Source organism: Buteo buteo, chromosome 8 (genome assembly GCF_964188355.1).
Source record: "Buteo buteo chromosome 8, bButBut1.hap1.1, whole genome shotgun sequence".
Lineage (NCBI taxonomy): Eukaryota > Metazoa > Chordata > Aves > Accipitriformes > Accipitridae > Buteo > Buteo buteo.
In genome coordinates this window covers 27977389-28265746 of record NC_134178.1, presented here as the reverse complement: position 1 = coordinate 28265746, position 288358 = coordinate 27977389, and the positions used below count along the sequence as shown (strand labels likewise).

At 37.7% G+C, this 288358-nt stretch overlaps 1 protein-coding gene and 1 long non-coding RNA gene across 10 annotated transcripts; one reads left to right on the top strand and one right to left on the bottom strand.

Annotated features, from left to right (window-relative positions):
- Window positions 1–79343: 79343 nt before the first annotated feature.
- Window positions 79344–94415, bottom strand: LOC142033714 (uncharacterized). 6 transcript variants are annotated; one of them, XR_012651310.1, is made up of 4 exons: window positions 94268–94415; window positions 82252–82400; window positions 80792–81535; window positions 79344–79810 (listed from the first exon to the last, which is right to left on the bottom strand). It is a non-coding gene; the product is annotated as an uncharacterized LOC142033714 (long non-coding RNA). The 6 variants fall into 6 exon arrangements; XR_012651312.1 differs by lacking the exon at window positions 79344–79810 and adding an exon at window positions 82770–83320 and having other exon boundaries at window positions 80027–81535; XR_012651313.1 differs by lacking the exons at window positions 79344–79810; window positions 94268–94415 and adding exons at window positions 82770–83320; window positions 93241–93365 and having other exon boundaries at window positions 80027–81535.
- Window positions 94101–266972, top strand: GBE1 (1,4-alpha-glucan branching enzyme 1). 4 transcript variants are annotated; one of them, XM_075033942.1, is made up of 18 exons: window positions 94101–94299; window positions 132814–132983; window positions 142800–142915; window positions 162402–162527; window positions 163874–163921; window positions 164288–164423; window positions 166846–166936; window positions 168072–168281; window positions 199302–199417; window positions 199660–199787; window positions 203180–203278; window positions 206126–206236; window positions 209175–209346; window positions 240604–240788; window positions 241885–242015; window positions 256238–256355; window positions 258104–258166; window positions 264959–266972. In XM_075033942.1, exons 1-18 carry the CDS (start codon window positions 94196–94198, stop codon window positions 265013–265015), a joined length of 2181 nt encoding a protein of 726 aa, XP_074890043.1. In that variant the 5' UTR covers window positions 94101–94195; the 3' UTR covers window positions 265016–266972. The 4 variants fall into 4 exon arrangements, with proteins under 4 accessions (XP_074890043.1, XP_074890045.1, XP_074890044.1 ...); XM_075033944.1 differs by lacking the exon at window positions 258104–258166 and having other exon boundaries at window positions 94103–94299; XM_075033943.1 differs by lacking the exon at window positions 163874–163921 and having other exon boundaries at window positions 94107–94299.
- The last annotated feature ends 21386 nt before the right edge of the window (window positions 266973–288358 follow it).

Sequence of the window (288358 nt, the reverse complement as noted above, 5' to 3'; positions counted from 1 at the left end):
CGGGCTAGTGTCTGTCTGTCTTCTGAAGAGTCATTTTTCTCAACAGTGTTTAATACTTCCCCATAAATGCCTGGTTTAAAGCACAGCAAAATGCAGAATTGTGTTTCAAATCATTCTTTTTACCTTCCTGCAACATCCGTGCGTTGTCAGCCACACAGATGTTACATGCAAAAATAAAAAGCAAGGTGATGCAAGATAAAACACACAGCACCATAAACACCAGTGGAGAAATTTTCCATACGCTACCAGCATTTTGTGTGTACTAGGCAGGCACATATAAACAGAAACAGAATATGTTTCTTTGGTAACAACCAGTCACACTTAAAGAGGATGGTAATAATATAGAGATGCATGTTTGTTTATATTCAGTGGATTTTTAAATGAGTCTACTCTGTTTCACTTCAAGATGCAAGTAATAATTTTAAAATGAAAGTAATTGCTGCCTAGCAGAACAGCAGGCAGGTTCTCATCATGGTCTTAGATAATGACACTGACAGCAGTAGGCCATAACCGAGTTATAATATAAAACTATCTTTCACACAGAATGAGTATGAAAAACTTTCCAAGCATAGGCCTTTTTCCAACTTGGTAGATCTGGACAGCTGATAAACCCTTGGATATCTCAGTGACAATTAGTTACTTATCTTTCAATCCTGAAAATGGAGGTTGAAAGTTAAGTAGCAACATAAAGCTAAATACATCTGGGACAGGTCTCTGGTCCAAGCTAGGCAGAAATGACAGAAAATCATTGAGAACAGAAGACATTAAAAGGTCAGAAATAAATTGTGATCAAGCCCTGTTTGACCATTTTATCAGTTGGTATTTTTCTCTCCTTTTAAGAATGAAAACAACATTTTCCCTCCTCTAAAGCTGTTTGCATTGGCATTAAGGATTTACCTACCATCTAAATATGTCATCTTACTTAGATGTGTTTCATACTGAAGGAGGGTCATGTTATTAGAGGAAACTTTGATTCAGGAAAACTTTTTGTGGAAATACCAGTGATAATATAAGAAGTAAGAGAGGCAGGGGACTGGTAAGATGTGGCTGCCTGACTTAGGCATGTGTGCATGATGGAACTTCCTCCTTACAAGCCCTGTGAGTGAAATTCTGGCCACCAATAAAACAATGGTAAAGCTGTCCTTGATTTCAGTGTGATCTGAGGTCTTCATCCTATAAAATTTCTATCCCACTAAGCAGAGAGAGCAGCTTTAATGTAACAAAGGCTGTAAACCATAAAATATTGTTGGAAACAACAAAATATAAGTATTATATATTTTGTGGATGTCTCTTTTAACACATTCATACACATACCTTTTAGATTTTGATATTTCTGGGGAAATGCATTCATTAAAATATTTCCTCTGTCCTCATCTACCATACATGTATTTACAGTTTCTCAAAGGTCAGCTCTGAAAACATGGGATTTTTCCTAGAAATCTTCCTATAAATTTTAGACCATCCCTATGAATTTGGAAATATTAATTTCCCATGCTGCTGTAGTCCATGAGGTTCTTGGTGCTGCAGAACTTTTTACTAAGTAATTAGGGCATTGGAGCGAGTGCCTAAATGTAACTATATTTGGGTTGCTATCCCTACCACGGTCTGTGATCCTTAGCTCCCCTTAGTTCCCACTGCCAGGTACCAATGAGGAGTTAGTCCCTAGCCATATTCTGCTTACCCTGTCATGCTGATGGTCAGCTGTACAACATGATGGACTCCAAGGGTCTCAGCAACCAGTCTCTCTCCTCAGGCAAAACCTTTTTTTCCAGTTGCCTCAGTCACATTAGGTATCCAGGTGCATTCATGTAGAGACAGCAGCTGGATATACATTAAAGGGAAAAGGATTTTTTTAATTATTATTTCTTGTATTCTAACTCTTTCTTATATTTCACTGCTTAGTGTGGTTTTCTTCCTGAGGCTGGAAACTGCTGTCACCTGCATATCTTGTCTCAATTCAAATGGTGTTTTGTTCTTCATAACTGTAGTACTTTGCAAAGAGTTCTAACAAGAAACTTCTTTCTATGTTAATTCATTAAACTTCAAGATTATGTTGCCCTGGAAATTCTTGGGCTGAAAATGAATTAGAAAGAAAATAAAACATAAGGAATGGCTTTATTGAATGTAGTGGAAGTGTTCCTGGAAATCCTATGCATGTTCCACAGGTTACCACTCTTTCTTCTAGGCGAACAATTTTCTAATCTGTGCCAGCCTGAATGATTCATTATGTTTGATCGACAAAGCAATTGATAGGAAAACCAAGCTGAAGATGGAAAGAACAGCAAAATAAATGACAAAAAACAATTGACTCATTCTTTGGTTCTGATTGGTTTTAATTACTGTACTCCTGTTTCTTTAAAAATTGTAACACCAGTATTTAAATATAAGGCTTCTTTCCTACTGAATGATATTTTATATCTGATAACTTTGAGTTTTGCTTTGGTTGATAGATAATTGTATAGATTAAGACATCATTTTTCCAGATGCTCTGAGCCAACAACAGCCTAAATATTTAATATGCAGAGCAATATATAGTTTTGTGAGAAATGCAGGCAGGGTAGTGTTTGGAGCACTTTAGATCTATTCTTTTTTTTTTTTTTTTTTTCATACCCACTAAAAACATGCTGCAGTCTCTTTCAAATCCTCTCCAGGAAATATATTGAGACACATTGACTATGTCGCTATGTGTGACGTGGAACTCTAAGTGATTTAGAGGGCAAGTTCTACTTTTTAGGTAGAAGCTTGTAATTTGAATTTACCTACACATAGTTGTCGTAATGGGGACCTTAACATTTGGATATGTGGTTACTACTTGCTTTTCTTTCAGTTGTGCACATTAGAACTTTAGTACGATTCTTGTGGAATTTTTTAATTACTATTTTTATTTTTAAGCCAGGTGGGACTAAAACTGAAAACTCTTATGCATCCAACTATAATTCTATCTCATCTATATTATTGCCTTGTAATCACAAAGGAAATTAGTGGACTTGCTTTCAAGGGCAAAAATACTGAATTTTCTGTGGTTCTTTGTCTCCTTACAGCTTGTCAGTGGGATTGACCCATGAATCAGAATCCATTGCTAACTTTGGTCTATTAAAAAATTCAATGCTAGCTAAAACCCAGCATTCGTCAAAATTTTGAAGTGCTTAGGACTGAAACATCCTTAGGGGTAAATATTTTGCAGGTATTCAGAGGAGAATTTGCAAATGCTTGGTTGATTTTTTGGGTTTGGTTTAGGGTTTGGGGTTTTTTGGTGGTGGTATTTTTTTTAAATCTCTGTGTTTTTCTATGTAGTTTTGCACATCACATTTGCATGTTGGCTTGGCAATATTTGGTGCTTCTTTATTGAATATCTGGATAACTTTTGTTATAAACCAGCTGCAACAAATTGTTGATGATTCTGCTTTTGCTCCTGAAGTCAATATAGGATTCTGTTTTTCCTATAATGGACCTTACTCTGTAGAGCTAGGTCTCAACTGAAATTAATTTTGATTTATCCCAGCATATACTTAAATGCCCAAAGGTGTAAAGTGATTGATTGTCTATAGTGAATGTGCAAAAATACTTCTTTATCTGCTTACTTCTAATACAAAGACAGGAAGTCTCAGACTCTAAGTTTGCATGATTATTTTAAGGGGTGATATCTAGGGGGGAAAGATTTTTGAATGTATTGTTTCACTTTGCTATACACTTACAAAATTGTATTGTTCTCTCTTCTGTGTTGCCAGTGTCCCTGTTCTCACTTCTGAAACTCTGTAGCAAGGGATTAATTTCAGGGAACATCTCTGAGTGGTATCTAATGCTGGAGATTATTCAAATTCTAACAAGTTGCTACTGCATACATGCGAACTGAGATTCTTGGAAGCTTTTAACTTAGTAAAATAGGAAAATATTCAGTTGGAGAACAATTTGAATATTCTCGTATCAGGATGACCCCTTAGCAAAATTAGTTTATTTCCTGGAAGAAGCAGAAATATGTTAAATGACATACAAAAAAAAAAAAAAAAGTTCTGCCTTGGGACAACAAGGGATATAAATATAATCAACTGAGAGAAAGTCCTGCCATGGAAAGTGACTAGTAGCCTCTGCTTATAGCGGTTGTTGTCAGCTCTGCTTACAATACATGGAATAGTTGAATGAAAACTTAGTTTGTGAAGTGAACATTTTGTAAGTACTTGATGTTTTTTAAAACCTAAGCATACTTCTAGGATGACATTTACAAAGGAAAAGGAATATTTCAGGCATTTGTCCTGTAATTCCTTTGGCACATGCATAGTTCTATGATAGAAGTTTACAAACTGAAGAACATACTATCACTATTTTTGAGTACCATGAAGAACTTCTTATTCCTGATGTCATTCTGCAAGGCTATTCCAAATTTTTTTTTCTCTCTCCCCCCCCCCCCCCCAACTGCATTTGCTGTGATACTGTTTCTTAGACTTAGTTCATCATTTGTGCACAGGCCTTTGTGGTACAAATTAATTGTATCGTTTACTGCAGGTGAAGCAGGTTGGAGGAAAATTTCAAACAGAAGGAAATGCCAAGTCTGGCACCTGGAGAAGAACCTCATACACTGGTACAGACTGAGGGCTGACTGGCTGAAAAGCAGCTGGTCAGAAAAGGACCTGGAGTCTCTGGGGGACACCAAATTGACCATGGCCTGACGATGCACTCTTGCAGCAAAGGCGGCCAACAGCTTCCTGGGCTGAATTAGGCAGAGCGTTGCCAGCAGGTTGAGAGAGGTGATGCTCTCCCTGTGGGGAAAAACCACAAACCATGTGGTACGTGCAGCCATCCAGGTCTTTAGCAGAACTCCAACAGATGTCTTTGCTGCTCAGTTCAGTGTAGCTGGATGGATCAGGTTGCTTATATTCAGCACCTGCATAGGTCTGTGGTTAATTAAACTCTGTTCTAAAACAGGTAAAATGGCCAAGTTTTCATCATCCAAGAACACCAAACTCCAGGATATTTTTGTTAGAGTGGAGTCCCACAGTCTTTTATGAGCAGCAGGTTTTTATTTCTTCTTTTCCATCTTGTTGATGTGGCAACCTGCTAGTCCCTACTATAGAGAGTAGAGGTATTCAGTTTTGTGTATCAGTTAGGTTATGTAACAGCTCTTCTTACAGCAGTAGGGTTTTTTGGCTGAACTTTTTCTTAGCTGGGTGTGATAAACAGCTTTCAGCACTAAATTTATTGTTCTTAAGCTATTCGAATACTAAGTGCAGCTTCCAGAAATAAGAAAGATGGTCCTTACCAGTCCAAGGTTCAAGAAACTGAAGTGCAGGCTATCGAGCTGTATTGGTCAACTGATGTAAACCTATGAAAAGCAGAAAAGGCAACAGCTGTGGGACTGGAGCTGTCTGCACACATTCCGACATGCACCCTAGTGCTCTGCAGCCAAGGATTTAAAATACATCCTTCCTTTGTGAGTAATTTTGTGCCTATGACCAGGCAGAAAGGAATGCATAGCATGTATGAATATTTCCAAAGGCAGAAGTAGGAATAACCTGTTTAACTGTATTCATTTACAGAGGGACAGTTTTTTAAGAAAGAGTAGCTAATTTTAATGAATTATGTAGGGATCTTTTAAATTTGCATAAAAACTAGCTGTATTATTTTCTCCTTGCTGATGGTTCTGTTGAAGAAAACAGAAGGAGAGGGGAAAAAAATTCCTGGTTTTACATGAGATCAAACTATGCTGCCAGTTGTACAGCATTGTTATTATTTAATTCTATGCTTTGTTGTAAGGTAGCTGTGGAGAATGTTTCTCACATACTAAAGCATGCTTTTTTCTTGTTGTATCATCTTTTCATAAGAATTCTCTCCCCAATACTTTACTTATACATATAACATACTTAGAGAGATAATTGTAATGGCAAAAAATAGGTTAGGAGCATGAAGAATAAGTTGAGATTTCATCTGAGATGTAATTGTAAAATGGATAAGAAAGCACTGGAATATTTAAGAGCAGAGGAAGTAAAATAGCTGGCCTTATTTCTACTGTATGTTTAAGAAGATAAGTAGAAAAAGCCTGTCTATTTTTGTATAAGGACTGTAAAATATGATAAAGGTTAGCTGTAGTAAAGGTGAGAAAATACTTTGTATATCTTTTTTCCCCTATCTGTGATATATCTTTGCCTTGGTAATGAAGAAGGAATTGTTGTAAATAGTAGAGATGGAATATGAGGAAGAGTTTGAGTTACAAAACCATGGGTTCAAATTCAAGCAAATATTAATCCACATTTGGAATAATTTCTTTCATCTTTTAATAAATTTTGCAATTCTGATCTACCAGATCTCTACTCAACAGGTATGAAATTACATTTTTACTTTATTTTTTAATGCCAGGTATATCTAAAAGTATGTTCACTTGCAGTACATTGCTCAGCCACTGGCTATCCCTTGCTACCCTGTATGCTCAGTAACTTTTTACACAGTGGCTCATACTAAACGAAGGAGACTAAGTTGGACTGCAAAACATTGAGTCTTGATTATGCGGGTTTTTTCTGAGAAAGTTTCTTCTGTTTCAAATGGGCCATATTCATGATCTATAACTCTGTGCTCGCTGTTAATGTTTGATTTTTCAATATTTAGCAGGCCATTGCAAATGATCAGCCTTTACCTGTGTGTGTGTGTGTGTGTATGTATATTTATAGAGAGATACAGATATGTAAACCATGCTAATTACAAAATTTAATGAATTCATCACATAACTTTCTTCTTGCAACTGATGTGGAATCCAATGGGCTTCCTCTGAATTCTCTTTGGATATACATGTTCGGCTGTGCAGATCAATTGCTTGACTGGGGTTATTTAATGAGATGTCACCATTCTTTAGATAAAGTTATCTTTAGATGCCTTCAGATAAAAACAAGAAATTAAAAACAACCCAACTCTCTGGTTTCAGTCTCTTTTAAGTATTTGATGACTTCAGATTTTCATTTTGCATTTGAAATCTCATTAATATATTTTCAATTTTTTGGTCACATATTCTGCTTCTTTCTTGCCCTTTCTTGCAGTGACCATATCTGTGCGCTAACTGCATAAGCAGCACTCATTATTTGCTTATTCAAGTATGGCAGGATATTCAATTTCAGATTTTTGAATTAAAGAGATGAAAGATGCCTCCCAGTTCTCCAGGTGATGCTTAAAAGAGCTCAGAATTTTATAGTTCACTAGTTAAGATATCTTTCTGAGGTTAAGCTAATGACTTTTTTTATACCTTATTAGCTATCTGACGGTGCACTAACAAAAATATATTAAACTTTTTAAATAAAAAAAAGATAACTAATGCAATCACATAAAACATCACTTAATACTGAAAGCCCCAAGTAGTATTACACTCAGCAGAGCTACAAAATAAATTTAAATGTAATATATTATGAAAAAATAGAATATTTATGATCCACTGTTCCTGTAATCTTCTTTCACTGTGACTATTTCTTTTTTCTTTTTTTCCAACTGTTCTATTTTAAATGGTTTAAAAAGCAGGATATGTCTTCCCAGCCATGATTCCTTGTCTTCAGCAAGGAAATCAAATATACAGAAGACAAAAAAAAGAAACTCAAAGAATTACAACATCAGTTAAGACCCAATAGCTTTTCTGTGATCAGTGGAACACCAAAGAGCAACAGAATAAATGATCCAACATTTTGCCTTGCAGTATCCACCTATGATGATCGACATAAGTCTGACTTCCCCTTTTCCCTAGCATGAGTTCAATGTGCTGCAAATATGCCTGTTCTCTCTTACAGCTGCAACATGTTCTGTATAACTGGCATACAAAAGTATAGAAAGAAAATAACTTCTGTCCTGTAGACCTTCCAATCTAGATACAATGAGAGGTAGTTGATATGTGCAAGTAAGTGAGGAAGAATAAGGTGGGAGTAAAATAATTCCGAAAAAAGTCTTTTAGGCCATGATTATAGCATAAAAACTGCCTTATCTCTGTGAGATTTTCATAGGTCTGATGAGGCAAAAGAGCGTAAAGCAAAGAACTGCTGCCTCACCAGCAGCTGCATCTTGATTCTGAGTGAAACAGTAGCAGGAATTCTGAATATGGTTGTATGCATTAAAAAATGGTACTGCTGTTCCCTTGATATTATTCAAATAGTCCCTTTTACGATCTTACCTTCAGCAGCAATGGTGCTGGTGACAGTACGTATAAAATGGCTAACCTATAAAATGTCTTATACTCAGGAAGAAATTTGTAGAAATAAATGAGGGAGATGGTGCCAGATACGTATGAACCAGAACAGTTATTTTGGCAGAAAAATTTGAACAGATAGAAGCGAAGACATATGGTATTTAGGCCAGAGGGGTGGAAACTGCAGTAGCTGAGACACAGCAGAATGAAGACTTGGATGAAAACCTGTTTCTCCTCTCATTCCAGACAGCTCAAGCTCTTAAATATCTTGTGCCTGAGGAACCTTCAAGATCTAGATGATGTTGTGTGCGATTATATGGATGGACAACTCAAAAATTATTACAAGTTGTGTAACTGAGTGGGAGGAAAGTTAGGGTTGTCCTGAATCTGAGACTAGGCTAATGGATATTTAGGGAAGGAAAAGAGGGAGGGCTCTTTCTTATTTGTGCTGATATTGGAGGGCAACTGGGCAATAACAAGAAAACATTAGAAAATAAGGCTAAGACAGGTATAGAGAAAGGAAGGAATTCAGAGTCATCTGGACTTTCCTTTAGGAAATACTACATTAATAATATATAAAGTGTGTGTCTACTCCATAGTTGCAAGATTTTCCCAAATGTCCCTGGTTGCCATGGAGATGAGGGCCTAAGGACTGAAAAATAGTTTGTTTAAATTTAAAATTCTACTCTGTAAAACTAAACATGGTTCTTGCCTTCAGTATGGAGACTCTTTGTGTCAGAGGAAGAGCAGTCTTTGCTCTCAGAAAGTTTGACAGTGTTGAGGAAAGTTTTTTCACTAGTAGTTATAAAGAGCTAAATTCAGTGAATATCTTCTTTACTTCTTCCCTAGAGGAGAAATCATCTGAAATGGGAGTTGAGCTGGTGAGGTTCACCTTCTTTTCTCAAACTGAAATGCTCTGGCACATGGAATAATGCAAACTAAGTGGGTGTCGTGGTTTAACCCCAGCCAGCAACTAAGCACCACGCAGCCGCTCACTCACTCCCCCCCCCCCAGTGGGATGGGGGAGAAAATCAGGAAAAGAAGTAAAACTCATGGGTTGAGATAAGAACGGTTTAATAGAACAGAAAAGAAGAAACTAATAATGATAATGATAACACTAATAAAATGACAACAGCAATAATAAAAGGATTGGAATGTACAAATGATGCGCAGTGCAATTGCTCACCACCCGCTGACCAACCCCCAGCCAGTCCCCGAGTGGCGAATCCCTGCCCCCCCCCCTTCCCAGTTCCTAAACTAGATGGGACGTCACATGGTATGGAATACACCGTTGGCCAGTTTGGGTCAGGTGCCCTGGCTGGGCATGAGAAGCTGAAAAATCCTTGACTATAGTCTAAACACTACTGAGCAACAACTGAAAACATCAGTGTGTTACCAACATTCTTCACATACTGAACACAAAACATAGCACTGCACCAGCTACTAGGAAGACAGTTAACTCTATCCCAGCTAAAACCAGGACAGTGGGATAAAACATTTCAGTCTAATGACTACAGCAAAATGCTCCCTCATCTATGTATAGCAAGGTGATAGGGATCTATTCCCCCTGTGTGCAAATTATATAATCCTGCTCATCATGTGGCTATGAGGGATGGAATAAAGAGTATTGATGAGTAATTATGCAATGCAGGCATCACATTTGTATGACTAACACAAAGCGGGAAAACATGTTTCTGAAGCTGTGAGTATGAATCCTCTGCTGTTTTCTTCAATATGCCCAGAAAGCTTATTGCTTTGAAAGCGGAGTGCAGTTTGGGAAATTTCAAAAGGGAAAAAAATGGTACTGCATTTGTTATTACTCTTCTGTTTCCTTCATCTTCTCAATATATTACTGAAAATTGAAGACAAGCTTATGATATGTACATCAAAAGAATACTTTCCCTGTGATGAATGATAGCCAGACAAGGTCAATAGCAGAAGTGATTTAAGCATTTGTTAAGATCTGTTGTATTATTCCACTGTAAAGTTTGCAAGGCAAGAACACACTAAAGCTAATAAATACTGAGCCAGATTCTTCCACTTATGTCTCTGTAAAAAAAAAATCGAATATTTTCTGGAAATTCCAAATCTAAGATTTCTGCCATGATGTCAGCTGGCTACAATTTCATGTTTGCTTGAAAAATGCCTAAGATATGCTTCCAATTATTTAGGAGTAATCAAACCACTCTGACTATTAGTTTTTAAACAGAATAAAATGTAGATTATTAGAACTCAGAAAAATGAAAATAATAGTTGCTGATGATTGCTAGATCATATTACCTTAATACTTGTATAAGAAAAAGTGGATATATTTTTTCACTGTTTTCAAAACAAATTACCATTGAGTTGGATAAAAGTAGTTTACATTAAATGATTGGCTGAAAATATTGACAGCACTAATAACAAACACTAGCAAAACATACTCCTAGTATATAGTATCACTGTCACCAAGAGATACAAAAACATATTAAGAAGGAAGGGAAGGTGGAAGGAACAAAGAAAAAGGTGTGTAAAATAAAACCACATTTACACATTTGAAAACTACAGCTACCTCCTCGAGTGTAGTAATGAGTGAGAGGTGGTACGAACAAAATTTTCTTGATGAAAGATCATTGCCAGGAAAAGAGTCCATGTAGCACAAGCTCCCTATAGTGTACATTTTTTATTCTACAGTCTGTTTATGTTAGCGCTGTGATCATAATAATTGCACTAATAGATTTTTTGTTTCCTGGAGTGACCAAGTAATGGCTTGGCGGGAATTGGGCAGGCGAGCGTGTTCAGGTGGCACCACCTGTGAGCCTTTCCATGGTCCCAAGGCACAGCCCTCCACTGGCTGGAGTAACCGGGCCATGGGGCAGAAGGTGCTTTGATGGGTCAGTTGGTCTGGGGGAACTCCCTATGGACTGTTAACTTCCTAGTAATCAAATCTGCCAATTTAGGACATCTTTGCCCTATTGCTTCAGGAATTAAAAAATTATTATGCCACTGTGAAACTATTTTAATAAAGATTTTATCAATATTTAATGCATATTAGGCCTTAAATAGAAAATATTTATAAGGAATAAATGGTGTTAAATTAAGAAGCATAATTTCCAGTAACTTGTCCTTTTTATTAATATTTAGAGAATTTCTCCTCTAATCCTTTTTAACAGATCATTCTGCTTGGGGCTGCTGTTTCAATAGTGCTCCATTCTTGGCCTTGTCATCTAAGGGCCTCATTTAATTTATATATAAAAAATTCAGTAGGTTTAATGTTCTAGTTTCTCATTGTTTTAATTAAAATGGAAAACATGTCCCTTTGTATACCACTTCAAGTCCTGAATATTTGAGCCATTTAAGGCAGCTTTAAAGAAATCTTTCTGTAAAACTATTTTTCTGTGTTATTCCTTAAGATAAAGTGGACAAGAAAGGTAAGATGGTAAACTTTCTTGAACTGAATGTTGAATCTATTAGAAGTGCAATGATCAATAATAAACAAACTTCGCTTTACCAAGGCATCTCTAGGTTTTGATTTCCTCTAAATTAACCCAGCCCACAGACTTCAGTAGATTTTTTTGATCAGATCTCTAAATTTGCGTGCATATTTTATGGCACAGATTGCTCTGATGGCAGGTTACAAAGTTGAAAAGGTCTTTGCATTCCATAGTTGTTGCTAATGCTGTTGAGTTACATGAAACCCTCCTTTTCTGGCAGTGGGAGTAGTGTATTTTCACAGCGCCTGCTGCCTCCAAGTGGGAAGCCTTGGTTTAAGTCCAGTAAAACCAAAGGAAAAAGTAGTGTCAACTTTCCGGAGACTCAGGTCAGAACCTGTGAGACCAGCGAATCTGTTTGCCCACAGAGTTCTCAGAAAGCCCTGTTGCAGAGGCTGGCTGCAGTTTTTAATTTATTTCCACTCAAAGCTTTAACAAATCAAGTCTGAAAGCCAGAAACTACTTTCTGCTCAAAGAAGTACTAAAATGATCAACTTCAGTCAGGTAATCTAGCACTAGATCAAAACCCCTCAGGGAAATATTTACATTTTGCCAGTTTACTCAGAGGAACGGCTCTAGGGATCTGGAGATATCCTCTGAATATATATTTATTTTTTTTTTAACTGAAGGAAACACTGATGCCAGAGCCGAAGCTAGTGATTTAATCATAGGATTGCTAGAGGCTGCAGTACCCTATCTGCTCAGAAATCAATATCTTTGCTCTCAGTTATATTAGAGAAATGTTTACTTCTTCACCTGACCAAGATATTAATTTGTATATGCTGTATTGTCGGGAGGGTGGGGGTAAGTTAATGATTTGTGGGGAGAGTAGCCTGATTTATTTTGAAATCCTTTAATGCTGAACAATTTTCCTGTTATTGACTGATTATTGTGTGTGTATATATAGCACCATTCACATGCATCAAGATGCTCTACAGAGGATTTGAAATGCTCTGTACGTAGGAAGCAAGGCACTTCTTTGCTAAAACACAGCCATCAGCAGGGCAGCATGTAGTAGCAACCTTTGTGTTGCTGGTGCTGCTGATTTCAGCTCAAGAGGTGAATAGGAGAATTCAGCTGGTGCATCAGGGGAATTTGAGTAGGTGAAATGCAATTACCCACGCTGGAATATGAACAGGATACCAGTGTTAAACCCCAGCCTGGTGAAAAGCACGCTGTGGGATTTTTAATGACCATGAGTCAGATAACGTTTTATTTCTCATCCCGAGGACAAAACCTCTATTAGCAAAGTGCCTCTTGTCACTTGCTGCGACGTTAGTTTAATATGGACCCGTAGGGAAGTGTGTCACCTCCTGCAGTGAGCAGCCACTGCCACATCAGCCGCCTGCTCTGAGGAGGGCGAGGTGGAGGCGCGAGGGAGGCGCAGAGATTTGCTGGCTGTCACGGGGAAGCCTGTGGCAGGACACGGGGCTGGATGGGATGGCAGGGGCTGCTTTGGTGCGACTTTACTTAATGGCTGAAGGGATTTCCTGGCTGGAGCGAGCTTACAGCATCCAGCTGTCCCCAGAGGTCCCCTGTCCACAGGCTGACCCACCTCCACTTCATTTGCTTAATGAGAACTGACAAGATCGCGGCTCAAGGTGGTTGGCTACAAAAAGCACATTAAACATGTCAGTGCAGATGATTCTCCCACTATATAAATTGACAGTGTAGGATTAGCTGGTATTGCGTTGGAAATCTATTAACATTTGAAACAGTTTGCTTGAGTTAGAAGTCTTGATAGAATTACAATTACTTTCCTTCTCCTCTGTGAGCTTTGTTGCTATCTTTGTGCACCTAGTAATGACAAGACTTATAAACCAAGGAAGATGTTTTCCAAAATCTTATGTGGAGCCATATTCCTCTTTTTAGATTTACAAGCCTGTATGGGAGAAGAAGTAAATGGAGGGAGGAAAGATAAGCAGAAACCCACTGGCTTCTCAAGTTTGACAGCATATGCTGAAGCATAAAATTGGCTAAGTGGGGAGACATAAAGGTCATGGCCTTGGGACCTTACATGCCTTGGCAACGTCCAGAATTGCACAGGACACGGGTAAGAGTATTTTGTTTCCTATACACTCGGCGCAGGGTGATGCAAGTAGAATAACAAGGCATCATCTCAACCAGGGAGCTGGATGCATGCAACCTTTGCTGACTGGGATTCTGTGTCCTTCTGGGTGCAAGCTGGCAGTCAGGAATGAACAATGTGCTAGTGCAACAGGTCGAGGATATGCAACTTTTTCTTCATAGCTGCATCTAAACAGTTAGGAACCTGCAAACTGCCTCACTCCCCTGGTAGGTGACTCCTGGACAGCCTTATAATAGCAGAGGGAAGAATTACTACTAGTAGTTTTAACATGATGTGTGTGGAGTGGTACCACAATTAGTGCAGCATAAGAGGAGGTGAAGTCAGAAAACCAGGTGGACGAGTGAAGCCATGTGGATGGTGAGTTTAGGACAGAAGCCTGGGAGACAGCTATGAAGGGAGGACGAGTTGGCAGGGCCTGCTGAGCAGACACAGAAAGGCAAAATGGAAGGAGAAAATAATGACTAACATCACCTGGGGAAAAAGTGAGTGGTCTGTCAAGGGCATAACCCTTGAGCCTTTCAGCCCAAGGAGAGAAGGATGATGTAAAGGAGGTAATGTGGTGATCCGTACGTTAAGTGTGAGCAGGGAGGAAATCAGAAGGAACTGAGAACTGGTCTCAGGAACTTGACCTAGAAACAGTGAAGGAAAATGTAGATAATGGAAAAATCTTGCCTCCTATATGGAAGCAGATATGTCATTGCATATTTTTCCTCAGATCAGAGGTTGCTTTAAATTAATGAGGTCAGAAGAGAGCCGGCCATCCCATGTGAGCTGCAAGAAAGAGGAGCAGCATTAAGTGGTTATGCATTATTTATAAAAACAGCCTTTGTTTCTCATACTGTATTTCAGGTCTCATATAGGAACTCAGAAACATCTTAGATTTCATTTTCATCAGTCCTACTATTTATTTTTTGACTTCAGAATGTTTTAGCTCAAACTGTAATGCTATTCTTTTCAGAACTTGATCTGTGTGTGCCTCAAATAATTAATCTTCAGGCTTAGTTTAAGTCTTGATCCTTACAACAGTACAGTACCTATGTACTCCAGTTAGTCCTCCTGTTGAATAATCTGTGTATGTCTTCTGCTGGTGGAACATTCCAAAATATTCCAAACTAATTTTGTCTTGTCTGTCTTGATCTTCATGTATGAATATTAAAATATCACTTAACGTTATGTACTCACCATAATGTATTTTAGTCCTTCCCTTGGCATAGCCATCTTGGAGTCGTGCCAGCAAAAAAATCATCCTTTACCTAAATATAAAAAATCATCAGTGGACCCATTCCCATTAGGATTCTTTGTAGCCTCTGATCAGTTTGTGGACCTTATTTCTGGCAGACAGCATGACATTTCAGCTGATCTTCACCCTCTTCTCCAGCAATGTCTAGATTGCCTGTATTTCCTATTCCTTTAGCTCCTTCAGGTAATGCTTCCTGCATAAAAGCTTCTATCAGGTACTCATTCAGGGGTGTCCAATATATATGTCACATCTGAATCCAGTTATTTTTGTTCATAATTCTTTTATCTAAGTAACAGTTCACCTGCTGATAATGTTGACAGTTTTAAAGCTCTTGCAGTTCATTGCTTAAGGGCTATATTTCCTTTAGTTGGTGAAGAAGAAAAAGCATCTATGAGATCAATATATAGAATTAACATTTACTTAATATAGCACAGATATGCCAAATAAGATTTTTTAAATTTTGGAAGTTCAAATGTATCCTGATTGTGAAGCTGGGAAATCTAATTACCATTGTCAATAACCTATCCAAAGTGCTCAGAAAACTAATATTTACTAATCACTAACAATTTGGTTTTCCAAATATGATAGGTTTTGATTTTTCTCATCCATCAATAACTTGACTTTGATATTATTATAAATATAGATGGTAATCCAGTCCTGAAAACACTTCATTTAATTAAAAGCAATAATTCTATAACATTATGTGTAGTTATTAAATTTATGTTGATCTTTTAATATACTTTTTAATCTCTATAAGAAATAAAAATATTTGACATTAATTTATGCAATCTACCATTAGATACATAAAATAAACCCTGTAGTCCACAAAGGTCATATTGTCAAATATCCTGTAATGTGTTTTATGGCACCTTCTAAGAAAAAAAAAAAAAATTAAAACCAGTTCATGAAACAGGAGCAGTTCAAAGAGAGATGCTTCCTAAAATCTGTAATGCTAAATCTACTGTTTACTCCAACAATCCAGAACTTTTAAGGAAAAATGGGAAACAATTATGTTTAATTTTATAATAAAATCCAGAGCAGGAAGGAAATGTCAGACACACATCACATTTTGAAGTAAGAAGCTCCTGTGAACAAGTCAATATTTGCACTACATAATCAAAATGGAGTTAACAACCAACTTCTATGCACAGGTCTGGGGAGATAAATGTCTCCAAATTTGGATCAAAGGAAATATTCCTCCGTCATTTTAATCATGAATAAGCTTGGAAACTAACTGTACTTATTTAAACAAATGTTCCTTACAATATTTCTTTTTTAGTATAAAACTGATTTGGGTTTGATTTTTTTGTGTTTGAGGGGGGGTTAGATATTAGTTCTGTTATTTTAATATTGTAACTAAAAATGCGTTAATAATATTAGATAAACCAAAATATGTACCATACTGAGATGCCTCTATTTCCACTAGAGGTTATAAATAGATGGGATGTTTCCAAGCATGGATGAGTGGAACAAATGATTTATCAACTAGATCAATATCATTTGCGGTATCTAAAACCAGAAACATGTGAAGGGAGAGCAAAATATTTTCAGGCAGTATTTTTTTTTTTCTTTTTCCTAAGCTTGCCTATAGTACATCTTGCAGTCCTGTAATAGTGCTGGAAACAAAAAAGATCCTCTACTTAATTTACCTGACCAACTGGCAGGTAATTTACAAGCCATTTTCTATGACTTGTCTTCAAGCCTACAAAAGAGGGATCCCCCAGAACATGATATAGCATACAGACTCTGCTTTATGCACCTATAGTCAGACAGACTGGAAGATACACCAATGTCCTGGTGAACTTACATGTAATACCTGGATAACTCTGATAAAAATAGAAGAACCAGGCTGAGGAAAATCAGTGTTCAGGTGATGCGCTGGGGTGTGGGTGTGGGAGGTGTGATCAGTGCTCTATTACCCTTTTTTCTCTGTTTTGAATGATTTTATAACAGAATGGCTGAGTTAGTCCACAGCATTTTACAACCCCTCTCACCTTCCTCCAATGACTAAATCACTCTTTCTCATCTTTTGGTAGCTACTGGCCAGTCTTCAGTTATGATGGATAGACAGAAGGGGAAAGGACCCTATTTGAATTAATGAGGTTGCCAAAGACTAAGCAACACAGAGGTATCAGAAGAGGAATTTATTCAGCTTCATCCATTGTACTTGCAGTGTGAAAGCAGGTGTCTGTTGTTTTAGGATATTCAGACCTTCTCAGTGCAGCTCTTTGGTCAAATGCCAGGCTATGCTTGTGGAATGTGTGGCTCAAATTTTAAGTTTCATTGCAATCTCTGATGCTGGCCTCAGGGAAATTTCATTTGTTAGCTCCCTCTTGGACAGCATGAAGACATCTTGACTTTCTTGCCCTGGGAATGGAATACTTTTCACTACATATCGCAGTGAGTGATTCCATCTCCCACAACAATAAGACAAGCTAAGGAGGCCTTGTGTTATAAATATTTAAGCCAACTTTGTCCCATAAGAGGTTTGGGCTGAAGAAACAAAAATTATTTTTTTCTTCTTTTCTCCCCGAAGTTTTGAAGAAGGTGACAGAAATTCATAGAATCATAGAATCATTTAGGTTGGAAAAGACCTTCAAGATCATCGAGTCCAACCATTAACCATGCCCACTAAACCATGTCCTGAAGTACCGTGTCCACTCGCTTTTTGAATACCTCCAGGGATGGTCACTCAACCACTTCCCTGGGCAGCCCATTCCAATGTTTGACAACTCTCTCAGTAAAAAAATTTTTCCCAATATCTAACCTAAATCTCCAGTCATCTGTCAGATTGCTCAGGAACTACCTTGTATCTAAAGATCAGGAAGGAGTGAGAAAATCATGACCAGAACTGACAGGGAAAGCACCTTAATATATAAAAAGTGCTTTCTTATTCCTGGAGACTGTAACTGTATACATATAGGCATTTACATATAGCATGTACAATGTAAGTACATACATATATAAATACACACTATATATAAAGTAATTTACATGTATTTAGATAAGCTGTATGATATGTTATATACATTGAGTTATGTATATATTAAGAAATAAAGTCTATATGCTATAGAATTAATATCTTATTTCTTGTGGTACTTACCACTATTTATGCCAAAGTGACACTTAAAAATGTGTTACACAATATTATACACAGACAAGGGGACAAATTCCTTTCCTGACAATTGCATGTTCTAGACCGAGCCACATCTTCAAACTAATTTTTGCCTAGAGCTAGGGAAATTCTCTTATTCATTCATGCCAGTGGCAAAACTCCCACTTCAGTGGGATCAGGGTGTGATTCTGTTGACCGGAGTGGCAAATATGAAAAGAAATGAAATGGTTAAACAATAAGCAACACATAGACCCTTGTGGATTTCAACATGTATGATCCTTTGGCTTAAAAAAAAGGCATAAGCTTCTCCATTGCAATGAACATCAGGTCTATAGTCCGGAGACCTGGACAAATGGGTGATATGGTCATTTGTGCCTGTCATCCTCTTGAAACACTATGCAAGTTCTGTTTTTCTATCAACCTTTATATACCTTATTTTCTACTTCTATGTGTTCAGGTTGAAATTTTCCATCCTGGCTGGAGATGAATGCACACGCAATGGTTACACCAAACTGCAATGTGGTACGTGCCTTCTGCCTGGTGAGACTAAGGCAAGAGCTGTAGCACATTATTCACTCCTCTCTCCTCATGCAATACAAATGTAACCTTATAGCACGTCATCTTCAGGCTGAGGGTTTTGGAAGTAAGGAAACATGGAGATTTCAGCCTTTTTGAACCTGAGGTTGGAGAAAAATGTCATGATTTTTTTCTCACTTTAAGACTTGAGCAAGTGAATAACGTCCATGCTTTGAAACATCAGATACACCTTTGCTGGAGAGGAGAATTTAATGGTTTATACCTGACATGCAGTGTTTGTCGACTCTATGGAAAATCAGGTTGACTTCTAAAAGGCTGGAAAACCATCTGCAAAATGGTTGCAATGAACAAAATTCAGCAAAATTAATGAGACTTTTCAGCTCTGTTTCCAGATTTTGAAGCCATTGTTAGGTGCAGAGCTACTACCCTGCTTTTTTGTCTTTTTTTTTTTCTGTAATTCCAGCTCTGGGTTGTTGATAGGTGTCCAACCAGAGCAGGACATCAAAGCAAGGAAGGAAACTGTCCTTCCTGCGCTCTGAATGCCTCCCTTAACTTTATACAGTACTGACAGCTCCAAGGAGAGAAGCTGGCTGGTCTGAATGCTGTAAGGGTAACAGCTGAAGGGCAGAGAACCAAGATTTTGGGAAGCTGACTAGGGAGAAAAGCAAAACTTGTGGGTGTAAAGGAGACTACAAATCTATAAGCAGGAAGACTGATGCTACTAGCAGGTAAAGGAAATGATAGGGACACCAGCAGCAGGTGAGGAGACAGAGGAATGGGAAATTGATTTTGACTTGTACTTCAGGTGGCAAATGGATATGGCATCTGGGTTTAGGTGACCAAAATAACTGCTCAGGACCCACTTGAGAATTTGTTTTGCCCTTTTCCATCTTTTCCTTGTTGCATAAATGATTGTGTTCTTGTTTGCTTCTCACCACTTGCCCTCCCTCATTCAGAGTTTAAAATGTGGATTTTTTCGTTCGGGGAATAAACTAGTTTTTGAAGGGAAGTTTGTAGAGAGAGAGGATTATGTATTCCAGTGTCGTTTATGTGGATAATTTGGAACATGTATTGTGAAAAGGTTTGTATTTGCAGGACTGGCATTCTGAAGCAATTGAATGGTGCCAGAGAGAATGCATTTCTCTTTCTCACTCTCTCACAGAGTCCTTGTGTGATGCTAATCAGAGCAGATTTAGAGAGTGCATAGTAAATAAGGCCTGAACAAAGGGACATATCCTGAGGAGAAGTAAAGAAAGTATTGACTAGTTGTTATGAAGAGTAAAGTGTCTATTGTGTACTCTGAATGGCACAAGTATTGTTGGGAAAAGGGAAAAATCGTGGGATTAAAGCCAGCCTGTAAACACAAGCATAGTGTGCCGATTTAAAGTTCCTGGGACAACTGAAAACGGTGTTTTCCTAGGGTTTTTTTGAAAGCTTGATTTTGAAACGTTAATATTCTCTAAGCAGGGGATTTTTGTCTTCACTCTGAATAATTGTGTCTATGCTGATTTGTAAGTACACCTTTTTGATGATAACAGGTCACCTTGCAGATCTTTGAAAAACTCTCTTGGCAAAAAGACCTAAGGTTAATGCCTGGTATGAAGCTGTTATTCCTACCTTCACAGTACACAAAAAAATTACTGACCTGCCTGAAGAAGAAATTAATATTTTAGCAGTGGTTGATTTGCTGACAGGATAAATCTCTTTAGCTTGAGAATTTTCTGCTTAAGTAATCTTAGAGCAATTTATTTTGTTTCTACCTAAGCCTTAACAGTAAATGTATAGGATAAAATATTTGTGCAGAGAAACAAAACATTTGAAATGTCATGGTGGATCAAAGATGGCTATATTTCCTAAATTACAGGATGCCAAGGGTTATCTAGCAAAGATGAAAACAATAAGAGAGACATACTAAAAAAAAATTTAGTTATATATGTTGAAATATTATGTCAATGAAAATTACACAATGAACTTGCTTACTAAAGCAATCCAGCTTCATTCCCAGCTGGAATGAAATAATACAATAACCATTGTAAATACAATAAAAAATTTTAATGTTATTTGGTTAAATATATTAACAAAGAACATTATTGTTTTTTCCTGAAATTATAAGAAGATAAAGAAGGAACAAAAGACCTCAGGTAGGCATCATAATGGCAAAGCATATGGAAAGACTCAGTGCCTTCTTTGGCTCAGTCTTTATTGTGGCAAGGTTGGCTTTTAGGCCTTTGACATATTCTGTGTCCACTGTCAGAGTCTCTGGGAATGAACACTGCTAGTGGTAGAGGAAGACCAGGCAAGGGACCGCTTAAGCAAACAGGAGAAGCATAAGCCTATGGGACTGGTTATGTTCCAGGATATGAAGAAAGAGTCTGAATTCATTGCCAGGCTGCTTTCTGTTGTCTTCGAGAGGTTTTGGCTATTCGAGGATGTCCCTGATGACTAGAAAATGGCAAATCAATCTACATTCATTAAAGCCAAGAAGGATTCAGAAAACTATAGACCAGTCAGTCCACCTTTGGCCCTGAAGAAGGTTATGGAGCAAATTCTACTGATTTGCCATTTATAGGGACACAAAAACCATTGTGACTGGTAACAGCTACCTTGCGTTCACTAAGAGAAAATTGTGTCTGACCAACCTTTGATTGCCTTTGAGGATGAGATGACTGGCTTGGTGAATGAGGGGAGAGCAGAGGATAATGTTTACTCTGACTGTAACAGAGCCTTGGACATGGTCTCCCATAGTAGTATTTCTGCAGGCAAAATGGTAAAAATAGGCTGGACAGCTGGAAAACTTGCTAGGCTGCCAAAAGATTATGATCAGTGATGTGAAGTCCAACTGGCAGGTGATTACTAGTGGCATTCCTCAGCAGCTGGTACAGGGGCAAATACTGATTAACGTCTCTATTAATGTGCTGAGTGGTGGGAATGATGATAAATCCTCATCAAGTTTGCAGATGACACCAATGCAGGGACCAATCAATACATTGGAGGGAAGGACTGTCATGCAGAGATATTTCAGTAACCTAGAGAAATGGGCTGACAGAAATGTCGTGGAGCTCAATAGCGGCAGACTGAAGAACATAAGGCTAGGGGGAGATCTAAATGTCACTTTCAACTTCTTAAAACGTATTTATACAGAAGATGGAGCTAGACTTTTGTCAGAGGTTCACAGCAAAAGGGCAAGAGGCGGCAAGGGAAATGTAATTAGATCTAAGAAAAAAATTCTTCACTGTGAGGTTGGTTAAACACTGGACCAGGTTGCCCAGAGAGTTTTGGATTCTCCATTTCCAGAGACAGCTACATTTAAATTATCCCTGCATTGAGATGGAAGTTAGATACAGACGACTCCCAAAGCTTCTCCAACCTGACATATTTAATGATATTGTGAAGAAGAAACTGGTGATCACAGAATTCTAGGACCTAAGTTTATAATGTTAGAAAAGGCTTGTTAGATGGTCAAATTTATCATTTCCCAAGAAGAAAAAGAGATTATTGCTTGATATGTACATAGAGAAGGTCTTGGACAGACTTTCCTGTTTGTGTGAATGTAGGCCAGGAGCTACAACAGTTACTGTCCTCCACAAAGCATTGTAGACAGTCTTTTGATCTTTGAAAGACAAATTGTAGCAAAGCAGCATACCACACACATAGCTTAGTTTTATTTGCAGCATAACTGAGAATGGAGCTCGTCCTACTTTATGTCCCGCTGATAAAATAGAATCTGGACCTTTGGAAGGACTTGGGTAGGAAGTATTAGTAATTCATTTACCGGCTGAAAAGTGCACAAGTTCGTGAGCGACTTCTGTCCTAGAAATTTCTCAAATCTTCTCTCCTGGAATATTATCAAATATTTTCAAATATTTCTTTTAAAGGGTTGCAGTCCCTAAAGATATATTGGAGCAATTCTTGTTCTATGTAGTAGTTAACCAATATGTAGTCATATTGACTGAGATCAGATGTAGCCATTTTCTTACATTTGACTAAGTCTGGTTTAGTTTTGACTATTGCGTGCACAGTAATCTTCTGAATAGCTTAATGCTGCTCTCCCATATGCTATTCATATTAATACAGGTTTTGTTGTAACAGGTATAGGAAAGTCAGAGTCTTAGAACCTATTTGAGGTGTTAGTAAAACTATGGTCATCTTAAGGAAAGAGGAGACTTCAATCATTTTAAAGAATTTAGGATGTATTTGTGAGTATGCTGATAATTTTGTTTCATGCTGTGACATATTCCCTGAGGATCATTGTGATTTTGGCATGCTTCCCAGTACTTTACTGTATGCAAGAGCACTTATGGTTATCACAGTCACCAATTTTCTTCCTCTTTTAACTCTTGTGATACCAGTTCTCAAACCAATGCAGGGAGCTGAAATGTGTATGTAAATACTTGGGAGAATGTTCTGGCAGATAAGCACATCTTCAGGAACCCAAATATCTTAGTATAGACTCACCTCATCCCATGCTGAGGAGCAATTTGTGGTTTGGTATCTTGTTTACTTTGCTATCATCCTTACTTCCTCTACTCTGTATGGACATGCAAATGTCAGTTTGACAGACCAAATGTTACCTCCTGCACTTAATCTGGTTAATAAACTCCTTGACTCCCTGAAGGATGAAACTCCCCTGCTGATTAATAGTAAGTAGTGTGCACTTGGCAGTATGCAACTGTTTTTATATAAGTCTGTACATTTGCAAACACAATACTGTTGTCCACTTGGGGTAAACACATGTAGCTTTTTACAGACTCTGAAGCTAAACCAGACTGGAAGCTAATAGGTGATAATTTTAAATTAATGAGAATCTATGGTGACTTGTCCCTCAGCATCACTCTTTAAAGTATACCATAAGACATGAATATCAAGGTGCACTTACAAAATAAATTAATTTAAAAGATATTATATTAATAAAATTTTCTTGTTTATGCCAATAGTATAGTATTATAGGTCAATATTACATAAAATCATTAGCTGTCCATACACTAATTTGCACTATAAAATGAAGTTAAATATACTCTTTTTAATTTCTTCCCTTCAAGAAATTGAAAACTATTTCTTTGAATAATTTTCCAGAAAATTCAGCACGTGATGAGAACATCTGTGTCCATTTTCTTGCTGGCAGTATGGTCATAAACCTGAGGAATTTGAAAATTACTTTTTTTTTTTCAATCTGTTTCTGCCATGTCTGGCCTTGATTCTACTCACTTTGCATAGATGGAAACTGTTGCTCTAAACTGTTTTGTTTGGGGTTTTTTGGGGGGAGATATGTTTTAACTATGGTAGTCACAAAAATTACTAAAGAAGGAGGATTTATGTTCAAAGTTTCTTTTAAAAAGTCAATCATGACTGCAGGAAACTTAACTGATTGTTCAGTCTGTACACATTAGATGGGCATTGAAAGGAGAATCTTAATTTTCTAACATTTTGTTAGGAACATTGAGATCTATTATTTCCAAGATGGATGCAGGACACTACATGGCTCAGGAAACTGGTAATGCAACACCGAGCCCATTATTACACAATTCACAGCCTCAGATTTAGACATGGTGATGACTGAAAGTCATTACCATCTGACAACTGCTCCATAAATTTACGTCAAACAGGATGATGGTTCCAGTCTGGTTTGTTAAGGGCATCTGTCCGCTTAATAAAATCATCTTTATTATTGGTTTAGATTTCAAAGACTAAACAGGAATAGAAAGCAACCATTCAAGAAAAGACTCAGGAGTGCAGCAGGATTGTACAAATAAGTACTCGCTGCCCTCATGTGTCTTGGGAGCTTTCTGGAATCCTTAATTGATTCAAAGACCTCGGCCGCTCTTGAACGCTAAACAAACTAAAGGCAGTTTGCTTAGCTGTTTTCCTTGAGAGAGTCCATGCTATTTTCTCACAAATGTAAAGATGTTGCATTCAATCACTGATGTCTCGTGGGGTTGGAATGGGGATCGGTCTCTCCCAAAAGCAATAATTTTCTGATCTAGAACTTAAACGTTTTCTGAACTTCATGAGAAAGTTTTTCAATCCCACATTTCCACTGTTGCAGTTTAATGCTACAAAGGATTTAAACGCTTTAAATCCTTTAAAGGATTACATCTTCAGTGTGAGACAGTGATTAGTTCTCTGTTTCAGGGGAAAACAGGACATCTGACAAGCTGTCAATGCCATATCTTTTATTATGTCTTGTGTTCGTGTTCTTTTGTTCTCTGAATAAGCAGCATAAATGTCATGATAGTATAGATGTGGGCATATAAATAACTGGTTTAAGTCTCTTTCATGCAACTATGCTAAAATAGGTATGAAATGCAGGAATTTAGGTCAGATAACTTTAACTGAATACCTGGAAAATTATCTTGTTTATAATAGTGGAAAACAAAACAAAACAAAAATATATGCTTCTGTGTTTTTCTATCAATCATAGTGTGTGCAAATGTATGGGTATTTCATAAAGTAATTTTTTTAAATTTTTTTTTTTTGCAAATGACATGAAGATTTTTTTTATTGTGAACTCAGGCTTGGGGTTTTTTTCCCTTTTTTTTTCCTTTGCACTGCATTTCCACATGGGATTAAACCTCTTATAACATAAACTGATTGTATTCAAAAGTCATTTCATGTAGCAGCTACAGGCCAATGACTATTCAGCATTTATTTCAACAATCCTGACAGGTGTGCAGATGGTGGTTGCCCTACTAAGTTGCATCTTCTTAAATTAGTTTCTCTGCTGGTGTAAACTGATGTCACTCTATGAAATTCAAAAGGTGTGTTTGAATTTAGCTACAGATGCGTGAGATCAGAATAGTGCGTTCTGAGTATGCATTCTAGGCATATTCAGACCATGTAATCAAAAGCTGAGGCAAGAACTAAATATGAAAGTTATAGCCTAGCATCTTCTTAAGCGAGGAAGGAAATAGTAAATGCAGAATTCAAAAATAAGTATTGTGGTTTTGGGGTACCTAAGCATGAGTGTAGTAAAACTGAATTTTTAAGTATTTGATTTTCCTTGCCCTTCTCCTCTTATGTCCCCATTTTCCTTTTGCCATGCACACAAACACCCTCAGTTTTGTCAGGATGCCTGTTTATAGGGCCATTCTTTCAACCCAATCAAGGAATTGATTTGGGCTAATAAAAAATGCAGTCAGGGAAGGCTTTTTTCATTTTTAAGAGAGAATCCTAATCAGAGCTGTAGCACAGGCTAGCAAATGATCATGCTAGCACAATAGAAAGCAAAGTGCGCCATAAGACAGGAGAAGGAATAGTTTAAACTGCTATTGCCACTAAACACTCTGCCCTTGAAACAGTAGTTTTAGAGGAGTTCCAATAAACATGTACGTACTGCTGTGTGCTTTCAACAAGATACTAACAGCTGCCCACCAGTTTCCAACAAGTGTAAAAGGAAAAGACAAGTGGGTTTACTTATCAGAGATTCAAATTAAGTGGGAACACTGGGTTGATAGCAGCTGTGTGCCTTTACTTAGAAACCAGCTACATGATATTTTAGAGATGCTGTTTCTAAGCTTCAGTGTGTGAGTCAAGAAATTTGACTCATAACCCGATACAAAATAAAAAGCAGATGATATGAGAAAGTGGCAGACCAGAGGGATCAGATTTGCTGGCTGTTACCTTGATAGCTTTTTTGGCTGGCGATAAAGGTGACCTCTGATCTTAAGCAGCCAAGAAGGTGCAAAACCTGAACTAGGGTCAATATCACAGAAGGAAATAAAAGACATGCTCTGCCCCAGAGTCTAACACATAAAATTGAATAAGCTGTCATCTTTATGTAACTATTTACTCTAGGGTGGAAATTAGTAGTTACCTTAGCAACACTAGTATCACCGCAAGACATCGCCACACTGACTCTGATTTACAGAGATGCATTTACTTTGACAATGTATTAAGTAACCTTTCTGAATGTTTTATTGTGTTTTTATGATGAATGAGATATATTGCAGCCAAGAAAAATGGTTTCTCCAGATTTTAAAATGCTACATGCTGGTCAGACCCCTACCTGGCATAAATCCAAAAGACTTCATCGCCAATGAAGTAATGTTGATTTATTACAATAGAAGAACCAGCTTATCATTTTGAGCAGTGCCATGGTTTATTACCAGCCACTCTTTTTACTTGTCAGGTATAAGGCGGTTTGTTTTGCTTCCCACAGTATTTGTAATATCATGGTCATGAAAATGACAATGGTTAACAGCCCTTGGTGCTGCCAGATCTACTGGGGTAATTGAAATGTGTATTTACCACTAAATTCAGGGTTGACTTAGATTCCCTTCTGTCACAAAATGCTTCAAATATTAAGGACACAACAAAGAAGTCATTACTGAAAGCACAGCCTTCTATCAGGAAAGTTCTGAATTTGGCCCTGTGATACTGCGTGGTTCATATTACATGCTAGTTGAACTTTTTAATCCAGTAAAGTTGCCACCAGTCCGAGCTTCCTTGTTTACATACCACACAGCTATCTTCAAAAGGTACATTAAAGTATATTGAGTCGTATTTTAAATACTCCAAGCAAGAGCGAATCTGCCATCTTCCAGGCTAAATTGTTATTAGCTCTCAATACAGGGAAACTGCACCTTATTTGGAAGCTGAATTTATTGAATTTTTAGTTATTTCAGCTCATGTATTGTGAGTGAATTCTGATACTGCAGATATTCACGTCACTTTAAAGTATAAGTACTCTATATACACTGGGAAGATTTATCCTTATTCTTCTAACAGATTGAATGTACTGCATGCCTTTCTCTGTCATTTTGGGGACCTTTCTTAGAACTCTGGTAAAATCTCTCGAAGCACAGGCACCAAAGGGTGGGACATGGTGTCCTTCTATTTCCTGTAGACATCTTGTCCTTAGAGGCAAAAAGTCTTTCCTAATTTTGTTTCATTTTCTTATACCTCCTAGGTCTACAGTTTACTGGGTGTGAGGAGGCTAGGTATTGATTTTTATTTTGTTTGTCCAGTTCTTTTCCCACCTGGAAATCTTGTCCTGGCAAATTTTGAGAACTTGTTCTTTGGCCAGGATTTCCAGGCATGTTTCAGCCCTATTCTAAATGGAGGACTTCAACCATACTGCAAATGGGCCATAAGGTACATGCAGAAAGCCATAACAGCTACCACATGTTCAAAAATCTGAGGCATATGCAAGATGAGCATGTTGTGGATGGAAAAAAGATGCAGAATAACCCCATTGCTTTCTGAGGAAATAGGAATCCTGTGTATAGACTACAAAGATACAAGCCACACTTGTCAATAGTGGTATACTCTGAAGTTTCCAAAAAGTACTGGACTCACTGTGCATGCGTTAGGCAATTCCCTAATAATACATATGTGCTGCAGTTTTCCAGGAAATTCCAAATCAACATAATATGTGTATTCCCGTTTTATATAACCAAAGAAGAACTAATCCATTTAACTGCGTCATTGACAGCAGAGCTCATGTCCAAATTGTTCCCTGAGATGGCTCAATAGACTTTCTTTGATTGATGCATTCTGGAGCAAACTCCTACTACCCTGCAGGGTAAAATCTTCATTCTTTATTACCAAGTGCATTTCCTTGTGTTTTGCCATACTAATACACACTGTTGCTTTGACAACATCCTAATTGGTCAATTCACACCTTCCTTTAGCAGAAAATTGTTTTCATTGTTACTTACTATACTGTAACCTTCACGCTATCTGCAGATATCACTAGGTGTCACTTAGACTGCTGATAAAATTACTGAATAATTTTGGATGACAGATTGATCCCTACTGGACTTTGCTGATAATTCATTTATACCCTATAACCAAACATGATTTTTAGAGATCTGTCACTGATTCAACTCTTATTCCATCTATTGTGCCCTGTTAAATTTTTGTTAAAAATCTTGCCAAAATGGAAGTAGAAAGAAGATAAACTCTTTTAAGAAATGCTGGTATATTCCATTGACGGCATTGCCATATAAACTAGGCAAGTAATCGTGTCTGTATCTTTTAATAAGACCCACTTCTCATGACCAGCATCAATTATTTTTTTAACTTTAATTTGTGTTGATGCTATAGAATCTTGAGTGAACTGGTTTTTATTTTTGTGTAAGGTTTGAATAAAGACAGTGTTTGTTTAGTACCCCCAGCAATCTCTTTATCAGAATCCTTTTCTAATATCAAAACTTGTTCTTGACTTTTTAAATCCTTTAAAACTTTCTCAGATTGATTCAGACCTTTGACGCAAGTCAATGTCCCTTGTTTGTGGGGATGAACTCTTCAGCTATTTACTTGAAAACATCCACTCCAGTCAGGTCAAAACATTATTTTTAAAGGTTTACAGATTCTGCTGCTGCATCATATTCTCTCATTATGATAATGATAACTACTTTTTTTCCATCCCTGTATTAAACCTGCTCTTCTTTCCATAACATTTTATTACATTTGGAAACCTCTTCTTGCTTTGTACCAATTATGATTACAGTTGTCAGGTGAATGTTTATTTACCATTACATCTGATTTTTCTATCTATGGTTAATAATGGCCTGCTTCCTCATCTAATATTCTTTTCTTTTCCTAATATACAAAAGATGTATCTTTTTCTTTCTCTCATGCTGGTTACAGGTTTGTGGGGTTTTTTGGTTTGGTTTGTTTTGTTGTTTTTTTTTTTTTTACCTAGGGCAGTAATCTTGGTTCTTGTCGTCTTCTAAAATTAATGTTTTAAAATTAACTTTGTGTTACAATAGGAAAAAATGTGAAATACATTTTCAAATTAATTGATTCATCTGTGACCAATATAATTTTATCAAATACAAAGACTGATCAAATATTTAATATCTGTATTTTCAGTGGGAATGAGAGGTTTTAACTAATTAAAAATTTAATGGAATTAATCTGTCCAGTTTGGGGTGGGAGAGGGTGTCAGTCATTTCCAGGTTTGGTGTTTTTTTGGTGCAGGAAAATAGTTTTCACCTCAAAATAACATTTCTTTTTTCCTACTGGTTTTTACCTGCCTGTTATTTTTCTTCATACTCTTTTCAGTTTATTTTGCATATGCTGTCATCATTTGAGATGAGATCAGTGTTTGTTTAGCTTTTATTTATTCTTCATATTTCTATTCTATTATTGAGAATAACTTGAAATACTAAGTGAGGTCCTTGGTGCTGTATTGAATTTCTGTGATTTGTGTCTTTTTTAATAGACGCTCAAAACATTACTAATGATACAGCATAACCCTGGAGAAATGGCTGGAACAGGTGAATATCCATTCCCTTGTTCCTATAAACATATGGAAGACAAGATTACTTAAATGTGCCTGCCTGGGAGTTGGCTCCCGGAGTTAGAGATCTGGCTTGTATCCTCTCATCATAAGCTATCTGAAGTGTTTGTGACATGCATGGAGTGGATTAATTCCTGCATTTGTTACTGTACCACTGAAACACTTGTGAGCAAGATGTTTGGTACTGGTGTTTGTGGCTCTCCTTTAGCGCTCAACTTTTCTGGGTAGGTATAATAGTGCTCTTCACCTCTAATTTCCGATTCAGACTCATCCCGGACCACCACTGACCAAATATTATTCTTGTACTTTTCATGCTTTCTACTGCACTCAGGGGCTCATCCCACAAATGAGCTTTGGCACCCCTTACACTGCAAGATGATACAGTGCAGTGCAGGATTGAGTACATCATTGCTTGAAGTAGATCTTAATAAAGGCCACTTATTTGTTTACCTTTCAGTTTAGTGTGCAGAAGTCTGAACAGACACACATCGAGTAGAAGCTCTCTTTTTCTGAAGTGTTTCAACTGTAGAAACAGTCTTCAAGGTGCACGACTGAACATGATGCTCTTGAGCCGTGGTTCACCACCTTGCAGCACCAAGCCTCCTTGCAGAACAGCGTGGCTGCAAAGTCTGAACGCTTTCACTCTGAGGTTTTCATTGCTGGAGTTAGTAAAAGTTCTCTTTTCTAGCAAGCTATACTACAAAGCAGCTACCAGGTATTAAAGGTGTCAGGAGTTAAGGAATGACTTCCTAAAAATACAATAAGCTCACAAGCAAATGTTGTGGGGGAAAAGGGTTCAGTTTAAGTGACAGATGAAACATTTTTAACATTTTGCCTTGAGAGCTGCAGAAGTGTCTATAGAATGGATGATCATGTGAATTCTAGTGGATCTAGCCCTGCAGTGTTGCAAGGACACAATACAAGAGCATGAAATAAGGAAGATAATGGGTAAAATAGAGATGTATAACAGCTCTAGAAAAATAAGAAATCAGAAATTTGTTTTTCTTATTGTAAACATATGGATAACAGTAACAGTTCCAGATCTGAAAGTAAAGGTTAAAATCAACTCCTTAGGTGCAGAGGAAGAAAAGCAAACATTTTTTGCATACATTTTTGGATCCTGTGGGTTTCTCCCATAACGGTTCCCTTGGAATTGCTTCTTTCCTGATAGGAGGAACTAATCTTTATGTACAGGAGCAGTGCCTGAAGAAATCATTAGGGCAATGAATATTTCAGAAAGAGCATGGGGAGCACTTCAGGGAGAAAGGCATATCAGCAGAAAACCTGTTCTGAGGAAGCTTATAGCATTTTAAATCATTTCTTGGCCTCTTTTTTGCATGTTAGAAGATCATTATATTGGCAACATACATGCATCACAGTTTTGAAAGCTGGATTTTTCCCTGCTACAAAGGGAGAGGGTTACTGATAGCTGTGCAAGAAATGTATTGTATTTCCTATCATATTTGCCACAATAGTGCTTGAAGTCTTTGGGTTTGTGATGGGGGTGATGAATGCCCAAAGAGTCGGCATAAAAAGCTAGACCTTGTCAATCCAGGAATATGTGGGATGAGAATATGTTAGTGAACACACCGAGGGGTGGAAGTTGGTATCTTGCTGCTGATCACATGCTTGTCCTCTTTGTAGTGACATGCTTCTGGAAAGGACACCAGCTCCTTCTCTGCCTCAGTTCCCACAGAAGTGAAATGAGCTGCTTCCACCAGAACAAATGTATGCATTGTCTCTATGCAAGGTAGGGGCTCAGAGTTCTTGCTGCTTATTCCTTTTGTCTTTGGGAGCAAGCCCAAGTAGGGACTCCAGTCTGCAAAGCTACCAATTGGGTGTCATTTGTCTCTTTCTGCAAGCCTCAGCACCCCATTGATGGGAACCAGTTGTGGCCACAATGACCTTTGGAGGCCTCCCTGTGAGTAAGCTACCCCACACAGCTCAACACCCATGTCCGTTTCAGCACATATGCCTGCAACTTCAGGAACCCATGCTCCTGGGTCCTCCACACTTTTAAGGCCAGGCAAGCTAAGAGGAAGAGGACTATACAATTTTTTTTCTTCCTGGTCTTTCCTAGTCAGCGAGGAAAACAAAAGGGAAGGAGAAAGAGGAGGTAGTCACAGTTTTCTTGTCTGGGGGCTGCCTACTCCATGCCACCTTCAACAGCAGGCTTTGTTTCAGCTCAGTCAACCCTGAGTGCTGTGTCTGCTGTGGGAGACAAGGTCTTATCAACAGACCTCCAAGGCTCATGTGATCAAGAGTGACAATGAAGAGAGTGCTTATTTGATGTTTTGTGTTGGATTGTACTATAGCCAAAGCTTTCCTTCCTCATGATTTGTGAGTGATAATTCCCAGGGGAGTTCTCATTCTGACTGAGGTCAGACTTTTGTAGTCCAGCCAACAGCTCTGCCCTGCCTGTCTGCAGCTCACTCGTGCATCATAGCACATGGCTCTCTGTTGTGCAACTTTGTGCCTGGGTAGTAATGAAGATGGTTAAAGGATGGAGGAAATAACCAAGTTAACCCTAAAACTGCTGGAATATCTTGGAGGACTCTGGATAAGCTATTGTGAGTCAAGTCTGGTGCAAAGGTATCCCTGGCTTTACACTTCTGGGGCAGAATTGAAGTATGAACCACCTTCTTCATGCTGAAATGTCCTCACAAAGATGTATAGCTGTGGTGGGTTGACCTTGGCTGGCTGCCAGACACTCACCCAGCTTCTCTCTCACTCCCCCTGCTCAACAGGACAGGGGGGGGAAATAGGGAAAAAAAAAAAAGCTCATGGGCTGAGATAAAGACAGGGAGATCACTTACCAATTACTGTCACAGGCAAAACAGACTTGACTTAATTAATTGATGGGGAAATATTAGCTAATGGGGAAAATTAACTTCTTGCCAATTAAATTAGAGTTGGATAGTGAGAAACAGACAAAAGCTTTCCCCCACCCCATCCCTTCTTCCCAGGGTCAACCTCAGTCCTTCATTCCTCACTCCTCTATCTCCTTCCCCTCCCAAGTAGCGTAGGGGCTTGGGGGGTTGTGGTCCATCCATAACAGCTCCTCTCTGCTGCTTCTTCCTCTTAATAACACTTTTCCTCTGGTCCAGCATGGGTCCTTACCATGGGCTACAGTCCTTCAGGATAAACCTATTTCAGTGTGGGGTCTCCATGGGCCACAGTTCCTTCAGGTAATATCCATCGGTCTTGCGTGGGGTCTTCCATGGGCTGCAACGTGAATATTTATTTGTTCCAACATGATCTCTCCCAGGGCTGCAGAGGAAGCTCTTCTCCAGCACCTGGAGCACCTCCTCCCCCTCCTTCTTCTCTCATCTTGGTGCTTACAGAGTTGTTTCTCACACTTCTTTTGTTCCCTCTGTCTATTGTTCTCTGCCCTTCCTTAACTATGTTTTCCTTGAGACACCACCAGCTTGGCTGATGGGGTCAGCTGTGTCCTGTGGTAAGCAGATCATGGAGCTGGCTGTGTACTGCACACAGCAGCCCCTGGACTCTTCTGGCACCTGGGATTTGCTGTCCTTTACAAAAGTGTACCATGCCTGGTGGGGATGGAGTTAATTTTCTCCACAGCAGCCTGTATGGTGCTTTACTTATGAAACTGTCTTCACCTCAACCCATGAGTTTTCGGCATTTGTTTTTTGATTCTTTCCCCATCGCACTGGGGAGGGTGGGAATGAGCGAGTGACTGGTTGGGGGCTTTTAAGTGCCAGCCAGGGTCAACCCACCACAAAACACCAGGATTTTGCCAAACAGGTGGCCCTAGGAAGACAGCAGCTCCCAGCTTCTGCTGAGTTAGAAACCTCTGCTTCATGTATAGATAATATACTTGTCACAGCTCAAGGCAGCTTGTGTCACAGATCAGGAGCTCCAAAGTAGAAGGAACCTCTCATTACAGAGGAGGGGGAGAGAAACTGTCTTGAGATGAAACCTCACTAAAAAGGTTTTAAAACAAATTTAAAAAATGAATAGGAATAAATTGCCAGGGCCAGATGTCATTCACCCATGAATATGAAACTGTTGAACTGCTAACTGTGGTTTGCAATATATTCTTTATATCATCCTCTGTACCCAAGGAAAGAAAAGTGGCAAAAACTTTAAAAAAGAGCTCCAGAGCAATCCTGGTTAATATAAAGAAGTAAATCAGATTACCATGAGAATAAAATTAGTAGGAGCTATGAAATAAAGAGAATTAATTAGCAGGCCCATGAATAAATATGATGCAGCAAATGAAAGTAAATAGTTTTTTTGTAAGAGGAAGACATTTCTGCCTCTATGTGGTAGATACAGGTGATACAGTTAATGTCATTTACCTAGTTATGTAAAAAAGCCCTGAAAGACAGGGCTTCCTGAAAAACAGGATATTATCATTAGGAGGTGTCTTTGTTGGCTGATAAATAATTAAGAGGTTAGGTTTTGTAATGGAAATTCATTATCGATGAGGCCCCATATCCTGTGTTTGGGACTTATGGTGCTTAATATGCAGGCATATTTTGAACTTGGAGAAAGGGATGAATTGTGAAGTTAAAGATGATGATGACAAGTTGGCTATAAAGATGCATTCTGTTCTGAGCAATTAAACAATATAGTGGCAGGAAACACTGTAAATACATGCTAACTAGTAGATATTTCCAGTTTCATGTATATTTATATATATAAACATGTGCATACATTTGCAGCCCTGATGAACTTTAAATGTTACCACACAGGAGAGACCTTAGGTTACTATAAAGCTCTTAGTTTTCTGAGAAAGCTGAGAAAAAAGCCCCAAGTTACACCAGTACATATATTTCTAGTATACCAAGAGTGTGAATACTGTGTGACATTGCACTTACCCCATCTCAGAAGAGGGAGCATTAGAGCTCAAAACAGGATGTGGAGAAGAGTAAGACTAATATGGCTTCCACATGAGAAAAGATTAAAAAGACTAGGATTCTTTATCATGGAAAACAAGTGGCTGAAGTGGAGGTATGGCCTAAAAAGTCATTGATCAATGGGACGGGGAAAGGGTATAGGCAACAATACCTAGGTGTTATACAAGAAGTAGGGGACATGAGTTAAAATTATTGGAAAATAAGATTAAAGCAAGTGAAAATGTTTTTCACTAAGCCTAAATTGTGGTGAACATTGTCGCACATTTCTGTGGTTGTTCACATACAAATGAGTTCAAAAAGGACAGGGGCACTGACAAGTCTTAAACTTTGGGGGTCTGCATTTACCTGTTGTCTTAGAAAATCTGTATGTCACAGTCTGCCAGATCCAAGTAAATGTATCAGCATAAGGATCAATTTAAAGCTATCTTACCTAAACATTTCTTCCTTATCAGTCATCTTACAGTCCCTGGCATGGTGGAGAAATTTAGCCCTTCCACATTAATTAGCTCTTTCTCTTTAACTTCTATTTCTATTATTTTAGAGCAAATAAATGCAAATGCACCACCACCAACACCACCACCACCACCACCACCCCCCCCCCCACACACACACTGGAACGCCTCCTAGTTTCATGCCAAACTTAGTGGAGAGTTGGGAAGGGAGAGGAAGAAATAAAATTTGAAACACTTTTTGCTTAAACTTGTTCCAGTATAAATGTTTCAATCTTTCATTCTTAGAAATTTTTAAACTATGTTTTCTTCAAATTAATTGTTTAAATGTTTAAAAACAAATTACCAGATTAACTAAAACATTAGTTTCCAATTAAACAATACTTCATCCTGAAAACAGAAAAAATGAGTACTACAAAAAACTGTGCTCTTGGTATTTACTGAATGTTAGATCAGCAGGCATGTTGATAATCAGTATGAAGACTTAGATGGTCACAGGGGCTAAATTTGTCATGTCTACATGTGTTACCAGAATGGCGGTTGGGAACGTTGAGGTATGGGAAAGCACATTTTGTCATTTCCTTTAGCTGTAACTATCTCTATGAGAAAAGGAAGATTTGGCTTGAAACATTCTGCCATAGTGTGTATATAATCCTAATAATACCTAATACTAATATTATATATGTATTATATATTATTTTACTACAGCTTTTTTGTTTTCACATTTATTTTTTTTTTTTTCACATTTATATATTAATCCTGGGAGGAAAAGTGGGAAGAGAAAGGGTGAATATTTATAAACTAATACAGAAAAGAACAAGATTTCTCACCTGTGAGAAGGGATAAAGGCCAAAACTTGCTAAAGCAGCAACTTAAAGATGAGGTCCCTAGGCTGTAATTGGGCATCTGTCTGCTTTGCTATGGTGCCAGGCACCTACAAGAAATCATGTTGAGAGGCTGGTTGCTCAGCACTCTTCAAAGCAAACAAGTGCCTAAATACGGCCTTTGGGAACCCAGCTCAAGGAAGCTATATTTAAGATTCTTGTCCAAAACGCAACACCCTTTGTAAGAAATTTCTAGCAACATTTGGTCCTGGTGGTGTGTCTCATGATTTTGACTGGGAAAGAAAGTTATATTTTGAAACTTCTGAAAATTAAAAGTTTACTTTTTCTGAAAAATCTCATTTGTAAAATTGTCATGTCCTCTTCCTCTCTCTCTTCTTCTGTCTTGGAAACACATCTCAACCTTTAAAGGACAAGTGTCTCTACCTTGTGAAAGTGTACTTTCAATGTTGCTTTTCAAAGTTTAGATCAAGTGATGTTGCCAAGATATATCCTTCTGTGGCAAATAATTCACAGATTCCAACTCATCAGAGAATTGAAAAGCTTTGTCTTATGCTAGTATAACTTCAGCAGTATTTTCCTGGACTGAGGATTAAGTTTGCTGAAGCAAAAAAATGCTGATCTGTCTGATCTATTTCAACAGTGTTGCCAGACGTAGATGATTCATCAGTGTTCCTTCTCTAATAGTAACTATCTCAAGTGGGCAGTAAAGAATGACCAAACTGACTATCAGATGGGAAAGAGCAGAAGTTGGAATGGTATTTGCCTTGCTCACTTTGTACTTGACTGTGTATCCATGCATTCTCATCTAGAGTTGCAGGAGTTGCTCGAGCATTTAATTACTTGAATCCCAATGAGCTGAAACTGCTTGGTTCAGGAGATAACATAATAAAAGTATTCTCTGGAGGTGGCTATATCTTTTTTTTTTAAGCTTTACTGACAAGCTAGAAATAGTCACAAATTTTAAGTGTTGCCAATGATTATATTCAAAAAGCATGGAAAGCATGAGCCTACACTTTCTACTACGCCCATGTTCCTTCGGGAACAACAAAAGAAGGGAGTGTGGGCTTCCCAGTGAGTTGCTTAATTATCTGGCTGACTACACACCAGTTTTGGCCTTGTCATAGCCACTGTTATAAACTGCACCAGTTGATAAGGTCCCAAAAGGGGACAGTCTAGGGCTAAGCCCTCCCATTCCTGTATCACTGCATAACTAGCTCAAGAAATGGGAAGGCTTCACATTAGCTCACATTGTTCAATGCCTGAAGTAAGTACACAGACTATAGGTGTCTTGTCAATACCAAGGTGGCAAGAAGGATCAGAGTAGCCAAGAGACTCAGGGAAGAGGTAAATGTAAAAACAGTACACACTTGGATTAGGTATTTCCCACATATTTGAGAAAAACGGGTCTTCCAGCTTTCTGAATGAATGGTGTCACTGGGGTATCTGGTATCCAACTAAGCATGCAGCTACCATGTGTCAGTAATTATAAATGACATAATTATTTCTCAACTTTGCTACTTCACAGTGTTTGTGTCGGTTTTTTTCAGTTCTTTGTTTATTCTATTTTTAAACTATTTTTTCCCATATAGTTTGCCTGAGAAGGTCAAGGTTTTCCATGTAGTAGAAGAAAAAGTGCATGGACTTTGGATACAAATCCAACCACAGAAAAACATCACCAAAGAAATCCAGACAGTCAGTGACTCATGTAAAATACAGATTGACATTTGAGCATGCAAGATGATTCATGGGATGTGGCTTAAACATCTCCCAATTTTCTATGTCTCTTTATAGAGAAGGCTGTCAAATCTGGAATAGAATATAAGATTTATTTTTATTTCAGGATAGAAATAGTCTTTTTGATTTTCAATATGCAATGGATGAGCACTTACCAGTGCACATTTGTACAAAGCCAAAAAAAGAGCATACGTGGGCCAAACAGGAGAAGAACTAGTTACAGGCCCTGATTTTTCTCCACAGCATGATTTATATTGATACATTCATTGTGCCAAATGGCATAACTTTGTATTTTTGCACTAGTTTAAGTAAGGAAAGGTCATACTGCTGGAACTCATATGTTCTAACTTAGGTAAGTAGAATGGAAATAAGAATTCTCCCCTTATATATGAATAATTCTCTTCAGGCTTCCACTTAATTATACACTATGGACTATATAAATACGACCCTTTTGCCAGCTGGGAGATCATCTGAGCTCCAGCTTGACAAGCCTTATTTATAGCATAAAGTGAATTCTTTCACTTTAAATATTCCATTTCTGGGATTACCTTCTGTTTAAGACAAAGTACGTTCTCATTGGCTTTGCACCTGAAAAGGATATGCATGACAATCAATGCCAAGTTTGAAGAATGGTAAAAAATAACAAAATAAGCTCTGAACTTTCCTCATACTTCTTTTATTTCTCCTAGGGAGGGAGGCATTATAGGCCCTTGAAGATTTGGCTGGTACTTAATCACATGACTTAATATCATCATCACACAGAGATGTACTTTTATTCAAGTCATGACACAAATTATGTCCAACCCATGTGGGAGGAGCTGTTACTTACCTCCCTTCCTTTTCAGCTCCTAAAGTTGTTTAATCAGGATAGGATCAAGCTGAAACCAGAGGTTCCCCTTTACATCCATTAACAAATTGGACAACCCTCGTATGTTTAGTCGGCTCCACTGAAGGCTGCAACAGAGCTGCCCTTGGATGTACACAGGATGTACACGTATCAGTGCTCTCAGAAGCACTGATTGCTATGTGCAGTTTTTAGACTAACATAGCTATTCTAGGTACCACAGCTCAATGAGGCCACCTATTGCCCCAACTAGTCTCAGATTGGTTCCACCTGTGCCTCTCATCTTTTTCATCAGCTTTGTATGCAAATGTCTCAAAGAAGTACCAAAAAGTGAGATTATATCCCTCACGCCTCTAAATTCATTATTCAGAGCTGTATGGTTATTCACTCCTTTTCTGAAGAAGTTACATAGAGTTCTTGGGTAGAACTCGGCTCAAACTCTTTGTGTTACAGCACATACGAGCCAATCCACAGGGTGTTGCACAAGCATGTAGTAAATTAGTGTCAGAAGCAGAGAGAAATAGAGGAAAAGTTGTGATAAGCCTCACATATTCATGTTATAATTGCCTCCTAGTCACTCCTACTGATAAGGTTTATGTGCTGTTTCTTCCTCCAAGCTCTGCTTAAACTCCTATTTTAACCATATGTGCCTTTCTTTTGGTTAACACAGTGATTTGATTGTGCTAGTAGCGTTATTTTACTGTCATAGAAGTCTACATGGAGAATGGGAGGTGATAATACTGTGCAGTGCAATTTTGCTTTGCATAGTACTTGCCTGTTTCCTTAATATATTCACTTTCACTTCTAATAACTATTTTGGAAAGACAAATATCATAATCCATGGATAATTAAGAGGCTAGACTAATTCTGTCATGTCAGTACTTTCTTAATCTGCCCCTAATCAGATTAAACACCTTAATTTAGAGGTTATTGATGCTGCAGATTGCAGAACACCTAGGGATCTGTTACAGCCTATCATGTCATAGGGATTGTTGTGATTTTAATGACCATTTATAACTTAAAATATTTTGTAAAGAGCAGAAAGAGTGATTTTGGAATGAAGGAATCCAAAAGTATATTTTAGCATAAGGAAAAATGAAAGTACCCATCTGTCAGGATATTAGCTAGTTTGGCTCACTTTTCAGAGAGGAGTCACTAAAAAGAAGTCTTTTCTTAAAGCTTTCTGATAAAATTTTGACTACTGTAATCCCTGTCTGTCTGTATATATAAATACATATATGCACAAAATCCATATACTCTGCTATTTACACTTAAAAATGCAAGAACTATTTTCTTAAGAACTTTCTGCAACTTAGAGTTGCACAATGAGTTGCACTGTAAATATTAGTAATTCAACACAAAATCAGTCCATTAATTACAGAACCCACATGCTGTTTGGTCTTTATTTCAAAATCAACTATAGTCACAAATGTTTTGGTATAGTTACTGGCAATAGCCAATGTGTAGGAGGACTAGTTTGAACTTGGAATTTATGTTCTGTGGCCAACCCTGACTCACAAAACATGGTTTGTACCTAATAAGAACATATTTTAATCACAGGCTGATTGTGTGTTGTTAATGGGATTTTATGAAATAAACCCACAACGTTTTCAGGATGTATCAGGAAAAGCCTTCTAGTGAAGATGAAGAAACTGTAATTATAAAATTGCATAGCAAGTATGGCCAAGTTTTATTTTTATCTCTGTCCCAAAATATATTTGAACAATTATCAGTAGCTTTAAAAGACATTCTCATTTTGTGATTTTGTTAATTCTCTTCTACCAATTTATTTTTTCTCTTGAACAGAATAATATGTTTTTAAAGCACTTGATTTGTGAGTGTGTACTTCTGATGATGCCAGTCAGTTTTGAACACAAAATTCAATTGCAACCTTGACTATGGAAGGTTATGACTTCTTTGTACTTAGCCTTTGCTTACAGCATCAGCGATTGGCACACCATTGGTAGTGCCTATTCTCTCTTGAATCTGCTTTGGTAAAAGAGGTCATCACAAAGTATCTGTATTCTTACTTGGTATATGCTGTGAAGAGCTGTATTTAATTTTTAAGTGAAGTAATTCTTGCTCTCATCTTAAGACATAAGACCAAATTTATCCTGAGTGGAACGCCTATTAAATTTGTTTTATTGTGGATAAGTTTATTTCCTTGTGTCAGGTTTCAGCCTAAAGCAATTGCTTCTGAAAGTTTATTTTGTGATGTTTTATACGTGTTTGCAGAAATGTTTCCCTCTTTAAATAATGCCAAACAGCGTGCTGTACAACACATACAGTACAATACCTTTAAAATGTAGGCTCTGTGATTTTGAAATATCAATGGACAATTGATGACAGAACAGTGGAAATTATTAATTTGCCTCAAAGAATATAATGCTATTCTTCATGTCTCTCAGACTCAAAGTACTGAATCCAATTTTTCCATTATTAGCACTATAAACTTTATACTGATATCTGCACAAAATGTTCTTACATAATGTGCATCAATCACTGACGTTGTAATGCGAGAAATAATAGTGTTAACTTGTTTTGCAGAAAAAGGCTACTATTTGGTAAGATGTGTTCTTTAATGTCATTTAAGAACTTGGGATGTTTTTACCCTTTAGGTTTTGTTCTTAAGCTGTTTACAGAAGGGGGAAGAAATGAAGGGGGCAGGAGGAAGAAAAGATAGAAATTATTGCACTCATATCAAATGCTAGGCTAAGAAAATCTCACAGCTAATTGTTTGTAAGATGGACTGGCTACAGGTTTGTAAACTAATTAGGATATAAATCACAGTATGTGACAAGATACTTACTACAAAAAATTGTATCTAATGTTTATTACCAAATGCATTCTGCTCTACAGATCAAAATTAACATTTAAATTTGGCCTGCTGGCTCCCCTGTCAAAAGCCCAATTCTGTTTCCAGAACTTTGCACATTCTTATTAAAATAAGAGGTTTTAATACTATAATTTTTCTTTTTTGCTTTCTTATTCTTTCATAATTCTCAGAACATTTTCTTTTTCATTTAGATGCCAATTACAGTTTTCCTGCTGGTTTAGATGGGATGCAGATAGAACCCTAGTATCAAGCATTCACTGATTCTTCATGAACAGCTTTTAACCTGCATGTTATGCATTCTGTTAATTTTTCAAGTTGTGCATTTCTCTTATAGTTTATATGTAAGGTAACGAAAGTTGTCCATCATGCACCAAAGTCCATCTGCAGTTAAGTTAGTATGCAGACATGACACTGGGATGATCCCTGACCTGAGAATCTTAATTACTAGAAGCTGACACCTGAATCAAGCAGGTGGCATATATGCTCGTAGCCTAGCTAAAGCAGGTGACATCCACAGCACAGTTGTGATATAGAAAGAAGGTAAGTCGGGAAACTCTTATGGAACACATGAAACAGTAAATTCACGATATTGAGGTAGGAACAATGAAGCTATACTGGTCAAAATGATACTTGGTCATTTCTTCAAAATTAGTCATGAGATTTAATTGTTAAAACTTAGATACCCAGTGCCAATTGAGATGCCATAGGTATTCTGCCTGGCCTCCACCTGTAGCTTGTAGAGAGTCAGCTTGGAGGGAGTGATGTAGCTGAAAATGTGAACCAGGAAAATAACATCTAGACTGAGACACAGAGATAACACAATCAGAGACGTTTTCCTGGCTATAACTCTGGTGACAAGGATGGTGGTGTTTGTGTTGACACTAAGGAACCACTCGTATTGAGGATGAGATGGGTCCACCTTCAAAAGGGCCATAATGGCCTTCAGCCTCACTCATGCCATGAGAGTCGCAGTGTGCGTACCTTTGAAATCTCTGATAAGATCAGAGCGTACCAAAGGACCTTCCTGAGCTTAGGTTTTGTAACATGGTAGGGTGGTTAAGCTTCACTAGTTTTTGAACACTGATAGTTTTTGTAGTCAGTGGCCTAGAAAAAAGTGCTGTGGAACTATTGCCATGTCCTGCTCAATTCTGACTTTTCAAACTAAATAATCTGGTAAGCATTAGAAGTTGGATTTGTAGACATACACCCTAGCAAGTTGGCTGCCTTACCTGTATAAAAAATCATTAGAATTGACATTTTCACTTCTTGTTTTAAAGGGTTTTTTGAGAGAGGACAAAGCAGTGAAGAGACTTTTAAACCAACTGAGTTTAAAAATGTCCATTTAATCCAAAGGTTATACAAAGTACTGCATCTGTAATATGATAGTTGTCATGGTAACATTTGGTTTGTTATTGATTACTTGAGTAAATAGCCTCCAAAATCGTGTTGACAATTTCAGACTTCAAAATAAATCATCTTAGTCTGCAGTTCTTATTACATGCATTCATTTATTCAGTAAATCATTTGTTCAGTAATTAACAAACTATCACCCTTTATTTGTGACTGTTCTTGTTCACAGTGGGAGGGGAGATCAACATTCAGAAGTAAAAATGTAATCCACACCAGAAAGATCTTTTTTATCCTGTTGAAAACTGAAATGCATGCAATGCCATCACTATGTCTGTCTTTACCTTGTGCGCCCTCAAAATTATCCCCCACATGTCATTGGGTATCATGGGCTTGGATTAATTAGACTTTTGATCCTCCTGGTAATGATGAAGGCTTTTTCTTTACTATTCTGTCTGTGATTTCACTAAGCCTCCCTATTATTTTCTTTTTAGGCTGAAGCTGTTGTGAAAGTTGCCATCTAACTGTGTTCATGTTTCACATCTGATGTGTTCAGTTTGTCCACACTCCTGAGACCTCCAGAAGACAAACTACATTCTTTCCAATTTATGTTAAGGACCTTCCTGATAACAACAATGAATTCTTGGAAAGTTCCTCATTGTTGTGGTGTTCCAGAAATATCTCTAAAGAAGGAGAGGAGGTATTGGAAATTGTTATTATTGTGTCAGTGCTGGTCATGCTTCTGTGGCCAAAAATATATCAAGTTTCTGAAGGACATTTGTTGTTAAAGGCCATCTTATGCCTCATGTCACTATTGCAGCACCTGTCATGTTCTAGATAAGTAAAAGGACTTGATGTTTCTGACAATATTCGTGGAATATTAGCATGCACACATTTCTTTTGCCTTTTTTAACAAAACCATATATTTCTGTTGCTGATTAATGACATCAGCAAAATGAGGTTATTCAAATGGGTTTTGCCAGTGAAATGTCTAGTCGCCGTTTATGATTATCTTCTGCTTGATTCAGACAATAAATAATGCAAACAGTAGAAGGGCATAACAAAGCCTTGCTTTAGGCTTTAGCTTCCTCTGCTAATTCTTGGATGCTGATCATCACCTCTGTATAATCAGTATGATCATAAAGGACTTGGAGCATTTTGATTATGTTGTCCTAGCACTTCCTAGTAATTTTTCGTTTTCAAAAAGCTATTTCTTAAAAGAAGTTTTGGATGGCAATACCTTCAGTAATAAAAATTACTTATCATCCTACATTTTATAAAGCAATTGAATATATACCTTTGAGGGGGGTATTTTTCCAACCTGCAAAACGCATATTATTTTTGTTTTACTGAAAAAAATGTACAAATAATCCACATTTATATATCATTTAGTTGGAAAGAAAAATTAAACATACATAATTAGTAGATATTTGAAAAATGGAGAAAAGAGATCTCTACAGTAAGTTGAATTATCACCTTATTAAGTATAAGTGAATACTGCTGGAAATTTTCCCCAAAACATCTGCATGTAGACATCTATAATTTTTTTCTCCAGTCTGCTATCACTGCAATTGTCAGAGTCACAAAATGCATACAGTATCTCCAGCAATGTCATACCTCTGGCCTACATGTGCTGCAGTGTTTGACTTTGTTCTCTTCAGGATACCTGTCATCTACAAAGCAGACAGCCTGCAGCTTTCACAATCTGGCCATTTTTTGGATCATGGCAGAGCACTGTGAGAGCAACTTATTCACGGGGGCTACTTGTCATCATCACCAAAGCTTAATTTTTTGTATTTGCAGAGCATCGCAGGTAAGAACAGAATGCATTACTTGATATTTTGAAATAGACATTAAAATACATTTTGTTTGGAGGTGTTTCACACAGTTTCTTCTATATCTGGATGTATCTGGAAAAAAAAAAATTCAGCTGACTTCTAGCTTTGCTTTCCTCTTCATCTTTCCTAGAGTTTTGCTCTTTAAACCTTAGCATCAATTTTTGTAGCTAGCAGAAAAGATAATACTTTCAAACCTTAAGCAAGTCAGGTCCAATTGTAAAATTCAGGACAATGCTGCAAAGAACAGGATTTACTAATAATTTTCACAGAAGCCAACACTAGTATCATTTGAACAAAATATTGAAAACTTACAGATACTAGTCCTTCTGGAAAACATTTTGTACCTTCATAACTAATTCCTACTGTAGATGTGATATGATACTATAAAGTATTTGTCTTATGCATAGTTTATATTGTAATAATACCATTGTCAACACTTAAAATATACTTACTGCATTTGAGAAGGTAATATCAGACAGTTAGGAATGGATTGGCAGACCTGGTTCAACAAGTCACAAATATACGTGTAAAGTCAAATAGCTCCAATATTTTTTCTCTGTGTGAAAGTCTTCGTGATATCAGGATGTAACAAAACTACAAAACAGAATTTGCTTCACTGATCTGGAATGAAAAGGAAAAGTATATATATTTTATATAAAAGGTATATTTTATATATATGATACACAGGAAAAAATAGTAACTTTGCATTCTAGTTTTCTAAATATTTATTAAAAAGCATGAATCTTGACTATGGCTTCGGTAATATAAATGGGAAACCTGCTCAGTGGAATGTACACTGAGAAATATTTTTTTTATCAACAGTTGTCCTTTTTATAGCTTCACTTTACACTGTAACAGTAACAAGAAAAATTCACTTGAATAAGTTGGGTTTTATCTCTCTGACAGAGGAAAATGTGTTTAATATTTTTTATGAATGCTTTAGAAGTGTTTATGGAAATAACACATTCCTCTTAATCAGAATACTATTTAGATTTTATCCTCTATCATTATGCAATATTCTGTCACATCGGTGTAATAGAATCATAGAGTGGTTTGGGTTGGAAGGGACCTTTAAAGGTCGTCTAGTCCAAGCCCCCTGCAATGAGCAGGGACATCTTCAACTAGATCAGGTTGCTCAGAGCCCCATCCAACCTGACCTTGAATATTTCCAGGGATGGGGCCTCTATCAACTCTCTGGGCAATCTGTTCCAGTGTTTCACCACCTTCATCATAAAAAAATTCTTCCTTATATCTAGTCTGCATCTACCTGTAGGGGTCAGCGTTCAGAAGATCTCCCGATGTCACGGAAAGTTAGAGGGTTAGTTGCAGCCTTGTGATGTACCTGTAGCCCCACCTCCCCTTGTTAGTATAAAAGGAATTAACTGCGCAATAAAAGGCGGAAGTTGGCGCTCACACTGCGTGTGTTATCTGTCTCTTTCCCTGGTCCGGGCCGACCAGTGATCTAAGCGTGGCACCTTGATATGTAGTGAATGCTACATCTACCCTCTTTTAGTTTAAAACCATTACCCTTTTTCCTATTGCAACAGGCCCTGCTGAAAAGTCTGTCCTCTTCTTTCTTATAAACCATTTAAGTATTGAAAAACCACAATAAGGTCTCCCTGGAGGCTTCTCTTCTCCAGGCTGAACAACCCCAACTCTCTCAGCCTTTCTTTTTAGGAGAGGTGCTCCAGCCCTCTGATCATTTTTGTGCACTCCTCTGGGTCCGCTCCAACAGGTCCATCTCTTTTCTGTGCTGAGGGCTCCAGAGCTGGATGCAGGGCCCCAGGTGGGGTCTTGCTAGAGCAGACTAGAGGGGCAGAATCACCTCCCTTGACCTGCAGGCCATCCTTCTTTTTATGCAGCCCAGGATATGGTTGGCTTTCCGGACCATGAGTGCACATTGTCAGCTCATGTCCAGCTTTTCATCCACCAGTACCCCCAAGTCCTCCTCCCCAGGGCCACTCTCAATCCCTTCATCCCCCAGCCTGTATTGATACTGGGGGTTGCCCCAACCCAGGAGCAGGACCTTGCACTTGGCATTATTGAACCTCAGGAGGTTCACATGGGCCCACTTCTTGAGCTTGTCCAGGTCCCTCTGAATGGCATCCTTTCCCTCAGGCATGTCAACCACACCACTCCTCTTGGTGTCATCTGCAAATTCGCTGAGGGTGCACTCGATCCCACTATGTCATTGATGAAGATATTAAACAGTACTGGTCCTAGTACAAACCCCTGTGGGATACCACTCGTCACTGTTCTCCATGTGGACATTGAGCCATTGACCACTACCCTCTAGATGTGACCATCCAGCCAATTCCCTGTCCACCAAAGAGTCCATCCATCAAATCCATATCTCCCCAATTTAGAGGGAAGGATGTTGTGGGGGTACCATGTCAAAGGCCCTACAGAAGTCCAGAGAGATTACATCTGTAGCTCTTCTCTTATCTATTGATGTAGTCACTCCATCATAGAAAGCCACTAGGTTAATCAGGCAAGACTTGCCCTTGGTGAAGCCATGCTGGCTCTCTCAAATCACCTCCCTGTCCTCCATGTGCCTTAGTATAGCTTCTAGGAGGATGTGTTTCACCATCTTCCCAGGCACAGAAGTGAGGCTGATAGGGCGGTAGTTCCCAGGGTCCTCCTTTCTACCCTTTCTAAAAATGGGTGTAATGATTCCCTTTTTCCAGACACCAGGGACTTCACCTGACTGCCATGACTTTTCAAATATCATGGAGAGTGGCTTGGCCACTACTGCAGCCAATTTCTTCAGGACTCTGGGATGCATCTTGTCAGGTCCCATAGACTTACACATGTTCAGGTTCTTCAGGTGGCCACAAACCTGATCTTCTCTTACAGTGGGAGTGACTTTGCTCCCCCAGTCCCTGCCTTGTGGTCCATCCACTTGAGAGTTATAGGAAGAGACACTGCCAGTGAAGACTGAGGCAAAAATGTTGTTAAGTATCTCAGCCTTCTCCTTGTCTGTTGTTACCAATTTGCCAGTCAAGTTCATCAGAGGGGGTACACTTTCTTTGACCTTCCTTTTCTAGCTGACATACCTGTAGAAGCCCTTACTATTCTTTGCTTCCCTTCCCAAGTTCAGCTCCAGCTGTGCTTGGCCTTCCTGACCCCATCCCTACACAACCAGGTAACATCCCTATACTCTTCCAAAGATACCTGTCCCTGCTTCCACTGCTTGTGCATTTCCTTCTTGCCCTTTAGTTTGACCAGCAGGTCTTGATTCATCCATGCCGGTCACTTGCCTTCCTTCCCTGATTTCTTACACATGGGGATCAAGAGCTCTTGCGCTCTACGGAAAGCGTCCTTAAAGATCTGCCAGGTCTGTTCTAGTCCCTTGTCCCTGAGGGCAGTTTCCTAGGGGGTCCTATTGACTAACTGCTTGAACAGCTGGAAGTTTGCCTTCCTAAAATTCAGGGTACTGGCTTTACTCTTCACCTGACCCATATCCCTCAGGACTGTGAACTCCACCGGTGCATGATCACTGCAGCCCAGGCTGCCTCCAATCTTGACGTCACCGATTAGCCTGCTTGCATTGGTGACCAACAGGTCCTAGTAACACATCCTCTCTGGTAGGTCTGTCTATTACCTGGCTTAAGAAGTTATCCTTGATGCACTCCAGGAGCCTCCTGGATTGCCCACAGCTCACCATGCTATTTTCCAGCAGATGTCGAGTGATTGAAGTCCCCCAGCAGGACAAGAGCCTGCGAGCGTGGTGCCTCCTGTAGCTGGAGTAAGAAGACTCTGTCAATAGGTTCCCCTTGATCAGGGGGCCTGTACTAAACACCAACCACAAGGTTCCCTTTGCTGCATCAGTCTCTAATTCTGACTCATAAGCTTTCAACCTGCTCATGGCTATTCTTCAGAGACAGCTCTTCACAATCTATCCATTTCTTGACATAGAGGGCAACCCCTTTGCCCCTCCTTCCTCACCTGTCCCTTCTGAACAGCATGTAGCCATCGATAGCTGCACTCAATAACAGCACTGCTTTAAAAAATCTAAAGGTTCTGTGTGTAGCTTTGACTTCATGTAACCCCTTCTTTGAGCAAGTGAATCCCAAAGTATGTAAAGCATGTGACAATTTAAGACAAGCTTTCAGGTCTCAGAGCTGAAGTTCTGACATATGTACCTGAAACTCTGTGAGCCCAAAATTAGTTAATCACAGGTCAAATTAATGCTGCTTAATGCTAAAGTATGAACAGTTTTAAAATATAAAACCTGAAATGGTTTGTACCTAAGATTATTATGTGTTTTTTAAACCACTGGGTTATGGGTACCCCGTTTGTGGGTAAAGTTGTACCATTATGAATATGCCTACTACCAATATAGTTATTTCCCTGCCAGTGTGGAAATGAGCTTTACTAGTACAAGCTTCTTTGTAACAATTCACAGCAACAAGAAAGTTGAGGAACCATTTTAATAATACAGGAGATTTGAAAGGCATGGTTTTTGCCAAGCATGCTTATGAAAAGAACAACTTTATATAGAAACTGCACTGAGACTTTTCCTATACATCAACTCAGCCATGTATAGATGTCTGTAGAAAGAATTATTCAGATTCCCTAAGGAGTTTAAGCATCTAATGATGCTGATGAACACCAGCTGAGATTTTCAAGGACCTTTAACAAGTTAGGTACTTATGTCCCATTGGATTTATCTATTTAGTCACTTCGGAGGCGGGGGGGGGAGCTGTTAGACTGTTCTGAGCAGATTTAGCTGCTAAACACTCTTTGAAATACTTGCCTTATTTACAGTTAGGGATTATTTTTTGTTTTAAAGACTTAACAAAAAAAAATCTATAAAACTGCTGTTAATGACTACACTAATGTATTATTTTTTCTAGAAAAATATTTTTCCAAAGTAGTAGTAATCTAAACCACAGCTCATGAAAGATTGATTTGTATGGTTTAAGGAGCATATTGCAATTATGCAATCATATATGCATTTAATAATTTAACTAATGAAAATATGCAGTTAAAAAAAAACTGCAGAAGAGGTCATAAAAGCTGGGAGCTAGAGTCTGAAACTTGGACTAAAGTTTTCTATACTATTGAATAAAACAAACCAGTCTGAATAGGACACTTTTATCTCTAGCATGGAGACTTTGAAAGTAAAAATGGTTTATTTCACACAGTGATTTAGCTCAGTTCAAAGACCCACACATTTAGCTTTCTTGCAGAGCCCTACTACAACCAGAGACTGACAGATGAAACAAGTCTTTTCATTTTTGTTTTATTACCTGCCATAGTAGTCAGTTATACCTGATCATATAAAAACATATCACAATTTTTATTAAAGCCCATAATTTAATGTCAAGATGTTAACCTTTCCCCATATTATTATTTCTTTCTTTCAGTTTTCTGAGCATATGGTTCTTAACTGTTCCAGCTAAACCCCTCATATTTTGACTACAGTTGCCCAGAATAAAATTGACATTTCTTATAAAGATTACATTCATTTCACCTTTTTGAAAAGCTTCTTGAACTTTGGAACTGCCCTCAGCTTTCTGCAATAGATGATTGGTTTCACCTATTTTTATACTCTTCTTTTCTAAGTTTCAAGGCTACAATTAAAAGTCAGTTTGTTTTAGCTTTTTACCAGTCAGGAGCAAACAGGTAACTCATAAAAGATGTGAAGTCAGTCTAATATATTTATAAACTGTGCAAAAAGCCTGGTATTTTCATTCTGTAGAGGAAGCCCAAGATTTTGGTAGACTGGCAGAAAGAATTACTGATACTCTTTCTGTTGTTAAGCTTCACTAGAGAGCTTTAAATGTTAAAGAGAAGATTAAATGAAAGGGGAAAATTTGAGACTGTTCTTCAGCATGCTTTGTTTAAATTTGACAAAAATAATTTCTGCAGACTATATTTGGCTTTAATTTATAACAGTGAGAATCCAGTCACTACTTTCACATGAAGGCAATGAAGATGACAAATGAAGGCAAAATTACATATTATATTAAGACCCAATTTGTAAACACCAAACTATCCATATGCATTCCTTTCTTGTCAGTCCTTTTATCTGTAATTTACTTCGTATTCATACTTTCAGACTACTCTGTATTTTCCACTTTCAGTTAGCTGAGCTTTTCAATTTAGCAACTTAAATTAAACTTTCAAATTAACTTACTGCAATAAATTTTGTTAGATGTAAGAAAAGCAGTTGGCTTGACCAAAAGGCTCCAACTGTTAAGAAAATGAGAACCTGCCAATATTTTATGATACTGGCTAGAATTCAATAGCTACTTATATAAAATATAGTCAAGCCTTTTACATGATACTTTCAGTATTTTTCTTAGACATATACTCATAATCTTGAATGCTATTGGTACATAAGCCTCACTGGGTAGTGATAATCTACTCTAAATAAAGCAAGACAGTGTCTTAAAACCCACAAAGAATCATATTTAACATTTTTATCCTCCCAAGGCTAGGCTGAGAACAGAAATTAGTGCGTGCTCTCAGACAAATTGCATTAAACCAATGGGATCTTGAATAAAAATACTATTATTTAAGTTATAAAATGTTCTACTTGAAAATGTTTAATCCAAATGACTTATTTTTAGCACTGCCAAGAGCAATACACAGTAAATCTACAACTACATTACTGAATTTCTGTTTAAAGCTGAATAAAAGGCATCTGCACTACTGCTTTTATAGAGATTATGTGTGTATGTGTGTGTGTGTGTATGTGTGTGTATATATATGTATGCACATGTGTATCTGTATGGTATTCTTATTCTGATGTACAACAGTTTATAAGCATAAGAAGCATGGATAAGTAGGACTTACATCAGTATTTAAGAAGATGAGAATATGCCCGTTATTTCCAGCAGAAGGTAACAGACTGACATGAGAGATGTGATTGATAACTGATACATATGATCTGTGGCATGGAGCTCGCCAAATGTGCCAGCCACATGGCACAATAGACACTCTCAGAACTACAGTATTCACCACACCATGCTTATAGTAATAGAAGTATCTCTTAATACGAAACCCAGAAATTTATTTAGTTCTGCGGATGCCGTCATGTAGCAAAACTTTTAATGGCTCTCTTGTACAAGTTGAAATATACATTTATGAGTAGTAAAATTTTGCTTAACTGACATCTCTCTTACAGCTGAGAAGTCTGGTAAGAAAATGTCAGGGAGTACAAACCAAATATATAGAGACAGAATGACTGCTCTTTCTTAGTGTGTGTAGGAAACTCATCAAAAACAGACAGCTGTATCTTAATTTCCATTATGCTAAGACCCTTCTATGGTCTATGTCAAAGTGAGGGAACCTTAGCAATGGCCTAGAAAAAGCTCCTTGTGCAATAAGCTTCCCACTCAGCTAAGTGCATAATTATGGGGTTTGTTTGTGTGAGATTCCTCCTCTCCCCCATCTGATGATGTAGGAGATACTGGGGTGCTAGCTAGCATGTGCTAGAGTGTGGCTGCTCTCTTTTCCCAAACTAGAAGAGCCAAGGTTCTTAAGAAGCCTAAGAGCTAGATGTGGCATGAAAACCCATATGAAAATGCTCCAATATATCCTATCCTATCCTATCCCGTTCCATTCTAATCTATTCTATTCTATTTTATCCTATTCTATCCTATCCTATCTATGGAAGATTTTGTATGACCTCAGTGCATGTAAAGTATAGAAATGTTTTTAAGTCAGCTTAAGCCCTTTTTTAGAGGGTAGAATAAACTACAAAGAACATTGACTGCAATAACATTTTTTTTTCCCCTTAACAAAAATATGGGGGGGTGGGGAGGGTGTTTCCATACTACCCATGGGATTTTTTCAAGATTTTATTTCAGGTTTTCACTGAAAAATAAAAAGATGGCTTTTTTAGCAATTTAAAAGACTTCTCTTCCAGTATATGGTAATAACAACAAGGGAAATAGCATAGGTACAGGGAATTTAACAGCTTGGGGTTTGTGGTGTTTGGGGTTTTCTTGGTAGTGAAGACATGTAAAGCAAAAGAACTAAAGCTCTGCTTTTGCCTCATTGACATGGATGATCTTTCACAAATACAAAAGAAGATAGGGGTAAGCCAAAGAAGAGTATACAATGAACAGGAACAGGGCCAGTTCAAGGTTGACATAGCGTGATCTCACAAGTTTGATCTAACCATTTGAAATCAGTGGCATCATTTTTATGGAGTTGTATACTTCCTCAGTTAAATATTGTTTCAGAAGTGGTCATTATTAAAGATCAGTATAAAAGGAAAGAATAAAATACAAGAAACTTGCAATAAGTGTTTAGTGTATTGCATATACATATTCTGTCCTAAGTTTCTCCCATGTAATATTACTAAATGCAAACCAGTGCAGAATGTGGATCTCTGGTTATATTTTCTGGGAATTAGAGCCCTGTTTAGGTCAATTTATGTACAATAAAATTTTTGCAGTGTGTGGCCTTCTAACCTGCCAAGATCCTATCTGACACTTCATAAATGAACATCTGAATATCTTTGCCTGAGCTGCTTCACAGAAGAATTTCAGCATCATTCTTAACTGTGCATATTACCCAAAATAGTTCTGGAAATAAATGTTGATCACTTGAGAAAAGTGTTTTTTAACTGCTGACAATACTAAGGCAATTTCAATAGCTGAATTGTACCAGATTATACCATACATTTGCTTCTATATAACTCATTATAATTTCTTATCACCAGTCATCTCAGCCATTTTCCAGAAAAAATTATTTTCTTAGATTACGTATTTAAAGCTTTGCAAAGAATCATGGCAAATATCTGCAACATAAATAACTTAATGGTCATAAGTTTTATAATTAGATTAGCTTTTTTTTTTTCCTTCATTGTGTTTTTGTTCAGGCATGCTGAACCATCTTTAGGACATTAAGTTTCATAGATTAGTTCATGTTGTGTTGCTTCAGTGTTCATTTTAATTTTATCACTCATTTGAGACAAGATAAAAAAAAGTGAGGGGAAAGTGGCTATACAATACATTGGTTTCTTGCTTTCCAATTTGTCTCTATCTCTTGAAAATAATATGAGAATCTGTACACAAAATCTTCATGCTGTTTTCCAGCCTAGAAACTCTACTCAGCAATTAAATTGTCTTTACTGGTTTCTACAGTTTACTGTTTATTGTTCCGGTACTGTTTTAATTGACTTAATGCACAAAATGTCTGGGGGGTCAAGATTTTTGGCTTTAAGCAAGCTAGATGTCATAGCAGGATAGGAAAGGATGGGGAACCTTTACATACCAACAAATGACTTGGGCAGCACAGATAGCTTGTCTGCTTATTAGTCATTCTCTGACAAGTCAGAGGTCAAAATGGGAACAATTTAAGTGAGGATTTGGATTATTTATTCAAGACAAATTCAACAACTTCAGTACTTTCCTTAAAATGCTGCAAAGTTTTTTTTTTTTAACAAAACTCTGAGAAATGTGGCAAGGATAAAGGAAAGATTTATATTGGAAGCCATTACTGTGAATGTCATGTAAATGTGTTACTCATAAGAACAACAGCTGTAGAAAATTATATGTTTTTACCTTTCTTTTACTTAATCAGGTAGCCAATATTTGATGCCTTTTTATTTCTTTTAGGAAAATGCAATATGGATCAGTTAATATCTGATATAATCGAGTGTAATTTACAAAAATGCAGAGGAAGTTGAACATAATAGGAACAAAACTCAGACTTTTCCATTGAATTGTCTGTTCCAGAAGCACCTTTCTCTCTCTCTTTCTCCCTCTCTTTCTCCCTTTCTTTCTCTCTTTCTCTCTCTCCCCCCTCCCCTCCCCTTCTGTTCTGTCTTTCCCTCTTTCTCTCTCTTTTTTTCCTTTTCAACTTTGCTCGAGTTATGCTAGCTGCTTGTCTCAGTTTCTGCTATCCTTCATACTTCTGGTTGCTTCATACAGTTGGTAATGCAGTTGCAGCTATTAGTATGTTGACTTCTGTATTTGTAGACTATGCTAAACTAATTCCTTGGTCCTTACTCTTAACTTCTAACAAACTTTCAGCCTCATACAGTAGCCTTCTGTTCTTAAAGTTATTGTTATAAGAACTAGGATTACCGAAGCTTGAATGAGAGGGTATAACGTGCTTATTGAATTTAAGTAGATCTATGATGGAACAAATATATACATGGAAGGAAGATCAAGGAGAAAAATCTCAATAGTATGGAAACATTCTTGGAATGAAATTGTAATGTAGTTTTGCTTCAAAATTACTATTTCAGTAGTTGCTTTCTGGTTTTCAAAATCAATGGTATAAAGGTTAAACCACAGAATCCATCAATTTTGAAGTAATGACAAAATTTAAACTGAATCATGAAACAGATTTATTGAGTAATTTTGAACTTAGAGTGGAAATTCATAAATTATGCCAATTGTCATATTGTCAGAACTCCTGCCTTTTCCACAGTTCCACCAATGTTTTTCTCTCTTGAGAATATAATCTTGAGAAAATTTAATCTTGCTTTTTTATCTTTCTCTTGGCATCCTAACTTCAAACTAATTCGTGACTTAGAATCACTTAATTGCCAAAGAGGGATCTTGTCAAATACATTTTGAAAAATCTGAAAAGAGAGAAGGCTAATTAAATTATCCTTACAATAATAGTTCTTAAAAATCCTGCATTTTTTCATGAGCTCCCTTACCTGATCCTCCAGATGTTGGTCTTTGGATTAATGCTGTTTCTGTGTATTCTTCACATTCAGAATTGATGTAGATCTTTCAGGAGTTTACTCAGGATCAATTTTAAAACTTAGTTGTTTGTTGTGGTGAGTTGACCGTGGCTAAGGGCCAGACACTCATCCAGCCACACTCTCACTCCCCCTCCTCAATAGGACAGGGGGAGAAGATAGGATGGAAAAGATAAGGACAGGGAGATCACTCACCAATTAGGCACACAAGCAAAACAGACTTGGGGAAAATTAATTTATTTTTTTGCCAATTAAATTGGAGTTCGATGGTGAGAAATAAAGATAACAACAAAAATACCTTCCCCTACCTCACTCCTCCTTCCCAGGCTCAGCTTCACTCCCTTGTTCGCCACTCCTTTACCTCCCCCTGATGAGCGGTGCAGGGGGGATGGGGAATGGAGGTTGTGGTCAGTCCATAACAGCTCCTCTCTGCCGCTCCTTCCTCATCACCCTTTTCCCCTGCTCCAGCGTGGATGCTTCCCACAGGGTGCAGTCCTTCAGGAAAAACTTGCTCCACCGTGGGCTCTCCATGGACCACAGTTCCTTCAGGGCACATCCAGCTGCTCCACCACAGGGTCCTCCATGGGTGCAGTGTGGGTATCTGCTCCAGTGTGGTCCTCTCCACAGGCTGCTCCAGCAACCTGGAGCACCTCCTCCTGTTCCTCCTTCTCTCACCTTGGTGTTCACAGGGTTGTTTCTCACACTATTTTTGTTCCTTTTTCTCTCTGTCCAGCACTTTTCCCCCTTCCTTAACTATGTTTTCCGAGAGGCGCCACCAGTTTGGCTGATGGGCTCAGCAGTGGAGCTGGCTGTGTCCAGGACAGGGCAGCCCCTGGACTCTTCTCACAGAGGCCACACCTGCAGCCCCCCTGCTGCCAACACCTTGACACCAACACTCAATGTATCTATATGTCATCCCCCTTTTCTTGTAGCACTTTTAAGATTTTAAAAATAGGGCTAGCTTCCCTACTTCAAATCTCGTATTTATTTGCAATCCATCAATAACTTAATTTAGAATTGAATCTTAGTGATTAAGCTAAGTGCTCTCTGAAGCTTGTACTCGTGGGAGGCATGGGATTTGCTTCACGTGTGACAATCTGTATGAGCTGCACAGTATCATTTGCTATCCCTAACTGGTAGAGGTAATTCCTTATTCTCCTTACTCTGGCAAAAACCCCAGATGTTTATAAGCCTTGTTATGCCCAGCACTCATCACCATTATTTTAAGAGTAATGAGACTTTTTTTTTTTTAAATAAACCCAGCAACAATTGACTCAACGTCTGATACCCATGAACTCTTATATTGGACAGACAGGAATGAAAATTACATTGTCTTTGAGGATGCTGCATGTCATGCTCTGCTTACTGCTTTTATTCAGCTACTATTTAATAAGTAGCTAGTGATAATAAATATTATTTACTTCTCTGTCCTAATCCATCAGATATTTATTGAACTGAATGTGTGCGGTGAGACTTAAGTCAGTGAACTTATCTCATTACTTCTTGGAGTAATATTCTAGTGACCGAGAGTTATGCTGTGCTCCCCTGCCACACGCTGTGTGGCACCTCCTGGTACAAGCAGCCCCACTGCACTCAGCGGTTCCTCAGTGAGTATGGGACCAGGCAGGGAGGGAGACACGTCAAAAATCGTGTTCCACTGCTGTGCGCTCTACGAATAAAGTTTAATGAGAGTTACAGTACCTCTTGTACAGGCTTTCAAGGAAGAACTTCACCTTGACTTGGGGTTCAGAGCTGCCACCACCTCCGAAGGTAGGAGGATGCACCTTGCCTCTTAAAGGTGAAGGAAGTGGTGTCTCAGCTTTACGCAGCATATCTGCTTTGTTTGGAAATACATAAAGAAAATCTCCATTTTACAGGTGGGACTCTGAGTCACAGAAAGAGTAAATGATTTGTGCAAAGTCACATAGCTGAAAAAGGGAATTGCATCTGGATTTTTGAAAACTTAAGCCAGGATCTTTTTCTGTGATTTTTTGTTTTTGTTTTTTTTTTAACTAAAAATGCATTGATATTACAAATGAAGATGAGTATTACAAATCCATCAAATTTTGGACTTCACTTTCATGGTTATTAAAATGCCCTAACACAGGCTTAGACAGTCATTCAAATGTATATTTTAATTTGAATTTGTGTTTAAGTAGGATAAAGTTCAGTAGTGTTTGTTCCCTGAAGTTTGACCTGGACTTGTTTCTTATTTACAAACCCTAATATTTAAGCAATTTAAAAGCTAATGTAGTTTATATATGTTGGATGCTAATAATTCTGTTCTGTTTTATAAATATATATTTACTCTGGGAAATCCTTATGAAGCTGAATTAAAGGCAAATGTAAACATCGGGGTTAATTTTTGCACATTTTCAAGCACATATCAGAAGGGAAGAGTAAAATTGGTCATTATGAGTATATAGTGATGAAAAATGGCTAGACACAATAAAGGATAATTTCTTTGGTTTCCAGAGCATAATGAAGTATGAATCATATTTAAAATTAATGGCTGAGAAGACAGATCATGATTTGAATGTCATCAGTAGCTATTTTACTTGTCCCTAGAGCAGCAACAAGCCTTTTATGAGAGATGAGTTCCCGCAAACAAGCCCTTCTAAGCTATCTGAAAGCTCCTCATTTATAACAGAGCTTTAGAAAATGTTTTATTTTTACTTTTTTCAGTGCTTGGAGTAGGGGGAGTGGACTGGGAACACCACCTCACTGTCCAGCAAGTAACATGCAGGTATTTGTTTGCAAGTAGTTTTTTAATGTAACTTTTTGGGGGGTCATGTTGGCAGCACACGTCCTCATTTTCAGGTGGTGCGTAGTCCTCCTTTATCCTTTTCTACTTCCGAAATAAATGTGAAATTACTTCAGCGACTTCTGGTATTTTCACTTTTGGACAGTGCTGCATCCCCAAGCCTTCATTTGAAGCACTACACCAGCACTGATGTTCGACACCCTTGAAGAGTGCTGCCAATGTTCCCAGTCCAAGCCAAAGCACTTGTCCATGTCCATACGTCAGGCCACCGCAGCACTTGTGCCTGGACCCATCCTGCCTCACCTGCGAGAGCTGCTCTCAGACGCCCACCTTGCTGCCTGCTCTGCAGAGCCTGCTGCCAACCATCCAAACCTGACCTGGGTGTAGTGCACGTAACCTAAAGCCTTCGACCAACAGTGGGGCAATGCCTAACACGAGTGCTTATTAAAACACCACCTCTGTTAAGCATTTCTTAACCTGTTTATTCCTGCATACAGGGAATGCATTACAATGCTACTTGTTCAAAAATAGCATACCTGGCCAGCGTGGCTTCTGCTTGTTTGTGGGAAACAAAAAAGGAGAGGAAAAAAGCAATACACGGTATCTGCCTGTGGATAAAAATGGTGCTTGCCCTCAGCATTTTCCTTACAAAATAAGTGGACCTCAGTACTCATTTTAGTCACTGGAGAAATATCACAGTGTAGGGGGACATGCTATTGTTTCTATTTAAGTGAACCTTTAACTTTTGTTATTGTGTACACGTGGTAGGCAATAAGTAAAGATAACCAATCGCCAATGAGTCTTTTTGCAGAAGGCGGCATCCTCATGGTTTTGGTAGTCAAAGATATCGAGCAGCAATGAAAGAGGAAAATCTGGGTTTTTTTGGCTTCTATGTATACCTAAAGTAATTCATGCTTTTTGATTTTCAGCATCAGCAACAGTCCTGTGTTGAAAGTTGAAGTCTGCTGCTGGAGATCAAACTTTTAATAAAAGATGAAGTATGCCTTTTGTTTTAAAGGACTGTAGGTAAGACTTTCCTGACATTCAAACTTTGTGTTTACTAAAGCTGCTATGTACTTTCAGTTCACAGGCTGTCCTTAAGCTGTTGGAGTTATTATAGTGGTGTATTACCTTTCATTCTTCCCACCAAATCTCTCATGGCTCATTCGCCGTGCACGAAGATATTCTGTGAGATTGTTTTCATTTTTCAGTAATTTATACCAGAGAGTATCCCAGATTTAGCCATAACTCTATTTCACTGGCAGGCTCCTCTCTCCTCTTCCTTTTGGAATTGCCCCTTGAAGGGAGCACTCGTAGAGCATGGCCACTTAGGATCTCAGTTTAAAGGGCCTGCCAAATGATAACTGTTTCAAATCCGCATGAAGGCAGGATCATGGGCTGAAAGCAGGTATTGGAATGGTTCATTCTTACAAACAGAGATAGACCAGAAGGGTTACTTCCATGTATAATAGCCGAAATAACAGTCTGACTTCTGGTTTAGGGCACCATTCTTCATGCTGCACTGTCCTATTTATAGTCTTGTAGTGTCAGAAAAACATTTTCTATTCTATTTAGGTTCTCCTATTCTTTGGCAATATCTACAAAGATACAGAAGCTATTCTGCTAAAGGTAGCTGAAATTTTGTTGAAGAATGTTTCCCTTCATGTCATTCCAGTATATTGTTTTGCAGAAGCTGAAATGGGTACGGTGAAAGTTAAGGACTGTAATGACCTGTAGCCTGACAACTATAGCAGTGGCCTGAGATTTGGAAGGTGCATATATGCTCAAGTTCTTACTCTGGTAAAAATATTCCTGGGGAGATATATATACACACACATACATGTGCACATGCACACATACATATATATATTCTATATCTATATATATTAAAAAAAATAACAAAAACAAAGTAAAAATGTCTCTCTTCATGTTACTTTTGTACATCCTAAGACATGGTATCCTGACCACTGCATGGCAGGATTCTATCCTCTTAATGAATACTTTCTAAAACAAAAAAGAAACTATTTGAATACACACACCCCCCCCAATGTTTTATATAATTTCTTTATTGCAAAGAGACTTGATAAGCTTACTTTTTATTTCAGTGTGATGAAAAGCTAAATGTCAAAACATTGGAATTTAGAAAATGTGATTGCTGTCTCTTGATCATTTATAGTGGTTCATTATCCATTTGCTTTACCAGATAGGCTTGTGAACTAGGTAGAGTAACCCTCTGCTCCTGATGACTCCTCAGTTATTGAAGCACAAGGACTACAGGAAAGTACCTCTCTTTTTCATATATGGAAGATTGGAAGGGATGGTAATAGTGGGAAGTTCATGGGGACATGAATAAATGGAAAGCAACCTCTAATGTGGGAAGACAACCAATGCAAGTTATAATCTAAGTAGTCTAAACTTCAACTTCTAAAAATAGCTGTATCTAGGCATTTCTCTGTTGCACTTCTCATTTTGTGTAAGACATACCTGGTAGAGCATTGTGATGTGTAGGAGTGGATCTGATGGTTTAGAAAGGCAACCCAAATTAAATATGAACAGCTAGGTCCAATGCTCATAGAAATACATTAGAAAAACATTACACAGAAGCAATAATTTGAGATCCCAAACACGTTTTTTCCCCATTAATGATATTTTAAAATGCAGAAAGCACTTCTGTGAAGCATGAAGGATGGTCAGGGTTAGCTAATGAGGCTGATAGGTACAATTGCTGCATGCTTGATCTGTCTTGGATCCTAATGCTCATTTGGACATGTCTTATTATTGTGTGGGTGTTAAGTCTGTCCAAGCTCATAATCAATAGATATATGGTCATTCATAGTGTTTATGCCCCTATCTTAGAAAGCTGGAACAAAGTGATCAGGATGTAGTTTTCTAGGTTCATACAGAAAATTTCTTATAGAAAATCTGAGCAAACTAATTGCTGGCATTAACATGGGAGTCATAAGAGCTGTGATAATGATATAGATAATGAAACCTGCGCCTCTGGCCATCACTTTATCACCTACGGGGTCAGCAAAGAATTTATTCAACCCTGAGCTGCATTTTATAATTGGCTATTTGTATCTGGGAAGATTTTGGTACTGTATGGTAGCTTCAGATATCATTCATTGACTGTAAAAGGGCCTAAGTGCATCAGAAGAAAGAATGGTGGGGACCCATGGTCAAAGTGTGTTGGAAAACATAGACTCAAACCCCCATAATTTTCAGTTTTAAACACACAGACCTTTGAGATTTAGATGAAATAGCCTGAACTGGCAGCTTAGCAATAGCTTAGCAGATTTATAAAAACTATATCTGCCAAATGAGGATAACATGATGTTGCGTGAACATACTGAACGAAGTGGGGCAGTGCTTTGCTAAACATAGTTTTGTTTTGGTGATGTGACTCTTCAATCTCAAAAAAGGGCAGGAATTTCCCACCTTTAATTCTGCACTGGATATCATGGCACATTACATTAATGAAAGTCCCCCTATTAAGAGGATGCTAACTAGCCAAGGACTCTTAACTGTCTGAAGGTTAACAGTAGGATATTTTTCAGTTATTTGCTAAAAGCTGAATTCAACATGAGACACAGCCACAATTCATTCAATCTGTGTTTAGATGCCTAGCTGAGAACAGAATTTGGGAGTCCAATTTTCTGAATTGTAGCATATGCAGCAAGAGAGGCTTTGTTAGGAAGCAGCTCATAACTTATAACCCTCCAGAAAGCAATTCAGCCTGCATTTCTTTCTCTGTTAGCTGTATAAAAAGCCCAGGGAGAATATGATTTTAATTTAAGCTAGTTTTGCAAAGACTATTTGACTTGGGCTTAGGTATTCTGAGTTTATTATCCCAGGCACATGGGCATAGGTGTCTGCCACTATCAGTAAGTCAAAATGACACCCACAGCAAAGAATCTGGCAAGCATCTCCAGCCTCCAGCACGAATTGTGGCTTACTGTTTGGTAAGACCCAAGCCCCTTTGCCAAGAAAGAGGAGCAGAAGAGCTCTTGTGTAGTTGACTGTAGCCTCTGAGCTGACAAGGAGTGCTCTCACCTGCCATTTCACACACACAGAGGTGTTAGCTGCCATTCTCTAAAAAACATTCCTAGAGCCAGTCATCTGTAAAAGGTGAAAAGAAGATACTAATAGCCAAGAGGTGACCAGGAAGAGTTTCTTAAAGTATCCCTTGTCTTGTACTCCTTGTTCAAACAAGACAGAGGAGCTTAGCAGGACTGGTTCATGGCTGACTACCAGCCCAAAGAATTACCAGATTTCCACTAAGGCATTTCAGTAGTTCTGGTTAGATGCTTTAGCTGTAGGAAAATTACTTAGAATTGACCTAAGTTTTGACCGTCTGGGTCTAACATGTGATCCCAAATCTCCTGCTCCTGGATTGCCTATGGTGACATGGCTTTTACTTGCATATTCTTCAGGTATCAGATCTGCTCCTGGGCTTACTCCTGTTTGGAGCAGCTATGTTAGTAGCTTCCATTAAGATCAGATCAAGATCCAGGTAATGCCCAATCTGGTAAAAAACTCTGGATGCTCAGCACACACCCACAAGATGAGACAACGGTGGTTACCCTCTTCACTATGCTGTTTTGCCTGGACACAGGAGAATGAAAAAATCTTTCATCTTTCAGGAAAGTTTCATAATGAAAGGACATATCAGCTTAGGTACAGAAGCAGTAAATCAAATCAGGTTTAAGCTATTCAAAGTGTTTTTCTTATTGTAATTTAAAAAAACCCAAATACAAAACCAATCAAAAAAACACCACACCAAATCCTCAACAATAGTAAAGCAGCATACATAGAAATCATAAAGAAAAAATTATCTTCATTTAAATTTTACCTTTCAAATTATTTCTGGCTCCAAAATCACTCCACAAGTAAAATTTGGTGAAGTAGATTTAAGATTTTCATTTAAATAGTGAAAAGCAGTAACAATTTTTTTCCCTCAAGCTTCCTGAACCAGAGATTTCCAATAATTTTTTAACATAATAATTTGAAAAGCATTCACTTACCCTGTTTTTAATCTAGCTAGCTATGTATTACTGATCTGAAGGGGTTCACTCCAACTACACATTTATTTTATTATGTAAGACTCAAGACCATTGTAAATTTTAAAACCACTCTTAGAGTTTGGTTTTACAGGAATAAGATTTTACAAAACTAAAGTGGCATAATTCTAGAACTTTTTGGAATTTAGTATTGTTTCAAAATATGTTATTTGGTAATAAAGCTTCAAGGCAAAAATTTCAACTACAGCATAACGTAGCAGAGGGATATTTCAGTCATTTCTGCTTATTATGCCAGCAGGCAGGTGAATCGCATCTGAAGATCTCTATAAAGGCTAATCATATGGTGGATCTGGGCCATAACTTTGCTAGGACCTTGCCAAACTATACATGCTGGTTTTTACATTCCTACAGGACATCCCTTATATTTTTGCTTTTTTTCTAGTTTCCCCAGGAGCAGCTGCACCATCCCACTATGGTTCTTAACTAGGAAAACAGCATCCAGCACCTCTCTGTCCTGGCAGAGAGCTGCAGCCTGCTCACTGCCTCCTCCTGGGCAGATTTTAGGACAAGGACACAGCATTGCTATATATGTTGAAGGATTTGTTGTAAGCTGGAACTGATACTCCTAGGGGCTGGAACATAAATGTAAACTCAATGACCAGGTGATGTGGCAGAAAAAAAAAAAAAGGTTGCTGCAGGTCTGTGCTACTGTGCTACTGTCTGCATGCTGTCAGACCTCATGAGAATTTTAGATTATATTTGCTGCCTGAATTTTTGCTATTAACTGGAGGATACAGTATCAGGCAGTTTTACAACTGTGGCTGCTGCACTGAAATATTAAAAAGATTTTTTTTTCCTTGGACTTTTGACCTGTGAGACAGGAAACTCCCTGTTCTGAGAATTAAAGCAGCAATGCAGTTTAGGTTTCAGTTGTGAGAAAAGGAGAATTCTTGGTAAGACAATTGCTGGGTTAAGTATTTGTTTAAAACAGAAAACAACTCGTGAATAATGTAGGCAGCTAAATTGCACCATCTGGAGCAAGAGGTAGATGTAAGCATCTTTTTTTAAGTATCAGTTTATAAATAATAATAAAAGATGCGTGGAATTAATTTTCTCCTTTTCTGCAGGTACCAACATTCATGGGAAATAGCTTTGTTAGTTCAGAGTATACCTATGTAGCACATGAAGCTTTGTGTAGACATCTGGAATAGATATTTCTTAATCATTTTATATAATAAATCCAGAATAACTGGTAATGATTAATAGGCAACATTGCTTAAGGATTTCAGAATACCCGACAGCCTGGACAAAGCAGAGGCAGATGCTTTAGACAGGCTGTAATGAAGACTGAGAGTTATCAGCAAGGCAGGGAAGCGACCTTTTATTGTGGCACGAACTGCAAGTGCCATCATACACCTCAACACCACACACTGCACAAATTAGACTGATCCACTGACTACATCTAGATGATCTTGTTTTCCATCTGATATTCTGGGCCTTTCAACTTTAAGTTGGGCATTGAGAAACTGAGGCACATAAAATTATCAGTCACCTTCTAAATTTTATAGAGAAAGTAGTATTTTCATAAGAATACAGTCATTTTGTTTTCACAATTTCTAATTTGTTGTTAATGATTAGTGAAATGGCAATTGCGTTTGTTACTGAAAATTACAGGGCTTGATACAAAATGACTGTTAATCATTCAATGTTTGCAGACAGGAAGGAAAGGAGCATATGAAAAACAATTTATATGTGATCCTCAAAAACTTTTTAAGCTTCATCGAAATTCGTTCAAAGTGAGTATATAAATATAAAGATAAAATAAGGCAGTAATCTATGTATATTCAAGCAGAAACAGACTAAGATTTAGAGCCTCTTAGGATAAAAAATAATGAATGAAAAAGACTGCTTAATTAAAACTTAATGTTAAGTTGTGCACTTTTAAAAAGGTTCATCTAATTCAGTGCAATTTATTTCCAGATGGAAGGCATGCATAAGAAAGATTATACTCACAGAAAAAAACCCAAAAACTTTAGCGAGACCAAGGCAACCATTAGTAAAGCAACCATTAGCACATTTATAGAGCTTCAGTAGAGGAAGATCTATGAAAAGAGGGCGTTTTAAGAAAGCTGCCCACCAAAGAAACATAGAAAAGTTTAGATTTTGAATATATGGCTATTTTCTCATGTCAAGAACTCTGATTTAGTTCCAAAGATATTTTATGGTCTGTACAATTAAAACATGTACATAAATACAAATGTGCATTGTGCTGCCTATTCAAAGAAACCTACTAGCTTAATTATTGTGATGTGAGCTAACATACCAAGAAAGGAAGAAATTGTTTGGTTTTCAGTGGATCTTTGTCTCTAGTGAACAGCTAGTCAGCTTCAGGAAGCTGGATTTATCACAGAGTCCAAAAATTAGGCCCTAGTAATTCTGTTTGGTGAAATTTAACTTAGATTTAATTAGAGATGGACTGGAGTCAAAATACATGTCTTCAAAAAGCTGTTGTTAATGCTGAAGGGGTAAAATTTACCTTTGTTTTACTGGACCTCCCAGTTGATAGTGACCCATGAAAATTTGCCTTTCGGGTTAGCTGGCTGTGGCTACCATGGGCTCTCAAACCAGTGCCTGGGGCAGAGTTAGTGCCCCTATCAGCAGGGTCACAGGCATTCGCGTATGCTTGAGAAATAGGGGCTGGCAATCTATCAGTGCCAACGCTGCTTATAAAAACCCTGTGCTTGGGTTCATTTCTCGCAGGTGGGGAATGAAACTGTGGGCAAATGGCATCCTGCTTCCTCACAGCCCTCGGGCAGCTCTTCTCTTTCCTGGACCAGATGCTCCCAGCCTCCTCAGCCTCGTCACCGTGTTTCTAACACTTTCCGGTCATGGTGCCCCAGCTCAGGGTACTGCCTGGCCACGGCCCCCCTCTGCATTCCCGTCAGCATGCCTGAGGTCTGTGTTCCTGCAACCAGGTACTTGGGAGTGGACACCCACATGCCTGGACAGAGGTTTTTAGGCATTAGTGGTATTAGAGATATCCATCTCTACCTTGGACACAGGGTTGTGTGCATACAGAGCTCCTTTCAGGACTGGCGTCTTCATCTAACTTTAGGAATTACAGTATCAGCAGCAACACTGAGCAGCTAGAGCCTGTCCCTCTGATCCTGATTCTAAAATTGGTTTGTTACCTAATCCAGCTGCATTTCACATTGATTTGTGGTAATTATCTTCACACGTCTGAGGACAGAACCTGACTAACATTTTTCTACTATTCATCACCACTAACTCTTTTATTTTTACTTTATAATGACTATTTTTCATTAAAAAGTATCACTCTTGAAAAAGTATCTGTGTATTTTACTATTGTCAGGAAAAAAAGCTAAAAGTCCCATCATGAATCAAAACAAAAACTATCAAAATCTGTGGGAAAGCAAAGCTATCGGCAGGTTTAAGAAGACAGCTTAATATTCTCAAAATATTTTCAGAATATTTTAACTTTTAAATTAGTATTTTTGAAAACATAGTGTCCAGTGCAGCATGTCAAGAATTTGAAATTTTTCTCTCAGTTGAAAAAAAAAAATAAATAAAAATAGTTAAAAGTTGATCTTTCCCCTATGTGTTGAGTTGGCATTGTCTGGTGATCTGAGAATCCTGTAATGGCAGTGAGCAGCTCAGGAATGACTGAAGAGCACCTCCGAGCCCAACATTTTTTCCTGTCGGACAATGATGCTAGAAGTTTTAAAAGGATTGCTCTTGCAATATTGTTTTTCAGCAGTGTCGTGGAACTTGAATATCTGTACGTTGCTGGTTGACAGTTGCTTTCTCATTTGTGATTACACTTTTTTCATTACGTTTAAGAGCTTCGCTACAGATGAGTAGCATATGGTCTCGCCTAGGGAGATGAGACTTTAATGAGATAAAGAACACACCAACAAAATGCATGCTAAATTGCAATGACACGCTTGTGTTGGTAGCATGTGATGTTGTGAAACTAAATTCCTGACAAGACAATACAAACAAATGTACTTCAAGCAGGCATGCAGTCACCAAACTTGTCTGCAAGTTGGTCCAGGAGACAGGGCAAGTGGGGGGGCTGCTGGGAGGGAGGAGGGGTAGGGTTCTCTCCTCGTTCTGCTACTGATTTGCTGTGCAATTTTGTAAAAGTCATTTCACCATTTTTCTCCCATTTTGCACATGGACATAATGAGGCATGGTATTACTTACTTGAAGATGTAGAGAGAAAGTGGTAAGTATGACTACTGATGCAGAAGGGTCTTCCCAAAATTGTTGCATTTATCTTATATACATGCGATTTCAAATAGATAGCTAAACAATAAAAATTACAATCAACAACAATAGAGTGTAAGTGATATGTGACTTGCTGTAACGTGGAGCCATGCACACTATTGAATTAAGGCCACTGATAATTTTCTGTCAGGGAATACAAGAGCCAGTCTTCTATTCAGCTCAAGGAGCGACTACTGAGCCTGCAGAAGGAAACAGATAGCAGTACCTCTGAGTACCTCTGACACTTTGGCTTTCATGCCTGGATTCCCAAATCACCCATTTTTTGCAAGGAAGAGTAAAAGTAATAACACTAATAATATTGCTGTGAGTAGTTCACAAGGTTTGGAAGGTTTTTGCAACATCATTACTCTGTCTTGGGAGAGATTAAAGAAATTAAATGTTAAGATTCCTAGCCAAGGAATACAGTTCCAACAGATATAACCTAGGGTGGCACCATTTGGAGGATAAAATGAAGCTATAACTGTTCCATTAAGACTGCTCCACTTGAGTCCTTCTACCACTCTCTAAGCTTCTTCTTGCCCTCCCTGAAATGCAGAGAAAGACACCTCAGAAAAGTCAAGTGTGTAAACGTCTCATTTTTCTACCACGCTTAGGCAGAAACAGCCAGCTAACTAAAAACAGCACCTTTCATGTACTCAGCCTTCCCAAGGCATCACAAGTCTTGTGATAGAAATGTATTTTTAAGAAAAAAATTACATTTTATCTCTTTATGAAGAGTTTATTCATGTCTGTTTGGCCTTAACAAAGTTTGGAAAGTTAAAAGTAAAGAAAGTTTGCAGTGCAAGTTACCAAGAAATTGCATTTTTCAGGTACAAGAATTTTCTAGGAAGTACATTACTGAAATAGTCTCAAATTGAAACATTCAATCATCTGTGAACTTTAAGGAAATCCAGATGTCTCCGTGAACTTCATGGGTCATCTTCTATATCTGTTGTAGAATTTAAACTAAAACCAAATCCTGGATGCAACTTTACCTATTTAGAACAGGGCTGAAACCAAGCTGATCATTACAATCCCAGTTCTAGTATACTTGGGGGAGGGAAGATCTGAAGAACAGCAGTTGCATCATCCATAACATACCTCTAACATAGACGAACTGCAGGTGAGTGCAGATATTCTTAAGTTAGCTTTAAAGTGGGTAACTCTGGCAATTTATCTTCAGGAGCACAACATTAGCTAGCTCTGGTTATCAAACCAGATGCCAAGGTGAGTTTTGCACCACGCTGATCTTCATGACACCTTTAGTGGTCAGACAGCAGTAGCCATATGAGATAATTTAAAGCTATCTTCAACATGCAGCATGGTGGTCATTTACACATATGCTGTGTCTTTTACTACTGATGTACTCTGTTAGCTGCTTTTTGAAAGATGGAAATCTGTCTTAATGCTACTAGCAGAAAGCATTTTCTTGTACTTTACAGAGCAAAAGGACAATGATAATGTCTTCTTACAGCAGTCATGGAGCAGAAGGAAAAATGGGTTTAATTTGCAGTGAGGATTTTCACAATATGCTTTGGTTTACTGGATTTTGTTGAGAACAGCAAGCTGGATTAAGGCCAGGATGGGCAGCCTGTGGCTTCTGAGTTGCGTGCACTTACCAAGCCATCTGAGTACACTTTCCATGCCAAAGCTCCACTGTGGTTGTGTTGCCGTGGGAAGACCAGGTAATAAGTAGGGTAGGTAATCTGAGCCCTGGGGGCTGTTGAATTGAGATTACCCCCAACCCAGCTCACATCATCTCCTAGTGAAGAGGTGAGGCCCAGAGAACACCTTTGCTATTTGCTACGTGTAAGTCATTTTAAGAACTCTTTCAAACTTCCTGCGCCCATGGTACACGCATTTGCTTTTGGCAGGGAGCTGTTAGGATCAAGAAAGATTTGTGGAGACTTTTTCTTACTGTTTCTATGCCAGCTAGTTTCTACAAAATAATATTTTCCCATCTTAAGGAAAAAAGAAAAAGTGTCTTTGAAATCATTCAGACAGAGACCAAGGATCTGAGCCGGCGTCTGTGTGGATCTGACAGTGTGGGAAGATGATCGGAGAGGGAGCTGAAATAGCCAGCTCATCATTTTTATTCACACTTGCTCACTCATACTCTGTATTCATGCTTCTCTCCCTGCCCGCACACCCTTATTTATCTCTTACCTTGAGCCAAATATATTGTGCTATTCTGAGAGATACTTTCCAAAAGAGCTGCAGCGTCTCCTTGGGATAATGGCTCCTGGTAAAAAGATTCTTTTGTTCACTTGGTTACGCACAAAGCATCATCTGTTTCCTCCTAATAGTTTTTCTTCTAGGTAAATGCCTTTTAACAATCAGAATTAGAAACAAATTATATGCAGCTATTCAGACCTTGCAAAGAAAGAACTAAGATTGTCAGCCTTATGCCTTTGTGTTTTTTCCTCTTTGAAAAGTGGGCTAAAGTACAAATGCTGCACCGTGCCCACTGCTCTCAAGACTACATGGATGTTATTTATATACATCTATATTATATATATTTTTTTAAATATATACTATAATCTGTATAATACATATATCATTTTTTGCAGATGTTCCAGTGATATCAAGACAGTTAACTATATGGTAACAGCTTTTTTCAGTCCATTTAGCCATTGCATTGCATGAAGGGAAAGATTATATACCTAAGTGACCTTTTCAACAGTGAATGGTAGCTCTTCAGTTATATTCTCACTGTCTTTATTGGGGTTATTATCAGTAAAAATCCTCACACTTTTTCAAGATGGGGACTATGCATCTATACCATGGAAACATGATTATCTGCAAGTGTGGTACCTGGACAGCTATGTGCTTAGAAATTTGTTTTGCTTTTTATTACAGAGAAAGATGAAGAAGAACAAAACTTTGGGAGAGAGAGTTTCCCTTATTAAATATTTACCATTTCAGCTCCGAGTCAGGAAAGGTAAGCTCTGATTACTTTTTATTTTTAAATCTACTTGGAAATGAATGGAATGCAATAACCTTTGAATCCCTTTAGAAGTTGTGAGTTATGTGAAATAATTTATTTGAAAAGCACCATGAGATAATGGAGAGTGTATTGGGTTTGCATGGCAAGGTTTTGGTAGCCGAGGGGCTACAGGAGTGGCCTCTGTGAGAAGCTGCTAGAAGCTTCCCCCATGTCCAATAGAGCCAATGCCAGCCGGCTCCAAGACAGACCCGCTGCTGGCCAAGGCTGAGCTTGTCAGTGATGGTGGTGATAACACCTCTGGGATAACATATTTAAGAAGGGGAAAAAGGTGGTGTGCAATGGAAACTGCAGCCGGAGAGAGGAGTGAGAACATGTGAGAGAACCAACCCTGCAGACCCCCAGGTCAGTGCAGAAGTAGGGGGAGGAGGTGCTCCAGGCGCCAGAGCAGAGATTCCCCTGCAGCCCGTGGTGAAGACCATGGTGAGGCAGGCTGTCCCCCTGCAGCCCAGGGAGGACCGCGGTGGAGCAGATATACACCTGCAGCCTGTGGAGGACCCCACGCTGGAGCAGGTGGGTGCCCAAAGGAGGCTGTGACCCCGTGGGAACCCCACGCTGGAGCAGGCTCCTGGCAGGACCTGTGGCCCCGTGGAGAGAGGAGCCCATGGAGCAGGTTTTCTGGCAGCACTTGTGACCCTGTGGGGGACTCATGCTGGAGCAGTGTGCTCCTGAAGGACTGCACACCGTGGAAGGGACCCACACTGGAGCAGTTTGTGGAGAACTGCAGCCCATGGGAAGGACCCACATTGGAGAAGTTCGTGGAGGACTGTCTCCCATGGGAGGGACCCCACACTGGAGCAGAGGAAGAGTGTGAGGAGTCCCCCCCCAAGAGGGAATGAGTGGCAGAGACAACGCGTGATGAACTGACCGCAAGCCCCATTCTCCATCCCCCTGTGCTGCTGCAGACGAGGAGGTAGAGAAAATCAGGACTGAACTTTAGCCCGGGAAGAAGGGAGGGGTCAGAGGGAAGTGTTTTTAAGATTTGGTTTTAGTTCTCATTACCCTACTCTGATTTGATTGGTAATAAACTAATTTCCCCAAGTCAAGCCTGTTTTGCCTATGACAGTAATTGGTGAGTGATCTCTCCCTGTCCTTATCTTGACCCACGAGCCTTTCTTATATTTTCTCTCCCCTGTCCAGCTGAGATGGGGAAGTGATAGAGTGGCTTTGGTGGGCACCTGGTGGTGGGTTGGAAAATAATATAAGGCACCTTCTTCCTGCAAATACCCATTTTCTGACTCCACTTTTTCCATATTTAAAATTGGTTCTCTGGAGATAAGAATATGAATTGATTTTTTGAAATTGTCTTGGTTTATGTTAATTTAAAATGATCAGCTACCACAGCAGTAATGATCACAGAGGATTGTTCTTTTAAAACAAAGATAACATATCATTGATCTGATGCTGCAACCATAAGCTTCAAAATACATCAGAGATTTTTAAGGCCACAAGGGAGTTTTTTGATCAGCTAGTCTGACTTTGTGCACATGAGAAGCAAAGAGAATTTCACCCATAGTTCCTGCACAAACTGTTTCTGGACAAACACAAATACTGTTGTTTGTAAGGGTTCTGAAAGTGAAAATAAGGCTTTCTGCACCAGACTCTATGTTCACTAGGTAATTTAACTTCTTTTGAAAGCACAGCTGAGTATTTAATTTTGTTATACACTTTCACTTGAGATATTTATTAAAATCATGAGTGGATCCTGGAAGTGAATGAAAGAGATGAGTTATCAGTGAACATTTGAGTGAGAAATCTGAGCCAAAAACCATGATAAAATGTTGAAGTATCATTGACCCAGTACAGTTTTAAGAAGCTAAGTCTTAGAAATAAATGCAAAGAAAGGAAAAATGGCTAAACTCTTAATCCAGTGAAACACTAAAACATGCCTGTGACTTTCATGATGTGAGAAGTTTCATCAAAGGCAATGAGACTGTTAAAAGTTTCAGAAGATGGGCATAGGCATGCCTGTAAGTGCTTTAGTAGATGGGAATCCAAGTGCCTAGGCAAAATCATTAATTTCTTTTAGCAAGGAGGTAGTACAGAGTTTATGAGAAGTTCAATAAAATAAATTACAAAACAGAACAATAAGAAAACTTCTTTTCAATAGTCATGTTTGTTGTATTACCTAAGGATCAACCACTAATGAGGTTCCCACTGTGCAGTGTAATGCACCTTAGAAAACACTAGATGCTACTTGCTCTGCAGAATGTGCAAGCTAAAGAGAAGAAAACATATCATTTTCATGCAAACACTGTCTTCCATTATTTATCTTTCTTATTACTTCTTCTTGTTTTATTCTTGATTATATATTCAGGTATGCTGTTGTTTTCCCAATGCAGAAGCCTTTGCTTTGCATTTCTTAGCACCCAAAACTACTACTGAAGACAATAGGGCATACCCTAAATATTGCAGCAGCTCTGCAGGTGAGATGTACCACAATATCATTTTAAAGACTGAAGTGCTTTTTTTTGAAGAAGCCGGAGTACATAATTGAACAGAGTTGCCGTCATTAAAATGTAATTAAGGTTGTGAAGCCCTTGAGCATCTTAAATTGTGGCGTGATACAATATTTATCAGGCTTCAGAACACATAATCACATCTATGGTCATTCAGCCATGTTTTGCCTTTTCACTAGGCAAGATTAACCCTCTGTCACAGCTTAATGCAGCTAAACTTACCACTTCTGTATATGACACCTTAATAATTCTGAGGTGGAAGAGTAAGGACTAGAGTTGCACAGAAGACCAAGCCAATGAAGTGCCAAGAAAACACAGACGCTTAAGCATTTATTTAGAAAGATGCTTTATTTTTTGTTGTTAATGAATAATGGAGCAAATATAAAATTCTGACAGGCATAATTCTATTGAATAATTCTGATACTGCAATCTACAGGTGACTCACAAGCAACAAATTGATTGATGTTAAGTTTTATGCAGGAAATAATCTTTTAAAAGCTAGGAAAAAAGGTAAATGTGTAATTCATATGGCTAATATTTGAGTATTTTGAAGGCAAGTTCACACATTTCCTGTGAGTGTCTACATAGGCATGGGTTAAAAAAAAAACAACAAATGACCTTCAGTTAAAAACTTGGCAACTATTTAAAATTCTACTTCTAAATTTAACTTTGTCATGTATGCTTATTAAGAATATAATTCATCGCCTGGGAGTCTGGTCTGAAATACCAGTATCTATCATAAACACCGGACAATTTTTCAGTGTATCTCCTTTCAGACATTGGCACAGTATCAGCTTCAATGACTAGGTCAAATTCAGGTGTTGGCAAATGACACCGTGGGCTTTAATGACAGATTTGTGAATCTGCTGATGAACACATACTACTGTGGTTCAAAAGAGTTATGAATATTTTGATTTTCTGTCACATTAAGAAGTTGAGTCAGAAAGATCTTGTAAACTGTACCTAACTCAGAACAAAACATGCCACCCTTACACGCGGAGGCCTTAATTAGGTGTTAAAAGTTCTGTCCTAAGATTCTCTATTTTGTTTGTTTTTCCAGGTAGGGAAGACTTGCTCTGGAGGGGAAACAAATATAGTCACCAACATATTTTTCCTTAGAAATAACAGTCTGTAAACAGAGCAGGTTTTTAACATTAGAAACTCAGTATTGTTTAACAGATTTTTGCATGCTATGATGTTACTTGTTATACTTTCATTTGTCATACATAGCACATGCATGCAGTAAGGTTTGTGTTGCTCATCAGTCAGGAGATGAACACAGACACAGTCTGTCTGTCTAAACCAGACAATGGAGATCAAATCCAAAATTCTTTCCAAATTTAAAAGCAGGAGCTTCAAAATGAAGCAATTTACCCAATAGCTCAACAGATTGAGGACTCCAGATGCTACTGCATTTTAGAGCTGAAGACTCCACTTCCAAAGTTATCAATGCAGCTACCACCATTTCCACACAGTAGCTATAGCAGCAGTAGGAAAGAGAATTGTACCTGTTTTACACAACATAAAAATTGAAAACTTTGTTGGTTAGAGAGGCAAAAAAAATTCCTCTTAAAATGGTGGAAGACTTTACTAATTTCTTCCTAATCCTGCCCCTGCTGTTCCCTCAGATTATTGCTCATCTTCAGGTTGCCCTTTGCAGAGCAGCACGAGGCCCTCTTCGTTCCCTCACCCTCTGACTCCACAAGCTCAGCCACCAATGTGGGAGTTTCACAGGTTCCCCAGGCAATGCTTTCCAGCCCTTGGGTTGAAACTGGGAGGCACATACAAAAGCTTCCTGTGTTAGAGACATACTGGGAACCATTTTGAGCCATCATCAAGGAGAAGCTTAACAGATGGACAAAGCATACGGGCAAGCAGGGGATGTGAAGTGTGTAAATGCTATCTAGACTACACATCTGAGAAGTGACTGTTTGTTTCTGAGGGGAGGTGGACTTGATAATACAGATCACTTTTTTCTGTGACTGCAATGCAGAATTTTCTCTATGCTAATGTTGGCATTGACATTGAAATTGATGTGTGGCCTTTAGGCAAGTCACTTACTTAATCAATGTGTTTGTAAAATAAGGATAATAACATTTATTTGCCTGCCTGAAAAGGATGTGGTAAGGACAGACTAGTTAATGCTGTAAAATGCTATTTACTAGTAATTTCAAATATTATTATACTGCAGACTTAAACCCCTCCTTGACTGGTAAATGAAATAGCTGAAGAACCAAATAGAAGCCTGAAACGTAAAGGTGGTAGAGGTCTCAACTAAAGTGGAGGTGGTTAATGCCCATTTCATTAGTTCATGGAGCTAATTATGCTTTAACTGAGGCAATAAATATCAAAAAAGTCTCGAGCATATACCTGCTCTTACTCAGAAACAGAATGAGGAGAAATATTGTGGGATTCAGTTTTGATTCACTGTGTAATGTGCCACTGATAACGGGTCAAGGGAGGAGCTGGGTGCAACACAGAAGGATATGTGTTCAAAGCCTCTGTTCTGGGACGCAGGGGCACTCAGGTTTCCTGAGAGCAGGAAGAACACTGCAGATAAGACAGAATTAGATGCATCATTACCATTTTCAACCCAATTAACATCCTTGCTCTTCAGGATTAAGTAAGGTCTGTAAATTGCCTTTTAGGTACGGCAGTTTAAAAAAATAAAAGGAAAAGTCCTGAGGGTGAGAAGGATGAATATAATACTGTAGAATGGCATGAAGTAGATGAGGAAATGAACTACAGTAAACTGGCTTATCTGTGAGCTGTGCCTTGAGAACTCTTCTGAGGCCTCAGACTGCCACCACTTCTCCCACAGATGTTTCTCAGAGAAGGGAGGAATATAAGCTGGTTGCCTAGGGTGGCTAAAGGATCAGGTCCTCCAAAAAAATTCCTTTTTGCCACCTGTAATGCTACCAAGAATCATCCCATTAAAAACAATCATGCTGAGTTAACCCAGTAGTTAAAATAAACAGCCTTAGGTTTTTCTACAGCTGTAGTGAAGGGTCATAATTTGATCCTTCGTTACGCTGAGTGAAAGCCAACCAGCAGGATAAGTGCCTCTATTAGAACGTGGGGGGATATCTGCTTCATTAATATTACATGTATCTCAGTTTAACTGCTTCATATTTTCATGATGAGTTTGCTTGAAATTAATCAAAGAATCAAGGAAGCAGGGAACCAGATTGTGATTAGTGATATTTCCAATAATGTATCAGGAGTTATGAAAAGAGAAATGGTGGATTTGTTAACTGAGGGATGACCCACTTTGCCTACCTCCAGATTACAGACCTGCTTTCCCATTTTTAAGTTTTACAATCAAAACTCAGGGCAAACCCAGCCCAGGAAGGAGGTAGGTGGCTAGCATCTCCAGAGTAGCAGTGAAAAACACCGCGACGGGTGCTGAGCGGGGGACCCGTGACACTGGCAATACTGCTTGGCATACCAGTGGTGAGTCGACTTTACTTCATGTATCGGAGTGGATAAGCTTTACAGCAAGATACAGGTGCAGAAACATTTTGCCGTTTTCTGTAAAACAGTTCTATGAGAGGTTGTGAGTCACTGCACGCTGGTCTACTACCCAGAGAGAAGTGTCATGCAGAGGCAAATCGTTGTTTGGCTTACTGTGTTAATAAGGTTAGAAACAAAGAGATGCCTCTTTGGGACTTGAACAAAAAGTGGTAGCTGTAGGACATTCAAACTAGAAATAATCAAATGTACTGAAATCTAGCCATTTAAGGGACTCAGTTCTCAGAAGGAGGTTTAAATGCAGAAATAAAGAATATGGGACGCTGTAGGCTCATCAGGTTTAAAGGAGAGCATCTCAGGGGAGTTCTGCTATGGTAGTATGTGGGCAGAGCCCTGTCGCTCAGAAAGACTGTGCACTGAAGAGATTAGGTAGAGGCAAGGTCCAGCAACTGTTCTTGTCCCGTAGGAGACAGCACTACTGGATATAAAGGCACTGCTATCTGCCAGTCAGTGAATGCTGAAAAATACTTCTGGGAATATTTGGTCGAATTGGTAAAAGAACATGCTCAGTAATTTGCTGTTTCTTTGGGGTTTTGGTGATTGCATTTTAAATGACTGTCTGAGAAAAATCACTCAAACCAGCATTTGAACTAGCCATGCCAAAACGTCTAGCACCAGCAACATGCTAAGTATCCACAGCTAACAGGAATATCATGTAAGTTTAGTCAAAACAAGCCAAAAGAACTCAAATTTCCAGATATGAATGCTAGTCCCAGGTTATCTGTGGAATTCCATCAGACCAAAAATAATGCACAGACAAGATTTCGAATTCATAGAAAAGATTTTAAACAATGGGAGAAAAAGTTTCTGAAAGAATTAATGCTTTGTATTTCCCTTCAATACCAGAGTTGGTCACAGTTAAGTATTTGAATAATTGTCATATTTTTTATTAGGTTTTTGTTGAAAATTGGCCACATTCTAATAAGATAGTACAATTCTTATTAAAAGCATGAAAATAAAGCATTGTAAATTATGCATTACTACTTTTTTAACTATTCTTCATCTCTGCAGCAGCAGTGGTGGCCATTTTCTTTGAATAACAGACTTAGCTAATCTTCTCCCGAATTATGCAGATTGTTACTTTAGCATTTTTTGCTCTAGTACCATGTGCTTAGAAGGTACACTGAAATCTTTCTTCTGTACTTTGTCACTTTGTGACGATAATGACCTAGAGATGCCTGTTCTATTGGAAAAACTCTACAGAAGGATTGCACTTCTTACTAGGAACAGTGGATCCTTAACTGGATCTTAGACAAGCACTGCGACTATCCAGTGCTCCGTAGCTTCTTGTTTGCCTTGCAACTTTGGCAGTTATCCTGAAGTCACACATTTGGCAGTTCATAAACTCTAGACATCCATCTACAGACACTTTAGAGAAAATGAGTATGGTATTTCAGCAGCTGAAAGGGAAGTCAAGTAAGGCTGCATATATTACTCATTTCTTAGGGATATATTTTACTCACAGTGCACTGCGCTCTGGGAGGTGGGTCAAAAAAAATTATTTTAGATTGAATGGAAGAAAGTATTGTAGCATACATCTTAAACTGTGGTTACACAGTGATACTCTCAGTGCTGGGGCAGAGAACATGGGAAAGGGTAAGGGTGCTCCTGGGGAAACAAAGAGACATAGATCTGGTGATGTACATACAGATCTGGTGATGTACATGTTCTCTAGCCTTTCTTCCTTACCAAGAGTTTTCCATGTGTATTGTAGGAGAAAAGTAGTGTTTTGCCTCTGCCTTCAGGCCACAGATGTCCCTGGCACTGCTCACCTCAAGTTCCAAGGTTCAAGCACACTAGTAAGTTTTCTTACTAATGAGTCTTCTGCTATCAGTGACATTGCTGCAAAGCCAGTAATTCAGCAGTGGGTCATATGAGGTCCAGAACAACAGTGGATCAAATAATCTGAGATTACTGACTCAAAAGTTCTATGTTCAATTCAAATTCTCTCTAAAAAGAAATACGTACTGTTTTGCTTAGAACAGAACCATATATTTTTACAAAATCTTGCCCCGCTTCCCTTGTTTTTACTTCATTGGACCTAGTTATTCCAGGCAAGTGACAGTTTTAATCAACAAGAAACTCAGTTTTCATTGATACAGCAATGTCATTCTGTCAGCAAAGATAAATTCACTGAGTGTTATGGTAATTAATATGTACATTGGAAAAAGAGATTTTCCATCCACCTTTAATGAGCTATTCTTAGCACTAAAAATATTTCCTAACCCGTGATAGGAGAAGGAGATTTAACCTTACCCCGTCAAGCGTAACAGCTAGACCAAAAGTGTTACAAGAGGGGGAATTCCAAGGCATCTCAATTATACAGCACCACATGAAATAATTATATTTGGTTACCCTGTAGAAGGATATGTCTTAAGGGATAACTTTTACGTACTGCTCCTCCAGACATCCTGACTGTGCTGCTTTTGATTTTTAAATAGCTCACATGGCTATAACCTCTGCATATTATCTCTAACTATGAATGACAGTATTATAGTTACATGCAGATACGATATTTTGGGAAGATTTTTTTTTCTTAACTAATCAGGATTACAATACAAGACAAAAGAAATTAAAGGCTTTGTTGAATCTTTTCTAATATAATGGAAAGTTATCAGAGCAGATTTTTTACTTTTCACTAATAGAGCTAATACACAATGCAAAAGAATTTTTGAAAAGAAGAGAATAAAACTAATCAAACCTCTTTCAGTTAATATGCAAACTTGCACTCAAAGCAGTACATAAAATACATTAACCTGAAAGGCAAAATGTACCAGATTCAAATTAATAAAAAGGCTTGTTTTCATGTTTCTGAGTATTGAATAGGTTATAAAATGAATGTAATCTACTACAGAAATACAACGGAACACACCTCAGTTCCCCACTATTGTGTCAGTGTTGAAAGAGATCTTGATGTTTATGAAAAATTGGTCCCCAACATCATGTGAACAAGCAGGACAGATGCTAAAAGCTGAAATACTTCAGTTTATTCTAAAGATGAAAACCTGACTAGTCATTTAAGTTAAATTTGCAAAACATTTCTAGATTGAAGAAGAACAGTAGACAACAGGTGACAGTTTTTCCTATTGTTGGCTTTTTTTTTAATACAAATATCTATACTTCATTCTATAGAAAGGAAATTAGAAAAACAAGAAACAACATATGGCAGTTATTTTTCTGTTGTTGGCAGTGTTGTTGTTTTTTTACAGTTATGAATACCCATGCTTCATTTTACAGAGAAGGAATGGCTCCTTGTGCAACTCCTTACAAAACCAGGGAAATATTTTGATGACACTTGTATCTTGTATTCCATTTCTGCCCCTTTACCAACATGCAGTGAGATAACGGAGGAACCATAAAGCCTATCTCCTCCATCAGCATGGGGCTCAATTTTCTTCCATGTAACTTTAAATTCCTTAAGGATATCAATGCCACATGACTTACTGTAAAAAAAAAGAGGGCAAAAAATTACATTAAAACAAAAAAGAGCTAGAGAAGCGATAGAGAGAAGATAAATATGCAAAGAAATAAAGCAGCAAAAAAAACTAAAAAAGAGCATTGATTTGGCAGATGACAAATTTAATAAAGGCAATATTTATAAAAACAGAGCTAGCATGAAAATTCTCAAAACATGAAAAGAATTATACGGGAGAAATCAGCTGAAAAGTTTTATTTCAAGCAATGTAATACAACTCAAACACAAAGTTCTTCACAAGTCTTCATGTAAATCTTATTCAATGCTACAAGTAACTCAGCAATTTGGACATAAACAGGAAAAATCATAGCGTTAATAACTTGTAGTAGTGCTAGAGTGGTTTCAACCTACCAGAGTATACATTTTTGGCAAGCACAGACACAAGATTAAAAGCAAGTTCATTCATTTAAATATACAAAGAATGTGTACGGTATTTTATAGTGCTAGGAAAAAGGTAAGAAATAAACAGTTGGTCTTGCCTTTTCCTCACTTTCAGGATATCTAACATATGTCCTCACTAGTCAGCCCTTTTAAATGTTAGGTATATTGTATGACTTAAGCCAGACTGATATTCACTATGAGCGTCTTTTAATGGTATGATTGGAATAACAATTTGATTGTACAGGAAGTTATGTTCCTTGAGTACTCAAGGTTTCCCACATGACAGGAACGTAGTCACAGTTCACAGAAATCAGATGTATGTACAAAAAACAAACCAGTGATGATATGAGTATATTTTGAAATGACAACTGATCAAAAAATAAAGGAAAGAGAACACAAAACTCAGAAGGATGACTGAGTTTCTGGCATTATGGAACACATACGATATGAATACAAAAAAAATTTTGGTGGCTACTGCTAAATTATGTGCTTTTCAGTCAGACACACAAGTAATTTAAAGTATGGGAAGCTAAAACATCCTGTGTAAAATCACATAGGTAATACTTGCCCTTAAGTTCTGCAGAGGAAGATTTTGTGTTCATAGGATGATGGTCCTGATTTAGAGGATGACTCAGCTCCCAGGATGGAAACCTTTGTGAGCTTTTCTTGTCCATGTGTTGAAACAGATGACAACACAGGAGTTACTGAAGAGACAGCTGAAGGAGTGCATAGGTCAAAAAGCCACAGATAATTCATGAACTGCAAGAGCAATTCAGTATTTTAACTGTGTGCAGCTGAAACAGCAGAAGGAGGAAACAGAACAAACAATTCTAACAATTTGGACAATGATCTTATGAATGAAGAAATCTCTTCATTTGCATAAATTAATGCCTTAACTGCAAATGGTAGATGAGCCAGATAATGACCAATAGAAAAATGTCAGGAGAGGACTTAGTGTGGTCTGTGAGACTGAGTTTTAATGGGGGTAAGACATGAAAGACTTTTGAAAGGATTCCTTCTTTATAGTGTACTAATATGGCTGGTAATTGACTACTACTGACCTGACTGAGCAGAGACAGTGAACTGTATCACTGATAAAAAAAATGTTAAATTTATACAAGGTTGATGTTAAGGCAAAAATATATATCTATAACAATAATCTTGCCTAAAACACTGTGTTATGAGAGTCAGTGATGACACAAAGTAAATGGCAGATGGGTTCCAGAGACTCAGTATTCCTAGTGGTCCATGTATTGTCATTTATCCTACCACAATTATTCATATCTCAGATTCTTTGAGGAAAGAGAGCTAGAATAAAACAAGACATAAAAATATTTGTAATTTTTCAGCAGGACAGAGCATTTTGAACACTTAAGTATTTCTACAGCATATTTATCCAAGAACAGCTGGTTAACGTAAGAGAATAGTGCACAATCAGCTGATTTGCTTATGGCCCCAACAGTCATAGATATAAGGCTTTTCATAACCTGTGTCAGAATTTTAACATAAATTTGGCAAATTCTGCAAAACCAGAACAAATTGGAAGAGATACTAGACGCAAGTTTTTTATATTCCATATTGACAAACTACTAAATTGCAAGCAGACTGTAAAATGGGCCTTTGTACTGCAACATTATAAATGTTCATGATGTCTTCCATTTATAGAAGCTTTACTCAAGTAGCTAAATGACAAATTTGAACTTAACGATGCAATGACCTCCAGTTTTATACAGCTCTGCTGACTATGTATTTCAGCAACACTACTGTGAATTTCAAAAATCAACCACTGCTCTGTAACCCGTCTCCTGGATGCTCCACTGAGGAATTACAGTTTTATATTGCTGAAACTACTGATTTTAGTAGAGTTAACGTTTGCATAATAGTGGAATAAAATTGCAGAGGATGGCAGATATCTGCTGAGAGGCCTGGAGTAAAGATATTGTGCAATATTCAAACTAGCTGGGAATCAATGAGAGGGAAGCAGATGGTGTAAGGAAAAAGTTTAAAAATAAAACCAAACGTACCTAAGACTGAGGAATGAGAACCCCCCAACACAAACATCATTGTTCTTCTTGTGAAGACCTCAGGGGCTGATGACTTGTCGTAAAGCAAGCCCACCCTCTCGTCTGCATGGGGAAGACTTAAACTGCCAACCTCAGGACCTAGAGACACACTGGAAAGGTGACGATAACATTAGGAAAGTGAGGCTTTTCTATATTAATCAGATAATTTGGACTGTTAGAACATTTACTGGACTAACAATAAATTCACAGCACTATGTACATGGTGTATGTCCTGGGTTCAGCTGGGATAGAGTTAATTTTTACAGGAACCTGGGAGGTGGGGGGCATAGCCGGGGCAGCTGACCTGAACTAGCCAAGGAGCTATTCCATACCATGTGACTTCATGCTCAGTATATATATAGGGAGCGGGCCGGGGGGGTGGATCCTTCTTTCGCTGGGGGAAGTGGGGGAGCGTCGGGTCCCGGGTGGTGAGCAGTTGCACTGTGCATCACTCTTTTTGTATACTCGTTCATTAGTACCGTTGTTGTTGTTGTAATTCCTTTGTGTTGTCCCAGTAAACTGCCTTCATCTCAACCCTCGAGGTTCCAGGTTTTTTTCTTCTTCTTTTCTCTCCTCCGTCTTCCCCCCATCCCACCGGAGGGGGGCGGGAGGAGTGAGCGAGCGGCCGCGTGGTTCTTTGTTACCGGCTGGGCTAAAACCACGACAGTGTAGTACACAAGAGTTGAGTGTAACAAATCAGTGGATAATGTGGGCAAACCCTTCTGTGACTCCTTCCCGTATGTTGGTGAGCAACAAACTCTCTGCAAAAACTTCTGTAGATGGAAGCCTACAGTCATCATAGAAGACCAGGAATGCAGTAGGTGTACATTCCTGTATCCTGGCAGGTATCTAATTTACAGTAAAACAAATGAATTTTGGGCAGCCCAGGTGATTCAGCATCACTAACGATCCGAGGAAAGCAGAGAAATGGTAGTTGCATAGCTCTATGATCTGGCTACGACTCACTCCAGGCAAATCTTGCCTGGGTAGTGGCAGTCTCTGTGATTGAAGATGACAGTTTGCTGAAAATCTGAGAAAGAGGAGAAAACAGATGGAAGTCAGAGCAATCTAATGATAGGTGGACACTGGATGGAGGCCCGAAGTTTGCTGACACTTCTTTTAAAAGCCTCTGATCATAGTCCAAGGTGATCAGATCTCTGCCTCTGCTCCCTTCTCATGACCCAACTGAGTAGAGACTTTTTTTATTATGGCTTATCTGTAAAGGACAAAATCAGGTAGACTGACAGGGGAATCAAGGAAGTAGAAAACCAAGTCCAGCCCCTCACTAGACATGCCCACTCTGCTCCTAGAAACATCCATCCTCCTCTCCTTTTTAGAAGAAATGGCTGAGCTGAGGGAATGGCATATTCAGCAGGAACTAAGTCTTTGAGGTACAGATTCTTGCAAATTAGTTCCTGCATTAGCAACTGCCTACTATGAGTGGATATATAACATTATATGAGCTTTGAAAGGAAGACTAGAATTTGAAAAATCAATCATCTGGATGATCACAAGCCAAAAGAAAGCAGAGAGATATTAGATGCAGAAAAAGTTGTCAGGCTCACATCAAAGTTTTGTGTATGGTAGAGATGGACAAGCCTTGAATTAGGACCAGAGTGCATTTAAAGAGCTGTAGTGGATGTCGTGGACACAAAAATGTATTTCGTTTTAGGGCCTATAGATACTGGCACAGTATGGAATGAGCTAGCAACCCATATGAGGGAAGAAGTGATCTAGGGGACACTAACTAATAATAAACAAGAAAAACAAATAATGCGTGAGAGTGTATGACTTAGAAGCTGTAAAAACTGCCATTTTTGTCAGCATTCACTCTCAAATATTCTTCTTTGGTAAAAGTGGCAAAAAGGGGATAACAAAGTAATAAGCAGAAAAGTAGTCCATGCACATATGCAGTGGTAGGAAATAGTGTAGTAAGAAAACAGTCAGACGTAGCACAAACACGCACATGGAAACAACGCGAGAGAACTGGGGAAGAGATACAGTACTGGGACAGTATTTCCAACAAGCCCCCTACTGCATCACTAACTGAAGACTGGCATAAGGAAAAAGGCAATTAACTGCTTATGCCTCACCTTTACAGTCACCAAAGTACAATCTGATCATTGGGGATGGCATGCCGTCCCGGTGGAACTATGGGACAAGTGGAAAATGAAGAGCCTGAGAAGATAATATAATGCAAAAAGATCGAATACTTGGCACAGGCTGTGATCTGTGCAATCCAGAAGGCTATTCTGATTAAGCAAGCAGAAGAGAATGAAGTACTAACAAAGAAAGAAGGTGAATATTCAAGCAGGAGAAACCAGAACTTCTGTGAGAAGTGTGACTGCTGATGCATACATCCTGCTGCAGGAGCTGCTCACGTAAATGTGAGAAATATCTGCACTGAGTGGCTGGTTAAACTGAACTCAGATTGGGCAGTGATATCAACCATTTCTTGAGTAGGATTAGGTGACTGAATCTAACATCCAGGGATAATTTTGAGAGATAAACAAAAGGCTCCATGAGATATCAAAACGGAAAGGTGTTTGAAACTGAGGAACACTGACTGAGAGCCATTAGCCTTTAAACTATTCAAATGGAAATGGGATCACATTAACTGGGAAAACCAAGGGTTACCCATATAATAAATACATGATTGTAATTAATATCTTACAGTGCAAAATTATCTATAATTGTAAAGATTGCTATTTGAATTAAAATATAAACATTTAGCTGTTTGTTAAAAAGAGATGGAACCAAATCAAAACAAAAACAGAGGGAGGATTACTAAAGTTATCTAATAATACAAAGTAAATTTTCTTACTACATAGTAATGAAGTAGTTGTTTCATTACTATGTACTTCAACATAAAGTATTCAGGAAACAGAAATGCAGCTAATTAACCTGGATATCCTCAGAAACTCATACTGAGGGAGGTGCTTTAGCCTGGATAACTAAGATAACTATTACTTATAATATTTGCTTATTTTATCTTCCACAGATAGCATAGTATAAGCAATCCCTTCCAAATGTATGCACTCTGTAAGCTGCATATCGCTTAGTTTTCTTTACTGTGTATTTTTATTATGATGCATGCACATAGGAAAAGTGAAAGCCATATTCCTTTTCTTCTAATTCAAATGCCATGGCTGAGTTTAAAAACAAGAGCAAAATATGAACCTAGGTAATAAGAGACAAAGGATCCAACCTAACAGATTCATCTCCAAGCAAGAGAAAACCTGTTTCTCTGTGTGAAGACAGATGTACTTCCTACTAACCTACGCATATCTATGTTCCGAACAAAAATGTGTGTCTGTGTGTATGTGTTTGTCTTGGATGAAGCTTTCTACATTTATAAAATATAGAATTTTGAGTGCTCTAAGAAGAAAAGGTGAATCACTGAGTTATAAAAATATTTCCTATGGAAAACTGTATTGCATCCAATACAATCACCTATGGCAATAGATTGCACACCTAGAAGTGTAGCTCTGTATCATTGGGATTGTAAAGACTGAATCTTCATTTATTGTATTGGGGATATTTTAAGACATAAAAAATGGTGGAAATCAGGGGTCCTTATGCTGATAGGGTATCAAAATGTTACTTATGTTTATAATACATAACCTTGCATGATTATTCAACTAGACCTGATCAGGTAACTTTGGAGATCTATAGCTATAGCATTTCTGAGACGAGAGAGTTGCATTTATGAAGATGGATTATTGAAGATGATAGATGCACTTCATAGTCTCTTTAGGCAGATTCCAGAAAAACAACCGCTCAATACATGCATTACATATGTAAGGATATTAGTTTTCAATGTCTTGACAATTGATTACATCAGAATTTGACCAAGATGTCATTATGAAATTGCTACAGTCATGCCATTATCTATGTAGGATTCAGTTATGTTCATATACATCCAGAAATCACTGTGAACTACCTCATAGTGTGTAACATGCCCAATGATAGGCACACATGCAATGTAAAGATACAAATTACATCATCACCTTAAAAGTAAGACTATAGTCTCCGACATCTACAGAAACCTCAACTTAGCTTTTACACCCTATAGTTGTAATTTTAGTTGTTATACTAGCTTTGGTGATTGTACAATGGTTATCCATTATTATACCCTCAGACCCTTAAGTGTTATCATCACACAAGACCACACAGGAAAAAATGATTGTTTTGCAGAGCCATCACTCAGTCCTGTTAAGAAGCCTTGAGTCATAGGAGAGTTTGCAACCTCTCTGCTGGACTCATGTAACGATTAGCCTGTGTTTAGCAGACCATCTATCAACAATGGGAATTTTAGCCGGGTACATGTGATTTTTTGCCATTGCCATTGCTTGCCTAGTGCCTCTGTGACTATTGCTAAACTCATGTGGGCTTGTGTCTGTGAGTGCCGCTGAGGGAAAGGATTTGACAGCCCCTGGCAGTCCCTGCATGACCTACAGCGTCCTTTATGTCAACTGTATCTGGGAGAGGCTGTTGTGCAGTTGTCAGACCAGCTAGGAACCTCAAAATTGAGGAGGGAGACACCCACCCCTCCCATGAACATCAGGATGTGTGTGGCAAAGACCTCAGGAGGCCAATGCCTTGTCATAGCACATATGCCCCCATCTGCCTATGGAAGACTTAAACTGTCAACCTTAGGACCTAGAGGCACACTGGGAAGGGAGGTATAGTATTAAGAGAAAATGCATAGGTGCTAGAAAGTTTTCTGTATAACAAGTTAAATTGTACTATTAATGAGGGTGGGTTGTAGGGTTTAGGGTTATTCCATGCGGGGCCCGGACGACAGGACACCAATATGATGATTAAAGTCGCCAGTTTATTGAGCCTAGCTAATCATTCTTATACAATTCTCTAAGTTGCCCAGAAGCTCCAATTGGCTGCTGCATGCAAGCATTTGGTGTCCACGCGCACAAACATAAAATGTGATTGGTTATATCGATACTGTCCATGCGTATAAACATAAGATACAGTTAGTTATACTGACTCTGTACACGCGCATAAACACAGGACATAATTGGCTATGTTAACTAGAGCATGCGAAACTTGTCTCAGTCCAATTGGTCGAGATAAGCCCCTGAATTGAGGTTGTTTGTGCCAAGTTCCCTTTATTGTGGAATGTGCACCTGTGTTTTTCTAATTGGGATCTTTCTTCTTCTATCTTCTTGTTTATTCTGTTCAAGGCCTTCTAAAGGTGTCTGGAACACTCTTGCAACCATGAGCTACTTTCAGGCCCAGTAACTGAGTTCCATATAATTGAACCCTACAGTGTTTTTTTTTTTTCCATATTAATCAGATAATCTGGACAATTACACTGTTAAAACATTTACTGGACTAACAGTAAATTCTTAGTTCCATATATGGTGTTCTCTTCTGCCTATAGCAAAATTTTGAGTGTAGCACTAAGAAACTAATCCCTGTCCTGTCTTTCTGTTCATGCAAAACACTCCCGGTTGCACCTGAGAACCAATTAGGTCAACTCCTACCGACGGCCATTAAAAACTAAACCACAACTAGTGCTGCCAAGATCTAAAAGAATGTCTGCAGAAAGCATTCTGGACTTCGAAAGTTCTGCACTTTACACACAATTTGCACCGGAGTCACCTGCTTTTACTGTGGTGAACTCAGTACACATTGAAATTCATGAATGCAACCTCGGTACTCTTCTGCTTTTTGAAAGCTAAAGTAGTTCTACACATACTAATGAATTTATATCGACAGAGCTGTCAGAGCATTAGCAGTATGCATCTCCTCCTTTCTTCTCACCTCACTTGACCTCCCCCAGGATTAGACATGTTAGCCTCTGAACGAGTGTCTGGCAACCTCACTTTCTCTTCTGAGTAAAAGGCCAGACAGCCCAAATGCCCGTAGTGTTTCAGGGAGGAATGTGAGACTACGCAACCAGCCTTTAAGAGACCTCCTAGATAACATTATTTCTCAGGGATTTTAGGAAAGACCTGACAATGAATAGGAACACAAAATTGCTGCCGAAGCTGTGGTGTTTCATTCTTAATTCCAAGTGTATTGCATATAAACCTTACAATATTTGGCTAGCATTAGTAAGTTGCTTGTTTAATAGCGATATATTGTTACAGAAGCCCGCTGCAGTAACAGCAGGAATGTTCCTCTGGGACAACTGTCCTGGAGAGCTCAAGCTTCTTATTTCCTAAGTGTCAGACATAAATACACACAGGTAAGACAGAGGTGACAGTTACCAAGTATGGTGGGCATGGCATTAGGGAGAGAGTCCCAAACGTTTTATGTTCTTCACTCAACACATAAACATATATGGAAATACCAGGCAATAGCAGTATAGGCAGTTGTAGAAGGGTGTTACTATTGGCAGTAATTACTTTAGAGAAATACATATCTAAGGCATAAATAAAACAGAGTACATACAATGTCCAAAAATATTATGATATTCTTAAAATTCTTCTGTATTTTGTATCTGTGAAGTGTTTCACAAATTCTTACTTGAAATTAAAGTCTTTCTGCTAAATTAAATCCTTTTTTTTTAGCGAGACTCATAGGCATTTTCATAACAATTATTGTTCTACATCTGCTGATATTTTTTTTATTTGGTATCACAGTTTTGATTACTGTGTAAACAACTATGAAAGATACTTACATTTTTTTGATACTCTGTTATATAAAATAAGGACACCAAATCATAATAATACTGCAATATTGTGAAAGCAAGAAGCAGCCATTATCTAGGACTTTCAGGTTGTTGGAATGAGTTTTCATTTTGCTCTGCATGGGAAGTGCAAATGGCATCCCCATCAACTGTACTTACTGGAATTTTGACAACCCTGAAACTGGCTTTTTAGTATTTCAGATTGTAAATTAGTTTTGATCTTTAAAGACATGTTGTTATTTAAAGCTCCTGATACCATGACAGGGCAGAAGTAAGACCTTAAAAGATAGTCTCAATGAATACCTTACTTTTCTTAAAAAACCCCAAACCAAAAATGAAACCCCCAAACCTATAAACTAATTAATGGATGTACTAACGGATTCTTGGAATGCTTGCTGCAATTTTCAAGGATATCTGCTTTGTTCTTTCTATGTAATCAAACAGTTGAATCCTTGCTAGAAGTGCAGGTTTTAATTATGGAACTGTGACATGCTGTTGAGGTCTAGCTTTGGCAGCAGATGTGCAACACTGACCATTTCTTTTCTCCTACATGTCTCACCTTGGAGAATCCAAAGATACGGATATGTAGCTTGTTTAATCTCCATTCCCAATGTTTGACCTGAGAAGTCTACCAAGATAAATGATAATTTTGTAAGGGGGGCATTTGTATTGGATCTGGATGACAACTGTGCAATTAATTTCTTATGGATTCTTGAACAAATTATAGGGTAAGTATGGCTGGCCAATGTGGCAAAATAGGTTAGTTTTCTTCCAAATTTTGAACTGAACATGCAGAAACCTGTCCAAAGGTGTGAAGCTGCAATGTGTACCGTAACATGCTCAGATGTCTGACACCTCTATAAAGGACACAGGGAACCCTTCAAGTATCCATTCTTCTGGATTAATGAAACATGAAACTCCTTGAAAAACTGCCTCTGTGCACGGGAACGCTTTTTCTTGATAGTGCCCATTGTGGGATCCAGTATAGGCACAGGAGAGAGCTCACATTCCTGTGTTTCTCAGTCCTTGGCCATAGACTACTTCTCATCTTTAAGATATCAGAAGGTGCAATGGCAATTGCATGTCCATGCATCCCCCCACAAGCAAGCAAGCAAAGTGGGCCAACCACACCTAGATGTAAAAAGGCTTTCAAGAAAAGGAACTGGGAGGAGTTCTGCCCAGACTGAAATCATGACAAATCTTGGATATAGCCTTTAGGTATTGAATTTAAACATACAAAGGACATGCCTTGTGACTTGTCACTTTGAGAGATCAGTAATTCTTAAATGTTCTCAACAGCAGAGTTAAAAAAAATCTTGCTGTCTTTGGTACCTGCCATCTCTTCTCAGACGGATTAAACTAGGAGTCTATAGACTGCCCACAGCTAAAATGGAGCACAGCTGATGGAATAGGCTAATGAGTACTTTGTGGTACTTGGGACCACATTGTAGCATCCAGGTATGGATGTTTGGAATGCCCCATTTATGTCCATATTGGAATAAAAACTGGGCACACATCATCCTTGGCCATTGCCCTCTTTCTCTCCCTGCAGGCTAGAAGGTAACTCCAGCAAACACCCACCATATTCCTGCTCTGGGCAATGTGAGAACCAGCATGGCAGGAACCACCCTGTAACTCATGTATGAGTTATCTATCTCATAGCTGTGGGATTGGGCAGTCTAGAAATTACCAGTAGTCCATGACAGCTGTAGTGCAGAATCCTGTACCCCAAAGATGACTCTGACAGGTCTGTAAGCATCTTACAGAGCCAGGCCAGGACCAGGGACCAGGTCTGCTCTGAGCCACTTGGTTTAGAAGCACCTGAAGCTCAGGAACTGGCTCTGCAACAGCCAGTCAAGGCCAGAGACCACACAGATCTGTTCTGGCTGAGATAGGAACAGACTTTATTGATGAGGGAGAATCTGAACCAGCGCCCTAATGAAATAACATTTTTTCCTAACCCAGTTCCTATAGTTTAACATCTCTGTCATCTTTTGCAAAATATTAGTGAATCAAAATGGAGGTACTGCATGACAAGAGTAGCCATTTTTCTTCAGTACTTTCTAGATCTTGAATGTTCTTTAATCCCAAACTTTGATTTCTATTTGAACTTTGCATATTTAAACAAATCTAAATTCATGTTATAATAATTGTAACTATACAGTTACTGCTCAGCATTGCTAGCAACATTGTAAAGTAGACATGACTTAAGCGTGAGCATCCTTTGAAAGCCTAGTTTAGAGCGGATTGATATACTCCAGCCTCAGTGGCAACTGAGTACCAGACACATGCCTTAGACACCACTCCTATGTGATCCACTGCTGTCCCCCAAAAAGAGCAGTTATTAACAAGCAGTCCTCCTCTTCCTATTTCTACTGGCAGCAGCAGCTGCCAGCTTTGTATGAATCTCTGACAAATGCACAAAGATGCATTCAGCTGTTGGGACAATATTCATTGTCTGAACTGTCATTTTTGCCTGTAGGTAGAGGACTAAATGGCAGTGTCCTGAGAGCCAACCTCGGCCTTTGAGTCTCAGCTAGATCACGGTGTAACAGATAATCACAATAATATATGCCTTAGTATCTTTGAGTTACTTGTGACAAAGCAGTCAGGTAAAATCATGCCCAAGTTGTAAACTGGAACATGAGTAGATACAAATGGTACAGTTCTCAATTTCCCAGTTCACAGTGTGTTAGATATAGCATTTGGGCTTTGTCTATTATAGGGACAGGGGCTATTTGCAAAATTCAACTTCCTGAGGTTCAAGGTTGCTTGGATGTGAGGCAGGATACTGTGTCATTTCTACTTAAAATCTTCCAAATGAAGGTTAAGAAGGGGTCCCTGTCTTCAGGGAGACGAAAATCACAGCTATATTCCTACTGTTTACACAAATTGCTAATGCTGATTTATAAATCTCTGTTTATGCCACACAGCTAATAATGGTGCTGTGAACTTGCTTGAGCTTCCTGACAATGAAGAAAACCAAAGAGACTGTGCTAAGAGTGAAGCTCCTGTTTCCTACGCTCGTGAATTCACAGGCTGCAGGAATTGCTCTCCTACCTCCACTTCAACAGCAGATGACCTCTCCAGTACCAAACACCTGGAAGCCCCAAAGCAGCAGCACAGGTTAACACGTAACTGTTGTAAAAAAACAATTTCCTGGCTCTTGATATTCAGCTGGAATTTCTCTCCTTTTAGTTTGCTAACTAGTTAACTGTGAGAATGAGTGACACATTCACAAAAGAACACGATGCACACAGTATGATGCCAAGAAGCAAGAATAAGAAGATGATAAGAGTAGTTAAACTTTGGTTTAGCACAGGCACAGGAATCACTGCCATGCAGAAATTTTGAGAAGCATAGGTAATTTTAAAAACAGATTTTCAGTCTCCAATGAGACTGAAGAAATGGTGGACGCTGGGAAAAAAGAAATTCTGATCTATCAGAGCTGGATGTGATAGGTAGTTCTGCTACAGCATAAATCCTAGTTCTTTCAGTAACCAAACAAAACCTGCTTGGACCTCCTGCTTGGGCAACTGCTATAGAAACAGTATGAGTATTGTCCTACTCATTCTTAGGACAGGGAATACTTGTTGCACACCATAAGGAGAAAAGGACAAAAGTACTTGGATTTTTACGTGTGTAGTTAGAAACTGCTGCAAGGAAAGAACTATAGTGTAGTTAAACATACACTGTTGATGAAACAAATCATTATGGAAACTTTCACTGTGGCCAATTTTGGGTAAAGTAATAAATGAGCTGACAGCATTCATTACACGCTGTGCTGTTAGTTATCTGGCAGACAGGAAGGGGAAGCAGCACAAAAATTCAGAGGAAGCCAAGATAGGGGAGATGAGTTACAAGCTGAGGATAACAATTTAGGAGATGGTTGTGGAAACGAGGTAAGGTATCTAGGAGCTGAAAAGTTTATAAACTGTGGCTGAAAAGCATTCAAAAGAGGCCTCTAAATAAACGTTCTCACTACATGTCTAAACAAAGCAAAATTGCTGGACCTTAAATAAAAGTGCTAAATGCTGGCCTAGAGGCATGGTCAGGCTAGTGATTAGTTGCCTTGGATATTTGGTGGCCTATCCAAAAACGAGACATGCTGATATTAGGTCAAACTTCCACAGCAATCTACCTGTTCTATTCAGCATTTAGAGCTGCATTAGGATCAGCTGAATTAATCTTACTTTGTTTAGGGTTCTTTATGTGTCCAGTTAAACGACATTTTGCTGTACAGACACGGTGTTTATGAGAACTCATGGATGCCCCCGGAACCTTGTTTTGCTGACCTTGTCTGTGAGTACGCCAGCACCCTATCAAACGGTGGAGAAATTTATTCCAGCGCTCACGATGACACCAAATCTGGTTGGGGGGGGGGTGTGGGGTTTTTTTTTGTGTGTGTGGGAACGAAGAGCTCACCCGGCAGCAGACACACTGAAAAAGACATCAAAGAGGCACTAAGAAAACAAACGGGACCGCCGAGCGACGGCAGACACCCCTCTCCTGCCCGCGCTGCCCTGCCCTGCCCTGTCGTGCCGGGGAGGTCGGCTCCGACAGCTGCTTTTTTGGTTTCCTTTACTGACAGAGCACAGCGCGCTCCCTCACCTCACCGCCCGGCCCCGCAGCGGCGGCATTTCGCGTCGCCGCTCGGGGCTCCGCAGCGAGGGCAGCAGCACTCCCTCGCCTCAGGGGGGGCTCCGCCGCCGCGGCCCAGGCCCGGCCCGCGCTCACCCGCAGGCCGCCGCCGCCGCCCGCCCCGACTCCCTGCACCGTTTTGAGGCGAACGGCTCTTTTGGCACTGCCCCCCGCCCCCCTTCCCGCTATTACCCCCCTGCGGGCAAAGAGCCGGCGCTGCGAAACCAAACCCCACGCTCGTCCGCGCCAGTGGGAGGCAGGGACAGGTGTGCCCCCCAACACCCCCTCCCTCGGCTCCCGCAGCACCCGGAGCCCCGACACCGCCGCACCGGGCACCGGCGGGGGCGGGGAGAGAAGCGGGGAGAGAACACAGCGCAGCGCGGCGCGGCCCAGGCAGGCGGCGCGGCCCAGGCAGCTGGCGCGGCTGGCACGGCGGGCGGGGAGGGGCGGCGGAGGCGGCGGCCGCCTCCCGGCCCCGGCGGGCTGCCCCGGCCGGTGGGCGGCGCCGGGCGGTGAGAGGCAGGGGGCGCCTCGCCCGCCCGCCCCGGCCCCCCTCCCCGGGTGTATATAGCGGCGGCGCGGCGCGGCGCGGATCCCGCGGCGGGCAAGATGGCGGCCGCCGCCAGCACGCAACCCCCGCAGCCGCCGAAGCTGCCGCAGCTGCTGGAGCGGGACCCCTACCTGGCCCCCTTCGAGACGGACTTCCAGCGCAGGTACCGGCCCGCCTGCCGGCGGCCGTGGCCTCCGCCGCGGGGAGGGGAGGGCCGCCTCGGCAGGGCGAGGGGCGGCGGGCGAGCAGGCGGTGACCGCCCGCCTCTGGGGGCGCCGGGGCGGGCGGGGGGAGCGGCGGGGCGGGCGGTGTCCCCTCCCCCCTCCCCCCTCCCTTCTCCCCGTGGTGGCGGGGGCTGTCCCTCAGCCAGCTCCGGGGCGGCTCCGCTGCCCGCCCCGGCGGCGGCGGGGAGGGGGGGGGCCGGACCCGAAGCTGGGGGTTTCGCAGCGGCCCTTCCGACGGAGGCGCCTCCACCGCGGGCGGAGCTGCCGCCGAGGCCCGGCAGGGCCTCCTGAGCCGAGCATGGCGCGCCGCTGCAGGGAGGCCTCCAGCGCGGGCCTCGTCGCCAGCGTTGTGGGAGGTCGTCCCGTCCCCAGCAGCCTCGCCGGCCGCTTCAGGCGTCTTCCAACCCCCTTGGGCCCGCCTGAAAGCGGCGTCGCTTCCTTACGGCATGGGGGGGTGATGGGGGGCTGGTTCACAGGCGAGCCTGGCCCTTGGAGCGCAGGCAGGTGCGCCGCGGGGGGAAGCGCCGTGGGCAGCTTGTGAAGGCGGTTAGCCGAGCCGCTGTGGCCAGTAAAAGTGTTTTTCAGTCCGGCTGTGGTAACCTGTAAATAAACTGCTCCCCAATCGCCTCGTTCTGGAGAATTTTCCTTTAGGTGCATTTTTTGAGATATCCCGGAATCCCCAGCTCAGCTGCTCATCAGGCTTAAAAACGATAAAGTAGCAGAGTGTGAGCTAGGTTGGTTTCAGGTTGCAGGTCTGAGCATCCCTTTTTTTTTGCCTCTCCCCGGGAACTGCGACACGAAGCTTCTGGCCGGGCCGGGCGGCAGGCCTGGGCAAGAGCTTGCCAGCTCAGGCAGAGGTGACTTGCATCCTGCAGAGCCAAACTGCTGGCCTTGAAAGACTGCTAAAACCTCCCTGGCTGTTTGAAAAGAGCACTTGGGAGTTTTTATGGTGCAGCTTTTTAGGTTGCATTTCACTAGCGGTTCTCTGATCAAAATTGTACTACTAACCAATGCCCCATATCTCAGAAGTCTGGAAAAGTCTATGTGTGGGGGAGGGAAGTAAGAGGGAATTTGATTTTTTTTTTTTAAGTATTTAGCATTTTTCACTTTATCATATTACACGCAATGCTTTTGGCTTAGCATTGCTAGGTGTGTTGTTGGGTTCTGGCAGAGAATAGTGGTAAGGCTTGATCTTGAAAATGGGATTAAGAGTTGAGTAAACTGCTAGGCTGATTTACAGAGCATTTTCTCAAACTGTAATCTCTTAATGATAGAATGACTGAGTGTTTTAAACAATGATTCCTGGCAAGCTTGTAGTAATGTATGCAATGCTGTAAAATACCTAATTCTTTCAGTGGGGTGTCAGGGTGTAGGAATTAATAAGTGGGTGAATCTGGCTCTTAGTAAAACCATTCATTAAAACATCTGGGCTTCCCAAATGTGCCTGCCATCTAAATGGGCACATTGTGGATGATGGCGTCCGTGTTTCATAGGATAGTACGGCTGTGTTGAACACAGTGAGTTTTCAAAACTTGTGTGTACTTCCCAGGTTCATCCATCTCAAGCATAGAGCTTCATATGATCTTGTTTGTATCTTGTCCTTTCCTAGCTTCTGAACCTCAAACTGGTCACTTACGTAATTATTGTGGAAACATGTATACTGTTTATTAGTTTAAAAGAATAAAGGAAAATTTTGTGACAGCCTGTGATAAACGGATGTCTTATTCCATGCCCAAATAAGCCTGTCCTGTCTTTCATCCTGTGGATGGTAGAGAGTGTCAAGGAGGAAGAGAGTAAGCAAAGGGAAATGCCCATTGGTGTCTCCATGCAATGCTCATCCCAGCTTCCATGAATTGTGATCCAGTCTGTATTTAATAGCTCCAGGTGCGTTTTTATCTAGAGCTCTTGTATTGGGAGTGCCCAGGGGAAGGGAGTTTTGCAGCTTAATTGCTGCTTGTGTGAGGAACCAGTTCTCTGGGGTGATTTGAGCCTCCAGTATTTGGGTTTTGCTTACTTTTTTCCAGTTCTTATACTGGAGGAGGTGGTGAACAGCCCTGTACAATTCTATTCGCTGTGTCCATGAAATCCTGAGCAGTGTGGAGCTATGTGACATCTGTTCCAGACTGAAGGGTCCTGATGTGTTTAACGGGTAGTTGCATGAAGGTGGTCCACGTCTGATCCTTTGCTGTGTTGTGTGTCTTTCCTGGCCCCTTTTGAGATGGGAGTTAAACTGAAAATAGTCTTTGAGTTGAATATTGTGTGGATTAATACAGTTATGTAATGATATGCTCCTTGCATAACTAATCTTCAAGTAAAAGTGTAAAGCAAAATAAACCTGGCAAGCTGTCCAGAGGCAGAAATGTATTTAAATGTATTTACCTTTGAAGTTCCAAGCATACATACAAAGTAAAGTTGCAGATATTAATCTTAAATCTTACTGGCAGTAAATTCTTATACCTCTAGAAAGGTAGCAGTTATTTTAGATGGTGACTTAAATGTTGATCATGCATTTTTGGAGCCTCTCGCTAAGTAACCCAATGAATCAGATGTACGCCACACATAGTGTAGGAGAGGCTGTGATGAAACAACCAGGAATATGTGGTGCTGAGCACATCTGTGTATTGCGAGTTGATCAACTGTCAACTGCTTGCCATGGCCTCATAGGTAGGGCAGGAGGACTAATTCTTAAAATATATTTGGTATTAGCAATTCTTTTACTCTTGTAGACTAGGAAAACTGGATAGAAATTATACCACTCAACTGCTGAACAAGTAACAATCTGTTAATTATTCCTTCTGATACTGCTGGCTGGCTTTCTCTCTCTACCTTTACTCCTGATACCCCCAGCTAGTGGCATTTTTTGCCACTTGAATAGCTTAAACAGCAAAGATACAGGTAGTCTCTCAGGTCTGAAGGTTGAGTTGCTCCTGATGAAGGGGAGAGGAGGCAGCTGTTGTGCCTGGCACCCTGTAGCACCAAAAGTGATTTACTTGCTTGGTTTAGGAAGCTTTGGTAAAGAACAGAAGTGAAATAGATTTGATCAAATACAACATGTATGGGTACTTTTACTGCAGTAGTTGACTAAACAAAATAATTAAGGACTGATGGGAATTTTGTAGCTTATAGCTATTATATTGTGAATTGCCTAGAGAAATAAAAATCAGGAATTTTAACAGGATTAAGGATGCTTGAGAAACAAAGCTTTTAAAATGTTTGTGGAGATATTTATACTATGCCTTGTGCAAAACCATATAAAAATAGTCCTCACTTTATCTTGCTTAGTAACAGTATGTTCTTCTACAGGGGGAGGGGGGGGGAATAAAAGATTTAGTGTCTATTTTTGGCAGTGACATCAGCAACTTGTTGACTCACCCTTTGGGCTTGAGTTTGTCTGCTGTTTTACCCATAGCACTGTACTAGCATAGCTGGATTATTGCTAGTGGAAAATTTTATAACTGTTTATGCATGACTGTTGTAGGATGCACAGTTAACTTGATTATGATGGTTTATTCTCACACTCAAAGCAGGGCCATTTCTGCTCTTGTATTGGGTTGCACAGAACCTTCTTCTGTTGTGCTGAATCTCTGAAGATGTGCTTTCACAGCCTCTTTCAGCAGCCTTTCCCAGTGTTTGGCTACCCTCACTGTGAAAATTTCTTTTTTAATACTGTAACTTCCCTTGCTGCAACTTTGTCCAGTGCTTCTGGTCTTTTTTTCCTGTGTACTTTAGAGGAGAGCCTGGCTTATTCTTTGCTCTAGGTGCTCCCCCGCACCTTTCCCTTTAGATAGGTTAAGCCTGTAAGTGGACATTAGCAACCCATGCCTCCCTGAGTTAGGTTTTTTCATCTCCAGTCTGAAGAAACCCAGCTCTCTCAGGCTCTACCTGTGTGCTATAGATAGTAGAAGACAGACCAGGAGCAGCTAGCTTTCTACAGATGCCTTAGCTTGTCCTTGTTCACCTGTGCCTTGAGCAGGTATGGGTCTATCTTGCTGGAGTTCACATCCACCTCTCCTGCCCTGTGCTGTGCCCCTTCACCGCTGGGAGGGTGACCATATCTGCATGGCAGCATGTCTAATACTGAGATCTTTGCACATTCTTCTATTTTTCCTTTTTTTGGGGCGGAGGGGGATGTTGAGGGATAAACAGGCTTTACTTACATCAGCCTGGATTCTACAGTGTAATATAATTATACTGATTCACTTTGAGAATTGTCAGATTCATGATGAAATGAATCATGATGTTGCCTCAAGTTCTGAAAATTTTCCTTTTGGTTTCAAAGACTGTCTCCTTTAATCTCTTGTAAAGTATAACTTCCTGCTTTAGACAGCTGACTTTTTTCCTTTTTTTTTTAATAAAGCCTTGATAAACACTGAATGGGTGCTTTGATGGGAACAAAGTGCTTCTCTAAATGATCCTAAAACGTGATGCTAGGACCTAGTTAAGTCATAAGCATAGAGTATGGACTACCATAGTTAAATGAGTGACTAGCAGGAAGAAATGGACTTCTGGTCACATTCCCTCCTCAGTTCTTTGTCATGCATGGGCATATTGTTGCAAATAGTGTTTGTGGGGAAAAATAGAAATCTGTAATTTTTCTTTCTTCTGAAAGCCTGAATTGTGACCCAGAGTTGGGGAGGGGGGTATCTTCTTTGGAAAGGGGGGCAGTCCTTTCAGTGTATATAGTGAACCATTCAGCCTTGACCCAAACACACACTGTTCAGAGCTTGCAACAAGAATCTACTTAAACAAAATCCCAAAGTGATCATGTTTGCATAGGATATCACTGTGCTACATTGTTTGACCATCTGTGATACCTTTTCCCACAAGTATTTTAACTCCCAAGTGTTATTTAGGCTAAAGACTTTGTATAATTTACCATGTATTTTTAGTCTTTTACCTCTTAGAACATAATTGGTTCAATTAAAACCATTAATGCCTGTGGTGTAATTGCATTTTATGGAGTTACAAACTGGTGTTAGAAAGTGCTGCCCATTAGAATTTTCTGCTATAGCAATGAGTATGGCTTAGTATATTTTACCAGCCCCTGCAACTGCCTGTAATCTACTGACTATGTAGTCCTCAGTGAAAGCTTTTTCTTTTTTTAAATAGTTCGATTTATAGAGTAAATAAGTAAAAATGTACCACTGCACAGCTTCAGTCTTTATCTTGATGAAAGAAAGCATCAAACAGGACACTGATTTGTTCAGCTAGACAAAATACCAGCAGTAGTGCTTGGACATAGGTATGGGTTGAGAGAGAGAGGGAAGGTCCCATTTCTTCTGAAGTGTTGGTGAGTTTTTGGTTGAGAAAACTGAAAAACCTACTTGGTGGCTTTAGTATCTGGATCAATTAACAAGATGTCTGTCATCTGGTTCATAGGTTTCTAGTAATGTTCTTAGACCTCTGCTCTCTTACAAAAGGGAAATACTTGCCATTCTCCTGTTTGTATCTACCTAATATCAGATCACTGATGCTTCATGATGGTTCTGTCATTTTTTTTTTTTCTATTTTGAGGTGCACAGTGGTGGGTACTTGACTGAGGTATTGAAAAGATGTGGAATTGGGTTCAGTAGGACTGAGTAGGAAGGCAGCTGTTGGGGGTCTAGCAAATTTGGGAATGGAAGTTGAAGAGTGATCCAGATGAAATGCTAGTTTTAGGTGATGGTGAGGAGAGGGAAAGGCTGGACTGAGATCTGTCATGGAATTAACACAACTACTACATATCATCATTGGGAGCCATGATGCTAACTTAAAGTTGGATTTGCCCTTTCTGTTTTGTCTCATATAGGCTGCTGTATTGGGTGCAAAACTAAATGTTCACAAAAAACATAATGTCATACATTGTTCTTTTTTTTTTTGGTGGCATCTGATAAGTTCAGTTGACTTCTGCTGAACTACTCAGATTCCAGAGCCCTATAGAAACCAATGTGTGTCAGTTTAATGGAACATATGCTTCTGCATTATGGTAGTCCTTAGAATGCTCTTGTGTGTAAGAATGACTAATGCTGATAAGCACAGCTGACTGCATCACTGATGACCTTAATTTTTAAGTATGTGAGGAAATAGCTACATAGGCCAATGCACATCTAATATATGTATATCTAGTTGTAGTCATCATCAAAAGACTTATGTTGGCAATTGTCTTAATAGCTGCTAGTTTTACAAAAAGGCATGAAAGGATTAGGACGTAGGTGTTGCATTTTGTTAGCAAGGCAGTTGCCTCTGTATATGAATAAAAACTATGTACTCTCTGAAAAACTCAGTGGAGGCCCTCTCAGCTCTATTACACAGCGTTGGCATGTCTGAGGATGTTGCATGGGTTCTGAGAATTTGCCCAGAATTTTAAAACAATAGATTATGTGACCAGGAATCTAATTACTGTCTCATTGTAATAGTGAAGAAAAGGTTTGTCTTGCTGAGTACTTCAAATTCAAGTATTTATGCATGTTTCTTTACTACTTCCAAGCTGTAAAGAAGGCATTCTTATTATGGAGGACTTTTTAAAATTGACATTCTATCTCATAAAGATGCTTTTCTCCCCCTGTTCAATTTCAGTATTCATGTATACCCACTTCTTTCTTATCTGTCTCCCTATTACCTTCTATTTATTCCCACGATGCTTTCTAATCCTAGCTGCTCCTTCATCTTCTGTCTTTCACAGAAGAAGCTCCTTTTCACTTGTGTGGTGTCAGAGATCTAAAACCTCTCACTCATGCTTCAGTTTACTTTATACTTAGGAAACTTTTCTTCGTGCAGTTATTGATTAGTCTAAAAAGAAAATAATGTCTTAAGGCAATGTGTCAAGTGCAACAAGATCAGGTTTTTGTATTTAAAATGTTTAAAATATGAGTTTTCTTCTGGGGAAAAAAATATTCTGCTAAAAAAAGTTTTTAACTGTAATGTGTCTGCCTCTTCCCCAAGTGTCTGACAATTTATTTGCCATTCTTATAGCACCTCACATTAACAAGTTGGAGGCCAGGTGTTGGTGATGATTCCTGGCCATACTCCAAAGAGTAGGCGTCCAAACTGCTTGGAATGACAAAGTCAGCTTCACCTCATGTTGCTATTGGAAGCACCTTACCAATGAATGTTATTTGGATGTTACTTGCATTTAAAATCTAGTGTAGGCCCTTGATCTAATATCTCAGAATAGATGTCTGAAGACCTGTCTAATGACCCAGGTCAACTAGTTCATTTATGTGAACATCTTGAAACTGTTCCATTAGTCTGGATATTTCTAATGCTAAATTTATTTTAACCTGCTCTCTTGGTATGCATAAAAGCCTTACTGACAGATTTTTTTTTTAAACATGCAGCTCCAGTTCTATTGACTGATGTTACTTGAAGGTAGTGGTAGCTCTAATGCTTTCTATTTGACACCTTCCTCCTTTCTTTGGCACTGTTGCTCAGGCATGATACACTTACGGTTCTTGCATGTCCTTGCTGTTCGGGTGTGCTGTGGTGTTCGACTTCATGGTAGCATGTCTGCCATTGTGCTTAGTTTTAGAGAGAGAAGAATTTCACAGTGAGGCAGGAAGTTCTGGTAGGGGTAGACCTACTCTCCCCAAAGTAGGAGTACCACTGCTAGAAGGTTATGCTGAATTCATAAAATGTAGTCTAGATCCACAAAAGGAATTGCATGATGCTCAGTCACACAATTAACTTCTAAGTGTATAGTTCATGGAATAGAAAATGTGAGTTTCGACCAGTGTTATGTGAACTAGTCTTGCATTCATTGAGTGATCTGTCTCTATTTGTGTGTTCCACAGTCCTTAAAAGGAGGTTGGAATCTGTGTCCTCCAATTCCAAGTGATGCTGGTGTGAGGCACCAAAGTAAGGATTATGTTCCTTGTGGTAGGAGTAGAAAAGTGGAGAAACCCTGCTAAAGCAATACTTTAGGAGAGTGTGGACTTCAAGTATATCAGTATTTCTTCTTTAATTCCTCCTATTCAAAACCAAAACAAAACCCTGTCTTTTTGGTCAAGAAAAGGCTGATAGGAATGTGGATAAGCTAGCGTATGCAAACAGACTTCACTGATCTTGAAGGGTGGTTAAATATTATTGCAAAGATGTGCAACTTGAAGACACTTATTTTTCTATTTCTGGGCGGTGTTTAGGGTCTGATCTTCATTTGCCCTCATCTTTGAGAGACGGAGCTGTTGGAGAAGGCTCTTTAGGAGACATTGTATTGGGACAAGTGGACAATAAACTTTCAGTGACAATCACAAATGCATGTAGGTAGTTTATAAGTGTGAGGATTTTTTTTTGACAAAACGATGCATTGGGTGGTTATTAAACTCAGTGCCAACTATGTGTGTGGGGCCAGACTTCTGTTTGAGGGCACTTTCTTTTTCCTAGCATGTCACTGACAGGTAGGCTACATGCATGTGCAGCATATGTGCCTCCAGGCATTCCCCATGGTCACACGTGAATGTGGTGGTGTCATGAGATCTAAGTTTTTGGATCTATAAGCATGTGGTAAGATCCTTTGGAGGAAAGGCAGGAGGGCTGAGGGGATTGTCTAAAAGACTCTTATTAAAATCATGCTGAGCTATGGTGTGTTTTAAATGAAAACATGCTGCACTACCACAACTGTTTGGAAGTTGCCCATCTAGAATGAATTCATTGCATAAACATAGGAGTCAGCAGCTCATTTTAGCAGCTTTAGCGGGTATCCTGATTGTACTGTACCTGCTATCCCAGCAAAAAAAAAAGTTTAATAAATTCTGTTGTTTGTGCCAGGGTTAAGTAGATACCTTAGGTATTTTAGGCTGTCTAAAGTGCCCTTGGACATCCCTGTTTATGCAAGCAAGTCTTACTGTTAACATAATTGTTTGATACCTATTGTGGTAGATAGCCACAGTATAAAAGTTCCTGGTTTGGCAAGGATTGGTAAGCTGTAAGTTAATTAATGCTTTCCTTTTTAAGACTTACGCAACTTATTTTGAAATTACGAATCTTTGATCACTTCCAGCAAGATTTAATTTGTCCTGCATAAACAGTTCTTCTTGCCAAATGCTACTCCTCTAGGAAATTGTTAAAGTTTAATAGAAATATGAAGTGCTGCATACTGCTTTGGTGTACTAGCTTTTTTGAGAAAATTTGGGCAGCATGCCGGTTGTAAGTACTTGCACAATAGCTTCGTATTGTTACACAAACAGTAGCAATGACTCCACATAGAAGCATTTGTAAAATAGTAGATGTGATGGTTTGGGACAGGAGCTGGTGCAGGGGCTCTGCAGAGGTTAGATCTAAAATCCACCTTTTTTGAGAAGAAGGAATTGGAGAGAACTACTGAAAGTATCACAATCTGTATACTTTGTACATAAAGGTAAGAACTTAAGGCAAATAAGTACTTTTTGTCAGTTCTCAAATCCTTCCTCAGTCTGTATTTTGATTGGACTTGTCATCTGTTGTTACCTCCTCTCTGTCCCTCCTTTCTGCAACTGTCCTCTTTACCCCCCCCCCCCCCCCCCAACCCTTAATATCCCTGGGAGAAATATAGGAGAAATGGGGAAAATACCTCCGTTGTAAGAAAGGAAGAAACGGAGTTGAAAAAAGACATGCTTTACAACTTCAAGGTCTGTTTAGACTGCAGCTTTTTAATGAGAATGTTAAAGCAGTGGAGAACAAGGTAAAACTTGTGCATGCTGAATGAGCCAGGTGATTCAGATCTGCTGTCTGAACAAACAAATCCTCTCTCTCAGTTGACATGAACTCCCAAGCTTTAACTTAATCTTTGGAAAGCTCATGGATTATCATATCTTTCAAGTTCAATACATGGATATTGTTTGTACTAAAATATTTCAGTTTTTTAGGACTAGACAGAGTGTGTCGAGTACTGCCAATGGCATGGGCTCTGTGAACATGTATGTGAGGTTTTCAAGTGAAGCATAGCCTCTTGGAAAAGTTTTTAATTTCCCTTTCTTGTAGGGATCAGGTATGTTCTGTAAATTTTTCATTCTTACTTAGAGGAAGTGATTTAGAAAAATAACAGCTTAAAAAAAATAACCAGTGTAGCAATAACTTTAAATTTTTCATCTTGCAAGTAGTGTGGTGGCTGTACTATCTTGTCCCTTTGGCCCAGTCTTTAGGAAGCCTAATAGTTGCACCTACTTGCCCCCATTTTTTTCAGTTAGGGTGCTACCCTCTTTGCCTGGGGTTTCCTCCTTTGTTTAGCTCTTTGCTACTTTATTGCCATTGGATAGCAGTTCTAACAGCAGCAGGTACTTGTGGGATACTGAACTAATTTCAGTATGTAGCACCAGTAGAAAAATAATCTTTTCATTGACAGACTCCAAAGGGATGGGGGAGAGACTGCAGCAAAGGATAGCATTTAGGTTAGCTACTTTGGTCTGTATCCATTGTCTAAGCAGTTTTTTCCCTTTCTTAAAGAAAGCAAGTCAAAATAGGTATTTCTGTCAATTTTGTCAAGCAGTAAGGAAGCAAGCCTATAGTGATAAAGGGGTTTTTAACGAGAAGGGATTAAGGTAGCAGTTTGGTATTGGTGACAGTATTAGAAAGGTTTGTGTTTTTCCTCTTTCTTCCTTAAGCGCCCCCCCCCCCTCCCCCCCCCCCCCAATAAAAAAAGAGGAAAAAAAAAAGTGAAGAGGGGATCCCTGAAGCTTTTGAAAGAAAGGCCTGTGCCTAGGCTGTGTGGAGATGTTGTCACTTGATCTGCAGGTAGCTGTTTCTTAGTCTGTGCAAAATTCAAGGTAGTCAGTTATATCTTGGCTTTCAGTGGTATAAAGTTTTTGATTTGAGTGTGAAAGCTAGCTTTTCCTTTGTTTGCTGTACTGCTTCCTTCATAGCTTTTGGAGAAAGTACATAAAAATAGCTTTATTAATTGTACTTTATGTACTTAATGTACAACTGTATACACACAGAGAGCTTTTTTGGAGGAGTTTCTAGCTAGCATATGTATGTATCCAGCCTCCATTGGGTTTCATTGGCAAGCTTAACTGCGGTTTATGGAATTCATTGACTTAATCTATGGCATATTTGATATGAGTTTTCTAATGAGAGAGTTCTTTGATGATTAATTTTATAAACACCTGAAAGTTTTTTCAAAATATTGCTGCTTTATTTTAATCCTATTTACAACAATTGGAAAGTATTTGAGAAAAAAGGCTCCTAACAGTCTTTTTTTAAATAGCAGCAAACAGAATTTAATAGTAATGCTATTGCAGTGTAATTTGAATGTTGTTATAGTGATTAGTTCTTTCAGACAGAAAATTACTAATAATGCTTTTTAGCATTTAGATTTATTTGGTGAACTTCTTTGGATTTTCTTTTTATCATCAAAAAATTCTGGACAGAAAATCTTTTTCTCATTACTTATCCTAAAATAAATAAATGTATGAGTTCATAAATCTGACTGTTTGTTACTTCACTTGAACACTGTAAATTAATGTAAATAAAAACACCTCAAGACTGAAGATGGCCCTTCAGCTCCCTCCCCTACCCTCACAGTTTCAGATGCCACAATTTTGGTTGTAGGTTTTTGTAGAACTTTTCTCAGAAGTTCAAAGTACTAATTCTATTAGCTGGTGTGATACAGGGGTTTTGGTGGTGGTGTTTTGTTTTGGTTTGTTTTTTTTTGAGAAAGGGGCCTTGGACTATAATGTCACTGTATAAGAGTGTAATGTGTGAAATGTTTATTTTTTCATGTTACTAAGACTATGGATAAAAAGCTCAAGTTTGCAGAAGCAGGGCATGACTGGGGGAGGTTAGAGTTGTTAACTACCAGACTTAATCTATAGAGTGATAATGCCAGGTACTGACATTATGTGGGAAAATTTAGCTGTGTCACTTGTATATAAATTCCACTCCCCTAGCGCTAGAATTTGCCATGAAGTGAATGCTGATTCATAGTGTGAGCTGTCTTTTCTCTGATTTTAAGATTTTCTTTTTTTCCAGAGGTAGATCTGAGCATGTTTTAGGGCTGGAAATGGCATATAAATTTCAAATTCACTTTGTCCTCACAGACGGGCACAGGGCACTCCGGCTGGTTCCCATGCAGTGACTGGCTGCTCATGCTGGTGTTCAGGCTTCTCAAGCCCTAAGTATGAGGCCCAACAGACCAGATAGGGCCTGTACAATGTCACTAGCTCTTCAAATACAATGTCTTCTGCAAGGCTTCCAGTACAGTGTGTTTCAACAGGTTTCATGCATGTATTGTTTAAACTTAAACTGCTTATCTTAACTTGTATTTTTATAATCCAATTGAAAAAAAAGAAGTTCCTTGGTGCTAATAAAGTTCTTAATGGCAGCAGAAGGCTCAATCTATAAATCTGACTGTTGAAAAACATACTTTTTCTTCTGAGGGAAACAATCTGCTGTTTTTTCCATGAACTCATAACAGGATGACAAAGTAGTAGTATTCATAGTATAGAAGTTAACCTAGTCCTTGATACCTTTAACTGGTAGAAGCTGTCTGTAGGTTCCACAGTTGGTAAAATTAAGAAGAGCACAGGCAATTTGTATATGGCAATATATGTATTTCAGCTGCAACTTGTGAATTGTGGGAATGACATGAAAAGCTTTACTAAAACATTAGGTACCTAAATAGACCTAATCATTATTTTCACTTTAAAATTTAGCAAATTTGGACCTAAATAGCGCTTGGATGTCAACTATTTTAGCACAGCCAGTAAACCAGGAATGTTGTTACTGCACAATAACAATGACTGGATTAAAGTATCTTTGCCTTCTGAATAGGATCTCTTTTGGACCATGAAGTTATGGACTGAGTATTATAAGATAACGAGTGATGTCTTTGAGTGTGACTATCAGGCATTGTGTTTTTTGACCAAGCTATTCGGTTTTTTGCTTAACAGTAAATAGAAGGAACAATTTCATAAACAAAAACCACATTTCCTTTAATACCAGAAGCAAAGACTTCATCTGAGCTGTGGGCCTTTGAATTGCAGAACAAGTAGTAAGGCATCACCTTCCCTAATATCATAAATAATGTATTGTCATCAAAGTAAACATCAGGCTGAGCTTTCAGCAACAGTCATGGTTGACTTTGAGTGGTTTGCAACTCAAAATGGAGGTAGCTGTAAATGGCAATTATGTCCATTAAGTGTCATTGTAGAACACTTTGGCCATAAGGACTTCTGAACAGAAACATCTCCCAGGCCCTACAGAGGTAGGAAATGCCAAGCCTGCCAAGATCTGATTCTTTTCCAGATATCCTTCTGAGCAGCTTGTTCATCCTTATGTAGCAGGGATCATTGCAGTTTGCTGCAAATCCAGTATCTGTCAGTTAATGTTCAATTATAACAATGGCATCCTGGCCTGTATCAGAAATAGTGTGGCCAGCAGGAGCAGGGAGGTGGTTTTTCCCCTGTACTTGGCACTGGTGAGGCCGCACCTCGAGCACTGTGTTCAGTTTTGGGCCTCTCGCTATAGGAGAGACATTGAGGTGTCGGAGTGTGTCCAAAAAAGGGCAACTAAGTTGGTGAGGGGCCTGGAGCATAAGTCTTAGGAGGAGTGGCTGAGGGAACTGGGGCTGTTTAGCCTGGAGAAAAGGAGGCTGAAGGAAGGGAGACGTTTTTGCTCTCTACAACTACCTGAAAGGGGGTTGTAGCGAGGTGGGTGTTGGTCTCTTTTCCCAGGTACCAAGCAACAGGACGAGAGGAAATGGCCTCAAGTTGTGCCAGAGGAGGCTTAGATTGGTTATTAGGAAAAACTTCTTTGCTGAAGGGTTGTCAGGCATTCGACCAGGCTGCCCAGGGAAGTGGTTGAGTCACCATCCCTGGAGGTATTCAAAAAGCGCATAGACAAGGCACTTCAGGACATGGTTTAGTGGGCATGGTTGATGGTTGGACTTGATGACCTTAAAGGTCTTTTCCAACCTAAATGATTCTATGATAACAGTATTTTCTCAAAATTGCTTAGTCAGTTCTGGGGTGTAGGTTGGATAATCATTGCACTACTTGGCAGGGAAACCAAAAAAGGGAGGTATTGAAGTAGGTCTAGTATGCAGAAAGACTTTGCCAGTATATCATACAATGTGAAGTGGTTGTACAGTGAATACAGTTTATAGGTGTGAGAGCATCCTTTTGATAATACAAATTGTTGCTGGTGCCCACTCCAACCCAGACAAAACTTGTAGTGACAAAATGCTTGGTCTAATGGCATCTGCACTGAGGATTTTTTGCAGCAAAAAGGATATTGCTCACAGTAACATTTGCTAATATGTTAACAAGCACTTCTAATATAAACCTGGTTTTAGAACAATAGTCTTCACATTTTGAAAGGTCAGAGACAGCTTTGAAGTGCACTTGCAGTAAGTCCTTTAGATGTTGCTGTGACTGAAGTATAAATTTTGACACTACACTTGTGCAACTTATGGACTTATACTAAGAGAAAACAGATTGGACTTCTGGTATTTGGCTCTACTGGTTACTGTGGGTCATCAATTTCAAAGGTTGCTCTTGGCATTGTTGACTCGTCAGCAGTGTATGTTGGCTGTTTAAGTAATTGTAAAAATGCCACTGAGACTTCTTCACAGATAGGTTTTCATTAAATTCTTGTTTGCCTACTACAAGCAACAGCATTTAGTCTGTGCTAAGGAAAGCAATGGGACAGTAGTAAACTGTGGTGATTTTTGTATTTCTTGTTGATGTTTTCCAAACTAAGTTTCATCAGTCCAGTCCTTCTTCAAAATAACAGTTGCACTGAGAGAGTTAGGATTCTTTGTTGTATTGTTCCCTTGTTCTGTTTTCTAACTTTTTTTGTGGTCATCCTTCCCAGGCTCCTTGGGTTGTCTGCCAGGAACTGTAAGAAATCCAGGGATTTGTTCAGAGGGGAGAAGGCTTTCAGACTCTGGAACCTTTTCTGGCATTCATTCTGTCAATATTACTTCATGATAGGTGTCAGACAATGTGGTGCTTACCATCATGTCTGTTACAGTATTTAATACAAACACAATACACACGTATTGAGTTGAACAGGTATATGTTTTAGCCTTCAGGGTTTTGTAAATCAAGTGCAATAGTGATGATGAATAGTTGAGAAGAAGCAGGAGAATAAAGACCGGAAACTGCTTGTGCTGTGTTTTGGTGTTTGTGAGGTGCTTTTTGTAGCATTACTTCTGTTATGTCCAGTGAGTGCTGCTAGTTGGAACAGGATGGTAAGACAGAACTGTGTCAGAGAAACAGTGGCATAAAACTTTAAAATTAGTAAAGCAACTTGTTTACCACCTTGTTGGAGTGGTTGAAAGGTGACACTTGTTTCCTTCTGGCACAGAGAAACATGTTGTTTTGGCATGATGGCTCCAAACCCTAACTCTGATGTTTCTGGTCATGCAAAAGCATAAGTGATGATCAGGAGAAAAATAAGGATAAGCTTTTTTTTTTTTCTTGAGGGACCAACAGTTCTTGTGGCAAAGAAACTGTGTAACAGAAAAGTATGAATAAATAGTAATTTGTGGCTGGTTTTGTAATGTATGTAATACTTTGTAACGGTGTTTCTCAGTAAAATTTTTCAGATGTCAGAGTGTTTTTATTTTAAACCAGGAAGGGTTTTTTTTGTGGAGGTATGGGGTGTTGTGTGTTTTTAATGCCTGTCTGTAGTGTATTAGCTTACTGAATCTGTTTTGATGAAGTTTTTGATTCTTGTATGTCGATGCAAAGAAAGTACTCAATCCCCTGCAGCTTGTAAATGACTCTTCTGGTTTTCTAAAGTTTTGTGCAGAACAGGCTGACCAAGACTGAGATTTCATCAACGGCTCTGTTGGAGAAGAGGGAAGAAGGGAAGTGAAAAAACAGTTAGTCAAGATTGCTCTGGGTTTCGCTGTGCTTTATCAAGGTGGTGTTCCTGCTGTGGTTTACATTCCCTTACAGAAGAGAAGAGGTATTGTAGGAACCTCAAAATTCAGTGGGGTATGAGCTTTCACCTGGTAAAATGCAAACCTAATAGTCTGTAAGAGGTAAACATGTATCTAGAAAACAGTAGAGATGGCACTAGTGTTGTACATGTGTTCTGGCAATGAATGCATTGTTTGTTAGGTTAGAATATTTGGCTTAAGGTTTTCCTTTCTCCTGTTATTTCTATTGATACTCTTTCATCAAGTGATCCACTTGTAGGCTATGAAAGAAACTATAAGGAGATTGCAGTGAAGCGAAAATTGTGGTCTTGACAGATGAACTAGGGAAAGATCCATTTGTGATATGGAATAAAGTGGGAAGTATAACTGGAGAATATGTAGTTACTTCTGTTCATGCAGTATGAGACACTATAGACTTGAGGGGGGTGATAAAATGAAGCTTTGAGGGCTTAAATAGCTATAAATAAGTGTCCAACTCAACTGCTTCCTAATTGTTTGCCAGGCTGTGCAAACTGTGCTCTCCCCCCCCTCCCCCCAAGCACATTTAAAGAACTTGGCATTTGGTGAAAAAATTGTGCTCTGTTCTATACTGCTTCATCTGTGTGCTTTGTGCTATATAAGCACAATGGTTTTCATTGGCTTTATTGTTGCTTCCTCTAGTCTCTACTTCAGGTATCAAGATTATGAAAATTAAATTTAGGGGTTTTATGAAGATAGATCTTGCCTAATACAGATACAGGTATGACCTTATTTGAATGACAGACATATTTATTAAACAATCTTAAAATTGTATATATCCCTGGCAAACAAGCTAGTCTGTTGCAGTGTAGGATGTCAAATGTTAAGTCTAATGTTTCAGAACTTTTATTGACTTGGAAGCCTGGATAGATAGTGAGCTGTTGAGGATAAAATATTAGGATACTGTTGCATATACTACCATAGGATTCTAATATATTTTGCTTCCTCTACCTTTCATAATACAGCCAAAGCAAATTTTTGGCAGAAGCTAGTGGGATTTCATACACACACAAGCATGTACACACACAGTGCCTATTTTAATATTAATTTGAATTCCTGTCTTGTCATATAGCTTTATTTTTCAACTTTTAAAAAACTTCATTGCCTCAACAAAAAGAAAATGAAAAAGGGTTGGAGGGATGAGAGCTGAGGTAGAACTGGGAGCAGAGGGAAAGGGAAATAGGGAATGAAGATTTGCAGACCACCTCTAGAAACTGTGATGAAACCTGGAGTTGAATCTTTTTCGGAAAGCGTCAGACTTTGCTGCTGTGTTCTGTTTTTGAGCTATGAAGAAGAGTGTGGTGTGGTGGTTGTTTGTGGGTAGGCTTTTTTAAATGATAGTTAGGGTGGCTATAAGATGACTGGAACAAACAGGTTGTAATTGCAACCTGTAGTATTACTTTTCATGATAGTTATTGGCAGTGACACGGTAATTGCAGATCACACAGAATCTCAATAACTTTTGTAGTGGAGTATTGCTTCTGCTGGCTCATTCCTTTGTGCTCTGCTGTGATAGCTGATGAGAGCTGGTCAAATGCAGGGAGCTTAAATAATGGCATCATTGTACTGTGTATATGTGAGTAAGATGACTATCAGCCTTCAGGTAGAATAATGGCATATTTCAGTGTGACTCTTCACTAATTCTTACTGTTCTGATATCCTGGCTAGATATCGCTAAGAAAATTTTATTAGTAGGTGGAATCACGTAACTGCGTTTTGTTAAATTCCTGGAAATACAAGTAACTCTCAAATCTTAAAAGAATAGTTTCTGCACTGTTAATGATGCAATTTATATTGGATATGATCATGTCAGTACTCCACCGAATACCACATATAGGAAATTTTACACCATACAAAAACCAGCCAAACCAAGATGATATCATGATAAATTTCTGACAATATAAAACCCCCATGATTATTGCAAAAGAATCTTGAATTACCTAAATATTATGAAAGGGTAAAATATATTAACTTGTGTGTTTTCAGATCTTGATAGATATTCTGCATTGCATCTTCTATTTGCTCTTTACATCAGTTACCTCATTCATGCTTTCTCCTCCTGCCAGAACTATTTTTCATCTTCCTTGTAAGCATTTGTTGTGTACCTTTTATACAGGGAACAATCCATAGTGTATATATTGTGGGTGTGCAAGCCAGCACTTCATAGTCTTTGGGGAGTTTGGGATTCTGAGGCTGATAATAAATCTTTCTTTTGCAAAGAAATGCAGCACATGGTTAGCTCACAAGGTACTGGGAAGAAAGTCCCTCCAGAGCATTAATTACAAAGAAAGATAGATTTTCAGAAAGATGGAAATTTTAATCAAAGACCTACATAGTAGTAATCTAGACCTGATTTTTTTTGCATTGTTCCTGTAACCTGTAATGTCTGTGGTGCATGTGGGTTGCATTTTAAAGTAAACTTTCAGAACAAAAGTATTTCTGGAGCAAAATGTATCATACCAATTGCTGATTGTGTATAATTGTTATAACTTAATATTTCAGTGTTACTAAAATACATTAATCAGAACATGCTGCATACTTATGAAACTTAGAGTTTTCATAAGTGGTGTCAGGGGTGAGGGAGTAGAGGATGTTGTCAAGTGTGTATGGAGCTGGTGGCACAGGACCATGCAACTCGCAAATAATGGAGATTACAAATGCAAGCTAAAGTTACAAGTGATCTTTCAATATGGCAGCATGTGTTCTTCAGTTTTCAGAGTTAATAGGATGAGATGAATTTGCTGTTGAACTCTGTTTAACATATGCTATTCATGGATTTGATAAGGAGCCACTGTGTGTGTGCATGTGTTTTGTGTGACTTTTTTGGGGGAGTGGGGTTTTGTGTTTGTTTTTCTTTTTCCTCTCTGATTTTGTCTGAATTGTCTGAGCAGTGAGGATTTTCTGTACCCTTACAGTCAGCAAACTTTGAAGTTCACTGAATGGACTTCAGAGTGAGCTGTCCTAGATGCAAGTTACACTTGCTTCTAGTTTTATTTTGGCTTCTGGGAGAAGAAACAAAGAAGGAAATTTAATTATTGACTTATGTAAGCTGGGATAGTTTCTGTTGCTTTCAGTCTCTTCCCTCTACAATAACTGGAAAACCATTTGACAATTGTTGCTCAGAATTTATTCTTAAAGCAAATATGGAGGGTGCCTGATGTTGAAATTTGGTCTAGAAAGAGCTAGTTGACCAGCAACAGGGCAAGATGTAGTTTTAAAGCGTAGGCTTTGTGTGCTGTTTGTGTTACTAAAAAGTCACTGTCATGTTCAGTGCCACTTGTGTTAATAGGTATCTGCCTCTACTAAAATATTTATTTTGAAACATATGTAAATAATAAGTTAATTAAAGAACAGCTTTTGCCTTCATGCTACCTTAAACTTTTAACAGAATGGATTTCATTGTTTTTCATGGTTTTCTTTTGTATCTTGGCTATGTGTGAGCTATTTGAAATGTTAGACACAAAATTGTATCATGGACACTTGTGCTTGTTTTGAGAACTATGGAGAAAAGGAGCCCTCTTGCTTGGAGAGTTCAAAGCCTGACTTTGCTCCAAACTGAGGTGAGGGTAAGGGGGAAGGCCTCACTAAAAGGGAAGGTTGTGGGTGAAGATCAGGTCCTGGCTGTAGGCCCTTGCTTTGTGCTTGCCCCAGAGCTGGGAAGTGCCAGGAGCCTGTGCTGCAGAGGAGCTGAATGGGAGGGCTGGTGGGGAAGCCACGTCTGCTGATCAGGTCCTGTATGCTGTTAAAGGGTCTTAATAGACAGGTATGATTTCATTTTCCTTTTCCCTACCACATGCCTCAAAAGAAAAAAAATAACTTATCTGGGCTCTTGGTAAAAGCTGTCAGGTTGGAGAATTTCAGGACAGCTTCGTGTGTCTGTGAAACAGCATGCTCTGGTAGTGTGCTTTGTGTACTGGCTCTCAGAATTCAGCTTTCTGCTCCTGTATTTTTTTGTTGCTCTTAAGATCAGAGTTACCTTTGCAGCTTGCTTTTTATGAGGGTGTAAGCAGAAACTGGGAGAACTGCTTGCTTTCTGTGTAAAGCAGGCTGCATACTCTGGGATAAGAAGCTGTCTACAGGAAGGTAGCAATGTGGTTGGCTTGAGGTGAGATAGCACTCAAGTAAGACCACCTTTCCTCTGGACAGCCCCAGGAAGGGGACTTGTCATATAACGTATGGAAGCTGAAATCCATATTAGCTATGTTGGAGTAAAAATGTAAGCCCCGCAGAATTCAAGTGTTACGTAAGTGCACTGCAGTTCTAGCAACTCTTTAATGCTACAAAAGTGGGATGAATTACTGGTTTGAGCTCTTTCATATTGTTCAGATCAGTTTTTGTTCATGTTGTTCATTACATGTACTGATGTGGCTTCAAAATTTTGTTTTTATTGTGGATTTTTCTCAGTAAGCAGTCAGAAGGTTTGTATTTAATTAGGCATAATTGATAATCTTAAGTTTCTCTTGAAGTCATCTGCAAGCTGAAAACTTGTTTTATTCAGCTGTATATACAATGCATGTAAGGGAAAGAAGAATGTTATGTTCAGTTTAGACCTGAGACTTGCTAATTGTTCTCCTCCTCACATGTACATGATACAACACCTGTAACTCATGTGCTGGTAACCTTGAGTGAGTTTCTCTTGCTCCTGTGACTCCACGTGGGACATGAAACTCTAACTGTACTAGCTGTGTGATATTTTGAGTTTGGGAAAGAGGCCATGGTTCTGGTCTGTGTTTACATGTTTGACCTGTGCTAAAGAACTGGTAGCAAGAAGGCCCTTTCTGCGAGAGTGTCTTAACCATCTGGTCTGTTGCTGAAAGCTTTTTGTCATAACCAAATGCAAGTGTATTGTGTAACATAACTCATTTGGATGGCACACCAGTGCTTTCTGAACAAAAGTATCTGTAAACTTTGTCAAACAGTGTACCCACTGATGGTCTGTGTGGCTTAACATTTAAAAGACATATAATTCATTTAGTGTGCACATTCTTAAAGGTGCTAAACGCTCAGCTCAGAAATATGTGAGAATAATTAAGAATTTTTCTTAGATTAAATGAATGATGGACTGTAAGAATCCAGGCTTCCTTCAAGAGATCTTGAAATGAGGGAAATGCATACTTATAGCCCTTTGTGTAAGAGACTGTGTAATGGGTGGGCGTTAAACTAATTCTAGCCATCCCACTGCATTGAGTCAAACTGTCTGGCTCCCTCCCTGGTGATGTAGAGGTATGCTGATTTGTCTTAAGGGAGGTCTGCAAAGAAGACAGACGTGTTAAACAGAACTGCCATAAATAGTAATGGGTACCTCTTCAAAAGCCTCAAAGAACATTGTGGCCGTCTTGAAAATTTAAGATTAACTTTTTATATCCTGGAGACTGTGTCCTTTGTAAAGCCAGTTCAGAAAGGAGACATGGTAGCATTACCTTTCCTTTGGCCCCCTCTGTTGCAGAATACTCAGGGATATGGATTGTCTCTTGTTCTAATTAGTTATCCAGGAAAAAAAGACTCAAAATTTGTATGAGTAATACTTGGTTAAAATGGTTAAGAAAGAAGAAGAAAAAAATCTATGGTATTGGATAATACGAAGTATGAATATGATCTTGCATCAATAATCCCTCACCCAAAGTCTCTTTTACTTTGTTGATGGAAACTCTGGAATTTCTTGTCAATATTAAATTAGTTTACATTTCCAAAATGCTTTGAAACAATACTGAATAGTTTTGTGTGTGTATACACACATATATGTATAGTGTGTGCTATGCAATTATGTAACTTGTATGTAAGAAAAATAGAACTAACCAGGTATATCAATTCCTTGTGAATGTGGTTACTATAATTGTAACATTTTAAAGGTAATACTGATGTAAAAGTTCACCTGACACATGTCAATAACTACTTTAATTGATTTTAAATTATATGGCAAAAAATTATGCTAATAAGGTATTTGAGGAAAAATTGCCTAACAGTAGCGAAACTTTTTTCAAAGTAGCTGCTGGGCTGTTTTGTCCATATTTTTGTCTGTTTAGCACTGTGGAATTCCTTTATCTGTGTGCAAGATACACATACAAAGAAAATTAATGTAAGCTTAGGGGAGGCGTATGTGATTGCCAGTAATCTAAGATATATTAGAAAGCTTTGGCATTTGCAGTGCTTGTAGTATTTCTGTCATTATCTGCATTGTTGCTTTTATATATCTTGCCATGTTCTTTGTTTTTCTTAAGCAGAACTGGCTAGTTTCAGTAGGTGTAAAGTACTATCTGTGTCCCAGCCTCCTCCTGCTCAGAACCAGGTCAATGCTGAATAGGGACTGGATCGTTCAGGATTTTCTCTTGGGTGTCAAGGGCCTTCTCCGGGGCTCTGGTCCTAAGGGAATTTTTTTTCTTCTATCTTTGGCACCCCCTCTGACAATTTTTGCATGTGTTTTACACTAAAAACTTTCATCTTGTACCAATTCAGATGACAATTGAAAAACTCTTCTAACTGGCAGTGTGCGAATTGTATGTGTTAGGAGGGAAAGAATAGGAGATTATGCTTATAGATGCTAATGTATGTGTAGCCTTGTAGGAGCTGAATGTGAGTTCAGGCTCTTCAGGAGAAGAAGAAAAGGTTTAAGCATGGAATTTTGGGGGGGTTATATGCAGTTTACAGGTTATAGATTTATTTATGGAATAGTAAATACCCAAGCTACTCTGATGTAATGAATACATTGTGATGAAAAAATATGCGTTGATTCTTTGCGTACATAACATTTTTTTTCTTCCATTATGCCTCAGAAGTCTTTACCAGCTTTATTCTTGATGCATAGCTCATAAATGAAGAGGTTAATTTCCTGACAAATTACGAATACTTAAAGTTGTTGGCTCATGGTTTTCCTCCTTTGTTATTCCCTTGTGCTGGTGCATATCAAGTTGACCTCAAATAAAGAGGCTGTGCTGACTGAAGCTTTGGGACTAACCTGCTTGGCTTCAGTTCGTAGGCTTTACTTTGGCAGCTCTCCAGGCTGAGAATTGGAGCTAGTAGTGTTTTTCTAGACTTAGTTCCAATAAAAGAGATATTACTTTTATGTTCTGTTGTATGCCTTTCAGGTGGGAGAGGACAATGAAGGGATGTTGTATGTGTATACAGTTAATGTAAACACCCAGATTTGTAGATAATCATATACATATTTATACTTTTTTCATTTAAGAGTATAGTGCACTGCTTTTTCTATTTTGTAATTTAAACATAGACAGGTACTTTAAAATGCAACTTTTCAAGCAGGTCAGCCAGTGTAAATTGTCTAAATTCCTCTATAAAGAGAAAAAAACCATACTAAACAGTCATAGGCATGTCATAGTGAGGGTGCAAAATTACTAAAAAGGGAAATCCTATGCAGTATATAGTCTATTACTATATTGCTCAACCTCTTTGCTGTTTAAGTTTATCCATCTAAAATAAGTGAATGCTTAGTAATATTAATTTTCTACACAAAAGGTTCTGTGTAAATAAAGCTTATGTCAAAATTTGATATGAAACACTTCTCTGACTGTAGTAGCTGTTTTAGAAGGTGCATATAGAGTCTTAAGCAGACAAGATGAATCTGAAATTGTAAAAACAGAGGGTTTTCTCCACCCAGTAGATAGCTTGTTCATCTTGCATTTCTTAACTCCTGGTATTAGACAAATATTAATATTCCATGATCTCTGAAGCTTTCTCTGTAGTACTTTCTAAGAGTAAGACTATGGTTGCACTTGGGTGTGCAGCCTATCAGGATGACTAACCCTGGCTATACCAGTCTTTCTAAATTTGTGGGGTTTTGCTTCCTCCTTCTCCCCCACCCCGTGTTGTTGCAAGTGGCTTTCTGTGTGTCCCAAGTTACCTCATCACTTCAGATACTTAAAATTCTAGTGTAAACTTCAAGGTCTTGCAAGTCTTGAGTAATTTATGGTAGATGACTTAAGTCTTGCATAGTAATGCAGTATTAGTTAATACTCTCCACTCTCTTTTGTTTACAATTTTCTTTAGCCATATCAATTAAAAATTTGAATCATAAGCTTCCTAATGTTGACAGAGAAGTTGCGTTATAGACAAGAGGCTAATGTGCTTGGCGGCTACAAAGTAATGGTGACTTCTATGATTATCAGGCTGTCCCTGCTAACATCAAATACAGCTACAATCTCATCAGAAGGCAGGTGTCTTGGAAGCTATGTCATGTGTACTTACAAGCTTAAATCATGTGAAAGCAGGTATGTGGTTGGGATGAATCCAACAACTGCTGAGTGCTCTTTCTGCAGTTCAATGCTTAATTTTTTGGCATGCAGCAATTCATGTAGTTTTAGTCAGATTAAAGATCGTGTCAAGGAGATACAGTACCTTAATGTTTCAGAAGAATAACCGGACTATGTAAAATCTGAACTCTTTTCTAAAGAGGCTTGAATATTCAGTATAATAACTTTGAGAATTTGATGTTTATAGTTCTCTTTTTTAGATGATGGTGCAAATTGGTTAACGACTAGTATTTCTTATCTTTGTACTCATTCTTACTGAAGTCTGGAAAAAGCAGCTTTTAGACCACACCTTGAAATGCTTGGTCGAATGAAGTAAGCTGTTGTATACAACTATTCACAGCAGCAGTCAACAATAACATATGCTTCTTGCTTGCTCATTTTCTGTGGGAATAGACTTCAGTTGCCTGGGACTAGTTACACATGCTTCTTAAGTACACAAGTTCTAATTATACTTCTAGTACGTTGATACTAAATTATAAACTCTTTGGATTGTGGACTGTATAAATGTTTAAGAGTGCTTGGCTTTCCTTGTTGGGCCTGTCTTCAGTGAAAACAGTTAAGAACTAAATTTAGACAAACTTGTGCTGGGAAGCCAATGTGGTGCTTCTGCTAAGGTGCCTGAAGCTGGTGTGACAATGTAGAAGGTAAAGTAGCTCGGTGGTGTTCCTCCTTCTACCCCCAAATCTCTCCAGATCTTATTTTCATTTCCAGTCACTGGAGGTAAGGCTTTCTTCCTTAAAATTGTCTTCTAGAAGGGCTACTTTTCTTCATTAGTGTTACAGGGAACCCAGCTAGCAGACAAGGCTTGCTTGGTGAGTTGAATGCATGGTCTGTATGAATAGCTCCATACAGCTACTGAGTCTAAATAGAAAATGCTCCTTGATCAAACCAATGAGGACTGATCAAAACTGGCACAGTGGTTAGCAACCAAAGCAAAAGTATACCTTCTTTCCCATCCTGTGTTTAATACTTGTTTTTCTATCTGTTCTTTATATGTAAAAAAATCTCACACATGCTTTTCTTTCCTGGAGTACTGTGAAGTTTTTTTTACAATAAAATACAGAGAGGTAATCTAAAAGTGGGTGACTAATACTTAAAGGCCAGGAAGAAACCTAGATTGGGAGGGAGTATATTTGTGTGCATGAGAGGGAAAACAAAACACTTTCTTTAGCTGGTGTATGAATACATGCACAGCCTAAAATTGAGGCTAAACTAATAGGATTTAAAGAGTTATTTAATTAGGTGGAATACTGTAGGTTTTTGGTCATGCTAGATGAGCAGAAAACTGTTACAGGGAGCAAGGTTTGCGGTAGTAAAGAAGCTGGGTGTTGCTGTAGGTACCTTTCCTTAAGCTATCTTTTTGACAGCCCCTTAAGATGGTTATCCATTTAAATCTGTTTGAAGTTTGACAAGGAAACAACCCTGCAGTAAGGGGGATTTTTGTTTGTTTGATGGTTGTCAGGGAATGAGAAGGTTTTTATTTAACTTTCTAACACAACTTTCAAATAGTGAACTGCTTGAATATACAAGCCATTGATCTGATCCATTAAATCAAGACTTTGTTTTTAATTTCTGGAACATATTTTAAAAGGAGGTAAAGTAAGACTTATGGAAATTAACAATGAAGTTGATTGCAGCTAAAGCAGCTGCATAGTTTTCTGTTAGGAAATTCAAATAACAATTCTTAATACATAATGTGCCCACTAAAGTGGGTTGATGGCTAAGGTAGTGAGGAGTATCTAGTGGTTTATTTGAAATAATCAAAAGTGACTTCTGACTTAAAAGCTTTTTCCTGTTTGGTAGACAACTAAAACGTTTGATTCTTAACTTCTTGGGTGTTTATTTAGAAAGATAAGTCTTGCTTAGCATTGTGTTGAGCTTCATTTATGCCAGTTATTGTTACTTGCAGTATTACTAAGAATGTGGAAGCCAAACTGATGCAGCAGGCTTGAAATCCAAATTTGAAAAGAAACAGATGGCTGCTTATGTTTACTGCTGTGGCAAGCTAATAATAAAAAAAACAACCCAAACCCCCACAACATTCAAAATAGCTTTATTTAAACAACTACAATGAAATTAAATAATTACTGAAGTCCAGACTATCTTGTCACCATGTGCAGAGCTTTTACAACCCATAGGAGGTGTGTGGGCTGGTTCTTACCACAGAAATAATTGCTTTAGAAGTGGTATGGACTGACGCTTTCAGGATGCTGAAGACCTTCAAGAGTTAATAACATTTGCCCACCAAAAGACATGTTAAATTCTTCTTAAGAAGGTCTGTAGTTTTTTCCCCTGAAGCCTCTTGTATAGCAACTGCTTTTAGTTTGTGTTTGAGTCCAACTTTGTATTAGTGCTGTGGGAGTCACTGACTCTTTCCCTTAACTAGACCTTGATATCTATTAATATGAGGATAGTCTGTTAGAAATAGTTAGCAGTGGAATGAAATGGGAATTGATATGCTTCATTAAAAATAATTCTGATAAATAAAACATTTGAGCGAGTTGTTTCCAGATTAAGGTGTTTTTAAGCATATGTTATTATGATGAGTAGAAACTGTTTTGGAAGGCTCCACTAATAAATACATGCTTTTAATATGGGGTGAAAATTTACCGTACAGTTTCCAGTTAAATAGTACTGAATAACAAGTAGAATTTGTGTACTTAAAGCAAAAATACATTAGTAAACCAGATGAATTTTTGACTGTATTGTGTCCCTATTGCAAAGTAATAATGGTATTGTTCCTGTAGCTTACCTGAGACTGTGATTAATGTTCAGTATTACATATTCTAGTGTGTTTTGGCAATATGAAAACCTGAATGTTTAACAAGAACACAATTTCAAATTAAAGTAATAAATCAGAGTTACTGAAGTAAGGCCTGCAGTATGCCACACTCCTCAACGGGCATTTAGAGAGCGGTATTTTGTCCCACATACTTTGGCAGCAAAAGCCTCTTTATCAGCTACTGTCTTTCCAGTCACGCTTTTGTTCACGTCTTTGCTACATGCTCTGCTGATTACCTTGGAAAAGGGCAATGCTGTAACTGTTCAACTGACCTTTCAGTTTATTTTCTCTTGTGTAATATGAAACATGAGCTAACACAGTCTTAGTCTACTGATTTTGTGAAAGAAATCTGTCTCTCTACGCTTCTGTAGCTTTCTGCTCAAATATGATGGAGTTTCTCTGCAGTCATGTTAATTCAAAAATCTCTGTCAACTTTGGATATTGCCACAACAGAGAAGCAAATTATTGTAGCTAAAAGAGGGATTTTAGTGTACAATTCATGCATAATTAAGACTACTTAGCAGAATAGTGAGACTGACTATAAAATGGAGAAATCTCATAGCTAAAGTGTTTATCTGATAAATGTTCAGATGTGTAAAACAAAATAAATGAAGTATGCTACTGGTGAATTTGTTTCCTTATATACAAAGAAAAACATAGAACTCACATTATTTTGTAATTGCTGTTTGATTTAGATTGTTCCCTCATGATAGGGAAGCTGTCTTGAGTGCTTTGGCAGATACAGAATATGTAGTTGTGCTGTTGTGGGAAGTTGTGACACAGCTTAGTATCATAAGGTTTTTGGGGGTGTCTTTTAGTTTAAAAAAAAAAGTAACTATATACCTTTTATCTCAATAGAGTGTAAAAGATAGAACAACTTTCTTGTAGCAAGTATTAATACTTGGGTATACACTTGTCTTTCTTCTCTCTTGCTTAAATTGATGTCTTTAAGTAGTTTTGCTAGGCTTCTGATGGAAAGAAATTGCCTCTTGCTTGTTCTAAACACTAGTAATTTTTTTCACTTACCCTGTGAGGTGCATCCATGTGTTTCTAATAAACTGAAGGAGGTGATAGATGAATAAACATATGTGAATGTGGGTAAGAGAGCCTCTAGATATTGTGGGAAAGGGTGTTCTTATAAGTGGGATTGGTTTAGATAAGTCAGTGGAGCAACTATGACTAAACGATTGCATTAAGTTTGCATTTTATACATCTTGTAATCACTCCTGCATTTGGTTCCAAATTGAGCATTGTGTATGTTTGTCATGAAGCTGATGGCAAAAACATTACAGCTGTCAAATGCTGGTGAAGCCACTAAGTTATCCTAATGTTTCAATCAGGGAAGAGGCTTGCTTCTAGTCCCCTGTATTGTGCAGAAAGCACAGTGCCAGAACTTAAATAAGCAAATAACTTTCTTGCTAAAATACTACTGAAAGGTATTTATCTTTATTAGATTTCCTAGCTTATAGGTCTTTACATCTCTGTTAGAAATAGCAACTGCTGGTAGGACATCAAGAAAGACTGTAGTTTCTCTTTGTTTTCTGCCAGTTTTCATGTTTTGTCATGCTCCTATGTACTAGACTGTATGTTGTTGTTAGGGCTTGACTTGTTTGTCACTGCACTTTAAATTATTTTGAAAAAAAAGTTGATGCTGAATCAGTCACTTGTCCTGTATGAATAACTTTCAACAGAGCAAATGATTACTCATTAATTATCCCCAAGCAAATATTTCTTGATTTTTAAGATAGTGCATTTAATTTGAGACACAAAGCTGTGTTACCTCTCCATACTGAAATCATGGAACATCCAAAGAGAGTTGGGAGTTTTCATCTGTTTGCTCACCATGGAAAGTGCCCAGAAATTGTAAGTAACTACTGAAGGAAGGTGTGTGTGGGTGCTATTGCATTTCTTTTTCAAAACTTCTTCCACTTCCAGTGTAGCTTCCAATATTACAGAGCTTTCTAGTTGAAAAGAAGTTCTAAGGACACTCAAATTAATGCATTTACTTGAAGGAGCTTTTTGGATGTAGCTATTGAAAAGCCACTATGTTCATGGGCTTCAGCAATAGCAGACACTACTGAATCTCTTGCCCTCTCTCTGTTAATTTGGGTAAATTTTAAAGAAATCTCCTGGGGAGACCAGAAATGTGCAGAGCAGAGCTGTCCTGTCTGTTGGAAAGGAAGTAATGAAAAATTGCATGTTGGCATTAATTACCTGCACAGTAGAGAAAAATCGGAAAAGTTGCTTTTGAAATTTTTGCCTTTCTTGCTCACTCTTAAGAGAGTTCTCTGCTGGGTGGTCTTTTTAGTAACTAGTAATAAAGCACTTCTTTGGTAGGAATTGTAACAAATGGTTTAACTGTGCAAGTTCCTTATTGGAATAACTGTATCCCCAAATTATTTGGATAACAGTTAATTTTATTACACCTGAAAGGAAGTTAATATCATTGGACAACCTGCAGAGTCCTTAGTCTTCAGCTGAAAATGTGTGTTAAATTGCCCTGACTTGGGAGAGGGGCAAAGTACTTGTGTAGTGAATAAGTTTAATAGAGCAACTAGAATCTCTGGGAAACTCAGATTTAGCCATGCACAGACTTCTTGTGACATGTTTCTGAAATCATGATCTTATCTTTACTTTTAACCTGCAGAAAAGCAAAATTAAATTATTGTCTTTTTGGATCTGTGTAAACATCAGCCATCACTGTCCTGTACTTCTAGAGTGTGTATCTCAGAATTTTTCTAACACTTTAAAGGTTACATGTGTTCAGTTGTTGCTTAATCTATTTAAATGTATATTAAAAAGATTACCTGAATGGGACAGGACTTCTCTATTCAGAAAGTGCAAGTTAATCATCTAAAACTATAAAGTTGATATAATTTAAAATACAGTAAATCTCCTGTACTGAAGTAATTGTACCTACCTGAGAATTACTGTGCCTTTACTTACTATTTTCCTTAAATGTGATTATTTTGTGTAATACTCTGAACAGGCAAATGAAAACTGAGGAAAGAGAGGTGGAGAAAAGAATGAAATAAAAGCCAAGGCTTCTGTTTTGATTCACTAGTGGCGAATGAAGTTGAAGAAGCAACTGCTATCAGGAATTTGCTTCTGCCGCATAATTCTAGTTCAGTGTGGTCTGACGCATTTGATTTGCTGGACTGCAGAAATTTGCTTTAGGAAGATCTTGATCCATCCTACTCCTATCTTCCTTCAATCCATCCCCTTAAGCAGCTGAATGAGGACAGTTTGAGGGAACAACTAACTGCAGAGTAAAGGAGAAGATGAGAATTGGGGACTTGCTAATCTGAGCAGGGACTTTGCACTGGCTTGGGTATTGGTGAAAGTGTTTGTAACTGCATCTTCAAAGCGATAGCAGCAATATTAGAAAAGGTAATTTGTGAACGGCCCCATGCTCTTTGTTTTAAAATACTCAGAGGTGTTGCATCTACATTTTCAACTTTTATTTTCATATTTTTATTTCCTTTTTTCTTCTTTGAAGTGGTAGGGGTCACAGTAGGAATAGAAATGGGCATTATTAGTGATGATTGTTTCAGCATTGTCCAGTTTCATATTCCCATGTGTTTCTGCTTTGACTGCCTTGGAAGAAATTAATTCTACTCTGGCTTTCCAGGAGAACTCAGTGGACAGTGTTTATCAGAGACCTTACAGCTGTGCTTCATGAGGTGGCAATTACCACTTCTGTGGTTTACTAATGGTGGTTAAAGATACCTGTTGCACACAGTGAACTGCAGTGTGGAGATCAAAAAGCTAGTGCCCCTGATCCAGTGAGCCTGGACCCTGTGGCTCTGTATAGATGTATCAGATCAAATTTGGAGGCAGGAATGCCTATTTTATAGGCAGGCTCTATATGAAATGCGCTAGCATGTTGCTTGTTGAATTTGACTAGTTACCCTGAGGGTTGTGGCAGACCACAGGGGAGTCTGTTTTTACAACATAGTTTTCTGGGGAAATTTTACTGCTGCAGATGAACGTCTTTTGTCTAGATGCGTAGTGGTAAGAGTTGCTTTAGTACAAAAGTTTGACCCAAGTGTTAACATGACATCTTCAGATTCCAACAGTTCCTCTTCTTCCATAGCTATCAAGGTATTTTAAAGAAGTGGTTGCTGTTTACATGTTCAATGTAGGCACTTGGATGATACCCATCATTGCTAGTTGATGACAGCATTGCAAGATTTTTGACATAATTCTTTAAAGAATGGACTGCCTGTGATATCAGGAGGATAACTGCAGCTCCTGAGACTCTTGGTATATAATTCAAAACCAGCTGTTAATCCTTTCTCATGTTCCTGCAGTAGACTGTCAGAACTAAAACTGGTGACTTTCAATTCCTTATTTGCCAAATTTCTAAGTGTGGCTTTATATGAATAATACATTATTGTAGAAAAATAAACCTTTTAAAATTGTGACAGTTTATTCCTCATCCTATAGAGAAGTAATCTGTAAATGGTGTTATGTTGGTGAAAGCATGGTGCATCTACACTGATGATTTGGATTTTTTGTTATAGTTTTTTAACCCTTTTGATTGTCCACAGGGATCATAAGATAGAGTGGGTCTATATCAAAACAGGGAATATTTTGATGGTCTGTCCACATCAGTAGGTGCATGAGTTTCACACTGCCCGACTTTTTTTCCCCACCACTGGCCCCAGTCTTCCTGCACTGTCACAGTGAGCTTCATTCAACAACTCTGAGCACAGCATGCAATCTCAATATCGTTCCAGAGGTGTGATGGTTTGCATTTTTGTTTACAAGATGTATGAATGCTTTAAAATCAAAACTCCCAAACTAAAAATACTCAGAGAAGTCAGCAGAGCCCTGTTCTTTACCTCTTAGTACTATGACTGGAAAGCTGCAGGAGAATCTCATGTCAGTGTAATTTTGGAGCACAGGGTGATGGTCTGTTAGCCCTCGAACAGAGCTGCTGTGTGGGGATGTTAGGAAGATCCTATGATTTCAGCAAAGCACTGTAACAGTTTTCCAGTCACAGTAATTAAGTGTAGGGGGACCCAAGACAGTTTTGAAAATGGAATTCAGAAACCTCAGTAATTTTGAGTAGGGTTGTTCATGATGGTCTGATGGTCACTGATGGTACAGGACAGGATTTGATGGCCCCTTTGTTTTCTTATTCCTTGTTTTACTGTAATGCTGATACAGCTGCTTCTGTGGAAGGGAAGAGTGGTGGGTTGAAAATAAGAGGCAGCAATCCCCTAAGAGGCTTCAGGATTAAGCCAATAAATAGGATAAGTGGCATCTCAAATTCTAAACCAGGTTTTTTTTGTTAAGTTTTATTGTTTAAATGAGGAGGAAGGGGAGAAAACAAGCCATTTTTTCCCTTTCTGGTTTTGATATTTTAGTTTTTTCGAACACCTACATTAGAAGAAGAAATGTGAAGAAATGTAACAGACTTAAGTAGCTGAGACGTTTTCTTTTTCTTTCCTTTTGGACTGTAGCTTTATTTTTAACACTGACATTACTGTAAATGTTTGTATTTATTGGAAACATGGGAGGATTTGGCTACAGATAGTACCTTACTGAGCATTTTCTTTCATATCCTTTTCCCTTTCATATCTGCAGAATTGGGCTTTCCATATGGATGCCAGATACCATTATCAAAGTCTTTCCTATTTGCTTTCATGTTTTGAATAAATTAGCATCAATAAGGGACCAATATTGTAGAAATAAGTTGACACAAAAGCTGGCGTGGACAAAAAGAATCTAAAAGATGAATGGCTACTAAAATGAGCATCATAAGCAGAAGAAGGACTAAAATGATTACTTTCAGCATTGACACCACAGGTCTTAAATTAAGCTGATTGACTGTTCTATAAACTGTGATAACTACAGTTTCATAAAAAGGTATGAGAATGGACATAAAATGTCTTGAAACTTTGCAGCCATCTTGGACTTCAGCACCAGACAGATTAAATGAGTGTATCTTGTATGCTGCTAAGGCTGTTATGGTAGTTTGTTTAGACTACTGTGATGCCTAAGAAACTGAAGCTTGTCTGATTAAATCTAAAAGTTTAAAATATTTTAGTACCTTTTTGTCATTTTTATCAGGTGGCCAGGAGGGAATTAGTATCTCTGGTTGCTTGGAAGAATAAAGACTTGAAGGCTTTATGTGGAGCCCTAATTCAGTATTCTGAGTTACCATCAGACTACTTCAATAGTCTGCCAAAAGTCTTGTTTCACTAAGGCAGTTGACCTTGGGGAGGAAGGGGAGGCCTAACTTTTTTATTCTTATGTTCCATATTGAAACTACTAATTTTAATATGTGCCTGAGACTTTTAATGGCATCAATAGCTGAATGAAGTCAGTGGTGATGGGAACTGTAGCATCAGGAGGGTTTTGTATACCATGGTTACCAAATAAATAGAACAGTGTTTCTTTGGATAAGAACTGTATAGCTTTGCAATGAATTGAAAGATTTCAGGCTATCTTTTTCTCTGATAACTGTATACTTCTACTGTACAAGTTTTAGATCTCTAGGTATCTGTAAGACAAAATATTTGAGGGTGTTTTAGTGATAGAAGTGTGAGGAATAAGAGCTCACCTGAAATGTAAACCGTGGAAGTGGCTTCTGAGTTAATATTGTCTTTACTCCTTCACTATGAAGGTTATTTTATTGGGAAGATACTTGCTTTCTGGATAGCCATTATACTAATTCATGTTTGATGTTTTAATCCTGCTTTTACAGAAAGTCAGCCAATTCCTACACTTCCATTGTAGGGCTTTAAACAAAGCTGCATATAAAGCATGGGATTTAAAGCAATGCTGTGTTACAAATTATGAATGTAACAATAGGAAAAGACTGTTGTGACCCTGTTTCAAATGATGTTTACAATTACCAGTGTTTCACAGTGAAATAGTGAAGGTTGGGGGGAGCTGCTGTAGAAGAGCTATTCTGTTACCAAATGTCTTGTTCCAAGCTGGGTGTATGTGTGCTTGGGGAAATGCTAAGACTGTGAAGTCTTGTCTTTCCAGTAAGTCTGATGAAAACATCTAGTTTTGGTATTTTAGTTTTAAACCCCATTGGTCTGTTAGCAGAGGTGACGTGAATGGATATGGAACTTGAATTAAAAAGCTTGCTTTTAACTCCAGGAGCAAGGAATACACCAAAAGCAGCCCCCTTCTGCACTTGTCAGATGTGTGGTGTTGTACCTGGCCATAGTGAGCAACTTAATGTACAACTTTTTCCAGTTACTTCAGACCCTCTGTACCTGAAGTTCTGTGGATCCTGTTGTTGCTCTATTTAGTTTTTTTTTCCCCAAAGGTAATGGTTGTACTTTTCAAGGGATACCTGGGTACAGTTTTTACCTTGTAATCTTCTTCAGTGTCAACTTTAATGGAGGGAAGTAGGTAGAAAAATCTTATGACTTTGCAGTTGCTCATTAAGCTGTGAAGACTTTAGAAGTGTGAAGGCAGAAGTCAGCCTTTTGTCCTGACTTGTTGCTCTGGACGCTGTTGACTCTGTTAACATCTCCAGAATTTTACAAGATTGTCTCACGTTTGAAATGTGTCCCATGTGTCCAGAGCCTGTCTGACTATATATGTCTTGTGATTATATATGCATAACTGAACATGACATAACTTTCAGTGTTAAGAGGGTATCACGAATACTGTCTTAACAATTTCATGTCTGTCTCTCCTCTTTAAACATTGGTATGCTATTAGTGAACAATATAAATCTTTGGAATTGGTGAACAAAAATTTTTTTCCTGTTTTCTGTGTAATCCTAGGGTTTCAGTTTGGAAGATAAAAAAAAGTTTAACAAGCTTTAGTAATGTAGAAATGAAAGCCAAAATTTATGTGAAAACAAAACCTTAACTTTCCTAAATCTGGATCATGAGCATGTGCTTAACTTTAAAGCAGCAACAGGATACAGAACTATGCTTCTGCTGTTTTACAAGACCTATGACAAGTAACCTTGTTCTGTGTCCAGATGTGTTTCATCTCCTGAGAGGAGTTTTTAGAATAGTTCACAGCACAAGTAATTGATCCATTTCAGAAGCTGGTGGGATTTTGTGAATTTTGAGCAAACATCAAATCTATATTTGATAATTCCAGGAGGTGGTCAAAAAAAAATTCAATCCGAATGCTTTCTAGAGTATAAATTAAAAACAATTATGGAGAGTACTAGTTTCAAAAATCATGATTTCTGCAATGATGATGCAACAGTAATACCTGAATTTGCTCTATGACAAGCAGTGTGCTTGTGTATAAATTGAAGGAGCATTGTTACTCAGTGTACATGATGCTGTATTACTTGTTCAAAATCTGTCCTATATTAAAAGCTATTATTGTAATAGTATTTTACATCCCCGATCAACAACTTTTCAAATCTTCTCCCTTCCTTGACCCCCCATCCTCCAAAATAAATGATTTTTATTGAGCATGTAATCTTGCTCACCACTATTGCAAAGTGAGCAAAAAGAGTAATTTTTTTTTTTCCAGTAATACTCATCATCATTTCACATATTAAGTGTCATGATGTCTTTGTTTGCTTAAACTTTGAATTTACTGAAAGACAAAAATTGAAACAGTGGATGTACTCTCAGTGCTTCTATAACAAGAATCCAGAGCTTACAACGTGTATATTACTGTCAGTGATATTTCCCAAAGATATAAATCACATAATTGCTTTCTGAAAGTCCATTGTCATCCCTCCAACCCCATAAAGCCACTCTCAAATCCTGAATTTGTTTGATGCTTATTTCTTTGGAATGAGATGAATGGGCTTGATTCTTCTTTGCCAGGGAGGACTCATTGAGGAAGAGCAGTAGGCCATCAGCATGCGCGTACCTCCAGGTTATGTGAAGTATATCATAGCCTTTTTCTTTTCTGCAGAGATTTCAGTCCTTCTCTGTGACCTGCTGTTCTTCTCTGTTAATAAATGTATCATTTCCTTCTTCAGCTTTCAAAGATTTGTATGACTGACTTTTGTTTAAAGATGAAGTTTATCACTTCTTCCACTTCTTCATGAATGTGGGAAATACCCCATCCAGACAAAGGTGTTCTTAAAGCTGTGAATATGTATTTGTACCAAGAATGGGGAGGAAAAGATTAATTTTAAGTAGATAACCTATTCCAGAATACCTTTTCTATTTTAAGTGTGTTAAACTCATTGCTTCAGTTAGATCTTTTCTGGAGTTACAACAGCTACCTATAGCATATACAGAAGGGTTCTTGCTTCAGCAGCAATGGAACTAGTTAAAAATAAATTCATGTGACAAGCAGCAATTTTGAAACAGCTTAGGTATGGCTGAGAAATAGGAATTTGCAGATAGCACTACCTTCTTGTATAATAGAACTGATATATTTTAAAGGAAGGCTTAAAATTTAAGTTATACAAATCAAAAGACTTTTTTTTTCCCCAAGGAGAACTGTTCAATAATGGAGTAATTTTGACTTTACCAAATGTCATATGTTGAACTTTCGAGGCTGTCTGTGACTTGCTCTGTGTTTCTGTATCTAAACTTTATTTATATAAATCTTTGTGATTGCAGTTGGTTAAAACTGAAGTCAGTCAACTGGGTTTGTGTATATATGTAATAAACTTATACTTGGAAATCTTACAAAATATTCTTCCTCAAGAACTATACATGAAATTGATTATCAGAGCAGTAGTAGTTAGTAAGGCACTTCTGAGGATTATACCCATGAGCAAATTTTAAAGGATGATGCAGGTGGATGGGCAAAAGATTTAAGTATATTTGCTATAGTGTATCCTGAGACATTTTGGAATCTTGCTGTCTTTAAAAGTAAGCATCAGTCTTAATAATAAAAACTTGCTGGGAGATGAACCTTGAAAGCAGTCATAGTACTCTAAATTAATACAAGTAATGTTATTTTACCTTAACCAGTAAATAGACATTTTAATCTTCTACTTTGAACTAATGAAGGGCTAATTCTAAAACAAAACTTTAAAACAAATCACAGAGCGGAGTCAAAGTCCTGACACTGCAAACAGGCGACCTCTTTTTTTTTTTTTTCCTTTTAAACCAATAAGGTGCCATCCCGTAGTACTGTTTTGCTGCTTTACTGTTTCTATTTCCTTTTTCAAAATACAGTAAGTGTAATGAGGCAGACAAGATGTTCTTGCTGGGATTGTTGTTAGTTTTTATACATTTCAGAAGACTTTTCCATTTATGGAGAACACAAACACATTTCTAATTTACATTGGGGATTTCTTATCTAAAACAAACAACCCATACACGTGGCATTAATTAAATGCTTAACTGAAGCTTTTAGCTCTGCTTCTTCCCATAATAGCTCACATTTGAGGAGTTAAAGTTGACCCTCTTGTTTATATTGTATACCTGATGTGTGTTTTTCAAATTGTCCAGAGCTTTTTTGAGAGAATGTGTTGAAAACCTCCAAGCTGTTATTAGCAAATTCTTACATTAGAGGTTTAGGGCATTTAAAGACATTGAGTTCCTGGAGCGTGTTCAGAGAAGGGCAACCGAGTTGGTGAGGGGCCTGGAGCACAAGTCTTATGAGGAGCGGCTGAGAGAGCTGGGGCTGTTTAGCCTGGAGAAAAGGAGGCTGAGGAGAGACCTTATCGCTCTCTACAACTGCCTGAAGGGGGGCTGTAGTGAGGTGGGTGCTGGTCTCTTCTGTCAGGTGGCTGGATACAGGACAAGAGGAAATGGCCTCAAGTTGAGGCAAGGGAGATTTAGGTTAGATATGAGGAAAAATTTTTTTACTGAGAGGGTTGTCAGACATTGGAATGGGCTGCCCAGGGAAGTGGTTGAGTCACCATCCCTGGAGATATTCAGAAAGCGAGTATTGTACTTCAGGACATGGTTTAGTGGGCATGGTTGATGGTTAGACTCGATCTTGAAGGTCTTTTCCAACCTAAATGATTCTGTGATTTCAAGCCCTACTGGTATAAGTAGGTTATGGTCCAAATAATTACTTCCATGAAGCGGTAATTTTGTTTTCCAAATCATTGAAGTGTCAGGGGACTGCAAAGTCTTGCTGATGGTCTCTGTAAAGAGGTTGCCTAAGGGGCTGCTTTCTGTAAGTGCCAGACTAGTTTCTCCATACTTATATGCTGTACTGCAAACTTCTCAGTGTCTTGAGATTGTCTATTAAAACTGGCTGTGAGAGATGTAGCAGGCCTATACAATTCTCCCTAGGAGGCCTGTGGCTGATATTAATAAGATGGAGGAAAAAGTGCTAGGCTGTTCAGAGTGTGAAGTTTTCCTGTTGTGTAGTTATACTATGATTTCTTGACTGCCAATCAGGAGTTGTAGTCTTAGACTTAAAAGTGCAGACTTCCCATAAAGTAGAGAAAATACAGACAAACGTGAAGATTGCAACTTTGTACTGTGTAACAACCATGGAAAAATTGTACGGTTGTATTTGATGTTTTTTATTTCTGTAGAAGACAGTGAATCTGATATTACTGTTTTAGGATGTAGTGTGATGGTGTGTCTCAATATTTTTTAATGTTCTCACACTTGTTAATGTAAGAAAGGCACTTAACTAAACTTTCTAAAAAAACCTTATCTATTTTCATTGAAAGGTATTCTCTGTTTTATAACCGCTTGAAGAACATTGAGGAAAATGAAGGAGGCCTTGATAAATTTTCAAAAAGTTACAAAACCTTTGGCGTTAACCAATTTGTCGATGGCGGAATATATTGCAAAGAGTGGGCACCGGGAGCAGAAGCAGTGTTTCTCGCAGGTGACTTCAGTAAGTATTTTTAGGAATATTTCTTCTCTCCTGCACTATGTTTTAGATGAGTATCCTCTTCACTTAAAGACAATTTTGTAGCAATGTTGAAATTCTGATAGTAAAAATGCATGTCACAGCTTAAGCTAATAATATTTTACTCTACATTGCAGTAGCCTAAGAATGTACATGTTTCTATTGTATGGTCAGTGTTAGGCATATCTTTTCTGTTTTTAAATACCCACAAGGTGATGTAAAGGTTCTAGTCTGATCACACTGCAACTTTAGGCTATGTCTAAACCACCTGAGGTTCTTCCTGAAGCTCTACAGTTAAGCTTCTATAAAACCGTATGCAGAGAAGAAGAAATAACAGTAGAATAATTTGCTTTATCTTCTTTTACTGATCTAACAACAGTGTTGCCCGAGGACCAAGGCCCTTTGGAATTCCCACTCATCATGAGAGTGTAGACAAAAGTCCTGCTGGAAAATGGTAACCTAAAATCAAACTAACCTGCTTGTGAAAGAGTAGGTGGTACTCTGTTTTGAGGGGAGGAGAAGGCAGGATGTTAGCAAAACAGGATGGTGGCAGGATTGCATGGAGGAATTGCATTGCTTACTCTGAGAACCAGGAAGATGATTCACTTTGAACTTGAGACAAAATTATAAATTTGCTCCTTATTCAGAATGCTAGCTACACTCAAATCATGTTCGGCAAATTCTTAAATGGAAGTGACATGCATTTTTGCTCTTAAATCCTGCAATACTAATTCTACTCTCTCCTTTTTTTGGTGTGTGTGTGGGGGGGCGGTGAGGAGTTTTGTTCTTTTTTTTCCCCTTTCATCTCTCTACTCTATCCCTTCTTCAGGATTAGGTGTTAGTCTATCAAGGTACTATACTAGGAATTTCATTGCTGGCTCTTAGTGAACTGGGACTTTATCTCTGAAATGATTTTGTTCATTTAACTGCATTTCAGAAGTATGCAGTGTTATTTATCCAACTTTTGTTTTGTGGAAATACTGATCTGGTGAATGTTCAGTGTGTGTATTTATATTACTAAAAAGTATATGAATTGCCAATTTGAGGCAGTTAACTACTTCTGCTTAAACAAAAAGTTAAATGTTGAGTTTTCCTTCTTAGCCCTGTTTGAGGAAACTATTAAAAGGACAAACTCTGTATTTGAGGAAAGAAGCCATGAACTTGAAATTGTATGTGCTTGTATAACTTCAAAACGATAAGACTCATTACATATGCCATAGTAGTATCTGGTGGTGCTTTCTAAAGTACTGTGGTTAAGCTTCTGTAAAAATGTGCGCAGAAATAAATGGACTACCCCGGCAATGTTTTTCAGATACATTGCTAAGGTTTTTTTAGTGCTTCTTCACTATCTGTTTTAGTACTGTTTTTTTCAATAGTCCTAAGATCAATACACTAATAAATAGAATAAGCAAAAGAGTTTAAATACTCACATTGTGCTTCAGTTTCCAAACAGTCATAAAATACATCTATTTTAATTGTCAGAAAGTTCTATTTTCTCTTTTTCTTTAAGAACTCAATGGGAGGGTCTGTGTCCACTATTCACTGTGATAATTTGAGTCTACAGACAATGATTACTTTTGTAAAAATATTTTAGTTTTGATGCAGAAGACAAAGATAAAAGTTAGTGCACTGCTGTTTTCAGCCATGATCCTGTTTGATGTGGTTAACCTAGTGAATGATAGAGTAGCTTTCCTTTAAATACTCCTTGTCTTTTCATTGAAATAGACATTGATAAAATAGGTTAGCGTAGTACTTGAATTTTAATATGGAAATCACGTATGTCCTCTGATTCAAAACTGAATAATGAATCATGAGTGTAGTTCACCTACTGCTAGATAATAGTGATTTCAGCTATCAATACTGGTTGCAAGACAATGAGATGAGGTTATTTTAATAGCTCAATTTTATGTGTACAAACACACAGAAGATTCTCCTCCTTACCCCTCCTCTACTCACTGCAACCCCACCCATTGCTCAAGCTTTTTATGTGCTGTGATGGGTATAATAGTCTTTAAGTTAAATTACTCAACACAGTTGGAGACTAGAATGCGTTTGTTTTAAGTATGTATTGTAACAGATGGCCATTTTAAAACCAGACTTTTTAATGAAATTAATGTCTAATATTTTGAAAAGAAGATATAACTTGTAAATTGGCTTGGCAGACTAGGGGGGGAAGTGCACATATACCAGAATATAGTAGCTAAAAATTGGAATGGTTTTCTAAACTCTACTTCATTTAAAATATTTTACGTAATATATGATATGAAGCAGAAATTTAGGACTAATATCTTAGAGTAGTTGTATCTAGATGCTAATGAAATGTGGCAGTAAGAAGTTAAAAGACTAAAAAGAAATTCATTTTAACGTGGAAAAACTGTGTTTGTCCTATATATCATATTCATCAGTCACAGGAAAGTATTCATTCCCACAGGGCAAGATAATGTACTCAGAAAGCCTAGAGGAATGGAAAATTGTCATTCAATTCAGATGAGCTTTAATAATATTCTGAAGAGAAATTGGGTTGCAAAACCCTAAGATTTAGATTCAGGTTGCTACAGATATGTTTAATTAAAACTGAATCCCTTTAACCTTCCTTTAAGTTTTCAAGCGGGTTAAAGTCTCAAACTAAATTTATGATTAAATTGTATTTAAAATAAGTATCAGGATTGCTTTTAATAAGAATTTTTTTATAAAACTTTTTATAAAGAGATATGTAATTGAACCGTGGGGGGAAGTTGGAAATCTTATACAAAGAAACTAACATGGGACTTAAATGACAGCAGCTCTTTAGGTTTTAAACTGAAATATGATGGTATAGAACATAAAACCAGTCAAGTCATGCTTTGTTTTTTCACTCTGTTGTAAGGAGATGGGGATAGCAGTGTTTTCTCAGTTTTTTACTTAATATTGTTGTCTGCAAATCTCTTAGATGTTTGATGGAAAGACACAAAAATTGACACAAAATGTTAGTCCCTGCTACTTAATCTGATAAGTTTTTGAGGATCAAAAACTAGTAAAAAATATAATGGCAAGTGCAGGCTGTGTTACAGAGAACTTGAACTTCTTTCAGAATTTATTATTAAGCTGATAATAGTTGATAATAGCTTTATTATGAACTGTGCTTAAAATAAACATGACTAATTTATTTCTGTAATTGTATACATTTGAAGCTTCAGTCCTGCAAATGTAAAGTTTTTTGTGAATGACTTTTATGCCTTATAGCAGACAATGAAAGCTTTGATATTAAGATATTTTGGCCCAAATTATGGTATTTTTGTACCTCATTCTGAGACACTTGTAATGAATGAGATAGCTTGTATTTATAGAATAATTCTTGGTATCACTGTGCATTCTTGAAAAAAGCTGGAATCTAGTAGTAGCACACAAATCTGTATTTGGATTGGAGAAGAAAAAACACAAATGGAAGAAAATCCCAATACTTCCAGAGTTCTTTTTTGTCTCTTCTTTGAAACTCCATAATTGGAGAGAAAAAGGTATTATATCTGTTGGTATTCTGGTATGATGCTTTACTCTATCTGAAAAGTATTAAACGAACATCCAAAACCATTAAGATTTGTTGATCAGTACTCTTAGCATCTCAGTAAATCGAGTGTATGAGGCAATTAGTCAGCTGAATTTCTGATACTAGAGGCAGGATCAACATTATAGCTACCTTAAAAACTCTCAGTGATAACACACTGAATATTTTATTTGTTTGCTGTATGCTGAGGAACTCGGTGGCTACTGGCAATTTATTGCTACTTTACAATCGACTATTTCAAAGTAAGACACTGAACTGCAAGTTTTCAGGGTAGCCCGCAGAATTTCTTTGGGAATTAGAACATTCAAAACTGTATTTGGCCATGCAGAGACTCAGTAGGTTATCTGTAAACAATATTTTAATTTAAAAAAAAAGTTACTGGCCTTAAGAAGCTTGAAAGAGTTAAGTATGTATATGCTAATTTGCAAGTCAGTATTTGATATAATACATTGTCATACTTGTGGTTTCTGTTCTTCAGTTCCCTTTTTGTTTTTCTCTGCCTTCCCTTCCCTCCCAGCTAATGTTAGATCTAAAATGTTGATCACTCTGGAATGTCTGTTTGGTTTTGTTTCTGCTTCCTTTTTCTTGCACTAGTGGGGAAGGCTTCTGCTGGGGCTGGAGGGTGGAGGGAGGGAGGGTGGGGTGGTTGGTTTTGGGGGAAGGTTTATTTCTTATTTAAGTTTTGACAAGCTTCCTTCAGAGCAAAGACAGGGGAACTTAAGCCACTAGCCCTCATCGTCTGGGTATCTGACAGCTGACTTGAAACTTTTCATATTCTAGAATGTTGGTTTTGTTTGTTTTTTTTTTTTTTTCCCCAGACTTGACTCAAACTTTTACTGAAATGGAGTCTAGATACTACTATGATGTGATACTGAACTTCTTACTACTTTCTTCAAAGATTTTAATAGGAAAATACCTAGATTTCATGAGTGCTATACTTCTGTGGCTGCAGACAACTGAAGGCAGTTGACTGAATTATAAGCTGCTATTAATATCCAGGGAGACATCCTATCTGAGAAGTTTGTTTGTATGTCAGTGTTTGAGCTGTTTAATCACTTTTTAAGCAGATTATGTTAATGACCCTGCTATTGAGCTGTTGGAAATTGGGCAATGTAGAAGGAAGATGACCTAATTGGCTACTATATAGAACAGTATAGTGTCCTTAGAGAATATCTCCATTTACGTTCTGGTTTCATATTCCAAGCAGATGGTATAAAGGCATTTTGTGGGATAGTGGGATTTTGATGCTCCTTCCCTTGTCTGAACTGCTATTTGTTTGGTATTTTCCTCAAGGAAGCTGTGTGAATGCTTGCTGGACTCTATTCTCTTTGAGCATCTTTCAGTTTATCAGAAGTATGTGGAATGTAGAAATAAAATTGCTCTAAGAGATGAGTTTATTGCACTGGAGAATTCAACCTCAGGTTATGAAGTTTCTTCACTTTTGAAAAAATAGTTAAAACATTGCATTAATGTATCAGCTCTTGCATTGGAACAAGTGCATGATTTGGTCAATATGCAAGAAGTATTCCTTTCCCCTGCAAGAAGCAAGAAGAGTGTTAATTTCTGATTTGAAACTCCAAGTTAAGCTGTGAGCCACATGACAAGTATATAGCCATACAGCTAAAGTGAAAACAAAACCAGGAGATGGAACAAGTCACTTAAGTTATAGTTGGAAGTATTGCATTGGAATTGAGTTTTAATGACAAATGGTAGAATCCAAGCTATTATAATTTGAATTCAGTTCTAGATTAAAGCTCAGTTCATGATTCTTCGTCATGCTAAGGGTGTAGTTCTGAGCAAGAAGTTCTCTTGTGCCTCATGTTGCTGAGGTAGGATGTAATGTTTAAATAATTGGCTGGGTTTGGAAGATCTAACCAGAGATGAGAGAAACTAAAAGTACCAGGCTATTTGAGGTCTTCCATGTTGGATTAAGACATATCTGAGGCCTGAACTTTTGTAAAGAAGCTCTTGTCTTTGTCTTTGTCTATGGCTTATGGGTTTTCCATGATGGTGTCCTCTTTTCCTAAAACCTATTCAAGCTGATTATTTGAACTTCTGCTGGTAATCTTACCAGTCTTTTTCTGTTGGTAGCTATCGGCAGAGTCTTTGAAGTCCCTGTTCTCAAGCTAAGGTATTTCTTTTGCCTTTACATTTTCAACTTCTGAATAGTCTGCTATTCAGTTTTTGGTTGGTTGGGTTTGGTTTTTTTTTTCCCCTTGAGACATTTTTGTCTATGTTTTGCCAAAAAATCTGAAAACTAAGCAATAAAACTGAGAGAAGCCTGAGCTGCCGTTTCTTTGAAGGAAGCCTTCAGTTTTCAGGGTGTTTTAACTTTTTATGCCTCTTGCCTTAATACAAAGCAATATTTTTTTTGTTATAACCTTCCTAAATAAGTTCCTTTCTAGGGGTAAGTAGTAAACAAAGGTTTTAAGTAGGACCATCTGACAGATGGGTATTGCTTTGCATTTATTCTTAAGTCATGAACTGTGGACATCCAGTAATGAAGGACTGTGGCTGAGAAGAAGAGTTAACAGGAGCATCCAGTATTGCTAGCAGGTGGAGGGAAAAGCATAAGCAACTTGGGCAGAATTGTTAAAGCAGCCTCTAGAGAGCAGAGATGCCTAAAGGGGTAGAGATGCAACCATTCCTCCCCCTAAAGGAGGGAAGAGAGGTGGTTGTAACAGAGTTCATGAGAATGTAAGAATTCAATGGTTTTGGTGTGCGTAATGAACTCGACTTCAGTCACTTTCCCCCAGTGAATTTTATAGAGACTGTGCCTAAGACTTTTTGCTCTAACTTCATTTTGCTCAGTATTAGCGAGTTATCACCTGGCATGTTTGCTTCAGTTTTGGCAGTGTAATCAAGAGGTACAGCTCAACTGGAAAGAGTTTCATGAAAAGCAATGGAGATGATGATCAGATATCTATGGGGAGGAAGAAGGTTGAAAGAGTTGGTAGTAATTCCCATAAGAAGGTGTCCTAGTTTCGTCTGGGACAGAGTTAATTTTCTTCCTAGTAGTTGGTATAGTGCTGCGTGTTGGGTTCAGTATGAGAAGAATGTTGATAACACACTGATGTTTCAGTTGTTGCTGAGCAGTGTTTACACTAAGTCAAGGACTTTTCAGCTTCTCAGACTGCCCTGCCAGTGAGGAGGCTGGAGGGGCACAAGAAGTTGGGATGGGACACAGCCAGGGCAGCTGGCCCAAACTGGCCCAAAGGGATATTCCATACCATGTGACATCATGCCCAGTACATAAACTAGGGGGAAAGCAGGTTGGGGGCTGCTGCCTGGGAACAGGCTGGGCATTGGTCAGTTGGTGGTGAGCAATTTTTTCACTTGCATCACCTGTTTTTCTTGGGTTTTCTTTCTTTCTTTTTTTTGCTGTTTTCCTTTTCATTACATTTTATTTTATTTCAATCATTTAAACTGTTCTCATCTCAGCCCATGAGTTTTCTTGCTTTTACCCTTCTGATTCTCTGCCCATCCCACTGGGTGGGGGAGTGAGCAAGTGGCTGTGTGGTGCTTAGGTGCCAACTGGGGTTAAACCATGACAGAAGCTCTTGACTATTATAAATCCTAACAGGTTCCTTAAAGCAGTCTTCTTGCAACTACTTAAGAATTTTGTTACTTTTTTCATCTTTTTTCTGTTTTCCTATTTTTTGCCCAAATTGTTTCTCAGACAGTTTAGCTGTTTGCTGTTTAAAAGAAAATTTCAGTTTTAACTCTTATTTTTTCCAAGTCCCAAATTCCTAGTCATGTAGAATACATCTTTTTTAAGATTCCCTGGAATAAACTAAATATATGTATTATAGTGTATAAACACTATATATAGTGTCTGTAGTTTTAATGTTCTTTTAAGGAGGATTGCTTTATTGCTAAGGTATTGTTTGTTTGATGTTGGTCTTAGTAGTCTTAGTAGATGTTAGTACTGTTTTTTTTATTATTTTTTCAATTGAAGCTTCAGAGTAAAACCAAGGGGGAAGACCCATCTACATCTTACTAATATACAAGCTCTTCTGCTGTTAAGCAAGCAATAGTTTAGTAAATACTTTCCTTCTGCTAATGTGTGTATTTTGTCTGCACTATCCAAATATCTTAATTGTGATTAAAAACTATCATCTAAATAAAGTACTGAGTTAATTGTGTTTCTGTTTTTGAGCATGGGGAATGTGTTATTATAAAATCTTCATTGGTTTTGACCTTGTTCTCCACTGTAAAATGAATAGGTACTAGAATATTTGTCTTACATAGTTATTTTTGTCACATTGTCTAGCCTGTTTGATTTGTGCCTTTCAGTTTTGTTCCTTAAAGATTTGCAGTTCTCAGGCTTAAACAGCTGTGTAAGAGCAACTAGCAACTTACTTTGAAAGCAGCCTAGTCTTTCTCTGAAACTCAAGGTGTCCATATATCATTAGAGAAGATTATCTTTTTGTTGCACAGCAGGTAATATTTTTGATTACTGATGTTTAGGAGAGTATGCATGTTGATGAAAATAACTTCTTCATTTCTCTACCTCACCTGTTGTGATTTCCATGGTGCCAAAAGTGATGATCCTGCTCCAGTGGCATGTCCAGTTTTTTACTGAATTGCTTTTAACCCTGACTACCATGTTTAGTAGCCATATTGTTTTATACTAACTTAAACTAGTCATGGAACTACAGTTTAGGGCGTGAGCAGTTTGTTAGCTGTCTTAGAGTACCTGCTTAAGATTATTCATTGTATCTCCTGTAAATAGGAGGTCACTGAAGGCTGCTTTTTCTTTCATTGAGGTGTTTGGGTTTTTTGGTGTGGGTTTTTTTATGGCAGGACATGGCACGCAAATAGATTAGCATGCAGGAAGATTAGCATGTGTTGCTTTAATGTCTTGCAGTTCAATTTTTCTGTGTTGACTGGTTTCTTGTTAGCTTAGGAGTCTCTGTTGCCTAGAACTATGTGAGATAGACATGTTTCAAGGCAAAAAAAAGTAATTTTCAAACTTGTTGTGATTTAACCACTTTATGTACTGGGCATGATGTCACATGGTATGGAATACCTGTTTGGGCCAGCTCCCTGGCTGTGTCCCATCCCAACTTCTTGTGCCCCTCCGGCCTCCTCTCTGGCAGGGCAGTCTGAGAAGCTGAAAAGTCCTTGACTTAGTGTAAACATTGCTCAGCAGCAACTGAAACATCAGTGTGTTATCAATATTCTTCTCATACTGAACCCAAAACATAACACTATACCAGCTACTAGGAAGAAAATTAACTCTGTCCCAGACGAAACCAGAACAAAACTTGGTTTGCCACTTCCTTCTAGCCTCGAAATGCTTACATATACCTAAGTCTGTCAGTTCAGAAGCTTTATATTCAGTCTCATTCATATGAGTTAACCTTTGAACATGCATGCAGACACACAAGACCTTCTTGACAGATGTGTGTTCAGTTAGGCATATCATAATGACCAACCTTGCACATCTCCAGTGCTCAGTGAATCCAAAGAGGACAAAGAATCTCGACTTATGGAATGTAAGCTTGGTTCAGTAAACTTTTTTAATGAAAAAGGAATCTTCTTCAAGACTTACTTAAATAAAGCTGTGGCATTTCAGGTCATATTTCCTGGCTGTGGTGTTATTGTCTAGCATTGTGTGGTTTCTTAGCCATTGTTAGTAAGTTTGTCTGCAGTTTGCCCTTTATTTTTCCTATTTTATACACTTAATGAGTATTATTAATAGGACATCAACTTGCCAAAGTGAGAGTCGGTGAGCAGTGTGTGTGTGTATCCAAACCTGGTTTGAGCATTCAATTTATGGAGGTTGTTTTTGGTTACTCCATAATCAGCAGCTGCTGATTAGGTTTTTTTTTTCCCATAGTGTTATAACAAATATTTTTACTGGCTTGTTTAGGATGTGAGGTTTTTGGTTTTAAATCTATATTTAGCATTACTCTTCAGCCATTATTTTTCATACCGCTGTGACTTTGTGGTATTAAAATCAGTAGTGTTTGGGGCTGGCGGTGGTGGTGTTATTTTGACTTTGATCAAAGACAGTGAGGTAGAAATAACTTATTCGTTGTCAAATTAGAATTGGAGTACGGTTTCTTAGTGAAAATCTTACACATTTTATTGAACTTCTTTTGAATGTGTATAGTAGTATCAGATATAAAAGTATTTGTGTCTGCTGTCACTGAAGATTACTCTGAAACAGATAGAAAACACTGTTATACCTTTGATTTGTAATTGGACACATCTTAAGATAAATACACTTAGTATTATTTCTTATATTGCAGATGGCTGGGATCCATTTTCTCATCCATATAAGAAGATGGAATATGGGAAGTGGGAGTTGTTCATTCCACCTGGGCAAGATGGTTATCCTCCTGTGCCCCATGGATCAAAGTTAAAGGTGTTGGTTCTAGACTTATTCTGTCCAATTCTTGTAACCTTTCTTACTCAGTTGACCTTTTTGTTTTCTTCTAAATAACTTCATCTTCTTTTAATTGTTCTAAGAAGTGGATTCAGTTTATCTACTTGTGCAAAGTGACCTCAATGAGTGAAACATTAACATCTCTGTGATGCTTAGGAACAGGCATATGTGGCTGAAATGTGGATATAGTTTTCCTCTTGTGACATGATACAATATACAGTATTTACATATTGATAATTTGAAAAATAAGTAATGTATAGATAAAGTCTCTCTGTATTTGATGCAACTACTCAAGATTAAGATTCTATTCACAAAAATCACCAAGGTATTGAGATTTGATCCTTTCAATCATGGCTTTTCAGGTGATCTTTTTTGTTGCTTTAATTAATGGTACATGCAACTTTGTAAAACTTCTGCCTATTCTTTAGGAACTAAGGGTATTGAGCAGTAGGCTTAGGTTAAGTAAGTTAAACTAAATACAGATGCAGGTAAAACTTAGTTGTTTTTCGTCAGTTGTATTCTGTGAGTATCCATGAGCATAAAATCCTTCTCAGAAATCAATGGAAAGTGTCTTTGCGCTGTCAAATGCTACAGTTGTTATGCTTAGTGCAGATATACATAATGACAACTAACTATCAGTAGAGTTAATTATTTCTAGGTGAATACTGGTTTTAGTCAGAGATGTACTTCTGAGAATTTGAATTGTTGCAGTCAGAGCTTGAGCTCCAGAGATACCAGATGCTAATGGGGGACAGTAATGAGTTGTTAAGGAAAGAAATGTACTGAAATTTTCTATAGACTAGGAAAATTAAGAAACTGGGAGCATTTGTATGATACTACTATATTTTCAGGGCTCCCATCAACAAAACTATCACATTGATAAAATCCTCTTTTTTCTGCTGAAAATCAGCTTAGGTAAACAAGAAATCTGCTGAAACAAAGATATGCATAAAAATGCTCTGGAAATGCTTACTCAATGTGTGTGCTTATCTCTATGCTTTTTGTTATGGCCTATGAAATCATCCCAGTAATAAATTGAAATTTAGGAATAATCATCCAAGGATGAGAAAGCTGGTTTTGTTTTACAGAGCAGGAAAGAAAACAGTTGCCTGCAACTCAAATACAGTGATTATACAGTAGTGTATGAGATTGCTTAATATTAGCAATATTATGAGGTTACTTAATATTTTCCATGGCTTTGAGATGTAAGTAGGTTAGATTTTTTGATTGTTGCTAAATTTACCTTTTATGTTATTTCTATTGAGCTCTACAAAACTATTGAGCTCACCTACTGTAGAGTATTTTGTGCTCAGTGTAGGGGTAAGAGGTGTGAATGATGAGAAGTGTTAATAATTATTAACATAGCAGCAAAAAGCATATATTCTTAAGCACATTTGGAAAAACTTAAGACTTTTTTTTTCTGTTCACCTATATAGTCACTGGTCATATCTCCTATTTTGAAGTACAGGTCTTATAGTACTTTCTCTCTTTCCATTCACCATTTCCTTTGAAATATAAACTCCATAAAGCAAAGATTGCATTATGCATAATTTGTTTAGTATGCAGAATTTTTGACTACTGATTACTCTTGGTACTGATGTACTAGTAAGATGATTTGCTGTAGTTCTGTAGCTGTTCTGAGTCTTCTGAAAAGCCATGAGACTCATGCTGGCAGAGCAGAATGTGAGTTTGTTTTCATCTTTTTTTATTTTTTAATTTTTTTACACTGCCATTTCCTTAATTGTGCTTTTACATGGTCAGTTTCAAAGAAAGATGTATGCAGTTGTCAGTCACTCAAAATATGTGATTGCCAAACAGGTTCATGAAGCTGGACTGTTCTGTCTGCCTGTAAGATTCGCTTTTGAGTATGTATATTCTTGTCTTTAAAAGAAAAGTGCAAATATTTACAAACTTGATTCATAAGTGTACATAATCATAAGTGATGACTTCATCTGTATGGAACTGCTCCCAGCCTCATCTGTAACTTTGCTAATAATCTTTCATGGTGCTTTGTTTTTGTTCTGTGGTGCTTACACAACTGAACCTAACACATGACAATGTGTACTTTCCATGTATTTAGGTGGTATAACTAATGTGGAAAAAAAAGACTCCAGTTAAGGTAGTTCTAAAATGATTTATCTGTCACAAAAGCTGGAATAAGGTTGGAATATTCTGCATGGTAGGCATGTACGTTACCCTTGTGCTACAGCTGATCTTTTTATCTTCTCTCATTCCACTAATGGGTTCAGAAAACTGCTGCTCTTCTGTAAGGTTTCTTTGAGCTACATGGTTCTGTTAGATTATGATCATTCATAAATCTGTGTATTTTGGGGAACATAAGGATTTGTGTGGTAGTTTTGCAGTTCTTTGTTCATGTAGGAGCTGAGAATAATGGATTATCTGTAGATGGAAATTACTATGCAGATTGCAGAGCTAATGTTTAAACACACAGGCGCTATTGTCTGTGCGCTAGACTAGGCAACAAAAACTGTGTCTCCAGTAATGAAGGTATTGCCTTTTTTGCTTTACTAAAGAAGCATGGGGAATCACAGGTTTTAAAGTTGCTTTTACCAATATTATTCTTAAATATTTAAGTCAAAATAGTCAACTTTAGACATTTATGCAGTGATTTGATTAATCTGCTAGGGGATAAAAAGTCTCCTCCAGAAGGTCCTTATCTTTAGCTTTTGTCTACACTGTTTTTTAGTTTAGTTCTACACAGGCAAATGCCAAGTTCTGAAATGGTGGCAAGGTCATTCCTTTTAAATAAGTAATTTCTAAGCTAGAATGGGAAATGGATGGAGTGTAGCTCGTGACACTAATTTAGATCAGGTCACAAACTATTTTTGTAGGAAAATAAATGAGGAGCAGAGGTCAACATTTGCCTGTTTTCAATACTAGCAGACTGTCTACTGTACTTCTTCAGGCAGTCTTCTCATAAGTAAATATAAACATTGAAGAAGGTGAGTAATTAAAAAATGTGCTGTAGATCCTGATACATTTCTGTGTGAAGGGATGGATGCTTATGACAGTTGAGTGACTCCCTTGTGGATTATGACATCCATCTACAAAATAAGGTTACCTGCTATTAAAGGGCATTTTTTTTTTCTCCTGTGGATCAGTTGGAAGCTTAGGGTGAGTTAAGTGAACAAATATAGTAGTTGTGGTTGTGTGGTGTTTGCTTTTTTCTTTTAAACTTCTGACAGATGTTATAAGATGAGCACAGATTAAAAAACAAAAAACAAACTTTGTGCTTTAATAAATTAAGCCTCTTTGCCTCTGTTTCTTTATTCTAATGGGGGTAGTTTGAAAGGTGGTCTGGGACAACCAAAGTTTCTTTAAACATCAGCATGTTTGTCACTCCAACAGTGATGGCAGTTGGGGGGCAAGTGTGCTTATCTTCTTTCACGGTTGAAAATGACTGAATTCTTCCTTTGTTGTCAGAGTATTCTTAATTACCTTTTCACAGTATACAACAAGCTTTTAGAAAAATTAACATGGATAGGCTTCTTTACCAAGTCTCATCATGTGTTGTCATATGCATGCAGGAGTTTAATCAGTGTTCCACTTTTTCTTTTACTGTTTATTTATAAATGAGTTTTATAACTGCTTAAAAATACCAGTTAATTAAGTTTTCACTGCAGTCCGTAAGATCCTTAATTTGAAATAGTGTCATTGGAGTTTAGGGGTGGGGACAGTACTGGTAAAAATTGAGATCTTAGTATCTATAGTAGGGAGCTTGTTTAATATTCTTTTATAGGAATGCCAAGGAACAACACATAAAATGCAGAACAATTTGGACATAGAAGCCAGTAAGAATTCAAACCTAGATGGAAATAATTTCCAAATTCATGGGTAATGATCAAGTAGTTCTAAAATATTTTCATCCAGCTAAATAAGAACAGACAGTAAGATCAGTACTTCCAAAATATTGGCAATTATGATTGAGCTACCTGCTGCCCTGGAACATTGAGTAGGAGGAGATCTGTATAGTGGAACCACTAAGTTTCCTTCCATGAGCTGGAGAGGAAACAGTAAAATATTAGTAATTATTCAACTTTCTAGTAATGACAATAGACCTGTGATTTCTGAAATGATTTGACAGAACAAGAATTTTATATATTAATAAATTTATCTGACAACTTATCTGACAAGATGCTGGGTAAGTACATGAAATTAAAACACTGTCTGCAACTAAATATCACTTGTACGTTCACAAAATTTAGTTTAATGTAAGTGATTCTGGCTTACTTCTCTTGAGTTACCAAGGTGAGAGTCTGGATGGCTGACATGCCTCCCTAATGAAACTTTTACCAAGACCGAGGTAAAGATTAGGAAGTTGTCTGTAAAACATCAATGACTAAATTTGTTGGTTTCTTATTAAATTTTTGAAGCTGTATGAGTTAACTACAAATAGGTAGCTTTCTCAGATAGTTTTTATGTAATTAAGTGTAGGTAGATAAAAGTAAAAAAAAAAAATAATAAGGAAAACCTGTTTTATTGTTAATTTAAATTGGGTTTTAGCACATCATTTCTGGGCACCACAACAGCCTTCATAACTTCTCTGTGTATTCTGACAGTACTAATCATATACAGCTCAAGGAACAAACAACATAAATTTTCTCTGGAAAGGTCACCTCAGAAAATGGTAGAAACTTCTTAAAAAACTCTGCATTCCATCATTTGCTAAATCTATATCCTTTCCTCCTTCACACACATATATCTACGTGTGTGTATATATGTATCTAAATGGTAAACTTCATAGTTTTTTGAGAGTATCTTGTATTGTAACGAGATGATTAGATTTGATATCTTGTGCACTTGTTAACACAATATTCTTGTATTGATATTCCACTCTTACATGTTTGAGTGGTGTCTTGGTTTCACCTGGGATAGAGTTAATTGTCTTCCTAGTAGCTGGTACAGTGCTATGTTTTGGGTTCAGGATGAGAAGAATGTTGATAACACACTGATGATTTCAGTTGTTGCTAAGTAGTGTTTAGACTAAGTCAAGGATTTTTCAGCTTCTCATGCCCAGCCAGTGAGAAAGCTGGAAGGGCACAAGAAGTTGGCACAGGACACAGCCAGGCCACCTGATCCAAACTGGCCAAAGGGGTATTCCATACCATGGGACGTCATGCCTAGTATATAAGCTGGGGGGGAGTGGGAGGGATTGCCACTCGGGGACTAACTGGGTGTCAGTTGGTGGGTGGTGAGCAATTGCACTGTGCATCACTTGTATATTCCAATCCTTTTATTATCACTGTTGTCATTTTATTAGTGTTATCATTATCATTATTAGTTTCTTCTATTCTGTTCTATTAAACTGTTCTTATCTCATCCCATGAGTTTTACTTTTTTTCCCCTGATTTTCTCCCCTATCCCACTGGGTGGCAGGGGGAGTGAGTGAGTGGCTGTGTGGTGATTAGTTGCTGGCCGGGGTTAAACCATGTCAGGTGGTTTCAGTGTTTGCTGAACAGTAGTTATAGGTGCCCTTATTAAATTATGCAAAGGAGGAACTACTTTGAGTCAGAACACTAACAGAATAATCATGGTTAGAAGTACCTAAAAGTACATTTGTATCAGTGAGGTGCTGGGGAAAAGAAGGTTAGTTGTAAAGAATATTATCAAATCTTAATCCTTACAGTTTTTACTGCTGTATCCTATACTTTGTAGTAGATATGCATGCTCTGTGTTTAACTTGTAAACCTTGAAAAGGAATCAAACATGGTGAGCAGGTAGGTTAATCAGTGTTAGGGAACCAGTGTTAGTAAAATTCATCAAGTGCAATTACTGTCACTGATGAAGTAGGTGGTGCTGCAGCTGACCATACTGATCAGGAAGTCCAGTGGCATAGTATCAGACTGGCTTCCAGTTCAGGTCTCGCATGCTTCAAGCAGTCTGCAGTCAGTATGTGAAGGCATTTTTAATGAGAATGTGAAAACCCAGGAAACTTAATAATGGAATAACAGGCTGGTGGTTAGTATGCTAGGTATAGACGTGTAAAGTTATGGAGGTTTTCTCTGACATAAAATGTAAATAGAATCATAGAATACCAGATTGGAAGGGACCTCAAGGATCATCTGGTCAAACCTTTCTTGGCAAAAGCACGGTCTAGACATGATGGCCTAGCACCTTCTCCAGCTGAATCTTTGGTGTCCAGTGTTGAGGAATCCACCACCTCTCTGGGAGATTATTCCAATGACTGATTGTTCTCATTGTGAAATAGGTTATGCGCAGTCAGACAGCTTTTACAAAAGGAGCCCTAGGTATCCTAGAAGATACGAGTATGAAACTTGATTTCAATGGGAAGCTTCCTGAAGAAATGTTCATTGTTTTCTTACATGTACAAATACAAACACTTCTAATGTTTCTTGTTTTCACCTCAGCTGGGGGGGGGTGAGGAATATCCTTCTCATAGTCTGTTAAGTTCCATGTCACCTAAATTTCATGTCTTAAATGGTGTGTAGGATGGAAAAAAATAAAAATCGCCACATCTGCAAAGTTGAACAATGAATGAAACAAGTGTTCTGCAGCATGATGGTATATAACCTGCATGCAAGAAGGAGCACATATGGCATTCCTGGTGTTTTGAACTTTAGGGAACAGGACTCAAGTCATCTAGCGTACATATTTCTAGACATCAGTGGTGCTGAATGGGAAGTAAAGCATTAGTTAAATCTGTGGCAATAACCTTCATGTTTCATTGCTTGATTTGCAAGCCATGATCCTTCAGCAAGTTATTGTAGACTTCTCTGGGTTATGGATTAGGTTTACTAGCAGGAATAGTTGTTATCTCATTGGGTGGTAAATGGTCTCTTGACTTTGCCTGTTTGGATTTGGTAAACAATGTGCAACTACTCATGGACTCATAGGAGAGGTTGTAACAGTGATGAAGCATTGTAATGCAGTTGACTGTTGCTCTTTGGAGCCTTTTTTGCAGACTGAGCTCAGCACTGCAAAATATTCTTGTTCAGTTATTTTGGCAGGCTTGGTTCTCCTGTGACTTAGATTGCACAATCCTTGGTAGGAGTTTTTGCTATTGAAAAATAATTTCCTCTTAGTTTATCCATATAGAAGACTAATTGTTTCAATTGATATTAGGTGTGTGTTAAAGCAAAGTGTGGGGGATTTTAGGAGGAAAAGGGAGAGAGATTTTAAAGGGGCTTTGAAATGGAATTTGAAGTCTGAGAGTCTGTATTAAGTATGTATAAACATGGCTGTGATTTTTAGTGGAATTGTTTTTGTTTTGAAGATAGGGCTGCTAGTTAGGTAAAGCTTCTGGCACTCTCTTCAGTGTGAGTTACTGGTATGTACTTCCTAATGTTCAGCTGTATTTGTCTATAATGTTAAAAAGATTATAGGTCAAGGAGAAAGTGGAAGATAAACTTCAGTATTCTAATGGACTTATTCCACACCTTGGATGCCCAAGTCTTGTCAGATAGCATCTATGCTGTCAACGCAGTCAACACCAGAGCTATTTGAGGAGGCCTTCTCTGAGGCATTAATGATAAAGTATTCAAGGTATGCTACTTTAACTTAACTGCTTTCTGATATTCTAATGCACCTAACAATGTGTGGAGAGGGTCAGGTGAGCTCATCCATGACGGCTGACCTCAGAACAGAGGGAACACATTGTCATAGAACTGTTTAGGTTGGAAAAGACCTTTAAGATCAAGTCAAACTGTTGATTCTCTGCACCGTTTTATTATTCACCAAAGATAGTGTGACCTAAGGTGTTAGGGACTCTTGAGTTGTTGGGCAGGAAGACAACAGCAACAGGAGGGAGAGGACAGTGGAAGGACCATTTGGGGTTGTAGGCTACTCAGTTACAAGACACTGTGGGAGTATGTGGCAGGAAGTGGTTTTGAGTGTGATCTGAGTCATCCCCAAAAGATGTTTTGCTGTCAGTTTGAAACAGCCCTGAATGGGAGCATCAAAAAGTAAGCATGCTATGCCACAACCACCTGACTGGAAGGTGTATTATGCAGCAGTTGTCCTTTATACAAACGCTTTATAGTTGAGGATAAGTAATACCTAATGCTTGGGTGCCCCTATTACATACTTCAGCAGCTTCCTTTCTACTTGACATGGCTTGAAACAACTCTAAGTTGCACTTATTGTGGGTAATGTGCTTTATTATTATAGTTGCTTTTTAAAACTATGCTTTTGTACCCCAAGCCTCTCAGTTACATAATACACATATGAATGCTTTTATATTATGCATACAAATTTGTATAGTCTTTGAACTACATCACTGTTGTTATAGTAACTTGACTCTGGTTAAGTCGAAGTGGGGGGAAAAAAGCATTTCTTGAACTGTGTATTTTAGAGATTCCAGTATGCCTTTGACTTATTAATTTGAGTTTTGGAAAAGGTTCTCAGAATCTGGATTCTAGATGGAAAGGAAAGTTTGAATGCTGTCCTACAGCATAGATACATGTTGTGTTTTCCTTTTTTAAAAATAAACTGGTTGTCCCTCAATACCTAATAATGCCACCTTTGTGTAGCTAACAGTTATAAAGCCTGTTGTTTCTTCCTGTAGAAATCCATGTGCTTTTAGGATAGTTCATGATGATTAAGTGAAGTATTGTCTCTACACTTGTGCCTGTTGAAATCTATTGGGAATGTTTCCATGTGATTCTGCTTTCATTTTTAACAACTCTCCTATGGTTTCCTGGATTTTAACAGTTTGATTTTCCTATGGCATTTTTATCTCTGTCTAGATAGATATTTTTATAATACTAGGCAACTGTCTCCATCTTTTGAATTTTTTATGTTTAGATAGATATTATAGTATTTTCTGTATTTTTGTTAGTATTTACTAATTTCTCTTAGTTTTCCAAGAGAAGCATGGAAATAGAAAAAAGTGCAAAAGATTTCCTTTTTAATCTGATCTAGTAAAGTAGTTAAACATGTTATTATGTTCTTCACTGAAATTGAAATGCTTAATTCACAAATGGAGCTATATCTCCCTCTTTTGGAAAATCAAGGCATGGCTTCATGACTTGGCTTTGAAGGTAGGGTTTTGCTTCTTTTGTATCTTGGTTTTTTTTGTTTGCTTGTTTTAAATTTATTTTCTTTCCCTGGGGGAGAAGGGAGGGGGAAGAAGGGAGAATTGTGAACAAATACTTACTATCCCTAATAAGTTTAGAGTCTAATATCTGATGTCATGATATATTTACAGGAAAATAATCTGCACAGCAAAGACCCCTCTCCCAGTGGCTTCTGAACCACACAGATTCCTCTGCAGAACTTTGTTAAAAATATAAACCACCTGAGAAGTATTACTATGTGTCTGATAGCTAAGGAGTATTTTTTCCAGTATTTGATTTAAATGCTTGTCCCTTTAACAGTTTTCTTTGCCAGAAAATTGCTTGGAAGAAAAAACCCAAATAAACCAGACAGCTTTGTCTTGACTGACTTAATTTTGACAGTAATCTTATATTGATGAGGGAAAGAAAAATTAGAGAAAGGGAGACTTGGAGTAATGTGATTAGTGTGTTCTATTGCTTTTTCTTTCCAGTGTAACCAGTTTGCAGTTCAGGAAGGAGAATAGCCTGGCAGAAGCCCCACGCTGTCCATTCTTTCAGAGACTTTCAAGGTTTATACTCAATTCACTGGTTAGGAAATAATTTCAGTGACTGCAAGCACCTTGACAGATATGCTTGATTTCTTGGTTATTTGGGGTGTTAGGAATAGAGTATGGTGAAGTTTTTCAGTGGCAGGTGACTTCTGGAAAGATCTCCTTTTTTCCGTGCCTCTTCCCCCACTCATTTGGGTGGAGGGTCCATTTGGGAAGGTACTCCTGGCTAGGGGAAGCTGAAGTGTTGAACCACTTCTGATCCCTTTTCTTCCTTGCTGTTTCTCCTGAGCTTTGTTAGGCAGGGCTGTGCAGTAGCAAGAGTAGGACCCTAATGAAGAAGCTGCATTTTCTTCTTCATTCCTTGCCTTCTATTTCTGAGGCTATTAAAGAGGGGAATGTTTTATCTGTTTTCTAAAATCTACCAGGTTGAATGAGACAATTCCAGAATAAAGCTCTTAACAGTGCTGTTCTATCCCAAATATTTGGGGTTTTGTCTAAATCTTCTTTAAAGTAAACTGTCAGACAAGGAACTCTGAGTTCTGGTCCTGGGTTCTACAGCAGGTTGCATTACCTTACTGGAAAGTGTTCTGCTGTGGTCCTGTGTATTAAAAAACAAACATACAAAAACATTGCCTCTAGACTCTATGCTTCTCTCTCAAACCAATATGACCTGCAGAAAGAGGATGGTAATAGTTGCCATGTGGTTTCCCCTGTGTGCGTGGGGAAGGCAGGGGTGGTGATGTGATTTTTATTTACTTTTGTAAATGGGCTTAATTTATATCATCCATTGGCAAAAGATCATCAGAACTGTGTATTCTCTCCTGGGTGCTAAACTCAGGATTGGATACAGTTTGTGGAAGAAAAGTACACACCTAAGGTGTACAGGGAAAGGCATTTTCAGCTGATAGTAAAGCTTCACTTCTCTGATTCTATAGCAGCTTAAGGGGGTTGAGGAAAGGATGACAAATTTAAGAAAAAAAGTAGTATCTTATAGCAGGATTTTATCAGTGACTTGAATGCAGGAACTGTCTTTGAAACTGAACTGCATTTATGAAATAAAACCTAAGACCAGGTTTTCTTACAGCAGCAATATGTCCGAAGTACAAAGTTTTGGAGAGATTAACTTTAATTGGTTCAGATTCATTTGTATTCTTGTAAATTTGTAGTGCTTTTTCTGATACCCTATTTTTGCAAAAGTAAAAATGTAAACTTTTCTTTGTCTACAGTGTATATTGTACTAAAAAAAAAAAAACACCCTCTTGGTGTACAAGCAGTTATTTTTCTTCTCCATGCCCTCTTAGAACAACTGAGGGAGGGGAATACTTTGATATTTAATTTCCAATAAATTTCATGTAGTGGAAAAACTTGGTTATGTTACTGCAGTATAACTAACAAACTTCCTAGAGAGTCTTTAAGACCTAATCCTGTCATGCTTTTAGGTTTGGGGTTGAACATACTTGTAAATAAGGTGCATGTTATTGAGGTGAGGTGGTGTTTCCACTTGTGTTCTTGTAGCTTTTACTAGATTTGGATAATCTTGTCTCAGAAATGAATAAATATGAAGCTAATGAAATACTATAAATTATAAAATATTGAGATAATAGCTTATTGTCCTTATATAAATAACAAGTCACCGACATTTCCATATTTATATTAAAGCTAGTCCATTCCCTCATTATGTTGGCTGTTGTTGGTTTGATGGCCAATTTAATTTCATCGTTGTATTAAAAGCCACATATACCAACAATCATTCCAAGTGCTTTCAAACTATTAAAGTAATGAAATAATACAGTGTTTCAGAGCAGTTTATTGGCTTGCATATATTCATCAGTTATCTAGATATCACCTCTTCATTTTCCTCTCCCCAACTCAAGTATAAATGGCAAACCACTATATAACAAATTTTCTGAACCACAAAAACATCAGTCTTAATTCTTTATTCTTTAAAAAAAAAAGTCAGCACATGCTGAAAATATCTGAAAAATAAGGAATTATCATCAAGATGGTATGGCTTCTATTTCTAATATTTGACTTTGTATCATCATCAGTGGAAACAGAAGCAGATGGCATAGGGGAACACATCATAATTGAATACAGTGCTCACGCATGGAATTAAAGTGTGCTTTAGATGCAGGAACTGAAAGCTAAAGGACTGGACGCTGGGCAGAGAAATTGTCTGATCTTGTATGTAGCTATCATTTGAATTATCTTCCCACACTGTTCTGAAGATCTATGTATGTGTACACTGGAAGAAGAGGTAGCCAAATGAAGCTGATATGAAGGTGAAGGTAGGCAAACAGAAAGAAAGGGGGATATTTGTAAACATGAATTTTAAACATGGTGGTTTGTGGCCTGTTACTACAGTTTCATCTGTCATAACAGCACCTCCACATTAAGCTCTATTTTACACAGGGGTTTACGTTTTATCTAAATTGGTATTTGTGACTAAACTTTTAAAGTTGTCAGACTTGCAAAACTGTATTGGTATAGTTAATTTTAAGAAAAAAATGTCTGGTTTCTGTTCATAAAAAGCCAACAAATTTCACTGAGTCACAGTAGGTTGGAAGTTGCTTGAACATAAGTGCAGAGTTTTCCTTTAAATGCCCTGAAACATCCAGGAGGTGTTGGCAGATGTGCTGTAGGTGATATGGAAGACCCATGCTAGGCTGTCCCAAGGCAGAATAGTGGGATACCCAAGAGTCTTGAAAATTTTCAATATGTCTGAAAATCAAACCTCCTGAATCTCACTTGTCCTGCATTGGAAGCACGATTAAATTAAAAGAAACCTATTTCAGCTTCTGAATTGCTCCAATGTGTTTACTGCCTCTTGTGATGACACTAGACTGCCCTCAGAGTGATGGTTTCTCCTTAACTGTAACAAACTACTTTTGAGAGTCTTAAACATCATCAAAGCAGACCTGTAAACACTGTACTTAGTTTTATCCTACAGTTTACTCCCCATTTCATAAATTCCCTATAGTCTAGTGGGGACAGACATGGAACACATTGTCACTTTGATACTACTGTTCTTGTGAGATTTAGGTCCTGCTGTGTCTTCCAGCAGTCCAGCACTTTGAAAATTGGAATTCACCTTTGCACACCAGTTTTTACATATGTTCAAAGACAGCCATTGTTGGCAAAATGTTTGCTCTTATTACAGCTATATGTTTCAGTTTTGTAGTGATTTTTATTCAAATCTGAAAGTTGTTACTTCAAAATTGATGACTTCAGCAGCATTCATGCCTTAAACCTCAGGTTACCAGGATGTGTTTTCACTACCTTGGGTGGACTCATCTATGAAATCCACCACATTAATTACAGCAGTTTCAGATGCTAGACCTCAAGTGTGCTAAACTTTTCAGTCAAATGTTGAAAATACACCCAACATCCCTAGAATGGAAAATGCAAAGAAAACATGTATACATAACCTTCACATACAAAAGCTGAGCAGTTTAGGTTAAGCTCTTCACTTTCTGTTGTTTTACAACTGTGCTTATATGAATTGTATATCTGTGCCATGTACATTTTTAGAGTAAATTGACTTTTTAATGTCAAATTCTGAAGGATGTTTTCATTCTGTCTTTCTGACATTCTTGCTTATTTGTGTGAGACCATTTATTTACATGTATTTATACTGATATTTCTCTTGGAAGGCAGAATCATGTGACATTCTGTCATGGTTTAACCCCAGCCAGCAACTAAGCACCACACAGCCACTCACTCACTCCCCCTGCCCCCATCCAGTGGGATGGGGGAGAAAACCAGGAAAGGAAGTAAAACTCATGGTTTCAGATAAGAATGGTTTAATGGAACAGAAAAGAAGAAACTAATAATGATAATAACACTAATAAAATGACAGCAGTAATAATAAAAGGATTGGAATATACAAATGATGCACAGTGGAGTTGCTCACCACCCACTGATAGACGCCCAGTTAATCCCCGAGTGGCGATTCCCCCGCCCCCACTTCCCAGTTCCTAAACTAGACGTGATGTCCCATGGTATGGAATACCCCTTTGGCTGGTTTGGGTCAGCTGCCCTGGCTGTGTCCCGTGCCAACTTCTTGTGCCCCTCCAGCTTTCTTGCTGGCTGGGCATGAGAAGCTGAAAAATCCTTGACTATAGTCTAAACACTACTTAGCAACTACTGAAAGCATCAGTGTGTTATCAACTTTTTTCTCATACTGAACCCAAAACATAGCACTGTACCAGCTACTAGGAAGACAATTAACTCCATCCCAGGTGAAACAAGGACACATTCAAAGTTCATCAAGGGGTTTGAGATTTTACATATTATTGTGTGAATGTATTTACCACTAGAGGAGGGAAAAAAACCCAGAACTCTTCAGGTGAGCTGGAGATCTAGTGTTCATGGAGGCGAATTCTGCATGACTAACTTTGAATTTTCCAGAATCTTGTGTTTAGAAATTTCCAATGGGTATGCCAACTTGGAAGCTATGGGGAAGTAGGGAATAAAAGACATTTTCGTTCAGAGCTCTAAATAGGTTAGCTGTTGTAAGATACTTCCTCCTGTCCACAAAAGCAAAAAAGAAATAGTCACGTTGCCCATGTATGATGCAGTTTAATAGTAAAATACTGCTCTGTCTTATGCTTGACAGAGATGTTTAATGTAGATGGTGGCAAGTTCTCTTCATCTGTGTTTTGTCATTGCTTTTCTGTCCTAAATTTGTGCAGTGTAAATGTAACACTTTTGATATGTAGATTTCTTTCTTCTTAACTTAGTTTTGGCTGTTTCTTAACAGTTCAAACACAAACTGAGGAGGAGGTATTATTTTGTCTAGGAAACTTGGATTTCCTTTCCCCCTGCTGCACTTGTCCTCTTGTTGGAGTGTTTTCCGTAGTGACCAGCACTGCTTCTCCTCCCTGACAATTTTACATAGCTCATGCTGCTTTTTGTTTAAAAGGTGACTTAAATCACAAAGCTGAAGAAAGCCAAGGGTAAGCTGTAATGTGGGTACATAACTGTAATATGAAAACATATTAGTGACAAAGGGCTGTTTGGTACATATTATGCATATTAAATGCCTACTGCAGAACTTCTGTGTACATGCCTGATTGTTTATTACATGTGATGACTAAGTTTAACTATGATTTTTCTAGCAAACTTCTCTGTATTCTCCATTATGTACTTAAAAGGCAGCAAGATGTATGCTCTGTTATATGTTCCTAGAAGCCAGCAAAAGTGAAAAAAACTGATAATAGAATAAAAGATACAGTGACTATTTTTACCTAGGATTTTCTTTAACTAAAGCTAAAATGAGTGTAAAAGAAACAGGTTAGTTGTGATTAGAGGCTAAACTTTTGCCAGTTTGCTTGGTCTACTTAACAAATGCATTTCATGCTATAGTAGTATGCATTTTTAAAGCTTTATTTAATGGGGGCTGTAGTGTTTATATCAAATGGTATGACGTGCCTCCTCATATACCTTAAGGAAAGAACAGGGACATACCTCTTAAAAATGAAGTAGGTAAATCCCAAGGCCAGTTTGAAGAAGCCTATTGAATGAACATAATGATTTTTATATATGTTATTTAGAGAAGATTGAGTTAATTAGTGTTAACTCAGCTATAAAAAGTTGATGAACTAAATGGTAGCTAGCTTAGACTATGCATCATAACTTTTAAGAATTAGTTTGAAATGAGTAAAAGCATATTTGGAGCAAAAGTACAGTATCTGTCAAAGACTCTTAGGTACGTTGTCAAAAGGGCTGTGTAGTGACTATATTCAATATTCTTTATGCATATATAACCTGTAGCAGCAGATGCAGAGTATATATATGGCAGCTACTTTTTATATCTGAACACAGCAAAGAATGGACCACAAATAATAATAGTTTGGGATGAGTGGAGCAAGAGTTGTTTATCTGTCTTTCAGTTTTATGTGTGTGCTTTATTACTCTTTATATTACAACTTTTAACTATTTATAATTAATTGTTTGAAGAAATGCCAAAGCAAATATGGGAATAAAAGCTGTTGGACCGTTTCCGTTAGTTATTTTTTTCAGTCTTGGGCTGAACTGCTATTTGGTTTGAGGTGCTGTTCAACTTCTTGCAGTGTTTTTTGCCTCAGCTAAGCATGATGGTATAGGAGTTCTGTATCAAGAAACTTTAGAAAATATCTGAAGTCTTTCTACTTGTAACTTATTAATCAACTTTTTACAGTATTAGGAGAGAGGAATAAGAAGTTGATTGAGAATAGAGCTTGGTAATTAAGGGAAGGATTCACATAAAATTAAGAAAAGGGTTAAGCAAGCATAGCAAATTGAAATTGTTAGGGATCACTTGGTAGAGGTCTAAGGTAACTATGTTGATTATGTTCTTGTAAGCCAGAGAAGAACAGGATTCAACTTCAGCAGCTTTGGTGTTGTAATGATTCCTTTTTTTGTTAGCTATGTTCCCCTTGACTATGCTTTCTCTGTGCACAGCTCATGATGGTCAAAAATGACAGCAACACATGAGCAAAATTGAGGTTTCTACTGTTGTGTTGAGGTTCATCCAGTTACAACCATGGCTGGATATATTTGGAAAATCTTCCTTAAGAAGACCTACACTGTGAAGAAGGCAACAAATAAATTTTCTGAATACTTGTTTAAATTAAGTGCTCCCCCCCACTTTTAAAAATTTTCTGATATTTGCATAGTTAAATTGTATGACACATTGTTGGATATCCTTTTCTTTAGAACATGGGAGGTTGTATCTTCACATAATAAAACTGAAAGTTAAGTTTTAAAATAAAAATGAAATCCCCAAATAAGACTTAAGTGTGTAAACCCAAAGCTTGCAGAAAGTGGTAGATCAGTACCACCTGTTTATGGTTCTACATTGTTACTATTATATGACAAATCCAGGTATGCCTCTGCTTCTTGAATGTTTTAGTTGTAGCTTTTAGAATCTGGCTATGAAAGTTGGTAGGAGCTTGTACAAGTTCTGTAGCAGTCTCTCAGTTCCTGAAAAGTCTAACCAATAAACTTAACCTGATGCTTTGAATAAAAGCAAAACTAGTACTTTAACCAGTTTTTCAGAAGTCATTTTGTTTATCAAGTGCACTGATGCCTTGGAAATGCGGGAAAATATGGTCAATTTGAGTTGAGTGACTACAGAACAACAGAAGTTCTTATGTGATGTCAGAAGAATGGGATGCAGAGATATGGTTAATCAACATGTGCAACATAACTGTACAAGTATGGGTTAAAGTGAAATAACTGGCTGCTTATCTAAATATGTTTCTAATATATTTTTAAAGTGTTTTTAATCGCTTAATGGATTAAATTAAAGAGTATGCTTGACTGCTTTTTGTATTTCATAATAAATGAAGTTCCCCCCAGTATCATTTTTGGATTAAACCAGTACTACATCTAATTAAATAATATTCTTAATTTAGGTTAATTACCTCATATTTCTTAAATTAAAATGTGCCCATCCTTCATAAGCCTATGTAATATAAATTACACTAGAATATTAGAGAAAAAGGAATGCTAACATGAATAGCTAGGTGTGGTTATTATATGCAGCAATTATCTTATTTCTGTGATGGGTAAATTAGGACAAACTAATAAAACAATAGCATCATCAGAAGTATGATATCAGAAAGAAGAGATAATTTTTATTTTAAGAGTAACCTGCAACTTGTCAATGCTATGGGGCAGGAGCATCTTCATAGTGTTGATATAATTTGCAGAAGTACCTTTTTGGCCGGCTTTGCTAGCGAAGTTAACAGAAGAAACTTTCCATGCAACTCTACACTGTTTTCAATAACTTTTTCTTAGCTTTTTCTGATTCGGTGTTTAGTCTTAATTACTCCTCCTTCCAAAACCTGGTTTGAGTTCTCAGAGTTATAATAATATACACTGAGAGACACAGCAATTGTACTTCCTTGCTTTACCAGCTTCCGTTAACCTACTGTGCATACATATTTTCACTTTACTTTCTCCTGTGCTTATGTTAAGGATACAGGCAATCTATCAAAGTAATGAAAGATGCTTGCCACAGCTGAAAAGGCAATTCTTTGATAATTGTCTTCTTCCAGATTACTTGTTAGGAAATGAGAGCAAAGAAAAGTCCCTTTTTTAATAAAAAAGGGAAGGAAAAAAAAAGTTCAAGACCCCTCCTTCTTTATTTGAGGCTTTTTATGGTGTTCATACCTCTTCTTACCGCAAAAAAAAAAAGCCCCCCAAAACCAACAGTCAAACAAAAAAAAAGCATCAACTTCTTAGTAACAGCAGAATGAAGAATTTCAGGACTTCACTCACTCATACATTTCTGGGTTTTAAATTTGCAAACCCTTTGTCTTATTGTTTTAATGGAAGCCAAAATACCAAGGAAAACCAGAGTGCTGCTGTTTGTTCTGCCCTGAGGAAGGAGGGAGGTGGGGTGGGGTGAGAGGGATAGAAAGGTTCTTTATTCATATCAGGAAGAAAGGCCTGACAACAGTTGGCTTCATAGGATAACTGCTTTAATTAGATGGAAAAAGAGGAGGAATACTGATAGTGAGCAAGTCACCTTCAAATCCTGGGCACCCTGCATTAGTGTGGCAGACAGTGCCCTGGTAGATTTTCACATGGCATTCTGTGTGGACCAGATTCTGTCCTTAGAGAGAAGCTCTCTGTTTTGGTTATTCAAGCTAGTATCTAATTCCCTTACATGAAAACAACTCTACTCCTAAAGCATGTTCTTATGAGAATTTTTTGCTGCACTTTTAGACAAAGGCAAGGCCATGTGGGTGGTATAGTCACCGGTACCACGGGAGAGCTGCCTGCAGGTCCCTCTGTTACGCTGAGATGGCTGAGGTTGTCCTGCAGCCAGGGAACATGTGCAGCACAGCACAGACTTGTTTTCCCTAGCTCCTAAATGTGCAACACTCTCCCAGTCAACACCACTACCTTCCACTCCTTAATTCTCATACCCTTTCCCAAGGGTATTTGATAAGTTACAGATTACATTAATTACTCAATAAAGCAGAGATTGCCTGTTCAAGATCACCAATTTCTCAAATGCAATGTCTTCTGCAAGGTCCTGGTACAACATTATCCTAGTAATTATTTTAATTTTGCTTTTGCTGTGTAAAATCATAATACTCTAAAAGAGTTCCTAGGTTGGTTGAGTTTGGTCACTCTTTCTGGTGAAGTTTTATGAGCTTTTTGAAGGAATTGAAAAGAATGGTCCTTTTTAATCTCTCGTTATAAAATAGAGGAAACTAAATATGGAAAGTGAAATAGATGATAATACTTTTTTATCATTAGAATGATGAAGGCATCTGGAGAAACTGAAAGGCAGCAGAAGAAACCCAGGAATTTAAATTTTACTCTTTTGCCACCTTTTGAGCTGAAAGCCATCCTGTGCTGCTTGTGTTGATCTGTGGTTCTGGTCTATTTGATATCGGTCAGGACTCAGTGTTAAAAGGAAGAGGGAATTAAGGTATTAAAATTGGCTCACTAGATTGTTTACCAAGTAAACAAATCACAGTTCTCATCTTGATGACATTATACTGCATGTCTATTTAAATTTATAAGAATGTGGTGGGGAAGTAGCAATGACAGGAGAAATTAGGGCACCTAACAGTAATCCATTTTGGAAGGCTCTTTCTCCTATTACTTACATGAAGCTTACATATATATCCTCACCTTTCAGCTTCTGCTTGTGAACATCACTCCTGTGTCTGACATGTCTGGTTTGCTATCCCTTTGCAAATCATCTCTGTGAACAGGGTCATCCTTCCTTGTCCTGACTTGCATTGTATATTTGCGTGTGTTCTCTAAATTAAATTTCTGAGTAGCATACTATTTCATTCTCTGCTGTGGTTTATATAGGAGGTGTTATAGAATTATATGTGACTGCATGCATATGTTGCGGTTATTTTATAGGTGGTGATTCGTGCTCAAAATGGCGAACTCCTCTATCGTATTTCACCTTGGGCAAGATACGTAGTCCGTGATGAAGACAAAGTAAATTACGATTGGGTACACTGGAATCCACCACAATCATATATAGTAAGGCTTAAATATTATTTTCAAAAGGTGTATAAAAGCATGTATCATGTCATCTTGTATTTCTGCTTGGAAGAAAAAAAAAAGGAAAATAATTGTTCCACAAAAAGAGTAAAGTGGTTAAAGTAGCTACCTAAGAAGTGATGGGTTTTAATTCATGGCTTTGACAGAAACAAGTGACTTCAACGATGGATGTTTTTGAGCTACTTTTTCAGTCTCCCATGGAGTATATAAAATATAGCTACCCATTAAAGTGGTATTTTAAACTTGGCTTCCCACATGCTACACAAGCTTGATAACTATTCCAGGACTGGGTGGCCCTTCCTGGTACAGAGGAGAGCAAGGAATTATCAGAATTGGCTTTAAAATTTAGCCACGAATACAAAGTTCAGTACTCCAATAATAAGTTAATGCTATATGAAGTCAGACTGAGTGATGTTATTTCATATTATTAGGCTTTTTGGTGTTTTCGCTAAAAAATGGTATGAAGTATTCTGTATTAGAGGTGCTGCAACCTCTGTTTTGAGTTAAATTTTAGCACCCACCTCAAATTATGAAGCGTCTGCTTGACAGAGAAAGCATAACTCACATGGAAAATCTCTTTAAAAAATAAATTGTTACATAATCTACAGTAACTCTTATTTAGGTGTATAGTTCATATGAATTTAGTGATATACACTGTATCTATGGTGCTGTGAGTCACCTAGATCCTCTATAAGAGGAGGAATGGGAAGGTAATTGGAAATGCAATGACCTGTATGACCTAGAGTAAAAAGGAGGAGAGAACATTTAGCGTGCAGACAAGGCCTTACTGAGTTAAGTCAGGAAAAAAAAAAAAAAGTTCTCTTATGAATAGGAGAGGTACCCAGTGGAAGTAAAATGGAGAACAAACCTCAGCCAGAACTTCTTGTTCTTCAAATTGTCCCTTTAATTTCTGTTCATATATGTGTGGTTTTTTACTGGTTTTGTTCTAACTTTTCAAGTTCTCAAAATTTCACTTGAATATTAAACTAACAAATAACTTTTTTTTGTTTGGGAGAGGGAGGAAAAGAAAAAACTTTTTGGGGAAAATAGGTAGGTTTTCCTAAGTTTCTTCAGACAAGACTTTTGTTTTAAAAAGTAAAATCCTGATGAAGGAAGCTCTTCAAGTGTAAGGAAGAGGTTTTGTGATGAACTTCAGTTGCCTCTGTGTTCTTTAAATATTTTCACCCATCTAGAAATACTGTGTACTCACCTACAGACTTGAGGTTTGGGTTGGGTTTTTTTTTTTAATCCTAAGTAACTGGAATATAGATGATTCTGTGCTGTGGAATTGTGTTCTTTAGAACTAAAATATTTATAAATTTTAGCTTGGAGAAGACAGAGCAACTTCAAATACAAATACCTCTGAAAAGCAGGTATGCTTAAAAAATAAAAACCTATCTTTCTGTTGTCTTTTATTTTCAAAAAGTTTCGTAGTCATTCAGAAGAACTTTATAGTATAATGGCTGCTATAAGTTTGTACACTTCAGTGTAATTTAAAAAGGATATATGAAAAGTGTTGAATCACAGATGTCCAGTTTCTTGTTCATGAAGACTGTTGATTTGAAATAGATATTTGCTTTAACAGTTTAGAATGCTTAATTACTTCTGAGATATTCATGCTCTTAGAGGAAAAACAAACCAAACCAAACCTTAAATTGTTTTTTATCTTGTGCAAATAATGTGATTGTGATAATGCTTCTAAGTTGTTGTATCCTAAAGATAACTTTTTTTCCTTGCAGCATAAGTATCCTTCCCCCAAGAGATTAAAAAGCCTAAGAATCTATGAATCTCATGTGGGGATTGCTTCCCCAGAAGGGAAGGTAGCTTCTTACAAAAACTTCACATACAATGTACTACCTAGAATAAAGGATCTTGGTAAGTATTAAGAGATACTTGCAGAGATAAAATTTTTATGTGCCTGTGCTCATATTAGAAAAGATAATTATCAAGTGTATATAGGTTTTCTGTGTTTTCAGATTACACGTACTATAAAAATAGATTCTTAGGGCAGCAAGAATTATAAACAAGTAAAACCTATGGAAAAGAAACATAGACTGAAATACGATATGTGAATCGAAATCTGTTCCACAGATTAAGTAAAATGTGATTGCAAATGCCTAGATAAATGTTGCAGGGCAACTTGCTTTCTGCATGGTTTGCTTTCCACTCAAAAAAGGACTTGTTTTTGTGAGATAGTCTTTAGAAAATACTGTGTTCTTAATTGATTCTACTAATGTATATCAAGATTCTAAGGAAAGACAAAAAAATATCTGGATAGAAAGGATTGCCCTTTCTGTTTGTCAGAATAAGCGTGCTAATTTTTTTATCCCTGAACAGTGGCTATGAAGTGTCAGAAGATGGAAATGTTAAATGTGAGAAATCCTCTTTGAGAAAAGATCTTCTAGTATATTGGAGGGATGTATGAAAGAAACAGCTGGCATGATTATCTCAGGATGAATAGCAAACCTGTTCACCTCGGTTTCTATTTGATAATTATTTTTTCCCTGTGGTGTCTTGCACTGTTTCTGTAATGGACAATATTAGAACTTGGTGGCTTTTACTGCCCTGTGATGAAATAGGTTTTGTTACACTCAGCTGTAAAATAACTGTGACATCCATGGCTGATAGCTATGTGGATGGTGGCTGTGCTTATGTGTAGTGTAATTTTTTTTTTTTTTTTTTTTTTTCAAATCAGAGTGCCTGAAGAAGCCATACGTTTTTCTTGTAGGTTTACTTGTTGAGTCAGTTTTTCACAGAATGTGGCTTTTGCCTTTCAATAAAGTTGAGCTTGCAGGGGAGATGAGGGAGTTTGCACGTCTGGAGGCCCTCAACAAAAAGTATATCTGGATTCCACATTATGCATCTGTGACTTTCTCTACTGCCAAAGAATTTCAGTCATTCCAGGAGGTTAATATGTGTAACAGAATTAAGAAAGCTTTCTGCTTTACCTACAGATTTTTCTTTGGGGAGGAGAAATGTCATGAAAAGACTGATATACCACAAATTATAAGCAATATGAAGTTTAGGTAGGGTATACAGAAATAACAGATAATGTTTGTTCTTAATTCCCACAGTGTTTATTTAAGGTAAGTCTTTTTTTTTAATGTATTTTTAGAGGATGTTTGATTTGGTTTTGGAATATCTTACTTGTTAGGACAAGCTTAAAGACATCAGTATGTAAGAATGCTACAATATTAATAGTTTGTAGAAATATGTGCATGACAAATAGCAAAATAAATAGCAAGCAAATCGAATGAGATTAATTTGATGCTATGTTGCCATTTATTTATAAAAGTGCTGTAAATAAGAATAAGTGCAATGAGCCTGAATTGTAAAACAGCAATGAATCTGACAAATTGCTGAGCTCATGCTAATTGTCTTCTAATAATAGCTCTTTTATAGCTGTGAAATTTAAAAAGAACAATAAAAAAGAAACCAGTATCTTGTCTAAACTAAAGAATGAAGTGAAGACTTCGGTTAAACTAAAGAGAAGTGGTGGTGGTGGGAGTCTGAACAGACTGTAAATTAAACCTGAAGGTTACTTTTTGCTAATAGCCCTTACTTGCTAGCTATCTGGGGCATTTACTGATATTAAAGATAACTTTAGTTAAGATGTGTGGCCACTACTGTGGCTTCACCATTAGTATGGTTTTTTCCCTTTAAATTTTCCTCCTTTAATACTGCACTGAACTATCTTAGTGATTCAAGAGACAGCATATCTCCTACCCTCCTGTACTACCTTCGTTCTTTGGTAAACTCAGAATGAAAAACACATTACTTCTGTGTTTTGTTTTTCTTGAAAGACTCTTGTAGAGGGGCAATAAAATCATTAAATTTGGAAGAAGAATGTTTTTGAAGTGGTGAAAAAAGATTCCACGGGGCATAAGGTATAGTAGATGTAATCAGTGACTACCCCCAAACGCCCTGACTGCAAGTGTCAAAAGTTAAGCAAAAGTGCAGGACATGCAGATTGGCGTAGTTAATATTCTGAAGTTAAATTAAGATTATATTTGCATAACACTTACTGCTTTCTAAATCTGAGAGGTTCAATACACCTAATCATATGTAGATCACTTGACAAATTGACCATTCCATTTTTAATGGAAGATCATGTAAGTATAAACTATTAGGTGGAATTACTTCTTGAGAGAGACTCAATTTTAGTTGTTAATCATTAGAGTTAGAAGCAGCTAAAGTGAGAGAAGCCTAGAATGGATATGTTACAGGTGTTGAATCATCTTTTAACAACCCTTAAGGCAGGGGCTTGTTTGTTTTTTTATTTCTTTGTTTTTTATAGGATATAACTGTGTCCAGCTGATGGCTATTATGGAACATGCGTACTATGCCAGTTTTGGTTATCAGGTCACAAGCTTCTTTGCAGCATCAAGGTGAGTTTAAGTACTTCAGCATCTTTTTGGTTCTTTTACCTTACTCCCTATCCATTGAAATCAGTATGCTTGTGTGTGTGTGTTTGCAAGTAAGTGTTTAATGGAAAGAGAAAGTAATGGCTTAGGTATTTGCTCTAGCTTCCTCTTAAATCTGAAATCAATTGGGCATAGTGATCAGCTGTTCTGTGAAACACTTTGTATAGGATACAAACAAAAAGTTTGTAAGTAACTTCGGCTGTCATGGTATATTCCAGCTAATACAGCTTCAGCAGTCTTTATGCATGGGTTTTGTTGTGGAATTCTTGGTAGTAACAAACACAAGGTGTAAGTCATTCTTTTATGATAAACAGAACCGTACACTATTTGTTCATAATAAACTTGATTAAAATCATGGCTCTGTGTATTCTGTAGGAACTTTTTTCCATGCTTGCAACAGACTGTACTTAGATTTGAGGCGTAGGGTGAAAATAGAAGGAAAATGTATTCAAGTAATTGTTAAGAAAATTATGATAAGCCTGAATGTTGTGACTTTTTTTTTTCATCTTGGTGAAGCTTGAGTGACAAACAGGCTAAGTTTAGATAGACAGGAAGTTTTAACTGGCTTAATTAGTTGAAAGAAATGTTTGTCAGACACAGGAGGCAAATAGTGTAGTACCTAAAACAAATAACTAAGCAGGACAGCAGCAGGTGGTGTATTTTGGGGACTTTCATGAATGTACATTTATTTTTGTAGTCATTATGGATTACTTTATTCCAGTAATACAAATATATTCTTGTCTTTTATGAAGTAAGGAAATGTTCAATATTAAATAGAAGCTTTAAGTTGTATCAGTTATCTTTTATACTGAATTTGATGTATTGACAGATTAAAAGGGAAGAATAAAACTTTGAAACTATTCCTGCAAAACATTGCATGCATGTGTGTTGTAATTTTTATAATTAAAAAATAGTTTTAATTGTCAGTTTGTAATCAATACCTATTACTTAAGAGGCTGAAAAAATGACCTGTATACGAGTGGAAGCTAGGTGATGAAGAACTGCTGGCTTTGATGCAGTTTTTCTGAGTAATGTTCAGTAATGTCAGCTTAAGTTCAGATTGTACCACTCATAACACATTGCATTTTCATGCTGATAGCCGTTATGGAACTCCAGATGATCTGAAAGAAATGATTGACGTTGCTCACTCAATGGGCATCACTGTTCTGCTGGATGTTGTGCACAGCCATGCATCAAAAAACTCTGAAGATGGTCTCAACAAATTTGATGGTACAGATTCTTGTTTCTTCCATTCTGGTCCTAAAGGAACCCATCAGCTCTGGGACAGCAGGCTCTTTGACTATGCAAAGTAAGTGTAAAATGTCACTTCAGGTGTGTTAGTGGTAATTATTTATTACCAGTTATATTAAAACTACACTATTCTCCAAACTGGAAAAGTCATTTGGGTTGTTCCAACAGTTACAATATGCTGAGTTCAATTCCTTTACTTTGCTACATACTTAAAATCTAAGATGAAATAGTAGTATTTAGGTTTTGTTATTCTTCTGTCCTCTGTGGCTGCATATGTACATGTTATATACCATGTTGTCGTGGTTTAACCCCAGCCAGCAACTAAGCACCACACAGCCACTCACTCACTTCCCCCCCACCCAGTGGGATAGGGGAGAAAATCGGGAAAAGAAGTAAAACTCGTGGTTTCAGATAAGAACGGTTTAATAGAACAGAAAAGAAGAAACTAATAATGATAATGATAACACTAATAAAATGACAGGAGTAATAATAAAAGGATTAGAATATACAAGTGATGCACAATGCAATTCCTTACCACCCACCAACTGACACCCAGTTAGTCCCCGAGTGGCGATTCCTCCCACTCCCCCCAGCTTATATACTAGACGTGACGTCCCATGGTATGGAATACCCTGTTGGCCAGTTTGGGTCAGGTGGCCTGGCTGTGTCCTGTGCCAACTTCTTGTGCCCCTCCAGCTTTCTCACTGGCTGGGCATGAGAAGGTGAAAAATCCTTGATTTTAGACTAAACATTACTTAGCAACAACTGAAAACATCAGTGTGTTATCAACATTCTTCTCATATTGAACTCAAAACATGGCACTGTACCAGCTACTAGGAAGACAATTAACTCTATCCCAGCTGAAACCAGGACACATGTGCATTGTATGTATTTATATACAATTATGTAGTTATATTTATTTTTATTTTAAAATAGATTCAAGCTTTTTTAATATATAGATACCAATTTTAATATTACATAGGAATATATATTATATATAATTAAATATTATATATATTGTAAAATAGAATTAGTTTTTCATATTATATATTATATTTTTATATAACATATTATATATGATATATTCTATTTATATATAGAAATAAATAAAAGAAGAAGAAAAGCTGAAGAAAACTTGCAAGCTCTGGAAATTTATCGTCAAACTGTCAGATTGTTGAAATGTAGAGAAGGTTTTGCCCCAGGACAACTAGCTCCATTCCAAAGAGCTTCCAGGGGTCAATCAACAGTTAATACAGAGCAGGGGTCATTTTCAGTAGGCAGTTTCAGGTACCCAGTTTGGGCACACTTAATTAACAGTATAAATATAGTGTGTGTCAAACCATGTGTTAATGCCAGATGATGATTAGCATTTAATATTCTTTATTTTGTATTCTCTGAGGTATTGGGGGCAAGGGGATTTATCTCATATGCTGTATATTTCTGTGGTTTAAATGGAGCAATCGACACAGGCAGCCAGCTTATTTCAGTCTCTTTCTCCCATTTTTCCTATGTTTGCTCATCCCTGAACCACCTCGATTCCTCCCTTTTCTTGTCTTTGATTCTTCCCCTAAACGTCCCACAGTGTTTCGCACAACCCCAAAATCTCCTTAAAACATTTCTTATTAAATTCTGTATAGTGTCTTTCATGTCTTATTCTATGACAAATTTGTTTTTCCCCCCCTTGAGATGCATGATAATTGTGTTTGCCCTTCTTATCAATTACAAAGCTCTGGTTTAACCCTTTCAAGGTTACGTTTGAGTGATTGCTTCGGTGGCTCCATCACTCAGCAACTGTAGAGTTCTGGTGTCTTGTTAATGTGTTGGTTGATAGGTTTTGCATGCTGCAAGTTCAATTAACTATTTTTCTTCTGTTTCCCTCCCTCACTTGCATTGAATTGCCATTGACTGGATCTGCTTAGATTGCAGATGTTCTTAAACCTTGGATCAGAATTACATACGTTCAGTTAGTTGCCAAAAAAGATTTTTCTTCTTGTACTCATAGGCTATACTCTTGAGGCTGACAGTTTCATAGCTTATGGGGGTACTGTTTAAGAAGGTCACTATTGCAGAAGTAATGTTACATAGCATAGGTCAACTCTTTAATGGAAACTCTTGCACAGTAACTCTCAATTTCAATTAAACCAAGTGACCAATGTAGTAGCTATGCACTATGTTACTTAATAGGATGAGCTCTTCTTTATTTACTTTATATTTGGGACAATTTAGTTGATGAATTCAGGGGACCTTTTGAATAGAGATTTTAATTATTATAGCAAATGCATTTTAGTATGTCTAATCATAATAATTTCCTGTTTGAGTTGCTTCCTATTAATCTTTAAATTGATATTCAAATAAATTCTATTTCAGATAATCTTGAAGCTTTAATATCGATGCAATGGTATTTCACACTTTATTTCATTTTATGCTTATGTATAATCAACAAGTGTGTGGTACCGACTTCTCTAGTGAGAAAATAAATTCATTGCAATTATGGGCCTTTCTCTATTCCAAGCAGAGGCAGGTTCTTCCTGTTGGGAAAGAAAGTGGTGCTGGTATTGAGTGTTTTGGAAGGATTTGTAAATGAACGAAAACACCAAGCTGCTTTGTAGGTAGCACTTGGCAACGTTAAGCATTTATTCAGAACTGAAGAACTTCTTACACGGGTCTGTTCAGTCAGTGCCTGTATTCATTGGGGAGGGACATGACTACATAATTACTTTTCATCTTATGTGATGGGAATAGATGCCAGACTGAATGCTGGAAAGGAGGAGGAGAAAGAGCTGTGAGGGGGAGAGAAGAGATTAGGAAATAGCAGAGACCAGAGAAATTGTATCTATGCTCTACTGACGACTGAAAACAGTGCTCTGGCTGACTGAGGGTCCCTGATACATCATTCCCCATCCCCTGCCCTCTAGTGAAATGCAACAACAAATTTGGGTTTCCTTTTTTAAATTTTTAGGAAAACCCCTCCTTCCCCTTCAAGCACAGGAAGCTGTGAAGTGCATTGTTTTTAGTCATTAAGGGCTTCTTTAGTCCTAATATCTGAAACATTAAATATTCTATGTGTGTTTATAGTCAAATTTTAAGGCTTAAAAGATATAACAATCATGTTTATTCCAAGTAGCTTAGAACTGATTAAAAAATGGTTTGGTTTTTTTTCCTCTTTTTTGTGTGTACAGGTCCCAAACATTGGGAAAGAATCAGAACTGACATTTTATTGAAAATGTCAATAAAGCCTAAATGGGGGAAATTAATAACATGCCTGCTAATTTCCATACTAGTAAATGAGCAGCTCTAGTCTGAAAGAGGGGAGTATAAAAATCTCAGAGAGACTTGAGTTGCTTGTAGATGTTCAAAGTTTGCTGAGAATAAATGACACCAAACACAATCTGTTTAATGATACACTGAAAAGCTTGCTTTCTGAGACAAATCTCTTCAGCTAGTACAGCCTTCTTTCCTGTACAATGCTTGTACTAAATCCTTTTCCTTCTGTAGTGGGAAGAATTGTTAAATCTACAGGTACTTAAACATCAAATACAAAGAATGCTCAATTTACTTTGGAATTGAGAGAAACTAATTCTCTGCCATGAAGGAGATTAAGAAACAATTGCTTTATCAGTTTAGTTTGTCTACATATTCTTTGAAAGCCAAGACGTAAGTAAATTTGTCTCACAGCTTTTGCAAGATTATTCAGTTGTATGGGAAGGGGACTGTGAATACTTACTATATAAAAGGTGGCAAAAAAAAAATCTATATCCATCCCAAAAAAGGACTATAATCCATGGTGTATTTTAAATACTGTATTTTTAGTAATATTCACTTAAGTAGAGAGTAGCTCCAAGAAAAGCAGTAGTAAAACTATTCAAAGGACAACCTGGAGGTTGCATTTCTAGCACCACAGTGCAACTTAAGAAGATAAAAGTGTGTTTCAGATTGTGGACTTTGAGATGATGCTTAATGAGCAGTAGAATTGTATATTTTTTTTAATCCATATTTACAGTGTTGTACAAACAGTGAACTTTTTGATAAATTGTAAACAGCAGCTTAAAAATTACTCTGTTCAAGGTGTCACATGAGAAAAAAAAACTCGATTTCAGTAAAATGAGCATTTAAAAGTGAAATAACTGGATAACTAAAAGAATATTTTCTGCTTAACTTTTTTTCCCTAGAAAAGTATTATAAATTCTGCTTTAAAAAAAGCAACAAAAAACTGATTCAGAAATAAACTTCCACTTTCATAATTTTGGCACATTTTTCCAGTTTTTCTAAAATCTGGATCTGCGCAGTTGTTTTCCTCAAACTTGTTAATTTGGTGAATCTTCCTCTCCTTCATCTCTATCTCCTCCTGCTCATCCCCTTGCCCCCTTCAGCTGCCAACCTAAAAACCAAAACCACAAAGCTTGAGTGAGGATTGTGGTTTATTTTAATAATACTTTTTAAAAACAAACTTTTATATCCTTTGTCTTGGTTCCTATTAAAAATGTGGCTTTTCTGTCTCTCAATTCATGAAAACTAAATGCTGTAAGGTAGAAGGGATGCCACAAGCTCTGGACCTGTAGTCTAGCTGGCATCGTCTAGTTAATTTTGTGGCAAATTAAGTACCTTGTCTCTATTGTGATCCTGTTTATGTTAGGTCACTTGAAATACATGTAAACACCCTATCATTTTAAGTAAGTATTCTACTTGTAATTTATTTAGCACAAGCTAAGTATAACAATTCTTCCTTCCTAAAATCATATTCAAAGATTATTCAGCTGCCAAGTTCATTAGAAGTGATGCTGTAAACCCTGGAGACCAGGTGGGATCACAAATGGAGTGGTTGATTGTGTTTTGATTTAAATTCATTTCTCCATATAGCAAATGTGTCTAAAATACTAATCGGGCAAAACAATTTAAAAATAATTGAGAACAAGGTATTACCTAGTGAAGATAAGTTGGTTTTTTTCAAGCACTACATAATTAAAACATGTAAATCATGCTGCCTTTCTAGGCTTATTGAGATTTGAGAGTATTGTTTTGGTTTTTAAGTCTCTGTGATTTCCTCTTCTCTCATTAGGTTTTGTTAGATTCTACACTTTCTTAATCCAATTCTAAGGGACAATAGGTATATTGGTATATTTCTGTAAGCCTTTATGAATAATGGTAGAAACAAAACTTGGCAGAAATCATGTGATGTCCTATGTTTTGTGTTTGGTTTATCTGTTTTTTAATTGTGTGACCCTTTTCATCTGAGCACTTAACCAAAATCTTAAGTTTTTGCTCAAACTAGAAGAATTTGGCACAAAAGTCAGAGGTTGAATTACATTTTGGTTCTAATTACAAAGCCCTGCTTCCTTGAATGCACCAGTATGATCAGCAAGTGATGTTAGTTACAAGGTTCCGGGGCCAGCAGACATCCCTGGCATCTCTTCTGAGGCTTTTTTCCCAGGCCCTGTTTTCAGTGCTTTTTTTTAAGCTGATTTTATGTGTCCATCCTTTGGTGGTTCTGTGAAGGCACCAGATCATAGCTAGTGGGAATCCTTTGGCCTGTTCACCTACAGGTTTTGTCTTGTTTGTATTTGTTGGTGATGCTCTCTGTTTTGGGAATTAAGGCTTGTAAGTGCTGTAGAGGAAATGAAATTTACTTAACTAAGCCATGTAATGGGAGAAGTCTCTTCTTTTCTTTATTTTTTTCTTTTTCAGTTTTATGAAGTCTCAAGTGACATCCATGCCAAATATGCTTTGAAGTGCTGTAGGTAGAGTTCAGAGTATAAATGCTGTGTCCCATAAGCCACAATTTACATCAGGGCAACAGATGACATGCTGGTCCCCTGCTGCCTAACCAGATGTTCTCTCCAGCTCAGTCTTCTGAACTGTTGGTGGAACAGCTGATTGTAGCTCAGTGTGTTAGCCTTTTTCCACTTTTTCTCAAAGTGGGTCATCAACTACTATAGTTCAGAAACTGCTTTTAGCCTGCTGTCGGTGCAACAGAAATAGGGCAGCTGTCAGGTGCCAAAGCGTGTGTTTTAGTTCTGGTTCAGATGGCCTGTCCTCCAGCTGCCCCTCCAGAGTTGTGTGGGTCACCTGAAGCTTCTCTTCCCTACCTTGTGTTCCAGCCTCATGTAGGTATCTCAAGTGCTTTCTTGCATCTAAAATGGCACAGTACACCTGTTTGGATGCTGAGATGATGGCCTTTTCTGCCACCCAGTGTTTAAATCCTATATAGACTTTATGCTGTGTTTTATGGGGAAAAAATGTCCACTGATGTCAATTGATAGTAATTTACTTCACTTTGGGATCTGACTCCTTAAAGGCATGTTGATCTTCTAACATCTTCAGCAGCCTTTCTTAAGGTTGGTATTTAATTTTTACTTAAACGGCTGTTCTTTACCTGAATTTTTTCCTTTCTTCTTATTGCCAACTTTCCCAATCTTTAGCTGCCACTGGTGTTAGTAGGTGGAATGAATTGGGAAATACGTTTCAGAGATCAGGGTTTGGTTAGTAGGAGTACCTGTGTGGGCTCATAGTTCTCTTAACATAGATGTCCAGAGAAATTTTTTTGGCTTAAGTAGGCTACAATTCAATGTTGAGCTCTTCTAAATATCTGTAGAAGTGAAAACTTGTTGCCTTATGTGGGAGCATCACCATGGTTTCTAACAGTCAGTTTTCAGGAAGAAATGGGTATGCTGCTACTCTATAACACTTGCACGTTTAGCATTTTAAATTGATGTAAGTTGACGCTTTATGGAGTACTGTAGTATTAAAGATTATGGTTCCTTGCCTAATGCACTTAATAGAAGTTGTCAGTCACATCAGCATGAGTTACAAAATGCAGATAACTTGGTATGTGTCTTCTTCCTGTCCATCTCAGGGTTGCTTTTTTCACACGTGTTTTACAGAGTGCAAAGAGGGTGTACTTGACTGCAAACTGTTGCTTATTAGTTAACACACACAAAGGACAGGTAGGATTTAAAAACTGCTAGTACATTTACAACTTCCAGTAAGGCACCTGAAGAGTCTCAGCTGGCCAGGCTGGCATCAGTTGGGTGGGAGAAAGGAGGCTGCCACTACCTGTAACAGACCCTTGATGGTGCTGGATTATCCTCTTCAGACTCTGTATGATTTTTCTTTTACAGTTTTTGCACCTTTCTATGTTCTTCCTTTTGAATCTTTGAGTTATTGACAAACCTGTCTTTGTCTGTAACTTTACCTTTCTTACCTTGAATAGCTCTAGTCCTTTTCCACAGCTTTCTCTCAACTAAGCAATTTCCTTAGAAGTTTAAGCTATACAGGTTTTAGGACATAGCTGATCCCTCAGTCGGGGGGGGGGGGGGGGGGGGGGAAGTGGGAGAGGAAGATTACTGAAGAATTAATGTATCGTATACAAAAGAGTTGACTTCCCAGAGTGTAGGTGTAGTCACTGAAGTGTTCTGCAGCTTCTGAGGATTTGGTCAGGTACAGGTGACGTTCTTCCAGCTGCATTTATGCAGTAGTAATGACATCTATTGGCAGGTCATGTTTGTCACAAATACGTGTTCATTGGGGAGATACCTTGGCCATAATTCCAGCTAGATTAAAGGTAATGCATTGATAGTTGTCAATGAGCTAGATTCCCAGTAATTTGATTTTTTTTTTTTTACATTGTTGATTGTAAGCTAATTACAGTAGGAACAGGGATATAAGTTGTGTTTCATGATGTAAAACCTTTAGTTATGCTGATTTTAATTCATTTCCTGCCAGTCTTCTTTCACTACATTAGCTTAGGAAAGCTCTGTATTTAGAGATCCCCATAATATGCACTGGAATTGGATTTTGCTGGCAAAGATTGTTTTTTAATGACTTTTAAGAAAGCACTGCTTGTAATGCAATAGTGAGATATTTTTTTTCCCCAGAGCTCATAAATGTTATTATTTTGATTACAGATTGACTTCAAAAAACCTCCCTGCATATGTCCTTAACAGTCTGCTTCTAATAGACTGGACTTTGAGGATGACTATAAAGTCAAAAAAGTACTTTATAAAACTTAAACATTAAAATTTAAGACCTTCTGTGTCTGTGAAAATCTTTGTTTCTTTGTGTTTTTTCTTCCTTTTGGTAACCCTTGTGAATGTTAGCAAGTAAGTACTTTCAACTATAGGGACATAGCAGTTAATAAATTGCCTTTCTTGAGGGGAGTGAGTACTGGAAGCATTGACAGAAGGGATGATATATGGGAACTTACTGCAATATAATCAGAAAGAATAAAATAATAGTGCAAAAAAAAATTTCAGCCATGAGCATATGAGTTATAGTATATGCAATCTAGACCTGCTGTAGAATTGCTTTAATTTTTTAATTAAACTTTCATCTAGAAGCTTAATTGTTTTACTGTACTTAAATTGATGTAACAGGCTGGGAGGCTTTAAATGCACAGATGCTCTGAAACTCAGAGCTTCATGTAAGGTATGTGTAACTTTCTTTGAAGTGTCCAGTTTCCCATATTAACCTCCAACATAGCAATCACAGCTTTGTGTGAAGTTTCTGAAATGTAGCTGCACAAAATGTGGTATAGTAATAAAGCAATATTTTGATATGTGAAGAAAAGGGACACTGAAAAATTGCAGCCAATTGTTCTAAATTTTGTCAGGTAGCATATTTTGAAATATAGAGGTCACCACTTCTAGCCAGTTAAGTTCAGTCATATCTTGAACAGATGCAGTCACTCTTACCTGAAGTTGATTATGGTATTTCAATAAAGATCTAAAATTAGATGAGATTCAACACACTGCAGAGAATCATTCCTCATCAGTCTAAATGCAATAATGATCTTGCATTTAGTAATCTACACTTAAATTGACAACTTTCACAGCATTCTGATGTGATTACTGCAACAGCTTATATGAGCAATATCTGTTGTGACTAGAACATTGTGCTGGGAAAAAGGGTGATGGTTGTATAAATTGGAGATGAGGGAGAGGTTTTAAAGAAAATCTGCAAATGAAATAGGGAATGTTGACTTTCTTTTAATAGGATTTCATCCAAAGAATTTCTAGACTAGAGGAAAATTAGGCATGGTACTGCTCATGGCAGGGAAAGAAGATGGGATTGTTAAGATAATTGTCACTTTTTTCCAATTCTAGTGTGTATATGTTGTATAATGAACAGGTCCACTTGAAATCCGTTTTTGGAAAGCTCATTGGAGAGAGAAAGAGAATTGATATATCAACAGGGGACAAAACAATTAAAAATATCTACAAAGTAGAAGACAATAAACTATCAAAATACTGTATGGATTTCCACAAGTCAGAAGAGTCAGAAGTGTATTTATGGCCAACAGATCAAAAATGATCTGCAGATAATCATGTTCATCTGTTATATTACTTTCAGTTTTGAAAGAGATGCCATGTTTTCTTGAGGAATGCCATTTCGCAGACCACCATAAAAACTAAGTCCTGTCCCTAGAAGTTGATTGAAACTGAAAATGGAGATCAGTGCATCCAACAGAGCTGGCCAGCCTGCTGCTTTGGGTGGTAGCTGTCTCTGTCCTAATAAATTGCTTCTTAGCTGTAGCCACTGACTTTCAGTTTTTGATGGGACTATGTTGGTGATTCTATGCTAGAATTTAGGGAGGATTTATATGGACACACTCAGCTTGATAGGGACGTTCTCTTTAGGGTTATTTAAATGCCAGAATTGCTTTGACTTTGGAACTAATGTGTTATTGAGATAAATTTTATTAGAGTTCATACTCTATTAGAGTTCATACTGGTGAAATTGTAATGAAGATACATAGACTAGTTCTGCTGTGATCACCTTATAATATTAATAGATGGACTGGGAGTAGCTTTTGCTGATTTTTTTTTTCTTCTAGGTTCTGTTCTGGCTGATACTGTTACAGGGCAAGTCTGAAGAACTGAAATAGTGTATCATGTCAAATCGGTATTAACAAATAAGGAAAATATTGTATGAAAAGCCTTATCCCTGGGAATAGAGCGAATTGTTCTAAACCAGGTTTGGAAAAAGAGTTTCACTTTTTTTTAAAAAAAAAAAGAAGTGTATGACATTAAATTTGCGTGGTGTTTTTTTTCCCCTTGCATTTGTTTTGGGCAGTTCCTTCTAAAAAGGTAGCTTTATAGAATTCTGTATAATTTGCCATGAGAATCACAATCAAACGTGTTTGTCCTGGTTCCTCTCTGTGTCGCTTTGATAAGGAGGCTAACTCTTTACCCAGTATTTTTATACCTGTATTTCAGTCCCTTATAATCTCTTGAAAATTGGTATAAAATTATTTAGAAACAAAAGAAATTCATCGCCATAGAGATGACCGTTATCAATTTAGGTAGCTGACACAAACTTTTTTTCTAAGTTATCCCACTATGATTAAGTTAATTAGTTGAGTTGGAAGTGAGGGAAGTTAAGTGTACAAGTAATACTCTGTAGACCTTACTCCTCTTGATGTCTTCAATCTAATTATTGTGCAGCAAGAGTCCTGTCAAATGTAGTTGTAAGGATAGATATACATGAACAAATAAACACAAGAATGAAAAACCACATCCATGTAATAAGTCACTGCTATGTGCTCTAGTAATTGTCTTCTGTAGGAGACGTCTCAGTCTGTTAAAACAAAGCTGAGAATGGAAGTTCTCTGGAGAACTATTAAGTAAAAGTATGGGGATTTTGTATAATATAATTAATCACTGTAGTAAGGCTGTTTTAAGTTAGTGTATGTATCAAAGGGCTTCACAATGAAGAAGAGAATGCTCTTTGCTGTCTTTATTCTTATTCTGTCTTTATTATCTTTTCCTTTACGATACATAAAGAAAGTAAAGTAGTGACTGTTGTCATTTTCCTGATTAAATAAACATGTTATATCACCTTTTCTTGGCTGGAGGGATTTATGTAAACACCATAGAATTTGTCACTTCATGATGTGGAGTGAAACCGTATTCCTTTCACCCTGTCAAAATGAGCATCCAGTGCAACTAGAACCTAGGGCCTGTATTTTTAACCCACAGAGCTTCAGAGATTGGCATTATCATTTACTGCTTTCAGTGCTTCAGGGTGATCAGCGCCCCCCCCCCCCCCCCCCCCCCCCCCCCGTTGCTGTTACTTAGTAACATTTTATTAACACTGTAGCACAGCTTTGATTAGGGCATGAGATTTTAGAACAGATTTTAGCACAGGCTTATTATTAGTTTACCTAAGTTTTCTAAGACAGTTTTCTAATACAGTAAGTAAAAGAGAAATTTGTGTCTTCTGAGGAAAGAATTCATTTGTTATTAAACCACAATTGGAAGTACAATTATCCCTATGAGGACCATTCAGTTGAATATTTGTTTTGGTCAGTGTTACATTTCCATACCCTGACCTTTTGCAAGCAGGTGGAGGCAGTGCTAAATTCCTCTTTGCCTGCCTTCCCCTCTCTTCTCCTCCCCTTCTCCCCTGAAAGAAAAAAAAAAGGGGGAGGGGAAATTTTTTTTGTTTGTTTCATTTACTATGATACCACATTAGTCAGAATGATAAATAATTAGAATAATAAATAATAATAGAATTGTTCGTGCAAGGGAAATTTTTACATATACTTCATTGTTTCATGTACCAAGGTTGTTTAAAAGAATGACTTTTCAGGGTTCTAAAAGTTTGGCTCATAGCTGTGACTAAACACTTTTTATTCTGAATTACGTAATTTAGAATTGATGGGGGTCGTAATTTATTTAGTTGGAAATGGATTAAGGTTGGACATTCAGAAACAAGTATTTAAAGTTGGTGTTTAAATTTTTAAGTTGCTAAAACATACAGCTGGCCTTATGGACAACAAGGATAGGTGAAATTCCTTTTTTATTGTTGAAATTCAGCTCTTGGCGTTACATTCCCTAGATACTTTCTACGTTCAAAGAATTGGTGAATCTGAGTAATTGGTCAGCCAAACACTGGAGAAAAACAAAAAAAAACTAAAAGATTTCCACTGCTGTTTCTCCCTGTCTTCTGGTTTGAATATTTAGTGTTTATTACTCCAGATTTTTAGGCTTTTTTCACTACCCTGTAATCTGGAATTCTATATTTCTCTTCCTACAAAATAGAAATACATATTTAAACCAAAGCCTAAGTAGTAGCTGGGGGTTTATGACCATTTTGGGGTTGATGCTTAAGTTCCAAAGATTATTTACTATGTGAATGCTTTTTGGAGAAGAAAAAAAGAAGTCCACTACAAAACACTAAAATTTACATTATCAATGTTTTCAGGCTTCCTTTGCCACCACCTTCTTGGATAAGGGCATTGGAAAAGATGAAAATCTACTTTGACTATGTTATAAGAAATTCCAAGGTAATTATTTTGTCATTGGGTTAAGTGGGGAGGAAACTGAAAATCTGTCAGGAAATGGATAAATGGAAACAACTTTAAGCTGGATATTCTTTCTAATGCCTATCCAACATGGGTTAACAAAGCTAGTGACTTACAGAAAGTAGTATGAAATAGTATTCTTATAAACTAATTAATTGGGTACTGGAAAGAATGAATGTTCTGCAGGTTGCATCAACACTTATGCTTTTAGCACAGCACCATTGTCATCCAAATTTGGAAAAACAAAGAAAAGATTTGATTAGAAAGAATGTCTTCACCAAGTGCAAGGTATGAGCAACTCGTTTGCCTGTAATGCTGAACAGTCAATATATGCAATAGCAAACATTTTTTAAAATATTTCAGAGAGTCTTAGCTTTAGTCTTCTTTGTATTTTATCCTGGCCTAGACAACAAAGTTTAGTTTTTTACAAGGTTATGAAGTTTCCACTTCAGACTTACATTTTAATCAGAAGTTGCTATCATTCTGCTACCTTTTAAGCCAGGATCAGTAATAGTTGCCCTAAAATATGGTCTGAAATGGGAGATACCTATAGTAAGAACAGTTGCTCTCTTTTTAGTTAGAAATCATGGAATTTCATGGAAAAACCTTACTGTTAAAAATAGATACGTATTTCCAGTGTATTAATTATACTGGTAGATTAATACATCCAAATGGAGATCAGTAACAAGTGGTGTCCCTCAGGGGTCCATACTGGGACCGGTACCATTTAATATCTTTATTAATGACATATACAGTGGGATTGAGTGCACCCTCAATAAGTTTGTGGATGACACCAAGCTGAGTGGTGCAGTTGATTCGCTTGAAGGAAGGGATGCCATCCAGAGGGACCTTGACAGGCGGGGGAGTGGGCCCATGTGAACCTCATGAAGTTCAACAAGGCCAAGTGCGAAGTCCTGGACCTGTGCTGGGGCAATCCCCAGTATCAATACAGGGTAGGGGATGAATTGATTGAGAGCAGCTCTGTGGAGAAGGACTTGGGGATACTAGTGGATGAAATATGGGACATGAACTGGCAACATGTGCTTGCATCCCAGAAAGCCAGTTGTATCCTGGGCTGTATAAAAAGAAGTGTGGCCAGCAGATTGAGGGAGGCAATTCCTCTCCATCTACTCTGCCCTCATGAGACCCCACCTGGAGTACTGTGTCCAGTTCTGGGTTCAGACAGACAGACATGGACCTGTTAGAGTGGGTCCAGAGGAGGGCTGCCACGAAGATGATCAGAGGGCTGGAGCACCTCTCCTGTGAAGACAGGCTGAGAGAACTGGGGTTCTGCAGCCTGGAGAAGGCTCTGGAGACACCTTATAGCAGCCTTCCAGTACTTAAAGGGGGCTTATAAGGAAGGTGGGGACACAGACTTTTTAGTATGGCCTGTAGTGACAGGACAAGGGGCAACAGTTTTAAACTGAAAGAGGGTAGATTTAGATTTGGAACATAAGGAGGAAACTTTTTATGATGGGGGTGGTGAGACACCAGAAGAGGTTTCCCAGAGAGGCTGTGGATGCCCCCTCCCTGGAAGTGTTCAAGACCAGGTTGGATGGGGCTTTGAGCAACCTGGTCTAGTGAAGCATGTCCCTGACCATGGCAAGGGCTTGGACTAGATGATCTTTAAGGTCCTTTCCAACCCAAACCATTCTGTGGTTCTGTGATTAATATACAAGTTCTAGTGCATTAATCAGACATCTTTCAGCAATATAAGTAGATTTTAAAGCTATCAAAAAATACTATTGCCTTGTCTTGTGAGTTTCCACTTCTGTGTTGTCTTAAAAGTGTAAATACAGTACTCCAAGCTTTTTGGGGTGTAGAGGAGTGTTTTGTTTTTAAACAGTTTTCCATATAAGCTGTAGACAGTAGTATATGCTTTTTGTAATTTATAACTAATATAAGGACACTGATTATTCTAACTGAATATTTTCAGGATACTATCTGAGGTTTCCATTGTCACAATTTGATTTCAGTAGATTAGTGGGAGTACAACTGAATACGTTTTGGTACAGTATCTTTCCCACATGTCTTCGGTGAAACTTACAAATTTGGTGGCCACAGAAAGATTAAAACATATGTTCAGATCGTAAAAGGTTTTAAAATAGGTGCTTAATTTTTTAAAAGTACACTCATAGATAAAACAAAGTATAGCTATGAATCAATACAAAAATTACATTGTAGCTATTTTTGCCAGAGACAGTTCAAATAATAATCTCACTACATATTATATACTAAACAAAGTTACTTTAAGAGTCTTTTATAAATGTGCTTATTGTTCTTGTATTAGTCTTCATGAAATACAAATTATATAGCTGAAATGATAAAATCTAGTAAGAAATTGAGATAAAATCTAAGTGTTTTTGAACATAAACCTGTTTTTCAGTTCTTTTACATGAAAAAGTATTTATGTAGTACATTTGCAAGCTCTCAACTGTTGGCACAGCCTAAGATGAGCTAATATCTTTCTTTACTTACATTCCTGAAAAATGTAACTTTAAAAAGTGCAGCAAATTGAGAAATACTGCACTGTGCTTAAGAATGGATTCCTATTTAATATGAAACCTGTACTTTTGATCTTCTGTGCTGTTAGGTGCAAATGCAACAGCTTTGCATTTTGTGCTTGCTGAAAGATAATAGGGACTGATGTGTACGTAAATTGGTTTTGCCAGATGGCTGTGTACCTCTGCAGCCATTTCTTGAGTCATGTACTAGGGATGATATAAGACAATATTCAGGCTCTCTGACCCTTCCACTGGAAATCGCCTTTTTCTGTGAATATAACCATTCATTGTACAAACTCTTCTGCCCTTCATGCCAAAGTTTGTCATGTAACTGAGCAGTCTTGTCCTGTGGTGCTGAAAAGAACGTTTTGGACTGTATCCAGGGTGATTGTTTATGCTGAGGATAAAATCTGGAAGTGTGAGAGGAAGTAATCCAAACTTTGTATTAGCTAATATTAGTATAAAGAGTGAACCTTCCTTACCCTCCGCTTCCCCAGGGGGGAAATCAGGAAATTACCATCCAGGACATGGAAGCAGTTTTTCAGAAGCCTCCTGTAATATGTGTCCTGTATGATGACTGATAATTAACACTTCTACCTGTCTTAAAATTTTCTTCTCCTTTTACAGATTTGGCATTGCTACCAACTGTCTAGGAAGGGAGGGATTTTGGTCAATAAAATACAGACAGGCAATGGGGACTTTAGGGGTCCAATATGCCAGTCTCTGGGAGATTGAAGTAAAAGGATATTCAGATAATACCTTCTAAGTAGAAGTCCTAGGATGGTAAAATGCAAGAGTCCCTCCCTTTTCAGGCTTCTGTATGTGATAGTAACTATTCCTTATGAGGTTAGTTTTGCTGTGCTAAAATAAATTTTTAAAAGTAGCTGAGACATTTCATTGCTTGAGGATTAATGTTTTGATTTTGGATTTTCAAGGTAATTACCTATTTAAAAAAAAGTAATCTGTAATAGTATATGGACACTGAATGGTAGATTGATAAGGTTTTGTCAGTGTGTTCCTGGTGTATATATATGAACTTGAGTCTTCCTGTTACCACAGTAGAAACTATAGTTCGCTATCATCTGCACACAGAAAAGACTTCTCAATTGTCAATGCACTTAACTTTTGGAAAACCAGGTATTTGATGATACGTTTATATTAATGCTGGAATTTTCTCAAGGGCAGAGGTCTGGTGGTCTTGCTTCAACTTCTTTAGTGCTTTTCCTTGGGAGTTTTCAAAATGTTCTTTTTTATGAAGAACTTTATTTCTTTGCTTCTTAAATTCCTGTTGCTATTCATTAGCATTAGTAAAACCAAAACTTCCACCTGAGTTCAAATGAAGACAGTCTGCACTTTCATCTGGAAGGCACAGGCGTAATACTAATGCTTTAAGTATTTTTTTGTGTCTGTATTTGTTTTTAGGCTGGCATTTTTACACTTTGTTTACCACTAGTGCTTTGTCAGCTGTAGCTTTGGTTTCTGCATGTTTGAGGGAGGGAATGTGCTCAGAATCCTACCTTGACTTGGGTGGAGGTCATAAGAGTGTTTCTCAGCTGTGACTAAACTGCATGGTTGCAGGAGACAACCATGTTTCTGTTTGGTTCTTTAGACAGAAGGCTGGGAGCAGTTGGTCGAGTAGGAAACACCAAGGGAAAAGTAGTGAATCAGGCACTTCTTCAGCGTCCCTCAGAAGTCACTTGTGAGTCTCAATTTGGAAACCAGTATTTTAAAGTAATAAATTAAATGAGGTTTATAGAAAACACTGTTTCAGGCTTTTAATAAGATGGTTTTGAGATGGTTTTATAATAATATATAATAATAAGCTTAAAAATGTTAACAGTTTTCCAGGTATTTAATCTCTTGTCACTGCTAATGAATGAATTGATTGAGAGTATAATTTTGGCTTCCTATATAGGGAATATAGAAAGTAGAGGATCATTCTTTTCTATTCTTATACATGCGTATAATAGCATACTATTTCAGGGGAGAAAAAACACCTCACAACAAAGTAGTTAAGTATCTCTTGGAGTTTGATTCTTCACCAGTCCCATTCTTAAGTCTAGTGCTGTTTTCTGGGGAAAGTTCAGGATAATGGTCTGTTTAAGATCATGAGTCAGCTGATATGTAATAGCTTGTTGGCTTTTTCTACACTACATTTAGACTTAATTTGAAAGTGAACCCAGTGTTGAACAGTAAACTACTCCGAAATGTTTGCGATCTCAGTTCTATTATTGAAGTCGTGAATTGCATTAAATTGTATGCAAAATCCTGATGGTACACTTTAAAAATGTTGGGATTTAGTTGCATGTTGCAGAACAACAAATTTTGTTTGTTAATTTGCAGGCTTGATAATGTGACTAAACAAATTTAATATTTGCTAAGAAGCTTGTTTTGGGAGAGAAGAATTTTAAATTATCTCAAAGACTTCTATTTTATTAGTGTATAATTTACTTGGGTAGAACACAAGTGGTATGAGTGCTAATGTTATCCAAATCATAGCTGAAATCCATGTAGGCTTTATCAGCACTTTAAAGGGTTTTGTAATTTTATTTTTGAGACATCCTGTATTTTAAAATGTGTGTGTCCTGGAGGCTCTGTTAAAACTGCAGGTAATTGTCTTCAGTACTTTTTTTCTTTTTTTTTTTTTTTTTTTCCATTTACTTAACGAAGCCCTCTGAGCAAAAAGCATCGAGAATATTAAATTTCATTACAATAAGTACATATCTGCTTTGCCTCCAAGGCTGTTCTTATATTCACATTTTGCAGGACCTAACCTTTACTGAGTAATACTTGAGTTATTGCTTCAATTTTTATGGCAAATAACTGAATGCTTTATTTGATATTATTTAGTTTACTCTTATCAGGTGTAGATAGGACTAGCCTGAAAAATTTAAGTCTAGGACACTGTGCTGCTTACTATATATAATAAACCTATGTATAGTCCATAGTTCCTTTGAGGAGAAAATGTGGCTTTTTGTGCAAATGGCATTTCAGTAAAGTCATGTGAATATATTCATAAACATGTTTTATTCATTGGCAAAATACAATAGAGATAGTTAATGCAGAATTAACCTGCTAAATTAAAAGAATGGATCTTTCCAAAACATTGATCAAACTTCTAAGCACTGGAAATTGGGAAATTCAGAGGAGAAAACTACTTCCCATGCATGAGAATCTTGCTTTTTGCTGGGTTGAGCCCAGGATACTCGCCAAAGAAAACTTGCCTTTTTGTGTGCAAAGCTTCTTAACAGTTTTCAGATAGTTGTAACTTATTCTTGGTGTTTGCACGTGTCTGTGTGTACAGTAGGTATAGCTTTTCTGATTTGGAATTAGATGGGCGGATGACTAGCGTTCAGTGCTTGGAGTGGAGTTCACACAGTGCGTGACTGGGGCTGCTCTTACTTGTGTTCGCTACTGCTTGAGAGGAATCAGCTGCCGAGGACACACAGCAGTGTGTCACAGGGGTTAGTTATAGTGACTTTGGGAGAACCTGCAAGAAGGAGAAGTAATTTCCCTCTATCATCTTTTTTTTTTTTAATAGACAAAATGTTAGACTATTTATCACCATTTACCTAGGACATGTTCAGTCACCCTAATTTAACTGTGTATTGTATCTGTGCCAATAGCTCCTGAAGGACCTTACTGTATAGTGCTGCTTTGTGCCAGATGAAGTAGAATTTTGAGGAAAAAAACCGTAAATATTTTCATGGGGTCTTCAAAATTACTACTTGTATTTGAATAAAGGATGTACCTATTTCTAAGAAATCATTTTCCCGAAGTAATTACTGAATATGAATCAACTCTAACAAATGCATATTGCTATTATATTGTTTACAGCACAATGGGTGAAAGTGCTTTCTCCCTGCATAACACTGGATTTAGGGGGACCAGGATTAATGCTTCCAGAAGGGATATTGTCTGGTATGGCACTCCAGAAGTCCGGTTTTAATGGAAAATCCTCTGCATCTTCAAAGCTGCTATTCTTTACTCTTAAAGAAAAAATCAAAACCTATACTTAAATGAAATACTTTTAACTATAATTATACCAAGAAAACTATTTTGGTTATGTTAGTATTTAGTATTTTGTATTTGTTCACTTTTTATTCTCAGAATATCAAGTTACAGCTTGATTATTGGATGTCACAAAATACATGATATAATAACCAGCGATCTGCTTATTAGAATTTTTAAATAGAAAAGTATAATTTTATATATATATATTTGTCAGTGGCTTCTGCAGATTTGGAGTTCTGCCTATGAAAAAAGCAGTATAGAAATAATCGTGCAATCCTGTATGCGATTAATTTACCAGTATTAACTTTTATGTTGCCTGATAGAAATCAGTATGATTCAGTTTGTGAAAAGACTTCACATCTTCACTTAACAAATGCTTCCAAATTTGAGAATAATCCTTCTTTCACTTCAACTTTTCAACACTTTTTTGTAATACTACTTAAACAATTAAGGGCCCTTTTCCTGAAGGCTGGGCTTGAAATTCTGAAGTGCTTTTGAATTTTTCCATTTTAATTCAGGGAATGGGATGTTAATGCTTAAGCAAAAATGTCTTCTGCAGCAACTATTGATAAAAGTATCCATTATTTTTAACTGTTTGTATTGGTTTTATGTGGCAAGGTTTTGGTAGCGGGGGGGGTTACAGGGGTGGCTTCTGTAAGAAGCGGCTGGAAGCTTCCCCTGTGTTCGAGAGAGAGTGAGCCCATACCAGCCGGCTCTAAGACGGACCCGCCGCTGACCAAGGCTGAGCCAATCAGTGATAGTGGTAACGCCTCTGGGATAACATTTTTAAGAAGGAAAAAAAAGTTGGGAGAGTGAGAAACAGCCGCCGGAGAGAGGAGTGAGAACATGTGAGAGATACAAGCCTGCAGACACCAAGGTCAGTGAAGAAGGAGGGGAGGAGGTGCTCCAGGCGCTGGAGCGAAGATTCCCCTGCAGCCCGTGGTGAAGACCCTGGTGAGGCAGGCTGTCCCCCTGCAGTCCAGGGAGGTCCACGGTGGAGCAGATATCCACCTGCAGCCCGTGGAGGACCCCACGCCGGAGCAGGTGGTTTCGCGAAGGAGGCTGTGACCCCGTGGGAACCCTGCGCTGGAGCAGGTTCCTGGCAGGACCTGCGGATCTGTGGAGAGAGGAGCCCATGGAGCAGGTTTTCTGGCAGGACTTGTGACCCCGTGGGGGGCCCACGCTGGAGCAGTCTGTGCCTGAAGGACTGCACACCGTGGAAAGGACCCATGCCGGAGCAGTTCGTGAAGAACTGCAGCCCGTGGGAATGGCCCACGTTGGAGAAGTTCGTGGAGGACTGTCTCCCGTGGGTGGGACCCCACGCTGGAGCAGGGGAAGAGTGTGATAAGCCCTCACCCTGAGGAGGTGAAGCAGCAGAAAATAACGTGTGATGACCATAAACCCCATCCCTGTCCCCCTGTGCCGCTGGGGGGGCTTGGTGGAGAAATCCAGGAGTGAAGTTGTGCCCGGGAAGAAGGGAGGGGTGGGGAGGAATGTGTTCTGAGATTTCGTTTTATTTCTCATTACCTTACTCTGGTTGATTTGTAATAAATTGAGCTAATTTTCCCTAAGCTGAGTCTGTTTTGCCCGTGACGGTAATTAGTGAATGATCTTTCCTGTCCTTATCTCGACCCGCAAGCTTTTGTTATATTTTTCTCTCCCCTGTCCAGCTGAGGATGGGGGAGTGATAGAATGGCTTTGGTGGGCACCTGGCATCCAGCCAGGGTCAACCCATCACACTGTTACAGGAAACTTTATGGAATAATGTCCTGTAAAAATATAGAAAGCAATTTTTTCTTATCAGCCCTTTTCAAAGATCTGTATCCTTCTGTAAAAATGCTCAAAACAGTTGAGAGCAAGTGGCTGTGGTGAAAGGTCTTTCATTCCTACAGCCATCTGTCTTTCATCTTAATTTAGTATGATTCTTTCTGTGAGTGAGAGGCATTTAGTAGTTGTGAGAAATATGTGCCTGAAAACTGTTGTGTTCAAGATGACCTAATGCCATCTTGGAATATGGAAAGATAGAATCTTAACTTCCTTAAAAACATGACTGGCTTACACACATCTGTCTTCCTTCTGTCTATTTTCCAGTTTCTTAGAAAGCTGTGAGATTGCTTACCCTAATCTCAAGCCATTCCCACTCTTCTGGGAATCTACTGCATAATGGCAACTGCTGTAGTCAGGAAAGCTGCTTAAGCAGCTCATCAGAAGTTCAACCCCTACTGGGAAAACTGGTTTCAGTGACCATTACTATCTTTAAGCACCCATTTTGTTGAAAACAAAAGCGAAGCAAAAATCCCTGACCTTTTGCACTGCTGTGCAGAAGGATCTGTATTTCCCAGTGGAAATTGCTGTTTGGCTTAGTGATGCCAATCACTACATGTCTGAAGGTTTCATAGACATTGATCTGAACAAGTGCTGGGTTTTGCTGCCACCACTGCTCTTCTCACAGCTGGTAGACTTAATGTTGGGATTGATACTCAAATACCTGACCAGAAAGAGACTGAGAGGGACTGTTAACAGGTCACATCCACTTTGTGTGACATTTTGTCACCTCACTCTGACAAGATAAATTGGGAATGACATGTCTTCCTGTAGGCCTTTGCTTTAAGTCCCTGAGGGCTGGTTAGCTTTTTTTCATTGTCTCTTTGGGTAACAAAACATTCCCGAGGGCCACAGTATTTGCTGTGAATACGGGAAACTCTTATACTAAAGTTTTTCACAATCACGAGGTCATGCTGAGACCCCATCCTAATTACTGATCTAGTGTTTCAGACTTTCATACTAAGGACTGCATCCCCTTCCGGCCTCAGGGTAGACTATGTACTTCAGACCAGTTTAGAACACTTGCTGTGTTCTGGTGCAGACTCTGCTCTTTGAGATTCAGTAGGAGGGTGATTATCTAGGACAGACACAAATGGGTTAACGTTTGGCAAGTCAGGTGATCTAGCTCTGCTTCAGAGGGATGTTGTCCCTGTACCTCCTGAGGTTAAGATTTGGTATGCTTTCAAATGCCTGCTTTTTAGTACTCAGCTTTGGTTGTCTTTTCTGATTTCAGACGTGTAGGGTTCTTCTTCATTCATTTATTTCCTTATAGTTCAGATTCTTTCATGTGTCCTTAACGTAGGTCTTTCTTTCCTTACTGATATCAGAGTACTGTTTACTCATGCATGAACCTGAGTAGGCAAATAATTTTAAAGAGTTTATTGCATAGCAATTATGCTTTGTCAAAACCTTTAATCTGCTTGCAGTGACCTATGTGCATTCTTTTTCAGTAGTGGGTGCTCTTTGTTCCATGGTTGGGTGTCCAGATCCAATATCGGGGAGGGTTCTTAAACGATCCCAAGAGCGACATTAAGACACAAACGAGGTCAGATGCTGTACAACCTTACAAGTTTTATTTCCTATAACAACTGATAATAGCGGTAGGACAGGGGGAAGAAGAAAGGAAAAAGAGGCAGACCTAAGCAAGAAAACAGAAGAGGTATAGCAAGACTAGTTACCACCACCACGAAGCCAGCAGCGTCCCATTGACTCGGTCTCGATGCAGGTGATGGAGGGTCCAAGTTCCAGGTTCCAGCCAAAGTCCCAGCCCCAAGCGCTGCAGGTTTTCTTCTGTTGCTTTTCAGTTGCAGTTGCTTTTCAGGTGCTTTACAGTTTTTTTGAGAGTACGCAATTCTTTTATTGTCCCGGTCCCCACGATTTCTCCGAAAAGTCCACCCATTTCCACGGAGCTCATTACTATATGTGCCGCCCCGTGTTCCTCCATGGGCGCATGCCCAGGTGTTCACAGTGGTTTCTTCACCTTGCTCATGGGCAAGCACAGCTCGGTAGGCACTGCTAGCTTTAGGTGGATATGGTGGTTTCTTCAGGGACATTTTGCGTGTACTACCCAACAGCAACAGGATGTTGAGGCTTTTTGCAGCAGCAGTGTCAAGACAAACATTTCCAGCCAACACAGTCTCTTACATTGGGTCCCAAGAGCTTGCAATGTCAATCAAGGTCACTAGCCCTTGTTCTTGTGGGGGACTTCAACTTAACAGATGTCTGCTGGAAATACAGTACAGCAGAGAGGAAACAGTCTAGGAGGCTCCTGGAGTGTGTGGAAGATAACGTCCCAACACAGTTGGTGAGTGAGCCAACTAGGGATGGCGCCCCACTGGACCTGTTGTTTGTGAACAGAGAAGGACTTGTGGGTGATCTGATGGTTGAAGTCTGTCTTGGGCATAGAGATCATGAAACTAGAGAGTTTTCTATTCTTGGAGAAGGAGGGGGCTCAGCAGAACTGCTACCTTGGACTTCTGCAGCACAGACTTTGGCCTGTTCAGGAGACTGTTTGACGAAGTCCCTTGGGAAGCAGTCCTGAAGGGCAAAGGAGTCCAGGAAGGCTGGACACTCTTCAAGAAGGAAGTCTTCAAGGTGCAGGAGCAGGCTGTCCCCATGTGCTGAAAGATGAGCCGGTGGGGAAGACCACCGGCCTGGCTGAACAGAGAGCTTTTTAGCTGTAACTCAGGAAAAAAAGGAGAGTTTATGACCTTTGGAAGAAGGGGCAGGCAACTCAGGAGGACTACAAAGATGTCATAAGGTTATGTGGAGAGAAAAATTAGAAGGGCCAAAACCCAACTAAAAGTTAAACTGGCTACTGCTGTAAAAGGCAATAAAAAAATGTTTCTATAAATACATTAGCAACAAAAGGAGGGCTAAGGAGAATCTCCATCCTTTATTGGATGTGGGGGGAAGCATAGTGACAAAGGCTGAGGAAAAGACTGAGGTACTTAATGCCTCCTTTGCCTCAGTCTTTAATAGTAAGACCAGTAGTTCTTGGGGTATCCAGCCCTCTGAGCTGGAAGGCAGGGATGAAGAGCAGAATGAAGCCCCATAATCCAAGGGGAAATGGTTAGTGACCTGCTACACCACTTAAACACACACAAGTCTATGGGGCTGGATGGGATTCATCCAAAGGTAGTGAGGGAGCTGGCGGAGGTGCTCACCAAGCCACTTTCCATCATTTGTCAGCAGTCCTGGCTAATCAGGGACGTCCCACTTGACTGGAAGTTGGCAAATGTGACACCCATCTACAAGAAGGACTGGAAGGAGGATCTGGGGAACTAAAAGTCTGTCAGTCTGACCTCTGTGCTGGGGAAGGTTATGGAGCAGATCATCCTGAGTGCCATCACACAGCGCATAGAGGACAACCAGGTGATCAGGCCCAATCAACATGGTTTTATGAAAGGCAGGTCTGGCTTGACTAACTTGATCTTCTATGACAAGGTGACCCACTTAGTGGATGGGGGGAAAGACTGTGGATGTTGTCTGTGTAGACTTTAGTAAAGCCTTTGACACCATTCTGCACAGCATTCTCCTGGACAAAACTGGCTGCTCCTGGCTTGGACGGGTGTACTCTTTGCTGGGTAAAAAACTGGCTGGCTGGCTGAGCCCACAGAGTTGTAGTGAATGGAGTTAAATCCAGTTGGCAGCTGCTCACAAGTTGTGTTCCCCAGGGCTCAGTATTGGGGCCAGTTTTGTTTAATATCTTTATCAATGATCCAGGTAAGGGGTTTGAGTACACTCTCAGTAAGTTTGCAGACAACACCAAGTTGAGTGGGAGTATTGATCTGCTTGAGGGAAGGAAGGCTCTACAGAGGGATCTGGACAGGCTGGATCAATGGGCTGAGGCCAGTTGTATGAAGTTCAACAAGGCCAAGTGCTGGGTCCTGCACTTGGGTCACAACAACCCCATGCAGTGCTACAGGCTTGGGGAAGAGTGGCTGGAAAGCTGCCCAGCAGAGAAAGACCTGGGGGTGTTGGTCAACAGCTGGTGGAGTGTGAGCTGGCAGTGTGCCCAGGTGGCCAAGACGGCCAATAGCGTCCTGGCTTATATCAGAAATAATGTGGCCAACAGAAGCAGGGAAGTGATTGTCCCCCTGTATTCGGCACTGGTGAGGCTGCACCTCAAATACTGTGTTCAGTTTTGGGCCCCTCACTACAGGAAAGACATTGAGGTGCTGGAGTGTGTCAAAAGAGGCACAATGAAGCTGGTGAAAGGTCTAGAGAACAAGTCTTATGAGGAGCGGCTGAGGGAACTGGTTGTTTAGTCTGGAGAAAAGGAGACTGAGGGGAGACCTTATCGCTCCCTACAGCTACCTGAAAGGAGGTTGCAGCAAGGTGGGTGTCAGTCTCTTTTCCCAGATAACAAGTGATAGGATGAGAGGAAATGGCCTCAAGTTGCACCAGCGGAGGTTTGGATTGCATGTTAGGAAAAAATTCTTCACCAAAAGGGTTGTCAAGCACTGGAACAGACTGTCTAGGGAAGTGGTGGAGTCACCATCCCTGGAGGTATTCAAAAGACATGTAGATGTGGTGCTTAGGGACATGGTTTAGTGGTGGACTTGGCAGTGTTAGGTTTATGGTGGGACTCAAAGATCTTGAGTGTCTTTTCCAACCTAAATGATTCTACGATTCTAAGATTTCTGAAGTGAGGACGTTCCGTTAGCTCTAAGGAGAGTTGGGTGTGAAATTTTTAGACTAAGCTGTCTAATTGGTGATTGAAACTTTTTAAAAGCTTTCAGTGTCGTACTGGACCTTACAGAAGGATAAAACTCAGAGATCTGTAATGCACTGTTACTTGTGTTACTGAATGCTTTTTTAATTTGAAATGTTATTTAAAAGATAAAGCTGCTTTGCAGATGAAAGATCAAAGGTTACAAGTCTTTTGTTTGGTACTGTTGACATCTTTTCTGTATCTCAGTACATAAATTGTCTACTTTCAGTCTTATGAATTCTATACAGGTAGCAAAGCAAATATCTAATCAAGTGAAACAGAAAGGTCATATTATGGAACAATTTCTCTTTAAAACAAACAAAAACTCACAAGGCAGAGAACAGAGGTAAAGTGATAAGCGATTGTATGTAGTAAGTGGGGAAGGAAAAGACAGTGGGGTAGTAATTAAGAAATTTGATAAATTTGATAAAAAAGCTCAGGGAGCTAGATCTAAAGCTAATACTTATTTTCAATTCAGAGGCTTCAGGGGAAAAAAGTGGCTCTCTATCATTGATATGGCTGAAAGAGGTATAGATAAATCTTTAATGATGCAAGCTCCCTGTTAAGGAAGTAGCAGTGGGAGACTTGGAGAACTAGGAACTTTTTCCGTTAGCTTGCCCAAGAAAGTACAGTTAGAATTCATGCAGTATGGGTAACATTTTTCCAAGCTTTGTGTGAGTAAAGATCTACTGCTATTTGAATGTGTTAATTTCAAGTCTCGTCCATGTACAAGATTGTGATGGACAAGAAGTAGAGAGACCTTACAACTTATGCATCTAAACTCTTAAGTTCTCTCTTGGCCCCAGATCACCTTCACAGTGCAACAGCTTGAACTGCTTTACCGAAGGGATCATGATCACACTGATTGTCTTTTAGGTTGGTTGCTTATGTTGGGGATTTTAAAAAATAAATTTCATCATATTGCTTTATTTTAATCATATCCAAAATATTGTGGCACTGTGAAGGATAATTCAAGAATACTGCAAGAATGTTGCAGGCATTCTGAAAACTTTTACCAGCTAAATTCTCCTGGAGCTGGAAGTTGGAGTGTAGAGAGGACTCTGTCCTCAGGATTTTTGTCAGTTGTCTTCTGTTTATTTTAAAATAATGTTAAAAATTCAGTGCATGTTAAACTGAAAACTTCAGTCTTCTGTAACTTCTCACCTATTGATATTTGTGCCACTACTATTAATTAGTATTACTTGTTTTCAGGGTAAGGTTTTTTCTTAAAAGTTATTTTGTGTCCAAATATTTAACTTTGAAATATGAGTAAGCTTAATATTGCTGAAATAGAATGGCTTGTTTCTCTTCTGGCTTTGCAGGACACAGTCATGCAATGCTCTTTCAGAAATCCTAGGTCCAGAAAAAGTAGCACTCTACATCAGTGCCTCTGGTTGTTACTGTGGGGAAAAAAGTTAATACACTGCTTCTCTCTCCTCTTGGGATTGATACAGGTGAAGTGACCTGTTGCTGCTGACCCCTTCTGCTCACAGATTATCATATGCCCAAGGAGGATAGCTTTTTTGTTTGTTGTCTGTACGGTTCATTTTGGAGACATAATGCAGCCTGCATCACCACAGAAAAGCTCTTTTGGTCTGTTAATGACTGTATCAAGTTCTGTTGACTGATAGAGATGTGTATGTTGCCATAGAATGACGTTCGGTATAATTAGGAGTGCAGGTATTGGGAGTAGTCTAGCGGCATCAGTCAGGATTGTCCCTTGGCTAAAAAGTGGCTGCTTGCTGCACTGCTTTGACTTCTCAGTCTCTTATGGCTAGAGATGGCTTGGTGTTGTGGCAACAATATTACCTAGATAACAGCGAGGAATTACTTCTCCATGTAAATGAAGAAGGTTGAAATACAGAGAGCTTATTCTCTTTGTTGTTTTCCAAATGGGATAAGACTGGTTACCCTCTTGCATCGCTCAGATCCAACAAAGTGCATCTAAGTAACAGGCAAACTGGTGTATGCTGGTTAACAGCAGTGAAAAAAGAACATCTCTGTATCAAATCTGGATGTTTAGTTCATAAATTAACTTGTACCTGCTTCACTGAAAGTTACATTATCAGAGTGCCAGTTTCTTTATGTTTAGCAATCCATTGGTGGGATTTAAGCCAGTCAGCTTTTGAAATGTTTGGGGATAATTCAAAAAGTAACATTTTAGCAATTCAGTGCTACTATGTGTTAAGGTAATTAAACACTAAGAATTGAAGATGGGAAAATCATCATAAAGTCTAGATTCTTAGAAGGTCAGCAGTTCCACTCTTTTTTTTATAATACATAATAGTAAATGCAGTTTCTGAATGTCAGCATTCATATGGTTCAAGAATTACAGCTTCAAACTGGTTTAGGTACGACCAATATTTTTTTGTCCCTAGTGACAAAATTAACTGGTTTAAATGCATTACTTGCATCTGAGTGTGTTATGTTCATCATGGATTGGAATTTAGAATTCTTACAGTGAATCATTATTTTGGCTTTTTATTAGTACAGGAGGAAAAAATAAATAAATAATGAGTGTGACTTGTAAGCAATTTCACAGGTTTTCTCCTGACCTAGTGCAGGAAAGTTGTTAAATTTCTCATCATCTTGTGAAACCAGGTCATCTAGCTAGATATGCTCATTTCACTTTTTCAAATGAGAAATTGGTTTTTAATGTGTGAGTTACTGTCCCCAAGGGGGTGAAAAAAACCAGCAAGACTTCTCTGCAAAGACCTTCTTTGTTTTGAATGATGTCTGAGTGAATTCTGGATTACTTAAATTTCTTGCAGGGTAAATAATTCTGTTCCTTAATGATAATACAGCATATATTTTCTTCTCTTAGATCATGCATGCAGTGAAAGAACTTTCTCAATTTTATGGTATGCAAAAATGTGAGAGATTGTTAGGATATAATTTAAGATATGGCTTTTTCCCAAAAGAAATTACCTTCTTAATGACTGCTATCCTGTTTCCATATCTGTCTATAAAATTACAAGAATGTACATTTAGAAATGTTCTTGAGTTACTGCTTATATGGTAGATATATTTCAATTATGCTGTAATTTTGGCCTCTACTGGCATTCTGCAAAGTTATTTGTTATTTCTGTCACCTTCTGTTTCTAATGCTGCTGCTCCCATAAACAAATTGACTTGGATGAAATCATGAACCCCTGCATGGTTTGTGTGATTAGCGTGTTTCAAAAAAAACCGTTGTTCTGGCTCGTGTTTTGGAGCTGTGTAGTTATCTCTCTAAAAGTCAATATGGCTGCTAGTATTTGACATCCTTTCTGGAAAATATCCTAAAACTGAGTTTTTCCAAGTTTAGACTAGACTCAGAGTTAATATGTTTGTTTGTTTCTTTGTTTATTTACAATCTTCTCTCTCATGTGCAATCAGATGGTTGGAAAACATCTGCTGCTCCTGCTCAGGTTTTTGATCTCATGAATTTGCTAACTAATCGTTTGGTTCAACAAATCCATCTTGTTTGTTCTTATCTGTGGTCACTTTTTCATGTAAAAATCATTACAATTTTTCTCACTGTTTCTCCATCTTTTTCCAAAGTTCAATCTTCAGTGCCAACAAAGGTGGAAAAAATTACATTTATTATCCATTTTGGGTCTTCTGAGTATGTTTTACAAATGTACAAATCCTCTTCATCATCCTAAGAACTTTAAGGTTATGAAGTCAAGCAGGATGTAATGAGGAGAAATAACTTTTAAGTCTGACTGGTGCTTGTAGCAATTAATCTACTTTTTGTACATGCATTATCTGTGTGAGATAGTATTTTTATTGCAATACAGGTACTGCTTTGACTTTGCTCACAGCATTTAGCTTGCAGCAAATAGCTTTTTGCAAATCTGGTGCTGGGTCAGAAAAGATACAGCGAGCATTTGCATGAAGTTGTATTTTGTGACCAGCTTGCCAGTTCGTAGGACTTTCGATACCTTTCTATTTGATACCATTCTCTCTCTGGGACAAATTGTTCATTCATTGCAAATCATCTCACCTGAGAAATAACAAATATATAAAAGGTTCTGTAGACAAGCTCCTGAGATCTTCCTAGTATAGTGTTCTATTGTGAATTGGATGATTTGGGGCAAGGCGAAGGAACACGGGGATGGAACAAAAAAAACCTGTCATGTAATGCGTGCACAGAAAAGGTATTGAACTGGGGCAATTTACATTGAACTGATTTGCATTTCCTAAATTTAGAGGGTTTGGTAATATTTCTGTCTTTATATGCACAAGTGTGCATCTGTGTGTGGTACATGCAAAGAGAAGGAGAAATACTCTAATCCTATTGAAGTAAATAAGAACTGACTATTTGGTGAGATCAGGATTTTGCCAGCTTTGTAGTGTGTCCACAGCCTCCCCGTCTTTTTATGTAATACAACTAACTCCAGACTTAAAGCACTTTTGGAGGAAGGAAGGCAGGGATATTTGTTTTGTCAAAATGGAGTTTATTCCTTGTGTCATAATTGCCTCATAAGTCTGCTGTCTCCAATATCTGTTAAAGTGAAATGTTGAAAGGGTTTCCTTTGTTGCCTTATGCCAACTACACGCATGGGTAAATTGTACCAGTGATGCTGACTGATGTGGTTTGTGCTAGGTGTGTACCCCTTCCGTCTCACCCACCAGAGGGTCATTGGTGAGACCCTGTATGCTGCCATGTAGCTTGCATTCTTCTCTGACAGAAACTTGGTAGTAAGTAGGGTCATAGTTGTGCTATCTTGGGAAATTGATTAGAGAGACATCATAGCATTGGTAAGTGTTGGAGACGTGGGCAAAAAAAGTTTCACTACCTCACATGGTTGGCTGATTGAGATGGGTGGGCTCTTTGGAGCCATAGCTTGCAGCAGATGCACCTGAGGCAGCCCATGCTGAGGGTGGCAGAGAGTGTAGTGGTACAGAGGGTCAACAGTGGAAACAAGATATGGGGTCTTTTGAAACTACTGAGACCAGTGTCCTGGGAGAGGAGGTAATGAATAGTAGGAAAACTGTTCATGAAACTATTTTGTTCTTTTATATGAATTCAGTTCACAAATGCCTCCACGTGCTTACTTGCTTTGGAACCTCTTATATTTTTTTATTTCCTGTCCATGCTTTCTTTGTGTGTGTGTGACACCCCATTCCTGTTGTTCTGAATTTCAAAAAAAAAATCTCCTCAACTTCCATAAGTTGGTTTACTCTTTAAACATGTAAATTTGCAACACAGTAGGTGATTTGGTAATCTACTGTTGACATGTGATTTGTAAATAATTGGGGAGGGGGGCAGGTGATGACAGCTTTTCAACTTTTATTATGCCTAGAAATTGCTGTAAATCCATAAAATCTTGGAAATGAAATGTTACCTATTATAGTTTTCTTTCCATTTCTGTAATATCTTTTCCCGTAGAGTATACCATCTTGAGAGAGGCAAAGGAAAACTACGGTGTCAAGTATGAGTACTAAAATGTAGTACATGTGTTTAAACACTAACCTATTAGGTGTCTATATAGATAGTTGACAACTTTTCCTAAACCCCTGTCTGCAATCTTAAAATTACATGCAGTAAAAGACAAAGTTTAAGAAAGACAAACTTTTTAGGAAAAAGCTAATGAAATATGGGGAAGATGCCATTAAAATGGTAAAATGCTCAGTACAAGTACTGTATATGCAAGTGGGGAACATGGTATAAGGAACTCTAGTTGATCCCAAGGTTTCTAAAGCTTACAAAATACATTAATGTTATTTCAGCTGGGAAGTTTTGAGGTTCCTTCTGTCTAATTTGAGAATGTGGATTGAAGACTATCGCTTTGATGGATTCCGATTCGATGGTGTTACATCTATGCTGTATCACCATCATGGGATTGGTGAGTAATTTAATCAACTCTAATTGCAGCAGTCCCGTTGCAGCTCGGTTGCTGTGGAAATAGTGCTGTAAAGTTCACTGAATGCTCCAAAAGTTCCAGGTTTGCTAATATCTTGTTGTGCTGCTATATGGATAGATCTGAAATTATGAATAAATTTGGTGTTTATAAAATTGCGTATTGCAAAATATCTGTGTCTTTTTAAAAAAAGTGACTGTTGCATTTAAAACTTCCTGTTTTACTAGGCACAGGATTCAGTGGAGATTACAATGAATATTTTGGCCTACATGTGGATGAAGACGCTTTGTGTTACCTAATGCTGGCCAACCACATGATTAATTTCTTGCATCCAGAATGCATAACCATAGCAGAGGTAAGATCAGAATTTGCCATCCTCAATGACATTAATATTGATTAGTTTGCTTTGGGATGTGAATTTCCTGTTAATTATCAAGTCATACTTCAGGCACTCAAGGAGTGACATGAGCTGAGAAATGTTTATTAGTGGACAGACTTTGCCTTGTGGGGAAAAACAACTGGAATATGCACTTTGGGAATTTTCTCTGCAATAATGGGTCTTTAATTAATGCGGGGTTTTCTTTTTTTTTCCTTCATCTCCTTGAACTTGTAATGAGATTTGTTTCTATTAGGTTATTGCTTTTGCATGATTGCCATTTGTCACTAGTGATTAATGGTACTAAAGATTAACAGCCCTAGTGTGGTTTTGCATATTTTGAATTATATTGGCATAATTGACAATTCCCCTTCAAAATAAATGCAATAAATTTACAAATGTTGAATGTGTATGCTAATTTAAATTTAGTATTAAGTTTCTCCAGGTTTCCGAGGGAGTAAATAGACTATATTACTTGATTGAGATCAAATAAACTTTTTTGACAGGAAAATATTATTGTAGGCACATGGAATTGTGAACAGTAAAAACCACCAGAACATTAAAGTTCTATGAATAGGTACATTTTCACTGATATTTTCTCTTTATTTAAAAGAGAAGTTCATGTAAACCTTGAGGATTTTTCTGTTACTATGCTTAAATAATTCTTTTCATTAAAAAGAAAAGGTTGCATCTATCTGATATCATTAGGTACTATATGGATTTCTAATAAAAATTTCTGTATTGCTTAATATTTCCCTACTTGCCTTCAGAAAACAAAATACTGCTTAACTTCACTTCTTACTTATGGTGAAGTATTATGTTACAGACAACCACTGCTAAAAGCTTAATGACAAGCTATCAGAAACAGCATCTGGTGAGCAGTCACTAGTAAACTTGAGGTGGTTTCATTGAGCTGTAGGCTTATTTGAATTGAAGTTTGTTCATTTTCTATGTAGTCTTAGGTTATAAGCATTCCTACCAATGAAATTCTGAGTTCAGTCTGCTTGTATTGCCAGGCTTAAGAGTTCTTTTTTAATAAGATGTGTCTTCCATTTCACTTGCTTGAGTTGAAACTGCTTCTGTTTCAATACATCATTTTCTGCCTGGGGGAGTCACTACACAAAATATAGAATTGATCAATGTACTGCATGGTTAAAGGAGAATTTCAGAAGGAGAAACTACTGACATAATTGAAAATTATAAAAAGCAATGAAGAATGTCTGCTTGCCTACAATGATGATGGAATGAGTGCCACATAAGAAAAAAGTTTTTGTCTAGCCATAACTGATTATAATATATTCCTTAATTATTTAACTGACAATTTTTAAAGCTTTTTAATATTCTGTATATTCACTGTCTTAGAAATTACTAAGTTTTTTGGTATTACTGACTATATGCTTATTTTTCATTTTGGCCTTCTAAATAAAGCTGTGGTTAAAGTTTTGTATAATGAGAAGAAAAAATGTTAAGTAAAATTGCATCATGCTTGAAGTCTTATAAAAACAAATGGGGGAAAGAAACCCTACTGCTGTCATTTTTTTAATTTATTTTTTTTATGCAGCTCATTTTAAACTAAGGTCTGAACAAATGCTTTGGCATTGGCTGTTTACAGTTGGTGGAAAATATGCTACACAAACTATCGTTGAATTTTATTTTATTTTTCTTTAGTGTTCTGGTAAAATCTGTGGATATAGGTGGATATAAATAGTATTAAATTTGACATTTTAATTCCCCAAAATCTGGCTTTCAAAATTGTGACTAAAGCAGATGGGAGCTACTTAAATATCAGTCTCAGACCTTGTCCAGGTAGGCATCATAGCATCACAGGGAAGGGCTTTTGTTTCAGGTCATCTTGTCCTGCATAACTTGGAGAGTATTAGTCTGTATTCTTTCTGACTGATTTAGGAGAGCTTTTGAACTTCTTTTTAGAATATCTAAAAGTTTGAAAAGAATTTCCGCTTCATTGTTTGGTATGTACAACATGTGGAATGTGGATGCAGTTTCCTGTGTGATCTGATGACTGCTGAGTAAAGGGGGATAGTCCCCTCCTTTGATCTCCTGGCTTTGCTGTTCATACAGCCCAGGATGCTGCTGGCCATCTCTGCTGCCAGGGCAGGCTGCTGGCTCATGCTCAGCTTGCTGCCAGCCCAGAGCCCCAGGGCCTTCCCAGCTGAGCTGCTCCCCAGACTGGCAGTCCCCAGCCTGTGTGGATGCAGGGGTTCGTCCATCCCAGGGGCAGGATTTGACAGTTACCCTTGCTGAACTTCTGAGTTCCTGTTGATGGATTCCTCCAGCCAGTCAGGGTCCCTCTGGATGGCAGCCCTGCCTTCTACCTCCGGGATGCCATCCACGAGCTTCATGATGGTGTGGTTGGTCTCCTCACTTATGTTAGTATGGGGGCGGGGGGGGAGGGTATGTGTATGTGTGTATAACTTCAAGTGCGAATATCTTTTTCGCTAGTCTAATGCAGCAATTGGATTGAAAACTGGATTGAATCCAGAAAACCAGAATGAGCTTCCTAATTAAGCCCTGGTTCTAGTCAGAATTTAATTCCATAAATTCTCTTGTGTAGACACAAGAGGTGTATGTTAACCCATAACGACTGTGGTGGAATGGCTTCTCACTGACATAAGTTAATAAAATTGAGTACTGATAGATATTTTGCAATTATTGGAGATTTGCATTTTCTATACAGATAAGCTAACTTTAGAAAAAGAATGCTATGTGGCGTAATTGCCTAATGAAATGGTGAAATAAATATTTTAAGAACTTTGAATTACGAATTTAAGAATGATCAGCCTCCATCAATATGAAACTGGAAAATTATGCAGTTAAGAGCATGTCACTTTCCAGGGCTAGCTGGATCAATAGTTTTGGTTTTGTGCATTTAGGAAAAGAGTAGAGATTGTATTTTTCTTCCTTACTGTACTTTATATTCAGCCTTTTTATTTTTATGCCATTCTTTATGCAAAATATCAATAAACAAAATGAAGGTTTAATTTGTCTTTCGTTGACTACTTTCTACTTTCTATTGATTACTTGGAGCTCAAGAGAGCTAATTATTTCAAATTCTGCATCTACTGAGGTCTCTTCCCTCTCAAATATCTACTCTATTAAAATATTTTGTACTGGAGTATTTGATGAGAAAAGTCATAATGCTTTTTCCTGGAACTTTTGCATTCAAACAGCAAATGTGAGTGTAGTAATCGCTGATTTTTATGTTTTTTATTTTTTTCTCCCTTACCCAGGTCAATCTGTGAAGCTATTTATAGTTTACAGAGTATTTGTATACAAGTATTATCGTACGGTAGAAAATCTGAAATAATAATTGCAATGCTATGCAAATTATGTTGTGGGTTTTTTTATTTAAGGATGTTTCTGGAATGCCAGCTCTTTGTCGTCCTGTTGCAGAGGGAGGAGGGGGGTTTGATTATCGACTAGCCATGGCTATTCCAGATAAGTGGATACAGGTGAGAACTTTTTAAAAATATGTTCTGCTTTTCAAAGTGGGATGTTTCTCTATCTGTGCATACACAAAGCCACTTCTGAATCCTACTGACAAATTTTACTCTCTCTTCTGTTAATGTCCTATTAAAAGAAATTCTGACAGGCTTGAGTACAGGTATTAGTGGCTGAAATGAGAGCTGTCAGATACTCATCTTCTGAAACCTACGTGATAAGTTCGGGGGCTATTCTTTCCATTCAGCTGATATGTTTTCTTTGTGCAATACACGTAGACTCATTGTGTTTGCATTAACCTATATCTTGCAACAGCTGTAGAATGGATAGTCTATATTGAATGTGAACAGGTAGATAAGTAGTTACCATATGCATAAAAATATAAAAAAAACTCCACACTGAAAACATGTGTTGAACCCTCCTGAAATTGGGCATAGTAATTGGCATTGAACATAGGTAGAGTTTAAAGTTTAACCAAAGTAAATGTAAGTGAATTATACAAACACCAGCAATTATTACAGTGGGGTAACAAAAAGAATAATAAAAATATAAAAATCTGTAAATGCTCTTCAAGAACAATAATATACTAACAAATACTGACTATGATAAGGATTTAAATCACCTTTTTCCTTAATACAGAGAATCACAAGAAAAGGAATAAAACACTAAATAATCTCAAAAGGCTTCTAGTGATGTTTTAGAGAATGTTTTTCAATTAAATAGAAGATTGCATCCAAATCCCTCAGGCTATCATCATGATCTGGAAAACAATAAATGTTTTATATGGCCATTAATGCTTCAATAAATATAGTGAGTAGCTTAAAATAAAACCAAATTAACTTATCTTCAGCATCTTTTACTTTTGTAACTAGGAGGTGGAGAACCGACTGAAAAACAGTTTTCAAACCTCTTTTTGTTCAGAAGACAAACTTGTCAGCTTTTCCAACAGGGACAGCATCATTAAACTTTGGAGCATGTAATTTAGATCCTGGAATGCATCAAGGGCTCATTTTTGTAGTATCAAGAAGCACCTCGTTGTGATGGCTTTTTTCTTTTTCCTTACACCTTCACCTTCCTTACCACACTTTAGGAAGGGCAAACATGAGTAATTTCCTAGATGGGCAAAATGCGAGTGGCCGAGTTCATATTACAAAGAAAAAAGCAGGTTGTGGAATTTTACAAGGGCAAAAGATGGATAATCTAATTTAGCAATCTCTGATATGGTCTGCTTATTTTAATTTGCAATACTTGGGGAAGAAATGTACCTATTCTGCAATAATTTCCATTCTTTAACTGGAAAAAATGTCTTGCAGCCTAAGCATGTGCTTAACATGGGACAGCAGGTGGATGGTTAGCACACTGATGGGATGTTGGGTGTAAATTCAGCTATGATAGTCTAGGCTGTTTCCCAGCAGACTCCAGTTATATAGGAATATGTTGATTGTACGAGGTCATAGGGTGATGCAGGCAGGAAGCTTCTAGCTAAGGAAACTGCAAATAAGCAACCGCAGCAGAAGACCTTGAGTTAGAGAAAGAGGTGATGCATGTAGTTCATAAAATTTCTTGAGGCAAAAAAAAAGCTGAAATGATTGGAAGGGAAAAGTTTAGAAACAGTCTATCAGCTGTTATCAAACTGTCCTAGACTGCTTGCTGTCATTTCTGTCCAGCTATTAAGTAGGTACCTGTTAATAGCAAGTTTTCTAGGTAACTTCCTAAAATCAGTTTCAAACCTGAAGGATCTTCAGGGTTCTATGTACTAATTCTGAGGGATCTGTAAAAGTAAGATAAGCTGTTTGTCATAACAGTGGCTATACTAGTTCAGATTAAAGATAGGTGTAGTACATAACATGATGCTGCATAGGGTCCTGAATGTGTTCAGAGCCAGAATTTATGGAGTCAACCCCTCCGACCCCTACCACCCCCCAAAAAAAGGCTGTTTAGGAATACATGACCAGTTACGGTCAGAATGTTAAATTTTACAGCATCATATCAGCCATTTCAGTGTTACTGCCTTTTTATCACTTTTATTTTTATGTCTATATATTTATGTACATGTATTTAAGTTGTAGTGATCAATGGAGGTCTATAAAGTACTATAGAAAAAAGAAAAGACTAACACTGAAATTGGACTAGATTTAGAAGAGGGAGGAAATAGTGTCATATGAGGCAGAAAATTCCTATTGACGTGATTTAATTTAAATTGCTAAAAACCAGGAGCTAGCATGACAAAAAATGTAAAGCTTTTTTTGTATTACAAAGCTTTGGCATTGAAAGTGGTTTGGAACTGACCGGCAATTCACAGATCGGGCAACGTGCGAGTCCCTGCGCTAAGCACCTTCTCATGTTATTGTGTACTTCATGGCAATAGCACAGTGCTATCTTGCAGTGATCCATTCTCCACCACACATCCCGGTGGTTAAGCTATAGTTAGAAGCTGCCATATGCCAGGGTTGCTTGAAATACAGGACTTTCAATATCATGTGTAGGTAGATGTGTGCCCACATATTTCTTCCCAGGTTTTGGTTCCGTGCTTTCTTGCAGCTCCTATCAATCACATTGCCTGCTGTATCAGAGGATTCACATGATAGAAGGCAAGTCCTGTTGTCCATGCTTATACGTGGAAGTACAGGAGAAACAAAGTGTTCTAGTTATTATATTTCTGTAGTGGAATTGAAAAGAAAAAATCTCTTTGGATTATCAGAGAAAACTCATCACTTAAAAACTTGGGAACAGAAGTTAAAGTAATACAGTTCACAATACATTAGAAATTTCTGTGCCAAGATAATGAAGAAAGGTAGTAATCTGCTGTTAGTTAAAATAGCAATAACTTTTCAATGATCTTTCCTTTATTTCTGCAGATAATTAAGGAGCTGAAAGATGAAGACTGGAATATGGGCAATATTGTGCATACATTAACAAACAGACGGTATGAAGAAAAATACATTGCATATGCAGAGAGCCACGACCAGGTATTTTATCTGTCTGTTTGTTTATATTTAAACAAGTAAAAGATGAGTTTTAGAGGTTTGGTGGGTTTTGTTTTTTGAAAATGAGGCAGAGTTGAGAAGGATAGGCAACAATTTCAGAGATAAGTAGATCTGGACTACTGCTTGGTTTTTGTGGTTGGGTTTTCTTGTGGGCTTTTTTTGTTGTTTTGTTTTGATCCCTCTTTTTAATTAAGGAATCCTGCTTGGAGCGTGTGGGTGGTGTTGTTTTTCAGTTTTGTTTTTAAGAAATGAGTCCTAGCTTCTTGGTTTGCCTGCCTGTCATAGGACATAGGAGGACATATGAATGCATATAATCCATACTTTTGAAAATCTGGTTTCCATAAAGTAAGCTGGAGCACTATTTATGACAAGCATAAACAATATCGCAATTTAGCAAATTTGTTCACTGAATCAGTGTTTGCAGCTGTTGTATTCCCTTCAAGAATATATTTCCTCTCCGAAAGTATTGCAAACATCCTGTTTTGAGATCTAAATGAAAGATTCTTTAACAGTTTGGTTCAAAACACAGCAATTGTAATGGTTCTGTATACAGAAAAATGAAAAAGTAATGATGAGTTTGGATAATACTCATCTCCCACAATCTTTGTAATGGTTGTATCTGAAGAATCAGAAAACACATTGGTTGAGTATTTAAAATGTTAGAAAATTGCTTTTATTTTTCAAGTAACCTACCTTCAACTATCCTCTACATAATAGAGGTTGATACTCTATTTCCTATACCTTCTATAATAAAAGTCAACAGAAGTGTCCAAAACAAGGCCTATATTTTATTTTAAAAAAGAGAATTTTGTGTTTATCCACTTCATTTTGTGTACCTATTTACATTCTTATCTCAGAGACTGTTACACAGTATTCACTTAAGGCATGAGAAAAGAGTCCTAATCCTGGTAAAGAACTTCAGGTATTACTTAGAAATGCATATTATTCTGTGATTATTTGCTTTTGTAAAAGCTGATTCTTCATCCTAAAGCATGACATATAATATTACAGTTGCTGTTCTTTTATTTCATGCTGGATTTTATCAATTGAGTTATTTTCCATATCACTATGTATTTTTGGGTTAGAATCTCATACTTGAGAAAATCTATTTGTTTTGAATTTAAAAAAAAAAAAGACTATTGCAGATGTACACCAGGATGATACATGAAAAGTAGGATAGAAAAACAAAATGGGAGTGTAGATAAAATTCAGTCTGAAGATACTTGAAGTGATGCACATGAAGGGCTGAAACGATTCTAGTTTCTTATATGTTGTAATGGGCTACAAGCTGACTATTACCACTCAACAGGGCCTCATGGTTATATGACTTGTGTGAAAACAGCAACTCAATGCTAATAGCTTTCAAAAAAGCAAATACAGTACTGGAATTATTATGAATGGAATGGGGAGCAAGGAGCAAAATCAGTATGCCACTGTAGTCTTTCATGGTTTGTGTGCACCTTGAATGTTGGAGGCAGATTTGGTCCTGTATATCAAAGGTTATACAGCATAACTGGAAAAAATGCTGTGAGAGAGTTGGTAAGAATAATAGCAGGTGTGGATTGGTTTTCATAAGAAGAAAACTAAATACACTAAGATTCTTCAGGGTAGAAGAGAGATCACTGAAGGGGGAAGGATAATGGTTTATAAAAATGGCTGGCATAGAAAACATGAAGAGGGAACATTTATCTTCTCTTCTAATAGAAAGATTAGGGGATGCTAAATAATACTAACAAATGTCACATTCTGAGTCCAGAGAAGAGTTGTTCATTGCAGTCTTCAGTCTTGCCATCATTGCATAGGAATTATTTTTTTTTAAAGATAATTTTTTACTTGAGGGAATCATCTATATATGCTGTTACACTGCTAGTTGGAAAACTAAAGGATGATGGTGCTTTTCAGCTAGACCAGTTTACAACTCATCTGTCCCTCTGAAATCTAGTGAGTTTTCATGTTAGAATAAAGTGAGAATTGGGCTAATTGAACAAAAAATAGCTATTTTGCATACAAATGCTCCAAAATGTTTTCAACTACCTGCATGCTAATATATTACAATAATCCTTGTTACATAGCATTTGTGTGGCCTTTCTCGAGTAACAGTAAGCACTAGCAAGTTAGTAATTCAGTCACTGTTTTTAGACATAATTACTAGTTTGTTTTTCTCTTGCGTGAAATCACAGAAAACCAATCACATTCTTGATTGCATATAAATGAATGTTTCATATTCAGTCTGCATCTTTAAATCAGGAGTGTTGTTAATAGCCCTTTATTTGTACATCCCAGGAACTGAGATGTTTGCTTTCTTATTTTCTGTGTTTTCTATAAAAATTCCAAAATGGTAGGTCACTTGTGGCATATAGAGTTGACACTAATATGTCATATTTGATATCTGTAGGCAAAAAGTTTCTTGGAAGTAATCAAGAAGTTTGAACCCATCAGGTGAAATGTAGGACCACAACAGGGGTTAGACAGCTATTAGTTTATTGATCACATAGTCGTACTCCAACCAATGTGAGAAGCCGCAGTAACCATGTGGAGGGTTGCAAGGGGAAAACAAACGGTCGGGTCTGGCATCCAGTCAAGGCTCAGCTCTAGGACGTTCCTGCTTCAATTTACATACTTTCTCTTTTTGGCAGCAGATTATATATATCACACCCATGTGACTACACATAACACAATACAAAGTTGTAGTAATTAGAAGGTTAGAGTCACTGTGACCTCACGGTCATCAGCGGTGGCAGGATGTTTTCTTTGTGAATAGAGACCAGATCATGCACACCAAGCCGTGTCCTTGACTCCTCGCCAGTCTTCCAAGTCCTCCCTTTATGATAGAGTGACTGCTTTAAAAAAATGTATTAGAAACGCTTCTAGTATACCCAAGGGTTTTCTTCACTTTTTTTTTTTTTTTTAATTGTTATAGGCACTTGTTGGTGATAAGACATTGGCGTTTCGACTGATGGATGCAGAGATGTATACAAACATGAGTGTGCTCTCGCCTCTTACTCCAGTTATTGATCGTGGAATACAGCTTCATAAAATGATTCGTCTCATTACTCATGCACTTGGAGGAGAGAGCTATCTGAACTTCATGGGTAAGTAACCTTAGGAACAAGTCTTTCATTTTCTCATCTACAGAATGCTTGGCAGGGAAATAAAACAGTCTGATATGATCTTACATCCACAGTATTTATCACCGTGCTGAAGTTTGGAGCATAAATGCTTTTATAAATGTTTAGTACAAAAGGTAACATGCATTGTTTTTTCTGTCTGTAAGATGTATTATAAGATAAGAAAATAGAATCAATGTGGTTCCTAATTGTAAGAGAAATAACTTTTAAAAATGTGGTAAGCTTTAGTTCACATTACTCTGATTTACAACTCAGACTAGTATTTTAATTGCTGTTCTGCAAGTTTGTCAGGTGGTGAACCTTGCCTTACACAGCTGGGTTGTCTTTCATCTCTGTTGTTCTACTCTCCTAAACTTTTTAGGGTAACAGTAAATTTACTAAAGATAGCTCTGTGCTTATTTCAGTTATTGTCAGGAAGTAATCTGGCATCAGTTGAATTATGTTTCATTGCTTCTTAGTCAAGAGCAGGGGCTTAATGAGGGAGACAAGGGCAAATCACAGAGATAGGCACATCCTGCTATCGAAGTGGGGAAATAGTAAGGGTTAGCAATACTTTCTTTTTCTTCATAAGCTGTAAAATACAACTTCTGCATTGCTTCCAATAGTTAATCTCATTTAATCAGCAAGTTACAGTTCCATGTAGTCATCTTAAAAGTTGAATGTTGTTCTTAGTTTTATACAAAATGCTGAAGCTATTTATGCTTGATGCTCTTTATGCTATTCATGATATTCATTCATTCCTTAATTTCTTTGCAAAATAATCCTTTATAGTAAAAATCATAGTTATTTAATGTGGTGTGACAAGTTCTGTATAGCAGTTGTGATTGTCTCATGGGGAAAAAAAGGTTGAAATCATGCTGTAAATGATCATCTCAGTTTTCTGACAACAAAACACTTGAAAATTATAGAAGTTTTAGATTAATACTGCCTTCAACTTCTATTGTTAAATGTTTTGTATTATCAAGTTAAAGGTCGTTGTTGGATGTATATTGCTCTTCTTCCTTGACAGTATATTTAAAAATACATTTTTCTAATTAAAAAAATGGAGAATATTAATAAGGCAATGGTGGCATTTGGTTTAAGCATGTCTGTACTGATATATGTTTTTCTCCTTGGTATTAGAAGAATGCTCAAAAAAGACCATGTTCGTGCGTTTTCTTAAAAACAATTAAAGCAACTTAAGTACAGAACAAATCAATTCAGTATATGGTATACTAGCAAAACTATTGTTTTCAATAAAATGCAGAAATTTTTCCCAAGAGTGAAAAAGAGTTAATGAAATAAATATTTATTATGTATGTATTCAGGCACCAAAATGTGCAAAGTATGATGTGTGCGCTTCTGTTGTAACTAGTGATACTACAATAGTTAAGGAAGCAGGTGTTTAAAAAATACACCAGCTAAACTGCAGATGTCTCTGGCCCAGATTGACTTGGTAAGGTTAGAAAAATGATCAGTAGTTCAACGTGGCATGTTAAATCCAGTGTGTCAATACAGGTTGATTGAGCAATTAATATTGTGTATCCTTCAGTACTGCAAATGTTTCGGTAACTATGTTATAGTTTGCTGTATGTAAAAGGTGAAAAGATTGTAATAAATGTTGGAGGAGAAAACATATAAATTCAGAATGCTTGCAATCTGGTGTACTTAAAATGCACATGGCGGCATGCTATCTAGTTAAGCAAATACAGTGACAAATTAATTCTTTAACTTTTGGTTTTGAGTGAATGCCGAGAGTGAGGAAGAAAAGCCTCTTGTGGGCTGGGGGGAGGAGTGGAAATCTCCTTTCACAACATCTGGAAAAGGCACTCCACATGCTTCTGTGCTTCCCTAGGTCCTTCCATAAATGTCTTGTACCTTCTTTTTCTGAAAACAAAGACACCAAAGCAACATACTGCTTTCTCAATGCTTTGCTCACCTTAAGGAAAAACAAACAACTTCTAAAAATATGTTGTATGAGGAGTGGAAATCTGTTTTCTCAAATGTATACTGGAATTTCTCTTTAAAGATCTTGAATAATATTTAATTACACCTATGTTGGAGTATCATTTGTACTCCATCCGTGCAAGGACATTCTTGTTGAGAGAAGTTGTACCCCGTTGAGCACCGAACACTGATTGTTGCTTTCTCCCATGTTTCTCACTTTTCATTCTGGATGATTCTCTGTCCTTCTTGCAGGCATCTATAAGATACCACTGCAAAAATCCATGAAGTTGTTATTATTTTTCTTATTATGTTTCTTGATGTTTAATTTTCACTGAATGCTTTTATTTTCCTTCTCAATTGCATATATCCCAGTATAGGCAATCAGTGATGTATGCAAACTTAAATGTGAATAGGAAAGTTTTGTCATTTCAGTAAATTGGTTCACTTGTAACACAAACCATTGGGAGCATTCTTTCTTCTGGTCTGTGTTTCGGTTTTCTGTACAGCTTTGCAAGTACTCTCTGGGGCTTCATGTGCCCATCTGGCATGGAAGACTTAACCTAGAAAGCAAAAAACTCCATATGCTTGGCTGAAAATGTCCACGACAATGCTAAACGTCCTGCTGTATTGAATGAACACTCTGGAATGCCAGTTTGCTTAATAGTAAAAAAAGTAGCAATTGTTTTGAAACTTGCGCTATGTCCAAATCCTCTGCTTTCAAAGCAGGTAGGGAGTAACAATCCTAATGCAGCTGTAGTTTGTTCAACCCAACTCCTGTTTTAAGACAAGAGATTTTAATATGGAGACTGGCCAGTAGTAGTCAGAAGATGTCATACAGCTTTAGGAAATCACGAAAAATACAAGTTCTTCTGCACGATGCTTTAGTAGGGGTACAGGTGATGCTTCTTTAAGGGTTTCCTCTGCCACAGCTAAGCTTCAATGAAGATGTTGACATAGTACACATCTGATTGTCTGAACTTACATGACACTTAAAGAGAAAGCCCTAAGCATTCACAGTGTGTGCCTATATTAAATAGTGCAAGTAATTTTATTACTGGAAATAATAGAGAAAAAAGTCTCTATTCGTACTCAAGTATTTTTTTTTTAGTCATAGTGTTATTGAAATAAATATGCATCTAATATTAACTTAATTAAAACCAGAAATGTATGTGGAAAAATACTTTGGAGACATAGATCTTTGCCCTCTCTAATATGAAGTTTTGAAAACAAATCCAAAATAAAACCCCTGTATCTGACTAAAATTCTTTGTTATTTTGTAGGAGATTAAATTGACAATAAAAAGGCTTAAGATTTGAGTCTACTTCCTCAATTGCTAAATAAGGACTAATAGAAGTTGTTATAAGACTTCTAGAATACTGCACGAAGCTTCTGATCTCACCTTGAAAATAAAGCAACCACTGTTGTTACCAACTGGACAACGTTGAACTTCAGTTTAAAGACTATCACATACTTCCTGAAAATAATAGTTGAACTTACCACTACAAAACTGTTCTGTCTGTACATTGTTTCATTTTCCTTTGGCTTCATTTTCCATCCTTCCCCTGAAGAAAAGCTGCAGACAACTGTAATTGTTTCTTCCCCTTATTTTTTTTTTTCCTCTTGCTCATTGCCTGTGCCCTGCACTTGCATAGCTCTTTCCCAGTCCCACGGGGTTTCTGTCAGTTCTTCAGTGAACTTGCTTCTGTGTTCCCTCTTTACCTTGCAACATACATCTGTTTGTCTATCTAGATTTAGACAAACAAGGGTAGCTGGTTTCTGTCCTAGAATAGACATAAGATGCAGCCCAAGGGCCCTTAAATAGCATTTTACGTCCTTGGACTCCTTTATAGCACAAATATCTACTGTTTTATGCCACTGTAGGGTCTTGCTTTTCAGCTTGCTAACAATCATTTTCTTGCTTCCTTCTTCATTTTAAATTGGTTTAAACTCAAATCTATTGATTTAAATGGAGATTAGTTCCTACATGATCTTCTAGCGCTATTTTTCATTACTTTTCTATAGTAAAACAACTCTTAATTAGAACTCCAGAGACTAGGTCTCTCTCCCTGAAAAACAACTTTTATATATATATTTTTATATATATATATATTTATATTTTTATATATATATATAAACTAGAAAATTATTTGCAGTAACTGGAACATTTTTTGCAATCATGAGCATTGACTGATGGTGTTAATGTTTGGGTTGACATTTACCTCTGTTTCACTAATATCAAATCCATCTGTAAAGCTTCCTTGTTAGGTCGTTTACACAGTAGTTTATCTACTTTCTCTACACTTAGGGGGTTTTTTTGATGTGCTAAAACAGTTTCTTCTCTAATGGTTTGGTATGATGAGACCTTGTTCTCTCTTTGGCCTTAAAAATAAAATAAAATGCTATGCATCATCTATTCCTTTGAGTATTTTGGAGAAAGAAACTTAATTTTTTTTTTTTTTAACTGCAGGATTTTGTGAACAGAAGGCTTGTGAAAATATGTTGACAAACAAGAAAAGGAATGGTGCAAAAACTGTATAGTAGCACCAATATCAGGGTGGGAAATGTGTGTACGATTTACTTTAAGAATATTAATTAAGAATTTGAAATAAAAAATGATACAACATAACTTACAATATAAATGAGAATATTAGTTGAAACAGAATCTGAAATACTTCTTTTTATTCTAGATAAAAAGAAATTTTATCAGGAACAAGGATATTTAGCTTAAACCTAAGGGGTTTTCTTTTCTTACACATGTTGCAAGCAAATCACTTTTTCTTTTTCTGTACACTTTCTTACCCATATTACTCCTGTGCACTGGTTACAGTGTGACTTTCTAGACCATGATCTAAGAAATGGCCATGCAAGAGCAAAGGAGAACTTTAAACTAGTTCCCTTCAGTCAGGTCCTTTTGATAAACAACCTTGAAGTGCTCAGTTGGTAAAGACTCCAGATTAGGATTCGTAGTTTGAAGTCATCCTTCTTAATATGCTTACCTAGTATACCTGGCAAATGTGCTTTCTGTGCTGCCAGTTCTACCAGGTGCTTTAATTTCATGGCAGTGTGACAGAAACAATTATCTTCATTTTAAGGTAGAAAACAAGAAGTGTGTAATGTGAAACCTTACCTACAGTTTGGCACAGACTTCTTGTCCTGTAGTGACAGACCACCTGCAACTTTGTTCCGTAGTACCCTGTATGACCCCACTCACAGCTTGGGGTGGGCAGTGGCAGGGGGAAGAATCCAGATGCATAGATGAGGCTTTACTAATTGCTTTGAGAGTCTCTTCTGGAAGGTCTAGAGGTGTAAACTGTTAATGTTTGCTGTTCATTTAGAGTTGATTGAAGCAAACTTCATTTCTACACTTGCTCAAAACACATTAGAGTGACTGGGAGAAAAGCAATTAAAGAGAGACTGTCTCATAATTCAAAAATAAACCACACACACACACACAAACTGATTTTCCCTCTGTCCCATCTCCTCTTCACAAATTAAGTATGTCCACATACTAGAAAACCGTTGTGGGAGTTGATTGTACTTCCTCCTTGAGAAGGCAGGGAAGGAATCTCCATATCTGCGTGTATGTAATTTGAATGCATAAGTAAAACGGTTACTAGCAGCAGTCTATACATGTGGTGCGTTGGTTTCTATGCTATGGCTTGTCAAGTCAGGAACCTTCAAACAGAAGCCTTCACAGTCAGCAGCATCCTTAGAACTGCACAAGAATCAACAATTGCTGCAATCGTGTTCATGGATTGAAATTCGAGTAGGATTTTCCCGAGTAGGAGCGAAAATCCTCTAAATTGAGGTAGCTGTTGTGTATGGTGCTCCTTTTTTCTTTCAGAGTAATGCTGATGTTTCCTTAGTTTGTTCTTAAGTCTTAAGTCTGCAGGGTATCAGATATTCCGGTATTAGTGGAGTTGTATTTGCAGTAAATCAAGCCATTGTGGCATTTTGTTTCAGTTACAAGGTGGGTTTTTTTGAAGGATGGGTAGTTTTCTAGTTGTTTTTCTCTGTTACTGATATAAAGAGAGTTGATTTTTAAACCTGAGTTAAGTTATTTTAGAGGCCACAGATTTTTTTATTTATTATGCTTAGTACCATCATTTAACCACAGTGATAGTGTTACTGAGACTTCTGCTAATGTCTCGAGGTTTTTCTTAAAGAGTCCATCTCTTGCCTTGCATCTTGTATGAATTGTACAGCTCACAGTTCAGACTCATAACATCTTTTCCGTCATCATGTGTGAGTGCCTACAACCTGGTCTACCAATATAGTAGTTTGTATGATGTTAGGGCTTCTTAAAGAATAATAAATGAAGTTGTAAAACAAATATATTGATGTTGTATTAGAAACAAGAGTTCCATTTCTGTTTGTATGACAGCCTTCATTTTTGCTTTATTGTTGTTTTGAAGAACAGTCATGCTAGTAGGCCTCTATATATAATAACTTGACACTATATATTATAACTACTCTTTCAGCACAGGTTTTTGGAGGCATTTCTCTTTTCAAGCATTCAGAATCATAATTTGTTACAGAAATTATGACAATCATATTGTTATGAAAAGCTTTTACCACATCTTCTGGATTTCTAACTCTACAGGACATGGCTGTTGTTCTGTCCTTTCATAATTATTTGTTTGTTTGTTTTTCTCCATAGTTACAAAGCTTGGAAACTCTTTTAGGTAAACTATAATTATATACATATGGCATTGATTAGTTTTACTTACCTGTCTTTTAGGAAAAAAAGAAAATACTCTCTAGTTAAAGATAAATCTAAAGACTACAATATTCTGACTAAATTATATTTTGTTTTCAGTTTCTTCACCTTGAATTCAAATAAATTTAAAATCAATAGGTTTACCTCACTTTTGGGCTTTTTGGCTTTTTTTAATTCAGAATGTAAGGACTGTAGTAGCAGCTCTGTCTTAAAAAATGTATCTCAAATTTATTGAGAGTTGTGCATATAAATGCACATACTCATACATAAGGAACTGTTTTGATTAGTTGTGAGATGTGGTCAAAAATTATGATTTCTGTAGAGGACAGAATATTCTTGCCTGTTAGGATGGAAGTGTGATAATTTTTATAAATTTGATTAATATATTAAAAATTGGGTTTTATATGTATGTATGCAAATGTATATAAAAAGGTTTCTTTGCTCAATGATTCATTAAGTGTGTAAGCAATTAAGTGTAGTCATCTTACACTTTCTATGCTGCGGTTAACTTGGATCCAAACAAAACTCTTTGAATGTTTTCTGTTTCTATAGTTTTCAGGTGCTTTAAGATGTTACATACTGTAGTTACTCTAAAAATTTTTAAAAGCTTGGTTCATCCTATGAACTCTTTGTTAACCGTTAGGGCTTTAGAAGAGCCTTGACATTGTATGGCATGTAAAAGTGTCTTCATGTGATGACTGTGTTCGTAACTCCTTTTTAAGAGAAAAAAAATTATCTAGCTGGTTCCCTCTTCTGAGTACAGAGCACTCTTGGAGATATGTATGTGTTTTTCTTATGGTCATGTGAAGATTTGGTCCATCACTGCATGTATTCAGAATGATAGGTTGACTATAATTATTATAGCTAACCTACAGACTTCTGCTTCTAACAGTCTGGGTCCTTGGTTGGAAGACATGGTGCAAAACTGAAAGGAAGACAAAAGTATTTTTGGATTTTCATGTAAATATTAAGTTGATCTGTAGATGAGACTGGAATCCAACATCCAGGTCTCCATTTGGATTACAAAAAATAATTAATTTGCCTTTTTGAGAAGGAGTAGGCTTGTTTGGTGGGTTGGGGTTTTTTTTCCCCTCTGTTGTACCTTCTTCAATAAATTCAGGTAATAACATGTAGTTTTCACATAGAACATAGCTTCTGCTTTGTCACAAAGCAGAGAAGTAATGTTTATTTCCTAGTTTATCAACATTGCTACTGACATGCTTAGTGCAGGAGGCCACTCATTTCCTGGATGCCAGATGTCTACAGAAATGGTCTACCTGTTGACAATTAAATCTGTGCAAGGCCATCACTTGAAGAACTTTGTGTGTAAGAGGAGGGAAAAAGATTAAGCATGCCCCATTCAAACAGTGGTAAATATGTTGTTTATGGTAAAGCTTTTGTCTTTTCTCTCCCTACTGCTCACTGTACTTCATACAGTTTTGATGCTGATAATTTATCAGTACTTGTTTTAAGTTACTTATTTCTGAAACCCCTAATGCTGAAAAGAAGCTACAGTGGCCTCTCACCACACCCAGCTGTCTTTTACTTCTACTTTTTGTAGTCTGTCTGTACTCTGTAATCTGGAAAGGGCTCAGCAATTGCATGGCCAAGAGAAAAATGGATCTATTTTGTCCAAAATCATCTACCAAAGAGTAAAAAATTTCTTCCTGATTGTACTTTATAGGCTGGCTTTTAGAGAGAGAGAGAGGTGACACAAACCACATTTTCCTTTATGTCCCAATCAAGTAATTTAGCAACACAAAACTGTAGTAAGCTGGTGTAAGAGCACGCATAAGAATTTGTTAATCAGCAATCCTACCTTTGGCGATGCGTTGTTCTTTTTCAGACTATTTTTGGGCAATGCAGAGCCAAATAGAATTAAACCCCACATGTTATGCAGTAAGGAATTGTTATGTTGAGACATGATTGAGCAGGTGACATTTTGTATTAGTAAAGTCTGAATAATAGATCCTTAGGCATACATTCCAATTTGGATTTTAATGTGTGCTGTTGTGGTAATTTGAAATGAGTTCATCTCAGTAGTGTCATTAATTCCCCAAATCAGTGTAATTTAAACTGAGGTAACACTTTATGTGGCGACATTGGAATTAAAAACTATGTCTTTATGAGTTTAAGAACTTATTTTCACAAGCCCTATTTATTAGCTTAAAATCTGCTCGTTGTCTTAATTTTCTGAGGCCATCAATCTGATGCTCACTCAGAAGTTTACTAGAATATGAATTTAAACAACACTGTAGTTGAATTTGCATTGGTCTTCAAGGGGCAAGGTATTTTCTCTGCAAATTTTCGTAAGAAGTGGTAAATTCTGCAGAGTAAAGCATATTAAAACATCCTTTATAAATGTTGACCTGTCTTTCTCTGATGTCTTTTGAGATCTTCAGTTTGAAATTTCAAACTATGCAGGCTTCAAATGTCACTACAATTTATCACTGGAAGCATAGACTACATGCTTTGATTTGGAGTATATTTCTGTTGTAATTTATTATAACCTTGTTGAGGTTTACAAAAAGAAATTCTGAAAGCACTCTAACCCATTTGGTGCGCTTCCATATGTCAAGAGATTTAATGGAAAAATGCTTTTATATAGTAGCAGTCAAAGAGAGGTAGCTATGTATTGGTGTTGGAGGGAGGAAATGCGTGCAAAGTAGAAGACAGACCAGGAGAATGTGGGGTTGGAGGAGGCACGCAATCAGGTTAGTATTGGAGTGGAGCTGCAGGCTCCATTAACTCAGGACAGTCACTTTGTCTTTCCCACTAAAAAAATGCATTCTTGTAGATAATTCAGGATAAATTATTTCTGTGAACTCATGGAAATCGATAAAAATACAGTGAAAATAAGCTATTTTAGTTTTACTTCAGAGTTAAGTGTTATGAGGTTAATGTTGTGTATGAATGTAGAGCTGATTTTAGTCGGCTCTCAAGATGGGAGAGGAGGAATTTGTAGTAGAGTAAATTAGGGAGTTTAGGAAGAGGGTGAAATTAGTTGTGGCTGAACGGAAAATTAATTTTGTTAGATTTTTTTTTTTTTTATTATCCCCCTCCCGCCTCCCCCCCGAATAGAACACGTACCTTTTGAGTTAGAATGTCTTGTTGAATACAAAAGACTACTTCTTTCTAAATGTATTACATAAAAGTGCAGGACAGGAGGAGAAACAGGACAAGTGACTGAACATCACAAGAACAGAGGATTATTCACAAATCCAAGAGTGCTAGCACAGTCTTTTTATGGCCAGAAGCGCAGAACTTCTATTTAGTGGGGATAGTTACTTGGATCTTTTTGTGAAATTCAGAGCAGGTCCTGCAAACAAGGTATTTCCATTGTAGCTTCTTAACTAGCATTTTTTAGAGGTATTATTTAGAAGTAATCTTATTAATCCACTCCTGACTTGAGTCAGTCCATAGACTATGAAACAGCTCCCTGTTTCATAATCAATGAAAAATCAATAATGCTATACTCTTGTTATGGTGCTGGCTGTGGCTAGTCTTAGAAATATAGTAAGCTATTTATGGATATCTGCCTTCATGCTTATGGGAAGGAGGGGAGTGTCTTGATTAAAAATGATGAAGCAGGGAGTCTCTTAATTTAAAATAGTCTTCATTTTCTGAAGTTTAACCTAGACATAGTTGAAGTTTTCAGAAAAATTGTGAAATTCCCTTTTCATATTTAGTAGTTGCATTTATATTTGTAGGCCAGAAAGACTGTATTTTTAATGTTTCATTTGCTATGTGGAGGGCTATTGTTTGGTTTGTACACTGCACATAAGAATACAGGACTAAATCTATTGCTTGTCTCCAAAAACTTAAATATAGGAAGAGGCCAGTAAAAATAAATAAAATTTATCTTAATAAAGGAGCTGCCTACATGTTATGTCCTCTTGGTAATTTTTTGATTCGTGGTGTTTTCTGTTCTATGAATATGTTGAAAATACTGAGAGACCAGGCACTCTTGAACAAGTGACAGAAAACAGTATGATGTGTGACTGAAGGGCTTATGTTCCATTCCTCCTCAGTGCTTAACTGTAAATATGGAAATGCTTGTGCTAGAAGACTTTCTACAAGGAATATATATTGAGAAAAGCCTGTAGAAAGTAGTAGTGAGTATATTGGGTTTAGAAGTTGTAGCCTATCTATCCTTCTGTAAGAAGATTTTTTTTTCATCTCCCAGTTTATAAAGGGATGATGCGAGCTGTATCCAAGATACCAAGAGGCTAGACTTAGGGACATAAGAAGTTTTTACTAGTCTTCTGTTACAGTCCTGTCTCTCTATTCCTCCCTCCCACTGTTACCATGCAGTATCAGGGTATGTTGTTTTCTGACAATTAAATGTTCCCTTTAAGACCTAAATAAGAAAACAAGTAGTGAAATAAGTTACCAGCATAGCGTGGCTGTGTAAAAGAATGAAATGAAACAAAAGAGAATGAATAATGACATTGGCAAATAATTTTTTGCAGATAAAGATGTAATTTTACTTGTTTGAGGACTGTTTTCCCTTTTTTTTAAAGAAGATCCATGCAAAGTATTTATCACTTCATCAAGTTTATTTTTTTAAATAAAAAAACAAAGGAATGAAAAATCATTACTGAGAAATATTTCATATGTCCAATTCAAAATGTCTTTGTGCAAGTAATCTCTAATGGTTTCTTGTCTCTGTTTTGTGTTTCGCTTTTGTCGTTTTGAATTTCTGTACGGCATTGCTGGAGGGGGAGAGGAGAAATCATCTTACCATTTGTACATATTTGGCTTTCCTCAAACAGTGTAACACAACACTTTTCTGACATTGAAGCAGGCTTTTTTTTCTGAAATCAAAGTTTACTTCTTCCTTTGACAAAGAATTTTTGTCTTAAAGGTGCAAAAGCCATTATGTGCCCCCTAATATGGTTGAAATACATTTTCAGCTTGGGCCCTAAGAAAGCTGTATCACTTCTTTGTATACAGTGCAATGACAGCATGAAGTATGGTACTTTGAATGCATACATCTTTCAGTGAAATGAAATCCTATTTTTGGAAATAATGCTTTAAAATAATTAATGAATACATGCATGCAAAATAAATTCCAGCAATTACATGAAACTTTGGGGTAGAGAAAGGAGCAGTAGGTGTTAAAATTTTCTTTTAGTAAAAAATTATTCAAGGAAGAAAAGTTGGAGGTAGCTACTTAGATGAGATTGCTTATATAATTTTATACAGCTAGTTCAGAAGTACTTGTTTCAAAACCTGAAAAATAAATGAAAATTTTATCATGTTTTAAGCAGCTGTAATGTAATCTAGAAATAATTTCTGCTCCAATTCTCATTTACCAGTGTAAATGTATTTTGTATCTATTGACTTGGTGTCACAAGGAAGACCTAAAATAATTAGTTAGTTGTATCTTGAGAGGCTCCCAGCTTTGTTACGCCTGCAGCTGATTCAAGTCTTAGGGCTAATTTAAATGTATTTCAACTATAAGATGAATACTGTCATGTTTGTGTCTGTATATAGCAAATTGCTGAATTTCAAAACTGGAAGGGATAGCTGTAATCTGCAAATAAAGAGGCACAGTATAATGAAATGAAGAGAGGGAATAGCTCTAGGTGAATATCTCTTGCTGGGAAACTGAATCTCATAGATTCACAGTGCTAGACCATTCATCTACGACTATTTACTTGTTTCCTAACTTCCTTTGAACAGAGTTGCTTGAAAAAAACATTACTATTAAGATAGATAACCAGTCTTGCTTCGTGATACCTTCCTTTCTTATGGCGATGACTCTAGACAAAAGTTAGCATTCTGAACTATGAAGACACTTGTTCAGAATCGTCCCTTCCCCAGCTGCCACAAAGACGCACCATCCAAAATGCAACTTCTTTCCCACCTACACCACCCAGCCAATAAGAAAGAGCACTTGATCAGTTCCCAGTGAAGCCCCCCAGATGGAGTTGGTTAGATTTCTTTTTAATGTTAGAAATTCCATTTGATCTTTTCTCAAATTCAGGAAGTAAGCTGGAGTTGTAAAGAACCATACTTTTCTCTTCTATCATGTATATGCTAGTCACTTCAGGCAGGTCACTTTGCTCACTCTTGGTGTCTCAGTCCCTAACCTAACTGTATAATCTGAGATCACCTTCCGTCAATATAAATGCAGCTAGATACTGAAATACATAGTTTCCACTTTCCTGTTGGCTTTGGGTGAGGAATAACATACACTGACTAGTGTTTTCCTTCATAAAAGCTGGTGGCATGAAGTGACATGGTGATTTCAACAAGTTATTTATAGAAAGTCCTTAGACTTTTTTTAGCTCTTCTGAGGCTTTTCTAAATAAAAAATCAAGAACCATCACCAGTAGTTTGAAGTCTAGCAGGTATCCTCTGCTTCTGTTTGTGAACCCATGCTGCTCAGCACATGGACATACACCTCACACTCGTGTTCTTAATGTATGGGCTGATACATATCTGGAGTTACGTATGTAATATGCTAGTCATCAGGAAATGTTGGAGTGCTTTACTGGGTCTTCGATTTCCTAGTTATTTGAACAATTTTGTATACTAACACCTGAAAATTGGTAGGTGAAATACAAAATCGGCAGAAGCTCTGTGTGATGACACTCCAAGTACCTCTTAAAAGCTTTTTATCAAAAGGCATATTACTGGGGGGGCAAATGGCCAAAATCTTTTCTCTAGTCTTTCTGCCTGTAGTGAGAATGATTACCTGAAGGAAGGGGAGTGGAATAATGCCACTTAAGCCAGTGTATCTTGTGGATCTTCTGATGTCTCTTAAAGCTGTTCCTTGAAAAGGCAAGCCCTATTCAGAAGTACAAGGGGAGGAGAATGTGAAAGATTACCTAAACTGCAGAAAGGGCATTTTCTGCTACAACTGATTTTTAAAAGAATGCAGTAACATTCAGTTACAGTCTAGTTTGTTTCCCTATTGTGTTTTAAATTTCAACAAACATCTTGTTTTAAGCCTGTTCTCTCAAATTGCAAGATTTTTTTTTTTTTTTTTTTTTTTCTTGTCTCCCCACATGCCAACAAAAAATATGATGAAGGCTTCACTGGACAATTGTTCTCTAATCTTACAGATTTTGGAGGCTATTTTATAAATCACTTGCTACCTGTAGCAGAGGTGCCATCAGTACCAATTCTCTAAGTCCTCTTTTTATCTGAGGAGCAATGTTTTGCTTTGGCTTCCAAAGCAATTGCCTGCTGGGCTTTATCTAAACCTTCTAAATGGTTTTTCTTCTTTCCTCTGTTTTATCTTTTCCTGTATTTTTTTTTTCATCCAGTTCTTTTCTCAGTTGTGTTGACACTGGTTTAATGTACAGGTGAGTTGAGACTATCTTTAAATTACACTTGTAAATCCAGCCCATCTGTTCATCAGGGTACTTATAACGGTCTGCCCTAGCCTTTGCATTAGTTGCAGTCTCCACATGCACACGCACACTGGCAGCACCATCCTCAGTTACTCAAACAGGGACCTGCTTCACAAAGTTGCTACATCTACATTGTACAAAACTATTTGGTTTAGGGGTTTTATGTCATAGTCTAAAAGCATGGCATCAGAAGTTCTTGGTGTCTGATGTGATTAATTGTAGATTAGTATTAGATGGTAATGCTCTTCAGAGTCTTTCTTAATTACAATCTTTATGCTATTCTGGTGGTGTAAACAATCATAAAAGTATTTTAATAATATGCAAGTGTTATGTTGTTATTGTATTTTAACTTTCCCTTTGTTTTTTATACTCTGAGAAGCGAATAAAGATGGTTCAAGGATCAGGTTTAAATTTTGTAACACTTCCATCCATTTAAAACTTTTGTATGCATAACACCCATGTGATGCAATTGCAAATCTGTGCTAAATTTTAAAAGCTGATGTAGTGAGCATTCCAAGACTAAGTATTTTTGTGGAAGCAGAACATCTCAATGATTTTAAATGAATTTTGATTTTCAACATCATGCAGGTGCAGTTACCCTCCATCTGACAAACGCATTATATCTTGCAAAAAGTTCAGAATAACACTTTGAAAACTGTGTGAAACTTGGTCCCTCTTCCAGTGAGAGGAGAGAGAACACCAGGGCAATTACTGCCTTGAACAGGTCAGATTTACAACATCAGAGGGTTTTGCTCATTAATACGTACCTTTTGTGCACCTCCGTTAGTAGATCTCATTTACAGACAGGTAAGGCATTTCAATTTGCACCATACCTTTTCTGTTCCATGACTGAACTCCATGACTACTTAGTTCAGTATACTGGCTGATAATCATTAATAGTTCAGTCAGTCATTAGGCAGATGTGACTCTTCTTAAAACTCTTTCCTTTTGTAGCACGGCAAAGTACCAGAGACCCTCAGTACTGATCTCTTAATTGTTCTTTCTGAAAAAAACAAACTTTTAAGCCTCTGTCGTGGTTTAACCCCAGCCAGCAACTAAGCACCACGCAGCCGCTCACTCACTCCCCCCCCACCCAGTGGGATGGGGGAGAAAATCAGGAAAAGAAGTAAAACTCCTGAGTTGAGATAAGAACGGTTTAATAGAACAGAAAAGAAGAAACTAATAATGATAATGATAACACTAATAAAATGACAGCAGTAGGAATAAAAGGATTGAAATGTACAAATGATGCCCAGGGCAATTGCTCACCACCCGCCGACCAACACCCAGCCAGTCCCCGAGCGGCGAATCCCTGCCCCCCCCTTCCCAGTTCCTAAACTAGATGGGACGTCACATGGTATGGAATACACCGTTGGCCAGTTTGGGTCAGGTGCCCTGGCTGGGCATGAGAAGCTGAAAAATCCTTGACTATAGTCTAAACACTACTGAGCAACAACTGAAAACATCAGTGTTATCAGCATTCTTCACATACTGAACTCAAAACATAGCACTGTACCAGCTACTAGGAAGACAGTTAATTCTATCCCAGCTGAAACCAGGACAGCCTCAAGATCCATTTCCACATAGCAAAAAAAAAAAAAGAAAAAAAACAAAAAAACAAAAAAAACCCAACAACAATAAGAACCAAACAAAAACACCACCCAAAAACCCCAAACCCACAACAGTATGAATTATCTTGCCTTAGGCGTCCTGGTTATGATTGACTGTAATGAGCAGAAATCTTGCAACAGATAGTGCTGTCACTATACAATTACTATGCTAGCACTTTGGAAATATGCTAAAACTAATAAACATCCCTTAGAAAAATTGATTTCAAGTGTCTAGTTAGTCTTAAATAAACCAGTCACTTTCTTTCATTTCTTATGTAGGAGTATCTTAAAAAAAAGTCTCCCATAAAAAAAACCTAAAGATAACAATGAACAAGCTGAAAGGGAAAAAAAGACTCTGAAACAGTGAGTACACAAATAGGTAAATTGATGGGGAATGTTCTTCTGATAGACATATGAATATTTATGAACCACTGAGGATACTGCTTTTGAAACATACATTGCAAAGCAGCAGTTTTCTTCTTTGGAATATTAGTGTATTTCTAAGCTAGTTTTCTTTCCAAATTAAAATGAAAAGTCATTTTTGTGAGATGAAAAATCAGGAAATTATTTCCATTTGATAGAATTTAAACTGGTTTTAGCACTGTTTTCTATTTATTTACTTGTAAGCAGAAGAAAAATTAATCAGAATGTAAATGTACTGTTTAATTCAGCATAGTGCAAATGAGAATTTGAAACTCTCAAGGCTTCCCCTTTCCTCCTCAGGTTGCTCAAAACACTGACACTTCCACAAGGAGGTTTTGGCAGGCTTGTATTTTCTATGTTAAGTAGTCAGTTTGTTTTGACTTTGGTTAGTGTCATTCTTTAACCACTTAAATCTGTTGTCTGAGTCATGATAATCCCTATCTGAACTACTGTTAGATGTTTTTCTGAACAGCAACGTGTTTTGACTTGTTACTAGTTGAGTTACTAGATAAAAATTCCTTCTAAAACCCTAGCAAATCATACTGAAACACTACTGGTTTGAGTGGAAATGCCAAAAAAGTAATATGTAATACTGTGACATGTTCTGATTTGGGGTTGGTGGTTTTGCTTTGTCTTTAAATAGAGCTAGAAAACATTGAACCAACGTTTGTGTTAGCAACTAGACACAGATCTCATCACTTTTTCCCAGGGTAATATCTTATGCAGAGTTACTCAGCTGTTCGATGCTTGAATTGGGACTATGGGCTACAAATGAGAGCAACATCACTCTTTTTTCAGTGGCATGTTGCTATTTTGTGGATCAACAGCTATGCCTGGAGGACTCGCAGCAGTTTCTGCTGATTGCTGCAAGCAGTCCAAGTGGGCTAGGCGGGACTTGTGCAGAGTTACTTATCGCCCTGCAAGGCAGCATGGGGCAGCTGATAAGCAATATCTTAAAGCTGTAGGAGGCAGTGGCTGCCAGCTCAGAGCTTCAACTGGATTTTTGCTTTTCAATTGCTGTGACTGGCAAGGTAGTCCGATCTTGGCTAGCCCTAAACTCAGCAAGGGCCTCTAGCAGTCCTGATGTAGCATCTTGGCTTTTTTATAAACATGGTTTTCCAGTTTCTGCTGGGTCTGATTCACCCTTTACTTTCTCCTTTCTTCAAACTGTCCTTTTGGGTTAAATAACTTCAGTTACACAAACTAGCCGTCAACTGGTAAACTCAAGCATACATATCTGGGATACATTTTGGGCCCTTTTACCTCTTAGAGCTCACACAGTGTATTGCTGTCTGAAAATGGTTTAGTACGAGCATTTGAAAGTGGCAGTATGAAGCGTTTGGTTTTACTTGTTGCCCACACTCCAAGTCCTTTGTCTACACATACAATTCATTAATCTTCTTATCTCATGTATCGCATTTACTTTAATAACTGCATAGGAAAGCAGATTGGTTAACTGATATATCGTCTCAGGATTGTTTTAAACTATTAGCAAAGCATATGACACAAAATGTGGCTTCTGCATTTATATTTTCCCCAGCATGTTTGAATTTTACAGATGGCTAATATTCATCCCACAGCAGTAGATCTGAAGCAAAGGGGATAGTTGGCCAATCTTTTTCAGTGTCAGTAGTTGGCATTCATTTTCATCTGCTGTGTATAAAAAAAGAAAAAAAAAACAAAGAAAAAAAATTAAAAAAGCCCCACACAAACAAAAAACCCCAACCAATGACAAACAAACCTGATCTAACCTTAAATCCTCAGTGCATTATTTAGTATCAGCCTTGTACATTCTTTTGCTGCGACATAGAAGTATAATAAAAATTTAAATGTCTTCCTGCTAAGTAATGAAATTGAAGTAGTTGTAGAAACAAAATACACTGCGCTGAACAGTAGGAAAGCTGGATTTTGCCAGGGCTGTGCTTTTTTATCAGCTCACTGAGGCAAGTCCATTTCTTGAAAAATATTATTTTGAGAACTCTGTAAAAGAAACCTGGCTTTAAAATGTTTGCAAGTCTTCTCATTCTGGAAGGCTTCTGTATTCTGAAACATTGGTAATATGCAATTCTGGGTCATAAAGTTTGCCTTTCTTCTTAAAAATGGGTTTGGATTTAATAGCCAAGCACTACATTCATTATATTGGTGTGGTGTTGTCAAACTCCATAATGATTAAAACACTTGAATGAACACTTTGAAAATATGTCTGTATCTTACTGATCTGTATTTTCTAAACAGTATGTAATTGGAAGATGCGATTATGTTCAAAAACTTTTTTGACGTATGTTGCTATAATGTTTAATTGCCAAGTTAGGAACCTGCAAGGATTTTAATGTAAAAAGTTTTATCAAATGTGATATGTGGCTTATTTTGGAATCTTTGTACTGGTTTTTCACATTTCAGTGTGGTGAAATTCTCTGCTATCATTAAGATTCTCTGTATGAGAGCGTTATAAGTTTATATGAAATTTTGTACTCCTTTTTATTTCTGTACACTTTTATTTTGACATTAGGATACTTTTACTTTCTGTGCTGGTTTCTGCATGTATTTTTTAATTTTATTTTTTTTTGTCCAAGGACTCAGAGAAGGTCTTTGACCTTTTACAACTTATGTCAGACACTAAACTATGTCCAGACCTAATTATACAGGGGTTGCATTGACTCACAGCAGATCAGTTAATTATACCTTCATCAGAACTGAGCTGGACTGTAAAACCTGGGCTATTTAAGCACAGAAAGTTCATATGCCAGTCAGCATGCCATGATGAGATGTGCTAGCATCTATCACAAATATATCAGACTTCTCTTTTGCTCTTTCTTCAGGAGCTCTGCACAACTTTGTCATTTGTTCCATATCTCAGAGCAAAGTGTAGTGCTAGGACATGTCATATGATATATGTCTGAAAGACCTGCTAAGGGCCATAGTCATAAACAGGTTTCTCTGACTCCAGGGTAACTTTTATAAGTGAAGCAGGTCTTTGTAGGAATAGATATCAATTAAATGCAATCAGAGAATACAAAATAAGCTCAAGTAAGGGCTGTCACAACACTGCTGCCTTGTCTTTGAAGTACAAGCCTGTTTTCAGCCTGGCTACCCTCATATAAATCTAGAAAACATAAATTTGAAAACACCAATGATAATCTACCATTATGAACTGTTCTCTCATATGTATTTTCACTAAGAGGTTGAGGGCTGAGTAGGCAGGTAGCACATCCAAAATGTTGGTGAGTGCACTGCTGAAAAAAACGCATGGATAGCATGGTCACTGTTGTAGTGCAGTTTTTCTATAGGGAGAATGTTGCAAACTGGAAATGTTCCAGAATAGGACTAGCTCACATGCAGTGCACCTAGCTCTGGAGCTGTTTTTCTGCTTGATTTTACATTTTTTTCTGTTTGTTTCAACTAATTCTTAAGCAAATTTCTTTCTATATCTAAAGTATGGCTCAAGTTAGATACTAGTTTCACCTAAGATTTCAGCTGTCGTGTAGAATTGTGTTTAGAAACAAATAGAACATTCGATTACATTATAATGTTTATATATATCTGTGTATATGTAAGCTCACAGTGGTGAGACATTACAGTAATAGGTTGCTCTGAAACAGTGCCGAGTCCTGCAAACAGAATACTGCTTGTACCTACAAAATTCACAAATCGCTTATGTAACTTTCAGAATGCAAATAACTCCATGTCCTTAATTACATTGAAACATATGTGGTATGTGAACTTAGAAATGCTTTTGGTGTTTTACATCCGAGGAGTCTAACATTGGCAGCTATAGCCTTGAGACTGAGCACATCAGAGGTAAGTCTCTGGACTCTTAAGAACTGTGCCACAGTGCCCAGGTACTGCTTGCTTCAGCTGCTGTACTGGCTGTTTGGTGTTTTCCATCTCTGAGGAAAAGGTGGTGTAGCTAGCAGTATGATGCTGTGCCTTTTTCAAAGACTTAACAATAGCCACATAATTTTGTTTTTGAAAATACCTCAGTAATTGCCCAGGTCCACTGAAAACAATGGCAAATGAGAGATGTTTAAAATTGTGAAGGTCTTGAGAAGATGTTTTTTAAAACAAATTATTTTTAGGACGTTTATAAATACATTCTCAGTGTAACAGGTTTGAGCCAGCCTCAGGTGGAGGACAGGAGGTAGCTGGCAGAAGGAAGCTTTAATGTAGGCTCAAAGCAGTGGTAGGTGATTCTAGGAGGACTCTAAGGAATGTACTGCTTATTTGAGGACATTAGGTAAGAAGCGGTTCAGAGCTGCAACCAGAAGTATTCTCTGGTGGCTGATTCGTATTGTTTCAAGAAGGCAAGACTTTGTGGGCTTTTTGGGGTTTTTTTGGTTTTGGCATAAGGACGACCAGCCTGATTTGTGGAGAGCGGAACAAGTTCCCAATCAGTGCCTTGTCTGCCTTTTTGTTTTCTTGTTGCATCGATTCCGCATATGAAGTATGCGTTTAGATGTAAGTATTTGTAGTGCTTGTAATGATATATATAAAAAAAAGAAAGGAGCCAACTTCCCAGAATAGATGATATGCTATTGCAGGTGGACTCTGTGTGTATTTGAGTAGTGTCTGAATATGAGAGCTGATGTTCTCTGTGCATCGTTTTTACCTTTCAGAGGCTTGCATGACTAGGACATCTGCAATCAGGGTAGCAGGGCTGAGGTGGATGTCTGTGTGTGTGCAGAAAAATTAACCTTACAAGGAAAACCAAGTATCTTTTTGGATATGACTTCTCCCTTACACAAGCATACTTTGCTACTTCCCTGTCTTTCCCCTACCCCAGATAAGACCATTTAATTTAAACATTGTCATTCTGGTGCTCTGCTTTGTTTTTCACTACTGCCCACTTCTCCATGCTCTTGTCTCTCTTCCTTCAAATGACTTCTCCACAACCTGCACGGCTTCTCACAATCTACCTTCTTCTGTTTTGTCCATTGACTTTTACTTTAGACTGTACTGTCTGCCTTTTTTCCTTTTTTTTTTTTTTTGTCTGCATTGTGCTCCTTTTTTCACAAAATGCATATATTTTTTTTTTTCCCTATCACCACCTTACCAAATGCTAAGTTGCCAGTTCTATGGAACAAGACTCATGTATTTTCTTTTCTGTTTATTTGCTTGAAACAGTTGTATAGAACTGTGTGAAGACATAGTGCTGTGTTAATATTTGTCAATGAAAATATAAAGCTTTATTTTCTTTGAAAGCGTAACATTTTAGAAGTTGAAAGTTTCGCTGTCGGTATCTTTGAATGTTACTTGATTAATATTTATATATTCAAGAGTCCTGACATCTGTCACTTGGGGTATTTAAAAACTTTTCTGTTTCAAATAAATGAGAAATTTCTCAACTCCTTTTAGATTCAGCCAGTATAGAGAAGTTTGCAAAAATATCTGACACTGTCCAGTCTTGCACAAAGTTGCCTTCCCAGACAAATTTGTTGCTTGCCAGATTTGACATCTATTGCAGTCCTCTTTGTATCGTAAGTTCATAGAATCATGGAATCGTTTAGGTTGGAAAAGACCCTCACGATCATCGAGTCCAACTATCAACCCAACACCACCATGCCCACTAAACCATGTCCTGAAGTGCCTTGTCTACGTGTTTTTTGAACACCTCCAGGGATGGTGACACCACCACTTCCCTGGGCAGACTGTTCCAATACCTGGCAACCCTTTCAGTAAAGAAATTTCTCCTAATACCCAGTCTAAGCCTGACCTGGTGCAACTTGAGGCCATTTCCTCTTGTCCTATATCCAGCCACCTGACAGAAGAGACCAGCACCCACCTCACTACAGCCTCCTTGCAGGTAGTTGTAGAGAGCGATAAGGTCTCCCCTCAGCCTCCTTTTCTCCAGACTAAACAGCCCCAGCTCCCTCAGCTGCTCCTTATAAGACTTGTGCTCCGTATAAGACATGTAAGTTTCTTGTGAATGCCTAGACACCAAAGGCAAGCTGGTAATTTTTTTTCTTTTTTTTTTTTAGGTTTTTTTTTAGTTTATGAGCTACTTTTTGAAATGGTCAAACTTTAATTTCAAATTTTCTTATTTTGTGCTGTTAACAAATGCATAATTATTTCATTTTAACTTAGTTTGTTCCTATAGCAAGAAGAGAATATTACTGAACTTTCATTTTTTTATTTACATCATATTGAAAAGCTTTAACTTTCATATCTATCAAATGCTATTCAAGTGGTTTCTCTCTTCGGTTTACATTTTCTTTCTCTTTCAGTAATATAATCCTTTATATACTCTTTCAAAATTAGAGGATTAAATTCTGGACTTACTGACATCAGTAAGAAAACTGCTATTTATTGAATATATTAATGCAAAAAGTTTGCCATCTTTGTGTGACCTCTTCTTTTTCCAGTCTGGCCGTTGATTCACTTTTTAAGCCCATTAACCTGTCAGTTGTGGTACCAGTCGATACCTGGCAGTATGTGACACTTGGTTTTTTGGTGTTCTGTGAGTTTGGTTTTTTGGGTTTTTTTAACCTTTGCAACATGTTGTGGAATATTTCTATTCCTAAATATTTTAGTGAGCTCTTGGAAGTGGTTAACTAAATTATTTATACTGTGCCTGTACACATAGAGCATGGTGGGAATGTCACAGTATCCAAGTCAGTCTCTTGTTTTTAGGAAGATGCAGCTAATAGAAACAACTAAATGGAAACTGCTTCAGTGTAACAGCAAAACAAATAGTTTACATTGTTACTCAATTTTTTAAATACTGTGTGAGAGCATGGAGTAAATTTTAAGTCTGAAATATATTATTCTACACTGTGGGAGAGGTGCCAAAATGTAAACTTATAGAACTGAAAGTTTCTAAGAGTAGATTAGTAAAATAACCATCCTCTCGGGGTCCCTTGTAGACTAGGTAACTTCTCATGTTACTCTTTTCTTGTCTGTCGGTATGAACTGCAGAAACTCTTGAGCTCTGCTCACTAAAGCATTCAAGGGAAAACATTACTCTGTCCCTAGAAACTGAATATTATTGTCAGTGACACTACTGATATTTCATTGAATGCTCTTTTGATGGAACACTACAAATAAATAAATGACAGACTTATTTATTCCACAGAAATGTTTTTTTTTTCTGTCTAAATATAGCTCTACTAAATAGGAACACGCTGGCATAACTGTCATGTGCTCTGCTTCTATTGAAAAGTAAAGTAAATCATAGTAAGCAATGCTATGGTCTCTCCACTATGCCTGTGACTGGCTACTTCTCTGTGTAAGCAAGCTCCTCAGCCATCCAGCCTTTCCTAACACAGTTATAGAGGTGGTGCTTCTGAGCACAACTGTTTTGTTTTCTTGTTACTTGGGCTTTTTTTTTTTTCTGTAATTGATCCGACAAAAGGTGTAGATTTGAAATAAGAGGACTAAACAATGCTATTTAGTATGGTTGGAACTTTTATTGGAACAATTGGAAAATTATCTCCTTTAAGAACTTGGAACTGTTTTATCAACATTATAAATTTGTACAGTATGATATCTCCAACTTTTTAACATCAGTAGGAAATGAGTGAAGACAGGCCAGCCTTGATAGGAAGGGGGCATGGGAGAGAAGCAAGTCATTTATTGGTATACCACAATCCAGAAAATTCTATTTAATTTTAAACATTTTTTGAAGAGAGGGCAGAACTGTGCTTAAGTGTTACCAAAATCTCCCCTGAGATGTGAGACGGCAAGAGTTTTGGGTAACTGCGCTAGCTCCTCTTCGGATACAGTATGTGAGGATGCTTCAGCTGGTTTAGAGCTGTTTAAGGGATATTGTTGAAGATGGGAACTATAAAGGAATGTGTTGTTTTCAGAAGCTAAAGGTATTTCTGTTCTGTGCCATGCAGATGTATGAGCAAGCACAGAGAGCTTAACCTGTTCCTAAAGTGCTTTGAATTATAGTCATTCTCCCCCAAAAGCTTCTTAGGTAAGCCAGACACAGCACTTGTAAATACGCGAGAACTATGGTGTCAACTGTGTCATTTTAATAGCATATGAATCTGATAGAGATGAAGTGAAACATATTTCACAGAAGTTTCAGGTGGGAGTTTATTTCTTTTGGTTTCTGTCTTACTTCACAGCAGTATTTTGCTCTTGAATTCAGTTGAAATTTTTAAAAATTACTTTTTCCAGCTTAAAATGAGGACGTACACGAGAGAAGAATGTACCGTAAGTGGTTGGGAAAAATGTAATTGAATAGGATTTCTGGTTTTCTCTTGCTTGCTAAATAGGATGTGTTAGGAATAGATTACAATAAATATGATTTGACGAGAATATTTTAGAAAAACATCACTGAACTTTGAAAGTGCTGCAATCAGCTAAATATAGTATAAAAAAAGCTAGTTAGATATTGCAAGTTGTAGTATATATAAAAGAATTGAGAACTTCTGATAGAGAGGAAAAACTTCAGGACATCTAATCACAAGTAAAGATTAACTGTGTTTATCTGGGCTTGACAACCTGTGTACCAAGCAGTAGCATGGTGTGATTTGAAATGGCTGGTATATTAAAATAGGAAAATCAGAGTACTGGACCTTTTAACAGTAGTATAAAATTAGTACAGTATCTTGCAAGAGCACAGACTCAGTAAACATTTGTCAGCTTCTGTAAAAAAGAAATGGTAAAGTATGAAGCCTCTTGAATTTAAGCAAAGTCTGTGATATCAGAATATTTGCTTTCCTGGATGACTTTTTTGTATTAACCTGTGCCTGTTTGCCTTGATGACTGAGGGATTAATAAAGCTGATCTGTTTGACAAAAGGCATTTATTGTAAGTGACATATACTACAAAAGTATCTCTTTTGGAGGAGAAAAGATCAGTAACCAGTAAGCGCCCTTTTTATAAAACTATAAAAAGTAATAAAATACTTGGTGATGAATATAGTTTCTAAAGTTAACGTTTTCCTGCTGAGCAATGTTGTACAACTTTGTGTTGCCAAAAGCTTTGTCATGGATGTGTTTATATACACACAGTTTTCCTGGGTTTGTAAAATTTTTTTATGTTGTACTTTATTCTTTCTGATTTGAAAAATCTACATTTTCATTTCTTAAGTAAGAATAGAAACCAATTTTCAGAGTTCTTGAAATGTTTTGAGTTTTAGTCATACCAATTGTAAACAGATAAGTGAAGGGAGGAGGGTCATCTGCAGAATCTCCAGGATCATGACAAGCAAGTCTCCTACACCCCTGTAGGAGACTGTGGTCCCAAACTCTTTGAATCCATAAGTGGTTTCTCTGTCACCCAGTTTTGGCTTTTTAAATATAAAAGTCTCAAAAGAAGAGATGGAGAGTATATTGTCCCAATTAAGGTTTTGCCAGAGCTAATATTCCCCAACACACAAATCTTATTTTATGAAACAGTCTTATACAGAAAGTTTCACAACTACTGGTAGTTATCAAAAAGCAAAAAGCTGTGGTTCATATATCTAAGGATAACATTCTGAAAATTTATTTTAGGTTATCTTGAAGGGTTTTTTTAATGCGATTGATTTGTTTGTTTTCTTCAGAGCTTCAACAATTAATCATAGCATTGAAACTACATTTCTAGATAAGCTGAAAGATTTCTCCTTGGAGCAACAAGTCAGACATCCCAGGGAATTCTTCAATTTCATTCTGTAGCTGGCCTGGTTCTTCTAGTCAGCTACTGCGGATAGCACCAAACATCATCTTTCATCCCTTTATTATGTCTACTGAGATTCTTTTGACTCCCCTTGTCTCAAGAGTACTGTATCCCTGGTGTGATCTGGGGTAAACATTTTAAGGACTCAGCACTTTCCTATGTCTTTGATACATTAGAGGCATGCTTGTGTTTTTCATGACTATCACACCAGAGGAGATGCATTCTTTGATCACTTAATACAGGCAAGGTTAAATGTCCCCTCCTTTCTCCCCTAGGAGAGATGAAAGATCTGAGTTTCAAAACAAATATGGTATTTATCCTGATTTTTGTCTTACCATAGACTGGAAGGAGGGAATAGCTGGTATTTTCAGAAAATGGGAGAAAAATACTTTTCTCACAGAACTGGCTTTACCAATACCTCTTTCTACCATTACCTCATGTGTGAGATTTTCTCTAGTCTGTTTTATGCAGGAGTTACGATATAATCGTTTGCCTGAATTGATCTTGTTAGTCTTTTCTGGACCAATATGTCATTGAATACAAGTGCTAGAGAGGTTTTAAAAAAAAATGAAGGTTTCCCAGTGATCTAAGCCAAGTGTTTCAGGAGGAGTCCATTTGGAATTTCACTTTATTATATTGTTACATGGATGACAAGATTTAATGAATGCTTGTAATGAAGCTCATTCTCTCATAATTTGAAGGCAATATAGAGTTTCTTATTTGGTTTTGGTAGTATTAATGTTTAAAAGATTCGGTACAAACATGAGTAAATACAAAGTATCGGAATTACTTAATATCCAAGAGCTTCACAACTAGGGAAAATGAGGATTAATTGTTTGAAAAGTTTATTTTTTGAAATAATGATAAATACCGTATGCTAACTAGATCTAATTTACATTGATTCTATTTATAATCTGCAGATTGTTGCATTGTCATCATTGTTCACAAAGGTAGTGAGGTTAAATTCAAATCAGTTACAACTCCTGAATGAATTGATTATCTGGCTTGTGTAAATTGGCGTAACTCTACTTACTTTGACAGAAATATGTTAAGGTGGAACTGTTGAAATTTTGTCCCAATGTGTGCAGTCTCCAGTTCATCAGTTTTAAATAGGATCTTTTTTATAGTATTTTAGATCATTTAAAAACTTGTTCAGCCTTCCACATGTAATTAAACTCTTATCTTTGATGTATCAAATAAACTACTTGCTTTAACTGCTTTTAAAGTATTTAATGTCATACTTAATTCAAAATACAAACAAACCAAAATAACAGGCATCTCTTGACACTGCTTGCTGCATCTTTTAAATATGCCTTCAGTTCTGCTTAGTCTGATTCTTTGAGAGAGAATTGCTAGTGGAAATGTCTAAAGAAGAGAGATTAAGAAAACTTTAATGACCTGTGGGGCGAAGCTTCAAAGCAATCATCAGGAGCATAACTACTTTGTGGTGTAAATGCATTTCTAGCCTAATAAACAAGTGTGATGTAAATTTTCATTATAGTAATAGGAAGTTAATTTATTTGTTAAAATTGTGATCTTGAAATCTTGTACATAGTAAAGTTGTCCTATATGTGCAATAAGTAGGAAATAGCAAACTTGAATTAATTCCTAGATAAAATTAGTATGCATTGCACTTCAATGATTTGTCTTTGTTTTGTTTCTCTAATCAAAATTTCAGCTAATTTCAGCTTTGTTCTCTGCCTCCCCCACATTAGTTCCATTGTCTTGATTTGCATCATTTGTAGCAGCTGGCTTCTTGTCAATCTGTAGTTCGGACCTTTACATCAAACAGCAAATTAATTACAGGAAAAGAAACCCGGATAGTACTTCTATGCTTAGAGGCTTTCACAATTATCAAGAAGTGAATGTTGCTGATTCTTCTCAGAAATGAGGAGTGGAACATGGGGAAGGGGGCAGTGCATGCATCACAGGTAGCATTAGTTATCTTTAGAAATGAGTGTTGGTCAGTTACCTGTACCTTCCCTTTCCTAGACCCTCCCCTCATTTGTTGTAAAGTTAAATTAGAAAAAAATAGCAATTAAGAGAAAAAAAATAGTAGTGAGGTGTGTATTTTTTTAAAAGATTTTACAATCATAGAATAGGTTGGGTTGGAAGGGATGTTAAAGGTCACCTAGTTCCAACCCTCCTGCCATGGGCAGGGACACCTTCCACTAGACCAGGTTGCTCAAAGCCCCATCCAACCTGGCCTTGAACACTGCCAGGGATGGGCCAGCCACAACCTCTCTGGGAAATCTGTTCCAGTATCTCACCACCCTGACAGTGAAGAGCTTCTTCCTTACATCTAATCTAAATCTACCCTCTTTCAGTTTAAAGCCATCACCCCTTGTCCTGTCACTACATGCCCTGGTAAAAAGTCCCTCTCTGGCTTTCTTGTAGGCCCCCTTTAAGTACTGGAAGGCTGCTATAAGGTCTCCCTGGAGTCTTCCCTTCTCCAGGCTGAACAACCCCAACTCTCAGCCTGCCTTCCTAGGAGCAGTTCTCCAGCCCTCTGATCATCTTCATGGCCCTCCCCTGGACTCGCTCCAACAGGTCCATGTCCTTCTTATGTTGGGGGGCCCCAGAGTTGAACACAGAACTCCAGATGGGGTCTCATGAGAGTGGAGTAGAGGGGAACAATCACCTCCCTCAACCTGCTGGTCATGCTTCTTTTTAGATAGCCTCAGTGCATCTCAAGTGCAAAAACACTCTCTGGAGTTTATTGGAAGGCCTGCTTGCATCCTAAATGTTAGTTCCTTCTCCCTATACCGCATCTTAAAAACATAACCAAAAATGCCTACTTAAACTTGTTCTGTCATTATGTATGAACTTCTATTTTTCTTTCTCAAAAGAGAAGTCAAGGGACCCTTTTAAAATCAAGCAACACATGCAAAAAACTCATGAGTGTGTTGTCCAGAAGGTGCCCATAGAAACACGTTTAAAGTGCGAGCAGTCAGTGTTTAGACCCTCAACATGCTTTACAGACATTAGGAAGTAATTTAATCTTCTATCAAGTTGCTGCACTACATTAAATTCCTTTTTTCTTAATGACCATTAGTAATGGCTAGAACAATAACATTGCTTTTGTACTTTGCTGTGCTGCTATTGTTCTTTAAAAAAAAAAAAAAACAACAACAAAATGCAACATTCAAAGAACTTTGGTGGGGAAACAGGCAAAGCGAGTGGAGGTGGGGGAGTTCGTATATGGTATAAACTTTCTACTTACAGTGAAATACTCTATTGAAATGATGGGCTAGTTTAGTCTAATTTATTTGCTATCTTCTGTTGCTTATTTCCCCTGTTTTTATGTTTTTCTTGAACAAATAGATGTGATATTCTTGGCTATCTTTTCAAGATACAGATCATCTCTGACTTTCTGATGGTTTTTGCTATCTTTAACTGAACTATCTCATGTAGTCTATCTTTTCAATAGCGCACAGATCATGAAAGAAGGTAATACTTCACCCAGCTCTTACAAGAATATTGAATTTAGTTAGATATAGTGTCTGTTTTGTAGCAATATCTTTCCTCATTTTCCGTACCGTATTGTTAGCACAGTTTAAGAGCTCAGTCCAGCATTATTCCAAGGTCATTTTCAAAGTCCTGCTGTGATTCCGATTCTCTTATATTTGTTTCTGGTTTTGAGCTGAATATGAAATTTAGTGGTTTAGCTTTTGAACGGGAAATTTAATTTACAACTTGTCAGTTCGTTTACAAAATGGATACCACTGTGAAGGATTCTCCTAAATATACACGCAGCCTTTCTTTTTTGTTCTCTGTTCATTTCTTTGTTCCTGTGAAGCATGGAAATACACAAAAATCACTTTGAAAATGTACATTCATAGCTGTCACTGCTGACCATATCCTCCAGGCCTTCCAGGCAGTGCAGGCTGTGTGGGACAGCAGATGGTGGCTGCACATGTAGGGTATCCATCCAGGAAACAACATTTGCTTTCTCTCAGCATCCCTGCCCTTCATCTTCCCACAAACCTCCAGTTTATTGACAAAAATTGAGTAACTGCTTGTAGAAATAGTTAGGATCCTTTTTTATAAAAAATAGAAACCCTCTTAAATTTGATCATACTGCTTCCCATACATATTTCCAGGTACACTATTTGTCTCTGTTTTATGGTGAGTAGATGTTCTGTGTAATCTCTATGAAATGTTTGTGATGAATCAACTGTCATAGCCTTTGAAATGTGTGTTTAACTTTCAATGCACTTAACACATTTTAATCCTGTGTAAAATGAATAGTCCAAAATGACTGAGAGTCTGCTAGGCAGCGGATTATAGCACAAGGTAGAACCATTAAGTCCATTTGGATTTGTGTCAAAATGCAATAATGACAGTATATAAAACAAGACGACTTTGGATACATGAAAGTCATTCAAAATACTGACTCCCAAATGAGGTGTTGCTGTGAAACTTCAGCTTTGACAGCTGAGATTTGCTTTGGAGTTTCTACATGAGAGAAGTTAAGCTTTTTCTTGATTAAATTACTTTTTTCCTTCTGTTTTTTAATGGTGTGTGATCTATGTCTGAATAAACCTATTCCTTGTCTTAAAGTCTATTCAGTAGTTCTGTGGGCTAGATAATCAAGATGAGACTGGCAAACTTGTGAAGCATTGCTGTTACAGAAAATCAAATTGAAATACAGTGGCGTTTACAGGGGGCCTGTAAGGGTGGGCACACAGAGGAACCCAGTGCTCAACCATGCTTCATTCCAACCTGAAATGTGTCTCTGGTGCTCGTGACAGTGTGTTATGTTTGGAAAAGGAGCTCCCCTTGCAAGGTTGCTGAATTGATGTATACTGTTAGATTTCCTGAGTTGTCACACCCCTTAAGTCACTTGTTTTCAGTATCAAATACTGAATGCATCATCATTAAGCATTGCGCTTTACTGTCCATAATCTAGCCTGCTACTTGAACTAGGATGTCTTTTTGAATTTTTCTAGGAAGCAAGGAACTGAGATTCAAGTCATCTTTTTAAATAGTTATTTTTATACCACTGTGGAAACAATAATGACAGTATTTATAGCCAGGATAAAAAGTTCAAAAAAAGTGGTCAAAGTGCATCTAACTGGTCTTTTAATTGAAGTTTAAATGATAAAATGGGAGATTTCTGCCTCTGTGGTTATACGAACGGTAGTGCTGATTTCTGTTAAGTGCTCTAAAACAATGGATTTCTACTGTTAAAGTGATGGGTTTAGGTTTCATAGTGACTCTAAAATTTGTATCCCGGTTGACTGAATTTCTGTTGCCCTCTTTAAAGGATGAGAAATTTTTAAGCATGGCATGATAGCATAGAGGTTATAATTCATTTACCACTTTATGTTTCCCCTGGAGTCCATGGATATTTTCCTCTGGTGGTTTCACTGGTCGAACAAACCTGGAACAAGTATGAAAGATCTGAGAGACATTTTAGTATCAAAATGACTGTTTATATATGGAGAATTATTCTTTGGAATTTAACACTTGTAGAAAGGAAATACACTTTAATGTATCTTTCTTTTGCAGTTTTATTCTATTTCTAGCACTTGATTTCACAGATCCTTAATATTTTTAAATGCAGGTAACGAATTTGGACATCCAGAATGGCTTGACTTCCCCAGAAAAGGAAATAATGAGAGCTACCACTATGCCAGAAGACAGTTTAATCTTACTGAGGATCATCTTCTTCGCTATAGATTCCTAAATACATTTGATAGAGATATGAATAAATTGGAGGAAAGATTTGGCTGGCTTGCATCTCCCCCGGTAAGCTGTATATACTAAATGATAAGTTTTTAGTCACCAGTGGGGTACATGTTCAGAATAACAAGAATACCAAATTTGCATGCAGAAATTTTAAACAGCACTTTATTATGCACTGTGTAATGCCCTACCATATATTTCAAGTTGTCAAAACATGTCACTGAAATATCTTCCACAGATAATAGAAATCTGAAACAGTCTCCTTTTAGCTTCATAGCAAGCTCTTTTCCTATTATTTTTGCTATTTTTATTTAGTAACTGCAGATTGGATGAAGTAAAGCAGGCTATAAAATTGTCTGTAATCCAATCCAAGGATTGCTTTGGGAAACTGTAAATTGTTCTGACAATTTCCTTTATATAAATGATTACTCTGTTACTGAGAAAACACTTTCAGTAGAGTATATAGTCTCCTGGTCTTCAACCTGGCACTTTTGTATTTACCTTTTTTAGCCAAATATTGCACTGTACTTCTTATCAAAGCAACTCAATTATTATAATTTGTCAGTATTTAATTATTCCATACTAGTCATAATCCACTTTAAAGAATTTTTTAAATGGATGTCTAGTTATTTATTAATGGCTTTAGCAAATAGAACAAAGGTGGTATGTGCAGCAGTTTAATGTGGCTTATCAAAGCTATTTCTCACACAGGTTTTGAAAAACAAACAAATAACATATCCAGTGCTTCACTTTCTGAATTACTAACAGTAGATGGAATGCAGATCCCTGTAACAAGTAGACTGAAGATTTGGTTTGATAAAAGGAATCCATTTTTTGCTAAAGTGTGATAAAAAGACCGTGTTACTGATCTTTAAGCAAGAATTTTTCAAGTACTCTGTACCTAACATGCTTCTAACTCTTTAATTTTACGTTGGCTTATAAAAAGTAAGCTACAGTTTAGTACTCAAAAATCTTATATGACATTACATAGGTAAACAATTTCAGCTTGCATGTTAATGCCCTTATCTATGTTGCTTGAATCTTTGACTGTTTTACTTGGAATAAGGTATAGAAGCAGTGGGGTTTTTCTTTTTTTATGTTAATTCAGTTAGAAATGAAATATTTTACAGTATTAGATTTTTTATTTTTTCTTTCCTAGGCCTTTGTAAGTGAAAAGCATGAATCCAATAAGGTCATAGCATTTGAGAGAGCAGGTCTCATTTTTATTTTCAACTTCCATCCATATCAAAGTTACGTGGACTACAGAGTGGGTATTGAAACTCCAGGAAAATATCCTTTTCTTCACTGTTTTGCTTGTACAGAAAAGCTTTAGAAGTTGAAAACTAATTTTATTTCTGTTTTCTAATATGAATGCAAACTGTAGTTAAAAGGTAAGAAACCACTTATCATCCGTATAATTTTGCTTTAAATTTTAGTGTACAGCAAAAAAATAATTTAGAAATTTGCCTTCTTCATAAGAGATCATTTTGTAGAAACTAAAAGTAAAAATTGCAATTTAAAGACTACGTTACAGTTTCCTTGTGATGCCTTGCTTTTTGGAATTAAGTTGAGACATGAAAAAGCAAGTAACTCCTGCTTCTTAAACTGTAGAAATTGACCACAATAAGATGAGGCTGTGCATGCAGTCACACAGGAAAATGCATTAGCTTAAACCTTCATCACAAAAGTTGTACAATTTCTGTTTTGTAACTGGGTGGACTGAGAATGTGCCCTTAGCTCAGCTGAGCAGTAAATGATTACTCTTGAGTAATTGGCTGGTTTTACATTTGTATCCAAACTTGTAGCATTGGGGGAGATTCAAAAAATGAATGCTACCTTGCCGGAGGAATTTAATTTGCCCAAATTCAGTTTGTTTCAAGTCCTTTGACAAACACAGTCTAGTAAATCTTGCTGTGTCAGTTTAAAGCACTGTAGTTCCAGTTTTGGCCTACTCTCCTTTTATTTATCAGCAACCTCAGGCAACTACTGCCATATTTCAGTTGCTTTAGTTCAATGTATTACTTTAACTGCTGAGCACTGCTGAATTGACCTACAGGGTCCGAGGGACTTAGCGGGATTCTGGTTTAGAAACATCAAGTCAAACCCACTTTCTTTAGTGCTTTCTTCTGCTACCTCTGTGTGCTACTGGAACTCCTGGCAAAGGTAGAGTGGGGTACTAAATTAGAGTAGTAAAATCTTAATCTGGTGTTGTGAGATATGCCAATACTTGACTGTCATAGGCTTCAGATATTTACCCATTTAAGTTGATGCTACTGCATTTTATCTGTCTTGTATGAAATTCTTTGAGTTCTGCAGATGGAAAAGGTGTAAGTTCAGTGTTAAGGACTACAACACATAACAGAATTAGCATGACTTTTTTGCTCTGATACTTATACAGATACGATTAAATCCAATCCACATTTTGTTGTTTACTTTCTACCTTTCTTTTTCAAAGATGCTAGAGGTTCAATAATCAGAAACGCGCAAGAAATATTTTTTAAAAATCTCACTCTTAATAACTTTTGTATCACTGATTTTCTCTCTTTTCCATAGCACATCTTCATCAGGTTTGTATTTAATTACGATTGTATATGAGGCTGTTTTCCTAACTTCATATTCTGGTTTGTGCTAAATTAAGTGAATACCTAGGCATTGCTTTTTGGGGTGTGTAAATACCCTACACACATTGTTACAAAAATTCTGCTCCTTGGTATTTACAGCTAAAATAAGATTAAGCTGTGCTCAGGCTTCTGAAACTAATTGGGCTTTCTTTATGTTTATGGAAATACTTTTATGACCAGTTTGTTGACTAAATATTTAATATAAGCAGCCTTTTTGTTTTTATCAGTGCTCTAAATTTTTCGGTCATTTCAGAAACACTTAATGTATCTATTTTACACCACCAGAATCCCTTTCTTCTTATATAAATTAGGCATTTACTGTTTGCATAGAATCCTGAACGCATTGGTCCTGTTTCAGCTGAGGATGCTCTATAGTAGCTTTTATGAAGAAGTTTGTGAAATCTGCTTTTCAGTGGTTTTACCTTGCAATTCAAGGCCCAGTTGGATTTCAGTAAGTTGATCTGTTACTAGTTCACACTGGGCATTGAAACAGCTTTCTATTGTATCTTGGCCAGAAACAGTCATTGCTAATTGATTGGGGCTTTTTTGTTTGTTGGTTTGGGGCTTCTTTTTTTTTAATGTAAGCAGAAGCTCATTGGAAAATGATTGCTATTCACTTAGTAGTAGATGATCAGGGATTTTTTTACATCCTTAAAGTTTATTTTGGTTCACTGAAAATCATACTGAAACTTAACAACAGCTCAAGTGTATTCAAAACAAGTATGATACAAACAAGGCATACAGATGATTTTCCATATTTGCAGTTTATATCATATTTTTAATATGCTAGTGTCAGTACACATCCTTGTCTTTTAAGTGTGTGCAGTATAATTTTATTTACATCATATATTATAGATAGTTTAAATTTAAAAGACCTTTGTTAAAGCATAAAGATAGATATTAGCTTTTTGTTCACTAACTAAAGTTTTTATTGCTAATGGAACTGCCCATTACCATCGTTTGCTTTTGTTAAAGTGCTTTGTCTGACTAATCCCTCCTGTCCCAAGCAAACAGTGGATTTTGTGGTTCTCTGACCTTGGTGGCAGCAGAGGGCTCTAAATGCTGCTGCTGCTGCTCTTCTCTGTGAAACATAGTGCATCTTCACCTCTGCTGAGAGCCTTGTTCGTTTGGTTAAGGAAGCGTCTGTCCCCTTTTACAGTATTGTACTCCTTGCAACTCTGAGAGGAAGTAGTTCTCTTAATTTAGTGTTCTTACTTGGGAATGACAAATGTAGAATCTTCCCATAAATCACCTTTTCAACAATCTTCCCCTATTCATTTTATTCTGTGGCAGTTCAATGGATGAACCAGGGGAAATTCCTGAAAACCCTCTGGGAGGGAACTGTTGCCAACTGGCTCTCAGCCTGATTTAACCTTGGATATTTAAGTCTGAAGGTAGGAACCTTCTCTTCCTTCCAGTATCTTGGATTCTGAAGATGCAAATTGTTCTGAATGATACAAGTACTTAGGCAGACATATCTCACGAGATTGTGCAAGTTCTGGTTCACAGACCTGGAAACGATCTTCAGGTTTAAAAAGCTGCAGTGTTTTGCATGGTTGTCCCTCAAGGTGAACACAGCAGTGTTTCCCATGCCAGGAGAATAAAAAACCTCCTCTCAGTTGAAAAAAGAATCTCATAAAGACACTTTGCTAGAGTTGGGCATGTGCATTTGAACAAATAATTTAGCTGCCCCAAATGTGTAGTTTTACCTTATAAAAGCAGATTTAATGTATCTTCATCAGACTTTCCTGAAACAGAACTTAGGAAGTTGCAGTGGTTTCTGTTGATTGTTGAAATAAAAATCATAATGTTTCTTTTTAAACTGTTGTGCATAAAGAGGAGAAAATAACAAAGGAGTGAAAAGGAAAATGCGAGTTTAACAGGTTAAAAACTTTTGATTTGGTTCGTAGGCATCTTTACGTTTTTTCTTTTTCTCTTTGGCCTTTGAAATAGAAGTCTCATTTATGTTAATTAAGATCTCTTTATCTGGGAAGCTTATTTATTATCTATATTAACAAGGTCACTATGTGCTCATCCAAAGTCATCACATGGGATGAAGCATTGGGAATCCTTTTCTGAAGGAAGTGCATCAAATAAGACAACATACCCTGATGCTAACATCATAAAAATCTCACTTCTGTTTAGTGCCTGTTGCTAGCAAAGTCCTTGGACAGTAAGCTGGCCATAAACACCTTGAATGTACGTAAACTTTTCATTTCTGTTCTGTCTAGGAGAAAGCTAAGCAGTACTGTATCTACCAATTACGTTCTCAGTATCTTTTCATTGATAATGAAGACAGAAGCTCTCCATTATCCCATTTCTCTGTGTAAAAGTTTGCTCCTAACCCAAGGAAAACCCTGGAATTGTGGAACTACCATCAAGTGTATTAAAGAACTGCTGAAATCTTAGTAATAGCTGGTATGCGATGTGCTTACGTGCTCATCATCGTAAAAGCTTATTTTCAGGAAACTTCATCTTAAACTAGACATACCTAATGCTTTGACATTAGAACGGGAAGATGCAGATAGTCACTGAAACACTTTTCTGAAACTAAGTTCAAAAGCAGAATCATGTTACAGCAGTTCCTTAAGCATCCTCTACTTAGCTGAGTAGCGGTAATGAACTGTATGCGTGGTCTTAAGTGACAGCACATTTGAGGTATTGCAGCATGTGGTAAAAGAAAGTAAGTAAACTTACCTCGCTTCTCACGGGGGAGGAGTCCATGTGTAATATTTGTGATTCTGTTTGTAGCAGGACACCCTAAAAATTCTCTGTTCTATTCATATCTCCTCTGGTTGCAAGATCAAAAGGCAAAAGTTAGCACGTGGGTGACAGTGCTGTTCAGATTTGGATCTACTTATTTTCTGTAGTATTGGTAACTATGTAAGCTGTTAGCAGTAAACAGGGGCTAACTTACACTATTTCTGTAATATTTCTAAGACTGGTGACAGTGAGACAGTGCAAAAGAAAAGGATAGCATGGTTTTCAGAGCATGCAGGAGATCGAGGCTCTTTTTGGTACTTCAATTCAAGAAAGATTTGGCTTTATTTTTAGAAAGGTAAGGGTATCAAATATTTTACCAACCACACAGGTCCATAGGAAGTCCGCTTTATACTCCACCTAGCCAGGAGAGATGCAAATTATGTGCATTCATTTCTTTTAGATATGCTAAGTCTTTCTTGGCTGAGATTTCTAAGTTACTAATCAAGAATAACTGACTTTAACAGTACTTTGCATCAGGCAAACAAAAAAAAAGCATGAATTTTTCTTACTGCAGCTCAGTCTTCTAGAGTAGTCAAACTTTTATAGTATAAAAACAATGAAGAACTGTTTATAGTATCTGTTCTTAAATGAAACATATCCCAAAGTTAACAACCACTATTGCCCTCCTATTCTTGCTTTCAGCATTCTTTCTTCTTCCCTGCCAACATCCAGCAGGCTGAGTTTTAGTATCTATTTTCTTTAAATACTTTGGGATGTTTTAATGTTGACTAGTTTTGTTTCTAACTCTTGTCCTGCAATTGGAGCCATGAATTTTATGTATAGTTTTGTAATGGAACCTTTTAACCTAAGATTTAAAAAAAAATAAAAATTAATGTGTCCTATAACTAGGAAATATGGTCACATGTTACATTAAATCTTAAGAACAACCTCTCCACTTTAAAAGGAATTCTTTATGATCCCTTTGGAACTTAAAAGTGAAGCAGAAGTACTTAGAAACAAGAGTTTGTTGTTACTCTTTTGGGTTTTTTTTAAGAAATTGGTGGATTTTTAATTTGATATTCTGAGGCAGTTACTGAATAAGCCTGAAGAACAAATTGCTATAGTATATTGATTAAATTCTTTTTAATAAAAGGTTTATCTGAATGATATTGAGAGTTGTAGGAGATGATGATCCTTTCACAACCTAGGTTTAAGTTTGTTTAGTGGATTGAATTAGTCAAATTAGTGCATGTAACACTTGTCATTAAATTTGTCTTTATTAAGTGGATGGCTTTGGCATATCAGTATATCGTAGTAATATACATCACTAAGCTGTTGTCATATATAGCTTCTCAGATATGTTACCAGGTATGTTAAAAAATACAGAGCTTCCTGCCACACTGGCCTACATTTTTGTAGGCACTCCTCTGTTCTGATCTCATTGAAAATGTCATTCTTTCAGCTCTTCTTTCTTTGTAGGCTGTTAGTGTAGCAAACCTTATTGTACTTTTGTAAGAGAAGTGGTAGTCAGTAGACAGTCCTTTTGGTCCCACTTGGTTTGGCAAGCCTTTTTCGGAACAGTCAGCCAGTCAGTAGCTATGTGAAGAGTCACATCCAGCTTGGAGTCAGTTTTTCCTTCCCTTTTCTACTACAGTCTTCTCTCTTGTCTTATTTTACTTGACATTGGGTCGCTCCATTCTACATCGTGTTCTTCCAAGGTGACCCACACCCTAGTGTGAGGTATTCAAGGACTGACACCTTGATTTTATGTGTGAGCACGGCAGTCTGTAGATGTTGAGCAATACAAATTGCTACTAAGCTTATCTCTGTTTGTATCTTGACATTTCACGTTGTCATATAGTGCTAAAGTGCAAGCAGGAAAAAAAGTCATGGGAAAAAAGGGTTACTTTGTTACAAATATTGCCATTTTTACATAGCATAACATATCAAAGTATTGTAATGCTAGAGTGAATGAATACCAGCGTCATAGACTTATTGTTGGCATGAATTTAGGGTGCATGAAGACCTTTGAAGTCAGAGTTGTCCATAAGCAAATGGCTAGATGACACCTAAGGTATCACAAATATTGTCATCAAAATGCTGCAAAAAAATACTAAAAAAAAAAAAAAATCAGGCTCTCTGACATTTGCAACCTGCACCTAGGGCTTCTAATGAGCAAATAAGATCACTTGAATGAGTCACTGGTGCGCAATTGCTGAAGGCAAAGGCACTGCTTTGCAGGCTGCTTCGAAGTGTGGTTATGGAACAGTTCCTGCCTGTTAGAATTCAGGGGGTATCCAGCATGTGGAAACAAAGGACTTAATTTAGGATTAGCCAAATGCCAAATTCTATCAAGGTAGTTGATATGTTAAGGTTAATAGGTGTGAATAAGAAATACAGCATACTAATGTGGGAATGCATCTTTGATCTGTGTAGGAAAGACACAGGTTTCCAGCACTATGAGTCTGTATAACTATTAGAATGGCATATGCTATTGCCCAATTTCTGTTTCATTATGTGAAGGAAAAAGGAAAAAATTTCTTTGCTCATGCTGGAATTTTACTTCATAAATTATGCTCTTTCAGAAGCCTTTTCATGAGAAAAAGGCAGCTTGAGCTAACAAATTATTTCTGCCTAATTTGCTTCAGTTTTGAGATAGATGAATAATCAACACAACATCTAGGTCAGCTGTCTCTAGTTCTCTGTAGATAAAATTTTAAATGTTAACAAGGAAACCATTCATAAGTTTCCATTTTTTAATACCGACTAGACCTTTCTGTGGGGTAGTGGTTGATTCCAAGGCCTGTCTTCATGGCTGAAAGGAGGGAGAACAGGAAAGGGCCTTAATAACTCCTTTCCCTTCCATAAGATCCCACGCTGATTTTTGTTAAACAATTTTTCTGCAGTGTTGGAAATCTCATTAAAATTAAGCTATATGTATATATTCCCCCCGCTTTTTTTTAACAAGGCTTGTTATCTTGGTACAAAAGTAAATCAGCATTTTATATTCATGATTACCAACCAATATGGATTTACGTACCTCTAAATTTACATTTGACTTAAGCAAAAAGCATCCATACTTGGTTGAAGTAAAAAGGTACAGTACCCCACCTCCTCCCCAGCATTGTGCCGTGAGTTGAGTGCTAAATGGCTTCAACTATATTCTAAATGTCCTGAACTGAAATTTGTCAGGCCAAGGCGTTAAATTAATGAGAAGATTCATCCAAATACTCCAATACGCCTTTTCTTAATTCTGCCTAGCTTGAAAATCTGGTTTCCACTTTCTTTAGGCTTCTTTCTAGGATATGAGGTGAATGAAAAATTCATTAATTAGCCATATTGATCTGTGGCTATATTTCTTGTTCTGTGTGCATATTAATAATTCATAAATTATGCTTGTGCCGTAGCTTGTTTTTTACAAAATTGATTCTTTGAGAAATTGCTGGTCTTTGGTATCCTTTACCTTTCTTTTGATCAGTCTTGAGAGTAACGATTGTCAGTGATACAGCTGTTGGTGTGCCTGGCTTTCCTTTTTCTGGTTTTGTTTCTTGTCTTCACTTGTTGCCAGGATCTCTTCTTTTATACAGGTAGTATTTTGACAATGAAAATTGCTGCCAGGATAGCTTATCTGTTCTTGTTTTCTGTAGGGTGAATATATTCCTTTGGCCCTGGCTCATTACTGTTGCCTTTGACTTCTCAAACTAGCTAGTGCCTTTGTACATGAAAGTCATATGTCATCTTCATTTGTAATCCTGGTCACTTCTCCATCTGGGCACTTTTTCCAACAGCTTTTGTACATACTTTTGAAAAACAAGCAATGAAAGCGTTCTCTACCATGTATCTTTTGCTGTTGGGAAAATGTAGATAATGGTGCCAGTAAATCCGATCTAAAATCTGAATTGGAGTATCCAGTGGGGATGGGGGTTATTGCAATCTTGGTACTACTTTACTAGCTACAGGTCTAACAGCAGAGATCTTGCCTTTCCTAACAGAAGCTTGTTCACAGTGCTGACATCAACCAACTGTTAGAACAGGTTGCTTGGAGAGGTTATGCAGGCTCTATCTTTGGATGTTTTCAAGAGCTTGCTGGATAAAGCCCTGAGCAATCTGGTCTGGCCCTGTAACTGACTTCCAGCCTGAGTCATTGTTGCTCCCATCTGTATGTTCCCATCCTATGACTTGTGATCCTTGTCTTTTCTCCTTCAGACTTGTTTATGATGCTGTGCCCTGCCTTTCTGTGGGTAAACTCCTGTGGTAAGTGAAGGTCACCTTTCTTGCCTAAGTGAGCTCTCTTCTCTCATTAACTTGCAACTTTTTAGCAGTGGCTTTCCTAAATAGCAGCTTTTCACAGCTTTTTTGTGTTATTTCTATCAGAAAAGTTCCTGAAGATGAGCAAATGTTAAAAACCACACAAAAAAACCCTACCACAACACCCCCCAACCTCCCCCCCTGCCCTCCAAAAAAACCTCCGCACTCACAAAAAACTGGCTCAGAACCATGAACCAAAGCATGGTAAGGGTTGATGAGGAGGAGAATTGCTCCAAAACTGTACTCCCAAGCCCATCTTAAATATTAAGGTAGACTCACCCTCTGATTCCCCTAGTCTCTCACATTGAACATGAGAATCCAATGAACATGTGAAGTAGAGGGAAGTTCAATATGTGCTTGCTTTCTGTCTGGCAGCTGTACCACTAAAGGTAAGCATCAGTTCCATGACTCTTGACTCTCCACTCCCAGTTCAATGTGTACATCTTACACATTGAGGTAAGTCGCTTATGGTCAACAAAATGGCACTTGACTTTTTCATACATTGAATCTTTTAATTCTGTGTGCAGTCAGTTTCAGTTTTGAAGAAGGAGGTGGTGAATTAACTCACTCTATGAACTACCCTGAATTGAATTAATTCAATTTTAATTTTTTCTCAGAATAACCTTGGGTTGCATCTTCAAGGTGAACAAACAGATACACACAGAGCCCTGCCTAGGAAATATAGTAAGTTCTCAAAGTGAAACCAGGGAAGGTTTCTCTTCTGTCTCCTGAGACAGATTCACCTAGAGAAAATTAGCATGATACCTTATACATCTGAATCTCTGGTTGTACGTAAATAAAGAGAAAAATGTGCCTAAGTAAAGACAAAATGTAATTTCAGATAATATGTATTCTATGGGTGTATTTAAGGACATTTGCACTTCTGATGGTGATAGATAACTATGAAAGCTTCAATTAAAATATGAAACCTACATCTGTGAACTTCATGTTTTGCCTTGTGTCATTTCCAATTCTGAATTGCTGAAGTACTGAAAAAAACCAGAAGCTATTTTTGTGTTTAATTTTCTAAATCAAAGTAGTACAAGGAAATCTTGGTGCAATAATGATAGGTTCCTAATCCACACTTCATAAGGGTTGCTCCTTAGTAATTTGTAGTCTTCTACATTGTTGACTTAGAGTGACTTTTTTTAATGAGGAAAGTTGAAAAGACTTGTATATTCAGCTGTTAAATGCTGATGTGAGTTATTCTACATTGCTTTGCCAGTTTATTCAACCTGACCTCTGAGCATCCATTTATTACAATATTGAAGATCATTCAGATGTAGGCTGCTTGTATTGTATTTGCTAAAACAAGACTAAGGAGAAATGCTGGTACAATACCTGAAAGCTGGCCTTTGATTTTCATCCAAGATGGGCAAAAATATTTTCCAAGAGTTTAAGGGTTGGATTTGTCAAAATACAACCAGCACATTAAAGACTTTATTTAGAAGTTTTTATCTTATGCCATCACACTGTACATGTAACTAATAAACTAACCATGCTAAGAAGCCATTTAACACAGCATCAGATGGAGTCAGCCTTGGTTTGGCTGCTACAGTGGCCAATACTTTAAAATTACAGTGACTTGTCGCTCCACATTTTATTTGCATGTTCTACTGTCACTACTACTTCTTAATGTTTTTGCAAGAGGTAAAATCTGAAAACATGCTGCTTTCACCAGTGTGTATATATTTTTAACTCTAGAAGAAGATATATAGAACATATAGGCAGACATGTTGATTTAGAAACTTTTTAGTTCATTTTAAATTTCGGATTTTTTTCTGCGTTTCAGGGTTTATTTTTTAATTCTTCCTTCAACAGTGCTTCAACTGTTTTAATTCAGTGTCTTGTTTCAGTAATGATAGAAACTGTCAGCGGTTTGGTATTACACAGCGCTGCTAATGATTGAGGAAAAAAAATATTTTCTTTTCATCTACTATTTTATAACTTGTATTTGAAAGAAGAAAGCCTTCCTGTAATATCTCTTTGTATGCTGTGTGTAACTATGACAGCATATATACTGTAGCTACTTCTGTAAAGGATTTCCCTTAGGAAATACTGAAAAAGGCTTTATGGGCAAGTTGTTTGGTTTATACAAAGAAACAAAAAAACCCCCAAAGCTTTCTCTGCACACCCTAAATAAAGTGTCCAGGGTTACCTCTAACCATTACGTTTGTCAGTAAATCTTTTGATCCATGTAGATGTAATGAGAATGAGTAATTTTAATCTTGTCATATAACTATAATTTCTAGCTGGATTAGGCATGGGATCATGCCAGTGTTACTGTCATTGACACTATAACTGGTTCAGGACAGCTGGCTGATCCCAAGGCTGCTTAAAGGATCAAAAGCGTTCTCATGTCTTCTGTTGTCCATACACTTCTTCAGTTCTAGCTTAAATTCATTTTCTGAAAGTTTCAGACAGAAATAAAGTGTTTCAGCACAATTTTTGATCTTTTCTGGTCTGTACTTTTATCTATGTCCCATCTGTATTGCCAGAACCATATCCTTTTGCTTTTAGCCAAGAAATGGTAGCAAGGGATAAAAATGAAACCTTTATTAGGTATTCCTTTGTATATTGAGAAGTGCAGCAAGACATGAAAGCTGATTTACATATGAGTTTAAAAGAAAATAAATACTTACATACATACCCATGCTCTAGTTGCATGCCTGGAAAGCACCAGAGAACCAGAAGTATGGGTGTTTAAACATTTCATCATATAATAAAATCAAAACTGTAACAGTTCCTAATCCTGATTTTAAAACAGATTATGAAAGGATGAAGATGAAATCATCAGGCTCACTTACAGTCTCTTTGTATATGTCTGATAACCCTTCCTATTTGTCCAGTCTTGCTCAGTTGTGTCCAGACTTTCTAACCTGATGAGTAACATGTCATGTAGGTAATCTCTGTAATGGGGCTGTCATATATAATACAGAGGACCCGATGTACTTAATATTATTTGAACGTATTCGTTTTGTGATAGATGTTTATGTGAGTCAATAAGACTTACAGCATTTTACAACTGGTCAGTTAGAAATTCCTGTCTGCTCTTCTGCAAAGCTTTTAATTATGCTGGACCATCACCCTGACAAATAGCACTTGGATTCTTTTATCAATAGTAAGGGTTGAGGAACAAAATACAAATTATCCTATTTTATGATTTGCATTTACTTAGTGGTGTTTTATGTGTCATTAAACATGCATAAGATTAAATTTAAAAAATGTGTTAAAATACTTATTTCAAAACATCATAAAAGCATAGTAATTCAGTAATTAATGTGGTAGATAATGACAGCCTTTCCATTTCCAGCTCTATCTATACAAGAGTTCATTGCTTTTGCTACTCTTCTCCGATGTAGTGGTTAGGAAATTTAGTCAGAGCATCAAACTGAACAGAAATCAGGCTTTTTTTCAGTCAGAGTACAGGTAGTGTTTCCAGCACTCTGTTGCTGAAACAAGAGAGACGTCACTGCAAAAGAAAATATTTCTATTGTGTGCTTAATTAAAATGCACGACTGTTGTTTAATGTTTTTGTGAAAGTAGTCTTCAAAAACCTAGATACTCATGAAATCCTGAAATGTGAAAAGCAGCTTTTCTGTGAGGTTTAAGTTGGAGGGCAAATGGGCATGTTTACCAAACTAGTTATTTTTCCCTCAGAAATATCTAATTTGAGAAGATCTTAAAATTCTTTTTGACACCATTATTCAGGATCTGATTAACAGTATTTACACCAAATATGCTATGTAGCGAGGTGTGGAGAGGCAGTGATGTTAACCTTGTATTGCTAGAGCATGCTTTTATAGCCTGGGTTTTTTTTTACTTTTATAGCCTGGATTAAGGAAATGGGATAAATAGTTTTAAAATTAGCATAGCTATAACAATTGCATTTGCTGTAAACAGTTTTAAAGGAATCATTATAGATGTCAGGGCTTTCAGCAATATTGATAAATGATTAAATTTAATGTATAGTGTAGATCACAGAAGCAGAGTGAAGTACTTCACAGAGACATTCCCCTGCCATGTTAATAAAATATACAGTGGAGTAGTAGCAGCCATTGCTGATGCTGGGTTTGAAAGGACACTGGAGAGAGTAACTAGAAGTTGTAGTTTGTATTTTTGTATGTTGTACATTACAACAAATGAATGGTAATTTGAATGTGTTCATAAAATAAAGGTGGGCGGGGGGAAGGTGTGTATGTAGGGCACATATAAGGCATTGAGGACTAAAGCTGGCAAAGTATAATTTTCCTAATTTTTTTTTTTTTTTTTTTTTTTTTTTTTTTTAAAGAGGTAACAAACCGGAAGATTTTGCCAGAGAATGTGGTGATCTGCTGTTTCTTCCTTTGGGCACCTACCCTTTAGAACTCAAAAACTAATTTGGTAGTTCTGGACCTTTCTCTCATTTTGCTGCAAATATTTGTGGGGAAAGGATTACTTAACATTAGTGATTTGGTAGCTAATTGACAGCTTTTCATTTTTTCCTCATGTGCATCTATTTTTCTTCTTCTTTGACTTCTGTCAGCAAAACCTGTGCAATCTTCTAAACTGAAATATCTCCAAGTAAATTTGCAGTTACTTTTAGTTTAGGCTACTTTTTGTGTGGTGTGATGTCATGCTTCCATCTTTCTTACTGCTAGAGATTTAAATCAGGAAGACTGGCAGTTGGGAAATTTCCTAAACTCATCTGATAGAGAGTAGTGTAAAAAGACTTAAATAAAAACAATTCTGTTGATATCAAAATCCTTAGATTTTTGAGCAGGCCTATTTTTGAAAGGTTGAGCAAACACAGATGCCCAAGAGCAGTTTAAGAACCTCTGACTTGAAAGAGTGTTGCTTCATTCTTTCCTAATCCTATTAAATACAAGCTCTAGCAAAATAAGATTTTTACATGGCTTAAAATTAAGGAAGCAGATTGTGGAATATAGAGCACTGTTATTTCCCTCTCTGTATGTTTTGGGCAGTGGGGAATGGAGATTGAGGCTTTCTGTTGTAACTTTAGGAGGGAAAAGGATTTTTTAATTATGTCCAAACAAGAAATTCATAGGTAGTGAAAAAATCATAAAATTAAAGTTTTCTAATTGTTGTTGTCCCAAATAAGAAGAAATTTACTTTTAAATATGTGTTAGCTCTTTATTTCCCCATTTATTTCCTTATATTTTCTGATTTTCTTCTTTCAATGTTATTTTATCTTTTATTTTTTGCTAAATCTGTTTGAATCCTTTTAAATATCTGTACAGGTATTCAACCTCATTACACTTTGTTAAATAACTCCCCATTTTTACAACCGCAGTCAGAATGTTTGTCTCTTAAAAGGTCTTCTATTACATATAAGCTTTCTTTTGTTCCTCTGTGCTATAATAATTCAAACTCTTTTCTGAAAAACTCTCAAATGACTTGTGGGGTTTTCTTCTGTAAAGTTATATGCTTTTGTCATTAACACTTGAGCAGATTCTGACAGAGTCTAAAATATCGCTAAACACCAATTGATTTTGATGGTCACAATTATGTAACTTCTTAAATGTAATTCAAATCCAGTTTTTGTTTAGTGGTACATTTTTAGTCTAATTCATCACATAAAGTGCTATGCATATCTACTGTAATACTATAAACTATTCATGGAAGATTCCAGAAGAGACTGGAAGGTGCTTTCTTTACTAGGAGTCACTATACTAACATGACATTTTCAAGACAAAATGTCATACAGCTACTATATGTTCTGTATATTTTTGCACTCTTTTCTTGTATTTTTTTAATATTATTTTTGCTTTATATTGAGTATATTAGCATGAATTCTGTTGCAGCAGTTCTAGGTTTTTTGCTTTGATTTATTTCCCATTTAACAGTAATTTGGCATGGTTCCTTAATAGTTTTTTTTAAGTATCAAATCCTTCTGGATTCTGATGCTGCAGAATATGGAGGGCATCAAAGGCTGGACCATAGTACAGAGTACTTCTCTGAAGAATATCCTCACAATTATCGACCTAATTCACTTATGGTAAGTAAGATTTTTTTTCTTTCTTTCTCCTTTCATCTGAATAACTTTTTAAATTCTTTGGACAAATATGTCTATTCTACGAGTATTGGGGGGGCATGGTTAGTCTTTGTATGAATACAGTAGAGATGACAATCTTATGATTTGATTATGACCTATAATGTTACCTGACTTCTCTCTTTTGATATTACATTTAAATTTGCATGCACTCTTGCAGTGTCTGGCACACAACGTTCCTTGCCAACATGCATGAAAACCTTCTAATGTGCTTTTGAGTTGTCATTTTTAATGTCATCATTTGCTTTAGCTTCATGTCTGAGAAACTCCATCTTCATGCTTGCTTTTTGATTTAAAGCTCTGTAGAAACTGAATCTTGCGTGGCTTTCTTAAAATCATTTGCTTAACTCCACAAACACGAATTTGAGCAAATCATGCATTTGCCAACTGTCTTTCTCCTCCTCAGTTTACAGAAAAACTTTGCAAAATGTAACAGACGTTCTCTGTTCACATAAAGAATTTCAAGAATTTCCAGTCCTAAAGTGGTATGAGTAATGGATAAAGACTTTCCCACAAATCACTTCAGATGAAGTGGGAGGCATATCCTCACATACAATTTCTGTTAGCTGAGATGGTGACTAATAAAAACTCTACATTTCTTAATTACTCTTGAAATCATAATTACTTACCATAATTAACAATTTAAATGTCATTTTTCCCATTCTTTATATATGTACATGTATACATATATACACATATTTCCCATTCTTTATATATGTATTCACATATGCATATATGTTCACAAGCACAACAGAATAAGATTCAAAAAGACCATGAATTAAGGCAGAGTTCACTGAAGAAGTTCTGAGAATGCTTATATTACAAAGTTTTCATATCTAAAGCATATACATGGGTGAAGGAGCGTGTATGTGTGCATAGGTGTATTTATACACATGAACACCTGTAAATAAGTTACACTTGTAATCTTAACAGGCTACAAAAGTGGAGTATCTGCACTGATTTCTGTGGGCCACTCCTCTTCCATGACAGAATGGAGACATCAATTTCCAGTGTCACATCTTAACATCTCTCATGAGATCTAAACTCCTGAGAATTATTGTCACTTTTAATCTCTCTCTGTCTCACTCATATGCATCCTATTTCATTGTATCCAGGGTATTGGCATTTCTCTCATTTGCTTGTTTTAAAATAGTTTCATTACATGAAAGAATTCTTGTGCTTTCATTGTGCTTGGTGTAAAGGATCTTGGGAACTTTTTGGAGGTGGGGTTATGTATCTATATGTGACAATGCCCTTGTAGTGTGGGTAAGTATCTATGCTCATTTGCACACAAAGAAACTAAGGCTCTAAGGTTTCATTGCTGAAGGTTAGGTAACAAATTAATGCTTCCAGAATTCTTGCTTCATGTGTCCAATTCAGATACCTTGCTTTGGTGATTGGAGACCATCTTAATTATCTACCACTAACTTAATTTTTGCAAGCCAATTAACCATAATTTGGAATGTATATTTCACATTTAGACTCTTAGATGGTGAGTGCAAGTCATTCAAGACAAAAAAATGCGACTAAATGGGAAGATGCAATTTGCTAGGAGCATGTGGAAGATAAGGCATGTGACAAGCAAAGCAGCAAATGCACTTTTGCAGCATAAGCTGCGGCATGGCAATGGCACTTCTGGGTCAGAAAGAAACCCAGCAGCATGAGTCACATTAACTTTCTTTTATGTCCTTCAGCAATCCAATTTACAGACCACCTTCAGCCAACACCCCAGAAGATGCCACAAGCACCACATAGAGGTAAAATGCTAGTAAAAGGACACCACCTAAAAGTAATTGGGGGAAAAAAATCTGGAAAACCTGACAAAATTCAGCAAGATAGAACTCTTAAGAAAGAAAGAACAAAAGTTACAGTAAATACCTTTAGCTGCTATTTTATAATAAAAAAGTGATGTTTTATTTTAAATAGCAATAGCAATTTATGTCCCAGTTCTTGGGTAATCAATCATCCTTGTTAGTTGCTTTAGTCTTAGTTGCAGTTTCTAAAATCCAAGTAGAAGTCTTCCCCTCAAATTTCTTTTCAAAAAAACATACGATGCCACCCCAATAAATTCATAAATGTTCTTTTCCTGCTGTTTAACAATTATCTTATTCTCCTTAAATAATGCATGAGACTTAGTTTCTTGTTTCAAAAATTTTAGTTCCTCCTCCACAACAAACTTCAAAGAAATATTTTTTTAATGACAGATGCACCTCCCTTAAGGTGTGTAAGTAAACATTGTCAGCAAAACATGCCCAGGGGACTATGACAAAATGAAGTCACAGGCAATAATTCTGCTGCTCAAGTCAAGCTTACATAGTGCGCAATGTGTTACAAAAATAGAAGATTAGATGTGACATGATGCGTTCTAGAAACATCACCTAATAAAAGAAATACTCAAAGTGACATTGAAAATGAGAAGGGAGATATGAAATTCCTGGAGCAAAGAACCCTGGATGAAGAGGAAGCTTTGTAAGCACTGCTAGGCATTTCACTGTAAAATATTGTTGATTAACAGGTGATGATTCAGGTTTGTTTAGTAATGCTGTAGAGGGCCAGGTTTCAAAATCATCAGACACACCTTGAAAACTCCATAGAAAAATGCACAAAAAATGTCCTTTGTAATACGACTGATTTAAATAATTGTTATAATCTAATTTTTCCATTTCACTGCTTGCTCTGTTCTGAATTGTTAACAGATATATGAAAGGTACATAACTTTCCATGTAATCAAACTTTCTAATAACAAGCTGTTAACCACTTTGTCACTGTAAAAATAGATTCTTTTTACCACAGTTTTATTTCTCTTTACGTCTCCACTGTGGTATTCTCCTAATAGTCTTTTTTGAGGTATGTTTTCTAAAAGTTGTCTGCTTTGTCACTGCTTCTATAAATTTTTAGTTTTGCTTATGTCTTATCATCTCTTTGCAAGTTGTAAATTAAGTGCTGCACACACATTTCAACTCCTGTCAGATCCTAGTGGCCCTTTATGTACAAAGTAATTTGTTGATACCTTACTTGGTTGTTGTAGTTGGATGTGAAACTTAGATTTGGAGCGGGGTGGGGGGAAGGGGACAGGGAGAAAAAGAACCATTTTTAATAATACTCATCATTCAAAATGTCTTGTCAGTCTTTTCTAAGGCATCTGACTAGACTGAATTTTACTGTAAAATGGAACTAAATATCAATTTGTGTTCTAGTAACTTTAATATTTTTGAACCACACCAAAAGTTAGGATTTCTATGAAAACAGTGGGGTTTATACTTTGATACTTCGTGCACCAACAGAACTGAGTAATAAGCAGGCTAAATGGAAATTGCAGAGTATGTTGTGTCATTGGCAAAGTAGTGTGCAGTTTATTGAGAAATATAATTGTTTAACGTATTTCAGCTTTTATAGATTTACTTTTTCTGTAGTTCTTTCCAATTAGTTAAAAAATAAATTGATGTCAAAGTATTCCTTTCCCCCTGTCCCCAATACTGCTTTTTTTCTGATTCTCTATTTTTGGCATCCACTGATACAATCTTTTCACATTAAATGAAACTGAAATTATATCGTTTGTTTTAAGAATGTCCTTATTGCTGAGTTGGGTTTTTAACCTTGACCTTAATGTATACTATTCAATGTCAAAGTGCACCTTCCTGCTTCCTTGAGTCTATTGACAAATTAAAATACTCACATAGACTGAAGTGATCTAAAAGCTTTTAGTGACCTTAGCTTTGAAAACACTCATTTGAATAACTTTCATTATAAGGATTTATGTATTGAATTTTAAGGGACTGATGTAGTCTTTAACTGTTTTCTCTCCTGACATGCACAGATACACAGATTATATGAAAGAATGTTTGTAGTTAGAAAATTAACTGTTTTAACTAGGGGAATCATTAAGACTTTAATACCAGCAAGGTCTTTTTTGATTTTTACCTCTTGGTGATTAAGACTTAGAAATTAATTTGCTCATATTCATTGATTGTTTGACTACTTAAAACACGTGTAAAGATTCCAAAGTTATTCTGTTAGTAATTTTCTTTCATCCTGTCTTATTTTTTAGTCTACTTGTTTGTCAGGGGGGTCTGTTGTCTTTTTAAAGTACTCTTAACCTCTTTGAAGAAAGAGTGCAGAAGATAATAGAGGAGAAATTTTGACATACAGCCTGTGCAGTATATGGACTTCTTTTGCATAAATGAAGCAAGATGCTCTGAGAAATTATTTTCTGCATATTCATGCTGTACAGCTGTAAATTGAAAAACAAACTCGCAGGCAGAACTTCACATTATTTTAAGCATATCTTCTTTGTCATATGCAATACCTAGCAAAATGAAAACCAAAATGTCTGAGGTTTTGTATAACAAATTATAGTCAGAAAGCAAAAGCTATCATGTATTTTATTCATTGATGGTTAATTATATTCTCAGAATAGTGTCAGTGTCTGACAATTAGTAGTGATACAGAGACATGAGATTGTCTAAAGCCCTCATTTTAATTAAAAGTTTGGGATAATGTTGGCAAAGACTCCTGTGACATTGCCTTCTGCATCTGCCAGCTGCAATATGCACTATCAAATATTTTTCTGCAGTGTCTGATCTAGCTCTGAGTTCTAGTAATTCTCCCATCTGTTGCAAAATGACCTTGAAATTATTTTTAGGGCTTGGTGTTTTCCAACCCTGAAAGTGGGATGAAGAGTAGTTCGTTGCAGTTCCAGCCAATTTCAGATGTGCTTGCACCTGGTACTGAATCTAGTCTGACAGTTCTGAAAGTACCAGTTGTCATTTGCAGAACTTCTTGCTTGTGGGTTTTTAGATACACTTGGAGATTGCTGTGTATTGTAATCCTCTCCCAAAATATGTAAGGTGAGACTTCTGCTTATAGCTGCTGTTGTTCACAAGTGCTTCCTGTGTTTGGCATTCCTGTATTCTTCTTAGCTTTTCTAATCTCTCATTTCTTGAAATTATCTGGATATTTGCAGAAAAAAAAGGACCACCTCCTCTTGGAATCCATGTCCAAACAAGTGGGGTATATGAGATGGGTCAGTCAGAAAGCCAACCCAAATTTAGCAAAGGCAAAGCATGCATGATCAATTTGATTGCTCTCTGTGATGAAATTACTCTAGCTGTGCGTGCGAGGTTGCTACAATCAATGCACTAAAACTTTCAGCTTTGTCTCCTACAGCGTTCTTGCCTAGAAGCCGAGGAAATACAGGCTGGATAAGCAGATTGGTAGGGAGGTTAAAAACTGGCTGGACTGCTGCAGTTTTAGTAATCAGAGGCTCAGTGTCCAGCTGCCAACTGGTATCAAGGAGAGTGTCCTAGGAATTGCTGCCAGGGCTGATACTGTTCAGAGTCTTCAGCAGGGACTGAAATGATGAGACAGAGCATACCCTCAGCAGATTTGTAGATGACACTGAATTAGAGTGAATTGTTGATAAATTGAATGTTAGAGGTCCAATCCAGATGCATCTTGATAAATTTGAGGATTTAGCCAACAGAAACTTCATCAAAATTAATGAAGAAAAATTCTGCAGAGGAATCCCATGCATCAGTAAAGATTAGAAACCAACTTGCTGAGTAGCAGCCCAACTGAAAAGGACCAGGGTTATGCTAGATACCAAGTTGAATGGAATGGAGTTTGTCAGAGACACATATCCTAAAGTGTGAAAACAGATATCTTCATTAATGCATTTTAGTGTGTTGGAATTCTCTTTAAAATTCTTTATTATAATTTGGACCCAAATAACTTAAAGATAGAAAAAGGAGAGGGGAAAAAAATCCATGGTAGTTTACCCAGGAAATGCAAAAAGAACTGTGGTTGCCATTTTTTTCAGTATTTAAGGAAGACAGAACTGAGTAATACAATAGAAGCATCATTGTTTCAGTGTCTGGGAATGTGAGCCTTTTATTGTATGCTATTGCACATTTATTTGTATAATATTAAGTACTGTATGTATGTGCTCTGATACGAATCAGAACAATGGATTAAAATACTGTATGCAAGCAGAGTTCTTAATCTAAATCAGATATAGACATCAATTAAAATATGCCTAATGTTACTAACTAATTAGCTTTTAGCTAAGGTTTATCTATATTTTTATATATTTGAAAATGTCTGGACTCAAACATAAAGTAAGATGCTTGCATTTCAACTTTTCCTGTCAGTAATGGATTCCTGACTTTTTTTAGTCATGCCACTTGGTGGCAAATTGTAGCATATAGCTTGCTGCACAGTCTACTCAGGGCACCTCAGTACACACGGGGAGATGTTACTACAAGAGCAGTAGTTCAGGTGAGAGGTGCTGAAGGAAAAGGAATAATACCTGAGTGGAAAGGCTGAGGAGGTTCTGGGATGCAAGGCATCAGAAAAGGAAGGAGCAGAGGTGAGAAATCTGGGCTGAGAAGGCTAACAATCCTGCTGGGATCCTTGGCAGATAATCTTTCAGATTTCACTTTATGTCAGGAAAGACAAGCAATTGGTCACCTTCCCCACCCCTCTACTCCCCCAAATGTTCTGTGTTCTGTCTATTTAAACAAATAATAAAGCCAGAGCATATACACTGTAGTATTTCTGGAAATACTGTTGGGCTGAGGGGGAGGAATAATCCTGATACATTGGTAATAAGAATTATCTAGTACTTGTGTAGTGTTTTTCCTTTAAAAAAAAATTGTATAGCAGTGGAATGAATACTTAATAATCATATTTAATAATTATTAATATATAATCAATAATTAATATTTATTCATTGTTCATGCCCTGATTGTTTTGTTGCTTCTTGCAGTTTTATTTAAGCCTTAGAGGTGGTTACACTGACCAATGAAATAAGTTGATAAGATTAGGAGATAATGCCATATGTGGCTCTTCTATGATTTAGCAAGAAGCCCACCAAGACAAAAAACACTGAAACACATGTTTAATTTTCCCAGGTAAGGAAAAAACATGTGTCTAAAGTAATAAGCTGGCAGTTGCATCTCTTCATGGCAGACAGAAAACATATCACTTATCAGTATAAATACAATCATTTGCACAAGTTCTGAAATTGTGCTTAAAATCAGTTTTAAAATTCTGGTTGGCAATTGAGTGGTAGGAGTGGGATGCTTCCATGCTGCTCTCAGCTTCTCAGCTGATGTAAATTGACTTTAAAGGAACTGGGCTAATTTACTCCTCCTAGAATCTGACATATTATTGACCAGAATATAATTGAGAATTGCTGTGTTGTGTATTAATGTTAATTTTTGTTCACTTAACTGAAGTAACTTTTTACACATTCTTTCTTAGAAAAATTATTTCTATTTGTTCATTCTCCCTTCTCACTTCATCATACAAAACCAGAGCACTGAATTTCTCAATACACACTTTTAAAATCTCTCCTTTATCTATATGTTCTGAGCTAGCTGACTTCATTAAGTATTTCTTCTCCTGCACAGATTTGTAGAAGTTATTTATCACCAAAACCTTAGGAGAAATCATTATATTTGATGCCTTTCAAGAAGCATTGGACATAGCTCTGTCTGGTTCAATGAAGATCAGCTGTTCTTTTCCTTTTTCTCCTTTTCCTAAAGCTTTTTGCTTTATTCCATTTTGAAAACTATGAAAGCCTTTTATGCCATTGGGCTCTAGTTAGCAGATAACACAGTTGAAATTGCAGAGTATTAGACATTCCACAGTGAGGAAGGATAGTCTAAAAGAGGATGTTGTCAGAATGAAGCCAATAATCTTCAATCTTGTGTTACCTTTTGTAATTGCATTTTTATTGACTTATTCAGCAAACGCATTCATACACTTGACAATTGATGGAGTACCATATATCAAGGTAATTGGCAGGTAGTACATATCGGTCTTGTTTTCAGATAGTGACTCTGCTCTGCTTGGAAGGAATGTCATGTAAAATATATTGCCACGGGTTCTTTTGTGATATATAAGGAGTCTTTTGATTATATATGTTTGGAGGCTTTTTTATGGTAATCGGGGGGGAAAAAGGTAAGAAAATGCAATATTTTAATGGTTAATTTTGAGTCTGTCTAGTTTTGAGAGTCAGTTTTATTGCTTAGACACTGAAACTCTATAGATACCAAGAGTGAGAAGAATACATTGCTGTGTCATGTTGCTGGTATTTACCTGTATGAAATGACTTCATAGACCTTGGGGCAACTTTAATTCACAGCAGAAGTGTGTTGCAAAACTGTCCTTTATCATTGTATGGTCGGTCTATTGACCTACCTGTTCAGGCTTTTGAAACTGGTCATTGTAAGTCATATGAGGCCCTCTACTGGTAGCCACTTTAAAATATATCAAGGTAAGATTTTTTAAAAAAGAGAAAAGAGGAGAGATTGCAATGAAGCTGTCAAACTTTTAGGTTATTGTGTAATTCAAGTGCTGGGGACTAAGCAGTCGATGATCACTCTTTAAATGTGGTTAATACGACCCACAACATTGCATAAATGACAAATTTTTAACAGTTAAAATATTTCATATGTTTTTTTTCACATACTGTTATTTAGAAATTGTGTCCTGTGAGATTGATGGTTTTTTCAGCTATTCTTGTTCTGTCATGTTTTTACTAGGTGTACATTCCAAGCAGAGTGGCTATTGTGCTTCAGAATATGGATATCCCAAAATGAAGTTCTCTGTAACTATCACTGAAGAAGCAAGTCACAGAAGAAGTGATGATACACTGTACTAGTACTAAGTGTAACAAAACTTGCTCTAAGGAAGCTTTCTGAAACTAAGTATAGTAATATTAGGTGTTTAAAATGTAAGATTAATATTCACATATAATTGCAGAGCTCTTGACTTGCTAGAACCTCTTTTGAGGAAACTTTACAAAAGAGGCAGAAAGGAAAACGTTGGGTTTGTAGTTCTAGTAGTACAAAATCACACTTAAGATATTGCAAAGCAGCAGGTATTCTCAATTAAATTGTTGTTTACAGAATTTTATCAGGAATAACAAGAGTGATCCTGCTCTGAAGTTTGTAATTTCTTGTAATTCTCATTTTGCTAGTGAATTCAAATGTTCATTATATATTAATGCTTCTTACTAAAAGTAAGTAGTTTGCTTAAATAAAACAGAAGTTTTTGGCTAAAAGGCAGCCTTAATGGTTTGTGGGACCTAATTTGAGGCTCCTCTTCTTCAATGAATTCCAACATGGAATTAGAAATGTTTATCCAAATGGATGAGAAGGTCCTCTGAGAGTATCATACTTTGCCATTTTTTATTAAATTAAAATTGCACAAAAATGCTGAACAGCAAAATGAGCAGGCCGATTGACTGGTGACCTGCTGATGCTTTTGTGCATTTTGCTTATTTTCTCCCAATCAAATCACTTAGTCTGTGCATCTCACTTGCTACAGCTGAAAAAAATGACACAACTATTTTATTTAGATGACTAAAACGTTCAGTGAGAAGAGTGTTTTGTTCTTACTGCAATGCTACCACAGTGGAGGATGTACTTAAAATGTAATTCTTCCCATTGCATTTATTTCACTAATGTCAGGACCTTGCAATACTGATTTCACTATTTCAGAAGCTGCCTTTCAGCTTGGAACATGATGATGTTCTTGCACTTTTATAACTTTTGAAACATTGCTTCTCATGAAGAAGCAGTCTCAAAATACAGTGATCAAACTAAGGTGTTTTTTCGATAAAATCAAGGTAGTTAATTATTGGAGTGCTGCTAAGATTATTCAAATGAGTTCTTTCATGAGCTACAACTTTTTTGTAAAGAGTAAGATTTTGTATATTTGAAAATGTATTGCAGAGCATTCTGGAAAATTAATACCAAATTAACGAGACATGCTTTATTTTGTTCCATTTATTTAAAAACATATTTAAATTGGTTCTGAAATGAATGTCTTTTGTACAAATCTGAGTTTTCTAACTTTTAAAGTAGCCAAAGAGGAAGATGTCCGTGACCATTTCCAAGTCATAATTTTACCCAGTTTCCTACGTGAGCCATTGTGTAAATTACTAAATAGATGTGCCAACACTGAAAATCTATTCACAGTTCTTGGAATGCTTACTTGTGGCTTACTTCTTAAGCAAAATAAGGGATGGAATAATGCAGCATGATAGAAAATGGTCTTTTGCAGAGTTCACACTGAACAGACTTTATGAACTTCCCCAGTCTGCTATGTTCTGTGTGACAGAGAATTTTATATTGCAGTTGAGTACCATAATACTGTTTAGGATCATGCTTCATTTTCCTCTACACCAGTTTGATCATTGTTTGCTAGTGGGCTAATAAAAGCATTCCCATTACACTAAGACTTTAAAGAAAATACACTGAACTGTTTTAGCAACTGGAACTGATTATCTTTTTTTTTTTTCCAGATTGTTTTCCTTGTAGTGAAATAACGAGCAACTTCTAATACATGTTATATTTACATTGTATTGATCTAATATGTTTTATAGGGTGGTTTGTTTTTTTTACTGGCACCAGTTCCAGGTTTCAAAATGTAATGCAAGGCAATTGTCTGTGTCAAACCTTTTTTCAAGAGAAGGAATAAATGTATGATGTGAAGTATAAACTGTGTAAAATTACATGCAAAATAAACTCTGAGGAGGATAAAACAAATGCATATATGGTTTCATTGCTTGGTACGGTAGTCTTATCACTGGAGGAAGGTATCAGATTTTGCTCTGTCTTGAAATCAGGAACTTGTCTCAGTCAGGAACAGTCTAATGAGTTTGGTAGAATATTTGTCCTGTGCAAATTTTTTCTTTTTTGTAGTGAAAGATTAATAGAAGCAGACTACAAGATTTGCAAGATGAACATGTAACTATAGGAAGCATAATAATAAGGGCTTTTTTGGAGTCCACCTCCACATTCTAACAGTGGGTGTGCTCCTGCCTGTCTTGCAAGGCTGGAAAATTTTCCCTTGCAATACCCATGGAAAGACAATTTCTTCCTCCTGCTCTTTGTATTCTGATGGATTTTGAAGAGGAATTCAGCTACTGCTGTTTCCCTTTCTGTCTAGCGTCGCACTCAGATTGCAAGACTGAACCAAGGCCCCTCCTTACCATTATGCACTGAGGCTTGTAGCTGCCTGTCACCACAACTGGTTGAAGCCTCAGACACGTTCTGAGAAGCACATGAGCTCCAGAGCTTTTTTGCTTGGATGGACCTCAAATCAGCACTCTTCAGTCAAATACAATAGTTTAGCTCTGTCACAGAAGTAAATTAAATGGTCCATGGTGATGTATCCCTGGGCACAAAGCTCTCCACAGAGATTTAGACATCATGGAAGAACTCTCTTTAAAGATAATCTCTCTTAGTGTAAGTGACTGATAAGGATTTATATTTCTACACTTAGAAATATATACTTCCCTATCACCTGAAAGAGTACTGGTAATTCTTGGTAGCTCTAGCCCCAGAAATTGTTATTCTATGGTCTCTCTAACAGTCAATGAGAACTCAAGTTCATCCTCACCTGCCAGTTTATCTAAAGATTCAGGCTGACCTTCCGTCCATCTTGCATCGTGTGTGCTGAATGGTTCTTTCTACTGAATAATTCTTCTCCAGATCAGGCTATCCTTACAGTAACAGTCATCCACTAGACTGGCGTATTCTATGGGCAGTAAGTTTTGATTTCCTTGCTGTTTTCTTCTCCTCCCACAATTCAAGCCTTACTGTCCTGAGGTTTATTTTGAAGAATGGAGTGGTTACTTCAGCTTGGTTGAGTACTTCTGGAAAACAGATTTTAATGGAAAAACTGTTTTGACCTTTCTGTTTGTTTTGTTCTCCTATGAAATTTGTCTTGCTCACTATATTCAGTTTAGTAAAGAGTTTGTTAACCATGTGCTCTGAAAGACACTAATGTGGTGTAGCTAATCCTCTGACAAAGGGAGACCAGCTGTATGCACAGTAAGATACCAGACTAGGTAAGCAATTGTATGGTACTCGGACGTAATGCAAGGTGATATTTTTCTGTATTAATCTGTCAGTCTTTAGTTCTGCTTTCAAATGATTTTTTAAGCAGCTTGAAGAAGTTTTACTTTCCGCATTTTTTATGACTCCAGGTTCTTAACTGCCCATTAATGGTTAAAGGAAGAACTTCCTGTTTATTTAAGTCTCCCTTCTCAGAGCTCAATTACTAATTAAGTAGTGAAGGGTGAAGGTTAACTGAATGAAGAGCAGAAATTGTTTTCTTTAACTTAAATAAATGTGGATATTCCGTTCTGAATATGTTGAGGTCTATGAGCCATCTTTCTTCTGCTCCATAATTTAACTTTCTGAGGAGTTTAAGTATTCAGCATTTAAGAGTTTCCTCATTGACTAGTATTTCCAAACTAGGCATGTTGTAATTGTCGGAGGACTGCTACAGAGATGAAGCAGTATTTTACATATTTTCATACATCATACCTTAGCTGGGATCTGAGTTTCATAAAAGTCAGCCTGTAAGTGGCATCTTCCTAACAATGAATGGAACTTTTTTGCCAAGGAAGATTCTGCACCTGTGCGTTTTCACACCTCATAGTATGTGGTGCAAGTGTTTTGAAGGGGTTGAGGGTGTGGGTTATATGCTGTAATGGAGAGCTATCTCTTATGCCGAACATATGTTTTAACTCTCTTTTAGATTTCCAGATTATTTAGGGTTGTATCAAATTCTTGAGGAGAGAAACAGCATCTTTCTGAAAGTTTCATGAGCATTTAAAAAAAAGAAAATCCAAAAGTTTTGGTCATGTTTGCCTTCACTTATAGAGAGAAATATTTTTTTCTTCATGCAATGTTTCCTTTATGTAGTCTTTTTCATTTTTGTTTTCTCTGAAAATAAGTTGCAGTAATAGTGATAGGCTGACATATGACTGCTCTTATTAAAGAGGATTACATAAATTGTTGGGTAAAAATAACTCCAGTTAAATATGTTAAAAATATTCTGCTTATGGAAAGGTAAAAACAAAAGCTAATATTGACTCATTAGATGAGACAAATTATATTTTTCATGCCTCTGAGTACAAAATGTATCCTGTAAATATAAATAACTCTTGGATTATTCATGGTAAATTAAAGCCTAAAATGAATTAGGAGAAAATGTAAGAATTTGTAGGCATTGAAGTAATAGGTCTCTGCTTAGCTGATATTTTTGCATGTTTACAAAGCTATTCTGAACCCTGAAAGAAGATCTAAGTGTTTAATTGAACTAGTTCTGAAAACTGTCTTCTAAAGTTAAGACAAAGACAATAATTTCTCAGAATATTAGGAGAGGATTAAAATCGATGCAGTACTAAACATCCATGCCATTTGACTGCAAGATAATCTTCAGCATTGTTCAAAGCTAGGAGGGAACTCTCTCCAAACTTGCTTGTTTCTTCTGACTATGCCTCACAAATCACAATTTAAATGTATAGAACAAGGGCAGTCTATGATAGGATGATGTAAATTTAATGCATTGAATATTCAGTGTTTGCTCAGGGTATGAGGTTTATGGCAAAATATATACAGTGCATTTAGGAAGAAAGGTATGTCTGCAAACACTGAAGAAACTAAGCTGCAAATGCTGTCATGTTGTGGTGTTTTCCCCATAGTAATTTTTTGTTCTGCTACTTTCCAGTAGTCTGCTTGAGTCTTTTGTAGCAAAGGAACCAACTCTGGTCTATTTTCTATTCGCTTTACTGGAGAGAGGGATTGGAGGCAAGCAGCTAGCTGTCCTGCTGTACTGGGTCTGGCTGGGATGGAATTAACGTTCTTCACAGCAGCCCTCTGGTGCTGCGTTTTGAGTTTGTGCCTAAAACGGTGTCGATGACGTATCAATGTTTTGGCTGTAGCTGAACAATACTTGCACAGTGTGAAGGCTTTCTGTTTCCTACTCTGCCCCCATGCACCCCTTGCCAGGAAGTGGCTGGACATCTGTGTGCTGGTGGGAAGTCATGAATGAGTTCCTGTTTCTGCTTTGCTTGCACATGCAGCTTTTGCTTTCCCCTTTAAAGTATTATCTCGATCCACAAGTCTTCTCACCTTCCATTTCCTCCCCATCTTGGTGGAGAGGGGAGCGAGCGCACAGCTTGTGAGGGTGTTGAGCTGTTTGCTGGAATCAACCCCCCACCAAAAACTGGAGCAAGCTGTCCACCTCAGAAGGAAATTGGCTGGCAAGATGTAAGTAGGTTAAGTCACTTGAAGTAATTTGAAAAAAAGGTAGGGGTAAATCCCAAACTTGCCTTTCACAAAATACTGAGTGCACTTGCGTTTACTGAGGTTGTAGAGCAAGATAACTGCAGCAGATGAATTATCCTGCTATTAAAGTATCACCTGTGTGAATGATTAGACAAAGTCTATGTATTCAGTCTATTTCATGCTAAAAATTCTTGGACCAGTTCTTTTGTAGTAGTAGCACTTGACTATTCTTGTAGAAAAGTGTAGAAATACTTTTCTACTTCAAAATGTAACTAATTTTTAATGTGAATTCCTCCATAAAAGTTTATTCACTATTAAGAGAAAAAAAAAAAAAAACAAACTTCTATAAAAAGACTACCCTCTGGTACAGTAAAGGTATGGAAAACTAAGTGAAATGAAAACCTGATCTTTAGAATGTACGAAATTTTAACCATTATTTTTGTGCAACACTCCTTTAACATATTGACCGCTGCTTCTGTTGGGATTTTTTTTTTTCTTTGTTCATCACAGTGGTATTAGGCCAAATGCAACACTTTCTTTGAGTCTTTCTGTATTCTGTAACCTGTATAAATACTATTTAGGAATGTTTGAGGCAATCATGGTTTTCAGTCTTCAGTAATGAGTTGGGGTTACCTTTGGTTTGGGGGTTTCTAGGGTAGGGATAAGAGGGGAGGCTTAAAATATTTGGTGGTTTTTTTAAATGCCACTTAAGTTCCTGCCTTTGCAATTCCACTAATCATTCTAAATCTTTGACTCTTGGCATGGTTTTGACAGACAACAGTAAACCCTGTCTAGCAGCAAAAAAAGCACGTCTTTAGACTAGCATGAGAAAGCCAATTATGTAAACACATCATGTCCAAAAACTGAAATGTATTTTTCTATCCAGGACTGTTTATCTGAAGAAACTAGTGTTGATCACTTCATGAAATGGAGCAGAAGGGCTGTATGGCATAGAGAACAGGGTTTTGTGCGGAAAACTGTTTTCCCAAGGCAAAAAATATCCCAAGATTTCAAATATGGGATTTGTTCATGAAAAATACTGGATTATGACAAGTGAGCATTTTCATAGGAAGATATTTGTCAAAAACCATCCCAGAACAGTTTTATAAAAATAAGAATACTAAGCAAAATCAATGCTTGCATTACGTGCAAAGCATGGACACTAACAGCTCTAACATTGTTAGTGTAAGCAGCTGTGTGGAGAGGGCTTTCATTAAATTCATTGCATAAGTGAATCCCTGGACTGTTCTTCTGAAAATACGAAACTTTTTTTAAAGTGCATGTAAAGTGATAAGGCTATAGGGTTAGCTTTCCATAGGCTTCCTTTGGCTTCTAAAATTTAAATCAGTTGTGTAACTTCTGCCTGGTTCCTGTTGGGGAGGGTTGCCAGGCAGTGATTTGGCCAGGCTGCTAGCCTCAGCATCTTCTTTCCCAGATGGGTCAAGCTGGGTGGTGGTCCTTGCACAAATGCTGGTGATGCCATGTCATGAACTGGACTGGAGAACTGATTTGGTGGGAATATAACTTTTTAATGGCACAAGGCTGCCAAAATCTCTAACCCTGGCTGGAAAACGGGCTCTTTACATTTGATAGACATCTCAGTCTTCCTTCAACTTGTCAATGCTGGTGACTATGCTGCATCCAGTATGTGTGTGTTTTTTCTACTCATGCTGTGTAACAGCTTGCTATTACACAGAACTAACTCTTCCTTCTAGTTTTCAATAACCTCCTGGATCTACCAGCCCCTGTTTCTCAAACTTATTGGACAAGTGTAATGCAATACATCATATTCATGGATTAACACAGTGGCCACATGTCCTTCATGGCAATGACCTGTTTGGGTTTTTTTTAAATCTCCAAGGAATCGTTCAGTAATGTGATTAAGTATTTTAAAATAAATTGAACATGGTTTGCCTAACTGGGGATAGCTGGTAGGAAGTGATAGTGAAAAAATCAGATGCATTTAATGCAATTTTAGCTTTTTCCTCCTTTTTTTTTCTTTTTTTTTTTCTTTTAATCTTTTCCTTTGGATTTAGTAATCACAAGGTATCACTGGTGGTTAATGCATCCCTAGAAATGCTATCACCAAGCACACACAGACACATTAAAGGGAACATAAAACCATATTGACATATAGCTAGAAATTAACTAGGGACAGCTATTCTATCGACACACAAAAAAAAATAATAAAAAATCTAATTATCCAGTTCTCTGTTGGATTTAAGTACTGATGGATTGGAGGGAGGTGAGTCCTAACCTTCCATCACTGCACAAAGACAGTTACTCTTTTTCAGAAATCTTCGTGTTAGTTCTGGTACAAAACATGAAAGGAGCAAACATCCTGGAGTTATGCATCTGCTGCTGCTATGGAAGCTCTCGTCAGGAAACTCTTGCCTTGCAGTGCGTACTTATAGTGGTTGATTGTAATAGTCCCATTTAAACTTGAGTGGTGATACACACCTTGTTATGTAAAACACTGCACAAGGTTGTTTAAACATGAAAGAGAATTGCTGATGTTTCATTGGCATTAGCTCATAGGTAGACATTCCTATGACTAATTAGATACACTGACCTTTAGTATTAACAGCCTTGATGGGTTTCAAGCCATGATATGCTTTGATGCTAGGCATAGCTTTCAACCTGTTTTGTCTGCTTTTGCTTTTTTCTGAACAGAGCTTGTGAATCTTCCTGTTTATTTTGGACAATGTAGGCAGATGTCTGGTGTGCTAGCACTCCCTACAGAGTCCTGCGACGTCGCAGGACTGTGCCATGCTTAGTCCTGCATGCCTCTAGCTATTTTCTCTCTATTGCATCAAACCGTATGGACCTTCTGAGCAGCGCTTGTGACCTTATCCATTCCTGTTTCTCTGGATCCCACCACTGAGCAAGGTGGGTGTCGTGGTTTAACCCCAGCCAGCAACTAGGCACCACGCAGCTGCTCACTCACTCCCCCACATCCAGTGGGATGGGGGAGAAAATCGGGAAAAAAAGAAGTAAAACTCGTGGGTTGAGATAAGAATGGTTTAATAGAACAGAAAAGAAGAAACTAATAATGGTAATGATAACACTAATAAAATGACAGCAGTAATAATAAAAGGATTGGAATGTACAAATGATGCGCAGGGCAATTGCTCACCACCCGCCGACCGACACCCAGCTAGTCCCCAAGCGGTGATTCCCTGGCCCCACTCCCCCCAGTTCCTATACTAGATGGGACGTCCCATGGTATGGAATACACCGTTGGCCAGTTTGGGTCAGGTGCCCTGACTGTGTCCTGTGCCAACTTCTTGTGCCCCTCCAGCTTTCTCGCTGGCTGGGCATGAGAAGCTGAAAAATCCTTGACTTTAGACTAAACACTACTTAGCAACAACTGAAAACATCAGTGTTATCAACATTCTTCTCATACTGAACTCAAAACACAGCACTGTACCAGCTACTAGGAAGACAGTTAACTCTATCCCAGCTGAAACGAGGACAGTGGGTATGTCAATGCAGGTATTTGCAAGGGGTTTGGCCCATCAAAAGATCTGTGAAGGCCAAATCTCTCAGGTGCTTGGAGACAGACGGGACTGCAGCACAAATAAATGTGTTGGCCCGTGTTTTACTTCATCCTTAAAGGTCACGAGAGGCGCAGCTCCTAACTTCTCCAGATTTTACAGATTCTATCACCCTGATTTGGTGGGTCCGTTTCAGGTCTGTCTGTCACCTGAAAGGATTAGTAGTAATGTTTCAGCCATTGTTTTCACAGCAATTACTATAACAGTGCAGATGTAAGCTGCAATCAGAGATGTGCAAATGAACCATCTTCAGCTCCATGAGGAAAATTGTAAGTCTAAACATGTCCTTGCATATATTTCAAGTCTGTTTCCTTTGTGCCCTATACATCTCTACTCTGAAAAGCTGATATGTGGCAGATGACTTGGCCAGGATTTGAGAGAATTCCTCCACAGCTCACTAGGTGCAGCTTTTTGCACTGGAGGAAGCAAAACAAAGTATGAAGATGTGAAGGGCTTGTGAAGACGCATCAGGTGTTGAGGTTGCTTTGATGCCCAGTGGAAGAGTCAGACTTGATATGAACCCTGCTGCAACCTGCTGGATTGGTACAATCAAACCCACCCTCTGCCCATCTCTTCCAGGGGAGTCAGTCATATCCATACCAGTAGGCAGGTACTGCATATGCTCCAGGGATTACAAGTACAATGTCAAGAACTCAGATGACAGAATGACCAAGGTAAACAAGGATATGAAACACAAACAAGCACACAAAATTTACTGTTTCTTAACTCTCTTCCAGTTCTTACTGGAATCGATCAGGTGCTCATCCTCTTTCACAGTGACCACTGCTGGCAGAAAATGCAAGCAGCCAGCAGCAGATATCTATGTGATAATCCTGCTTCTGGGGAAGCCAGGTTTGCTTGGGAATGGACTGCACATCTGTGTGGAGGAATCTGTGTGAAGCAGGGAGGGAATAAGTATCCAGATATATGTTAGGTATCTGCAGTGAAGCTGTTTCTCTTGCCTTTAAATCTTCTGTTGATATATCTCTTGGTCACAGAAACTTGAGTAATCAGGCTTTATTTTTTAAGCATACATTTTGCAGCATTTTGTACCCACTTCTATTGCTTTTCTGCATCTCTAAATCGCATCATTAGCAACAGCAACCTACTGCTGCGCAATATTTCCGCAAATTACACTGCTTAATTAACCAAGTGATGTGTAATAATACTACATGACATTTTTCTAGAAGTGTTACCTAAAAGACCTGAACCTCTTGGAAGTGATAACAAAAAAGTGGTAGTAGAGTTCAGAAAGATAACTGTGCTGCAAATGGTTTGGTATCTCTGCAAGTCTGCGTCTACAACAATGATTCATGTCAGAGAAGTAATATGCAGGTTTGAAGCGAGTCCCCTGATGGTCTCCACTTGCCATGTGCTAACTCAGTTCCCAGAGCAGTTTTGGCACAAAAGAGTAGATTCTTTAGAAGTGAAACTGAACAGTCTCTTCTCCAAAAGCACTCTAAATGTCCCTTGGTGTGTAATTTGTTCAGACCCCAATATTTCCATGCATGGCCTCCACCCACTGCAAGGACTTCCCACGTGTATCTAATAAATCTTCCTATCAGGAAGCTTCAGATTACATGTGGAGGTAAGACTTTTCATCACAGAAGGTGAGACTGCATCTAATCTACAGTATACTGCCCAAACCACGTGTAATAGCAGTGGAGGAGCTCAGCATCAGCCACTTTGATCGGTTCCTAAAATATTTGCTAATGTAGATGCAGCATAGTAGGCCAGTACTATTATTTCTAAATTTGCGAGACTTTACTATTGTCCATCCATATTACTTGGCTTAAACCTTTTTCTTTATGTAACACTGCAAAACAAATTAAAGATACAGAAATGTTTCTGGAAATGTTTACACAGAACTGATCTTGTGAATCTACAATTATTTTTACAGTTATCTTAATGTAGCTGTATGGCATAATAACAGCCTTTAGTCATTGTTCTTCTGCCTGCTAAGGCAAATAATGGGCTTGTCTAATGTAACAGAAACTGCAGTCAGTAGCAAAATCTTTAATATCTAATTTGCTAAACCTTATTTTGCACTTTTTCATCTGAAATGCAGATTTAGAAATTGAAGTAGTATATGTAACATTTCAGTGCACAAAATCATTACCAACAGGATATTTGGATGGCAGTTGTAGTTTGGTTTGGGAGGTTTTTTTAGCCGAGACTAATTTGTCTTCATGTGCCAGAAGATTTTTTAAAGTTAACAAGTTTTATGTTGTGGGTTTGGGGGTTTTTTTATGAGTTTATTTATTTAGCAGCACATAGTGAAACATTTAACTTCCCCACCCCCTAAAGACTCTCCATTTCATTTCCAGTCTGCTGCACCTGAGTGTTGCCATTCCCATTGGTACAGCCATAAGCTCAAAATCAGAAATTGGTTCGCAGTCCTCATTGAGTTTGGTGCTTCCTTGTGCCACAAACATGTTCCCATAAGGGTTCGTGGGAGATGATTTGTGTCCCCGACAAAAGTGCAGGAGAAGTAAAAGTGATATTGGCCCACTTTACAGATAGGGGTCTGTCATATAGAGGATATATTTCAGGATATATGTTACAGTACTTTGCTGATACAAGGATTCACTGCTTCCAGATCCTGCAATGCATTTCTCTTACTAAATTCTTCCTGTATTTAATTGCAGTCAGGAAGAGCCCACCTTCGAGTTAGATGGGATGAATACTGCTCTTGATGCCCTTCACATATTTTATTTTGCTTATTTTCTGCTGCATTTTATCATTGTGCTGTAATGGTGCATGGTCTAGCAAATGGAGTAATTGGGGAGAATGTCATGTCATACGTTAAAGGTACATCAAAGGTATAAAAGGCTGTCTATAAAAGGTCATACTGTGTTTTTCACGATGTCAGCCCTCTTTGCAGCAGCTCCTCAGTTGGAGCTTCAGAGCTAGTTGGTTCTTGCCTGCCTAGCCCTGCACAGCCACTCAGATCCAGAGATAGGCAAATGTGTATTTCTGGAGTAGGTAAATAAAACCTCCAGTTGCTCCCCATACCCGGTCACTGGAAGCATACATTGCCCAGGCATGAGGTGGCTACAGGATGAGGATTATCCCAGAAGTCACATGGGAGGACTGGTGTGGAGTCATGGGAAAAATGAACGTTGTTCCTCACCCTTGACAGCAACTGACAGGTGAGAAGAAATGTTGGTATGTTTTCTTGTGTTGCAATATTCTGCCAGTTTTAAGTGCTTGGGAGGAAAATAGCGTCTCGGCACAAGTAGGTCACCAAGGCTGTGCTCGGTGCTGTCACACCGCTGTCCCATGCTGTTCCAGCTGAAGGCAGCACAGGTGGGTCATGGCAGAAGGGAGCCCAGGGCATTTCCAAGCTTTCTGCCTTCTCTTCCCTGGCCTCGCCTTGGCACAGCTTGAACTGGTGCAGGGGCAACAGGCTGGTCTTCTACATGTTATCTTCAGTAACTCCAGGGAAGCTGTGATGTATACCAGTAAATATAAAGCTATTCTTATTAAAGTATGTGTTTGCTGTACATACTGGGATATATAGCTAGTGTGTTCTCTGGCACTGTATGTGAGATCTTGCTTGATTTCCCTAAGATTAACACTGTTTTCTATGTAAATACATGAAATGTGCCTACTGTAGATATCCATGCACTGTATTGAAACCAAATATACCTTTATGTCCAAATATTAGTCAACATAAGCAAAAATTAATTTCATTTAAATAGAAATTAAATCATCAAGGTTATCGAAACATTTTTGTTAATCCAAAACCTATGTAAATGGTTGTAGCCCTGTGCCAGGTACTAAAATCAAGACAATGGAAGGACCTGCAGGATGAAAACTTAGTATTTTTTTTATTGGAAAACCTCACACAGAAGTCAGTACTGTGATAGATACAGTGGTCCCATGAATCTGATGCTTATAGAGGCATATCAGCTGAATAACAGCAGTTTAGTAATTCATGCTTATTGTTATTGTAAGGAGTCTCGGACACAAACTTCTCCAGCAGTGTTGGGTTCTGGCCTTGCTGAATATAGATTACAGCATAGTAGTTAGGAAATACTGACTTCAAATACATTTTCTGCTTATAGAGAAATCTCTGTTTATGTATTCAGTTGATACCACAGAAAGCAAAAATTATTTATAAATACAGTTTAACTTCTATTAAAGCTTAAAAAAATTTATCTTGAAAAATTTTTAAGAGAGCTAAGCGAAAGTATTAAAGCTGTCATTCTCATTCCAGTCCTCCCAGGAAAAGTCATCCTTCGGTTTTCATAAAAATCCAGCAACAACTAAAATGGATTTCTCTGTCTAGGTAGAGCTAGTATCTCCTCTCGGGGTGAATAATTGAATTTATTGGGTTATTCAACACACTGATAATGTACAAATTTTTTAGGATCATATTAACAGTTTTTATCTTTTGTTACCGAAGTAAAACACAATCTTTTGTAATACTTGAAACACTTCATTTGACCTAAAATAACAAGATCAATTTTGAAACAGCTGAAGAACTGATGGACCAGTTTTGCCAAGGGTCCAGTCATGGTTCTTGGAGGTCTCAGTGTTAATCTGATATGGACCTAGGTGTAAAATGACTGTCCTCTTACAGAGCAGTGGTGAGGTTGGTGGGAAATACCAAAATGCTTGTTGGTTCAGAAAAACATGAGTCTCTGCCCTAGTGATTAAGTACACCCATATGGGAGGTGAGTATCTGGGGTACAATTTCTAGTCCCCCCAAAATTGTTGGTCACGTGTGCCAACAAAGCAGCACTTAATGCACTAGAGTAGCCGGTGCGCCTGAGGTACCTCTCTCTCTCTCTGTGGGTCGGGGTACCTGCCGGAGAGGTGAGCAGCCAAGGTTGTGCCTCAGGAGCTGAGCAAGAGGGAAGATGGGCTCCGCACCCTCCAATGGCCTCAGCCACCCGTTTGGCTTCCAGGTGACACAGCTTGACTCGCATGTGTAGCTAGTTTACATCTGTAACTTAGCAATGCCATGACCCCAAGCGCAAGTGATACTAAGGCATCGATTCTGTTCTGTGATCTGCAATACCTGGCCCTACTATGGCTGCATCTCCTGTCCTCCCCTTTTCAAGGTGCCCTGTAGCCCACCTGCACACCCACGCTGTCTCAAAGGGGCACGTGGTAGTGGTGCCTACAGTCCTGTCTGTGGTATTAGTTTGGCTGAACAGTGAAATTGTATCATAAACCTGGCCAACTTCCCCCACCCCAGCAGGGTGCGCTCCACAAAAAAAGTGTGTGTATGTATGTCTCTAAGTGTATGTGTGGCATATGTTTGTGCACACAAATATAGATCTCTCATTGTTCTATTTGAGTGCAAGAAGATTGCATGGATATTTATTAGATTCCATCCTTTTTACGGTCAGGAACAGCTTATTCTTCTGTGCCTGAATAGACCTAACGCAAAGAAGTTCTGGTTTACTTATGAAATTCCTAGACACTTCTGCAAAATAAATCAATAATAAACACTTCCTTAACATACGAACAGTCAGGCTATTTACGAGGATTTTTTTCAGGAACAGGATGAAAAGGCTGATCTTTCTGTTGGGGAATTCTACTAATGAGCCTTTTTTATAGGCTCTGCACTCATTAAGGAAAATACACAGACAAGCAAACATCACATGTCTGTATATTTCTTTCACATTAAGTATACTCAGTTAAATATTAAGTGAAACTGTTGTCCTGACAGCTTGCTAAAGCAGCCATTGCATCTGTGTAATTTTGAATGCTCTAGCTTGAGTAGTTTCAAAGCCATTTGTTTGTTCAGTACTTTCTTTTGAATTAAAATTTCATTGAACTATCTTCCCTTAAGCAAGTGAATGTAGTCCATCAGGAAAGTTCTGGGATCACAAATTCTAGGTCAGTGGGAATTATTATATTTCCTCCTCAAGGCTGTGGTTTTGTCTTTGTAATACAGAGATGTAATTACCATAACTCTGATACCTTAGGGTCAGAATTACATGAAGTAGAAGGCGGGATTCAAGACTTGGTATACTAAATTTGCGGAAGTGTTTCAATATTGTAAATTAGCACTAAAATTCTGCCTACCTCATCAAACTGCATATGGTTTATGAAACAGAATTTGGGTTCCTACAGATCCTGATATATGTATCGGTCAAATAATGATGTTTTAATAACAGCTGCTAATGACTGGCAAACTATTGCATCTTTTTGATTACTTTGCCTTCACCATTATTAGTACTTCTGCTGTATCACCAATCTGCTGTGTTGTGATTTACCTGGTTTTTTTATCACAAGCTCTCTCAACAAGCTCTGTCGACCGAAGTCACTGAAAGTGTTGTGCTTGTTATCTTGTAATGTTTGATAACCACTACTGCTAACCTCCCCGAGTCTGTGTTTGTTGGGGTGTGTTTTGGTGGTTGTATCTTTACGTGCTCAGGTACTTGCTTTCAGGAATCGCAGTGCCATGGACATTCCTTTCAGCACACTGCAGCCTTGGCCTAAGGAACTTTTTCTTGCTTTCTCATCTGGTAATTACTTCAGGAGAGGAAAGGGGAGAGGGGTGCACAGGATGGTGCTGAAGTGAATAAGCAAAATGAAGAAGTCTAGCACATGGTATAAAACACTACAAAGTGACTCATGTGTTACACGCTGCACGTCAATGAGGTGCTGCCGTGCCCCACAACTTCTCTTTGGCCAGTCTAGAAGGCAATTTAAGCATTTGCTTAACTGAGGAATGCCAGTGAGTTAAAAGCCTTGAATTTGAGTATATATTGCATGCCTTTAAGTTTGTTTTCCTTTTTCTTCAGGATTGGAGAGGTCAGTATCATATAGAATTGACATATAGATATTCAAGAAATCACTCTACTTGATTTACATTAACTCACACTGGACATCCTACATCTTGTCTTTTGAAAAAAAAAACGAAAAACCAAACCTGGAATTACTCTGTAGGGAATCCTGCAAAATCTCATTTAAGGTCAATGAAAGCAGTCACAATACTGTCAGTGATTGCCAAATCCAACCCATGCCATTTATTTTCTGGCCCCCTTTTGCTTACAGTTTGTCAATTATAAATATGGTTTTCCCCTTAATTATCGCCAAGTGCAAACCCTTTTATGCTCTCCTGATTTATATATATTTTTAAATTAAATTTTGGAGGACTGTAGTGCTTATGATGGAAGTTAAACACATTTCAAATCTTAATAAGCCTATTTTTATATTATGCTGCTTGAACTACAATCATGCTAAGGGATCGGGTGGGGGGAATATAATTAATGGGTTCCTCTTGAAGTAGAAAAAATTATTCATTTTCAATAAAAGATCTTTTGATAATTTACTCTTGACTTTACTACTTGATTTATCTCATCTTCCCACATTAATTTGTTTTTAATTTTTTTTTTCCTTGCCTTCTGAGGTTTTCTAGCTTCAGTAACAACTCTGAGATGGTTGGATTGATGGACCACAAAATTTAACATTTTTTAACTGAACAAAAAAAGAGCTTAAACACTTGAGCTAACAAGCGATACAACCTTCACATAATAAACTAGAAATTCAACTTTCCAGTGCCTTGATATAAGATGCTGGAAACTGATTATTTAGTTCATCTACTCCATGTCCCTGCTAGGCCAGGATAGTTCCATAATGCAAAACTTCTCTTTTAGTGATTTGCAGAGTCTTCAGACTGGGTCAGGTATTGGTTCTTCCATTGTTTCCCTTGAGTTACCATTTATGGACTGATACGTATTGTTGACAGTAAGGTTTGGGACTATATCAGCCTCTATTTCTCTTCCTTCTTCTCTTCCTTCTTCTCTTCCTTCTTCTCTTCCTTCTTCTCTTCCTTCTTCTCTTCCTTCTTCTCTTCCTTCTTCTCTTCCTTCTTCTCTTCCTTCTTCTCTTCCTTCTTCTCTTCCTTCTTCTCTTCCTTCTTCTCTTCCTTCTTCTCTTCCTTCTTCTCTTCCTTCTTCTCTTCCTTCTTCTCTTCCTTCTTCTCTTCCTTCTTCTCTTCCTTCTTCTCTTCCTTTTTCTTTTTTTCAGAGCTGTTTAGTTCTTTCCTCAAATGTTACCAGTACATGTCCCTAAATCCTTGTTAAATGATTAGTATGTGTAAACTTATCAGTGTTATTACATGCTAACAAGGCATTCTCAGTGCACATATTTTTACCTCATTTGCAGCCTGTTGGTGTGCTCTCAGAATAAACTAAGAACTATCAATCTTGGTAGGGCAGACATGCAGTTATGTTATTTAGTATAGAGTCAAGATACTACTTTCACTACTACAATGATTTTAAGAACCTAACATGCTACTTACTGCAAATGCAAAGAGATTAGAGTAATTAAAAGAGCAAAGGAAAGGAGGAAAAAAATTAAAGTAGTTGAAAGCTTTAAAATTTTCCTGGTACTGAGCCCCTGAACTGCACGTAGGTGTGTGTTTTGATAGGCAAGTGCTTCAATGGAGACCATGATACCTTCACTATGAGCTGATGCCTGGAACACAGGTGGACATTCAAAGTAGTCCAGCATGATGAATGTTGATTAAAATGGTAGAAGTTGAAGACAAACTGGTTTAACCCAGACAGGAAGAATTCTGATGGAACTGTGAACTTCACTTAGGCCTGTGAGTGAAGCAAGAGATGGAGATACTTTCTGAATTAGTTGACCACAGGTGACAAGTCAGAAATTGAACCTACCTGAATTAAATGGTAAAAATCTTCTATCATATTATTGTCAACATTTGTAAAAAAGGAAGAAAAAAACAAAAACCCAAACCTTGAGGACAGGGAGGAAAGTTCGATAGACTTTGGCAGATCAGTTGGAGTTATTACTGAAACAGGGAAGGTTGTAACTCCATACCCTGGAGAGCTTCCTGCTACTTTCACCACTGCCTGTCCCATTCTTTCTTCCGTTGTTTTCATCCACCCTATCCCCTTCTTGTGCACTCTTGTTGCATGCGTATTTCTCTGTTTACACCTGTGTCTGAGTCAGATTTCCTTGATTGTGCACCAGAACAAAAGGAGGTGATGCCCAAACAGCATTAATAGGTGTTGGAATATCCGCTGAGGCACCAAACCTGCCAAGACTGACCAGGTGATAGTCTAGACCAGATGGTTACAAGAAGCAGTTTTAGCTGAGACACACAGTGTGTGCGTTCATGGATGATGGATCACATTTTATCCCGATATGTATAAAATAAACATTTTTCCCCTTTACTAATCTGTTGTGTTTGTCTGTGTTGGCAGCAACATAGCACAAATCAATTGAGATTCAATAAGAATGCTGTTTCTTTCTTCTTTACTAAAAAAGATCACTTGATGTTCAAGAATACTGCATATTCAGTCTCTAGCAACATAAATCTGATAGCTTTTATTAAACTTATCTTGTGCAAGTGTTGACTATCAAGTCAAATTGTTGTGCTATAATTTTATTTTTTCTCTAGTGTATTTTAATTAATAAGTTATCAAACTTTTGTTAATGACTGCCTGTTCTGTTTATTGTTTGCTGTGAAATAATGTATTACCTGGTCTTTGTTCTTGAACCTTATAAGGCTGTTAAATGTTGTAAGCTAGCATTAGAAGAGTTGTGTGTGTAGTCAGAAAAATACAAATGTCTGTACAAGCTGTAACCTTTAAAAGATCCTTATTTTCAGCAATTTACAAGTGCTTGGGCAACAGCACTTTTAAAGTCATATATTTGACATGTCCATCTTTAAAATTTTCCTGGTTGAATAGCATAGATGGTGAATTGGGTTTTGAACAATTAATATTTAATATAAAGCCCAGTTTAATTTAAGTTCTTCTTTTCTATAATCTGATACCTTAACTCTTTGGTGTTTATATACAAATACTTTTAAAGTTTTGCTACTCAAAAACAGACCAGATTTTTTTATTCATTTAATAATCTCTAAATTTGTATGGCTTTTTATTTAAGGCAGTCTGAGAAAGTATAACTTTGTCTCCTTCCTAGGTGCTTGTAGACTTCAAATGTTGACTATTCTGTTAACACACACACACACCTCCCTACTCTCCACACTTTGCTTTTTAGTCAATTCTTGGACAAATAGCACATTTTCAGTGATTTTGTCCTTCCTTGTTAACAGGTGCCTGAGCAATCACGGATGATGTTCCAATTTTCTCAGATATTTAGTTGGTTGGAGTTATGTGTGGTATTTAAGGCACCTGTCCTAGATTCTAGGCTTTTCTGGTATACCCTGTGATTAAAGTAATGAATATAAATGCGAAGGAGGAAGAAAGTAGCCTGTTCCCTATCATAGCTTTTTTCAGTCTCAGCTCTTGCCTTTTAAGTCATTTTTCCATTTCTGCAACTGAAGGGAAGATATGAGCTTTGCAGCTTACTCTGGAAGGTCAGTGGCCTGAGGCTGCTCCAAGGAACGAGGGGAATGAGCCCAGTACTGTGGCTGTCTGTGTGGCAAACCCTACTCACAGCTTTTCCCGTGTTCAGAAGGTTCCTGTGCCTTTGGCCACAGCTGGAGTTGAGGGTTTTTTTCAGATCACAACAAGTAGCTTAGGTAGGGTAACTTTCCCTGTAAACCTCCAGGCAGTGAATGCATCTCCTGGAAGACTGGTGGTGTTTTCACAGGAACAAAAGAATTAAAAAAAAATAAATATATCCCCTAGTTGCATGTCCTTTTGCATTATTTTCATCATTCAATTCAATTTATTGTGTTGCGGTTTTATTTTGTGTTGAAATCAGCTTAACCTTAGATTGAAGTACGGATTATGTATAATGCCAACAGAAGCAGTCCTCGCTGCATCATCAGCACACATCTTCCTTCTTGCTTAAACCATTGCTACGTCACTGAATTTTTGCTACCAGTTTCATGCCCTGTAATATCTATGCCTGACAATGAGTGCTTTAAGTTGTCTGCAGGAGTGTAGTAGAGAGGACTGCCAGGTGAAGTTTGAATCCATTTGGGTGTTATTTTTCAGTGGGTTTTGCTAAATGGTAAGATTTTAAAGAACTGTTCAGAAGAAATGTAGGCGTAGGCAAGTATCAGCTCCCCTGGCTCAGGTGTTCATTTTTGTCTGCTCAACTAGAGTCTTTTGACAGCTCTCTAGACGCTGCCTGTATATTGTCGGCAGGCATACTGAAGGGACCGGTTAGATCAGTAAAACTATGTTAACTCAATCTATATTTGGAATTTTTGCAGACCTTTAAAACCTTTACAATGTCATGCCATCTGTTATGTCCACTCACTTACTGAAATCTGTTCTAATTGATGAAAGGGACAGTAAACTTCTCGGGAATAGGTTTTGGCTTGCTTGCTTTACTTACTGTAAATCTCCATAGGCTAGTGATGGAGGGAAGCAGATCTATTGCTCATTCAACTGATAGGGAAGGAATCAACACTTTGTTAAGCCTCAGACTTAGGCAGGAACATGTTGTAACTTTAAGGGAAGAGGGGAGGTATGAAGATGTATGTATTTTTGAATAGTTTGACTTTCTTTTTTGCTTCTCTAGTGGCTTCATTTTCCAGATGATGCTGTCTGCTTTAGAGAGAGACTACCCAATTCCCACATATAAGCAAAGCTGAATAATCAAAAAGTCATATTCATCTGCCATTATTTGACTTTTGTAAAAGTTATTGTAAATCCAGGCTTAATAAAAGAGCCTAATGCATTTCAAAAAAAATTTTTTTTTTCTCACAGATTTAGGCAATCAAAGCAATTTCTGAAAATTTTCCAGTTTTACAGTGTGTTAGCAAGGGCTGTATTTGAGCTTAATGTCAGAAGTCTAGTTTAAGGCAAACAGTGAAATGGTAAATAACAAAAGAAAAGACTCAAATATCAGATGAAAAGGGTATGAATTGGCTAGATTTAGATCTCAGAGTTTTGAAAAGCATACTGAATTTTACAAATGTTTTTCATACATTTTTAATGAGCACTAGTAATCAGAATGATTCTCAATCACAGTGGAAGGTTATGGCAACACTGTGCTTTACTTCAATACGTGTACTGGCTTTAAAAAAAAAAAAAAGTTGGATGCAAGAAATGCCCTATAAGTTTATAAAAGAAATGAGCATGGGCTGTAAAGAGGGAGACTTGATCTTGCCCAGTGAAAACTATAGACTGAAAAATGTAACCTTCCCACCCGCAGTTCAGCTTCGCCATTCTTTTAGAAAGCCTAGCGAAGGAGACATCTATGTTCAGAATGGAAAATGCTTGCTTTGTAAAGATTGCAACAATTTTGTTAGAGATTATTCTAATGCTTTGTCTTTTTTTTTCTCTCCTTAATCTTCTTATTCTCTATTTATACTACCCATTTTGTAGTTTTATGCAGTTTTAATTTGTGGGAGAGTTATTTAAAAAGCTATGTCTTCAGGTTTGGGGTTTTTTTTCTTCTATGTGTTTGCAGGGTTGCTTCTTTACTTTCTAAGAGGTGGTGGTGATTAGGGTTTCTTTCAACTTAATTACCAGTGGGGAATGTGGCATCTGAAAAGTCAGAATAGTATTTGTTTCCTATGTTCTTCTGTTCCTGCTGTTTATTCTTCACCTGGATACCTAATCCTTTTAGCAGTGCAGAAGATTATGAAGCTACAGACAAGAGATTACGGCTCCAGGTGAGGGATAAGCAGTTGATCAAATGAATGAAGGAGAAAAAGAGATTGTTTCAATGCAAATATCCCCTACTAATTAGGGCTAGGGAGAAGAACTGAGGAGAGATATGATTAGGATTCTATCTCTCTCACAATAGGGTATTTATTTTGTACCCAAGGAGAGTGCCTTAAAGTTTTCATAAGGAATCAAAGCCACTTTTAAAATACAAGTCTTCAGGAGACTGGTATACCTGTACAGTTAGTAAGATGCTTTTGTGCCAGCTTTGTGGATGTTTTTCCTCTCATTTGTTATATATATGTTTGTTTTAATCTTCCTTTGTATCAGAATTTCATGGGGTCAAGAGCTAAGGATCAGGAGTAAGGATCTGTAAAGGGTGTATGGTCAATGTCTTCTGTGGCTTTGCTTGCAGGAACAGACATCACCAGTTCATTTTGCAGTTAGCATCACATATATTTCCGAGTGATATTTATCCTGGTAAACACTGAGGTAACAATGCTGCAAACGCCTTCCTCGCTGCAGTGTCAACCTTCTCAGATGTGAAAATATTGGAACCTGCAGTAGCAGCCAGTGCAGTCAGGTCCTTAGTATGTTTAACACTTTATTCATAGTGTATTCTGTGCTATGACTTGTCCCCAAGAAACTTACATGTCTTGTATAAAACAAAGAGTCAATTAAGATACTAATTAGCTAAATAATATTCGAGCTTCTCCTTTTTCCTCCATCCTATCCACTGAGAACAGCACAACAGAACAGAAGCAGTTTTCTACTGGTCTTTCCTGGAACCTCTGGGTGCTACTGCAATTCAAATATTTGCATTTTTTCTCAAGCATCTAGTTGTCTGTCTTCCCTCCCTGTTCTCTTTGCAGAAAGTTGTGCCCACAATTGGAAATTACTGGATTTTACTAAAGTTAATCCAATTTACAAATAGAAGCAAACCAGAAAACACACGCTTAATTTTATCTTAGCATGAGTTGGTGTTTGGTCTTCTACAAAGCCATCACCTGCTATTTTATTCCTATATGGCAGTTTTTGTTTCTCCACTTCTCAGAAAACTGTAACAGAAATGGAAAAAACTTGCCTCCACATTGATGCAAATGCCAGACAGAGGGTGATGTGGCTTGTCCAGTCTCCTACTGTTTAACTTGTACAGCCGAGAAGAAAATCCAGTTATCCTGTGCTGACCTCATGCTCTAAACCCTGGCCCATGCTGCTTTCACTGGTACCAGAAGACCCTATCTCTGTGCTTTTCATTTTTCTTGAAAAGAAAACAAAACCACCAACAAACCATGGCTCAAAGTTAGTAGGTGGGGTAAGTAAATAGAGAAAGGAACAATTTATTTTGTGAGCTATGCTGTAGACTTAGTAGACCTCATAAATTGTTTCCCAGTGTGCATGTGCAAGACTCAATTAAATGCAGGTAATTAAAAGCTCTTTCACAAAACTGAAAAAAACCCTTCTCTACCTGTGGAGACATTCCTTCTGAAAAGGAATTACCAGTACCCAAACATGCTTGGGATTAAAACAGAGACTTGCTAAGCATTTTCATGATTTGTTTTAAAAAGGGTACTCTGTTGATTTACTTGTGACAGGCATGCTATTTTACAATCCTGGTCTCCTATGCAAGCTAACAATAAAATTCTGTCGTGTTCGGCAGGAAAAAACAGAGAACAGTGAAAAGGATACAAAAGATTGTTCGCCTTTATGGATGATTTAAAGTTTTGCCACCTAGCTGAGCTGTTTGTAAAAGTGTAAAAATGTGAACT

Excerpts from the sequence above, each read along its gene's own strand:
- GBE1 (XM_075033942.1), top strand. The coding sequence starts at position 94,196 with ATGGCGGCCGCCGCCAGCACGCAACCCCCGCAGCCGCCGAAGCTGCCG. Across the intron at positions 199,788-203,179 it reads AATGCATAACCATAGCAGAG|GATGTTTCTGGAATGCCAGC; the intron begins GTAAGATCAGAA and ends TTTTTATTTAAG. Across the intron at positions 240,789-241,884 it reads GCTGGCTTGCATCTCCCCCG|GCCTTTGTAAGTGAAAAGCA; the intron begins GTAAGCTGTATA and ends TTTCTTTCCTAG.